A 279,868-nucleotide genomic window follows, 5' to 3' on the forward strand; every position below is an offset into this window, starting at 1 on the left:
TGCAGCACCTGGCCTACAGCAGGTGGTGGTGAAGGATACCTGCGAACTAGGGGTGGTGATGAGACCAACGCGGCCAGAGTCCGGGGAGGGGGTGTTGGGCCTGTCAGCCCCTACTCGGGGCCTGACGGTCTGGGGAAGTTCTGGAAGGCTGCCCAGAGAGGGCTGCCCTGCGGCCTCCGCCGCCGCCGCAGCGATCCAGGCAGGTGCCGGGCCGCAGCGGTCCAGGCAGGTGCCCGTCCTCCACCACTCAACAAGGGGGGGTCGGTCGTCGGCCAGGACGGACATCTCGGTGGCCCAATGGCAATCCCGCGTCTCCCTGCGCCCATCCAATCGGCGCCGGTTGCCGGGCCGCACCTGGTCTTCCAACCAATGGGAAAATTCGCGGTCGGATGGGGCGGGGCGGAGAACCGCGTCGCTGGCCAGGCCCGCTTTGCGCACGGACCGCGCGAAGGGCGGGAGGGCTAACCCGGGGGATACGCGCTGGGCCTGGGATGGTCAGCCTCTGCACCGGCCCAAGCTGAGGCCCCGCAGACGGCCACATACACCGCGCCCTGCGGACGCCGCGCCCCGCGTGCTCAGGGACCCGGGACGCCCGCCTGGGGGTGGGGGCCGAGCTGCGGAGCCGCCCACGTCGCGCTCCAGGTATGCTGGGGTGGCAGGAACGAGGTCCGCATGGGGACGGGGGTTGGAGAGCTAGGTGCGAGCGGGGATCCCGGCTGCGGGGTGGGCTGGAGCCCCGTCGGGGCGGGGTCTTGGGCCGGGAGTCTATTATCCAGGCGGGGGTCGGGGTTGGGGATCCGAGTCCGGCTCCACCCCACCCGTACGTCGCCGGCGCTGCGGTGCGCGAGACCCTCGTCTGGCGGGGTGGGTCCCTTTGTGCGCGGCCTCGGGCCCTGCCCGAGCGGCCGGCGCGCCCCGCACCGCGCGCATCCAGCGTCCGTTTGAGCGACGCCGGGCGCCTCGCAGCCAGGGCTGGACAGCTACAGAAACTTTCCAACGGCCGGAGGGGCGGTGGGACCCGGGAACTTTCCTGGAGCGGTGCGCCGCTGGGAAGCGCGGGGGCACGACGGGGCCAAAGGAATGTCCCCACGCCGCGCATCTCCTGCCGCCTAGAGGACAAGAAAGGGGACGCTGCCCGGAGACCCTGCCCGGTGCCCTGACCTGGGCCCAGCGCCGCCTCGGTGGGACACCTGGCCCCAGGCGGAGGGAGGCGCGTCCTCCCACTCGGAGTGGTACTCAGCCCGGCTTCGCTGAGGTGTCGCCTTGGGCGGGCAGCCTGGGATCCCTAGCCTTCTATTTTAACTTTTAATTAAATATTGGATACTTAAAACAAGTCACCGTTTCTAACCTATGCGGAGTGTATCACTCAAGTTCCCATTCTCTTTAGACGCAGCCACGTTTAGAAACAAGGGAAAGAGAAGAACCCGCCCAAAGGGGTTTGATCCTTTAGGGTAGACTCTTAATGTAACCTCAGTTACCCCTTGTTTACATCCCTTCCCCGTGTCACCCATGTCACTGTGCAGGGTACACACCAGGTCGGTACTTAATAAACCCAGAGGCTTATAAACTTGGTGCCTGTGGGGTCAATCCCCACATGAGGACAGCACCAGGGGCACGGGGATCCCCTCTACCTTCCCTGCCTCCACTCTCAGAGGTCTGTCTGTCCTGAGCAGATCCTGCCTGTCCTGTGCTCAATGCATCTCTGAACCTGGGACAGTGCTGGACACAGGAGCCAGTCAGAGCCCTCTGCCCAGCCTGCTGAGCCCATGGCCAGTCAGTCTCTGAGCAGATGGTCCAGGCCTTGGGCTCGGTCACAGCATGTGGGGCCATAAATCTGGAAGGCATGCTTTCTCCCAGCTTTGCCTCATCCCATCCACTGCACCATGTCTGTCCCCTACCGCCCCCGCCGCAAGCCTGTGGTCTGCCAGCACCCAGCGCAGGGCTGGGCACAGAGCACTGGCTGTGGTCAGGACTCTGGTCCTGGCCTGGAGAGGGTCACAGGAGTACAGCCAAGCCAGCCCCACCCTGTTCTTCCTCACTTGATTTTCTATAGGATGCTAGTACCTGATGACCAAGTACCTCCTAAATGAACTGGGTCCAGCCCCCAGACCTATTAAGTTAGAGCTGCCCCTGCCATACCTGGACTTCGTGGTGCCTCCAGAGGTAGCTCCTCAAGTCTCTTCCCAGTCCCAGGGGTCCCCTCTGTTTGTATTGCACAAGGATTCAGGATGGGTTCCATCCCTGTTTGTATTGCGCAAGGATTCAGGATGGGTTCACTGTGCCCCTTTCACCCCAAGAGACAGGCTTGGGGGAGGCACAAGCAGTAGGATCCTTTGCCTCCAAGGGGAGCCAGGAACTGTAGCACCGTGGGGGGGGGGGCAAGGACCCCAGGCATGCCAGAGCCTCAGTCAGCCCCTAGTGTCTGGTCTGGGCTCAGCAGAGGGAGGGAAGGGCAGGACTGGGGTGGGGGACCAGGGAAGGAGGACAGGTGCTCTGGGGGTAAGTGCTGGGGGGCCACAAGGGATTCTGGGAACTTCCCTGATAGTGGCTGAAGTGTGGAGAAGGTATTTGTTCTTTCGCCTCCAGCTTCTCTCAAGATTAGGATGAGTCTTGGGCCACTCTGCAGGAACTCCAGAAATAGGGAGTGACCAGAGGGGAGACACAGGATCAGGAATCCTGGGAGGGCTGCATATCTTGGCTTATTTCACAGGTCAGGAAGGTGAACCCAGAGCTGGTGGATACCCACATCACCTACACAGCTCCCCCCCCTTTCCCCTCCCCTCATCCTGGGTCAGGCACAGTACTTCTTACTGCCTCAGTGGACCCCGGGGGGGGGGGGGGGGGGTGTCAGCAGCCTCTAGTTAAGCAGCCATTAGCCCAGTGCAGCCACCAGAGGGCACCCAGGACCACTATGGCAGGCAAGACCTGCTCTACCCAGCCTGCCCCTGAGGTCAGGACCCTTCCCAGGGCACCCAGTGGGAAGGCCAGAGCTCTGCTTTCTCCAGGCTGCTCGTCCAGAGTGGGAGGCTGAAGGATCCCTGGGGCAAGGCCCTTCGGTACCCCCAGAGCCCCTCACTACCTTTGGTGCAGGCCAGGGAAACTTGAGGTCTGGATGGCGGGGTGGTTGAGTACGGGCTCCTGCAAGGACAGTGAAGGACGGGCCCTGCACCTGCACAGCCCTGAGAGTGAGGCCTCCTTCAGGTGCGAGCCCCACATGCCTCCCTGGCTTCCGTAGGCTGGCCATGCCATTCCCCAGGGTCAAGGCAAGGACTATGAGCCCACCACTCAGGGCAGGGCTGTGCTTCTCTCTGCCTCGGTGTCCTCATCTGTGAAATGTGAGGGTATAGCCAAAGTGGGTGCCTTTTCACGACGCACTGAGTGACCAGTGGCCTGGAAGAGCACACAGGCGTTGCCATGGTGCGGCAGGACTCCAGGCTCTAGTGCAGAGCTAGTGCTCAGGCAGGCCTGCCGGACCTTAACCTGGGCTTTTCAATACCTGCGGTGGCCCCAAGACACCTGCCCAGTCCACCCAGCCCTGGCCCCATCCCTTCTCGAGACTCTGTTTGTGCCCATGGAAGCTGCCTCTGGCTGTTAGGTATGTGCAGGGCCACAGCTTGCTGTCCTGGCCTCATTGCTGGCTCTTGCAGCCTGGGCTGGGCTTCCCTAGTCAGAGATGCAGCAGGCCTTTCCAAGGCTGGGGGTGGGTCTGATAAGAGGTGTGGTGGCTCCCTTGACCCCAATGCTCTTAGTATAAAGTCCTTGGCATGGTGGGTAACCCCAGAGACTGCAGACCAGCCCTGAGGGGGTAGTGAGAAGGGGTCCCCAAGACAGACAGTGCCCCCCTACCCTTGCCCTCTTTGTCATAAATCCCATCTCTGGTTCTACTTTCACATTTCAAGTCTGTTTGTCTGTTTGTCTACTGCCTCAGGGCTCCTGTTAGGCTCTCCCCCTCCCCTACCTGTACAGTGCTGTTGTAACAAGGGCACCCTGGGGATGGAGACCTATGCGTCCCCCAGACCCTCCCACTCCCTCTGCTCCTACCCTCCTCCTGTGGGAAGCTCTCCCTGGGACCTCCATACCCCCAGCCCTGCAGAAACCCCCACCCCCACACTAGTGTCTACTACTGGCTCTCCTTTGCATTTGTGGAGTTCTTGGCCTGGCTGGAACCCCACAAAGAAGGAGCACAATTTTTTTGTAACCGTACATCCTCAACTGGGTAGGTGACTGGGAGCATCCTAGGAGCAGGAACACCTGAATTCAAATCCTGGGGCAGTGCTGCCTTGCCTGGACTCAGTCTCACCATCTGTAAAATGGGGTATTGGGCCGACCCAAGGTCCCGAGTGAGAGTCTATGAGATGATGGTGCACAGCCAGCACTTCATGGGGCTTCCCGTGAGGCCAGCACTGGGGAGAAGCTGGTCGTTATTAGGACTGATGAAAAGGCATGAAGTTCTCTGGACAGGATCTATGTGAACATTTAAGCCAAAATCCAATGCGTCCCAGAAATGTCACGTTCTGAGCAAAAGCTGATCCCAGAGCCTCAGACCTTGGGGCAGGAGCAGCAGTGCCTGTGCTATGGGCAGGAGGGTGTCAATAGGTGGGCAGACTCCTTACCATGCCTCCCCTCTCAGGCACACATGCTTGTATGCACACATGTGTGCGTGCACACACACACGCGCACACATGCCCCTGGCTTGGGTCCCCATTCTTTCCTGCCTCTGGCCCGTGTCTTTACTCCTACTCCATGATCCCCCCCGATTTGAAGCCCATCCCCTTGGTGAAGGGGCTTCAGTGAGACAGGGAGACTCATTCTCCAGCCCCCTAATGGGCCACGTCCACAAAGGAAGACTGGACAGAGGCTGGAACAATCTGGAAAACACTGTAAATAGAGCTGAGGGACAGAGCTCCTATTACCCGTGTCCCTCAGGAGGTGGTCCCATCTGTGTCCCAGACCCTCCCCGCCAGTCTCTGCCAGCCTGTTTTTCTTTTTTATGACACAGACACTCTCTGGCAACATCCCCAGGTCTTGATATGAGAGGGAATATGTCCCCCAGGCCATTGGCCAAAGCAGGAGGTCACGTGCATCCTCCATCCCCACAGCTTCGGACATATGAGGGACACCTGGCCACAGCTTCAGCCCTTGGGGTCCAGGGACTGGGGAGCTGGGCTAGCCTCAGAGAGCCTCAGGAGAGGCAGGTGGCCGGTCCTACAGGGCAGGTAGGGGGAGCAGGGCCCAGTGGGTGGGGGGCAGACCCTTGAAGGGTCGTGGCTCCCTGCATGGCCTGGTTGGGCCCCGGTGTGGGAGTTCTCCCTGCTGTGTCACTTACCACGATGAAGTACTGCTAGTTTTGTGGTAGAGGGACAGACGTTATCATTATTCCACAACTCAGCAATCACACTTTCAAAGGATAGTCCACAGCATTAGAAACGCAAAGGACCACGGCAGCCCCATGCAAATTGCCAGTGTGATGGTCTCCAGTGGAGAGGAGAGTGCCATGACGGTGTGGGGTTACTGTCAGAGCACCATGGGATGACCTTGGGCTCAGGGATGACAGTGCCCAGCCAGGGCTCTGGCCTCATCCAGAAGACACTTAGCCTGGCAGGTGGGCCTCATGAGGTGCCCTCTGATTTTCCTGCAGGAACTGGAGCCAACAGGATGGGTGTCGGGACATGCTAACCTCCCCTCGAGACAGGTAGGTGACCTGGGTTTGGCCTGGTGACATCCCCTCCTCATACAGGACAGAAGAGAGTCCTGGTGGGCTGGGTGGGTGTGGTCAATGGCGGGATGGCCCGAGTGGTGTGTGCTTCCAGGAAGCCTCTTGCTGGGTGTCCACAGTACCCTGGACAGGGCTGGACACGGGGACCTCCTGCCACCTGCTTGGATTCACTGATGGCTGGAGTGAATCCACCATTTGACATCTGGCTTGAGGGACAATCCGTGGTGGGGCCAAACGACCAGGACGTTAAACTAGGCTGCTCTGCTCCCACCTTGACTTGGACGCCTGCCACAGCAGTGTCTGATATTGGCACAGCCTGCCCAGCTCTGCTCTTAGCTCAGGGGGTCCCTGCTGCCCGGAAGAGACTAGAGCCACCGGCCAGGGACAGGCTTTGGGCCCACATGCCAGAACAGCAGAAGGAGGGCACTGAGGCCAAGCAGCAGGCGTGGTCTAACAGGGCCAGAGAGTAAATGCTTCAGTTCTATGGGCCATCAGGTCTGCCACTCACAGCCACACGGGTCTCCCACTGTGGTGTGAAATCAGCCACGGACAGCACGTCACTGAGAAGTCTGACTGGCCTGCTCACAGCCAGGGCGCCGTGTGCTGGCCCATGGTCTTAGGTGTTATCTGTGCTGGGTGTCTCTGTTAATCACAGCTCCAGTGGGACGGAGGTGTGGTGCCAGGCAGTGTAACAGGAAGCTGCGTGGTCCCTGTGTCCCCCAGGACCCTCCGGAAGGTGGGAAGGTGTGCCCTCTGGTGGTGGCATTCACAGACTGGTGATGGCTCGTAAGAATGCCCCCAGTCACTCTTGTTCCTCCAATACAGGCGTCTAGTCCCCAGCCCAGTGGTCTGCCCCTGGCCACCCCGGTGCCATCTCCATGGGAGGCTCAGCCTCCCAGCCCTGTGGGTCCTCAGTGTTACTGAGTGTCCAGCATGGGGGGCTTGGCCTAGTCGGTAATGTGCTCGGGGGGGTGGCCAAGAAGGCAGTGGCCACAAACTCAGGAGCCCTTAGGCCTCCAAATGCCTGCGTGTCCTGGGCTGATGGCTGTACGACAGAGGGGCTGGGGACCCCGCTCTTTCTTGTCTGTTCTCCAGGACCTCAGGTGTGGGAAGCTGCCAGCTGGGCTGCTGGAAGCTGGGGATTCCTTGCCACCTGGCTGTGTGGGAGGACTGAGGTCCCACCAGGAGTCTCAGTGCCTGCACTGTAGGCCATGCAGGTGCTTCTGGATTGGGATCGACAAGCTCCTGGGCTCAGAACATGGCATCGCTGTGGCACAGGTGGCATGGCACCTGGGTGCGAGAGTGGCAGGGGGCTGACCCCCACCCCCTTAACTCCTGTTAGGCCACCATACCTTAGGTTGGCAAGCCACCAGACAAGGAATGACGGCTCTGATAACAGGGCCTGCAGGAGGTGGCCCACCACTCTCGTCCACGGTCCCTGCCCTTCTTGTGCTTTTCCCGTCCCTGTCTCTCCTTCCCTGCCTCCCGCTCCTGGTTTTCTCCCTGTTTCTCTCTGGCCCTCTCTGTGCATCTCTGCCTCTCCTTGTCTCCTATCCCCTGTCTCTGTCTTCCCTTCTTGAGTATGGTGATTGACTATTTCTGTCTGCTGTAGTAATTGACTCTTCATGTCTGCCCTGAGCACTGGAGGGGTGCGTGCTGGTGTTTGTGTCATCTCTGCTCTAGGCTGGGACTTTTTCAGAGACTAGGAAGTAGAACTTGGGCCCCGGCCAAGGGCTCCCTGCTTTACCTGGCCCTGGGGTGAGGTCCTGCCCATATCAGAGGGGGGTGGGGTTGGGGCCTCAGGACTAAATTAGAATGGGGGTTGATGGCAAGCACCCATGTCTCCCCCATACTCACCTAAGGCCATTTAGCACCTGTTTGATGAGCTTCATGCTGGACACCGGGCATTGTGACCACATTAGGTCCCCCTCTGCCCTGGGGGAACCCCCAACCTGACTGAGGACATGGCAATAGGGAGTGGCCAACTGTGGAATTGCAACATGGGGATGAATAGCAGGGCGACACGAAAGGGGGGCTGGAAGGCTGTGTGGGGGTGGCCATCACCCCCACAAAAGAGGCCCCAGGGAATATGGGTGTTCTTCACTGTGGCCATGCCAACACTGTCACCTCAGCCCGGCATCAAGTGGCTTTTGCAACTGAGCAAAGCTGCACTCCTGTGACTGCTGGCCCCAGACTGGGGATTCTTGGGGTTTTGATGTTTCTCAGCCATTGGTATGAGTCTCTATACATTAAAGTACAAATTCTTCCCTTGTTTGTTTGCCTGCTGCAAGTTTTTTTCAGCCTTTTAATTTTTGTTTGTGGTAGTTTTCATGCTCAGAAATTTTTGTGGTGAAACCCGTTGAATTTTTTCCTCTATTATTCCATTGTTCTTTGTGTTGTCTTCTCTATAGCACATAGCCAGATAAATATACATCAATCTTTTCCTGTAGGTATTTCTAGTTTAGTGTTTACACTCAATATTTCATCCATCTAGAATTTATTTTGAAATAAATGTGAGGTGAGGATTTAACTTTGTTTATACAGTTGTATCTGAACTGTTTATACCTTGGCTAATACTGTCTGTCACCAGAAATTGGAAATATTACATAATGTGTCCTTGGTTTTGTGGTGCCCGTGGCAGGTGCCCGGCCCTTGGCCAGCGCCCACTGGATCATTGAAAGGATCCGGTCAGAGCCTCCCTTGATCAGCCTTTGTTCTCAGAAGTCACTCGTTCTGCATGTTTACAGGGACATGTTGAGTCCACTCTGTCAGGTCTCCCCGTCTGTGGACTGACCTTAGGCTTGTGCTGTCTGGGGCCCATTGGCTGTCCCTGCGTGGGTTTGTGTCAAGTGCCGGCCCTTGCACGTCCTGCTTTGTTTTCCCTGTGTCTTGCGCTTGCAGCCCCTCAGAGTACCCTTGATTACTGAGAGCAGGTCTCCACCATGGTGGGGTCCCCTTGGAAGCCCCATAAGTGACCTGGGCCCCGTTGTGGGTATCCAGCCTTCGAATGCTGTGTGCTGCCTATGGTCAGGGACAACCCCTGAGCCCCCCTGCAGGGAGGGGTATGGGTCTCCTGATGACAGCATTCATGGGCTTTCACATGCGGTGTCCCTTACCCAAGCGCTTTGTCATGTGTGGGGAGTAAACTGGCCTCTTCCTCAAAGGTCTCGGCTTTGACATTCTCATGACCCCAGGGGAGGGCAGCACCAGGCGAGGTGCTCACACAGGTACTGTCTGGGTTGGTAGGTGAGTGGTGGGCGACCAGTCTGCCTGCCACTCAAGGACCTTGCCCACATGGCTAGAGAGCCTGGTGCATGCCAGCCACTGGCCCTTTCACGTGTGGGCTGCTCTGCACCAGGCATCCCGGGAGCTCTGTGACTGGCCTCTTTCCCCAGGTGGGCTCAACGTGAGAAGCAGGAGCCAAGGTCACAGCCCCCAGGGAAGTCCCAAGCCCCTTCTCACCCCCCTAGAACCCATGCTTCTCAGGTGGGGCAGGAGAAAGAACACCTACATGGCAGGACTCGGGTTTAGACCCTGGCTCTTACCACCCACACAGGCTGCATGAAGGGCTCCATGCTGGCCACTGCAGTTGTAGCGTGAGTGCTGCACCCGCTCTGGCTGTGCCAGCCCTTGCTCAGGGTGATTCGTGGCTGGTGGCATGGACAGTGCTGCAGGGCCAGCCTGGTGAGACTGGCCATGCTCTGCCCACAGGTCCTCCTGGGCAGTCTCTGCAAGCCCACAGTGGCTGTTCTGGTGTCTTTACCCAGGTCCCCAGTCCCCAGCTCCGTCACTCCCCCCAGAGTGTTGTTCCCTGCCCCTCCGCTCTCCTCTCCTGGCCTCCCCTGGGGCCGCTCAGTGTCACTCGCCGGAGTCAGCTTTGGGATGTTCCCTGGACTCGCTCTGCTTTGTTTCCCTGCTTGGACTGTCCACTGGGGAGCTGCCCATGAAGACCCCTGGACTGTCAGGCTGCTGAGGGCCACCCTTTCCCCAGGTCCTGGGTGCCCCTGTCCCAACGTGACCCTCAGCCAGGGCACCTAGAATTAACAGCTCAACCCTGTGAGTTGAGTCCTATGATACGGGGTCCCCCCACTGCATCTCTATTTTGGGGAACCTGAGGTCCCAGCTTTTCTCACCCACAGGGAAGGCTTCCCAGTGTCCTAGTTGGGGAGCTGGAGGCAGCCCACCCCCATGGTGTATCTTGCCCGGTTGATGTTTGTAGTTGATGAGTTCGGTATTTCGAATATGCCTTTAGTTACACTTTTTCTTTTCAAAATACTTCACTCTCCTGAAATCCTAATTAGGCCATTCATTCGTTTGAATGTACTTGCTGCTCTCTGCATTTTGTGAGATAATAAGGCTGCGGAGATGCTGCCAACTCTGTTCTCCCTGGGGCCTTCGGCTCTGTGCCCTGGAGGGAGATGCTGGTGCCCCTGTGGCCTTTTCTGGCCTATGGGATCTGGGCCCCAGTGCCTGGGGGGGAGGGCAGGGTCCAAGTGTACAGATGGGGAAACTGAGGCCTGGGCCACCAAAGAGTCTGGGATGGCATAGGTGGAGGGGTCTCAGCCCCAGCAAGGACCACCCTTCACAAAGGAGAATTTTCGGTCACCTCCTGTCACCCCATGCCCAGGGTCAAGGCTGTAGCCTCAGTGATGCCTCAGTGATGCCTCAGAGGTGCCTCCTGAATTCAGCCAGGCTCCCCTGAGGGGCTGAGAGCCAGGAAGAGGCCATAGGACTGATCCACAGATGCTAAGTGACAGTGACACCACAGTCCCCTGTTTTGCCTTTAAAAAAAATTGTTTATAGAAACTTGTTTATGTGCTTGTTTATAGAAAATGTAGAAAATGTAGGAAAAAACAGAAAAGAAGGAAAAAAGAAATCACGCCTGTCACACCCCTGCAGCCTGGCATCGGCTGTCCTTCCCAGGCTCCTGGAGAGATGGTTTCTGCCTGTGTGAGTTTAAGCTGCTGGGTTGTGACCCCGCCCCTACCTCCTGTCTAGCATCTTTCCTGCTGGTGCTTCACTAACATAGGAGGGTGGGTTCCCCCTCTCCCCGTGCTACCTGCTGTGCAGGCCCGGCTACTCCTCTCCTGTGACCCACCTGGCCCTTTTCCCTGGGGCCTCTGTTACTTGCCCAGACAGGCTAGCCCCTGGCCCCCTCTGTCCCTAAGGTTTGTGCAGCAGCTGCTGCAGCTGAGGGCTCAGGGAACAGTCCACCATGGACACTAAGGCTGTTTACACTTCTCCCTCACCATCAGGACCACTGCGGTAAACATTTTGTGCCCAGAGCTGTCTTTCTGTATTTAAATAACTTGGGTTTGACCTTGAGGTCCAGGCAGCGCTCTGTCTATGCTTTTGTGCTGGGGCAGAGGCTGGGAGGGGATTATCAGACTAGAGCAAGGCCTGAGAGTGCGGCCTGAGAGAGCAGCCTGAGAGGGGCCCAAGACAGCTCCACTGTCTTATGACAGAGCCCACCCACCCCGGGGACCTGCACAGGAGACAGGCCGCCCTCCCCCACTGGGAAGACAGACAATCCAGGGAGCCACACCTCCAGAGAGGTTCCCCACCCTGTCCCCTGTTCCCTCACCTGTGGAATGGCAGCCCAGATGCCCTCGCAGGCATATGTGAGGTGACACCATTCCTGCGGTTGTACTGAAGAATGCTGGTGATCAGGAGGCAGGTGGGTCCCCTGGGCACTGTGCATAGTAGGTGCTGGGGCGGCCCCCTCCCTTCAGCCCCCCTCTGCCAGTCCTGGTCCTGTGTACTTCCTCAGCCCCTCCCCGAGCCTGGTCCCTGAGGGAGTTGGAGGCCTGGTGGTGCCGGCACTCTTGCAGATGGTCACCTGTGAGATGAGTCACTGGGACCCTCAGGGAGTGTGTACCTGTGGCTCTGATAGTAAGAGTGAGTCTCCTCTGCACACAGCTGGAGGCCCAAGGCTCAAGGCACCTCAGCACCAACCCCTCTGAGGCCTGTGATGGGGTGAGGGCCCCTTGGAACATGCCAAGGAACTTTCGATCTGCCAATTTTGGGGACCTAGTGGCCAGAAAGCCTGACAGGGCAAGGGGGACGCAAGAGTAGGGGAGGAGAGGGGTGCAAGAGGAGGGAGGGGCAGGGACTTAGGCGTGTAGGAGACAGACGATAGGGAAGCAGGGTGCGAGGAGGCAGGGGTGATGAGGAGTGGGGGTATATGGAAGGGAGGCTCACCATGTGGTGGGAAGTGCAGGGAGAGACTTCTGGGGGGAAGGGGGCATACGGGGGGAGGGAGGGGTATAGGGAAAGTGAGGGTACAGGAAATGTGGGAGTACAGGGAAGAGAGGCAGGAGGGACAGGGATGGAAGAGTGCAGGGGGAGGCAGGGGTGCAGGGATAGGGAGGCAGCAGGTGGTTAGAGGCCAAGGGCAGCCCAGGCCGAGAGATGAAAGCAGCTGGAAGGATGAAGACCCTGTGCTCTAAGCTGCATGGCCATATGCTGAGCCTTCTACCAAGACCTGGACTTAGGGAGGAGGCTTTCTTGAACACCTGGGAGAGAGCAGGCCATGGATCCCCCTAATCAATGGGCATGTACTACTAGCCTCACCTGTCACCACCTGCCCAGGGTGGGAGTAGGGCAGGCTCATTGCCACCCAGAAAGGCAGGTGACCTGTCCAGAGCTCCAGAGGAGGTAGGGCCATGGCCAGGACCCCACTGGGCCCACCTCCTCCCAGCTGGGCCTTCCCACCCCCAGCCCACCACTGGATAAAAACCATACCTGGTCCCTGAGATATCACCAGCCTCGCTCCTTGTCACACCCACCTCCAGACTCAGCAGGCTCTGCCTGGGTGAGGTCTCCATTACCCACTCCTGTGCTCTCTTCAAGACAGCATCCTCCTGAGCCCTTGGGAGCCCCAAAGCAGTCCTTTTCCTGACATTTCTCCAGTTTTTTGCAAAAATTGGCCTCTGCATAAGGCACATGCTCTGATTTCTCAGGGCAGCCCAGGCACAGGAGCCATAGGGCTCTGTTCACCTGGGTACTCTCCTCCAGTTGCTTTCCTTGCTTCCTTCATGCTGCAGAAAAGAATTGAGCACCTGCTGCATGCCAGGTACTGTGCTGGCTGCCACTCAGTTCTGACCTGTAATACAGCAGAGGCCAGGATGGTCTCTTTCCCCACCCTCTACCACCTTCAGTTCCATTTGTGTCAGCAGGGAAGTTTAGGTTTGTTTTGTCTGCCTTGTCCATGAAGAGGCTTAAGAGTTGAGGAAGGCACAGCAGTGAACTTCATAGTGTGACTCTAGGTTCATAGGTTAATTTTCTGTATCTTTCTTCAGTTTTGTCTTCTCTGAACCAAATCTGTTAGAAATTTCTCTGTTTCTAGCACATGAAAGGTAGTCAGTGAGAGATGTATTGGTTGTTTCAGTGGAAATCTTGGTTTGGGGACTTAGATGCCTATGTACTCATTTATTTTAGGTTTATCATAGCTTATTCATATTCATATTTATTTAATGAAAGTATTTAAAGCTATGAATTTACCTCTGAGAACAGCTTTGGCTTAACCCACATTTTTATGTCCAGCTTTATTGCGATATAATTGACGTATAACAGTATATAAGTTTTAAGTTATATAATATGATTTGATACACATACATATATTGTGAAATTTTTACAACAATAAAGTTAGTTAACACATCCTTCACCTCACATAATTATTGTTCTGTTGTTACAGTGAGAACATTAAAGTTCTTCTCTCACAGCAACTTTCAAATATAGTAAGTCCTCACTTAAGGTTGTCAATAGGTTCTTGGAACTGCAGCAAAACAATGTATAACAAAACCAATTTTATCATAAGCTAATTTATATAAACAAGAGTTAAGCTCCCATGGCATCTCATCAACATTATAACAAAATGACATTGAATGAAATGATGTTATTCAATGTCCTGCTGTATAAAATACAGTATTTAACTACAGTCACCATGCTGTATATTAAATCCCTGGAACTTAGTCATCTTATAACTGACAGTTTGTACACTTTGACCAGCATCTCCCCATTTCCTCCACCCCTCAGCCTCTGCCAACCACTATTCTCCAACTCATACATGTTTATGTATGACATGCATATGAGTATTTTTTTCACTGTTTCTAAATAGTCAGCTCTTTATGCCTAAATTTTTATCTTTGATTTACTATTTATTTAAAAGAACGTTTTGCAATTTCAAAGTTATTACACAGTGGCTTTTATTTTATTTTTTATTGTTATAAAATTTTACCATCTTAACCATTCTTAAGTGTACAGAATGTACTTCAGTGGCATTAAGTATATTCACATTGTTGTACAACTAATCTCTAGAACTTTTTCATCTTGCAAAATTGAAACTCCATATCCATTAAAGAACAGTACCCATTTTCCCCAGCCCCCCAACCCCGGGAAACACCATTCTACTTTCTCTTTCTATGAATTTGACTACTCTAGATGCCGTATATATGTGGAGTAATACAGTATTTGTCTGTTTATAACTGGCTTATTTCACTTAGCATAATGTCCTCCAGATTCATCCATGTTGTAACATGTGTCAGATTTTCCTTCCTTTTAAAGGTGGAATAGTAGGGCTAGCCTGGTGGCTGAGGTGGTTGGAGCACCATGCTCCTAAAGCCAAGGTCGCCAGTTCGATTCCCACATGGGCCAGTGAGCTGCACCCTCTACAGCTAAGGTTGTGAATAACTGCTCTCCTTGGAGCTGGGCTGCTGTTAGCAGCCAGTGGCCAGCGCGAGTGGCTGGCAGCCAGCGTTTCAGTGGCTGGCAACCAGCAAGAGCTGCCGAGAGCTGCTGTGAGCAGCCGACCGACGACTGCCTCAGCCGGTGGGGAGCGCAAGGCTCATAATACCAGCATGGGCCAGGGAGCTATGTCCTACACAACTAGACTGAGAAACAACAGCTTGAACTGGAGTGGGGGGAGGGGAGAGGTGGAAGAACAGGGGGGAAAATGTGGAATAGTAGTCCATTATACTTGTAAGTCTACATCACATGTTGTTTATCCATTTATCTGTTGATAGACACTTGGGTTGCTTCAGTTTTGCTATTATGAATAATGCTTCTATGAACATGAGTGTGCAAATATCTCTTCAAGACCTGCTTTTAGTTCTCTAGGATATAAATTGAGAAATAGAATTACAGGAATTGAATACGGTAAATCTATTTTTAATTTTTTTTTTTTTAAAGATTTTATTGGGGAAGGGGAACAGGACTTTTATTGGGGAACAGTGTATACTTCCAGGACTTTTTCCAAGTCAAGTTGTTGTCCTTTCAGTCTTAGTTGTGGAGGGCGCAGTTCCGCTCCAAGTCCAGTTGTCATTGCCAGTTGCAGGGGGCACAGCCCACCATCCCTTGCGGGAGTCGAACCAGCAACCTTGTGGTTCAAAGGAGGTGCTCCAACCAACTGAGCCATCTGGGAGCTCAGTGGCAGCTCAGCTCAAGATTCTGTGTTCAATCTTACTTGCAGGGGTGCTGCCCACCATCCCTTGCGGGACTCGAGGAGTTGAACCGGCAACCTTGTGATTGAGAGCCCACTGGCCCATGTGTGAATCAAACTGGCAGCCTTGGGAGTTAGGAGCACAGAGCTCCAACCACCTGAGCCACCGGGCCGGTCCTATTTTTAATTTTTTGAGGAGCTATCATATTAATTTCCACAGTGGATGCACCATTTTACATTCTACCAGCTGTGCACAAGGATTCCATTTTCTCCACATCCTTGCCAATACTTGCTATTGTGTTTTTGAGAGTAGCCATCTAATGGGTGTAAGGTGACATTTCATTGTGCTTTTGATTTGCATTTCCCTAATGATTAGTGATGTTGAGCATCTTTTCATAAACTTGCTGGCCATTTGTATACAATCTTCGTTATGGAAATCTCTATTCAAGTTCTTTGCTTACTTTTTAATTGGGTTTTTTTGTTGTTGAGTTATAGGTTTTCTTTATATATTTTGAATTTTAATCCCTTATCACATATATCTATGACTGACTTGCAAATCTTTTCTCTCATGCTGTAGGTTGCAATTTCACTCTGTTGATCATGTCCTTTGATTAACAGAAGCTTTAAATTTTTATGCAGTTCAGTGTATCTATTTTTATTTTTATTGCCTATGCTTTTGGTGTCATACATATCCAAGAAATCATTGCCAAATCCAACATCAAAAAGTTTTTCCTTTACGTTTTCTCCGAAGAGCTTTATAGTTTTAGGTCCTATATTTAGGTTTTTGATGTATTTCAAGTTAATTTTTATATGTGGTATAAGGTAAGGATCCAACTTCGTTCTTTTGTAAAAAAAAAAAAAAACTGGCTGTTCAGTTTTTCTAGCATAATTTGTTTAAAATACTGTTGGCCAAAAATCCCTATAGCCAAATCAATTGGCCATGCGTGAGGGTTTATTTCTATTCTATTCCATTGGTCTATATATCTGTCTTCATGCCATGACCACACTGTTTTGATTATTTTAGTTTTGAGTAAGTTTTGAAATCAGAATGTGTGAGACCTCCAACTTTGCTCTTTTTTTTCAAGATTGTTTTGGATATATAGGGTCCGTTGAGGTTCCATGTGAATTTTAGGATGGGTTTCTCTATTTTGGTAAAAATGCCATTTGGATTTTGATAGGGATTGCATTAAATTTGTAGATTGCTTTGGGTAGTATTGACATCTTAACAATACCAAGTCTTCCAATCCATGAATATTGGGATCTCTTTCCATTTTTTTTTTTAGGTCTTTAATTTCTTTCAGCAATGTTTTGTAGTTTTCATTGTACAAGTCTTTCTTCTCCTTAGTCAGCTTTATCTCTGAGTATTTTATTTTTGTTGATGCTATTATAAATGAAAGAATTTCTGAATTTCCTTTTTGGATTGCTCATTGCTAATGTAACTGATTTTTGTTTGTGGATTTTTGTACCCTGCAACTTTACTGAACTCGTTTATTAGTTCTGAGTTTTTTTGTTGAATCTTTAGGATTTTTTATATATAAGATCACGTCTGCAAACAGAAATAATTTTACTTTTTCCTTTCCAATTGGATACCTTTTATTTTATTTTATTTTATTTTTTGCCTAGTTGATCTAACGAAGCTTTCTAATACTATATTGTATATAGAAGTGGCAAAAGTGGGAATCCTCGCCTTATTCCTGGTCTTTGGAAAAAAGCTTTCAGTAATTCACTACTAAGTATGGTGTTAGCTGTGGTGTATATGTAGTACGATATGTAGTATATGTAGCATGATGCAGCTTTCCGTTTTGGTCTGTATTATGTTGAAATAGTTCACTTCTACTCCTAGTTTGTTTTGTGTTTTTATCATGAAAGAGTATTGAATTTTGTCAAACGCTTTTTATGAATCAATTTAAATGATCATTTCCCCCCGTCATTCTGTTAATGTGATGTATTTTGTCGATTGATTTTCATGTGTTAAGGCATCCTTGCATTTAAGAATCAATCCTACGTGGTAATGGTGTACAATTCTTTTAATATGCTGTTACATTCAGTTTGCTACTGTTTTGTTGAGGGTTTTTGCATCATTGTTCATTAGAAATGAACAATGATCAGTCCATAGTTTTCTGTTAGGGTTTTGGTATCGGTAATGCCTGCCTCATAGAATGAGTTAGGAAGTGTTCCCTTCTCCTCAATTTTTGTGAAAAGTTTGAGGAAAATTGATGATAATTCTTCTTTGAATGTTTGGTAGAATTCGCCAGCGAAGCCATCTGGGCCTGGCTCCTTCTTTTTTGGGAGATTTTGATTCCTGATCCAATCTCTTTACTATTTAGAGGTCTCTATGCTCAAATTTTCTATTTCTTCATGGATCAGTTTTGGTAGATTCTGTGTTTTTAGAAATTTGTTCATTTTATCTAGGTTATCCAATTTGTTGGTATATAATTGTTCATAGTATTCCCTTATAATCTTTTCATTTAAAAATATTATGCAAAGAAAAAAAGGAATAAAATATTACACAAGATAAAGGTATAATAAACACAAATGAGTGTGGGTTTTTTCCACATTTTTCAAGTTTATTTTTAAGCAACTAAATTTCTTTTTTTTTTTTTTTTTTTAAGATTTTATTGGGGAAGGGAACAGGACTTTATTGGGGAACAATGTGTACTTCCAGGACTTTTTTCCAAGTCACATTGTTGTCCTTTCAATCTTAGTTGTGGAGGGTGCCGTTCAGCTTCAAGTTGTCCTTTCAGTCTTAGTTGTAGAGGGCGCAGCTCAGCTCCAGGTCCAGTTGCCATTGCTAGTTGCAGGGGGCGCAGCCCACCATCCCTTGCGGGAGTTGAACCAGCAACCTTGTGGTTGAGAGGACGTGTTCCAACTAACTGAGCCATCCGGGAGCTCAGCGGCAGCTCAGCTCAAGGTGCCGTGTTCAATTTTAGTTGCAAGGGGCACTGCCCATCATCCCTTGCGGGACTCGAGGAATTGAACTGGCAACCTTGTGGTTGAGAGCCCACTGACCCATGTGGGAGTCCAACCGGCAGAATCGAACTGGCAGCCTTTGGAGTTAGGAGCATGGAGCTCCTCCAAATGTCTGAGCCACCAGGCCAGCCCTTCTTTTCTTTTTTAACTTTTATTTATTTTAAGTGTATTTTTCCAGGACTATCAGCTCCAAGTCAAGTAGTTGTTTCAATCTGGTTGTGGAGGTCGTTTCAGTCTGGTTCAGCTCACAGTGGCCTATGTGGGGATTGAACCAGCAACCTTGTTGTTAAGAGCACCGCGCTCTAACCAACTGAGCTACCCGGCCACCCCCTAAATTTCTAAAATTAAGGTAGTTAAAAATATTCCTATGTTTTTCTTCTTTTATTCAGCTTTATTGAGTATAATTGACAAATAAAATTATAAGATATTTAAAGTGTACATCATGGTGATTGATACACACATACATTGTGAAAGGATTTACTCCCATCTAGTTAATTAACACATCCATTACCTCATATATTTGTGTGTGTGTGTGTGTGTGTGTGTGTGTGTGTGTGTGTGTGTGTTGTTTGGCTTGGCTGTGCTTTGTTTTGTGTTTCATGGATTCACACCTACTCCCTTTCAGTCATCAGTCCGCAGATCCACAGATTTCCTGAGACAGTAAAAATGCTCCCCAGAGTCAGCTGGCAGAGGATGGCTACAGACAACTGAAGCTGTTTTAAGGCATGCAGAACATCAGTATTATTGCTGGAAAATGCAGTTCTACCTCTCAGCCGCCCTGGTTCCCCAAGGGCCATTGCCTGGAGCCTCTGCTTGCAGTTCCCCAAATCACTTGCATTAGCCAGGCCTCTTGGATTCTGGAGTTTTTCTGATCTTGCTCTTTTTTTTAAAGTTGCATTAAGTATTTTGTTTTATTATTTAAGTTATTGAAAACTGAATAGTACTTGGCATTTATTAAGTGTATGTAATATGTAATACATAATACATTAAACTTCATGCATTAAATATATGTAATTGTATTTGATCATCATAACAGATCTATGATGAAAGCATTAAAAGTATTTTACAGATAAGAAAACTGAGGCTCAGATTGATTTAGTAACCTGTTATACATCAGCATTATCAATTTTGACTTTTACTTCATAATTTTATTTACTTTTTTTAGATATTTACATAGCTAAGGCTTTGTAAAACTATGTTTATTGACATTTTCATTATAGTTTGGTAGCAATACGTATATCATACCATTGATTAGAGTGTTTTATGTCTTTTAATGCTGGAGATCGAAAGTCTTGATTAACTATATACCTGATTATATCTTAACCCAAAGTGCATCTTGAAATAAAACTCAAGAATTGAGAAAAGTGAATGTTATACAACATTGATATGGTTTTTCTGAAACTCTCTACTGCACTATCTACTTTAAAAATGCATTGTAAAATATTTATCCTCTAAATATATAGACTGTATGTATTAACCATACACTTTCATTCCTTTTCTGTATAGGTTATTTACATTTTATAAAAGTCAATTCCATCCTGAGTCCTAAAAGAATGATGAAAGAAAACAACAGCAACAAAAAACAATCATTTCAATGAAATCAAGCTAAAACATACATTTTAAAAATCTGTTCTTAAACAATCTTTAAAACAGAAAGGTAGAAATAAGACAATTATTTAGAGTATTTTCTAAATATGAAAGAACTTGATTTGACTCAAATATCACTTACACTGAAGGAATAAAACTTTTTGATGAAAACAACAGACACAAAACCTGCTGGATACAGGGCTTGTATAGCTTTGTACATAATGAATGGTAATTCCATGAAGTGTTTATTCTATTGCTATCTAGTAACGTAAGATATACTGAAATTTAAAAGTAAGTAACTCAAGGAGGAAGGAGCCAAGATGGCAGAGTAGATAGACACTGTGCTGGCCTCCTCCCATGACCACATCAAAATTACAACTAAATTATAGGACAGTCAGCCTGGAAAACCATCTGAAGTCTAACTGAACAGAAGTCCTATAACAAAGGATATAACAAAGAAGCCATGTTGAGACTGGCAGGAGGAGTGCAGATGCAAAACAGGCCAGCCCCACGTTGGCGTGTGGTGGTTGAGAATAGGGAGGGGTATCTTGACTGAGGAGGTCCCCCCCAAGTGGAGCGAGGGACCCCAGCCCAACACCAGGTCCCCAGACCGGAGTACCAGTACCTAGGAAGAGGAGCCCCTGCAACATCTGGCTGTGAAAAATAGTGGGGATTCCATCTGTTGGGTGAGACAGAAGGTTGTGGGAAACCCAGGTGTCCTCTTAAAGGACCTGCGCACAGACTCACTTGCAGGCATTCACCCGGGGCTCCAGTGGAGATACAGTGACTCAGGAGGAGTCAGAGATATACAGGGAGAGACTGAGTTGAGCGGCATGAGGGTGAGGACTGGAGGGACAGTTGCCATTTCCCCAGTGTAGAATCCTCCTTCTGTGCAGCTGGCAGGCAGGTACTGTCTTTCTTGTGTTGAGCCCTCCTCCATACAGCCAAATCTGAATCTACATTGGCCTGCTGAGCTCCACTTGCTCCACCCAGGTGACTCCTTGAGACCCTATCCCAACCATCTTGCACAACGCAGGGGCCACATTCTTAGCCAGCAACCAGCCTTGTATATGTTGCACTCTTTCTTGAACAACTCTCGGCTTCATGGGCCCCAGGTGGGCAGCAGGTGGCCTCAGTGTGCTCTGGGATTTCTGCTGGGAAGCTCCAGGCTCTGAAGTGGCACCAAACCAGAATCTACACTAACCTGGTGACTACCACTCATCCCACCCTAGTAACTCCCTGAGACCCCACCTCACCCAACTCGTGTACTGCACAAGGCTATATCAGTGGCTGAACCTTATGGGCTGGCAGGCAGCAGCAGGCCTCAGGGTGCCCTGGGCTTTTTGCAGAGCTACCCCAGGCCCAGTAATGGTGGCAATCATCCTCAGTTCACAGCATGGCCTGTCCCATGCACCTCCAGGACCAGCACAGGAGCAACCAACCACAGATAGCTTTGTAGCTCCTACTGGGTAGTCCCCAGTCAATCACAGGCAGTGGCTGACCTGAGCCTGCATCAGAGCCTCTCCCAAGAGGCCCCAGAACCAACATACCTGGAGGTCAGCTTCAGACCACAGCAGAATACCACCCAATTAGCCCCACAAGCAACACACCCAAAGGGTGGTCTCAGCAGGCTCCAGAGCCTGCTGGGGCAAATCCCATTCCATAGTCTAAGACCCCCATACAGCAGCCCATAAGCTGTAGACATGGCCAAACCACACAGCCAGTTGTCATGAGGGTTAATCCCACCCACTGATATGCCAATAGCAATCAAGGCTTAACTATAACAGGGACACACACAACCCGCACAAAGAATCTCCTGGAGCACCCAGTGCAGGTGAGCAGGGAGACTGCACCACTGAGCCCCACAGGGCACCTACTATATAAAGCCACCTGGCCAAAACTGATGGATGTAGCAGATCTACCTAATACATAGAAACAAACACAGAGAGACAGCCAAAAGGAGGAAACAAAAAAATGTGTCCCAAATGAAAGAACAGGCAAAAACTCCAGAAAAAGTGCTAAATGAAATGGAGGCAAGCAAGCTACCAGATACTCAGTCCAAAACAATGGTTTTAAGTATATTCAATGAACTTAGGGGAAGACTAGATGAACTCAGTGAGAACTTCAACAAAGAGACAGTAAGCATAAAAAAGGACAGAGAAACCATAAAAAAGACCCACTCATAAATGAAGAATACAATAAGAAATGAATGCACTAGAAGGAATCACTAGCAGACTAGATGAAGCAGAGAATCAAATCAGTGATTTGGAAGACAAGGTAGCAGAAAACACCCAAGCAGAAGAGAAAAAAGAAAAAAAGAATTTAAAAAAATGATGATAGTTTAAGAGACCTCTGGAATAATAACATTAAGTGTAACAACATTCGCATCATAGGGGTACTAGAAGGAGAAGAGAAAGCAAGGGATTGAGAACCTATTTGAAGAAATAATGACTGAAAACTTTCCTAACCTGGTGAAGGAAATACACATACAAGTCCAGGAAGTTCAGAGAGTCCCAAATAAGATGAACTCAAACAGGCCCACATCAAGACACATTATAATTAAGATGGCAAAGTTTAAAGACAAAGAGAATCCTAAAACCAGCAAGAGAAAGGCAACTAGTTACTTACAAGGGAGCTCCCATAAGATTGTCCGCTGATTTCTCAACAGAAACTTTGCAGTCAAGAAGGGATTGGTATGGAGATATTCAGAGTGATAAAAACCAAGGAGCTACAACCAAGACTACTCTACCCAGCAAAACTAGCATTTAAAATTGAAGGAGAAATAAAAAGCTTCCCAGACAAGAAAAAGCTAAAGAAGTTTATCACCACCAAACCAGTAATACAAGAAATGTTAAAGGGACTTTTTTAAGAAGAAGAGGGAAAAAAAGGACATAAATATGAATAATAAAATGGTAATAAATATGTATCTATCAATAATCACCTTAAATGTAAATGGATTAAGTGCTCCAATCAAAAGACATATAGTGGCTGAATGGATAAGAAAACAAGACCCATACATATGCTGTCTACAAGAGCCCCACTTCAGATCAAAAGACACATAGACTGAAAGCATAGGGATGGAAAAAGATATTTCATGCCATGCAAATGGAAATGAAAAAAAAGCTGGGATAGAAATGCTTATATCAGACAAAATAGACTTTAAAACAAAGGCTATAATGAGACAAAGAGGGACATTACACAACATAAAGGGATCAATTCAACAAGAGGACATAACCCTTGTAAATATTTATGCACCCAATATAGGAGCACCTAAATATATAAAGCAAATATTGACTGACAATAAAGGGAGAGATCAATAATAATACAATCATAGTAGGGGACTTTAACTCCCTATTGACACCAATGGACAGATCTTTGAGACAGAAAGTCAACCAAAAACAATGGCCTTAACTGACACACCAGATGAGATGGATTTAATTTATATTTTTAAAGCATTTCACCCCAAAACAGCAGAATATATATTCTTTTCAAGTGCACATGGAACGTTTTCCAAGATAAATCATATGTTAGGCCACAAAATAAATCTCAATAAATTTAAGAAGATTGAAATCATATCATGTGTCTTCTCTGACCACAATGGTATGAAACTAGAAATCAATTACAAGAAAAAAACTGAAAAACACACAAACACATGGAGGCTTAATAACATGCTACTAAATAATGAATGGGTACACAATGAGATCAAGCAAGAAATTAAAAGATACCTTGAGACAAATGAAAATGAAAACACAATGACCCAAAATCTATGGGACACAGCAAAAGCATTCCTAAGAGGAAAATTCTTAGCAATACAGACCTACCTCAAGAAACAAGAAAAATCTCAAATAAACAATTTAATCTTACACTTTAAAGAACCAGAAAAAGAACAGTAAACGAAGCCCAAAGTGAGTAGAAGGAAGGAAATAATACAGATCACAGTGGAAATAAATGAAATAGAGTCTACAAAAAAATATAGTACAGTATAGAGAATATAGTCAATAATGTTGCAAAAATTGTATAGTGCCAGTGATGTACTAGACTAAATGGGGGATCACTGCATAAATTATATAAATGTCTAACTGCTAATATGTTTAACTAATATATTTAATGTCAACTGTAACTGAAAAAAATTACTTAAAAAAATACTAGGGAAAGATGAATTAATGCAAAAAAAAAAAAAAAAAAAAAAAAAAAAAAAAAGAAAAACCCCAAAAGATCAATGAAACCAGGAGCTTGTTCTTTGAAAAGATAAACAAAGTTGATAAACCTTTAACCAAGCTCATCAAGAAAAAATGAGAGGACCTAAATAATAAAATCAGAAATGAAAGGAGAAATGACAACTGATGCCACAGAAATACAAAGGATTAAAATAAATGTTACAATTATATGCCAACAAATTGGACAATCTGGAAGAAATGGATAAATTCCTCAAAATATTCACTCTTCCAAGACTGAATCAAGAAGAAACAGAAAATCTGAACTAATCAATTACTACTAATGAAGTCAAATCTGTAATTTAAAAAAACTCCCAGTAAACAAAAGAGCTGGACTGGGTGACTTTGCAGGTAAAATTCACCTTTTTAACAATTCAAAATTGTTTGCAATTTTACCAAACATGCAAAGAAGAGTTGACACTGATTGTTCTCAAACTGTTCCAAAATTCAAGCTCATTTTACAAGGCTACCATAACCCTGATTCCAAAACCAGACAAGGACATTACAAAAAAAAGAAAAAGAAAATTAGAGGCCTATATCCCTGATGAACATAGATGAATAAATACTCAACAAAATATTAGCTAACTGAATTCAGCAATATATTAAAAAGATCATACACCATGATCAAGTGGGATTCCTGGGATGCAAGATTGGTTCCCTATCTGCAAAATGAAGGATAAAAATCATATGATCATATAAATAGATGTAGAAAAATTGTTTGACAAAATCCAGCATTCATTTAGGATTAAAGCTCTCAGCAAAGTGGGACTAGAAGGAGTATACCTCAGCATAATAAAGGCCATATATGTATGGCAGACTCACAGCTATCATATAGGGAAAAGCTAAAAGCATTGTTCTGAAGGTCAGGAACAAGACAAAGATACTCACTTTCACCACTTTTATTCAACACAGTATTGGAAGTCCTAGCCACAGCAATCAGACAAGAAAAAGTACTAAAAGCCATCCGAATTGGAAAGGAAGATGCAAATGTGTCATTATTTGCAGATGACATGATACTGTATATAGAGAACCCTAAAGATTGCACCAAAAAACTATTAAAACTGATAAATGAATTCAGTAAAATAGCAGAATACACAATTAATATTCAGAAATCAGTTGCATTTTTATACACTAATAATGAACTGTCAGAAAGAGAAATTAAGAAAACAATCCCATTTGCAATTGCATAAACAAACAAACAACAAAAAAAACCTAGGAATAAATTTAACCAAGGAGGTAAAAGATCTGTACTGGGAAAACTAAGTGAAGAGAAAAACTGAAGAAGATACAAATAAATGGAAGCATATACCGTACTCATGGATAGGAAGAATTAACATTATTAAACTGTCCATATTACCCAAAGCAATCTATAGATTTAATGCAATCCCTATCAAAATACCAATGACATTTTTTCACAGAACTAGAACAAATAATCTTAAAATTTATATGGAACCCCAGAAGACCTCAAATAGCCACAACAATCTTGACAAAGAAGAACAAAATTGGAGATATCACACTACCTGATATCAAACTAGTATACTATAAGACTAATAGTTATGAAAATAGCATGGTACTAGCATGAAAACACATAGATCAATGGAACAGAATAGAGAGTCCAGAAGTAAATCCACACCTATGTGATCGTTTAATTTATGACAAAGGAGGCAAGAATATACAGTGGCATAAAGACTGTCTATTCAATAAATAGTGTTGGAAAAACTGGACAGATACATGCAAAAAAATGAAACTGGACCACCTTCTTACACCATATACATGAATAAACTCAAAATAGATTAAGACTTAAATGTAAGACTCAAAACCGTAAAACTAGAAGAAAACAGGTGGTGAACTTTCCAACTTTGCTCTTAGTAATACTTTTTCTGATTTGTCTCCTAGGGCAAGGGAAAAAAAAGAAAAAATAAACAAATGGGACTACATCAAACTAGAAAGGTTTTGCATAGCAAAGGAAACCACCAACAAAATTAAAAGATAGCCTGCTGAATGGGAGGATATTTGCCAATGATACATCTGATAAGGGGTTAATATCCAAGATTTATAAAGTACTCATACAACTCAACACCAAAATCCCCCACAAACAATCCATTTTAAAAATGGGCAGAAGAGGGCCGGCCCGGTGGCTCAGGCAGTTAGAGCTCCATGCTCCTAACTCCGAAGGCTGCCGGTTTGATTCCCACATGGGTCAGTGGGCTCTCAACCACAAGGTTGCCAGTTCAATTCCTCGAGTCCCGCAAGGGATGGTGGGCAGCACCCCCTGCAACTAAGATTGAACACAGCACCTTGAGCTGAGCTGCCACTGAGCTCCTGGATGGCTCGGTTGGAGTGCGTCCTCTCAACCACAAGGTTGCCAGCTCGAGTCCCGCAAGGGATGGTGGGCTGTGCCCCCTGCAACTAGAAACGGCAACTGGACCTGGAGCTGAGCTGCGCCCTCCACAACTAAGACTGAAAGGATAACAACTTGAAGCTGAACGGCACCTTCCACAACTAAGATTGAAAGGACAACAACTTGACTTGGAAAAAAGGCCTGAAAGTATACACTGTTCCCCAATAAAGTCCTGTTCCCCTCCCCCAATAAAATCTTTTTTTTAAAAAAATGGGCAGAAAACCTGAATAGACATTTCTCCAAAGAGGGCAGACAGATGGCCAATAGACATACGTAAAGATGCTCAAAGTCACTAATCATCAGAGAAATGCAAATTAAAACCCAATGAGATATCATCTCACCTGTCATGATGGCTATCATCAATAAATCAACAAGCAAGTGTCAGTGAGGATGGGGAGAAAAGGGAACCCTCATGCACTGTTGGTGGGATTGCAAATTGGTGCAGCCACTATGGGAAATGGTTTGGAGGTTCTCAGAAACTTAAAAATAGAACTACCTTGTGACCCAGCCACTCCACTTCTGGGTATTTATCTGAAGAAATCCAAAACACTAATTTGAAAAGATATATGCACTTCTATGTTCATTGCAGCACTATTTACAATAGCCAAGATACGGAAGCAACCCATGTGCCCATCAGTCAACGATTGGATAAAGAAGATGTGGTATGTACGTATATACAATTGAATATTAATCGGCCATAAAAAATGAAATCTTACCATTTGCAACCACGTGGATGGACCTAGAGGGTGTTATGCTAAGTGAAATAAGTCAGACTGAGAAAGACAACTATCGTATGATTTCTAAAGGACAAATAAAGGAAGAAACAAAGCAAATGGACTCAGATACAGAGAACAAAATGATGGTTGCCAGAGGGGAGGGAGTTTGGGGAGCTGGATGAAAAAGATGACAGGATTAAGACATACAAATTGGTAGTTACAAAGTCACAGGGATGTAAAGTACAGCATAGAGAATATAGTCAATAATGTTGCAACAGTTATGTATGCGTATAGTGCCAGGTAGGTACTAGACTAATTGGAGGAATCACTGCAAAAATTATGTAAATGTCTAACCACTATGCTGTACACCTGAAATGAATATAAAGTAGTAATGTCAACTGTAACTGAAAAAAAAAAATTAAAAAATAATCAGAAAAAAAAAAAGTAACAGAAGAGAGTTCCCGTCAAGATGGAGGAGTAGGTGAATGCTATGCTGGCCTCCTCCTGTGACCACCTCAAAATTACAACTGAATTATAGAACAATCAACCTCAAGAACCATCTGAAGACTAGCTAAACAGAAGTCCTATAACTTAGACTTAGGATATAAAGAAGCCATGTCAAGACTGGTAGGAATGTCGGACATGCGAAACTGAGCTGGCCCCACACTCACGTGTGGAGGTTAAGAATCCAGAGGGATATTTCAGCTGCAGTTGTCCCCCCTGAGAAGTGAGGAGTCCCAGCCCCTCACCAGGTTCCCCATCCTAGAGCACCAGTATAGGGAAGAGGAGCCCCCACAACATCTGGCTATGAAAATCAGCAGGGATTCCGTCTATAGGGTGAGACGGAAGGCTGCTGGAAACCCAGGCATCCTTTTAAAGGGCCCATGATTTCAGGCACTCACCCTGGGCTCTGGCAGAGGGACAAGGGCATGGGAGGTGCCAGAGACATACAGGGAGAGATTGACTTGTGTGGCTTCAGAGTGAGGGCTGGGGGGGGGGACAGTCACCATTGTCCCTGTGTTGAGCCCTCTTTCCACGCACTGGTGGATAGGCACCATCTTTCCTGTGTTCTTTTTGCTCTTAAAGCCGTAGTCCAGGGTCCCAATGAGCTGTGTTCGCTGCCTCCCAGGGAAAGATTGACCAGTGAATGGCAAATCATGACTCTGAAAATCTAAGAATTTCACCATTATGTCTCCTTAAGGAATTTCAGAGCTAGGTTAACCTTTTTAAAGATCTCCAGTTAAGGAGGTGAGGCATTTTGTTTGTTTTAATAAAGCTGTCGGCTATTCCTTACCAAAAAAAGTGTCTGGCACATGAGAGAGGGTGAGTGGGCTGTGGGGTGCTGCAGCTGACATCTATGGATAGACAATGTCCGGCCTCTCCAGGGCTGTGAACAGCCTGGTGGAGAGCATGAACCCAGACTCCACTGTGTGGTCTGTGGACGTCAGCCCAGGTGGGCCTCCTTCCCACACTGCAGAGCAGACACCACACATTTAAGAGGCCTGAGAAAACATTCAGCTAATGAGAGTGAATCATAAAATGCTGGAAATGGACATGTCCACAATTTTCTCAGCTTGTTTTCTGGACAGAAAGCTCAGATTCCCACCTGGACAATGACAGCCCCACTAGAGGCCTTCTCTGTTGAGGGCAGTTTCTGACCATTTCTTTGGGTCCCACATCAGCTTTCTCTCTCAGGGAATTTCCGTTATGTGGAAGTTTATCCCCAGGGTCCATTTTTCACATCTTCTGTCTTCCCCCTTTTATCAACTCTTCATAGTTTTCTGCTGGTTTGGAAGGACTACCTCGAGTTTGCTTTCTGCCACCTCACTATATGCTGATTTTCTGCTGGGCCCTGTCTGCTGTTTGCTGCCTCTGCTGTTTTCCTGTAAATCTGTACAGTATCTTCCTTATTTATGATTGTTCCTTTTCATTATGATCTGTTCCCACTTAATCAGTTAAATGTTCTCTTTATCCTTTTGAAGACACTATCAGCTATTCCCTAATATTTGTGCTAATAAATGCGCTAAACATATTTCAGCAGAAGTCAGCTCTTTCGGGTCCCCAGAGAGTGGCAGGATCTGCCAAAGGTGCTGGGGTGCTGCAGGAGGGTCTGTGCACACTGGGTGTTTCTGCCCAGGGTCTGTGATCCCTGCCTGTCACAGGTTGACTTCAGTGTGCACCCAAGGCTGAGGCTGCTGGCAGACTGTGGTGTCAGGAACAGGCCTGGGCTCTTGGTGGGGGACAGCTTTGCCCAGTGTTTAGGACAGTAGTGGGGTCTGCCCAGGACCACTGACCCTCAACAGAAGCCATGATGGCTAAGGAGCCATAGTTCTACCTTCCCCTTCCCCCAAGGATCTGTCAGGACTGTCAGTCCACCTACCACCAATTATCTCATGGCACAGGTGAGGTCCCACAGGGTGGATAGGGGTGGTTGTCTGCATGTGTGTGTATACGTGATTGTGTGGGTGGCTGCACATGTGTGCCTGAGGGTGGGTTTTAGGAAGTCCCCAAATAGTCAGCAAGCCTTCTGCAGTGTTCCTACCTCCTTGGGACAGGAACACACAAGCCTGGCTCCCAGCAGTGTCATGTGGTATATGTGTGTGGGTTGGGGGAGCCAGATGGGGACACTGCAGTACCCAAAGTCTGCACTGGGTGAGGGTGGGGTGGAGCCCCCTGAACGGTCTCACTGTGTCATTTGCATGTGAAAGGCAGGACTTTGCTGTTGGCTGGAGGTTGGTAGTGTCTGGACCTGTTGCCATGGGCACTCTGAGCTTCAGGAGCAGCTGAGCTGGCTGGGGGGTGGGGGGGGAGGTTCCAGGAGCAACAAGGCTGACATCCAGCTCAGCTTCTGGGAAGGAAGTCCTGTCCCTAAGGGCCTCTGCGAGGAGCCAGAGCTGGCTAGAGGCCACTCGGGACCCTAGGCAAGGAGGGACCAGCCAGGACCTGGCCCTTCGATGCAGAGGGCTGGGAGCAAGACTGGAAGGGCCGGGAATCTCCCTCCCCAAGGCACTCCCACCTCTGATCCAACCAGAATCAGCCAGCCACAGCCACCCTGCCTCTGCCCACAGCAGCGGGAGGGTCTTCCTGACACCGAGCTGCTTGTTGTCCCTGTACCCCTCACTGGGCTAGGGGTGCAGTGCAGGCGAAGCCTGGTGGAGTCTCCCAGCTTGGGTCTCCAGTGTTCCCTGATGAGGGAATGAGGGCCGATTTCCCCATACATCTCATTCTTCCCAGACAACCTTCTGGGGCCACAGGTGATCCAGCTGAGCTATAGACCCCATCTTGCTGGATGGCAAGGTCCCATCCAGGCTGGGCTATGTTGAGCTTCCCCCATCCACCCCCCACAGCCACCCCCTCCCTTCTAGGGCTGTGGGGAAGGTTTAGCTGGTATTTCTGATAATGATCTGTCAGGCACATCCAGCTGCCCTAGAAAGTGTCAGCAGCCAGCAGGAATGCTGCCGGGAGGGTGAAGTGGGGGTGCAGGGTGCTTGCTGACTCAGGAACACTACCATGTCAGGGCGGCCCTTGGCCCCCCCTCCCTGGGACCTGTGTGGATCTGCCCACAAAGGGACAGATCTCTCCTGGAGCCAGTACCACCTCGTACTGCCTCTTGAGGCCTTTATCCCCCACCCCAGGGGCTTAGTTAGCAAAGCTGCAGTGGGTCAGACTGAGGTCACTTGGGGAGGGCCAGCCAGGCAGGGTGCCCAACATTCAGGGGCACTGCCAAGAGCCTGGTCAGCAGCAGTGAGGGTGGGAGGGACCCGTGGGCTAGGACAGGGAGGGGCTCTATGGCTGAGGCCACGTCCAGGGTGGTGGGGAGTGGGGTCTGCCAGGGTGAGCCTGCCTGACTGTGGAGCTGGGACACAGAAAGGGCAGACATGCTGGGGTGGGGGGAAGAGGACTCCACTAGTTCCCTGTCACCACGCCCTGCACCCACATTGCACTCAGCGTCCCATGTCCAGGCCACAGTAAAGTTTCCTCTTGTCCAAACCTGGCCACATTCTCCCCAGGGCAGGCAGGGCAGGGGGGTGGGGGTGGGGGGTTGGCTACAGCAGGGGAAGCCAGGCCAGAGAATCGAGAGACAGTGAGCTGGGTGGGCAAGAAGGCATGCACAGCTCCTGCAGCAGCCCTAGTCTCAGATCTCCCGCCATCTGAACCTCCTGCCCTGCCGCCCCCTCCCCCAGACTTCCGGTGCCTAGTTCCCACTGGGTCCCATGCTGGGTTACCGATTAGGTGGGAATTTCCTTGCTTCCTATGCCTTTCTGCCTTTATCTAGGCAGAGTGCCCTTCTTGTCAGAACAATGGGGAAGACTGGCAAGTTCCCTAGCCCCCGGCAGATAACCAGTCCTCAGGGCCATGGGGCTGGTCCCAGGGACACCTTCATGGGCAGGTGGCTCTAGGGGAATCTTAGCCCCTAAACCTAAGACTCTCCTGCCCAGCTTCCTTGGCTTTGTAACCTGGGTGGGGTGGGGGTGGCTCTGTCCCCCCCCCCAACACCAGAGGCTTATTGGCCACAGGCTCCCAGGAGCTATATCACCATCGCCCCTCAAAGGGGCTTTGTACCACCACAAAGAGGCTCTGTCCCTCCATGAGAAGCCTGGGCGTTGCCATGGTTACAGAGGGGGCCTGGGAAGAAGGGGGTCCACCGTGTTTGGGGGGAAAAGGGCATTCCAGGCAGAGGGCACTGGTGTGCACAGGCCAAGGGGGTGATGGCTGCACTGCCCAGCTGCGGCCCTCAGCTTGGCTCGACAGCTTCCCCAGCTGTACTTTGGAGGAGCCATCAGCGCATCTCAGGACCCCTTGGCCCCTCAGTGGGGGCTGGCTTCCCAGGCCCTGGTTGCTGTCGGCTCTGTCTCGGTTTGGTCCCAGCCTGGCTGTAAGCCTCAGATTCCTGTGCTCACCCCCTAGTTCGGTGGGGTGGGGCTCTGAGCCTGGGCCCTCATAACTGCCCCTCCATGGTTGTTCTGTTCTTCCTAAGATGAAGATGGGGGTGAGTTGGACTCGGAGGGATTGGGGGAGCCACACAGGGCACCTTGCAGGCTAGGTGCCTGGTGGGGGAGGTGATGGAGGCAGCAGGCCCGCCAACCCCATACAGTGGGGCATCTTGGGGCTTGACCTATCGCTTACCGCTCAGGCTTTCCTTTAACGGGGCTAGAGTGGATGGGCTGCCGGTGCGGGTGGAGAGAGGGCTGTGACTGCCAGCACTCCCGGCCTGGAGCCCCATGGGTCCCCAACCCTGGGGCCTCAGGTCCTAGGGGTGCCCCTGGGCTGGCTGTTGCAAGTACCGCAGAGAAGGTGCGTGCTACCCACCTGCAGCTGCTCTTACCCACATGGGGAGTCTGCAGGGCATAACCCTCAGACTGCATTGCAACTACAGCTGCAATCTAGGTCAGGTGCAGGAGGGGCAGTGAGGGAGCTGCCCTGAATCCCAGCCTGAGACCAGAGGGACTGCTGTCCATCTCCATCCCACGAGTCCTCACAGAGAGGCGGGTCCCAGGGAACTAAGGAGATTTGAGGGGCACCGCAGTTGGCACAGGGAGCACAGGCAGGCCCCACTGGGAATCTCAGGCTGAGACCTTTTAGTGGCTTCCGGCAATGGCTCCCTGTGGCTAGGGCCTCCCACCGAGCAGAGGCAGGAGCTGGGATGCTCACTGTCACTACCACATTTAACCTGCAGTCACCCAGCCACTCTCTAAGGTTCCCCAGGCCCCCAGAAATCTCCCTGCCTTGACCTGACCCTGAGCTTCCTGCATCAGCCCCCCACAGCCCTGGGTCCTCCTCGACTACCTGCCCAGTGACCCTGTTGCCCTGGGGCTGACCAGTGCATGACACAGGTCACCCCATTAGCGTAGGGCAAGAACCTGTTGGGAAGAATACCCCCGACTGTTCTCCCTGCATGTAGGAGTCGTCTTCTATGTGATCATGGCATGTGTACTGCTGGGGGTCTATGTGGACAGCCTGGGGGCAGGAGGGGGTCACTGAGTGGCTGTCTCTGTCCACCCCCTGCCCTCACAATGCTGTGAGGGCACCTCTTCTGCAGGGGAAGTCTACTTTGAGGCTGAATGCAATTAAGGCTCTCCCAGCTCCCTAAAAATCCTGCTGCTTCCCTTGGACAGTGGGTGGCACCACACAGGCCCCTGGAGAGCTGAGGTCTTCAGCACCTCACTCACTTGGCAGCCAGCTGGGGTGGGCATCTTCTTTGCCATCTCTTTCTTATGATCTGATTATAGCAGGAGAGCAGCCCGAGGGCTGGGAGCCACTGCAACCTGAGATGCATTCCTTCCAGTCTTTTTTCCTGTGCTTGTGTGCACACACGACTGTTTCCACACTCATTGCTTTGCATCTTGTCTCTCTGGCCACATCCCTGGCTCATGACCTTTGCCCATTTTGAGTTGGGGTTTTGGTTTTTCCTATTGATTTATAAGAGCAGCATATAGATGGAGGATATCACTTTACTGCTAGATGCTGCAAAGACTTGATCCAATGTGTTGATTGACTTTTGGTTGTCTTTATGTCTTTTTTCTCCTACTTTCTATTATGGAAAATTACAAATACACAGTCACAGTCTAGAAATAAAGTCATTGCCCATCTTTTGTATGAAACACTCGCATGTACTGCTCTAAATGGTATTGCTTTAAAACACACACACACACACACACACACACACACACACACACAAAATTATAACCACAATACATGGCACTTTTTTTTGAATGTACAAAAATGTTTCATTCTTGCAAAGTTGAGCCCATCTGTCTTTCCTTGGCAGTTTCTTCCAGTGCTTTAAAGTTGGGACCAGCGTCCTCCCACCCAGGCCCCCCAGGCCCTGCACTGACTGACTGTGGTCCTGTCTGGCACAGACAGACGGACAAGCACTCTGCCCTGTGTGACCCCCAGACCCCGGGCCTCCTGCTCTGTCCCTGTCGTCAGCCTTGACAGTGAGAGTCCGTGGGTTGGCCAGAAGCTATCCCCATGTCTGCAGGCAGCATCTGACCACATGAGGTGGTGACAGGTTAAAAATGGGCCCACACAAGGCCTGGCCAGAGGTGCAGGGAGCAAATCTCCATGCTAATAGTGCCAAGACGGGGACAAGATGCCCTCCTAGACAAAGTGGGCTTTGGCGCCACTGGACCTGGGTTCTACTCTTCTGCTCCTGCTGGAACCACTTCTTCCCCATCTAGACAGGTGGGAGTGTGGGGGTGGATGGGTGGATGGAGGTTCCACCAGTGACCAGTCCGCTCTCTCCCCTCGCTGGGGACAGGGGCAGTGGGCAGTGTGCTGACCGGTGGCCGGTGAGGCGTCAGGACTGGAGTCCAGGCCTTTTGCCTGCCTCCCACTACTGGCCTGACCCTTAGGAAATTCCTCTAATTCCTGAACCCAGATTGGACTCAAGCCCCATAGTTTGGTTTTCTGGAGCAGGGTTTGGCTGGACTCCCTGTAAGGAGGAATGTCTGGGTCAGCAGGAAGACATCAAATGTGGGCTTAGGTTTCGGGGAGGGATCAGTGTCTTCCCCTGGTTCCTCTAATGGTGCCTTCACTTTCCTCATGGAGCATGTTGGCCATAGTTGTGCCCTGGAGGGCTGCGGGGCAGGGCTCCCTCCTCCCAGCAGGGTTTCAGAGCCTGGTTCTGCCCAGCCATTCATCTGCCCATCTATCCATTCACTTATTCCTCTAGTCAGCCTCCCACTCCTCCCCAGTCCTTTTATCCACTGATGCATTGCCTACACATCCAGCTATCCACCCACCCATCTACCAGCGTCCTCTCACACAACCAACTAGTCATCTAGCAATCTGCACATCTGTTCACTCCTTCCTGTCCCCTTCCATCCAGACTTCTGTCCTTCCATCTCCCCACCCACTCACCAATCCATCTACCTGGGGTCACTCCTGGGGTGCCCGGGCCTGGTCAGGCTTTCCCCAGGTTGACCACCTCCACTTCTGTCCAGAGACAGGCAAGACTCTCTGGACAGCATGTTTTTTCCTGTCTTCTTGCTAAATCATCTCTGTGAGCAGGTGGGCATGTGTGGTAAGGAGCTTCCTCTGCCAAGGACTCGTGAAGCAGTGGCTAGGGTCTGGGTGGGGGTCGTGAGGGGTCTGCCTTGTAGGCAGCACAGGACCCTTTGCAGGTGAATGGAGGCTGTGATGGCGTAAGCCAGGGAGGAGACTGAAGGTTAGCCGACGTCCTACAGTGCGGCACTTCTACCCTTCCGGGTCATAGGAGGAGTGAGTCTGGTGCCCACCTCCACCCAGGATCAGGGCCCCCACCCAAGTCCCAGCTGGTGAAAATGTCCTTGAAGTGTCGTGGTCGATCTGAAAAGTTCATGCACATTTTGCCTTCCATGTCATCACAGATTTATCATTTTAATAGAAATACAGCATTTTGAGGTACCATCAGAAAAGCTGCCATCTGGGGTGCTGGCCTGGGTCACCTGAGCCCACATGTGCTCCTGTGCACCTGGGATCTGGGGAAGCTACCTTGTCACAAGAGTGGGCTTGGGTCTTCCCTGCTTCCTAGATGCCCTCAGCCAGCAGCTTGACCCCTCTGCACCCCAGGGTGACAAAGCTGCAGCCTGCAAGTTTCGGTGCCCCCTCCAGCCAGGGTATACCCTCCAGCTGGAGCAAAGGGCATGAGCCCAGCACCCGGAGCAGCTTTGGAGCACTCTGCCCCCAAGCTGGCTGGCATTAGGGGATGTCGCCCAGGATACACACAGTCATTTAGCTCCAGCTGAGAGAACTGGGCAATGAAAAGGTCAGTGTGGGCTTTCGCTATCTTCTCACTATTGTCTCAGAATTCTGGACCCCTGGCCAGCTCTCAGCCAGAGTGAGTGGGCCCCCTTCAGAGGGCTCCTTGGACCCCAGAGCTGGAGCATGCTGGAGAGCCCAGGGCAGGGAAGCTGGAGGCTAAGGCTGCCCCTCACCTGCTGTCCCCAAGGTCTGCAGTGCAGGCTTCGTCCTGCTGGTAGGGGGGAAGGGAAGGCTGAGATCAGTCAGGAACCCATGTCTCTGCACAAGGAGGAAGAAAAGCGGCCTCCTGGCCAGGAGGGCAACAGCTGCCCCATGGGTCCTGATTGCCACCTCCCCTCACATGTGTGACCCAGGTCTCAGCTGTGCACCCAGCGCCATGAGGCTCAGTTGAGACTACCCTGCTACAACCAAGGCTCACTGAAGGCTGACCTTCTCCCTCCCCCCAGCTCCTATGTGCTGCCCTCCAGGGAAGAAGGCCCCAGCACTCCACCTCGGGCAACCAGGTTTAGTCCATCTGTGCACAAGGCCTGGTGGCCACCGCACGCAGGTGTGTCTGGGACCCTTGCACAGGGGGCTGCGTGCCCATGGCTGTGTATGTGCTGTGCTGTTTGTCCCTTATTCCCTGCTGACCAGAGGACCTGGTCTGCATCTCGCCCACCAAACACGCCCCACCGCCAGTGGTAGCCACGACCTCTCCCAGCAGGAGTTCAGTTCGTTCTTCTGGCTGTGCTGACCTCACTGCCCCTCCTCTAGATCACAGTGACAATTTTATTTTGTGACAGGTGCTAGGGAAATGAAGAGCAGCTTCTGGGACCTCCACTGGCCTCTTGTGCTCTTTGAGCCTCGGTTTCCCCAGTTGTCGCAGTGGACTGAACTCTGCAGTGTCCTTTCACTTCGAGGTGCACCAATGCCCCTTGACAGTCCCTGGTCCAGTCGGTACTGTGGCCAAGCCTGGCACGGACCCTTCCTCCTGGGCTCTGTCCTTGCTGCTGGCTCCACCCTGCAGAGCTGGCCCTTCAAGGGTGCTGTCACTAAGCATTGTGCTGTCACTAAGCTCGGTCCTAGATTGGTGTAGGGCTGAGCGAGCCAGCAGAGGCAGCCTCGCTCGGCAGGCTGGTGTGGATTGGGCCGGAAGGAAGCCCCAAGCAGCAGTGGGCACCGTGCTGTACACCGAGCACCCTGCAGTGTGGCTGCGTGGCCTGCACCCTACCTGCTGCCGTGTGGCTGGGTCTGCGCTCTGCATATTCCCCCTGCTGCTTTTTGCCCATGAAAAACAAACACACTGGGCAGCCAGGGAGCAAGCGGTGAGGAAAAGCGCTGGCTCGTCATTACAACTGCCAAGCCCCCACCGCCCCCACCCGCTACCCTGGGGCCTTCAGGGGCAGCGCTGGACTGGGGCCCAGGCAGGCCTGACCCTCCCGGCACACTGGGCCTGGGAAGCCCGGGCCCCTGCCCTCAACCTCTCTCTGGATCTGGCGTCAGGCACATGGGCCACGTCCAGGCACAGAATTGCAACCAGGCTGTACTCGGTTTTCACTCTGCCATGAAGGTAGACACCACCCTCGTTCCAGCCAGCGTGGCTGTGAGTGGAGACCAGACCACGGGTCTGTCGGCCTGTGTCACCCCTGTGCCTGCCTATGTGTCCCGGGCACCTGGTTGCTCTGTAGCAGCACCTTATTCCCTGCCCGCTGGAGAACTGTCTCTGCCACATCAGCTGTGCAGCTATAGCTATAGATGGGTCCCCCACCTCTCCGGGCTCCAGTGTTCCTTTTAGTGAGATGGGCTTGGGCTGGCCCCATGAGATTGGGGTGAGCTGGCATGTGCTGTGGGCAGCAGAGGGTCTGGGAGATCTGAGCACTTGTCATACCAGCTCTTCTGGCCCTTCCCTTCCCAGCGGGCTCTGGGATGCCCGTAGTCCGTGGTTCTGCTGGGCCTGCCATGAAGCAGGGGAACAGGGTTAGAGCCCCACACCCCATAGGGAGGGAGCCAGCTGCTTCTGGCCAGCCTCAGATTAATGGCTTTTAATTTAGAATTTAATCAATGCAGCTTCTCTCTGGAGAGCTGAATGCTCCAGTCTGGGAGTGAGTCGTACGATTTGTGAGTGGGGCAGACGGGGACTCTGATGGCCTCTCCCAGGCCTCCACCCTGGCCCCACCCTGACCTTGCTCTGCTTTGCCTGCAGCCAGCAGGCGTCCTGGTCATGGAGGACTGCAACGTGCACTCGGCTGCCAGCATCTTGGCCTCGGTGAAGGAGCAGGAGGCCCGCTTCCAGCGGCTGACACGGGCGCTGGAGCAGGAGCGGCGCCATGTTGCCCTGCAGCTGGAGCGTGCCCAGCAGCCTGGTGCGGGCAGTGGTGGTGTGGGCAGTGGGCAGCCCCTGCCAATGGCCTGGCAACAGCTGGTCTTGCAGGTAACAGCCCAGAGACTCAGGAAGGATAAAACAGCCAAGTGGGAAAACAGTCAAGGGGCCCTGGTGGGCCATAAGCCAGCATGTATTGGCTTATTGCAAGACCTCCTGGGGCCTCTGGGGAGGGGAGGAAAGTGGGATTCCCAAGGGGCTAGAAGTCCCATTTGGGTGTGCTGGGCACCACATGATGAATGGGCAGGACACAGACTGACTATCAAAACAGCACCCTTCACTTGAGTGGGCCCCCACGGTCTAGGCAGCTAGGCAGGGTGTGTTCTGGGCAGCTAAATGGTCAGCATGGTGACACTGAGGGTTTTGCCAGCCCTGGAGTCTCCGTGCCATGGTATTCTTCATAGCATGCATCAGTGGGTCAGCCCCAGGGGAAGGCTTAAGTAAGGCCCGGGATCTGCCTGCAGCTCAGAGGGTGACCTGGGAGCTCAGTTTCCCCACTGGCTATTGCCCTCAGACTGGTCTCAGGTCCCTGCAAAGCCCCAGGAGGTGTGGAGCCCTGCCTGCTCGGTGGCCAAGCCCTGAGAATTCTAAAGTCAGGGTGCGTCCTCAGGAGTCAGACTGTCTGGACTCCTCTCACCACCCACTGTGCCCCCAGTGCCTAACCTGCAGAGGAGCGACAAAAGCACCTGACTCAAGGGGTGGTAAGAACAGGGTGAGAAAATGCGGGAAGCCTGGAGTTTGGCATGATTATTTTGAAAGTTCCTGTTATTGACTGAGACACAGGGTAGGAGACAGGCATGGTGGAGCTATCCCAAGAGCTGGGGGGCCGGGGAGGAGGGCCCCTGGGTAGGGGTCCATCCCACTGTGGCCTGTCCTCACCACCAGGCTCAGAGGTTTGGGGGAGGAGGCCTGCTGAGTCCCCTAGGCTCCTCACAGTGACCCTAGAGGGCCCTCCTGGCTCCACTCCCTGGGCAGGGCAGCAGTGTTGCTCTCCTAAATAGGGCAGCTGCTGTGTGTGTCCCCCAGCACATGCACGCCTTCCTTTCTCTGGTCCTGCTGAGCCCTCCAACGGTGAGGCTTGTACCCCCGAACTTGAGGTGGGACAGAACAGCCAGGCTGGGCCACATGGGGACAACAGCAGCCAGGGACCCGAGGTCACCCCTCAGGCGCCAGGCACTCTTATCCAGCCCTCCCAGCCGGAAAGGGCTCAGACCTCCAGTCCAGAGGGCACCGCCAAGTGTCGATGCTCCCAAGGGAAGATGTTCCCATGGCCTGAAGCTGCCCTTGCCTCCTGAGGTCTGTGGAAGGAAGACCTTAGGCCACCACCCCTCTCAACCCCCGTCCCTCCCCACCCATGGCCTTCCTAGCCTGCCCTCGCTTTTCTGTCTCTTAGGAGGAGATGGTTTTCTCGGGCTGAGTTGGGAGACAGTGTGTGTTCCCAGGGTGGTGGCTGGACTGGCAGGGCTGATTCGGAACGTTGGGGGAGTTGGGGCCACATCTGGTTGAACTGGCCAGCCTCAGGCTGGGGCACTAGCAGCTGGTAGAATTTGGGAGAAGACAGAAACGACCCAAATGTAAGCATCCAGGCCAAGTTCTCTTAGGGCAGTGGTCCAGTCCTCCTGCTTCTGCCCCAGATGGCTCCACCTAGAGCTGCCATGGATAGAAGATACAAGAGGCCAGTGGTCAGGGCAACACTCCTGTGCAGGTGGTAAACTGAGACCCAGAGGGACATGCAGTGGACACCCAGACTGCCTGAGGATGCTGGCTGCACGGCCTATGTACGTGGCATGTTGTGAAAGAAAAGTGGCCCCAGAGTGGCTCAGTTTTCTGAGTGGGGTCTGTGGAGAAACAGGTAGGAGGCAGGCCAGGCTCAGACCCTTCTCTCTGGCCCGACCTCGTGAACCTCCCTGGGCTGGCCCCAGCTCTGTTCATCTCAGAGCCTAGTTACCTTGTTCATGATGCAAGAGCCATTGGCTTGTGTTTGTGGGGTATGACCCAAGAGGTGGCCCAGTCCAGCCCTTCCCTTGTCTGTTTCCCTGCAGCAGAGCCCGGGTGTGGCTGTACCTTCCCTCCCCAGGGTGTGGCTGTACCTTCACACCAGGCTGCTGAGAGTGGGGGCGTACAGCCTGGTAGGAGAAGCCCTGATTAACTGGCCACTCTGAATACCTATACCACCACTTCCCAGTAGATCAAAGGCATGGAAAAGAGAGAGTCTGAGGCCAGCTGGCCTCACAAGAGTTCACCCAGGGTCACCCAACAGTCCCCCCCACCCTTTGATCTGCTCTGACACTCCTCAGAGGGTGGAGGGACCTTTGTGTCTTGCAAGAGAAAACCCAAGACAAAATGGGGCAGTGCAGGTCTGTTTGCCAGGTCCCAGTTGAACTCTGTGGGGACACTTACTTGGGAGGTCTTGCCGGAGGGTGGGGGGTGGGTGAGTAAGGGCCCCCTGAGGCAGGATGGATCTGAGAGACCTTGCCGCGCTGTCATTGAGGTAACTACTGTCGCATCGGGCCCCCATTTCACAGCAAGGGGAAACTGAGTCGTAACTAAGATCAGCAGCTTGTGGCATTAGGGTGGTCTCGCACTCTGTCCATGACCGCAATGGCTTTTGCACTGCCAGAACTGTTTCTCCAACTGTACAGGGGCAGGGAACTCTTTTATTGGGGGCAAACCGAGAACCGGGAATTGGGACTCGGATAAAGTCACTCGGCGGGAAAAATGTCACCCCCGCGGAAGGAGGGGTTAAAGAGAAGGAGCCCAGGCCAGCAGCAGGGGAAGTCTGGGCGACCCCGGCCAACCCTGGCTGCAGCGCTACGCCCCGCCCCGCCCACCGGCCCCCGCCCCGCCCCGCCTGGGCGCGGCCCCGCCCGATTGGCTGCTCTTCTTGATCGCCGCCAGATCCGCCCCCGCGGGGAGCTAGTCCGCGGAGCCCCATCCTGAGCGGCCGAGGCGACCGAGCCTAGCCAGGTCCAGCAGCCGCCGCCGCCCACTCCAGCCCGCGCCCTCCGAGCCGGCCCGATGCCGGCCGAACTCAGACAGGTTGGAGAGAACTTGGTCCCGGGCGAGTGGGTCCTGTCCCGGGGCCAGCGGCGAAGGGCGGGGAGCTGGCCTTCCGGGGAGGACCCGCTTTTGTTTCGCGGAGCCGCGGACCGGAGGCGGCTATTGTCTGTGCTCCCGGCCGGCGCGTTGGGCCCGGGCCGGGCGGGGCGGCGGAGGGAGCGCGCTGCCAGGGGCTGTGCACGGGGCGGGGCCGCGGGGGTCTCTTAGAGCCGGGCGTGGGGGCCCCGGGCGGTGCAACCCTGCGCGGGGAGCGGGGCGGGACCCGGTGGGCGCACCCCCGGCCAGAGCCCAGGACAGGTGCCAGCGACAGGGGCGGGAGGCGAGGGCTTTCCGGAGCAGCCCCCTCTGTGCAGGAGGGAGTCCGAGTCAGGAGAGGGTAAGCCCGGCTAGGCCTCCCGGTCCCGGAGCTCTCTGGGCCTCCCCTCGCCTCCAAAGCCCCAGCGCGGGTTCCGACTCTGGGGACCTGCGAAGGAGCTTTAATGGAAGCCCTGTCTGCCGCGGCAGTGCACGTGAAGGGAGGGGTGGAGGACGGCCCTGCCCACGTGCGGAGGCGGGGGAGGGGAGGGGGTCTCCGAGGAAATCCCGGGCAGTCAGCCTTCCAGTACTGGGGGTGGGTGGGGGGTGGCATGTGGGCAGTCTGCACTCTTGCCCAGAGGGGGCGGGGGCCTGTTACATGCTCGGAAACAGGCTGAGCAACCGCCTCGCACCCCTTGTGCTGCGAGGTAGGTCTTCCGTACACCTGCCACCTCCGACAGGACAGCCGGGTCTCTGCCGGCTGCGCATCCATGGTGTGGCCCCCAGGGTCTGGCCACTGACTACACCAGAGAGGGAGGGGTCATTGGGGGAGTTGGAGGGATTTGGGCCAGTGTGGCTGATGGAGGTGGGCTGGGCTTAGGTAAGTTAGGGTGGGTGACAGCTAGCTCTGCTTTCTGTCCCCCACAAGCTGCTTCCCTAGTCTGCTGTGTCCCCACTGCCTCTTGGCCTCTCAGCCACTCAGTGTGATGCTGTGCCCTGGCAGGTGGTGCTGTGCCCTGGCAGGTGGACTGCAGCTGTGGAGGGGTGAGCTCCAGTCTTCCAGGGCTGGGCAGAGGCCATGGGCACCAAGGGAGAGGGTGTCTGGTGGCCAAGAGCTTGCTTCCCCTGATGGGAGATGCCAGCCTGGCTTGTCCTTGAGTCTATCTGGGATGGCCTTGCTGGTGGGAGTGGGCTGTCACTCTTCCACCTCTCCATTCCTTCATCCAGCAGCAGCCATCTTGTGCCCTCTAGGGGGGCTGACCCTGGGGTTATGGGAGCCAGATGTGGGGTCTCACCTTAACCCATCCCCTATCTTTGCCAGTGGGGCCATGGACAGGGTGGAGCTTCTGCCCTGAGGTTTGTTCTTCATGATACAGGCCATGGGTGCTCATCTGTGAAGCGCAGGCAGCGCACGTAGATCTATGACTCCGGGACCCCAGTCCAGCCTGCCACCCCCATTATGACTTGGTTTGTTTCCTCCATCCACTCTCTGTGCCACATATACCCCAGAGACTAGTGTGGGCTTTTGCCCAGGTGGCAGGCCCACTATGCGTTGTCCCACATCTGGCCACAAAGGTGGTCTGACACTATCCCAGCTGCCACGCAGCTTTTACACCTGGGTCCTTCCTGTTTCCATATGAAGAAGCTGAGCCTTGGGTGTGTGACGGGGCCCAGGGCCCTCTTGCTGTGCCCAGCTCTGTGCCTCTGGGGACTGCCTCTTGAAAGCAGTGTTGAATGGTTAGATCCACATTTCTGGGGTACTGGCACTCCAGCCCCACTCGGAGCCCTGGGCCAGGCCCCTCCCATAAGTTCGAAGGAGTTCATAGGAAACCCCAGGCCTAGCCAGCAGCCTCTCTTTGGGCCAATCCCATGGGCCATGGATCAGGTGGACGTTCGATGGGAATATCACGGGACGGATTTGGGCCCTGGGGTGATGGGAGGCTGGGCATTGGTCCCAATGAGAGCAGTAAGGATAAGCCAGGGTCAGGGAAGGAGTGACAAGAGAGTTGACAGGAGTTGGCAGGATTTGGGAAGTGGGGGAGCGCTGTGGGTGATGTGTCCAGCCTGGTGCCCATGTCTGGGGCATCGGGGAGGACCTAAGGCTGCAGGACCAGGAGTTCTTGAGAGTGGGCCAGTCTGGGTAGGTGGACATGGGGCCCTAGAGCAGGGCCTCTAGGGCAGATGAGGACCCAGCCACCCTGCTCAGCCACCTCTGTTGGGTGCCGACTGTGTGCTGGTCATCAGCCCGTGATCCCACATCCCCACCCTGAAGATGTTGTAGAGGCCCAAGCCAAGGGTTGGCCTAGGGCCTTTCCCTCCCCTAGGCCTTGGCTCCCCCATCTGCTGCCAGCTCTGAGCCCCCCGTGGTGGACACCTGGGTGTTGGTTGAGGGCGTCTGGACCCACGGTAGAGGGCAGGGAGCTGATAGGGATGTGTGCATATGTGCAAGTGCCTCTGGGAGCGGTGGGCACTGTGCGCTGGTTCTGTTAGGAGAGCACGCAGATGGATATGCTCAGGCCTGTGGGCCAGGCTGGGTACTCATGCACACATGTGCCCCTGTCAGAGGGGCCATGTACATGCACGTGTCCGCTCAGGTCCCTGTCTGCATGTGTGTGCCCAGGCGTTTGTAATGGGGGCCAGGCCTTCCCATGATCACTGGCTGACTCACTCTCCTGCCTGCTTGCCTGCCTGCCTGGGTGAAGTCATCCCCCATTTTTAGCTCCCTGAGGTCATTTGCCAGTGGGGGATCTTGGTGCCTTGGAATCCCGCTGCTGGGCTGCCCCGGCTGAGTGTTGGTGGGTGATGCTGCAGGGTTTCCAGGCCTTGTTGGGGGTGCCTGGCTTTCCTGGACACCCCATCCCCTCATTCTTCTGACTCTGCACTATGTCAGACCCTCGCTGCATGCCAGAGTGAGAAAAATAAGCATTGGGGTCTGAGATGTATTCCCTTGACCCCCCAGCCAGAGAGTAGGGTTTTTCTCTGAGTGTTAATGCAAATGCATGCAAATCTACTCAGGGGCCATATCCCACTGGCAGTGTCCTGGGCAAGGTCCCAGTCCACTCATGTCAATCTTCCTCCTCCTCCCGCCCCTGCACTTGCAGCCACCAGTGTGACTCCTGAGGCCACTCCATACCTGGCCGCCCCAGGATCCAGCAGAGCTCAGTGCTTGCTACACATCTGCTCCTGCAGTTGCCAAATACAGATGGGACAGCTTGAGGTCCCAGCAGTGACAGGCTGTTCCAGCACCTTCTCCTGCACTAGAACTATCCTGGCTCCCCAGTGCCCTTGGAGAAGAGCCCAGGCCACCCTGCCTGGCAGCTCACCAGTGTGTCCCCACTCTGGGCCTAAGTTTACTTATCTTTCCCAGGGAACAGTGCTCTTCCTTCCTGGCCAGGTCTCCAACAGGCACTCCACCTCCATCCCAAGACTGAGAAGGTGACAGCCAAGGCTGTGGCCCACGAGGGGTGAGGTGTGGCTAAAAGGCTTTGCAAAACTGCCCTCTGTATGGATGCTTGAAATTCCCCCGTTAGCAGTTTGTGAAGTTCTGGGTAGATCTTCTCCCCTCTGTCAGGCCTTAGTTTCCCTTTTATAAAATCACGTGTTGTCCCTTGCTTGGGGGGAGTGGGAGTGTGCCTCCTATGGCTTCTTTTCTGTGTCACCAGAGCCCTGGGGATGCACCTGTCTTAACATGTTGGTGCAGGCCCCTCCCTGGACCCCTGAAGAGGTTGCAGGGGCCCAGAACCTCAACATTATGAGCAGTTGGGAGGATCAAGCATTTCTTCAGGACAGGACCCCAACCTGGGGAGATGTCATATGCTGAGGACCTCGGGAGGCAGGCCCTGAGGCAGCTCTGGCCACCTTGTACTGCATATTTCCGAGGACGAGGGACAAGAGCAGAGTAGGGCCATGACTCCAGGCAGATGTGGGTGGGAGCTGCTGGCCTTCCCTGGGCCTCAGCTCTGTGTGCAGCCTCGGGCCTGGGGCCCAGAAGGGACCCGTCCTGCAAGGCATGGGGCCTGGGCCTCAGAGCAAAGCCTGTCCTCCTGCTGACCCAGCCCTGGCTGTCCAGGAATGTGCTCCTCACTGCCTGACCCCCACAGCTTGGGTTTCAGCCCCTATCCATCCTGGCCAGATGCTGATCCTGGGACACTGGCACTGTGTGGGGGACCCATGTAGTCAGAAGCCCAGGAGTAGACTCTCAGTCCCTGTGACACTCAGTACAGCAGGGGTCTGTCGCATTTGAGCCTCAGTTTCTCCACTGGCAAGTCTGGCCCGTAAGCTTGTGGGCCCGTAAGCATGTGGACCTTAGAAGGGCCTCTGCTCCAGCTGTCTTCGCTGGAATTCCACCATGGTCATCCCCTATAGGGATGATGGCGGGGGCGAGGTGGGGAGCACAGGTTGAGAATGAGGCAAGTATCCAGGAGCTGAAGGCTGAGATTGGGAAGACATGGGGGAGGGTGCCCAGGGAGGGGACTCCGGTGTTGTCAAGGGCAAGCCAGGCCTCCTTGACCTGAACCCATTCTCTCTAGGCTGACATGACACCCAGGGTTTTGGTGGGGGGTACCGAGTGAGGTAGGGACAGGCCTTACCCACTCAATACCCTAAAAGTGTCTGGGCTGGAAGGCGTAAGGGTATTTTGGTGCTCTGAGTACACAGGGCATTCTGGAAGCTGGGTATTTCTGTATTGCGAGGGCGTTTAGCTGGCCTTGGGGACAGCAGGAGCCTGCATGTAGTCACAGGAAGTCGGGGAGCAGTACTGAAGCTGCCACTGCAAGGCCTCTGCACTCCAGGTTTTTGGGGTGGGGCAGGGAGAGGCCCGGGACACCTGGAGGGCCCAGCCAGGGGTGGAAAGCAACGGGAAGAGAGCATCCTGCGGCTCCCACCTGGCCTCCTTGGTCTTCCAAGAGCCTGCGGCAGTCGGGCCTTCCAGCTCAGACAGGGCTGCCCAAGACTGCCTCACTGGGGTCTGGGACTTGATTTTATTTACCAGCTCAGCCCCAGGAGGTCCTGGGATGGAGGGCCAGCCCCCGAGGCCCTCTTTGGGATGGGGCAACAGGGCAGGATCAGCCCAGAGGCAGGAACATGTATCACCAGCTGGGGCTGAGACAGGCCCTAGGGCGGTGGGTTCCGGGGGCAGGGACGAAGGCATTCCTGGCATCCAGGCCAGTAGGAGCATCTTCACTCCAGGGTGGGTGAGCACTCGGTTCTCCCACTAACACCCACCCACTGCCCCCTTGCCAGGAGCAGAGCCCCGGTAGCCAGGTCTCCCTGGCCACGATGCCGGAGGCACCTGAGGTGCTGGAGGAGACAGTGACGGTGGAGGAGGACCCTGGCACACCCACCTCCCATGTGTCCATTGTTACATCAGAAGATGGCACTACACGGCGTACAGAGACCAAGGTATGGCTGGGCCCAGGTGATGGGCAAGTGGGCTGTGCAGCCATAGTTGTCCCATCTGTAGAGTGGGCGCATGGCTAAGCCTCCCTGGCACCACTCTTTCGGGTGGAAGACTGAGGCCACTCTGGCCCTGCCGGGTTGTGTCCAGGTTTCTCAGGCTGCCCAGCCCATTGGCTACCCACTTACTCACCAGGTCACCAAGATGGTCAAGACGGTGACTACACGAACAGTGCGCCAGGTGCCCATGGGCCCAGATGGCCTCCCCCTCCTGGATGGTGGCCCCCCGCTAGGGCCCTTCGCTGATGGCCCCCTGGACCGGCACTTCCTGCTGCGTGGAGGCGGCCCGGTGGCCACGCTCTCCCGCACCTACCTCAACAGTGGGGGAGGCTTTCCTGACAGCCCCGAGCCCCGTGATGTCCCCAGCTATGGCAGCCTGTCCCGTGGGTTGGGTGTGCGACCCCCACGTGGTGGCCCCCTTGGCCCAAGCCCCGGCGATGGCTGCTTCACATTGCCTGGCCGCCGTGAGGCCTTCCCTGATGGCCGTGAGCCTGTGCCACCGGCCAGCCGCTCCCAGCCCGAGCATTTCCAGGCAGAGCCGTACGGCCTGGAGGACGACACACGCAGCCTGGCTGCTGATGACGGGGGTGGTCCGGAGCTGGAGCCTGACTATGGCACGGCCACGAGGAGGAGGCCTGACTGTGGGCGGGGCCTTCGCACTAGGTGAGCACCCTGTGCCCTGCCACCGCCTCCAGAGCGTTTGCCTTCCACTCCCCCACCACAGCATACCCCACAGGTAGTCTAGCTGCCGGGGCTAAGTTAGTCACATGCATGTCAATTTGAATTGGCCTCCACTTTTCCCAACGACAGCAGCAAGGGCAGCTTCTGGGATGGTGGGAGTTGTACTGGGCACCCTCCCTGCCAATCTGGGGCATGAAAGAAGCTGGTGACAGTGCGCCACACCTGCTGCCCCTGCTCTAGGCAGATGACCTGGAAGACATGAGCCCAAGGGGCTCAAGCTGTTTCTTTGAGCTTAAGGCCCCAGCCTCTCCCCCGGCCTCCATTTCCCCCATGCACAGTAGCAACCAGAACCTAGATCCCCTGGCCCTTCCCAGTGTTGCCTCTGGTTCTGTCCCCTCTGCTCTCAGTTTCTCTAGCTATAGAGTGGGAACGTGACCACAGCTTGAGTCTGGCTTATGCTGCATGACAGTGGCCAAGACACCTGACCCCTCTTAGCCTCACCCCGTCCCCTGGGAAGTGGGTTTAATGGTGACAACCTACAAGGACATCTTGTGCCCTGGGGGACTGGTGGTCTGAATGCCCCTCAGATGGTCCTGCCAGGATGACCATGTGCAGGGAGGATCGCCTCCTCCCCCCACATCCTGGCACCAGCCAGAGATGGGCCTCATGGGAAGGTGGGCCCCCCCAGTCATGGACAGATGTTTCATAAAAATGCATTTAGCTCAGAATCAGCAGCTACTGCATGGTGATGGGAGTGAGTGAGCTCCCGTCTGGGAGGGATGCAAGCTCTGATGACCATTGGCTAGGGTTTGGCTCTGTCATTGGTTCTGAGCAGTTGTTGCTGGGCTTGGGTGTGACTCTCAGCACCCACGTGGTCCGTGGGGCCAAGTACCAATGCTCTAGGCCCAGCCCCACCCTCTGTAGGTTCACAGTCCCCTGGAGAAAGTGTGATGGGGCAGCTCAAGGGCAGGGCCAGTAGCCGCTGAGAAGACGTTCACGTGCCCTGCTCACCCACACAGGGCCTATGAGGATGTGGCAGCTGATGGTGGTGAGCTGATGGAGGAGCGGCCCCCTTTCCCAGCCACGACAGCACCCCTGGCCCAGCCAGAACGGGGCAGCCTGGGCAGCCTGGACCGGGTGGTGCGGCGCTCACCCTCGGTTGACAGCGCCCGCAAGGAGCCTCGCTGGCGGGACCCCGAGCTGCCCGAGGTCCTGGCCATGTTGCGGCACCCCGTGGACCCTGTGAAAGCTAATGCAGCTGCCTACCTGCAGCACCTGTGCTTTGAGAATGAGGGTGTCAAGCGGCGTGTACGGCAGCTGCGGGGGCTTCCGCTACTCGTGGCTCTGCTGGACCACCCAAGGGCGGAGGTTCGACGCAGGGCCTGTGGGGCACTGCGCAATCTCTCCTACGGTCGGGACACCGACAACAAGGCCGCCATTCGGGACTGTGGTGGCGTGCCCGCCCTGGTGCGTCTGCTGCGGGCCGCCCGGGACAACGAAGTCCGAGAGCTCGTCACGGGTGAGTGGCACCTGGCTGCCCTGCATCTTCCAGGAAGAGACAAGAGCAAGGCTTGGCCAGGGGAAGCACCCCATTTAGTCAGGAGTCCTAGCTACTGGGGGCAGGCATCAGGCTCAGATGCTGTGAAAGGTCCTCAATCTCCACTTCTGGACTTTGTTGCCACTGGTGGCCCTGGCACTGGGCTCCTTAGGGAGACCCCCCTCCTCACCTGGTCCCATATCCCCATGACAACTCTGAGTCCAGCCTCTCTGGTCCCACCCCTAATAGGGCAGTGGTGGGGATTGTGCCTTGTGGGACCTGAGTGGCCAGGCAGGGTCACATGACCACCTCTCACTGTGGCCCTATGGCCCCAGGAGTGGTAGTCCCACCCACCCACGTGGTTGGGAAGGGGTGGAAAAGAGATAGCACCTGCTGTATCCAGCCCCAGGCTCCCTGCCAGCCCTTGCTCTGTGTCCCAGCCCCTCTTGGTTCCTCCCCAGCTTTGAGCCACTACTGGATGCCCAAGACCTCTCACGGCTTTTGTCACTTCTGGTCTGAGCTGGGGTATGACAGAGGGTGGGTCAGGTCCTAAGCAGCGTCACATGGGAGGTAGGGAGGCAGTGCCTGTGGTCAGCACTGGCTGGTCGATGGTGCCCTGCAGGCACACTCTGGAACCTGTCATCCTACGAGCCCCTGAAGATGGTCATCATTGACCATGGCCTACAGACACTGACCCACGAGGTCATTGTACCCCACTCGGGCTGGGAGCGAGAGCCCAATGAGGATTCCAAGCCACGGGACGCCGAGTGGACTACTGTCTTCAAGAACACATCAGGCTGCTTGAGGTGGGGGCGGGGCTGGGCTTGGGCACCCCCGAGCAGTCTCCCAGGGCTATTCTTGGTCAAGGAGGCGGGAGCCAGGCACCAGAGCCTATGTGCAAACAGCTGTCCTGGAGATAGCCATGTCCTTGTATCTCAGATAACATGGAACTCAACTAGTTGCCTAAATCTTAGGGCTTCAGAGCCATGTCACAATTCCTGCCCAAGTCCTGTGAATGAGACCTGATGGGGCTGTACTCACCCCCAATGGCTGTCTCTGAACAAGGTCTGCCACCCTGTTGTGTGGTACCCATGGCTGCAGCCCTGCCCAGCTTTCACTCACTCTCCTATCACTGTGACAACCAGGAGTTGGGAGCCAGGACCTTCATCTCCAGTATGCCTTAGAGGCCTCATCCCACCTCTTTATGACGTCTGCCCCCCCCCCCCCCGACCTTAGGAGGCACTGCAGAGACTCCACAGGCAGTCCTTAGTCCCCATTGCCCTGACTGTCCAATAAGACCCCCCCCTCCCATGGCTTTACAGAGTCCTGACCTCAGGAAAAGCAGAGCCCAGAGCTTCCACTGGGGCACCGGGAGCCCACAATTTCCCGTGTACCAATTCAAGCCTCTGGGCCTACCTCTGTCTCTTTCCAGTTCAGCTGGGAGTCAGGAAATGCCCTCTCCCCCAGGAGATGCCAGGCTAGGGATCCTTCCCCAGGGTCTCAGCCGTCAGACCACCCCTGCCCCACCTTCACTGCTCCAGGATTGTATCATCTGCCAATAGCCCCAACAGGGCAGCATCAGGGCCCATTTTACAGATGAAGACAAGATCCCAGGGCCAGGCAGGGGTCAGGGGAGTTCCCATTGGAGCCAGGGGTCATGGTGCTTGCTCTTGGCCACCCAGGAACGTGAGCTCGGATGGTGCAGAGGCCCGGCGGCGACTCCGGGAGTGTGAAGGGCTGGTGGACGCACTCTTGCACGCCTTGCAGTCAGCAGTGGGCAGGAAGGACACAGACAACAAGGTGGGTGGGGGGCGGACAGGGCAGTCTCAGCAGGTCCCAGGATGGCCAGTCTCTTAGTCTCACAGCTTCCTACAGAGGGTCGTGGAGGCAAACCAGGAACGGGGACCAGGGGCTTGAACTGTCTGGGAGGCAGAGGGGAACAGGCACGCACATCTGGGGCAGCGTGGGTCACCTGATAGTGGCCATACTATGAAACAGGCCTGCCACAAAGCCCCAGGCAAGGTCCTACATGCAGTAGAGGTTTTACCCTTTTCCTACCATGGCCCCTCCCTGAGGCTTCACCTATGTGGTCCCCCAGCTCAGTCTTCCATATCTACAGCCCTGGTCCTCTTGGTACACTCTGGCTGTGGCAGTCTTCTCAGAGGGTCAGCATTCCCTGTACCCCCCCGGCCATGCCCCACCAGCTCTCCTCTCCCCACAGTCGGTGGAAAACTGTGTATGCATCATGCGGAACCTGTCCTACCACGTGCACAGGGAGGTGCCTGGGGCTGACAGGTACCAGGAGGGTGAGCCTGGGCCCCCCGGCGGTGCTGCAGGCTCCCAGCGCCGGAGGCGGGATGATGCTGGCTGCTTCGGTGGCAAGAAAGCCAAAGGTGGGACTGGGGGACCACTTTAGGACCACTTCTCCCTGCTCCCTGGGCAGAAGGCTCTCCATACCCATGGCAGGCAGGGAAGCAGGGAGCCAAGGAAGGGGCACCATCCTGGGGTACCCTGCTGACAGGCCCTGCCTTTGTCCATCTGCACTGTGGGGCCCCCAGGGGAGGGCAGGAGGGAACCCATGTGGTGGTTCCCACCCAGGCCTGGATCCAGTCCCTCAGCTCCGAGAAGGGTTCTGTGGACCCAAGTTTGGAAAGCACTGAAGGTGGTGCTGCTTCCTGCACTGGCAGAGCACCTAGACAGAGAAGCCCTGAGGGCAGCACTGCACCCTGCCCGCACAACACCCTTGCCTCCAGGGTGCGGATTCCAACATTCCCCACCCAGCAACTGCCAGGTTGAGCCTGCATTTACTGCACCTACCTCACTCGCGTGGGCCTTTTCCGATCCCTGTCCCACTTGTGGACACTCAGCCCTCAGAAGTAATGGGATGAGATTCCATGTCCTATCTGCTCAACCCAGGGTGTGCAGTGGGAAGTTGAGGCCTCCTGGGAGGGTGTGGGGGTGCTGCCGCTCAGGCTCATCTCCTCTCTCCTGTGCTTCCTCCGGCTGCCTAGAGGAGTGGTTCCATCAAGGTGAGTCCCTGTTTGTCCTGCTGTCCAGCCCTGGTGTGTACAATGGGCACCAGGGAGCCACCCCTTCTCAATTGCTCAGGCAGTGGTCTCCATGGCAACGTCAGGGCCTTCCAGCCTCAGGGCCCTGCCCCATTCCCAGTCCCTTCTCTGTGCTGCCATCTCCATGACAACGACAGGAATATATCTTGGACTGGTTTGGAAGACAAGGAGCTGTCCCTCTGTAACCTCAGACTTTGCTCCTCGGGCAGGGCTGGCCTTGGAGCTGGAGCAAAGCTAAGATGGGCAGGGCCTTGGGGTGTCCATCTCCAGGGGTGCCAGGGAGCAGAGTCTGCCTCTCTGATGGAATGGGGCCATGTGTGGCTCAGAGGCCACAGGAGATCAGGCAAGGTAGGGGCCCCAGAGCATCTAAACTTAGCCCTGCTGCCCTCCAGAGGAGGAGAAACTCCCCCATCTGAGGTGGTGACACAGGTGAGCAGGTTGAGGCTGATAGGTGTTAGGTGGTACTGCTACAGTGGCTCGGCCTGTGAGTGTGGGTCTTTCCTGGCCAACAGCCTGGTACAGGGTCCAGGCCCCAGACAGGCAAGTTCCTCCATGGGTGCGACTCAGCCCTAGCCCTGCCCCTTGCAACCAGACACATGGCCTGTCCCTGTGAGCCCTCAGCTTCCCCGTCTGCACCTACCTGCCACCCAGCCAGGCTCCTGGATCCCTCAGTTCACACATTTGGCAGCCGCAAGGAGGCCATGGGGCAGGTGTGCAATGCAGCTCCTAGCACCTGATGGGAGATGAGTCCTGGGTGCTCAGGGCAGTGCTAGGACGTCTCCAGGGCTGGGCCCCACTGCCACCAATGCCCTCCCCTGGGCCAGTCTGCTGGCCTGAACTCAGAATGCCTCTGCTCCCCGGGCCTCGTGGTGCCTCGTCTTGGACATGGGGGTGCTTTTTGAGCTTTGGGCAGGAAAGTGCTGTGTCCAGCTCTCCTGACCCACACCTGCCCACCACAGGGTCTGCCTCACCTCCTGCTGCTCTTCTGTTCCAGGGAAGAAAGATGGTGAGATGGACCGGAACTTTGACACACTGGACCTGCCCAAGAGAACTGAGGCTGCCAAGGGTGAGTGGGTGGAGGTGGAGTCCAGGCTCTGGCCTGTCCAGGTAGTGAAGCTTTGTGCCACCAAGAAGGCCTTAAAGGACCTTGGGGATCCGATAAAACTGAGGCCCACGGTTGTGGGGTTCCCCGGAGGACTGTCTGCTCCTGGGCCCCTGTTGAGGGTATAGAATCAGGGTCAGTGCCAGAGGTCATTTTGAGCAGAATGGGGTGACAGGCCAGGCACTTGCTGGGTCACACAGCTTTGGAGTGAGGCCCTCAGTGAAGGGCAAGGACTGGCTGGCAGGGCCTCCAGTGTCAGCTGAGGGGCTTGGGTTTACTCTGAGGGGTTTGGGAGCCAGGAGGATGCAGTCAGATCCAGTACGGAGGCTGGGCCAGATCACCCTGACTCATGCAGGCCAGTGGTCTGACCTCCACGTCACCTGTGTCTGTTGAAGACCTAATGTGTGCTGGCACTGTTCCGTGTAATGGGAATGCAGCCTGAGTGAGAGACGTCCCACCTGGTGAGCCCTAGGCCACAGTCCACCCTGCGAGCCCAGGTGCCACCAAGCAGGGTGGAAAGGACCAGCCACAGGAGGTCTGGGGTAGCATCACAGGATAAGGGACCAGCCTGGGCCAACACTAGGGGCAGCGGGAGAACAGGAAGCCCTGCCAGGCTGAAGTGGAGGGATCATGGGACATAAGGACTGGGGAGGGGGTGGTGACATGGGGCGGGAGGACAGGGGACAGGGAGATAATGTCCAGGAACAGGCAGAAGCCCTAGTATGGGGACAGCAGTCTTGGAAGCCTGCTCTGCCCTTCATCTCTGAAACATGGTTGCCAAGTGCTGCCAGGCCTGGCGCTCATGGAGCGTGGACCATGTTGCTAGGGGAATGACCCTGGTAACACAGCCTCTGTTACACATGGGAGAGAGCTGGCCTTGTTAGGGAAAGTGGGTCTTGTTGCTAGGCCCCATCTCCCAGTTGCACAGCCTCTGTCAGCTACCCAGGAGGGTGGGCCCTATTGCGAGGGAGTTTGAATCCTGTTGCTAGGGGAGTGGACCTGGTTACAAGGCCCCAGTTAGTAGTGGGAAGAGAAGTTCCTGTTGTGAGGGGAGCAACCTTGATTGCTGCCTTTTTCCCCACCCAAGGTCTCCTGGATGCTCCAGTTGCTAGGCAGGTCTAATCCCATTTCTTTGGCAGCAGGGTTAAGGAAAGACAACCTCGCCCAAACCCATTGCCTCCTTATGGAGTCTCTGTTTCTCTGTAAACAGGGAATGCTTTTCCTCTTGGGTGGCCATAACATTGATGTTAAACATCCCTGACTGCACGACATCCATCCCTGGGCCCCAGCTCATCCTTGCCCTGGGATGAGAGGGGAGGAAAGGGGTGATGGTAGAAGGTCTGGGTGACTGTGGGTTGCGGGTGTTGTGTGCACAGGCTTTGAGTTGCTGTACCAGCCCGAAGTGGTACGTCTCTACCTCTCTCTGCTCACGGAGAGCCGGAACTTCAACACCCTGGAGGCTGCTGCTGGTGCCTTACAGAACCTCAGCGCTGGCAACTGGATGGTGAGAGGCCAAGTCTGGCAGGGAGGAGACAGAGAGGGAATCCCAGGCGTCCCTGTTGGTGCCTGCCCCTGCCTTTGCCCATACTGGGGGGAGGGGAGGGGACACAGCGCCTCCCCACCGTCTGGGAGGTTTAAGAAACAAGGGCGGCAAGCAGTGCGCCCCCGGTGGTGGGTGGGTGGAGGGGAGCTTCTCTTGGAGGTGGAGTTGAGCTGCCGGGGTAGGGCTTCGTCAGAAGGACAACCCTGCTGGAGGGAGTGGTGAGGGCTCAGGTGGGAGAGTACCCGGCGTGCGCGGTGTGACACTGCGTGCTGAGCGCACTCTGCCTCCTCCGCCAACACCGCCACAGTGGGCTACGTACATTCGCGCCACTGTGCGCAAGGAGCGCGGTCTGCCGGTTCTAGTGGAGCTGCTGCAGTCCGAGACTGACAAGGTGGTACGTGCAGTCGCCATCGCCCTGCGCAACCTCTCGCTGGACCGGCGCAACAAGGACCTCATCGGTGAGGACGCAGGTGGGGCCGAGCCGGGATGTGAGTCGGGTGGGCGGCCTTGGAGGGCTTGGGTACGGGTGGTTCAGGGGTCCGGCCCACCCCGTCGCTCGGTCGCCGCTGCAAGAACTCCAGTCTCCCTGAACCTGTCTGAAGCTTAGCCCCCAGTGCACCGTTTCCCCCCCCCCCCCAACCCCAATCCTCCCTGCAGGGGCGGGCAGATGCGTGCCCTAACACCCGCCCCCGCCCCTCAGGGAGCTACGCCATGGCGGAGCTAGTGCGCAACGTGCGCAATGCTCAGGCGCCAGCACGACCCGGGGCCCGTCTGGAGGAGGACACGGTGGTTGCGGTGCTCAACACCATCCATGAGATCGTGTCCGACAGTTTAGACAACGCGCGCTCGCTACTGCAGGCCCGCGGTGTGCCTGCTTTGGTGGCCCTGGGGGCCTCCAGGTGGGTGTGGGCGGGCCCAGGGGCGGGCCCGGGGTGGCTGGGAGCCGGCCAGAAACTGACCCCACCCTGGGCCTGGCCGCAGCCAATCGGTGCGCGAGGAGAAGGCCGCGTCCCACGTGCTGCAGACTGTGTGGAGCTACAAGGAGCTGCGTGGTGCCCTGCAGAAGGATGGTTGGACCAAGGCGCGCTTCCAGGTGCGGCCTGCGCGGCTTTTCTCTCTCACTTTGCCAGGCTGGGTCTCCTGCTGGACCACCTCTGACCTCTGTCCCTGTGTGTTTTGTGCCCTGCCCTCCTCCAGTCCGCTGCTGCTAATGCCAAGGGGCCCAAGGTAGCACTGAGTCCTGGAGGCTTCGATGACAGCACGCTGCCACTGGTGGACAAGAGCCTTGGTGAGTAAGGGATGGGGTTGGAGGGCATGGGAACCCATCCCTGAGGTTCAAGAGTGGCTCCTCCGCCTGGGTGCATTGATGGCGACGAGGCAGGTAAGGGGTAGAGGAGGGAGGCAGGCGTTCTTACAGGAAAATGGCTCCAGGGTGGTCCCTTTTGCTGATTGCAGTCTCCTACAGCTTCTATATCCAAGCTGGGGCGGGGCTTTGCCAGTGGGCAGTGGCTCAGCAGAAGGGTACAAAGATGTTAGTGACAAAGGGTCTCTGAGCCCTTGGGTTTATCTGCCCTGGTTCTCCCCCCCCCCCCCCCCCTGCAACCAGCCAGCTGCTTGCTTGTGCCTTGCAGATGGTGAGAAGCCGGGCAGCCGGGATGTGATCCCCATGGAGGCTCTTGGCCCAGGTGAATGCAGGTGCTTGTTTCCTGTGGGGGGGGAAGGGAGTCTGAGATGGGCCAGGTGGTTTTGCTGAGGGAGGGAGGAAGGAAGGGAGGAGGGGAGGGGGGAGAGAGAGAGAGAGAGAGGTGCTGGGAAGGGTTTCCCAAGAGGTTGTGGTTAGAAAAGATTTGGTTTAGAGGTGCTCAGGGAGTAAGGGGCAAGGCAGCCAGGGAGAGGTCAGTGCCCGGCTAGGGTATCTGGTCTGCCAGCTAAGGAGATGCTGTAGGATCCTGAGCTGCCAGTGGGGAGCAAATGAATGGCTTCAAGGCCTGAACCACATGAGACCAAGGGCTGGTCAGAACTGGGTGGGGAGGGGCTATGAGAATCTGTGCCTGGTCTCCAGGATGGTGCTGGGGCAGGGCAGGTGGGGGCCCTCTCCAGGTGCACCCTGTCCCAGAAACCCCCTGTCTGGACTGAGAGGGAGGTTCTGCTCAGTGGTACCTGCCCCTCAGAATTCCCCTCGTGCCCCCACCCCACAGACGGATACTCCACAGTGGACCGGAGGGAACGGAGGGCTCGAGGCAGTGCATCCGCAGGGGAGACCTCTGAAAAGGAACTGTTGAAAGTGAGTGGCTGTGGGTAGGTGCCCAGAGAGGTGGCAGGACTAGGGGTTGCCTGGAGAGGGGCCCAGGCAAGATGCTGAGTTTGGTCTGGGTCTTGGGGCCTCCCTGGGGTGGGGAGTGGCCCTCCCTGTCAGAAATTTCATGTCAGAGTCAGTCTGTGGGTGCAGCTGGTTCAAAGCTGAGCATCTACTAGGAGAAAGGGGGCATGTGACAGAGAGCACTGCCTAGCACAGTGCGCAGGGCCAGGGGAGTCTGAGCAAGTGTGTCTGGACCCTTCTCTGCATGTGTGTGCGTGAGTGAGGTCCCACAATGGTCTTGTCTCCAGGGCAGCACCTGCCACCTGCTCTGTGCCAATCCACTCACTGGCTTTGGGCACAGGCCTCCGTGCATCCACGAGTCATTCTGCATCTGTGCGAGCCACACTAGCTTGGCTCCCCGCCCCCTCAGCACTCCCCTCCGAGCACCAGCATCAGCCCTGCCCTTCTGACCAGGCCAGCCCCCACTGTCAGCTCTGACTAACCTGCTCTGTTCTGCCCCTAACGCCCTCCTGCCTTCCTGCCCACCGCCTGTCTGCTACAGCCCGACCCCAGCAGGAAGGCTCCTCCTCCAGGGCCCAGCCGGCCCGCAGTCAGGCTGGTGGACGCCGTGGGGGACACTAAGCCTCAGCCCGTTGACTCCTGGGTCTAGCTTGCATGCCTGGTACGTTCTCTCCTCTGGTTGTTCGTCCAACTGTTTTCTGTTCTTCGGGCAGGGGCTTCTCATGAATCTGTGGTGGCTGCATGCTCTGCTTTCCCTGTGTGCTCCCTGATGGGACCCCTACCTTGGGGCCAGCCTGCCCAAATGCCCACCTTAGGGAAGGACAGGCCAAGGTGTGAGAGGGAGGGGCCTCCCTGGGCCTGCAGCCCTGTCCCAGGCACTGTGCCATCAGGGCTCAGAGGAGATGAAACGAGAGCAGGATGGTTCCCCCACACCTTCAAATATCCCAAGCATATGGCCCCTGAGGACCAGCAAGTTGTAATTGCCCCTGGTGCTGAGGCCCTATGTTGGCCCACACCATCCACAGCAGCTGTCTTTGTACACCTTCATGTACCTAGTCTGTGGAGGCAGCCCCGCTAGGCCACCCTGCTCAGCCTTCCCCTCTCCCTCCTCAGGGCCCGGGCCTAGCCTTTCATTCTTAGGGATCTGATCACGGGAAGAAGGGAACTTCCAGGGGCAGCCTGCACAGACCCTGCCATGGAGCTTGGAGCCCCCTGGTGGCAAGGGTTGGCAGTGCCTCTGCGCTGGAGCCAAGGCCGGACTTTCTGGACACGCCTCCCTTTCTGCCCCCTGGATCCCTCCCTCCTAACTCCCTAGGCAGAGTTAGCTGTTTACTGACATGGTGCTGTGTGCGAGTGAAAGAGAAGGCCTCTGGGCCTCTGGGGCGGGGCCCAGGAAGGTGCCAGGAGAGGGGGCTGGAGAAGTAAGAGTGTGGCCCTGTGTGTGCGGTGCCCTAGAGGAGTGGGATAGGCCAGCCCTGGGGGCAGGCAGCCGGGCAGGGAAGGGTGCTCAGAAAGAGTTTGACTCTGAAAGATGGAGGGGATCCCCTGGGCTCCCGAGTCCCACCCTGCATGGCAGGCCAACCATGGGTGTGGGACTGCTGGGGGGGTGGGAAGGCTGGCCCGTTCAGAGAGGGTTGGAGGCAGCGAGACGGGGGTCAGGCTGTGCTTGCCCCCACCCTGCCCTTGGATGCGTAGAACCCAGTGCAGTGGGAGCCTTCCAAGTGACACTGGTCCTGGCACAGCTCCCATATCCTGTCTGCTGGAGCCCTGAGTAGCGCCTTGGGGACTGACACCTCTGGGACTGACCCTCGGCAGCAACAGGGACCTGCTGTTCAGTGCCTGCTGTTTGTGACTTAAAAACAGAAAACACTGACAAAAAGCATTAAAAACAAAACCAAAATAAGATTGTATTGGTAAACACATAAATTTTTGTAAGAAAATTTAAAAATTAAAAAAGCAACAAAGGAACTTCATGGCTCAGATCTCTCACAAGCTGCTTGCTCCTCCATTTGTCAGGTCGGGAGTGGGGGGAGGTGGCCTCAGCTGTCTGTCTGCTGTGTCCAGCGGGGGCTCAACTCCCAGGCCCCATGGTTGTTTCCCCACACACATCCTCCCAGGCTCGCTGCGACCCTCTGTCTACACGCAAAAAGGAATAGGCTTGCTCCTGGGTAGTTAACTGGGCTCGGAGCCCCAGGGTAGTGTCCTGGTCAGAGGCTTCTCTGGGCACGGTGGGCTCATCCAGGACAGGGTGATCCCTGGGGATCCTGTGAAGTGGCCAGAGATCCAGGCACTTGGGGCTGGAGGGACAGGGTCAGGGCTGGGGGCAGCTATGGATTTAATAGACATAAATTCCACACCATCACTTGCCAGCTGCACAGCCTGAAGTGGCACCTGGTCTGAGCCCACTCTTTCATAAACAAGGCTGGGTAGGACTGGGGAAGATGCTTCCACTCAGTGCCACATGGGCTGGGCACCTGGTGTTGCTGCAGGGCCGAGTTCCCCTTACCCCACACCTGCTTGGTCAGAGATGGGTGTGAAGTGTGGCCAACTGCCCTGTTCTGGTTTCCTAGGTGAGACAGCCTCCAGGTGGGGGCGCAGCCCAGTCCGCAGGTACCCCTGTGGGGCTGCAGCTTGGGTCCTCAGCCTGGCCACAGCAGGAGCAGTGCTCGGACTACGAGCCACATGGACTCGTGGTCAGCATTAGCCTCCATTCCAGGGGAGCAATGTGTGTTTGGTGCCTAAGTGGAAGGCACCAAGGGAAAGGAGCAGCGCAGTGGTTGAGAAGTACTCAGTCGATGTCTTCTATCTAAATATTTAAATCTTTAATTACTATTTTAGTGTCTTTTAATTATGATATTGGTTTATAAGATTATTAACAGTCAGCTGATTTTAGTGAAGTTACATTTATTCTTAAAAAGGAGATGAAAGAACCCAGAGGGTTTAAAAGTGTGTGTTGGTGGTGGTCAGGGCCATCACTGAGGCACTGCTGCCACCTGGTGACAGCAAACCTCAAGGACAGACTGTGCGCACAGCTCAGCAGTTTCCAGATATTCCCAACTTCCACCACCTGCCCTGATTGCCTTTTTTTTAGATAACAGGTTGGTGCAAAAGTAACTGCGGTTTTTGCAGTTATTTTTAACCTTTTAAACCGCAGTTACTTTTGCACCAACCTAATACTTTCTGGATTTATTGCAGTGATTCTGCACCGTGAGCCAGTTGCCCTTGAGGTGGATTAGTGTGTGATAGCTTGGAGCCACGTGTAGAGGGGCCAGTGTAGGTGGGCCTTGGCCTTGCAGGTCTCAAGTGTGCTGCATTGAAGACAGACCCCTGAATTGCAGAAGTGGGGCTGGCAGAAGAAGCATATCCCTCATGCCCTTCATAACCAGGTTTGGTGAGAGACCCAGAGCAGGTCAAGGCTGTGCCGGGCTGCCTGCGCCTAGGTAGACGGCCTTCTCCAGGCCATCCACCACCTCTGAGTACTCCAGATAGGAGGAGAAGTGTGTGCACTCAAAGCGGCTGCTCCCGCGCACGTGTGCCAGGAAATCAGGTGCTCCTGGGAAGATGACGTTGTCGGCCAGCAACACCGTCCCCTTCCGTAACAGGCCACACTCCTGCAGGGGACAGACGGTTGGAAAGGGTAAGGGTCAGCGGTGCCCAGCGAGCCTGCTCCAAACCAGCAGGACAGGTGTGCCTGGCGAGGCAGAGGCTCCATACGCCGGCCTCGCCCCAGGGTTAGCCCCACTCCAGCTCCTGGGGTCACAGAGTTTTCCCCACAGCCCTTCATCACCTCCCCAGCAGCGACTGCTACAGGAAAGGGCTGTGCTGAGAGGCTTACCTCTACAACGTCAGCTCTGTGAGGAAGGATCTTTTCCTGCTCTGTTCACTCTTGCATCCTAGGCCTCTAGAACAGTGTGTGGTACAAAGGTACTCACTAGATGCTAGCTGGATGATTGAGTGGAGATGACGGGGCCAGGATTTGGGCTACAGTGCTAAAGCCAGTGGTTCCCTGATCACTCGGTGCCAAGAAAACATTACTTCTCCAGGTGAGAGAAATGCCTGGTGCGCAGTATGTGGGCTACTGGGGGTGGTCACTGGAGATGGGATCTGGTTTGACCAGGATGATCCTACAGGGCTGGGGGCAGACCTCACCCACAAGCCTAACCTTCGGGTTCACTTTGGATACCCCCAAGCCCTGGCATTTTACACGCCAATCTCCATCAGCACCTGAGTCCTGGCAGCCAGCTGGCATTCCCGGGCCTGGGTTCTGCAGAAGAAAGGAGGAGCAGCTGGCGGGACACAGCCAAGGTCCTCCAGTGTTCACAGTCTCTCTAAACTGAAGGTGGAGCTGCTTAGATTACATGCAACACTAGAATGAGTAACCTTAAGAGGAAATGTTGCCTTGTCTCCTAGATTTAATTTTGGAGGCGTAGAACTTTTTTTTTTTTAACATAATCTTAACAGTTAATAAAAAATAAGCAATCTCAAACATGGAAAACAAAGTCCAACCAGTGACCCAGGTGTGTCTGAAATTGCCGGCAGGACCACAGGCGTGAGGCATCTCCAAGTAACTAAGAATTGTGGGGCCATAACCACACCTCCAGGCATGTGCCCGAGGACAGTCTTACAGGGGTCTCAGCCCGTTAGGTGGTGGCTGTGGTCACCTCTAGCCTGTGGGCTGTGGGGGGAGCTGAGGGCGTTTCAGCAAGAGCTGTGGAAAACAGCTTTGAGGTCAGCGAGGCTGGGATGACCTCTGAGCCAGAATTTGAACAGAAAGTACCACTATGAATCATGGAGCCTTTTCTCTTAAAACCAGAAAAGGAAAAGAACTTGCTAGCAATATTGTCTAAAAAGACCCAGAACAGAGAGCAGCCCGGGAGGTGTCGCTGGCCTGGCCCCAGAAGGGCCGCTCAGGTGTGGGGCAGGAAGGACGTGTACAAAGTGAATCGGGAACAGGGGCTCCGGGGTTGCAGGGCTGGCTGAAGGAGTAGGGGCACGCTGACAACAGATGGGACTATCAGTGGAATGAAAGACACCAGACACTAAAAACCATCGAGTTAAGCATGAAAGGAGGAAAGCTTTGGTCTCCTTTGGAGAGTTGCGAGGGCCCAGCCATCCTTAGGAAGCTGGTGGTAAGGGGGAAGAAGGTGGCACCTGCGCTGCCTTTCCCCAGACACCATGTGCCTCCTGACAGAGGACACAGACCCCCCTGGAGACTTCTGGCCAGAAGCTCATCGCCTCTGAGCAAGCCTGTTGTGCTAACAGCCACGGGGAGGAAACGGTATTCAGAGGCCCAGGCAGCCAAGTCTGAGGTGGTTTGAAGCTACGTCCACCGTTGTTTGACTTTCAGGTTGTTGGCTGGGCTTAGTGACTCGCTTCTAACAAAGAGAAGGCTGATGTAACAGTGTGTGGCTTCAGAGACTCAGTCATACACAGCACCTGTCCCCCCTGTTGCTCCTTCTGTCTCTGTCTCTTACTCACTGGCTCTGTGGGAAGCCAGCTGCCATGTTGAGAGGACACTCAAGCAGCCCTGTGGAAACACCTGTGTGACAAGGGACCGAGACCTCTTCAAGGGGCCGTCCGACTGAATTTCCCCCTGCCTCTGCCAGCCCCTTTCCCGACTGGCGAGGTGCAGCTGTGGTGCCGCAGAGCCAGGCTGGCCCTGACCCAGCACAAGCCGGGGGCCTGCAGAGCCATGGCTGCAGGGCCGCAGAATGCGGGCTTAAAAAGTACAGCCATTCCCATTCAGGACGTCTCTTCTTTTGAGGTAATTACCAGTTTTGAACAAGGAGCACAGAGAAAACTGTTTCCTAGTTATTACACGGCAATCTTTTCTGCTTTTCTGTAAAGGCAGGCCCCTGCAATTATCATACACACCAAAGCTACTGAAATCCTCCCACTCCATGACACAGGCCCAGCTGCACTGGCCGCCTGGTCTCTGCCCTCAATACCTGATTTCCAGGTTCATGCCCCTCTGCCTGGTGGGCCTCTCCGGCCTGGGCGTACTCCCCACAGCTGCCCCACTCCTGGCCCACGGGTCTCCTTGTCATTCCTCTACTGACCGCCTGTATAGGCCAACACAGGTGACCGGTCCAGCTTCTAGTCCCTTGATCCCCTCCCTCTCCACTCCCAGTGCCTGGTGCCTCCCTAAGGTTCCAGGCATCTGCGCCACCCTCCCCACAACCATCTCTCGGCACTCTCCATGCACCTAACGGGGATCTTCCCTGAAGACAGGTCTAACCTCACCTTCACCTGCTGAGAGCCCTCGTGACCCCACCCATGTGGCATTCGAGGCCCTCCAGACATAGCCCTGTCCACTGCCCCCAGTCTGCCCGCTCCTGGAATATGCTGTGCCTTCACACCCACCAGGCCAGTGCTGGTTCCTTCCTGCTGTGTCCAGATGCCTGGGCCTCCACTTGCACAGGAACCACTGGGTTTGAGGTGCTGCCTGGCTTCCAGCCATGGCTTTGGTGGCCATGCTCCCCATGCTCATGGTCCCTCTGCACCGGGCAGAGTGTCTGACCTGTGGAGGAGCTGAGGTGGGTGAGCACAGGATGAACAACGTGGGACAGCCCCAGGCTGGTCCTCTGGCAGGGAGGCTGGAGTGGACCGAGCATCTGAAGCCCAACCTGAGGCCAAGGAGCTGCTAGTGTCCGCCTGACTACCCACCGGGAGGGAAAGGCAGTGGGTGTCAATATTAAGCTCCACATGTAAGCTCACTAAGCGCTCAGCTCCACCCTCCTGGGGACCAGGCAGCCCCACTGGTCACCACTTGGTGCTGGCTAAGCAGCTGGCACTGAGGGCTGGGACAGCCTGGGGGTGGGGGTGCAGGGGGTTGCACGACAAGTAGCCTCAGGAGGAAGAAACAGTAGATGGCAATTTCCCAGCACCAGCCGTCCAGGTGTGAGAGCTGGAACGGCTGCCAGGCTGCTTCCCTTCTGCCTTCTTTGCCCCTTGCCTCTAAGATCAGACCATCTGGCCATGGGCTCACCCCACCCTGCTACCCCAGGAACAGGCTGCCCAGAACTCCCTTCCTCTGGTCTGCATCCTGCCCTGCATCCTCCAGTCCTCTGTGCTTGCTGACTTCAGGCAGGCCAGCACGAGCTACCTGTGGTTCCCAGGGCCGCCCTTGGCAGGGTTTGGCCAGGACACCTAGCTCTTCAGAGAGGCTGAGGCCTGCCAACGGGGCAGCCCTTGCACCTGCGGCCAGCCCATCCCAGGCAGGCAGTCGGCGAAGCTCACCTCCAGGAGGAGTGTGTCTGGCAGGTACCGTTCCTTCCAGTGGTCAAGGAAGACCATGTCCAGCGTATCTACATCATATTTCTTCTTCAGCTGGGGGATGATGTCCTGGGACGCCCCAATGATAACGGTTACCTGGAACAGTGCTCCATCAGTGCCTGTGCCCATGGGGGTCAAAGAAACCATCCTGCCCGGACACCCGACAGTTTCTTTGGGGTTCTGGGGAGACAAATCCCCACTCTGCCTCCCTTTGGGGGCAGCCTCGGGAATTTCCTGCGCTGTGGAATGGGGCAGTGAGACCGCCCTCACGAGCTGCTGGGGTTCTGTAAAACCTGGTCCAGGAGGTGCTATGGGCCTGGCTGCAACAGGAAAAATACAGCCTTGAACCATGCGGGGCATGCCCCAGGCTCTCCCCTGCTCACCCACCTGCACTGGACCCCTGGGGCCTGTGTCCACATCTGTCACCGGGGAAGGTGCTGTACCTTGTCCTGCAGGCCTGCAAAGTCCAGCATCTGCTGGGTGATGGCGGCATAGTCAGGGTTGACCTCGATAGTGAGCAGGCGGGCACCGGGTGGCAGCAGGCGGGCCATCCGCACGGCCGAGTAGCCGCAGTACGCCCCCAGCTCCAGCAGCACAGAGGGGCACTCCTCCCGAACCACTATGTCCACAATCTTGCCTGGGGTGGGTGGAGGAGGAGGTGAGCGCAGGCAGAGGGAAGAGACCTGTTCCTCCTGATTGAGCAACAACCCCTCCTAATGCCGGTTCCCAGCCCTACCCCGAGGTCCCGGTCCCACTGCTCATACCCCCTGAGCTCCCATAGTCCCTCAGGCCCCTGTGTCTTTGCACACGCTGGTCTCTCTCTCTCTTTTCCATGGTTCCTGACTGACTCCAACTTGTCCTAACCCAGAGCTGCCTTCTGCAGACGCCTCACCCCTCCTTGCCAATGGGCTACACTCGGGGTCTGCCTAGCACCCTCGAGCTGGACACTTTGCAGGACTCTAAAGGGGCTGGACAGTGGATGTCACGACTGTCTCCCCCACACCCAACTCCAAGGGGTGCAGACCAGCACATGCCTGTGCCCCATGCTGGACTCCAAAGGTTAGGAGGTGGCTGGGGGAAGGGCCTAGTACTGGGCCGGGCAGAGTCCAAGGAGCTCTGTGCACCCTCATACGCAGCAGTAACACCCAGGAACCTATTCCCCACTGGCCCCCGACTCTGCAGGATGGTGAGTACAGGGCCGATATGGAGCCCCTGCTGTCTCCTCTGAATAATGTTGCTGAGTTGGTCTGTGGCAAGCGGGGGACCCTCAACAGTGGCCTCCTGGGTGGTTTATCAAATGTCCCTCCCTCCCTACAGGGACAGTGAAGTGGGTGTCAGGGTCTCTGCACAGCCTTTGCCACTGGTTGGGAGTGAGAAGTTGGGCTGGTGGCTTGGGCCCCCAGGGCTCCAGACGAACCCCTACCCCAACACCAAAAATCTGGGTGAGAACAAGCCCCTTCTGCAGGGACTGTGCTGCCTGGCTGGGATCCCCGTTCCTGCGTTCACCACCTGCCGGCCAGGCCACCCACCTTTCTTGTCGCCCACATTCATGGCCCACTCCTTCTGCGAGCAGTAGGCGTCGATGGTCTCCAGCACGCTCTGTGGGTCCCCCGCCGCTGCGTGCTGCCGCACGTGACGCAGGATGCGCTGCTCCTTGTTGTCCCCCATGAGCAGGTTGTAGATGGGCACCAGGATCAACTCATTCCAGCCAACAAAAATCCAGCCGCGGTGAATCCAGCCACGGTGTTGCAGGAAGAGCAGTAGGGCCAGCAGCACCAGGCCTGATGAGAAGGCTGCCAACAGCAGGGATGACCCCTCTAGCATCTGCAATAGGGTGAGGAGGAGGGGAGAACGGGGAGGGCAGGGAGCCGCGGGAGGGCAGCTGGCTTCAGTGCTTTGTGGGCCAGGCAGCCCTCAGCCAGCTGGGGAGCTCAGGGCCCCTTGGGTTAGTGCAGACCTGCTCTCCTGGCTCACCCATCCTCTCCTCACTTTGGGGGTACTACCATTGTCCCCCTTATGCTGATAGGGGCCCAAGGACAAAGAGGTCAAACCAGTGCCTTAGTGCCAGGGGAGCAGAGGCCCAGCACACCTGCAAACAGCTTCCAGCTAGGGCTGCACCCTCAGTCACACAGAGCAGGTGTGTATCTGACTGCCTGGTGGCCTGCTGGTCATAGCCCCCTTCTCTGGGCACCTTCCCAGACGCCTGGGATCAGCTGCTGCCCTGGCCAAGGGAGGCACAGCTGGCCTGAAGCAAGCACACACAGCGCAGGGGAGGCTTTGCCCCATGTGCGGCCCCTGTAGGCTCCCACTTGGGATAGTCTGAGATTCTCATGTGGTCCGTTAAGTGAATTTCCAAATAAGGACACAGGCAGTCCCCAGGCCAGGCACACTCAAGCACTCTCCTTGGGCACAGCCACACATGGCGAATCTGTCCCTTGACAAGGAAGGCCCGCCCTGCTGCCTGCACCACAGTGTGAGAGACGTGCCAGCTATGTATCAGCCACTACAGGTGCGGCACGAGCACCCCCGGCACGCCACCCTTCAGGCAGGGAGCATGGGACCCAGTCACGTGGAGCTGGGCCTGGGGCCCCCAGAGACAGGGCAAGGCTGAGTCCGCATAGAGCACGGTTCAAAATGTTCAGGGCACATGCTCAGATTTTGGACCAGAGACCTTAACATGTTAAAGGATGAAAGCAAGAGGAATGTGGAAACTTCTACCAGGGCCACGGTCACTCATGGGGCATTCACAAGAAAGGATCTTAGAACTCTAGTGGCCACATAGAAAGAACCCTGCTCTCCACGAAGCTCCCATGTGGAAAATCACACCCAGAAGAGCAGGTAGGCCGAGGGTCTCGGAGGGGGGACACCTTCAGGATAGCTCAGGGCTCCGAACCCCAACACCCTGGCCTATGAGGAAGAGTGGGCTTGGTGGATAGAGCAGAGAATGAACAGGAAAGCCGAGACCCCTCTCCTCCCGGCCGGGGAGTGTCGACACCCAGATCTCTAGATTCTCTCAGGCCAAGTGGCCTATTTACACAAGGCCCAGTGGATACATGCTGATCAGGGCCAAGTCGGCACACCCAGTGGGCCTAATCCTCGGCTCACACCCCTGCTCCCAGCACCACCCTGAGCTTCAGGGCAGCTTTCCCAGCCAGTGCCTGCCCTCCACACTCGCACTCCTCTGAGCTCAGCAGCAAGGCAGACAGAACTGGTGCAGAGTTCTTTTGCCTTGAGATAATTATCAGTAGAAAATGTAACCTGAAAATGACCAGCATCCAGATATCCAGGCTGCCCCTGAGGCCAGCCTTGCCCTTCACCTTTCCCTCCTCGGAGGAGCAAGCACAAAAGGCCTCAGAGAGGCGGCAACAGCCCGGGACAGTGGGGACAGTCTTGTCGGCACTGCCCGGGTTATGAGGGCACATGCAACTGTGCCTTATGAAAAGCAGGAGAAATTAATGAAGCACTTTGCTCAAGCCCTTTTTCTCAGGAAAGCAATAATCAACTTACAATTGACATATAAGACCAAGGGCGAGTTACAAACAGCATATATGAATCAATGAAAAAAAGAAAAGGCAAGAGGAAAGTGGGCCAAGGCGGCAAATACACCGCTTACAGAAAGCCAGAAAACGAGCAGGCATGGGAAGCCAAGTGCAGGACTTGGTGCCAGTGTGAATGCCCGTGTGGGGCGGACCCTGGGCCCCACCAGCCTGATGGACTGTGAGTTGGGCCATGTTTCTGCCAGAGCTGCTGGGGACCCGCTGGGAAAGGCCCTCAGAGGGCAGGACAGCAATGCAGGTAAGGGGAGCACACGGGGCAGGGCACACGGGGAGAGGGCATGGTACATAAGGGCAGAGCGTCTCTCAACTAGTGAACAGATGGCAGGAAACGGGGGGAGAAGCTGTTCTATCTGAAGTGTCCAGAACTTTCCACTGTGCTCCTGTCTGCTTGCTTAGTATTTCCTTACACAGCTGTGTTGCTTTATTTATCGTTACTATTATTACTAGTAGTGTGTTTGGGTGGTGAGATAAGGGGCCATTTTGTTTTATTCTATGTTATTAAAATTTTTTAGTAAATGTTAGGACTAAACACCTAAATTAAGAAGGAATATTCCATTTAAATAGTGAATTACTTGGTGGACCCTGGGGTCATGAACTATAGATTTCAATCCCCACAGTACTCGAATTATGTAAGAATCTGGCTTTTAAAGCTCTATCTCCAGGTCTGTTTGTTCATAACTTTGCAGGCACCGTGTCCCTCAGGGCTGACAGAAGGGCGCAGGGAGGGGCCCCACCCGTAGAGCAGCTGGGACTGGGCCCAGGTGAAAGGCAGCCAGCAGCTCCCGCCTTTCCTGTCAGGAGGGGGTGGCATGCCTAACAGTCAGGAGAGCTCCAAATAGGGCAGAAGCGGCCCCTTGGCACAGGGACTGTGATGCTTCCCCATTGCCCACCATGTCCACGTCCCACTCACCCTTCCAGGGCCTTCCTGGGCCAGGGGCATGGGGCTCAGGGAGACACTCAAGGTCATACCCCATGCAGTGCCTGCAGGAACAGGCTTCATGCCCCCCTTATCTGATCCCAGCAACCCCAGAGGAGAGTTCTGGGATTCTCCTTGAGTATGAGGGACTGGTTGCCTCTGGCCACGAACTGAGTGCTGGTCACTGGCCACACGGCCTCCAGGGGTCCCCTCCCTTCTAAAACAACCCTGCTGGACAGCCCTGACTACAGGGCCTCCCTGTTCCCAAAGCCCCCTTGCTCTGCATTGCTCAGCTGTGTTGGGAGAGGCCAAACCCACCTGGCCATGGGGGGAGAACATGTCTAGGTCTGCTCAGAGCTTTGTAGAATAAAAGCATGAGCAAGTGAGTGGAGGGCAGCAGTGCCTAAAAACTGAGTCATGCTGTTAAAATCCCATAGACACGGCAGAGGAAGCCATTCAGAGCTTGCAGATGTTCTCACCTGGGATTTGCCCTACGAGTCCTTTGTGGGGAAATTAAACATGGGGAGCTCCTCTTGTTTTGGGTCCTGGGACCTGAGTACCTGCTGCTCAGCCCTTGGAAAGAGCTAAGAGTGATGTCACCCAGTATCCCCCAGAAACAGCCTCGGGTCCCTACGATCCCACTGCCCTGCTTTGGCTCTGAGCCCTGGGTGGAGGTGAAGAGTCCTGGTTACCTTACAGATATGCAAAGAGAAAGGGCGATGCTGGGGCTTGGCTTCAAAATGACAATGGGGGCGGGTGACAGGAGGACAAAGAAAACTCGGCCACAGGCCAGGAGGTGAGAGCATGGAAGCCATGGAACAGCCTTGGATCCTCTCTGCTTTTGTATATGTTCGAAACATGCCATAACAAAAGTGTTTAAGTGAATTGCCAAGCACACTTTTCAAATGTGGTTTCTTGACCACAGTGAGGGGAGGAGGCAAAGCTTTGGTGCAGTGCCCTATGTCTCCGTTCCCCACGGCTCTCGGCCTCAGGGCAAAGGGCAGAACCAGAGGACGCTGTGTAAGGAATTCTAGGTTTGGCTGAGGAGGCGGGGCCTTTATGAAGCCTGCACAGATGGCACATGTGACAGTGTCATGAGAGCATGAAAGAAATTGAGGAAGACACAAATGGAAAGACATCCCATGTTCATGGACTGGAAGACTTGATATTGTTAAGCTGTCTAATATCCAGAGTGATCTACAGCTTCAATGCAATCCCTATCAAAATTCCAAGGGCATTTTTTACAGAAATAGAAAAATCCATCCTAAAAGTCATGTGGAATCTCATTGGACCTAAAATGGCCAAAACTATTTTGAAAAAGAACAAAGTTAGAGGACCTCACCCTTCCTGACTTCAAAACTATGAAGCTATAGTGATGCAGACAGCATAAGGTAGACACAAAGACCAACAGAACAGAATTGCAAGGCCAGAAATACACCTTCATGTCTATGATCAAATGATTTTTGTCACAAGGGTGCTGATGTAAGGGTGAAATTCAAGGAATCGATAATGCAGTTAGATTTAGCTAGTTTGCAGTTTGAAACATCCTGATATTCATTTGTTTTCTCTGTGTTTCTCCTCCCACTGATTAACTGAAGAACTCGGTTTGTTCCCTTTTTCAAGGCCACCCATACCTTGTTAACTAACAAACATCCTAACCTGAAAAGAGCAGCTTCTTTAATCCTCAGCCCCCCCACCCACCCCCATCTGACGTTGGATCACAACTCCCGAGCAGTTCACAGATGGCTCAGGACAGTGAGGCAGACCAGAGGCATCAGAAGACCACAGGAGAGGACTCCTCAAGTGTTAGCCCTGAGGCCTGCTTTCCTTTGTTCTTTCCCATTTACCTGCCTATAAAATCTCTTAATCATTTTGGTTAGGGAAGGAGGTGTTTTTAGACAGGAGTCTGCCATCTTTCTTAGCTGCCGGCATCTATAATAAAGGACGCTTTTCTCCTCACCAACCCTTGTCACTCTAGTGTTTTAGACTCTTCCAGCGGCAAGCAACACCGAACCTGAGTTCAGTAACACTGGGACCACTCAGTAGGAAAGAACAGTCTCTTCAACAAATGATTGGAGGACAACTAGGCTTCCACCAGCAAAAGAATGAAATTGTATTCTAAACTCACATCATATACAAAAAAAAAACAACACCAAAAAACAAAAAGAAAAAAAACCCCTCAAAATGGGCCAAAGACTTTAAGAGCTAAAACTATAAAACTCTTAGAAGAAAATATAGGAGTAAGTCTTCATGACCCTGAATTTGACAATGGATTCTTATATATGACACCAAAAGCACAGGCAACAAAAGAAAAATAAACTGAACTTCATTAAAAAAAAACAAAACTTTTGTGCATCAAAGTTTGTATATGTCAAGAAAGCCAAAGGATAACCCACAAAATGGGAGAAAATGTTGGCAAATTATTTATCTGGTGAGAGTTTAGTATTCTGAATATATAAAGAACTCTTGTAATGCAACAACAAAAAGACAAACACCCCAATTAGAAAATGGGCAAAGGACTTGAATAGATATTTCTCCAAGGAAGACATATAAATAACCAATAAGCACATAAAAAGTGCTCAGCATCATTTGTTATTATACAAATGCAAATCAAAATCACAATGAGATACCACTTCATACCCATTCGGATGGATATTAAAGAAAAAAAAAGAAAAGGAAAATAACAAGTTTTGGTGAAGATGTGGATAAATTGGAACCCTTTACAGCAATGTAAAATAGTGCAGTTGCTATGGAAAACAGTTTGATGGTTCCTCAAAAAGTTAAACATAGAATTACCACATGATTCAGCAATTGTACTCCTAGATGTATACCCAAAATAATTGAAAGTGGGAACTTGAACTTGTACACCTATGTTTATAGCAGAATTATTCACAATAGCCAAAACATGGAAACGACCCAAGTGTTCATCACCAGATGGATGGATAACAAAATGTGGTCTATCGATCCAATGGAATATTTAGTTATTAAAATGAATGAAGCACTGATATAGCTACTACATTCTTAAGCTACTATAGGGTTGAACTTTGAACACATTCTGCTAAGTGAAGTAAGACAGACACAAAAGGATAAATATTGTATGATACTACTTACATGAAATATCTAGAACAGGCAAATCCAAAGAGACAGAATGTAGAATAGAAGTTACCAGGAGCTGGAGGTAAAGGGGAATTACTGCTGAATGGGTACAGTTTGTTTGGGATGATGAAAAAATTCTGGAAATAGTGGCAATGGTTACACAACAATGCCACTGAATTGTACACTCAGAAATAGTTAAAATGGTACATTTTAAATTATGTATATTTTACTACAATAAAAAGAAAACATAGTGGAAAGCAACCAACACAAGCCACCCTGCTTCTGGCCTTCCCTGTTCCAAAAAGGGAAGGGGACATGCCATTCCCTATAAGGAAGCAGGATCCAGAACAGCCCAGCTTCCCTCTCCCTGGGGGACCCAGGCACTCAGGAGAGCTTTTCTGCTGGCCTGCTGCCTGCCCGCTGAGCCTGACTGCAAAGACCCGCACAGGCATCTAGAGGGATGCCTGTTTCCTGAGGTGCACACTCACCTCCCTTCCTGGAGGCAGGGGAAGGGACCTTCTTCCTATCACAGCAGAATCTGTCCACCCCGCTTGCTTCCTTCTAACAACAGGCCCATGGTGTGTGCGTCCAGCGTCCATTTCCTCATAGACAGCACACAGACCTGGGCCAAAGACAGTCCCTCCTTCCCAGCGTCCATTTCCTCATAGACAGCACAAAGACAGGCCCTCTTTCCCAAAACCACAATAACACCCCCAAAAAACCTTTCTTCTATAAACTCATTCTTAAGTACTCTCCCTGCAACCCTAAAACCATGACCTCCTCTGATCACCATGAATCCACCCTGAGACCCAAAGGAGGCAATCAAGACAGTTGGCAGCTGGGCCAAGACCCCTGGCACCCTCAGGCCATGGTGGGGGGCAGGCAGATGGGCCACTGACACCCAGAGCCATCAACCTCTGGACTGGACTTTTATTTAGCTCTGTGATCCTTTGTGACAAAGGTGCTTTGCCACATCCTGCCTGGTGCACAGTTAAACTTCACCAAGGCCCAGCCCCCCAACATCTGCATGTTGGGGCCTCCACTCACCCCTCAAGTCTGCCCCTTCTTGCCCGCAGGCTCCTGGATCTCTGGAGCTGGGGAAAGGTGAGGGGGGACTTTGTGCTTCATAGCCAGATCGTTTATCACTTTTGGCCAGTATTCACTATTCACATTTAACACATCCTAGATGACGCTCATCTTTCCTTCAAGGAAATGGAAATGTTTTTCACAAATATATTGCAAGTAAGCATCAGTGGATGAGTTACTGAGACTCTTAAAAATTCTATAAAAAGATGAACTAACTATGATCTAGTTCCTAGGCTCATTGTAAAAATCCAAAAAAGGTCACTAGAAATACCTTTGGACCCTTTGCAAAGATGTCAGCATGCTGTTCTGCCTTGGTTGCCAGACACCGCCTCGGTCTCTGACCCCACTGGCTTGGGAAGCCTGGGGGAGGGGCAGGATGGCACTTGTGTGTGTGGCTGCGGGAATGACAGAAGAAAAGGGAGGCCTCAGAGCACAAGGAATATTCTGGGGATGAAAGCCGACAGGCTGGCCAGCCAGGATCCTTGTGGGGAGGACAGAAGGATGGGATGGATGGGTCAGGAAACACTGCCAGGGTGAGTGTCTAGGGATGAATGGTTGGCATCTGCCCCTGCAGGCCAGAGCCCAAGAGCCTGCTCTGCCCAGGAACTGGGAACATTCTGGTAGCTCTTGGGCACTGGGAACAAAACCCCAGCACCTGTCTGCTTCCAGTCCTGCCCCTGTATGTGGGCTGAAGGTGACCTCGTATCACTCCTATGCTAGAGGGTCGCACCCATAGAAACTTGTCTTATCTCTAGTTGCTACTCCTCGGGGCATCTCATGGTGATTCTGACTCCTGATCCAGTGCTCTGGACACACATTTGTTGAAGCACGTTGAGGACAGCTTGTGATTCTGTGATTCTGAGTATACACTCTAAAGCTCAGTGAGAGGCCAGGTTTCCTCTGGAAGGTACCTCCAGGGCTAAAAGTCCTTCCTAGCTCCTGGGGATGCCTCTTTGTCTCTCCAGTCGATCCTGATCCTTCCATGGGAGCTTCTCATCTACTGAACCCCCTTCTTGCACGATGGCTGCCAGCCACTCCTGGCAGCACACGGTAGCCCACGGCAGCACACAGCAGCCCACACCCGCTCACTCTGCCTGCCAGCTGCTCCTGGCAGCACACGGTAGCCCACAGCAGCTCACCCGCAGCCCAGCTCCAGGAAGAGCTGTTGTTCACAATCTTAGCTGTAGAGGGCGCAGCTCACTGGCCCATGTGGGAATCGCACTGGCGACCTCGGTTAGGAGCAAGGCGCTCCAACCACGTGAGCGACTGGTCCGGCCCACGACTGCTTTTATTCTAATGTATAAAATAAGCTGCAAAACTACCATTCTCTGGAACATTTTCTCAATCCGTTGAGATTTTGCTTCCTGGCAATTGTGGTCAGTTTGGCTCAAATAAACTCATAAAAATTCTCTACAGCTTTGGATGTCTCTTATGTCCACAAGAACAGTGAGTAAGGAACTCCAGACCTCTAGTGGAGACATTCATGGGCTCATGAAACTGCTAACTGAGATCAAACAGAACAAAAAATAACTACATGGGACCGAGTACTGATAAAGGATGATTATAATTTTTTATGGCTTTTGTCTGAAGTGTTGTTGTATTTCTATTTTATTTTTATTTATTTATTTACTTTTTATCACCCTAAATCCAACAACCATCTGACACTGCACAACGCTATCAAAATATTATTGACTCTATTCCCCCTGCTGTACATTACATCCCCGTGACGTACTTGTTTTATACCTGGAAATTTGAGCCTTATTCCCCTTTACCTCCCCCACCCCACTTTTTAATTTTTTTAATTACAGTTGACATTCAATATTATTTTACATTAATTTCAGGAGTACAGCATAGTGGTTAGGCATTTGTACAATTTAAGAAATGATCCCCCTGACTAGTCTACTTCTCAGCTGGCACTATACATAGTTATTACCATATTATTGACTATATTCCCTGTGCTTTACTCTACATCCACGTGATTTGGAACTATCAGTTTGTACTTTTTAATCCCTTCACCTTTTATAGCCTGCCCCCCAAACCCCACCTTCCCATCACCCCCAAAAATCTAGTACCCATCTGGCACCATACATACTTATTACAATATTATTGACTATATTCCTTATGCTATAACCTACATCTCCATCATTACTGTGTAACAATGACTTTCTGAAGTATTGTATTTTTAATGTTCTATTTTGTGGATATAAAAAAAGTTTCCCTTTTCTCTTAATCTATCTGTGACTCATAACAACAATCTAGCAGATTACACTTTTGTAAACAAAATTGAAGCATTTATCCTTTCTCCCTGCCTGATCCCTACCCAAATCGAAAACTATTATTGAGTATTCTTATTTTCATGGCAATATAGTAGTTATTTGCATAGGTTCAATAAGAGTCTGTCCTCCCTACGATAAGACATAATTAAAAACATTGGTTATAATACCGAAGAATGTCATGTTTGAAAATGATGCATAAAAGCAGATAGGAAGTTTTAAGAAACTACAGTCGACTTGATGAAGCCAGTGCTTACAAAGCCCTCTTGAGAAACTGGCCTGGTACCTGGTTACAGGGTTCCCAGCCTTCCAGTGAGCAAGGAAGGTCACCGTCTGGCAGGCCCAGGAACCACAGGGTATTTTGGAGACCTTGAGAATTCACCCAGATCTCTAGGTGAAATCTGATGGTAAGTTCTTGGCTTGGCTTCCTAGCCTTGAGAGGCTTTTAAAAGTCCAATCTGAAATTCCTATAAAAAGTTGCACAAAGACAACTTAAAAAGGCCTATATGGTCAATTCCCATTCTTGCTGCATTTATATGAATAAATGAAGCCAAATTTAATGAGACCAGAATCATTTTAAACAAGAATAATTACTTTGAACATTTTTTATCAAAAAAGGAATTGAGTTAGAGAGAAATTTTATGTTTCAATGGAGAAAAACAACACAACCTTGTGGGTTATCAGATTCCAGTCCTGTTCACTGTCTTTGAGGTTTTATCATCTACCTGTGAATTGGACTGGATCCTGCCATCTTACACATTTTGTTAGCCCTTACCAACTGATTTGTAGTTTCCTTCAATATCTGACTCCACCTCTCCCAACTGATATTTCTACTTTCTGCCCTCCCTCCTGACTTGGCATCAGTGAGAATTAAAATCTGACTGCCCAGCCTTACTGGGACTCAGGTTGTGTTGCAGCTGCCCTTTTTCCTCCAAGATCTGATAAAGCCCCACATGCTGAAGTCAGACAACTGGATATAAACTTCAAAGAACTCATCACCACAACAAATCATGTACGGGCAACTTCTGTGCCTGCAGCTGCTGCTCATGGGCCACTCAGAACGTCCACTGGAACTCCCACATCTTCCATGCTCTGCTCCAGGTAATAACCTTGACTGTGACACTGACGTCTATGCCATCACCACAAACATTCAAACTCCAAACCGGGAAATCCATCCTCACTCCACCATCTAGAGACCTAACTCTTTTCAACTGTCCACTTTCAGGACTCAAAAACTGGGTTTTATAGTCAGCTCCATTAACCTTTGCTTTTCTTTCTGTTTCCATAGAAATTGTTCCTTATTAAATGCCTGATAGCTTGCACCATGCAGCAACTATCCTCTACTACCAAGTCCCAACAGATGGGTTCAGCTGGTCCTTAATGAACAAAAGATGATCAAACAGAAAATGGACTTTAATTTTTCTTTCCATCAATAGGGGGGACCTGACAAAGACTCTCTCCTTAACTAAACCCTAGCTGGGCTCCTCTGAGCCCTCTTCTCAACTCGGACTCAATCTTGGCCTATAAAGACTTGAACAAATATTAACATAGTTTCTAACAGCTCAAGGCTGCATCCCTAGGATGACCCCAGCCCCTTAAGGTGCGTGCCTGAGAAAACTCAAGGCTGCCAAAAGATGTGACTGTTCCAGCCAACACCTGAGGACACACCTCATCTTGCAAAAGATGTGACTGTTCCAGCCAACACCTGAGGACCTAACCTGGGGGTGGGGGGGAGGACTAACTTCTGTAAGTGCCAGTTAGCATACCCAAGTGGGTATCGCATGGATCAACACCCTATTCGCTTTTTGCATTATAATTTTACACTTCTCTAACTTTCTCAAGCACCTCCCGCTACCACTCCTCCTCCCTCACTCATTTCCCGTTAAAACATTTAATTGCCTCCGAGCAAATTAAGCAAAACGGAGCTCAGCTCTTTCCCTTATTATCAGTAGTTACTGAATAATTCTGTCCCCAGTGCTTTAGCTAGTATCTGGCTGTACTTATCTGTGACACTGCTCTCCTCACCGGCCTTGCAGTGCCCCCTCAGAGCCCCTCTAGGAGTTGGGAAACAGATGTTCAGTCTCAGTCAAAGGACACAAAAGTCCCTGGTAGGGCGGGGAGAAGGGGAAACCCAAAGAGCTGATCTGTCAGCAGTTCAGGCCTGGGCTGCCTTCCCCTCTCTCTACATTCTGGAGGGCAGGATGGGGCCACACCACCCAGACCCAGTCCTGAGGGGTCTAGGGTTCGGGTCATCCCCTCCCTGGTAGGGCAGCCATTCACCTGAAGGGACAGGCCTAGGGGGTACCCCCAAGACCCCCAAGAGGGAACCTGTTGGGAATATCACTGAGCCCCTCTGGGTCTGGGCCCCCACAATTCTCCCAGTCTCAAAGGTCTAATCCCAGCTCAAAGACCAAATGTGACCCTCTCGTGGTGAGTCAGGTACTGATTCTGCAACCCGGTCACCAGGTCAAAGCCCTCCCCCAGAGCCAGGCCCCATCCTAGGAGTATGGATCCCATGGTAAGTGGGCTGCCCCACCCCTGTATGGACCCCTATCCCTAAAAAGGATCTCGCCACACCAGCACAAAGTTCCCACTCCTCCGATCCAGACTGGTAGCCCTCCTCAACTCCTGTCCCGAGACCCTCAAACAAGGTCGTAGCCCTTCATCCCGGTCCGAATTCCTGACCCCTCCATCCGAATCCCTCACTCCAGGTCCAGAGACTCCTACCCAAGGTCGGAATCCCCTCGCCCAAGTCAGAGCCCTTCCCGGGTCGGATCCCTTCCCGGGTCGAGCCCCGCAGTCCGCGCGCGCACTCACCCTGCCCTGACGGAAACCCCGGGGTCGGTGCAGGCAGCGCGGCAGGCAGCGCGGCGGGCAGCCCGGCCGCCGAAGCCCCGCGGCGGTGGCGGCGGTGGCGGCGATGGCGGCGATGGCTGGGAGGGCGGCCGCGCTGCGAAGATCCGCAGGGCGCTTCCGGTGGCGGACGCGAGTCGCAGCCTGCGGAGTGCGGGGCGCGGCCCAGGACGCAGCAGGTAGGGCGGGGCCCGGCTGGGGGTGTCTGGAAGGGGTGTCCACATGGCGGTGTCCCTCTGTGCAGCAGTCTCTCTCGGCTGGGACTGGAATCCTCTAGCTTCCAGCAACCCTCAATCCCCTTTCCCGATGGAGAAAGCTGGGGGACCGTGCGGAAGTCCCGCTGGGTAGAGTGACCGCTGCTTGCTCCCAGCCATCCGCAGCCCAGTGTTAACTATAGTCCTGATGGTTCACGTCCTGAGGTTACTAGAGGCCATCCCGTGCACACCCCGCCGGCCCAACCTGGCCACCTCCCCCACAAGGCAGTAAGTGCTCAATACATACACATGTAGGGAGTCAATGAGGGGACGCTTGGGAACAGATGGACCCTAAGCACCCACTGCCTGCAGGTTCTCTGCAAGTGCCCTGGGGGAGGGGAGGGTGCGTGACTCATCCACCTGGAGCCACTAAGGGATACTGACCAAACCAGGACAGTAATCACATAACAACCAGTGCCGGGATGCCACCAGGGTCCAGAGCAGGGACTGGTCCCTCAGGAGGCTTGGAGTCCAACCCTGCAGGACAGCCTCCCCCAGAGCTGGCCATAGTGCCACCACATCTACATGGCGGTGTGGCCAGTCCCACACATGATGATGTGCTTCCCACCCGAAGTGCCTGTGTAATGACTGACCTCCTGACCCTGCTCCGGGACGATTCCCCATAGGGAGTGAGTGTTGAGGGGCCTGAGCAAGGAAGGGGTGAGGGCTCCTTCACAGAAATGGCAGCTGTGGGAAGAAGAGTAGCCGGGTCGTTGGCCAAAATGGACTGGAGAATGAAGGCTGACCACATGTGGAAATGGGCAAACCTATGTACTGCTGGGTGTGGGTGCAGAACACAAAGGCCAGACAGACCTTTCCAGGCTAGCCCTGCATCCGTGCCTGGCTTAGGTGGGGAGGGCAAGGCTGTGAGGGGTACAGGTACCCCAAGATAACCCAGCAGAGCAGCACCTGCCCTCCCCACCCTGGAGTTCCTTTGGGGTCCTTCCCCCACATCAAGCTAGTTGCCTCCCGCATGTTTAAAGGCAGATTTCCTGTACTTACAGACGGCTCTGCTGCTTCCAAGTGATTATCAGACCCAGAGGCTCTGGGTGTGCACAGTGAGTGGGAAGAGCAAACTGCCATAGATAAGCACACAATTTATGTGGCCCTGCCTTCTGCCTGATAGCTGGCTGGGGGCGCAGTGCGGGACTTAGGGGCAGTGAGACCAAGGTGGGGATCCTGCTGTGGCGGCAGGAAGAACAGACACCTGCAATGGAAGGTAGGGGCATTCTGGGCAAAGCCTCCCCACCGTCTCCCCACGGGCAGCTGGAGAGAGAGACTCGGCCCTACCCAGCAGGCTTGTGCTCCTCATCCAGCAGTAGCTTTTCTCCAACCAGTAGTGGGTCCTCCATTCTCTGGGCTCATTTCAAAGCCATAAGAATAACTGACAGCAGTTTAAGGTCTCTTAAGAGTTCTTGAGTTGAATTTGGAATTGGGTCCACTTTGGGCTGGCTGCTTGAACCGAGTTGTGGCTCCGTTAGACCCATGTGTACCTGTACATGCATCTCAGGTGCCCTCAAATGCCGCCTACTGGAGGGAACCTGGGTGAGCCTGGCTGTGGGGTGGGCACAGCCGAGTATCCCCACCAGGTAGGCTGGCTGCAGGCCGTGGGCCGTGTGCCTGGATGCAGCTCCAGGTGGCTGCTCCCCGGGCTGCCTCAACTGTAAGCTAGGGCCTCCTCTAGACTTAAGGTCTCAGACCCTAACCTATGGGGCGTCTATGGAGCTGGGGTCCCTGAGAAACATGAGACTCTGGGTGTTTTCCCCGATAGCCAGGAAGGTTGAAGTGGTTGCAAAGATGGCTGCAGCCTTCTCACTGACAGGCCCAGGCTCTCTGATGCTAGTGTGGGGTGGGCACACTGCCTTGCATGGCAGACCTGCCACCATAGGCTTTGCCTGGGAGCAGCGGCCAGCTCCTGATGCCCTAGCAGCAATGTGTGCCCTCTCCTCCCTCCACATGTACTCATAATTTTCTAGTATTTCTTCCTTCCTCCATAGAGAGCAGGCCTGTGCCTGGCGCTGATGTCCCCAACTCAGGCCCTGGGTCAGAGTTCTCACAGGCTGGCTACATCTAAGGGCACAACTGTACTAGGCTCAGGAGTGGAGGGTGCACACTGCCTCTGAGGCAACACCACAGTGAGCCCCAAAGACATTTCAGGGAGGAGCTTAGGGTCCCGCAGCTCTTGCTGTTGCTCAAACTGGATTGCCGCTGGAGCCCAGTGTGCACTGGACACTCTAAGAAGCCTTTCTGACATAGGGGGTGGCTCTTTCTTCTCCCTCACTTATAACAGAGGTGACCTTCACAACAGAAAGACAGGTGGATGGACGCAAGAAAAACGTTTGCATCCTGTGTCTGGCTCAGAACGTTGGGTGACGTTAGAGTTCAGAGCAGTCCTGTCAGTTAAATTCCCTTCTTGAATGGTGGTGATGGTGGTGGTGGCGGAGGGGGATGCAAAGGTGATTTCACACCATGCCAGCCTCCTCTCAGGACTTGTGCAGATGCTGTGTGCCCAGTTGCTGCCTTCTGCCCCATGTGTGCTGTGTCACACCCCAACCATCACAGAGTGGGTTCTCCCATCTGACGCAATGGATCCTGTGCCAGTTTTAACCAGATTGGGCTGCTTGCCCTTCGGATATCATGTGTCACCTTCTGGGATCGGTGTCCCAGACTTGTCTTGGCTCTTCCTTCTCACTCTTTACCCCTTATCCCAACAGGGCGGCAGGACTATGATCTCCTGGTGATTGGCGGGGGATCCGGCGGGCTGGCCTGTGCCAAGGAAGGTACGTGTCTTGTGTCCTGCTGGCACCTCCAACTTTCAGGAGTAGGTAGTGTTGTTCTCCAGAGCTGGGATGTGCCCTTAGAGGCCATGAGCAGTATGCTTTTTCTCCGCAGCTGGCCTGCCAGCCTCCAGGGACTTATTACCCTGCCAGGGTCACCTCAGCAGTCTGTTGTCACTGTGCACTGTGCCCTACTGCACCCTAGTTGTCTGTGCAGTGCACAACAGCCAGGTTGGTGCCCCAAGTCTGGGCCCGCCCTCCTTGGCACCAGCCCTAGGCCTCACAGGAGCTATCCCCACCCATCAGATATGTCTCCCACCACCCATGTCCTCGCCCACACTGCTCTAGCCCCTTGCCTCTTTGTGGTTTTGCAAATGCTTCCCTAGCTCTTTCTGGCCTTGCCCCTTGCCTGGCAGTCTGCCCTACCTGGCCTGCTCTTCCCCTGCCCCGTGGGCCTCACTCACGTCCCTTCAGTCTTCCTGCTGAGATGGCCCCACTTAGAATTGCACACCTCCTACACATCTGGCCCCCATCTGGCCTTGTTCTTAGCCCTTGTACTGTCCCTCAGAGATCACGGTCCTGCTGGTTCTGTCTTGTTCTCCAGATGGGCCCAGACACCCAGGGGTGCTCGGGAAAGATGTGTCTAGTAAACGGGCTGGACCCAGAGGTATTCTGAGACATGTTGCAGTGTGCCACTAACCCAGGTGGGGAGCAGACTGCCAGTGTTTCACTGTGGACCCTGTGCTCTGCTGTAGGAGTGCCCAGTGGTCTGCTTCCCAGTCTAAATGACAAGGAGGCATATGTGGGAGAGTGGAGGGGAGGAGACAGGAGAGAAACGACCCAAAACAAGAGGGAGTTGAACAGGCACCCTGGCCATGAAACTGTGGCTCTCTGAAGGCAGATACTGGCTTTTAGAATCACAGATAGTGTAAAGGGAATTTGTTGTCCACTGCTCTTGCTCTGAGGGGTGGGGAAGGAGGGCCAAGCCTGCGCTGGGGGCAGGAAACTGGCAAGTCCCCCAGCTGATTGGGGGGCCCACAGAGGGACTTAACAGTCCTCACCCCACTGGACCACAGAACTACCTTAGGAAACAGACTGCACAGAGGGCCGGTTGTCTGTCCTTTACAGCAGGAGAAAGTCCTGAACTTTGTGTCCACTCCACTGTTATCTCTAGAGACGTATGTCATTAACCCGAAATCTCAAATCTGTCTTTGGCTTTTGTAACAGTGGCATTTGTTGCACTTTTTACAGCTTTATTGAGACATAATTGACATAAACAGTACATATTTAAAGCGGACAACCTGATAAGGTTTGATATATGTACACAACGTGTGAAGCCAGTGCCGTAATCAAGATAGTAGTGACTGTATCCATCACCCCCGTGTTAGTGTCCTGGGGCTGCCGTAACACATACCATAGACTGAGGGCTTAACGAGCAGAAATGTATTTTCTCACAGTTCTAGAGGTTGGAAGTCTGAAATCAAGGTGCCAGCAGAGTCAGTTTCTTCTGAGGCCTCTCTTTGGCTTGTAGACTCTGTCTTTGCATGGTCACCCCTCTGTGAGTGTCTGTGTCTTAATCTCCTTATAAGGACACCAGTCAGATTGGATTAGGGCCCACCTTAATGACCTCACTTTAACTTAATCACCTCTGTAAAAAATGCTATATTCAAATAAGGTATATTCTGGGGGTTAGGACTTCAATTTAGGAGGCATACAATTCAGCCCATAACAACCCCCAAAGTTTCCTCAAACCTTAAGAAGCCCTTCCTGCTCCCCATTCCCTGCTGGATCCCCGGGCAATCGCTGATCTGCTTTCTCTCACTATAGATTACTTTGCATTTTCTAAAATTGTGTATAAGTGGAATCATGCTATATGTATTCTTTTCTGGCTTCATTCATGTTGCACAATTATTTTAGATTCATTTATGTTGCTGTATGCGTATGAATCCACAGTTCATTCCTTTTTCTCGCTGATTAGTATATATTAGTATATATTAGAAACTACCCGACTGTTGTCCAAAGTGGTTGTGCCATTTTATATTTCCACAAGCAACCTATGAGCGTTCAAATTTTTCCACATCCTCGTCTGCACTTGTCTTTTTTATTATAGCCCATTCTAAGTAGGTGTCAAGTGGTATCTCATCATGGTTGACTTGCATCTTTTCATGTGCTTGTTAGTCATTTATGTATCTATGGACAAATGTCTGCTCAGAACATTTGCCCTTTTAAAAATTGGGTTGTCTTATAATTACTGAGCTATAAGAGTTTTATTTAACATATGTATTCTGGATACTAGACCCTTCTCAGACATGTGCTTTGCAAATACTTTCTCCCATTCTGCGGATTATCTTTTTACTTTCTTGATGGTGTCCTTTGCAGCACAACAGTTTTTAATTTTGATAAAGTCCAGTTTATCTATTTCTTTTGTTGCTTATGCTTTTGGTGTCATCTATAAGAAACAGTTGCCTAATCCAAGGTCACAAAGATTTATGCCTATGTTTTCTTCTAAGAATTTTATAGTTTCAGCTCTTACACTTAGGTCGTTGGTCCACTTTGAGTTAATATACAAGTATGGCGTGAGGTAGTTGCTTTAGGGTTTATAATAGACACATTTAACTTGTTACAGGCTGTCTTCCAGTGATAAGCTCCCACTTCACATGTAGCATAAAGACCTTACAACAGCATGCTTCCATCTTTCCCCTCCCAGCCTTTATTTTATGTTGTCATACATTTTACTTTTATTTACGTGTTATACACCCCACAACACATTGTTATTATTTTTGTTTACATGCTACCTTTCAAAGAGATTTAAATAATCAGAAAAAAATCTTACAGGTCTGCCATGTGGTCACCGTTTCTGGTGTTCTTCATTCCTTGGTGTGGATCCAAGTTTCCTTCTGGCATCATTTATCTTCTACCCTAAGGACATCCGTGAACATTTCTTATAATGTGGCTCTAGGGGCAATGAATTCTTTCAGCTTTCGTATGTCTGAAGACATTGTTATTTTTGCCTTCATTTTAAAATATTTTCTCTGGGTATAGAATTCAAGGTAGACAGTTTTTTTCTTGTACTTTAAAGATGTTGCAGGTCACCCCTAACCCCTCCCGTCCCCCCATCCGTCTCCTCACTTGCATTGTTCCTGATGAGAAATCTTACACCGTCTTTATCTTTGTTGCTCCGTTGTGTGTCTTTTTTCTCTGGTTGTTTTTTAGGATTTTCTATTTTCATTGGTTTTGAGTGATTTAATGATGATGTGCCTTGGTGTAGTTCTAAATTATTTTTCTGCGAGAGTTCCTTGAGCTTCCTGCTATGTGGGTTTATAGTTTTCATGAAGCTGTGAGAATTTTTAACCATTATTTTTTGGGACAATTTTCCTGTCCCTCCCTCTCTCCTTACCAATGAGCTGTGCTCTTTTCATTTTGGATAGTTTCTATTCCTATGTTTTCAAATTCTCTAATAAAAGACTTCACAATGTCTACTCTGTCATTATTCCCACTCAGTATAGTTTTCATCTCGTATATTGGATTTGCATTTCTACAGATTTGACTTGGATCCTTTTTTATATCTTCCATGTTGCTCCTTAACTTTCTGAACATATGGAATATAGTTATAGGACCTGTGTTACTGTTCTTCTCTGCTAATTCTGACATCTGTGTCAGCTCTTGGCCGGTTTCCATTGACTGATTATTTTCTCTTTATGGCTTGTATTTTATTGCTTCTTTGCGTGCCTGGTTATTTTGGTTTGAATTCCCAGACACTTTGAACTTAACCTTTTTGGGCTCTAGGTATTTTTGTATCCCTAGAAATATTTTTGAGCGTGTTCTGCAGGTAAGAGACAGTTTGATCTTTTTGGGTCGTCTGCTTAAGATTTGTTGGGCAGGTCTGGAGCTGTGCCCAATCTAGGGTCATTATTCTCAACTACTGAGGCATGACTTTCGTTCATGATTACCCAACACCCCAGGAATTATGGGTTTTCTCCAGGCTGGCTTCTGGGAACAGGCACTGTTCCCGGCCCTGTGTGAGCACCGTCCCCTCTGATCCTCCTGGATGGTTCTTTCCCGGCCTTGGGTAGTTTCCTCACACACATGCACTGAGCAGATGTCCATAGTTCTCTGTGTGCTGTCTTCTCTCTGGTCTTTTGTCCCAAGAACTCTGGCTGCGTTGGTCTCCCCAGACTCTCAGCCCCTCTCCTCAGCCAGGGAGCCTGCTGAACTCTGCTGGGCCCCCTCCCTAAGCCGTGTCCTGGAGACTCAAATCACAGGGCTCGCCTTGTTCCTTTCCTGTCTCTCAGATATTGCTGTCCTTTGTTTTCTGATGTCAAGTGTCTTGAAACCCATTGTTGCATGTATTTCGTCTGGCTGTTTGGTTGTTTCAGGTGGGGAGGGTACATCTGGTCCCTGTGGCTCCATTGTGTTCAGACGTGGGAATTGGCCATTGGCATGTTTGACGAGTCCCCTTGGCCAGAGCTTTTAAATCGAGCACTGGAATCCCATCATCAATTAGTTGAGCCAAATGGATTTTTAAATGAAGTCTTCTAAAACTTTGTTCTAATTGATAGCCATGAGTCAAGTGTGTTCTGTAGTGTTTGGAACACGCATGGGTTCACAGCGTTTAAGTCTGGCATGCCCTTTGAGACAGTCAAGTCCAGGGCGTGGAGTTGGCCGATGCAGTGCCAAGGGGAAGCCCTGAGATTAGTCCTGGCTAACGTGTCAAGGTCAGCCTCAGAACCTGGGACTCCTGGCTCAGGGGAACCTGCTGACAGCTGGGGGGAGGCCAGGAGGCTCCAGGCAGGAGGTGTGGTTTGGATCCCGGATCTCGCTCCTCCTTGGGGGGCTGGCTGGCCCCGGCCCTGCTGTTTCACTTCTCCAGAGCGTCAGTGCCCTCACCCTGAGGGCGAGGCAGCAAAGGCACACCTGGGGGCCTCCGACGAGGGTAGACTGAGGGTGGAGGCCCCACATAGTGTCTGTTGGGGAGGAGAGGAGGCAGCTAGTCCATTGGGAAGGCCTGGGGAGAGAGCGAGGGGGTCTCCAAGTCTAGGGCCTGTTCCGGGAAATGGGCACTCCTACGATGCCTCCTAGCGTGCTTGAGGTGGGCACTGGGCCTGTGCTGAATGTCTGGGCCTGGAACCAGGTGGGGCGGGAGACGAGGGAGGGCTAGGCTCACTGTTGCCGTGGTGGGTGGTGCAAAAGCTGTGGTCTGAGAAGAGGGTTCCCACCTGTGGGCAGCATAGCTGGGTGGCAGCAGGCAAGGGGAGACTTAGGTGCAGAGCTGGCCCAGGTCCTTCCCGCCATTTTCTATGCCTATGGGTTCCTGGAGTCCCCATCCCCAGTTCCGGTGCAGCTCCCTGGTTATGCCCATTTGCCCTCTTCTCTTGTCATTCTAGCTGCTCAGCTGGGAAAGAAGGTGGCCGTGGTAGACTATGTGGAGCCTTCCCCCCGAGGTAGGCAGCCCCCGGTGATGGGAGCCGTGTGTCCTGGGGAAGGGGTGGGGTAGGGGTACATTACATGGTACAGAGGGCAGCTGAGCCCAGAACCAGTCTGTCCCGTGTCTCCAGAGCATGTCCTGTTTCTCTCTCAAGCTGCCATTACATTAAAGTTCCTTGTTTTTCTCATTTAAAAATGACTCTGAACACAATTACATAGAGCAAATCCATGGGGCAGGGTCACATGGGCTGTGTTTGCATTCTAAACCACAACTTAAAGGAATTCTACATGACTGTAAAAGAACAGGAAAGCCTTCAGAGTCACCTGAATATAAATCTAAATGTGTTCTTCCCAATATGCCAGGCACCAGGTGGGGCCTCGGTGGCACCTGTGTGAATGTCGGCTGCATCCCCAAGAAGCTGATGCACCAGGCCGCGCTGCTGGGGGACATGATCCGAGATGCCCCCCATTACGGCTGGGAGGTGCCCCAGCAGGTACCACATGACTGGTGAGGAGCCCAGCCCATTCCCAGTGCTTTTCTGCTACTCAGGGAGGAGGCGGCAGAGGTTTATGTGTCCCATTAACCCTCAGGAGAGCATGCTGTCCCACAGGCTTCTCAGCCGGTGCAACCCTGGGCCCCCAGACATTTGACGATATCTGGAGACATTTTTGGTTATCACCACCGGGGGTGGGGGTGATGCTGCTGCATCTACTGGGTAGGCCCTGAGATGCTGCTAAAGGTCCTACAGGGCGCAGGACACCTCCACAGGGTGACCCAACCCAAAGGTCATTGTTGCCGGGTGGGAGCTGCTTCAGGTTTAGCAGGTGGCACACGGTCCACTCAGAGTCACGCACAGACCCCTTCATGGTTCTCAGATGACCAGGATGCAGGGCCACTGTTGTGTCCTGATGGGTGGACCAAAGCCCCATTTTTCATGAGTCCAGAAGTCCACAGCCCCAAACCTGGGACAGAGGTGGCGGCTGTGGGGTGGTTGTCACATTTTACCACCTTTAGAAACATCGCCATTTCTTATTGTTTCTCTTAACACACTATTTGCATCTAACAGTCTGTGGGACTCTACAGCTAATGCTTCTGTGGTGGTTCGTAATATTTTGTTTTGTCTGTTAACAGGAGAAAGATGGCAGAAGCTGTTCAAAACCATGTGAAGTCCCTAAACTGGGGGCACCGGGTGCAGCTGCAGGACAGGTACTGAAACCTTGCCTGGCCCCCCGGCCTTCTCTGGGTCATTTCATACTTTGACAAGCCCTGACTCTTGGGGAGCTCAGCAGCAATAAAATGAGGGGTCCCTGTTCATGGGGTGGGGCAGACAAGCAGCAGACAGGGCGAGTGCCCTGGGAGTGGAAGGCCACCATGAGGGCTGGCACCTGCAGAGCCCAGAGCAGTGAGGAGCGAGAGGCATGCTGGCAGAATGGCTGGTACCAGGATGTGCCAAGGAGCACGTGTGCTTGGGACTGAGAGCACGCAGGCTAGATGTGGGAGCATGGCGAGGGCCATCCCAGTGGACAGCTCCTTCGCGAGCGTGCAGCCCTTCTGCTAGGGCCAACCACGGTTATGTGGGAGGAGCCAAGTGAGCCCTTCCTGGCTGGTGCAAACTGGAGGCTCAGGTTCTGCCCTGTGAACCCTGCACCTCACCTCTCACCTCCCAGTTACCACAGCATGAACCCCACATCTCATCTCATGCCTCCTACACCGTGAACCCCACACCTCACCTCTCCTGTACTGCGAACCCCACACCTCATCTCACACTTCTGGCTCCCTGGGCATAGTGAAAGGGGCTGTTTGCTGGAGCAAATGTGTGACATGATCACTCCAGTCTGAGACCACCAGTCCCCATCAACTCCTTGGGGTCCTCCAGCCCAGATGTCAACACTTTGTCCCACTGAAGCATCCTCCCTAACGGTGGTCATCAGAAAAGGTGCCTGAAGCTGTACTTGACTCAGGCTAAGCTTCGCTCCTTGCTCGGTAGTTCTGCCCTGTGCCCATGCAGGTTGTGGAAGGGACACTGGTCCCTCAGAGGTCTGGTGGCCCTCATCTGAGCACCCTTAGCTTGGTCCCAAGGGGTCTCCCTGGGCTGTGTAGTAGGCAGTTGTTTTATGCCCCCTAACCCAAGAAATCTGAGCCAGGAAGCTGCCACCCCAACTTCCCCAGAGGTCCCCCAGGGAGCTAAGCCACATCATGTCTTTTCTCCTCCAAATGGGGCTCAGTGTGCCCCAGTGCAATTTGCTGGAGGCATTGGACTCTGCCATCCATCCTGCCCAACCCTGGGCGGGCACCAAACAGTCCCGACTCTGGCCAGCCCTAGAGCCACCCACAGAAGGAGGCCGATGGGTGTGTCTTCGTCCTGTGGCTGTTAGCAGGTTGTAGGATGAGTGAGGACTTCTGCAGGAGCTTCAGGCAGGACATGGAGGGATGGGGCTTGGCAGTGGGGCAACCATGAGGTCAAGGTGTCAGAGAAGACTTAACAGAGCAGCCAAGCACCCATCCCTGCAGAGCAACCTCTGAGTAGAAAGGCTGGGTGGCTTCTCCACACCATATGTCAAACTACCCTGTGTCCTTTGTCATGCCTGTTCTCTGGCCTCACTGTCCCCTAAAGACTGGGCTGATGCCTACCTGCTGGGTACCCTCCCTTACCAGTGGGAAGTTAGTAGTTTGGGTATTTCAGGGTAACTGGGTGCAAATGGGGGCCTCTTCCTGGTGGAATGTGCCTCGGTGACAAGGACTGACCCCAGCGGAGACCCCACTTTGTCATCACACAGTAGAACTGTACTTGGGCTCTCAGGGCTGCACAGACGTGGCATCCATCCCTGCAGGGCAGCTATGGTTACCATGTCCCAGGGAACCCCCAGAAGAGACAGCACACTACTCCCTCCCCCCACACATGCTTTCCAGCACAATCTCCACTCCCTTCTTCCCCACCTGAGCTTTGGGGGACTGTGGGCCCAAGCTCACATTCTGCACGGTTCTCCATAATTAATCCCATCAGTGATGCTTAATTTGTATAGGAAATGTTTGAAAATTCTATTTCTTTTGCAGAAAAGTCAAATACTTTAACATCAAGGCCAGCTTTGTCAATGAGCACATGGTTTGCGGTGTCACAAAAGATGGGAAAGAGGTGAGTCTCCAAGGTTCCATGGACCTTGGTGCTGTTCTCAGTAATAAGCATTACTGAATTGACAAGACAGATTCCTCTGAAGCTGCTTGTAACTCTTTATGAGGGATGAAACGGGATCGCAGGCAATGCATGTTGCTCCAGGCTGCCAGCTGCAGGGGGCAACAGGCAACAAGCGTGGGCGACCACACCCTTGCAGGGTTTTGTGGGGATTTGAAAAGACACCTGCAGGGTGCTTTGTAAACTGTGACGTACTTGGAGTTAGATCATCTCCCTGCCCTCTTCTGCCTGTCCTCTCGACCCTTGATGGGCTCCCAGCACCATGGAGCCTGTGAGCTGCTGTCCACAGGGCCGTAATTAGAATTGTGGGTCTCTGCCCAGAGGCACCTGCAGGCATCGAGCCCTCCCTGTAGGTGACAGCCGTGGTGTACCTATTTGACCGTGGCTTTCTTGGTTTCTTCTCAGACTCTGCTTTCGGCTGAGCACATTGTCATCGCTACTGGAGGGCGGCCAAGGTACCCCGCAAATGTGAGTGTCCTCAAAACACAACCGTCCCCCACACCCCAGCCATGTTCATGGTCTCTAGGCTCACGTGATACATTGTTGACGTTCATGCTACCTACACCAGCGGTCCTCCCCACTCTTTCTTTTCTTAAAAAAATTTTTTTTTCTGTGCTCTCTATCGGTACTTTCTATTTTCCACTTCTCTCTTGAATCCACTCTGCTGAATCAGGCCACCTGGGACCCCCACACTGCTAAATCTTAAGAGCCATTCTCAATTCACTCTTCAGGTGGCTTCTGGGACACCACCAGAGCAGTTCTCCTTTTATCTCACTTTTCCTTAAGTCTCTTTTGTTGATTCTTCCTTTTCTCTTTAGCCTCAAATCATTGGAACATCCAGGACTTAAGCCTTGTTCCTTCTCCTCCAAACCCAAATCTTATTTTTTAATTGATATAAAATTCACATACCATAAAAGGCACCCTTTTTTTAAAGGGTACAATTCAATGGGTTTGTGCTTTACAGAGTTGTGCAATCATCAATCACCGCTATTTAATTCTAGAACATTTTCATAACCCCAAAATGAAACCCTGTACCCTTGATGAGTCACCCCCTATTCTGTGCGTCCCCCAGCCCCTGGCAACCACTGGTCTCTTTTCTGTCTCTGCAGATTTACCTGTTCTGGACATTTCACGTAAATGGTATCACACAAGATGTGGCCTTTGTGACTGGCTTCCTGCACTTAGCATAATGTTTTTAAGGTTCATCCGTGGTGTAGCACGTGTCAGAACTTCATCCCTTTTCATGGCTGAATAATATTCCATTGTTTGCATATGCCACATTTTGTTTCTCCCTGTGTCCATTAATGGACATCTGGGTTGTTTCCACTTTGGGCTGTTAATAACTCTGCTATGAACATCTATGTAGACGTTTTTCTGTAGACTTAAATTTTCATTTCTCTTCAGTATATTCCTAGGAGTGGAATTGTTGGCTCATAGGGTAACTCTGTGTTTAACCTTTTGAGGAACTGGCAGACTGTTTTCCAAAGTGGCTACATCATTTTACATTCCTACCAGCAGCATATGAAGGTCACTCTTTCTTATTTCTTCTCGTGTCTTATAGTTTTTTGTTGATAAATGGATGTGTTGACTCTGGAAATCAGCATCTCCCTCCTCTGCAGAATTTTGTTTATTGCTATTTATTTGTTGCATGATTTTTCTGAACTGATTTTGTAAAGTCTTTTTTCTTTGTCATGTGAGGCCATTGCGGTCTCTGCTCAGTTACCTTAGTGGTCAGCTAATGATTAGACAAAGATTTCCTTAAATATCTGGAACCAAGAAATCTAGTCTTTGCCAAGGGCCCCTGTGGGCATTTCGGGGCACACCTTCAACACTCAGCCAAGCAGGAGAAACTCTGCCTTAGCTCTCATTTCCTGCTTGTGTAGACTCTCGAGATCATCCAGAGGTGAGAGCTCAGGGCCATCGCAGGTCTTTCCCAGGTGTGTGCACAGCTCAGTGTCTACACCTGGCCGACCACATCCCAGGAATACATTGGAGCTTTCAAAGCCCCTGTGGACATCTCATTCTTCAGCTTTTTCTTTTATGCTCTTGGTTAGTCTGTTGTTTGCATCAGCTGTTATCCATCACTATAGGCAGCCGTGATGTTCAGTCATTGGGCAAATCCTCCCCAGGGAGAGGCTGTCGGCGTTGGGTGAGTTCAAGTGAGGTCAGACGAAGACAAGCCTGCTGAGTGGGGTCCTTTCAGGGAACCACCAGCCAGGTCAACTCATGACTGACTATTCTTTGGGACGCAGCTTTGAACAGGCTGTGGCTCTGTTCTGCTGTCTCTGGTACTGTCATTTTTCAAAGCTGCCGCTGAGCTGGGAGATGGGACTAGAGTAAGTTAAAACTTACCATTCTTACCAAGTTTCATCCATTTTTCTTGACTTAATGTTCCCTGTGTTTCCACAAGCCTTCGGTTATGAAGCAGATGAAGCTGATAGTTTTTGCCCGTTCTTTTGCTGTTTTTATGGAGGGGTGAACTTTAGGAGGTCCTCATTCTGCACTATTTTTGCTGACGTCACCTCCTGGCACAGCCTTACATGTGGGGGCTTCCCTGTCCTCCCCCCACGAGGAAGGTAGAGCTGAGGAAGAGGCTACAGGTGGGGGGGGGGGAATGGGAAGCAGGAAGGGGAAACAGAGGGGTACACATCCTTGCAGGTCTCCCAGGGGATCCAGCAACTGGGTGCCTCGAGCCCCGAGCCTTCATGTGGGTCGCAGCAAAGTGCACAAACCCACAGGCCCCACGGCCTGGAAGCCACTCCTGCCTCCTACTTAGACCCAGATGGAGCACGGACGGAGGCAGAACAAAGAGTGTTTCTGTTGTTTTCTCAGACGCCTAAATCCTGAACCTCCACTTTCTGTTTTGTGCTTTCTGTGGAAATAGAGCACCGAGGAAAAAGCACACTTCTGGTCCTCAGGAACCACTGAACCTCCCTTCCTGCTGCCAGGCCAGCAGGAGCAGCCTCCAGGGAGGACCAGGCAGCTTCTGCACAGGGCTGGCCCTTGGGCAGTCTGCATGGCTCTGTAGGGTGGTAGGGTGCTGTTGTTTAAGGTAGCAAAGCGGGTGACCGTTAGTGACCCCTCACCCAGCAACCGGGCCCATATTGGTTCTGCCTAAAGCCTCTAAACGCCATAGTCAGCTCCTGGAAGCCAGGTGGTCATCTCAGCTCCTTCAAGGCACCAGGCAGAGCTGCACGTATACCCAGCCAGAGAGCTCTGTGGAGGGGACTGGCCTGGCTCCACCCTGCTGGACCTCGGCTGGGCAGTTGCCGATGTTTCCATTTACCCAAAAAGGGGATGAGGCAGGAGCTACCAGTCCTGGGGGAGGCGGCTAGGGGTCGCTCTGCTCTCCGCCCCCCTGCCGAGGATGACCCCCGCCGCTCACCTCCCTGGGTACTTGCCAAGACTTGCTTGTGTTTTAGTCCCTTTGATTTTCAGAACTTTTGATTTTCCTTCCACAAACCCAAGAAATTCCTGACTTTGTTTTTTTTGCCAGTTAGAATCGCAAACTATTTGAAATCCACTTCCTCTCCACCAGCACCTCTTACTCTCACAGGCATCTGAGAGGGCACTCATTCTGGTGTCTCCCCCACCTGCTTAGCAACCCTCATCAGGCCCTGCTGGGATAGAGGGTCATGAGCTGCATAATTCCTGGTCACATGGCCCACCTATACTTCCCCTCGAGGGTGCCCACTCACATCCAGCCTTCAGCCTGACCCTCCACACTCCTCAGTTTCCCCTCGCCTCCCCAGAGCCCTGGGTCTGGATCAAAGTGGGGGTCCTGGAGAGCAGAGCGGAAGAGCTACTGGCCACGCCCTGACTCCCAATGAGAACTCAGTGCTTTTGTGCTGGGCAGATGGCACACAGAGTTAGATATAGACAGGTCACATGTCCCTGGAGGCCACAACCTGAAGAAAAGTCTTTGAGGCAGGGAAGCATCCTCTCAAGCGGGCTGAGGTGGTTCTGGTTGAGTTGTGTCTGCAAAATGGGCATCCCCTTTGAGGAAGTCTCTGGGACACGCCAAATGATACTCTTCTCACCTTGATCCTTTTTTCTGGGTAGATTGAAGGTGCCTTAGAACATGGGATTACAAGTGACGACATCTTCTGGCTGAAGGAATCCCCTGGAAAAACGTAAGACCTGATGTGTGCTTTAGTGGGAATCCTCTTTGTTTACCTTCGTAAATGTCAGCGCCGTGTGGAATGCTGTGTGGTCCTCTTTCCTAGTGCATTCTGTCCCATCTACCTGAGAGGAGGAAGCTTGTTATCTGTTCCCCATAGAGGGGTTGTTGACACATCCTGTAACTGTCTTGGAAGTAATGGCACGTGTCACAAAGTGAATCAGACATTTATTGTCTAGGGCAGTGGTTTTCAAACAGGGTTTCCAGGAGCCCTGGTGTGCCAGGGCAGCGGGCGTTCAAGGAAGGAAAGAAGGTTCATCCTGTCAGGAAAAGCCCTTAGTCCTTCCTGCCTCCATCAAACGTTCCCACTTTCATCTGGTTTGCACCTTGGGCTTCCCTGAGATCTAGCAAAGGCTTCAAAAGCCTCAGAAACCACAGCCCAGTTAGGGAAATGAGACTTGTGGTGTGAGTGGGTTTCACACTCTCCAAGCAGGTGAAAATGCACTAAGGTCATTTCCTGTCCCCACAGAGCAGGCTGTTGGGGGTTCTAGGTCCAGACAGCTCCTGCCTGTGGGGTGTGGAGGGGACTTCATGCGCATAGGGACAGGAAAGGCCACCAGAGGGCAGCAGAGACTTGATTGTCAGCAGCCCTTGGCTGCCTTGGGATTTGCCTACAAAAGATGGGTGGAAAAGCGTGTCCAGAGGTGGACAGGCGTGTGTGCACAAGTATACATGTGGGGCAGTGTGTGTGCGTTTGTTGTGTGCATGGGGAGTGTGTATGCATGTCATGTGCTCTGCTTACCATCATCATTCCCTGTTCACGAGCCGTCTTTGTTCAGGGCTGAGGCTGGATGCCCTTGAATAGATGCGGTGTAGTTTATCTTTCCACCATTCAGAGGCATCTCAATAGTTTCTCTTTTTCATTGTTATAAAACACCACAATGAAAACCTTTGGTGTGCATCTTATATACTGTTGTAAGTGCTTCTTATGCGTTACATGTACTCTTCAGGGGACTTCTGCAAGTAGAAACCCCAGGTCCAGAGCCCGTGCCCTTCACACCTTCACACATCTGCTAACATGCTCCCTCCTGGCAGGCCACACCCTATTACGCATGTACTTCTGTCTCCTGTCCCCCTTCCCCTCCCCCTCATGTGGGCATCAACTTTTCCATAAGGCATAAAACAGAAAGGAGTCTCCTGCTCCCATGGGGTGAGTGCCAGTGGCTTCTGCCCGAGGCATGTCTGGGTCCCTCCCAGCATTTGCTCTGAAGCTCATGCAGGTTTGTGTCCCTCTGTCGGTCACCTTCCACTGGTTCTCTAGGCTGTGGTTTGTCTTTTGACTTGGTGATAGTTTTTCATGCAGAAGCTTTTAATTTTTATGTTGGCACGTTTGTTGCTTTTCTCTTTATGCATAATTTCTAGGTTTCTGTTCTTTTATCTTTGACTACCCAGTAGGTTAAACATGACCTGGTTTTACTTGCAATAGTATTTATTGGCTATTTAAAATTGAGTGTCTGTGTGTAAGTTTGTGTGTGAGTGTGTGTGTGTGTGTGTGTGTGTGTGTGTGTGAGATTGTGATTGTGATTGTGTGCGTGTGAATTGTTAGTTTGGTCCTTGGCCCACTTTCTGTCTGGTTTTTCTTTTTCTTCTCTTACCTCTTTCTTATCTTCCAGCTGGTTTGCATATTAGGGCTGTGATCCCATGTCGTTTATGTTGCAGATTTTCTTAGCTTGTCATGTCTTTTAACTTGTGCAATGTACAAATGTTTTTTTAAAATGTAACTTAGATCTCTTTTTACACTTAATGGCTTTTAGATTTATTGCATGTTCAGGAAGGCCTGTCCCACCCCCAAGATTGTTTTTGAAAAAAAGCGCCTGAATTTTGCCTTAGGGCTTCCACCCATCAGGTTTGCCTTTGTGTCCCTAGGTGTTTGCAGTTCATCTGTGGTGTGGTGAGGTGGAGACCGGGCTGCTGGCATAGTGTTGCCATCCCTCAGCCCCTCAAGCCAATCTGAGAGCTCCGTCCCCAAGTTGAATCCCCGTCCTACTCTGGCTCTTGACTCCGGCTTTCCTGTGCCACTGGTGGGAATGCCTGGCCTCATCTTCAGACAGGGCTGGGGGGAGACACGGGTTCAGTGGGTACCAGCGGTGCACAGTGAGGTGGCCCTGGCTTGGGCTACTCCTCCTCTGGACTGTGTGCTGGGGGCAGTGGCCCATTTAGCCAAGAAGACACAGCCCTAGATATTTTGGTCAGGAAAGAAACTGCAGTGTTTATTTTCTTCAGAAAAAAAACATTTAGAAGATTTAAAAAAAAAAAAAAAAAAAAAGCTCTTTCGTTTAGAAGGAATCTAGGTATGTTATTGTTTAAGAAAAAAAATTGTTTGCAATGTATCAGTCACCCGTTTAGTTCTGAGCATGATTTATGTGAGGAAATGGTTTTTTTAAAAATTAAGCTGGAGATATATCCCTGTACGATGCTTCTGTGAAAATGCGGCTTTTGTCCGGTGCTGTTAATGCAAGTTGTAACAGTGTGATATGGGAGTCAGTGTTTACATGTTACATTCCTCCGCGCAGTCAAAATAAGCCCGCAGGGTCTACAGTAGCATTTCTGTATTTTATCAGCTTGGGCTGGGGCTGAGGGGGAGGCCTCTGCTCACACTTGGAGGGGCTGTTTCTGCCAGATTTATTTGCCTTATAAATATTCCCCGTGTTTATTTTAACTCGCCTTTAAAATGGAGCTGAAATTAATATGGACCTGAGGGCTGCCCGCCCCCGGCCCCGAGTGCCTCCTGTCACCGGGCGGGGACGTTTCTACTTGGCCCTATCCAGGAGGCTCAGCTGGTGGCCAAGGGTGCCCAGCATGCCTGGCCTCTGCCTGCAGCAGGCGCTGTGTTCACTGACTGGCTCCCCAAGGCCCGTCAGAGACTTTGGGTGGGCATGCCTGGCCCCAGGTCCCTCGTAGATTCTGCGGTATGCACAGGTCCCCCCTCCTTTTTTCCTTCCCCGTGATGGAGCCCGGGCAGCAGCTGGGACCTTCTTTTAGAATGCGTCTGAGTGGGACAGTGACCAGTAGCTTCAGCACTGGCGCATGGAGCCGCCCCCAGTGGCGCCTGCGGCCTTCAGCCTCCCCTGGTCACTCCATACCACCTTTGCTGCTCTTTGAACCCCTGTGGTCACAGTAGCATTCCTGCCTCATGGGAGGAGGGATGTGAGGAGTCCCATTTCCTCCTTTGTTTGTGTCCAGGTTGGGGGAACCCAAGGCTAGACAGATGGCAGAGGGGATGGTGAATCTTGAGCCTCATTGGTGGAAAACAGAATCAGCCCCCTCGCTACATAGCTGGGTGCCTGGTCAGGAAGCCCCAGAGGCCAGATTGCGTGTCGAACACTCCAGCAAGTGCCGCGTGAGCTCCCGAGTGCATGAGTAGGACACTCTGAGGCCAGGTAGGGCCGGGCCAGTGCATGCGGGGCCTGCGGAGGGACTGCGTAGGTTGGCATCTTCAGCTCAGCTTCCCAAACACCAGTTTTCTGTCTGCTTTATTTGTCTTTTCCATTATTCTTGTTTCTTCATTTTTCTATGGAAATCCCAGACAGGTTGAAGATGGTGTGATGACTCCTTCTTCACGCAGAGGAAAGACAGGCGGGAGCCCCTGTGGGGGGAATGGGCAGGGGAATCATGGCCACTTTGGAAAGCTGTCCATCACCAGCAGAGAGGGGGTGCACAGCCCTGCATAGGGAGGCTCAGAGGTGGCACGTAGTCCTGCGTGGCCCAGCCATTCAATTGGGCAACCCCCAGGCAGGTGGAGGGAACGCGGAAGGGGAGAAAGGTGGGCCCACTCCCGACAGCTCCTGTAAGAATGCAGGCACTGGGGTATCTGGATCCAAGTGCCCCAGGCAGCCTGGCTCCACCTCAATCCTACAGCCCCGTGGCCGCCTCCGCTGTGAGGCCTTCTGGCCCCGGGAAACCGAGTGGGGACTTGGGCCTGGCCTCCCAGCCTGCCCAGGCCCAGGGCCCTCTGGTCCCTGCCTGCTGCAACTGTTTGGGTGCCTTACGGGTGGGGAATTGAGATCACTCTACTCCAGACCCCTTTGGTTCCCTGGCCCAGCTGGTCCACACTCCTGCCTGGGGCTCACTCCGGGTCTGGAGGTTGGCTCTCTGCAGAGCTAGACTCAGCTGGAGCTTTGGGCCGACTTCAGTGTCAGCACTTTTCTCTGACCTCAAAGAGGACTTAAATGAGACCAGAGACACCTAGGGGTGGCTCTTCCCCCATGTTGGACCTACCAGGACACAGAGTTGCCATTTCCAGATAAGAATCTAGACCTTGCTGTTCCCACTGCCCACTTAGGTAGCCTCGGCTCCTTGAGGGTCTGCAGAGTGAGGGGCTGGCTGACCTCTCCTGCAACTGCCCAGCCTGCTTGCCAGCCCGGGACTGTGCCCTGTCCTGCAGCTGCTCTGCAGCCTGAGCCCCTCTGTCCTGGAGCCCCCAGGAGAGTGAAGCAGGGAGAGTTTTTGTAACTCGGGCTGATTTAATGCTGCCTGTCAGAGTTGGTCATGGAAGGAGCTTTTGTTTGACCCTCATTAAGTCTGAAAGCTGACCAGGTGCTATAATCATTTTTCTCCTTCCTAAGCGCAAGAGAGAAGAATATAAATTTTATTTTGTGAAGAACCACAGCTGTTAGTTTAAGAAAACTCACTGCTACTTAATTTTCTCATTTGATGCTTAATGTCCATATTCAATTCGTGTGACATCCTTGTGTGTAGCCAAAGGAAGGACGACCAACGGCCTGGACTTGGCTACCAGCCTGGAAAGCACCGCTGACCATCTCTGTGGGTGTGTCCCTGTGGCTAAGATACGCAGGGCTCAGGGGCTGAGAAAGACATCTCCTCAGGGTGGCAGCAGCTATTGGGCCAGAGTCTCGGGGTGGCATCTGCTATGAGGCCAGAATGTAGAGGCTCTGACCTGGTGGAAGTGGGCTCAGCATCGGGATCTGAGGGTGGCATGGGGCTGGCCCCCACTCAGGAGGAGGCCTTGGGCCCCCCAACGCCGTGCTGCTTCCCTGCGGCCCGTTTGGCATTTCCTGCACTGGCAGGAGTGCCAAGGGGCCAGGTGCCTGCCGTGAGGCCCTCACTTTGTGTGTGTGTTCCTCTTGGGGAGCAGATCAGGGGCCTTCAAACTCGAGAGGCAGGTGGAGAGCTCTTTAAGCCAGGGCTTCATGGGCCTGAATTAAGGCTTTTGTTTCTGCTTCCTCCCCCCATTCAGAGTTTGAACAAGAAAGCCTTCCCTGTGATTAGGCTAATCCCACCGTAGTTATACCTTCACGTAAAATGTTTGCGCACCAAAAGGCACAGAGAGTGGAGCTGCCCAGAACACACGGAAAGTTAAATCAGGGGCTCCAAGGCGCAGGTGCTGACTTCCGGCGTGGGCTGATGCTCTAGTCTCGGGCCTCCTAATGTCGTGAGAAGGCGAGTGTTTACAGCCGTCAGCAGCTCACTCATCCCTTCTGCCAGGTCCAACAAGCTCGTCCTCTGACTTCTGCTGCTGCCAGCACTGCTGTCGTCCTGGGGATGGCCAGGGCCTGCGTTGGTCACTGTGCCTTGGCACCTAGTCTCAGCCCCACTGTTCCCAGGCCCCCATTCAGGCTGAGTGGCTCCTCTATGGCCAGCAGAAGCTGATCTGCAGTTTCAAACTAACCAGTAGAAACAAAATGGTGCCCCTGTCTGCCATTCTCCCTGCTCGTGACCAGGAGGCTCGAGTGTCTGTCTCCACTTTTGTTCCAGCATGTGCTTACTTTAGTCCATTTGAAGGGAGTTCTCAGATCCTTCATTCTTCAAAGAATAATCATTATTTGATAAATTGGGGGCAGGGGTGGAATGAAAACCAACACAGTTGATAATCCTGCCTCATGAAGCCAAGAAGAGACCCAGGTCACCCTCACTACACGGGGGGTGGGGGGAAACCTGCTTGTGTTTGTGAGATTCCAGTCGCACACATTCGGTCAAGGACACGCCCTTAGGAATGACCTGGCTGGTGCCTGCCTCCTCCTAGATGTGCCCTCTGTCAGTGACTCAGAGCTGGTGGCCTGAGGGGTGGGGGCACCTGTGACTTTGAGGTGGGTGGGAGGCCCAGGGCACGGAGAGGGTTCTGTGGCAGGAGCTGGGGATTTGGCACCCACTTGCTCTGCCTCCCTGTCCAATTCCCCATCCACATAGTGTAAGAGGGTGGGGAGACACGCAGGGGCTGCAGAAACATAATCTTTTTGCCCCAATCAGGAGACTATGTGGCTGTTGCAAACAGGAACATTATATGAGGTCCTGGACTGTAGGCCAAGGGCTGCGGCCAGCCCACCGCTACAGGAGGACCTGCCTTATAAAGGCAGGATGGCTCGGAGACAAGCAGGGACAGCCCAGTTGGTTGTCAGAGGGGCTACCCCAGCGCCTGTACAGCATACCGGGCCGGGCGGCGGTCAGCCCATGCCATTGCTGCCACTAGAAGCAGGAGCAAAGGGCATCGCTGTATGTTCGGCATTGATGCTCTAACCCAACTTTGTTCTTGCGTTTAGTGCAGGATATTCAAAGTAGCTAAAATCTATTTGTATTTTAAGCAACTCATAGTTTCATATCTTAAAGAAAGGCTTATGCCTTTCACCATACACGTCAAGTCCAAAAAAATTCAGGTTTTGTAATTTTGAAAATGTGCCTACACATAGATGTGTATGTGATGCCCACAAGTGTGCATGAGTCCCCCTCAGCTTCCTCACCTACTGAGCCCTCTGCACTCACCCCACACGTGACTCCATGGTTCTGTCTCCAGTTCCCGAGAGGAAGCCGTGCGCCAGTTGCTTCCTGCAGGGCACCTGCAGGAGTGTTCCATGGGATACGCCACTTCTTGAAATGGAATTATATCATTAGTACCTGCCGGGATTAGAGCTGACATTGGGCTTATCCATCCTTACATCACCTCCTCTTGTTCAAAGGCTGAAGGGGTGATCTGACAAGCCCACCCACACATCGCCTCCCAGGCTGGGAGTTTTCGTTCTGTATTAGGTTCCGTGCATGTGTGCAAGTGTGTATGTGTGCACGCGTGTGTGTGTGTGTGTGTGTGTGTGTGTGTGTGTGCATGCAGAGTGTGGAGCTGAATTACAGGAGAGAATTTATACTACTATGGCAGATATTTTAAATGATTCTGCTGGTTCCCAGCATCCTGTGTCTGCCCCTCCCCCCTCTTCCTCTCAGAGGAGCTGGCTGTCCTGGCCCTGGGCCTGTGTGTGCTGGGGCTGGACAGGCAGGTGTTGGCCTTCTGGCCTGGCCTTCCGTGATATAAGAGTGTTTTGCCCATAGAGGATGCTTTCCAGGAGCACTCTCCCCACCCCCATCCCGCCCCACTGTCTGGTGTCCTCCCTATTCTGCAAAGCATCTCTTTGTTTCCACCCTGGCTGCAGGAGGTCCAGAGAGACCCCAAGGCAGAACTTACCTTAGGACAGAAGGAAAACCCTTCTGCTTCCTGTAACTGGGCTTTTCTCAACACGTCCATGGAAGTCATGTTGGTCCCACTATCAGGGCCTTTCACGGGACATGTGCTGTTTTGTCACTGACCACTTATGTCCTTCACCACCAGGCAATTTCCTGATTCAATGACACAGTTTGTCATGTTGTATTTCATAGCTGGAGCCTCTGGGAAGTGGGTTTTGTACCTTGGGACAATCTGTTTGAACAGTCAGCCTCAGTTGACTCATCAACAGTGACACATCAGCTGACCAAATGCATGAAGGCTGAAGGGCCCTGTCCCCATGGCAGAGGCACCACTCAGGACAACTGTTTGTGTATGATGGCGGGCCACACATGAGACTTACTTCTGTTCTTTCTCTCTGTGTCCATTCCTCTAACAGGTTGGTGGTCGGAGCCAGCTGTATCTTTTGATAGCGTTCAAGTGACAAAGTGCCATGCTTACAATCCTGAGAGAGGAAGCTCGATGCCCAGAGCCCCTCCCCAACTGCTCTCCCTTCTGTCAGGGAGTACACTCTGCCGCCTGGAAGCAGGCACTTACGAGGGCCACTCAGGGGGGATGACCTGTACTCAGGGGACAATTTGAGGCTGACCTTTGAGGCTAGGGCTTCCTGGAGGCTTTTCCTGAGCCACACACTGAGGTGGCTGAGCCAGCCGGGCAGCTGGACACAGCCGTGAGCCAGGGGATCCTCCCTTGAGAGCAGCCCCACTTACTCAGGCCTCTTTCTTTAGAGGGAGCAAGGAACCAGGAAAGGTCAGGAGAGGAGCCACAAGGGGATGTGGGGTCAGGAGCGGGGATATCTGAGGGAAGATGAAAGCCCTGGGACTGCTAGCTGAGAACATAGGCCAGAAGCGGCTGCCTTGTGTCTTTCATGGAAGGGGCATTTCCTTTCCGTCACCACTCGGACCCCACAGGGTAGGTCTAACCCTGGAGGCCGAGATTAAACTGCAGGGAGTCTAGACAGATGCCCCATGGAGGCAGAAGCCACCTGGCCCATCGGTGCTAGAGTGAGCCCCCCACCTTGCCCTGGACATGCATTTGAGAAGTAGGAGCAGGGGGTTCTCTATGAGTAGTGTCGGGAGCCTCCTTTGGGCTGGCTGTGGGCTGGTGGGAAGTGAGCTGATGGTGTAGGGCCCTGGGGCTCTTGCCGCTTGGCTCCCAATGTCATGATCAGCTAGTTAGCGTTCCTTAGCCTATCCCTGGCAGATGTGGCCCTGGAGTGTGCTGGCTTCCTCACCGGGCTCAGACTGGACACCACTGTCATGATACGCAGCATTCCTCTGCGGGGCTTTGACCAGGTAATGCCCGTGGTCCACCTCCCACCCTGTGGCTCTGCTATCCCCAGGAGGTTGCACGTTCCCTCCACTTGCTGCCCTGGCCCAGGAAGGTGCAGGTGTGGGCTGGGAGTGACATCTCAGGCTTTAGAAACTGGCCCTTGAGTTGAATGAGGTTGTTTGTGACATAGAAAACACCTGACAAGAGTGTGGAAGCAAGGGTTGGCACATAGAGCGTGTGGCAGCTCTAGGCACATGGGGCCAGCCTCACAGACCGCTTTCATTCCATCGCAAGTGGCAGGCATGTGTCGACAGAGGCACTGTCTCTTCTGTCTTGCTGAGCCCCTCAGGGGTCTGAGGGGGTGTGCCGCCTCACCAAGGGCAGCACCAGGCAGGGGAGCATGTGGCAGACTGGGGAGGCCCTCGGTGGCCACCTCAGGAGACAGCAGTCCCTGGCCGAAGCACCAACCACCTTCCATAGACTGAAAAGATGTCACCCGCTCGCTGGGATGAGCACTCAGTTCCCCGGCCGCTGCATGACCCTCCCTGAGAGCTGGGAGCGTCAGCACAGCCTCTGAGGCCTGGCCAGCTCTCCATGCACCGCACAGGGCAGTGCCCGCTCCGAGCACAGCAAGCCTGTCATGGTCCACTCCTGACAGCCACATGGCAGGAGCTCAGAGGGCTACCTCCCCAGGTCTGCACTGTGCAAGCCATCCTGATCTGCCCCCGGGATGTAGACACCCACAGTGACGTTAGACACACCCCCGTGAGACTTGTGTGTTTTGTTTTTTAACAAAAAACTCTCCAAGGAAAAGTCACCCATTAAAATTCAAGTCTGGGATTGTCGTTGTCAAGATGTCAAACCCTTCAAGACAATAGAAAATAAACATCTAAATTATTCTTGTAAAAAAAAAAAAAGATGTCAAATTCTCCATGTCCCCCAAAAGAAGATGCACCGCCATCTATGACACGGCCTTGCCAGCCTGTGGTCCACCCTTGGCTCCCGGGCCTGGCCTGCCCAGGCAACATGGAGACATGCCCCTCTGCTCTGCCCACTGTGTGCCATTTGCCCTTTGGCTGTCACACTCGTCTATCACTTTACTCAGCACAGAGGCTCTGAGTGCCTGCCAAGGGGACACAGCATCTACAGCAGGTCTCTGAGCCCAGGCTACAGGGAGAAGCCAGGCAGCAGACGAGCCATGAGAAGGCCCTGTGGCCAGATGCAGCAGAGATGATGCCAGAGAGGCAGAGGGGCTGCAGGGATGAGGGCTGCTGGCAGGACCAGCCTTGGCCCTGAGCCGAGGCAGAAGCTGGAGACAAGAGGGGGTGCAGTTCCCAGAGAGCGGCCCATGGAGGAGGCGAAAAGAAGGCAGATCTGGGCCTGCTGAGGGGCTGGAGTGAGCGAGGCTGGGCTGGTGGGCCAAGTTGGTGGTGGGAGCTAAAGCCCACCTGGTGGGAGAAGTGCCTCGGAGGTGTCAGAAGCAGGGGGAGGGCAGTCTGGTACCTGGGTGGAGTATACATGTTGTTGATATCCAGATGGTGGGGTCCCTCAGGTGAGAGAGTCAGAAGGAAAGGCAGCAGTCTCCAGGTGTGCCCTGGAAGAGGCACAGTGGCAAGGCCAGGTGACCGAGGCCATGCCTCAGCGAGAAGGACGCGCAGCCCCGGTGACAGGCCTAGGGGTGGTCTAGGGGCGGTGGCCTAGGGGCGGTGGACCAACGCTGTGGCTTGAGAGGGTCCAGCAGTTCCTCCTCTAACTGTAACGTGGACATCCAGGCCCACCAGCTGTCCAAAGGGATCCAGGAGGGACAGCCTACTTACCTGTTCCTGCGACCAGGGTGACAGTCCCAGACAGGCAGGAGTCTCATGGTGAGCCAGTCCCTAAGTGAGCTTGCTCATCGGAGCAGATATCAGAGGATTTAAACAGTGATTTTTATTTTCTCCTGAAAAAAAGAAGCTGTGGCTGACTGCCTCTGTGACAAGGACACACAGTGGCCCTGGAGACTGGGCTTCCGCTCTGCAGCCTAGGGGTGCAGAGCCTCCTGGGCTGGGAGCGAGGAGCCCTCTCTGCAGATGCCCCAGACCCTCCCCCCACCATGCTCACTACTCCTGTTTCTTGGCAGGGACCATAGGTGCCCACATACTATTGTCCCAGCTTCTCCATGGCACAGTTGCTGACCACACTCAATGGAGGGAGGGTAGGGAACAGAGCGCCATCTCTTTCAGGCAGGTTGGAGCCCCCAGGAGAAGGGGGTACTTCTCTGTCATAGCTTTCACTCAAGACAGTTAATTAGCATCCAAAGAAGTGTCCAAAGTTCAAGTGCAACCTAGCCATAGGGCCCAGGGTCCTCAGATTTGGAGCTGGGGGTTGGGGGAAAGCGGCACCAGATGCTCTGAGACCCAGCTCAGCCCTCAGCTCCTCAGAAAGCAAGGGGACCCGGAGGTGGGGGTGGTCTGCTTGGGACCACATCGCAGAAGGGGTGGGGGCACCGAACCCTCTTTTTTGGACAGACCCCTCTTGCCCTCCTGCCCTCAGGGCCTTTTCACGCAGGCAGGGGGCCAGGTCCTCTCTTCCCAGTCATCAGTGAGACATTCTCACTGCCACTTGGTCCTCACAGGGTGTTCTCTTATGCTTTCTAGCAAATGTCGTCCTTGGTCACGGAGCACATGGCTTCTCACGGTACCCAGTTCCTGAGGGGCTGCACCCCCTCAAGAGTGAAGAAGCTCCCGAATGGCCAGCTTCAGGTCACCTGGAAGGACCTTGCATCGGGCAGGGAGGACATGGGCACATTCGACACCGTCCTGTGGGCCATAGGTAAGGGTGTGCGATCCAATGTACACAAGCCCCACTGGGAGACCAGAGGCCCGCCTTCCCTCCTCTCCGCCTCCAGGGGCTCCTTTCTCTTGCTGGCTGTCCAGTGGTTTGGCTGCTATAGAGTGTACCTCTTGGGCTGTTGCAAAGTCTCGTGGGATTGCTTCAGATACTTCCTAGTAGGTTGCTTTGAGCGCCGCAGGTCATCGCGTGCTAGGAGGGGGCATTTTACCACCCTTTCCAGAAGGGGTGCTTTGGAAGCTTTGCAGACTTCCAAAGATAGCATCCAGTGATGAGCAGAAGCCTCAGGCCTTTCCTAGCCAGGCATGGGCTGTGTCCCCATTCTCCTGTTCTCTGAGAGGCCCTGGGGTAGTTTTTAGTAGGGGCAAAGGCTGGGCAAGTGTGGCTGCGTAGAACTAGCCCACTGCTGACCTTGTGGGACACACTCCCTAGGCCACCCCCATGAAGAGAAGCGTAGAGAGTATGGATTCGGGAGGGAGTGGGGAGACCCTCGCCCAGGACCTGGGCCTGGGCCTGGGCTGGTCTGAGGGTAGGGAATGGGCTTCAAGGAAAGGCACCCTGGCCTCGAGCTGGACAGAGAGAGTAGGCAGCCCAGACACTGCGCCATCAGGAGGCTGTTCACAGCTGGGGCACGTCGGTGCTGTGAGTGGGCTCCCTGCACAGAGGGTGACGGGTCTTGTTAGAAAGGGCGCGTAGAGTGTGAGCACGGCGTACCTGCTGGGACATCCCTCTGCCTTGATACCTGTGGCTTCTGGGGTTACAGTGTTGTTTTCCTAAGCACCCATCAACTTGCATGTTAAAAGTGGGAGCAGTCAAGGTCTTGCTCATTCTTGGTAGTTCCACTTTGAAGGATTCCGTCGGCCCTGAGCCTGGTCACTTGTCCCTCTTCTGTGAGCCTGGGCTTGGAATCCATGTAGCTACCAGGACTGTCATCTGCTTCAGGTCAGGGAAGCCCCTGGTTACTGAGCTCTCAGAGGGGCTGTCACTCTGGTGCGCTGTCCTGTCAGCGTTTGTCAAGACCTGGTCAGGAGGTCCCAGGGCTCCCTGAGGTGGGGAAGCTCCAGGAGAAGAAGGGCTGCATCACAGTGCAATGTGCTTCTGAAAAGCCTATTTTTCATGAGTTGCTCAGAATGACTGGAAATCAGAAGGTGAATTAAACCCCGGAGGAGTCAGCGCTCTTCACTTTTGTCCGGTCAAGAACAAATTTAAGGAACAAGGGAAAGATCCAAAATGCCCTGGAGTGAATGTAGTGCCTCTTGACCAAAATTCAGTAAATTACCAAAGGAAATATTCTTTTTTTTTTTTTTTTTTAACTGAGTATTTTTTTTTTTTTATTTTTTATTTTTTTATTGGGGAAGGGGAAGAGGACTTTATTGGGGGAACAATGGTCAAATTGTTGTCCTTTCAATCTTAGTTGTAGGGGGTGCTGTTCAGCTTCAAGTTGTTGTCCTTTCAGTCTTAGTTGTGGAGGGCGCAGCTCAGCTCCAGGTGCAGCCGCCGTTGCTAGTTGCAGGGGGCACAGCCCACCATCCCCTGCGGGAGTTGAACCGGCAACCGTGTGGTTGAGAGGACAGGCTCCAACCAACTGAGCCATCCGGGAGCTCAGCGGAAGCTCAGCTCAAGGTGCCGTGTTCAATTTTAGTTGCAGGGGGCGCTGCCCACCATCCCTTGCGGGAGTCGAGGAATTGAACTGGCAACCTTGTGGTTGAGAGCCCGCGCTCCAACCAACAACTGAGCCATCCGGGAGGCAGCTCAGCTCAAGGTGCCGTGTTCAATCTTAGTTGCAGGGGGCAGAGCCCACCATCCCTTGCGGGACTCGAGGAATTGAACTGGCAACCTGGTTGAGAGCCCACTGGCCCATGTGGGAATCGAACCGGCAGCCTTCGGAGTTAGGAGCACGGAGCTCTAACCGCCTGAGCCACCGGGCCGGCCCCAAAGGAAATATTCTTGATCCAATCGTAAAAGTCAAATTTAAGCAGGTTTATATGAACACTATGAAAGACTCTTGAGACCCAGAAATGTAAATGATGGTTAATATCTTAAACTCCATTCTAAACAGGGAGGTAGCATGTTTCTCCCCTCCCATCTGCACCCCAGCGCTCGCCCTTCATCCCCAGATGTCTCTCTGTGTGCCTCACGCACACACATCCCTGGTCTCGACCTTTACACTGAGGTGCAGGCTGCACCTAGAACTGTCGGCTGAGCCCATGCTGATGGCAGGAGCATGGTGAGGGGCTGTGCCCTCCGAAAGCCTCAGGGTCCCCCAGCTTGCAGACAGGGCCTGGTGGGCGACAAGCAAGGCCCCAGGCGTGCATGCCTGCCCTCCTCCACCGGGTGTCCATTTTATTTTTTGTAGTTTCAAAAAGAGCATCCCCAGACAGTCTGCCCGGAGTGATTGATGCTGGGGGTGGAAGCTTTTCACAGTCCTTGGCCTTTGACCTTGCTTCCCGAGGCGGCGCTGTGGTGGCGGCGGTTTCTGGCACGCCTTCTGGGGCTGCACGGGCATGTGCTGACTTTGCTGCTCGCTCCCGGGCCAGGTTTTGTAAACATCAAGAGCCACTTCCCAGTTTAACAACTGGGAATGTTTCTGCTGGTTTACCCCGTAAGCCTTTAACCAGGCACTATTTCTACTTGCAATAAAGAATGATCCAATCCAGGTTAAAATAAAACGCCTTGGGGGCCACAGGGCTGGCGCAACAAAGAACTCTTGGACCGGACATCCCACCCCAGCAGCAAGCTGGGCTTTGACATGAGTTAAAAACAAAGGGGAAGGACGCCCCTCATGTCCTGTGGACACATTCTGAAGGCTGCAAGGAGCTCCTGTGAGGCCGAGAGCCTGTCTGGCCTGGCTGCCCATGTACCCAATGCCTGGGCCACCGCCAGTGAGGACAGTGGACACAGGGATGGCAAAGTCAGCCCTGCAGTCTGGAAGCCGAGGACTCTGAGCCTCTTCCTGGCGCAGCCTTGATCTCCACGTGGTGGATTAAACACATTAGCAGTTAAAGCAGTTAATTGCTGTGCAGGGGGCCCACTCATTGTTTGTCTCTGAATCACCCACCCACACCAGGTGTCTCAGATAATAGACTGGGAACTCGCAGCGAGGAGGATTTCCTGTCTGCAGATGTGCCGATTACAGTGCTGAGTGAAGACAGTCAGCCTGCGCTGCCGCGGGCTCGAATTCACCCTGCACAGTTAACCAGTTGTGTCCTGAATCCCCGGCTCTTTGGGGGAGTGGGAGTTAAGACAGGCGTCAGAGTGGACACTCCGAGTGTAAATGCTTCTAGGCTAAAGGTCGGCTTTAGTTTAGCTTAGATTTTGTTTTAAAGCAGGGATGGAGGGCATCTGGATTACAGCCTGGAAGACCTAAAGCCTGGAGCTAAAACCGTCCCCTGCCCCTCAGCATCTCAAGCCTCTTAGGAAGTTTCTCTGTCCCTCACTCAGGGAAGGATGAAGGCTGTGGTGTGTCCATCCCTGGGCCCTGGGAGTTCTGCTCACTGTTGGAAGAGCCCAGATGGCTGTGTTTCCAGTGTCTGTAGTGCCGGGAGGGCTGTCCTAGACCTGCCTCAGGAACCCCCTCAGTCCGCTGAGTGAGAGCTGAGGGAATCAGCCCCTAACGCCATTTCCATTTCTCAAGCTTTATCTCAACAGAAGAGCTGTTGTTCCCCTGTGTGTACCACCCATGGTTGGGTCACTTCTGAGCCTCTAAGATAGTGTAAAGGGAGGCAGCAGTCTCTGGCTCTCGGGCACTGGAGGCCCAGCTTTCCGACTTCCATCCATCTCCCACACTGAGGCTCCCACCATGAGCCACTCTGAGTAGAGTACAGCCCACCCACACAGCCTGCGTGCATGGACCACCATGCCCGGGAGGGGAGCACGTCTGCCCAGGATGGACTGTGGCCTGGGCCTCCTCTCTCTGCCCCAGGGACTAGTGTACGTGGTAGCCGTCCTCAATCAACTGTGTTCATCTGTTGGCTCCACCATGCTACAGACACGGCCCACGCCAGTCTCAGGAATTTCCCCCACCGGTGCCAGGCAGCAGGCGAGGAAGCAGGAGGCAAAACAGAACCCAGCCCCTGTGGCTGGGAGTGTTCTGAGTCCAGTGGGAAGGAAGAGGCAGTCCAGGGCGCTCGCTCCTCCTGAAGGCCGGGGATGGGGTGGAGGAGCTGGTGGGCTGACCATGGATGCCACCTGGCTGGGAGAAGCCCCGGTCCAAGGCCACCAGGCCTGTTAATCCCGGACTGCATCTTACAGTGACTGTAGAAAAGCACATGTGTGGCTGTGTTCTTCCCGGTGGGGCCTCTGTCGTGGCCTGGCTGACAGGTCACACACAGAAGACTGCTTTGTGATAGACGTGTCAGCTCACCCAGTGCCCATCCCTTCCTTGCTCTGGTAGAGCAGACAGCCTGGAAGAATGCACAGCTCTCCTTCTGATAGTCTAACGCCTTTTTGTTTTAGTGCAAATGTAAAGTTTGTAGTTACTGACATCAAGAGAGACCCAAATCTGCTTGTATGTGGCTTGTTTTTGGAGGAAAAGGCATTTGTGGAGCTCATGCCTATAGACACCTCCCATAGGCCCAGGGAAATGGCCAGGGCCTTCCTCACCACACCATGTGGCCACCAGGAAGTACACCACTGCTCCTGAAGCAGCCAGTGGCATTGGCTCAGTGGCCTTCCTCTCCCTCCGCCCCGGCTTGCGATGGTACTAACCCATCGCAAAATCCAAGAGGGGGAAGTGGGACAGTTTCCTGTGCTCCCAGACTGGCCTCATGCACTCTGCTTGGGATCCCCCACACAGCCAGGGGTGGTAAGCTGTGCCAGGCGTGCAAGCCAGCTCCTTCCTGTGTCCAGGGTCCCCTTTCCCCCCCCCCCGACCCCCCAGCCACCAGACCCAGCAGCCTGCCTCCATGCTTACGAATGTCAGGTGGGATCTTGTTTGCCAAGTCAAATTCAGGATTTATGATTAGAACTTAGTGGAAACCAATTAGGATAAAAGAAAAACAACCCTCAGTGAAAGCTCTTCTGGAGATAAATGGGCACTGTGTGTACATATTAATATGTGCCAATTAAATTCTACAAGTGCCAGTCAGAACAGCCAACCAGTGGGAAAATTATATTTCTATCTATAATTGTTAAAACAGTAATTGCCATGTGCCACAGAGCTTGTTCCTTCCTGGGGGCTCCCGTGGGCCGAAAGCTGGAGCTTCTGTCGAGTCCAAGGGGCTGACTGTAGTGGTTTTAGGGGCCCATGTGGTTTATTTTATACAATGTCAGTGCTTACACACAGGTTTGAATAGAAAGGTCCATGTGCTCCCCAGGAGGTAAGCTCACCCTACTTGTCCAAGGGACCTTCCAGGTAAAAGACTCCCTCAGGACAGCCTGGGGACCGCTGGTGGGTGCTGGTGGTTGCAGCGAGCAGCCTGCCGCTGGTCACGCTAAGTTCCAGGGGCTCATTCATTCATTTAGTAAGCATTGAGCCCTGCCTGGGACATTGAGGCCAGCCTGGTAGATGCTCTCCCCTGTCCCCAGGGGGCTCACAGCTGTGTTTGGGGCCTGGGGCTCACTGAGAAGGGGCCATTGGAGAAAATAAAAGAAGCCCTTTACTGTTATCGTCATTTTCCCTGAAGTCTCAAACATAACAAGAGATATATAGTACATTTTTTGAAAAGTAGGCCTCCGAGAATCTGACTAGAGGTTCCAAAGGTATGAGTTGCCTTTTGAGCTTGGTCCAAGGTGCTGCACAGGCCAGGCCCAGTGGGAGTGGCTGACTTTGGGGGGCAATGTGCTTCTCAGGAGGGTCGCCCTCCATGAGCCTGTGTGTGAAGCTGCTGCTGGGCCCTCACCCACCCCACCAGCCTCCCGGACCCCCGACCTCCCAGCACTGAGCTTCCAGCTGCTTCCTTTATATCCTCGTTGCGTCTGTCTGATTATAGCCCCTCATTCACCCTGTCATACTCCTGCTGGCACTTAAATCTTACCTCGTTACATGGATTGCCCTTCACTCGTCAGAACATGTGCTCCAGGCAGGCATGAAATTGTAGGGAATGCCTGTCCTCCCATAACAGACGAAAGAGGCACGTGAAACTGCATGTGCCCGGTTGCCCGCATCCCTGTGCCCCGCGGAGCAGGTAGTAATGACCCTCAGCAGCCACCTGGGGGTTTTCGGCCTTCAACCCTTTCCAGCTGGCTGGGTGAGTGTGGTGGCCGGTGAGCAGCAGCTGGTGGGGTTCCCAGTGCCATCAGAAGAGGACTGGCTTGGCCCAGCTGTACCGAGAGCACTTGGGCTGAATGCTGATTCTGCCAGGGCTTCAGGGGTGTCCTGGGTTGTGAGTGCTGGGAGGGAGGGACCATCCTACCTCAGAGACACCAGGGGTCCCATGGTCCCCCAGAGGGACTCCAGCCAGCAGACAAGGCTGGGCCTGGTGAGAGAGGCAGCTGAGGGCAGAGGTGTGTGGCCCGTTCACACATTTATGCGGATGTAGCCTCTGAGGAGGAAGTGAGACTGTTTGTTTGTACCTGGAATTTTAATGTCCTCATTGTTTGCGGTAACAATGGCAGAGTGTTATATGTGTATTCCGTAAAAAGCTCTTATAAGGCAAGAAAGTCATGAAAATGTCTATAAGCGAATGAGGAAATATAGGAACTGACAAGTCCCAAGAGGAAATACAGTTAATCAGTGTGTAGCCAAAAGATATTTAATTTTACTAGTAATCAAAGATCAGCACTGAGCCCCCTCCCCCTTGAGAAGGAGCATAGCCTAAGGAGCCCTGGGGGTGCAGCCCCTTGCCCTGCCCTGCGCTGAGGACGCCCCACCTGGCTAATGGCCCTCCTCTGAGGACCTGCCGTCTTCATCCTGGTGGTGTCCAAGGAGCAGAGATGTGGGAGCTTCCAGAGGTCCCACCCGAGACAGCCATTCAGCGGCACTTAAAATCCAAGCTGGGTGCCAAGAGCCCAGGCCAAAAGGGGAGCGATTCCTTGGGATGTGAAGTGGGTGGCCTACTGTGCTGGGATGGGGAGTGTTACCTTCATTTTTGCATCGGGTAAGAGGAAAATGGTCAAGGACATGACTTGGTACACTTGCCTGTACCTTGTTTGGTGCCATTTATGTCGGTCTGGCCTGGGTTGGGCACTGTTCATGTAGCGGAGCTGCCCTGCTTGTGTGGCTGGCCACTGGGTTGCTCCATGGCACCTATTCTCCTCTCCTCTGGGGCTCCAGGCTGGAGCTGAGTGGGGGCCGTACCATCTGACTGAGCCCCGGCACCTGAGGGGAGACGCAACCATGCTCTGAGCATGGGAATAGAACTCAGGAAGGGGCGTGTCCCTTCCTCCTCCATGACCACTGCCTAGGTTGCTTGCTCAGTGAGGCCCATCGTGGGGGCTCTGGGCCTGGTGTCCTGGCTGTGGCCCTGTAGGGCTGGTGGAGCCTGCCACAGCTCTGGGGTATGGCCCCACAGTATGGGACCCCTGCCCACTCCAAGCCTCACCTAGCACAAGTCCTGCTGGCATAGCTCCAAACCCCGATGTGGCGCAGCTGCCCTTTTCAGGGCTATTGGACTGCCTGGTGTGGCTTCCTTCTTCCTTCACTGTTCATTCTAGAAGCATCAATGGAGCGCGTGCAGGCATCTTCTTTGCTATATACTGTTTAACTTCTCTGCCCCTCCCCGTCCAGCCAGCTAGCTATCCATTTATTTATATCAATGGTCTGACTCACACGTTCCCATGTGCGTTCCAAGTTTATGTACCTAACATGTCCTAAAAAATTCTGGCTTCAAAATGGACTATGGAGGCCACCTAATTCATGCATTTGTTGTTATCTCCTGTTACTACTTTTAAATTTATCTTTATAGTAATCCCCTCTTATCCATGGTTTCACTTTCTGCTGTTGCAGTTACCCACAGTCAACTGCGGTCTGAAAATATTAAATGGAAAATTCCAGAAATAATGCATAAGTTTTACATTGCATGCTATTCTGAGTAGTACGATGAAATCTCGCACGGTCCCGCTGCATCCCGCCCAGGATGTGAATCATCCCTTTGTCCAGCTCTCTATGCTGTGTACGTACGTTCCCCACCTGTTAGTCACTGAGCAGCCATCTTGGGTATCAGGTGAACTCCTGTGGTATTGCAGTGTTTGTGTTCAAGTCACCCTTATTTTACTTAATAATGGCCCCAAGGCGCAAGGGTAGTGATGCTGGAATTCGGGTATGCCAAAGAGAAGCTGTGAAGTGTTTTCTGTAAGTGAAAAGCTACGTGTCTATAGGAAAAATCATAGTATATAGGATTCAGTACTATCCATGATTTCAGGCATCCACTGGGGGTCTTGTTATATATCTTCCATGGATGGGGGGGGGGACTACTGTATTTTCTGTAGGGCCTCGGATGTAGTTTGGCTGGCATCTGCAAGGTGTGTAGTTACCATGGTTACTATAAGGCGCACAAGGAAATGCTCTTGGCGTCCTGTAACTGACCAGGCAGGAGTACAGGGGAGAGCTCAGGTATAGCGTGGTCGGCCTCAGAGCAGGTTGGTCTCGCGCCGCCAGCTTTGCTCTCGGACACTCCAGCCCGACCCCAGAGCTATCAGCAGGTGGGCCCTGGTGAGCTGCTCTATGCAGTACTCCCCAGAACCAGGGGCCTAGGGAGGAACCAGAGGGCTGAGCTGTGAACCTCATGCCTGTAGGGACCCTCAGCCCACCCGGCAGAGCCCCACCAGTCCTGCCCATGGGGCCCAGCTCCTTCCTCGCTGCGGCTCAGCATGTTCCAGTCCCTTCCTGAGAGTCAGGCCCCCAGGCCACCTGGGAAGGACACTGGCCAGGGTGGCATGTCCCTCTCTGCATGCTCATGGGTCTCCGTTCACACGATTCAAGTGCCGGCATCAGCAGGGGTCTCAGGGCTCAGGTCACCCATGTCTGGTCTGGTCAGCAGTGGGTGCCAGCCTGCCTGGCACCTGATTCCTGTGGCCAAGCAGAGTGAAGAGCCTGGAGCCGGCTCCCCACGAACATGAGAAGCACGGCTTAGCCAAGTCTCTGTTTTGACTTCCCGCTCCAGGAGAGCAGCTGGAGACGAGGTTTCCCTTTCACAGGGCTTGCTCTTCCAGATGTTCAGATTGGCACCACCCGCTATTCGACCTCTCATGTGTCTGAGCCGCCACGAGCTATGGGAACTAAACCTTTGAAACGATTCATCTTTGCCTTCAAGGGATCACCCTGAGCCTCTGGAGTCCCTGAGGGGCCACCCACTGCCCGCCTAGGGTCAGGCAGGAAGAGCTGCTTTTGCCATGCCCTGGCTCAGCAAGGCCATATCTGAATTAGAGAGAAAGCTGGCAGCTGAGCTGTGATGCGGCCCAGGGCTGTAATATATGGAACACAGCAGAGAGGCAGCAGCGCTGATGCCCCTGGGGACCGCTATCCCCTGTCCCTCCTGGCCTTTGCACCAAGAGCAAGATTAGACAAGCTGACTGCACCAAGTTGTATGTGTGGAGTGCTCTGCACGTCAGCCCAGGTCCTCTCTCAGGACCTGGGGGCTGAAAGCGAGGGCAGTCTGCGGGGCAAGTGCCACGGGCACACGGGAGAGATGGAGCTGAGGGCTTTGTAGCACGGAGTTGCCACAAGGCCTGGCTTCTAGCCCCACTTGCTCACTGCCTGCTCTAGGTCAGCTGCCCTCCATGTGGCTCCCAGAGGACATCCCCCTGCCAGACTCTGGGGACACAAGGCCACAAACTATCCATGCACAGTCTCGTGGCAGGATAGCAGCATAAACCAACCATGAAATGCTGTCCTGCCCCTAATACAAGCCTGCAGGAGGAGCACTATATGGGAGCTGGAGAGAGTGGGAAGGAGGGCACCCTCCCCAGGAATGGACACTTGTGAGGCTGTTGGCTCAGCTGGGGCCCAGAGGCAGGCTCCATGGAGACTGAGACACCCCCAGCCAGGAAATGCATACACAGGACAGGAGCCACAGCTTCTGTGAGGGGCATGGGCTGTGTATATTATGTGTCTTCCCCTTGGGGCATGATGCCTTTAGCAGCTGCATGGCCCTGTCACGCTGTGTCTGTGGCTGCTCTGCCACATCCATAAGGCAGCGAGGCCTGGAGTGGGCTGGCCCCTTCAGTGAGGAGGGGTTTAGAGACCACAGTCTAGAGGCACATCGCTCTTGGGTCATCACTGCTTCAAGACCTTTCTATGGTCAGAGCCAGGAACTTTGTATTTTTTAAAAAGTCATGAATTTCCAGTTCAAATTTAACATGATAGAGTTTTAATGGTCCTCTTTGAATGACACATAAGATCTATTTGCAGCTTGTTTATTGTTAAGATATAACCCTGTGAGGATGTTTAGTTAAAATGTGGGTTCCTACAGTCTCTTAAACAAATTACCTTCTTATTGCGCTGTTACCAACTTCACAGACAATCAGGCCCCTTTGTTTCAGGTTGTTTACAGGTCCATTTTTTATTTAATTTTATTTTTGAATATATAAATTGTGTCTATGATTAAGAAAAGAAAATTGTATTACAGGGTGTGTTTAGAGAAGTCCTGTTCCCATCTCTGTCCCCTCCCCTGTTTCATCCCTTTCTGTAACTCACTATTTCTACTAGTCCTGCTTCATTCTTTCATTGATTCTTCATGCAAATGTAGGGGTGTGTGTGTGTGTGTGTGTGTGTGTACCATAAGTCCGTGTGTGTGTGTCTGAGGCCCGTAGAGGCCAGGAGCCCCTCGACGATGTTTGTGTTTGATGTTTTACCAATTCTAAGTGGACATTCTGAGAAGTGTTTTAAATAAACCAAGGGATCTCGGTCAAAACCGCTAAAGAAAACCTTTCAGCCTTGATTTTTATTTCCTTCAGGTCGAGTTCCAGAAACCAGGAGTCTGAATTTGGAGAAGGCTGGAGTAAACACCAACCCCGACAGTCACAAGATCCTGGTTGACGCTCAGGAAGCCACCTCCGTCCCCCACATCTATGCCATCGGAGACGCAGCAGAGGTAGGGCGTGTGCCCACTGCCTGACCCCCACCCCAGCCACCCACCCCAGCTGAGCCACAGGGACACACGTTACTCACAGAAGCTCTGGGCCAAGCCCTAAGTGCTTTTAAGCCTCGATTTCTGGGAAGAATTGGGCATCAGTTTCTGCTCTCTTGAATGTTCTTCCTTTCTATGGAGGGCAGATGGGGAAGGCTTAAAAACGGCTGAGAGCACCCTTAGCAAATTCCTGTCATGAACCTCTGTGTCAGCGTCAGGGGTGTACATCTGTTCACACACCCCACAACGCAGGCCTCAACCTCCCCTCAAATGGGTTGGAGATGCAGGGCTCTAGAAATGCTGCTGCTGGGCACAGCCTTGGGGCTATGATGGCCCCACAGTGCTGGGCCAGACTTCCTCACCTCAGTTTGCCCTCTGACCTGTGAGCAAGTCAGCACGCTCTCTCCCTGGGCTGTCCCCACCCCACTCAGGGGTCTTCCTGCTCTCTCTCCTGGAAAGAGGGTGGCACACACCACCCTGTGAATCCCTAGTGGAAGCCCTGTCCCCCTGCTTGGGGGCATCTAATCAATGTCCCTCCTCCCTTCTTCACGGGCCCCCAGCAAGACCTGCAGCTGGTCAGTTGTTGGGCCCCTGTGCCCCTAAAGCCTCAAGAACAGTTGGCCTATCCTATACGTGTGCAGCACATCCCAAGCAAGGTGGCTCAGGAGGGTCCCTGGTCAAAGGGGACTAAGAGGGGCACCCGGCCCCCAAGACCCTACCAGGCCTCTTGGCTGTGAGACCTGCCAGTGTCACCACACTGTATGTTAGTTTCCCGGGCTGCCGTCACAAATCACCACAAACTGGGTGGCTTAGAACAACAGAAACTTATTCTCTCATTCTGGAGGCCAGAATTCTGAAATCAAGGTGTTGGCAGGGCCGTGCTCTCTCCGAAGCCTCTAGGAGAAAGATCTTTCCTCACCTCTTCTAGCTTCTGATGGCCCCAGACCTTCCAGGAGTGGAGCTGCAACACTGCAATCGCTGCCCCGTCTTCACATGGCCGCTCCTTTGGATGTCCGTGTGTCCTTGTTTGCCTCTTACCAGGACCCTTTCATTGGACTTAGGACCCACCCTAATCCAGTATGACCTCATCTCCATCCTTATCTTAATTATACCTGCAAAGACCCTTATTTCCAAGTACGGTCACATTTTGAGGTTCCAGGCAGAGGTGAATTTGGAGGGGATGCTATTGGACCTACCTAATGTGTTAGTTTACGTCATGTAGTGACTGAGTGCCCACTATTGTGGCACTTATCTGGGTTCTGGGGCCCACTGCAGGGACAAAAGTCCTAGCCCTCGTAGAGGGTGACATGCTAGTAGGGGGTCACAAATGACAAATAAGTAAACTATTTCAGATTCAGAAGATGCTTAGTGGCAGGGATCAGGAGAGACATGGGAGGGGAGTGGTGGCAGCGCTAGAAAGGGCATGGGGAGCTCCGCGAGGATTGCTCATGCCCACGCACACCCCAGAACCCACTTTGCGGAATGCCTGGGGGTAGGGAGGCCAGTATCTAAGTTAAGTGAATTCCTGGGTGGAGCACTCTGGAGCTGAGGGCACAGGTGGCAGTTGTCACCAACACTGTGGGACCATCTTTCCCTCAGTGTCACTTGCCAGCCTCTGCTGTGGTCATGATATTTTGGGGGCTTCGAGAGAGCATGGACACATGGAGACAGGCCAGGGCAGGGGCGCATACAAGACTGGGCCTTCCCTTTGTTCCTGAAGGGGCAGCCTGCACATCTGGCATCAGTCTGCCCTCCCAGACATCCGGCCCCATGCAGACCCATCCTGCTGGGGCACCATGGTCGCTGATAGCCCCAGTGTACCAGAGGGGTCACCCACCAGCCATGACCAATGCTCAGATATGAGCCAACTGGCTGCCACTTGAGCCCTTCAGGCCCCCTGGCAATCCAGGCTCATGGAATGATACATGGGGCACAGATCACTGAGCAGAGGAGGGACTGAAGGGGCAGCATGCCTGGGGCATGTGGTCAGAGCTCTGGCCAGTCCTCGTGCCAGGCCATCTTTGACCATCTGATCTGCCTGTTGCTGTGGATGGAAATGAGTGGCTTTCCGTGTCCTGGAGTGTCCCGTGGATTCGGTCCTCGTAGCCTGGCAGTGCAGTTGCTCAGTATGATCTCTGATGGCCTGGACGTGGCATTCTCTGGTAGTGGCCTTCTGTGTTCATCCTGTGAGCTGCGCCCTAAGATAGCACCATGGGGTGGGGAGAGAGTGCCGTTCGCATCACAGACACTCTCCACGCACCACGGGAGCCGAGCAAGTTGGAGTTCTGTCAGCTGTAGGAGAAGCCTTTTGAGGTTTAGGGAGACACGTGCCCCTGTGATGTGGGCCACACCCCAAAGTCTCCCCAGTTTCGTGCCAACATAACAGAAACCATATTTCAGAGCATGTTGCTAGAAACATATGGTACACGCAAAGGCATTATTTATTCAGACATTCAGTTTGCTCACTTGGAAAGGTCATTCTGAGCAGTCACAAGAGTTAACGCCCCAGTGGTCCGTGGGCGGCCATTGTTTAGTGCAATATTGTGCGTATGTGCCTGGAGGTTTCCGCACCTAGCCAGGCTTGGTGGAATGCACAGCCTGCTCTCTGGAGTTATCTCTGTGGATCTCCATTCATTTCTGGAATGTCAAACAACATCTGCATTTCCTGCTGCTGCAGAGGTGATTGGCAGCTGGTCCCAGGCCAACGCGTGCAGGAACGCTGGGGGGCCATGTCACCCCCCACACACACACACACACACACACTCCCCAGCAGGACACACCCTGGGACAGAGCAGCGTTCTGATTTGGGATTTGTAATGGGCTGTGACATGCAAGTTGAGCTGAATGTCAGGAGCACACAGAACGCTTCCAGGGCCCATTTTAGCCCAAATCCCAGTGAATGCAAATGGTTGACCAGTAGCAGGATCTCTTTTGAGCTTTGTCGAGGGCGCAGCTCTTCAACGTCACTGACACAAAGGGGTTCATAGAAAAGCCGCAAGTGAGCGTGGGTACCATGGTGGGCTCATTAACAGCTCACTTCTCTTCCGGGGAAGGGGTCATCTCCACAGGTGTCTCCCAGAGCAGGAGAGAGGGAACAAGGAGGGAACCAGCAGACCCCCCGAGGGCCCTGGGCACTGCTTTCTCACCTCAGAGGCCCAGTGGCAGACAGCACTTGGGAGTTTCTGAAAGGGAGACACTTTACTAGGAAGGCGATGGATGGTGGTGGGGGGACTGCACAGACTCCACTAGACATCGTGCTGAACTAACCCTGTGCTCCTCCTTCCTTTATCAGGGGCGGCCTGAGCTGACACCCACAGCTATCATGGCAGGGAGGCTCCTGGCCCAGCGGCTCTGCGGCCAGTCCTCAGACCTGATGGACTACGACAACGTGAGTGCTCACTGCTCTTCACAAGACTAGGTCCAGCCGGGAGCAGGCTGTGGCTCGTCTTTGGATGTGGGGTTGTGCGTGCATGTCTGTGTGTGTGCATGTGGGTGTGTGTGAGTGCACGCCTGTGTATGTGTTCATGTCTGTGTGTGTGCATGTGGTTGTGTGTGCGTGCACACCTGTGTATGTGTGCATGTCTGTGTGTGTCCGTGTGTGCGTGCACACCTGTGTATGTGTGCATGTCTGTGTGTGTGCATGTGTGTGTGTGCACGCCTGTTTATGTGTGCATGTCTGTGTGTGTGCATGTGGTGTGTGTGCGTGCACACCTGTGTATGTGTGCATGTCTGTGTGTGTGTGTGTGTGCACGCCTGTGTATGTGTGCATGTCTATGTGTGTGCATGTGGGGGGTGTGCACACACCTGTGTATGTGTGCATGTCTGTGTGTGTGCATGTGTGTGTGCACGCCTGTGTATGTGTGCATGTCTGTGTATGTGTATGCATATGGGTGTGTGTACTCATCTGTACGCACGTACATGTGGGTGTGTGTGCGTGCATGTCTGCATGTGCATTTGTGTAGGGGAGTATGCACGCCTTTGCGTGTGCGTGCATGTATGTGCATGCACATGTGGGAGGTTCAGCTTTGTGGGTGCAGCCCAGGAACAAGTGAGTGATTCTACCCACTGTCTTGTGACCTGCCAGCATATCTGGGGACTTGGCCCAAGTGGGGATGCTCGATCTTGGGTTCTCAGGGGCGTGCCTGACTCAGAACCTGCTTTCCAGGTCCCCACAACAGTCTTCACCCCACTGGAATATGGCTGCGTGGGGCTGTCAGAGGAGGAGGCCGTGGCACGCCATGGAGAGGAGCATGTGGAGGTAAATCAGGGCCCTGAGGAGAAGGGGGTGCCACAACATGACGCCTGTGTGGTACTCGTGCCCCATGACACCCCCTTCCCGAAGGAGGCCCAGCAAGCGAGCAGGAGCTGGACAGGACAGGAGCGGGGTGGGACATGGAGACCCAGAACGATGGCGGGAAGGGGCCTGTGAGATGAGTATTAGAGGGCAACCCCAGAAACTAGGGAGCCCTTAGGGTGTGGCCCACCTCACAGGGGCACTTGTCTCCCTAGACCTGTAAGGCTTCTCCTGCCCTCCGACCTCTGCTCCCTTTGTCCCCTGCCCTCCTGCCCTGACCTGTCCCTGCCCCCAGGTACCTCGCTTTCCTGCGACTCCCCCTGTGGTTCCCACAGTCTCAACTTCCCCGTCCCACCCTCGCCCCATGCCAGCCCCTGCCTCTACTCCTCTGAGATCCTCCCCGTCCCTGAAGGCCCCAGACAGCCCAGATTGGGTACTCACCCTGGAGGCCGGGGTTTTCATCAGACAAGGCTGTTTCTGGGGTCTGCTCCGGCCGGCTATGGCCTGGGGGTGGCTACAAAGCGTGCCCCAGGTAGCCCAGCAAGATGCGGGGAGGCTTTGGATGCTGGAAGCCTTCAATGTGGCTTTCTCTTGCTGCTGCAGAAACTGGCAGGCAGACTGGTTAGAAACCAGACCCCATGTGGTCACAACAGCAGGGCTTGGTGCCCTTTGGGAATGAGTCACTGGACTCCAGGGCCTGCCCCTTGCCCCAGCGCCCTGGTCTCCTCCATCAACAGGCCAGGCCTGACAGGCCAGCCTTCCCCCCAGCACTTTATTTGCTATTTTTGTTTGATTCATCACAAGTACACTGGGACATATGTTCATGGCATTTTATAATGTTGTTTTATGTTTCACAATGTTGAATGGCCAAATACCCTTTGTTTGTTTTCTTTTCAATTCTGTCTTAGTTAGAACAATATTCTCTGAAGCTCCATTAATTAATAATGGCTGTGTAGCACATGTGAGGGCCCTGCTCATTTTTTACTCGGCCGCAGCCCCGAACACACTGTCGAGCCCTTCTCGGGTGCTGAAAGCCTTTGTCCGACAGCTCCGGTGTGGGCCAGGGGTGGCCCCACACCTCCCCCTCCTCCCTGCTCAAGTGAGGGCCCAGCAAGCACTAGGGTGCCTGAGGGAGGCCAGATGGCCGCCCGCTAACTCACTTCTGCCCCCCACTGCTGAGGTCGCCCTGTCCACTCTGCAGCGCCTACCTGGTCTGAGCTCCAGGGCGGGGCCCATGCCCTGTGATGACCCTTGGGCTCTGTGATAAGTCACCGCAGGCGGTGCTTGGCCTCTGGTGCCATGTTCATGTAGGTCTCAGCCTGGAAGGGAGAGATTCTGTGCTGCAGACAGTGTGGCTCCAACCACAGGTGCCTGTGTGTGGGAGAGAGGGGTACTCGCCATGCCAGCTGAGTAATGTCCTGGCCCCAGACCACAACCTGTGGGCCGAGTGGGAGATTCTGGGTTCCCGCTGCACCCACACAGCCTGTTGGACGTGGAAAGTGCCCACAGGGCTTGATTTGCTGCAGCTGCTGACTCCAGGAATCGGTATCTTGTCACCAGGTTTATCACGCCTATTATAAACCCCTAGAGTTCACAGTGGCTGAACGGGATTCATCCCAGTGTTACATAAAGGTGAGTGTCCCTTTGGGCCTGGCCTGGGGCACGCCAGGTAGTGAGAGGGAGGGAAAGAGCAGGGCCCAGGTGGGGGAGCTTCACACAGCCACACATGCCCTAGGGGCTGGGCCGTGCGCAGCCCTGGGGTCCTGCCTCCAGCCAGGCAGCAGCTAACAATGTGGCTTTCAGATGGTGTGCCTACGGGAGCCCCCGCAGCTGGTGCTGGGCTTGCACTTCCTCGGCCCCAACGCAGGCGAAGTTACTCAAGGATTTGCTCTGGGGATCAAGTAAGTCCAGAGGAATGTCGGCGGTTACGTGATGCTCAGACTGGTGTCCCTCTGAATGTTGGCAGCGCTACAGTGGAAAGTCCGCTGCATTGACATTGCTTTTATGTAGTGTTGTCCATGCTTTCAGCAGAGCGTCTCCTCAGATGGGGCAGGTCCAGCCAGACGACAGGCAGCTTTCTTCTGCAGCCAAACACTGTTAAGCCAGCCACACCGAGTGTCTTTATATGGCCGGGGCCACCTGGGGAGCGAAGGAGCGACCCTCTCTCTGGCTGGCCCTGTTTGGGGGTCACTGTTTGGGTCTCTTCTACTCAGAATGAGCAGTGTTGGGACCTTTGCTCATGGGGCCCATCGCCCAGGTGGTCACAAGTAAGGTCTCAACCTCGAATGTGCCGTGAGAGCCACCCCCAGGGTAGACGTTGGTCTACTGGAGCTCCAGCCATTTTCTGCATCTCGCCCTGTGTCTTTGGCATAGGCTGTGCCTTGTGGGGCCCAGAGCTGCCTAGAGCCGTTGCTAATGGAGGCTCTAGGTAGGAATGGGTTGTGCAGGGCAGTGAGGAGTTTGGCAGCTGGGTGTGGGGCTGTCAGAGGCAGGACGGTGGGGTGAAGCAGAGGTGAAGGGCAGGGAGGGCCTGAACTCATAGAAGAGTAAGTGTGAGCCACCTGGATTCCCACGTATGCTTGAGGTGTGTGAGTGTGGCCGAGAGCCTTGGGGTGGGTGGAGATGGGAGGTCTGAGCTCAGGGCAGGGTCTCAAGGAGCAAGTTCGATACCCAGAAAGGCTGATGGAGGGGCTGCAAAGGCCAACGTTCTAGCCTTCAGATGGGCCTGAGCCCTCAGATGGGGGCACCCCGTCACAGAGCAGCGAGCCTCAGGCCCCACCGTTGCCTCCTAGCAAGGCAATCACTGGGTTGTGGGGTCAGTTTCTCCTGGGTTGGGGGCAGGGGCTGGGCCTCAGAGGACAGCAGAGCAGGCAGGGCTGGGTCCAAGGTTGGATTCACATCTTTGGAACATGCGACTGTGGTCCCTGATCCCGGGATACACACTGCCCCCTGTTCAGTGCAGAGTGACCATTGGAAGGGAGCCCATGAGCCTGGTACAGACTCTGCTAAGTCCTGCCAGAGCCTGTTGGGGATGGGCAGTCGACCCTGGTCACAAGGAGAGCAGCTGAGGGTGACCCCTGGGACCTGGCCCACTGACCCGTGGTGAGTGCGGGAGGCCAGGCTATGCATAGCACCACAGCCCCAACTCCAGCCCAGGGGGTCTATGGGGCTGTCAGGACAGGGAGAGCATGGCTATCCCACAAAGCCATCTCCATCCATTCTCTGACATGCTGGACTGACACTGAGCTTCTGGAGCCATTTCCGGAGAGACTTTTTAAAACGTGGCAACCTTTTTCATAATGCAACTGCAAAGGGCTGATTTCTTTAATATGCGAAGAGTTCTTAGAAATCAACAGTAACGATTATAGGCCAGATCCGATAGACAGATAGAGAACACGAATAGGAAATTCACAGGAAAAGAAACTAAAAATAAGTAGAAAGCTGCTGTGCCTTGTTCGGAATTTAAGATGTAATTGAAACACCAAGAAATCCTTTAGGTTGGTGAGGTGTCCAGTAACCGCACAGTGGAGACACTGAAGGTTTGAGCGACTCAGCGGAGTGATGACAGCAATGTTTCAGACACAGTCGGGAGGAGGGGCCGGACCCGCCTGTGAGGGCCTTCTGTCCACATTTGAAATGTACACACTGGTCGTTCGTGGTGGGAATCTTCCCACCAGATAGATATTCCAGCACATGTGTGCACAGATGTAAGAAGAGCTGCTTGTTGCAGCCTTGTCTGCAAATGATGGTGGTTCCCTATGGAGCGTCCACCTGCGCTGTGCCCCCAAGGACTGAGCAGTGCAGGGGGGGTGGTCACTGCTGAGCACGCAGGGGCCACATGTGTGACAAGTGCTGGGTGCGGAGCAGAGCAGGGTTGGGGTGGGGTGGCGGCGGGTGCAGGCTACAGCCATAAGAAGTGGGCTTGGGCAGAGTGAGGAAGGGGGCCTTACAGAAGGACCAGCTGGAGCCACCACCCAAGTAGGGCTGTGCCTGGGGGGCTGGGAGCAGCAGGAGGCCAGGCTGGAGCAAATGAGGGAGGGGGCAGGTGGGAGGCGGGCTAGAGGTGGGGCTGCATGGCCAGTGCAGGCACCAGGCATTTCCTCGGAGGGAGGTGGGATGAGTCCAACAGGTGTTGGCAGGTGTTCCTGGCTACTGGCTGGAGGAGAGAGGGTGCAGGACTGGGGGACGGTGAGGAGACCAAGACTTCCAAGGCCCCCTCCTTTGTGCCACCTTCCCGGGGACAGAGTGATGTGAACATGCCTCCCTGCACTGCCTGATTCTCCCCTCCCCCTGCGTGTAGGTGTGGGGCCTCCTATACGCAGGTGATGCGGACCGTGGGCATCCACCCCACCTGCGCTGAGGAAGTGGCCAAGCTGCGCATCGCCAAGCGCTCGGGCCTGGACCCCACCGTGACGGGCTGCTGAGGGTAAGCTGCCATCCCTGCCAGGCCCAGGGCACACCGCACGCCTGCTGCTCCCACAGACCAGCCCTTCGGAGGCTCAGATCCAGGTACACATGTGGGGCCGGGGCTCTACGTAAAGGCAGAGCAGTGACGGGAGGGGGGTGGGTACCACTGTGAACTGCTCTACAGGTGTGTGGCAGGCTGCACCTGCCATGCCACCTCAGACAGGTGAGCCCTGGGCCCAGGCCACAGTGCCAAAGAAACGGGGCTGGGAAGGGAGGCCATTGAGGGCCTTACCCCCACCCCGCACCCCTAGGGTACCCCCAGGGCCTAGCCTGGCTGCTGCTGCTCCCCACATGCAGGAAGTGTCTTGAGGCTGGGCTCACATCCTGTCCCAGGTGGTCTGTCCCAGGTGGGACCTAGGTATAGAAAGTGTCCCTCAGAGCGAGCTGAGTGGGCCTCTGGGTGGGAGGAGCAGTCCTCCCTTTCCCGCCTTGCTCCACACAGAGCAGTGCTGGCTTGTTTCTCTCTTGCCCAGAAGGTGGAGATGCTGCTTTGTGCACGGCTGCCACCGCACAGCTGGTTCTGTTAGAGCTTCGCAAAGTCAGGCTGGGCGGGCGGCAGCCAGGAGCCTTTAGCTATGTTGTTGATCCCAACTCTCTTCTGAGGAGGACGACATTAGTGAGACCCTCCTTGACCCCTGCTGAAGGGATGCCTGTGGTCAGGGCCTTTCATCTCCCGGTCCGAACACCCTCCAGCTTCCGAGGGCTGGTGTTAGGGGCCGAGCAGTGGCCCAGGGTCCCGCGGGCAGTGGGCCCAGGGCCTCCCCAGAGGCACTCTGAGCACCTGCTGCTCCGTGCCTCCCCAGCCAGGGCGGCCTCAGATATGGACAAACAAAAGGCATCCTGAGGAAACTCTTATCAGAGTGTCACACCTAACAGAGATGTTTTGTTAAGAGTGTGCCATAAATTTTTATCATTTCAAAATATTTTTCCCAGTATAACTGCTCCCTGTGACGCATCAACCTGGGGGAGGGGGAGTGAGGGCTCTTCAAGGCTTGTTTCTCATCTCCCTGTGTGTGGGCATGAGAGACATGACCAGGTGAATAATGCAGGGATGGTGTGGCCACCTCGTCTGACCGCCCCATCTTTGGCAGGACAGTGGAGACCACGCCCAGGCGAGCCTCGCCCCTGCCTGGAGAGCCTCTGAGGTAGACTGTGTGGGGCGGCGTGTCTGGATGGATTGCCCATGTGTCCTGCAGGGATGGCTCTGCCGGGGCTGTCAGCCCCACACCTGTGCCTCGCACCCCCTCCTGCCTGGGCCAGCCCGGCCAGGCCCCGGATGCCAGACAATGACGACCTGTGCAGAAACCCACCCTATGGGCTGCCCATGTCCGAGCCCCCTGGCATTTCTGGAGAACAAATAAAGAGGGTGTTTTCCTGAAGCATGCCCCACCTGTGGCATCCCCGACATGCCCCCTAGGATAGTTCAGGCCGGGATGGGGCCTGCCACCCAGCCCGTCACACCTTCCCCTTCATCACCTCCCTTCATCATTTGGGAACTGCTTCCAGGTTGTGCTTCGATGGGAGCAAGGGTAGCGTCACCTCATTCCCAGCAGCCACGCCGGGGAAGACCCTTCCCATTTTTCTCCAGTACAGACCTCGGGGGATCCCCCTGGGGCCCTCTGCCCAGGTCTCTGTGTGCCCTGCAGGTGGTTAGGAGGGCTTTGTTCCAGAGCATCCTGCCAGCGGTGTGGCCCAGCAACAGGAGTGGGCAGGGATGTTGGAGGCTTTCTGCCCCCTGAACGTCAGGCACCTCATTATGTTTCCATGGTGGCCTCCAAGTCAGCTTGTCGGCTGTGCTCAGGCTAATCCTGCACATTGAGGCTTGATGGGCCCAGGGAGCGCCCGTCGGCACCGGCTGCACCTGTCAGTCACCACAGAGAGACAGCGCTGACAGCGACAGGCAGGGCCCGGCATTGTGCTGAGGCTTTAGCGGTGGTTAATCTGGTGTCTTTCTTAAGAAAACATCACTTAGTCTGCCGGCCCGGGAGCCCTGGATGGGACCCTGCTTGTCAGCAAACAAAGGAATGTCTTTGCACCTTAATGGGCCTATGGGAGCCTCAGACTCTCCGTGTGAAGCGTGTGCAGGAGCTCTCAGACGCCCAATTAAGATGCCAAGTACTGGGCTGGGCCGGGCCCTCTCGACAAGTGCAGTGAGAGATCATCCATGTCCCATTTAACGCACGGCTGGCAGCGCGCCCCTACCTGTATCCTGCGGGGAGGGCCACCTCTCCACTGGGATGAGGTGTTCCCCTGCCTCGGAGGCAAAGGTGAGGTCTGCAGAGGTCAGCTAACTGCGCTGCCAAGGCACAGGAAGGGCCTTCAGATTCCTCAGTTGATCGGCCCCTGCCTTGGGGCAAACAAGGAACCTGAAATGGCCTTGTTGCTTTTGTCATAATGGAAATAATGCCACCTGTGTGGTGCCTCTCTGGGGTGAGGACCAGGAGTGCCCATCGCTGGCAGGCAGAGTGCCGTCCACATGCGTGTGTCCCCACGACCCCCCCGAGGATTTTCTCCGCATGCCCCTTTCCCCGGCATGGACCTTGCTCCAATACACCTGCTGGGTCTGTAATACCCATTCTCCATGCTGTGTTTGGCCGGTGCCATCACCTAGAAGAGACTAAAGCCTCCTTGCTGCTGGGCACCGCCATTCTCACTGTCCAGTTCTGCAAGGAATAGCTCTTGGGGGATGCCTCCTGTGTGTCCCTGAGGTTCCATAGCCCCCGTTCTGGAGGCCCCAGACCCACTGGCTCTCCCAAATTGGCGCTCACACCCTGCCAGTAAAAGGTGGGCAGGGGCCTGGCCCAGTTCATGAGCAATGAGCATTCCAGGTGAGATCCTGCCACAGAGGGCCTGACCTCAGCCACTGCTGTCACCTGGGCCACATGCTGTGTCAGTACATGCTTGCCAGCCATGGGGCCCAGTGACCTGGACGTCCCACATGCACTCACTGCTCTGGTGGGGCCTGGGGATGAGAGCCCAGGGCCCCAGTGTGGCAGGATGTATGGCTAGCTGCGTCACTCAGGCTAGCCCCTTCACTGTGCATGTGGGTCTCAAGGCTAAATAAGGGCATGGGAGGCAAAACAGACATGCTGAGCTGCAGTGGTGTCATCCCACAGTCTTTTGCACTGCACTTGTCAAGGCCACCTGGCTGCAGGCTCACTGAGGGGCCAGAGCACTACAGACCAGGTGCTCTCCACCTGGCCCCAGGGCCGCCTTCCTGCCACCTTTATGTGTTTTTATGGTGCAGTGGAAATATGATTTTAATTCCTCAGATTGTTTCACGTAACCTACAATTACCCCCAGCAACGTCCTGCATGCTTCTGCTTATGTTTCCAGATTGGCCTGCTCAGGGGCCAAACCACCCCCTCCCTGCCTTACCCTTGGCTCTGAAGCCACGCAGGTCACCCTGTGGCTAGCCAGCATTCCTCTTCCTCCCCTATGCCCCTGAAGTGCTGTCCCTGACAGTCCCGAGGCCCTTTGGGAGGCAGGTACACAGGATGAGTGACAAGCAGTTAGTTATCCAGGGCTGGACTGAGAACAGAAGGGGTGAGACAAGGGAGGGGTGGGCCTGGCCTGAGGAGGGGATCTGAGACTGACATGAGGGAGTGCAGTAGGGGGCATCAGCTCGTTGGAGGTGGCCAAGATGCTCAGTCCCCCTCCAAACCCTCTGCAGGCTGCTGGTACCTCCCCAGCATCCCACAGCCCTGCACAGACCCCCCAGCTCTGCTCAGTGTAGCAGGGAACACCTGTCCTATGTGTGTAGCAGCTATGCTTGAACGCAGCTTGGGAAGGCCTGGCTGAGGAGGTGACCACCATGCCAAGCCAGGGGCCCTTGCAGGCAGAGTTGCCCTATGAGAAACAAGTGGGCGTCAGGTGGTGCCTGTGGCTCAGGGTGTCTGTGCCTGTGGCCTCAGGTTTGGGCTTGCCCCTGAGAACCACGGGGTGGCTTGTCCCACAGCATCTTGGCCACACGCCTCACTTCACGTAGCCCAGGCAGCAGCTTGGAGGCACAGAGAGTGCCCTGGGCCCCAGCCCACTCCACAGCCTAAAACAGGTCTGAGCCCCTCATCCACAGCTCACTGCTGGGTGCAGAGCTGCCGGAGCGCCTGCAATGCAGGTGGTCCAGAACCCTGCAAGAGGGATGCCCTGAGTAGGCTGGACAATGTGCTGGTAGGGGGCTGTGCCATCTTGAGAGACCCATGGCCTCCAGGGCATATTGCTGAGCCCTCTGGACCCTATTCTGGTGACCCGAGCCACCCCGGTGAGGGGGCGCCTCGCATGGACTCACTGCCCTGCACTCACATCATTCATTGGAAGTGCACACACTGGTGTCTGGGTCTTATGATTTCATCAGAGTCCAGGCCAGCGTGCTTAGGGGCAGGCCAGCAGGAACCACTCCTGCCTCCCAGAGTTGCTCACAGCCAGCTGAGCCTCCCAGGACCCTTCTGGGAGCCACTTTTCCTCCCTGCCCACCGTGGTGTCCCTGGGTGCCCTTCCCCCAGGCCAGGTCCCCTCCTTGCCCAGCCTGACCAAGCCTGCTCTATCCTTTGCCTGCCCACTTCCTTCTTCATCAGTGCCCCCCGATCCAGCTGGGCCCAGCCCTGGGCCCTGGTCAGGGCACACGGTGAACAATGTAGGCCAGTCACTGCCAAACACAGGTGGGGGAGGTTCCTCCACTCCCGGCATTCTGCACTCCCAAGCTGAGGGAGGTGCCTAACACTCCACCGAATAGCTTCTCTGCTGGGCGTTTTCCAGAAGGAGGGCTCCCCAAAGCTGTCCAGATACCAGTTTTGTGCTCCCCACTACCCAGGCCGGGGAGCTGAGATGCCAGGTGCCCCCTCAGACAGGCTGGTGAAGGAAGGAGTTGCACAGGTCCACGCAGGACAAGTCCAGCTACAAGTGTTCCAGCTTTGGGAATAACCAGACAGTCATTTTAAGATTCTACAACAGGCAAGAACTGCCAAGAGACTGGTAATCAGGAGAACTGGAAGAGACGTCAGTTCATGCGGAGAAGTCAAGTCACATATGTGAGTGCAGAGGGGTGGGTGCCCATGCCCCCAGCTAGGGGTCCCCACCAGGCAGAGTCAGGACTGAGTGACTCCAAGAGTGAAGCCTGGGGAGGGGGCAGGGTGGACAAGGCTTTGGGTCGATTTTATAGATGCTGCTTCTTATTCCACATGTACTTGATCATGGGACGGCATGGGCTGCAGCCCTCAGACCTGGGTGTGATGTCTTCAGGGCAGCACGGCCCAGTGCACTGCCCTGCAGACCCACTCTGCCTACTCTGCCCTGACCTGCTGCCTACTCTGCCCTTTGCCCACTCCTCCCCCATCTGCTGCCCCAGCTCCAAGCAAGCTCTCAGGTTTCCGGTCCTACCACTGAGGGCTCCAGGAGCCCCGCACGTCCTGGTCCCTGGCCAAGCACCTGTGCCTGCAAGGGCAGTGAAGAAGCTGCCGAGTGGGCCCGTGGGGCTCAGCAAAGCATCTTAGAGCTGAGCTCGCCTAATCCCAGCCCCAACGTGCTACGGTGCTCGGGTTTCCCTAATCCCGAAACCTAAACCAGGTCCCAGCAGACGTCCCAGTGCCATTCAAGTGGGCAGCAAGAGGACCCCCTCCCGTGTGCCTGTTGTGTTTGGAGCTGACCCCCACTAGGGCAGGACAGGGAGTTGGGCACCCACATGGGTGAAGATCCAACCCTGATGAGCCCCGGTGAGCTCAGGAAATAGCCGAGCCCTCAGCTGCTTAGCTGGTCCAGGCAGGAAATTCGAAACCGGCGGCGACAGCAGAAATGATGGGCAAGGCAGGCCCACCTCAAGCCTGCCGAGGTCCTGGCCTCTAGGGTTTCATGGGACAATGATCGGGCCTTGTAGTTCCATGAAATTGAGCTTTTTTATTTTTTCTAATAAAATCTGGATCTTTTTGGCTTATAACTGATGATCAAATAACACCAAATGCTTGGGAATAAAGTAGGACCATAAACGAGACCGTGTGACCTTGTTATGTAGCAGCTGGGGGTGGGGGGGTTAGGAGCCAGCTGGGCCCAGCTCCCTGCTCTGACCACTGGCCACTGACCCAGCCATGGCTCCCAGGGCACTGGGCGCCGGACACGTGTGTGAGCACCCCAGCATGGGGCACCTCACAGCCTTCCATTGTATAGTTCCATTAGTGAGGCACACAGGCCACGTGTGGTGAGAACAGTTAATGGTACCTTGTAGCCTTTAGCATCTTTGAAGAATTTTCATACCCATAAATTCCCCCAAAGCAGATGTAATTAGCTCGTGAGCTACCAGGGTTGATATAGGAGACAGAATGTGAGGAGATCAAAGCAACGTCCGGATGTGTTTTTTTCGGGCCTCCCACTTGATGAGTGAGAAAACCAATGCCCAGACCCCCCAGAAGTCCCCGTGGGGCGCAGTGGTGCAACCATGCCGCCACCCTGCCCACTGAGGCCTCACTACCAGGCCCCTGCCTGCGGGAAAGGGTGGGTGGGAGGCAAGACCTCTGCACAGCTTCAATGGCTCATTGTTCAGCCCGTGGTGGCTGGAATTGGGCCGGGTGATTATAATAATAAAGTCTTAACAATCAGCAGTGGTTGGGTTTCCATAGCTTGGGGAGTATTTGATTTTCAAAGTCTTTGGCAGGGGAGAAGATGTATAAATGGAGTATGTTGTTCATACCAGCCCACTCTTAGCAAGTCAGAATCCCATCTACCGCCTTTACGTCTCTCAAAAGGTACCGTACCTGTCAGCTCCCTGGTGCCTGGGCACGTCAGGGTGGGAAGCTGCAGCAGGAGGCCCAGGCACAGTGTGAATGAGTCCTGCCTTCACCAGCTCAGACAAGCTCTGACCCCGCCCCCTCCCCCCCACGCTCCGAGGACCGCCATGAGGACCTGATACCTGCCACGGTGGAGGCACTCAATGAGTGGGATCGCTCCTTTTAGCCTTCCTTGTGCTTTCTCCCACAGCACACACCTGGCCCTTACGCCTTTATTATGCTGTTTCCTCAGTCCAAAGATGGGCCTCTATCCTTCTGCCCTGGCTAACTCCTTCTCTTTGGTTAAGATTCAGTGCAGGTTTTCCCCTCCAGGAAGCTTTCTCTGACACCTGGCAAGAGGCCAGCTTAGGGCTTCCATGCAATGGTGTTTCTCTATTACCATTCTTTCCTCTCTTGCCCTAAAGGAGCCTCCCTTCTCACAACTTTGTCCCCAGCATGGCGCCACATAATTGGTGCTCAAAGCATGCCTGTCAAATGAATGTTGGCGTGAAGTCTTTATGTGGTATTTTCTATTCTGAATGTTCACGATGCCCTACTCTGCAAGATCTGGGTACATGTGCTCCACACACACTATACGTCCATAGAATCTGACCTGACGTCCTTCAGCTTACTTCCTTTCAGTCCTGATGTGCTAGGGCCACACAACGTGGGTGGGATACCAGATCTGCTCTAAGCATTTCATCAGGTAGTGTGCCCTAAATACAAAGGCAGGCACACCTGAATCGACATAAAACAAATGTATGGATAGGCTTGTCTGGGCAGTAACTGAGCAGCTTGTATAGGGCTAACTTTTCCACAGGTAAAAATGACCAACTCTAGAAAAATAGGAAAGATAACTGTTTGAAGGCACTGAAGGTCAACCAAAAGCAGTCAGAAAATAGAGGGAATCCAACCACTGGAAGAAGAGAAATGCACAGGGTGAGATCCATGTTTATACTACTTTTACCCCGAGGACCATCTCTAGCACATGACAGGCGTGACTAGAATGTGAGAAGAAAGCTGTAGTCCTATTGCCTTGAGGTGCCAGAGAACCGAGTTTTGGTCAGCTGGAACATCAGGAAATGAGGGAGAAAAATCCTTTAAAACCTGCACATAAACTCCCCTCAAATTCTTGTTTGACTCCTGAACTGCTCGTGCATGATTAAGACTCAAAAAGTCCAGGAAGATGATAACACAGACTCAGTTATCGCCTACTACAGGGGAAGAGATAGTTTGAACCTCAAGTCCTGCCAAGTTACAGGGACTGTGTAAACACTGTGGGCTCACCATTGGAACCACAGAAAGTTCATGCCGTAGGAGAAGAAAGTATGTTCCAGGACTAAAGGGTTTGCATTAGGGCTAAAGGCAAAACTGCAACAGATCCACCCTAACAAATATAAAACCAAGCCTCCAGAAGTTCAAAATGGAAGGCCTGCTAAAATAAAAGTCAGTGCACATCAGAATAAAACAGAATCCAAAGCCTCTAAAAGTGCCACAGACAATGTCCAGAGTGCAATAAAAATTACTAGACATGCAAGGAACATGAAAATGTAATCCCTAACCCAGAAAAAAGTTAACAGAAACCAGCCCAGACATGATTCAGATGTTGGAATTAATTAAAAAACAGCTATTATAAAGATGTTTAAGTATTCAAAGGAAAAAAATGATCATAATGAATGAACAAAGGGAATTTAAGAAGAGAAATGGAAACTAAGAGAATCAAATGGAAAGTCTAGAGCCAAAAAATACAACAAATGAAAATGTAACTGGATGGACTTTAACTGATCTTGAGCACAAATTGGAGATGGCAGAAGAAAGGGTCAATTAACGAAGACAGATTTAAAAAAAAAAAGAAGTCTCTAATAAAAAAAATATAGAGTAACACAAGAGGCAATATAAACCTGAGGAACCATATTAGAAAGTCTAAAATGTGTCTCAGAAGGAGAAAGGAGAAAGAATGAGGCAGAAAAAAATATTTGAAGAAATAATGACCTGACCTGAAAGTTCGTGAATTCTAAATCAACTTACAGATTGGAAAATCTCAGCAAATCCCATATCAAAAAAGGTTAGCAACAAGTTTGCAAACTTAATTGTCAGACCTTGTATTCATATCAAACAACATAGACTGCAAGAGAAGGAACTTTACCAAAGATAGGGACATTTCATAATGAAAAAAGACTCAATGCATAACAATCATAAATGTGTATGCACCTGAAAACAATTGCAAAATTAAAATGAGAAATGGACAAATCCATACGTATAATTAGAGGTTTTAACAATTGATGCAATAACTAGAAATATTACAGAAGAGCTGAACATTATCAGCCACCTAAGCCTAATTGACATAGAATACTATGCCCAACAACTACAGAGTAAATAGGTTTTATTTTCAACAAAACCCAGTTTGTTTTCTCTTATATTCTGATGAGTGGCTTTTTAGTTAGAGCTTTATTAAAAATTATAATAATATTTTGAGGTATAACTTACACATGATATATTGCACCCATTTAAAGGGCACAATCTGATATGTTTTGACAGATATATATATATATATATATATATATATATATATATATATATATATACACACACACACTCAGTAAGCCACCCCAACAATCAAGATACAGAAACTTCCACCTTCCAAAATTTCCTTATGCTCCTTTACAGTCTTTCTTTCCCTCCACTTTCTGCCCCAGGCAAACACTGATCAGGTTTCTGTCACTATTGATTAGTTCACATTTTCTAGCATTTTATATAAATGGATTCATACAAGTATATGCTCTTCTGTGTGTCTGACTTCTTTCAATTGTGTAGCAGTAGGTGATATTAGTTCCTTTTTTTTTTTTTTTTTTGATGAGTGTGTTCATCGTATAGATAGTTTTGTTTATCCATTCACTATTCGGTGGGTATTTGGGTCATTTTTGGCTATTATCAATGAAGCTTCAGTGAATGTTAATGTACAACTCTGTGTGGACATATGGTTTCATTTCTCTTGGATTTACATCTAGGAGTGAAATGGCAAGGTCATATAGTAGGTATATTTTTAACGTAAGAATGCCAAAGAATTTTTCTGAAGTGATTGTACCATATTCCCACCATATTCTTCACGTTCCTTTCAGGCACACATCAAACTTTCACCTAGTAGACCATACACTGGGACATAACAACAATAAAATAACAAAAAGGATATTTTGAAGATCCCTCAAATATTTAGAAATTAAACAACATACTTTTAAATAACCTGGGGATCAAAGAACTCACAAGAGAAATTGGAACATAATTTGAATTGAATTATAATAAAAACACAACACATCATTATTTCTGGGAAGCAGCTAAAAGAGTGGTTAGAGGAAAATGTATAGCTAAATACTTATGTTAAAAAGAAAACAGGTTTATGATTCATGACCCAATCAACTTCCTTATGAAATCAGGAAAAGAAGAGTGAATTCAGTCCATAGGAAATAGAAGAATGGAAATAATATAAATGTGGACATCAGTAAAACAGAAAATAGACAACAGAGAAAATCAATAAAATGTTATTTGTAAAAAAACACACAATAAAATTACCAATATAAAGGATAAAAGAGGAAACACTGTTATAGAGCCTACAGGCATTAAAAAGATAAGGCAATATTATGAACAAATTTAATTCAATGAAATTGACAATTTAGAAATGGACAAATTATTTTACTTTCACAGGAAATAATGCCAAACCCTACACCAGTTATTTCAGAAAGTAGACAAGGGAGAAACACTTCCCAGGTCAAGCCTAGTATTACCCTGATATCCAAGCCAGACAAAGACATTACGGGAAAACAAAATTATAAACCAGTATCTCTCAAGTACATAGATCAAGGTTCTTAACAAAATATGAGTGGTTGAACCTAGCAGTACATGCAAAGAATTCATATGGCCAAGTGGGATTTATCCCAGGAATGCAAGTGGTTTTACCTTCACCATTCAATCCATGTAATCTGTCACATTAACAGAATGAAAAAAAAAAATACTCTGATCATTGCAATAGATGGAGTAAAAGCATTTGACCAAATTCAACACCCATTTATGAAAAAATAAAAATTCTGCAAACTAGGACTCGAAACTACCTCAATCTGATGAAAAGGCATCTAAGAAAAACATCCACAGCTACCACCAGACTTCATGGTAAAAAATCAGATACTTGCCTTCTAAGATTAGGAATAGGTCAAGGATGCCTACTCTTACCACTTTTACTGAATTTTATTACTGAAAGTCCTAACCACTGGAATAAGTAAAAAAAAAAAATCATACAGTTATATGTATATACAAGTATATGTATGTATCCATATATTATATATAGCTATACAAATGTATATATATATATATGAAAGAAAGGACAATTGTCTTTATTTGTAGATGACATGGTCACATGCATAGACAATTCTAAGAATCTATTAAACAACTACTAGAGCTAATAAGTGAATTTAGCAACAGCACAAGATAAAATGTCAATTATATTTTTGTATACTAGCAAAGAACAATTCGAAAAGAAGAATTTTAAAATACTATTTACAATAGCATCAAAACCCATAAAATATTTAGAGATAAATTTAACAAAACACTTGCAAACCTATGCACTGAAAACAATAATAATTCCTAAAAGAAATTAATGAAGACCTAAATAAATGAGGAAATATGAACTGTTCATGGAGTGGAAGACTTGATATTATTAAGCTGTTCCCTGTCCTCAAATTTATTTATAGGTTCAACACAATCCCAATCAGAACCTCATTTGAAGTTGAAAAGCTGATTTTTCATAGAAATTGACAAATTGATTCTAAAACTTACATGGATATGCAAAAGAACTAGAAGAGTCAAAGTCATTTTGAAAAAGGTTAACAGTTGAAGCACTTACACTATCTGATTTCAAGTCTTGCTATAAAACTGCAATAAATAATACATTATGTTTTGGGTCAAAGGACAAAAATTAGTGGGACAGAACAGAGGACCTAGAAGTAGACCCACGCAAACGTAGTAATTGGATTTTAACAAAAGTGCCAAGGTAATGCAGAAGGGAAGAGGATAGTTTGTTTTTGTTTTTAAACAAATGGTGCTAGAATAACAGGGATGTTTGTATGGCTAAAAATGATGTTCAATCTGTAACTCTCATCATACACAAAAATTAATTCAAAATACACCATAGATCTGCATGTAAAAGCTGAAATGCTAGAACTTCCAGAAGTGAACACTGGAGAAGTTCTTTATGACGTTGAGGTAGCAGTTTCCTAGGGAGCAAAAAGCAGTTTCCTAGGGAGCAAAAAGCCATCAAAATGTAAAACTTCTACTCTTCAAAAGACCATTAAGAAAATGAATAGGCAAGTGACAGAGAATGTATCTGCAATACGTATATCTGACAAACGCTTTTTAATCCAGAATGTATGCAAAAGCAATTAATAAAAGATGACAAACAACCACATAAAAGCATGCATGTCATTAGTTATTAGGAATGGAAATCAAGACCACAATGATATACCAATCCATTCCTGCCAGACTGATTAAAATAAAAAGATTGACAATACCAAGTATTGGTGAGGATGTGGAGCGACTGGAATTCTTATACATTGCTAGAGGAAGTGTTAAAGTTCCAGCTACTTCAGCAAACTCTTGGGTACATCTTATAAAGTTAAATATATGTCCCTATCGCATGACCCAGCAAGTCCCACTTTACCCCAAAGAAATGAAACCTTATGTGCACAAAAAGAACTTGTTAAAAAATGCTCATAGTAGCTTTATTCATAATAGTTCCAAACTATAATAGAAGCCAATTGAATGTCCATCAACAAGAGAACAGATGAACCAACTATGTAGTCATGCATGCTACCATGTGCCACACAGCAATAAAAATAAATGAGATACATGTAACCATAACACAAATGAATCTTGCAAATACTATATTTATTGTCCAAGGTCAAACACAAAGAGTCCATTCTGTAGGGCTCCATGTGTAAGAAGTTCCAGAATGGGTAAAATAAAACTCTGGGGTAGAAATCAGAATAATGCCTGTGAGGAATAGGAATATTTCTGGGTAATAGAATTTTGCATAGCTTAATTGTGTGTTAAATAGCTAATAGTAAAAAAGAAAAAAAAATAGCTAATAGTTTAATAGTTAATTGTGAGTTAAATAGCTTAACTCATGAAACTGTGCTATTAAGAACTGTGCATTTCATTGGAATAAATCTTACCTCAATTTTTAAAAAGAGAGAGAATGGAAGGAAACCCAAGACAAAGACAACACTGGGTTCTAAAAGCTTTTCTTAGTTCAGGCTGCTATAACAGAACACCATAGACTGGGTGGTTCATAAACAACAGAAATTTATTTCTTACAGTTCTGGAGGCTGGAAGTCCAAGATCAAGGCACCAGCAGATTCGGTGTCTGGTGAGGGCCCACTTTCTAGTTCATAGACAGCCAACTTCTCCCTGGGTCCTCACATGGCAGAAGGCGTGAGGGCACTCTCTGGGGTTTCTTTTTTAAGGGCACTAATCCCATTCAAGAGGGATCCAGTCTGATGACCTACTCACCTCGCAAAAGCCCCACCTCCAAACCATCACATTGGGGGTTAGAGTTAACCTATGAGTTGGGTGGGGACACAAACATTCATTTCATAACCAGGCTGAAGCTCAAGGAATCCCAGGGGCACCAGGCTCAGGTGCTCAGGCTCCTGGCTAAGTTGGAAGGGTCTGTGAGGTATCCATGCTAATTACACGAGGCACAAGCCACCAGCAGGGCAGGAAAGAGACCCCTTTCTGGAAAATAACGCTGGGACCTCTGAGAAAGCATCCGCTCTTCACTTTTAAGGAAACTTCTGTTGGAGCAAGGAGGGGCTGGCTGAACAGAGATACTGTGCCTCTCCTGGTTCTGGGCTCAGATATTTACCAGCTGACTCCAGGGAAAGGCTCTGATGAAGGTCCAGCTCAAGTTGCACAGGCAGACGTGAGAGGCTGATAGTCCTTGAGCAGCTGGCGCATCTCTCTTGGGCTGCATGTCCCTGCTTCCTTGCTGGCCCCTGGATCTAGGGAGTCACAGGGCTAACATCGACCCTGAACACTTCGAAGCCAAAGTCCTTGCTGTAATGTCCCCTGCCTGACCATTGCCTCTGGGCCTCCTAATTCAAACACTCACATCCAGCACCCAACACTAGTGGGGGCACTTCCAAAGAAGGGGCTGCAAGCTGGGTAGGGACTCTCAAATTTACCATTCCTTTGGCAAGTCTTGGCCTTCACAAAGCTACCCCATCTGTGAACTGGCTGATTTCTGCCTCATCATCCAATGAGAACCTTGAGGTCACATGCTGGTCACATGATGGGCTCTCAGCCAAATCAGCTCACCGCATTGCACAAGACCCCATTTGGTCTTGTTAAGGATCCAGGCCACAGGGAAGTTAAAATAATTTAACAAAAATATATCAAAATCATGTAATACTACATATCAGTGGGAAAAAAAACCCCACATGATAATCTCAATTGATATAGAAAAAACATTTGACAAAATTCAACATGATAAAACACTCAATAAACTAGGACCAGAAGGACACTCCCTCAATATGATAAAGGCCATATATGTAAAACCCACAGCCAGTATCATGCTCAATGGTGTAAAACTGAAAGCTTTTCCTGTAAGATCAGGAACAAGGCAAGGTTGCCTGCTCTTGCCACTTCTGTTCAACTTAGTGCTGGAAATCCTAGCCAGAGCAATAAGGCAAGAAAAAAAAAGGCATTCAAATTGGAAAGGAAGAAGTAAAATTATCTCTGTTTGCAGATGATATGATATGTTCTGTAGAAAACCCTAAAGATTCCACAAAAACACTGCTAGAGCTAATAAATGCATTCAGCAATGTCACAGGATACAAAAGCAGCACACAAAAGTCGTGTCTCTATGACCAAGGATGAACAATCTGAAAAGGAAATTAAGAAAACAATCCCACTTACAACATCAAAAAGAATAAAATATATAGGAATAAATTTAACCAAAAGGCAAAGACTCATACACTAAAAACCACAAAACATCGCTGAAAGAAATTAAAGAAGCCCTAAATAAATGGAAAATCACCCCATACTCATGGATTGGAAAATGTAATATTGTGAAAATATTCATACTACACAAAGTGATATACAGATTAAATGCAATTGCTTTCAAAATCCCAAGTGTTTTTTGCAGAAATAGAAAAACCAATCCTAAAGTTCATATGAAATCTCAAGGACCCCAATAGCCAAACCAATCTTAAAAAACAAGAACAAAGTCGGAGGTCTCACACTTCCTGATTTCAAAACTTATTATGAAGCTGTAGTAATCAAGACTGTCTGACATAAGGACAGACATAGAGACCAATGGAATAAAATAGAGATTCCAGCAAAAAAAAAAAAAAAATCCTGCATATATCATCATTTGATTTTTGACAAGTGTGTCAAGACCATTCAATGGGGAAAGGACAGTCTTTTCAACAAACAGTACTGGGAAAACTGGATATCCACATACAAAAAAATGAAGTTGCACCCTTACCCTACACCAAGTTATAAAATAATATAATAATAATAATAATAATAATAATAATAATTCAAAATAGATCAAAGATCTAGGTGTAAGAGCTAAAACTATAAAACTCTTAGTAGAAAACAAGGGGAAATCTCCACAACATTGCATTTGGCAGTGATTCCTTGGATATGACTCCAAAACAACAAAAGAAAAAAATGGATAATTTGACTTTATCAAAATGAAAAAGTTTTGTGCATCAAAGGAAACCATCAAAAGAGTGAAAAGATAACCCACAGAATGGGAGAAAATATTTGTAAATCATATATCTGACAAAGGGTTAATAAACAAAATATACAAAGAACTCCTACAACGCAACAACAAAATGAACAACCCAATTTAAAAATGGGCAAAGCACTTGAATAGAGATTTCTCCAAAGAAGATATACAAATGGTCAACAAGCACATGAAAAGATGCTGAATATGAGGTCTGACAATTAAGTTTGAGAACTTGTTACAATGATGTTGTTAACCTTTTTTGATATCAGAGGGATTATTCATTATGAATTTGTACCACCTGGAAAAACAGTTAACCAAGTTTACTATTTGGAAGTGCTGAAAAGGCTGCGTGAAAAAGTTAGATGACCTGAACTTTTCACCAATAACTCATGGCTCTTGTATCACGACAATGCACCAGCTCACATGGCGCTGTCTGTGAGGGAGTTTTTAGCCAGTAAACAAATAACTGTATTGGAACACCCTCCCTACTCACCCGATCTGGTCCCCAATGACTTCTTTCTTTAACTGAAGATAAAGGAAATATTGAAAGGAAGATATTTTGATGACATTCAGGACACCAAGGGTAATACAATGACAGCTCTGATGGCCATTCCAGAAAAAGAGTTCCAAAATTGCTTTGAAGGGTGGACAAGGCTCTGGCATCGGTGCATAGCTTCCCAAGGGGAGTACTTTAAAGGTGACTATAGTGATATTCAGCAATGAGGTATGTAGCACTTTTCTAGGATGAGTTCAGGAACTTAATTGTCAGACCTCGTACCACTAGTTACTAGGGAAATCAAAATGAGATACCTATTAGGATGGCTATTATCAAAGAACGAGAAGAGAACAAATGTTTGTGAGGGTGCAGAGACATTAGAAACTTCGTGTGTTGCTGATGGGAATGTAAAATGGTACCGCTGCTGTGTGAAAACATTTGACAGCTCCTCAAAAGGTTAAACAGGGTTACCATATGATTCAGCAATTCCACTTTTGGGTATATACATAAAATAATAGAAAGCAGGGACTGAAACAAATATTTATACACCCATGTTCATATCAGCATTAGTTACAATAACCAAAAGAAGAAAGGAACCCAAGTATCCACTAACAGATAAATGGATAAACAAAATGTGGTAGATACATTTAATGGAATAGGATTCAACCTTAATAAGAAACAAAATTCTGATAGATACTACAACATGGTTGAAACTTTAAAACACTATTCTAAGTGAAATGACAAATATTGTATGATTACACTTATGCAAGTTACCTAGAATGGTCATATTAATACAAAGTAGAATAGAGGTTACCAGGGGCTGGGGAAACAGGTCGTGGTGAGGAATTAGTTTAATGGGGACAGAGTTTCTGTTGGGGGTGATGATCGATCAAGTTCTGGAGCTGGATAGTGGTGAGGGCTGCATAACAATGTGAATGTACAAGTAAATCCCACTGAACTGTATACCTAAAAATGGTTAAAATGGTAAATTTTGTCATGTATATTTTACCGTAATTTAAAAAATCTATCTTAGAAGATGGCCTGAATGAAAAAATGCAATTTGGACCAAAAAAAGGCACTTTCTGATGGCCTGGACCAGTTGGCTTAGTCTGCTGTCCGTTCTCTGCTGACCAGCCCTGAGTCAGTCTCAGCTGCCTAGCGCCTGAGCTAAGCCAAATTGTCGGGAACTCCCCCTCTCCTTTGAGGCAGGAAGTTTAAATTATCAGGTCAATTAGGAAAGATACAACCGAAAAATACAAGTTTCATTCACACTTCAAGGAGGCGTTTCCTGGCGGGGTGCCACTTTTATTATTTTTGGCGGAGGTGGTTGAAAGCCCCACAGACTCAGTGAAGGTACAATGTGATCTTTGATTCGCGTTTCAAAGATCAAAGAGAGTGAGTTTGTGTGTAAATTCAGATAACATTTCAGAGATCTTTTCATGAAAGGAGTCACTAGACCAGGGCAGAAAGGGAGCTGGTGTGTTACGTGTGTGTTCGCCTTGAGAAACATCATTTTCCAGTGAATTCGGCTGCCCGTGACCCCAGTAACACCTGGCCTGCATCCAGGTCCTTGGCCCACGGGGCATTAGGTGTTTGGACTGAGGGGCCGGCACCCCCTCCTACCTCTTGCCTGGGCGCCCCGAGTACACAGAGAGGAGCACTCAACCTCATCCTCCACTGGCTTTTCCAAGGTCTTTGGGTACTGATGGCACGCCACTCCTGGGCCGCAGGCTTGACCTTGGCATCCCGCCCTCATTGTCCTCTCTGGGTACAGCCTCAGCGGGGATAGAGCAGCACAAACTCACGAGAAACCCACAGGCCCCGCCTGCCAGCATCACAGGTGGAGGGTCCTTGGAGACAGCGCTGCCCGGCCCTCTCGCTCTGGGCTGGAGGGATTTAGAACCAGACCCTAACCAGGTTTTGAGAATGGGCTCTGAGCGGCGAGAGACTTTCCGGGGAAGCGCTGCAGGCCCTCTACGCCCAAACCCTCCCTGATGCCGGCAGCCCCCAGTGCCCAGCTGACTCCAGAGCAGCACCCCGGGCTGTGGTGGCTCAGCACCTCCGTCTCTACGGGAGCCAGGTGGGCGCCGCGACCCCTCCCACTAGCGAATTCAGTCCTCAACCGCAGCGAGCTCCCCGTCCGCCCGCGCACCTCCCGCTCCAGCCGCCCAGCGCCTGCGCACGCAGCCCCGTCTGCTCTCGTGGCACTTGGCGCTGCACGGAGCTGAGCGCGCTCCCGTCACCCCTCGCGCCGCGCTGCCGCGCTGGCAGAACCCGGGAGCGCTTGCGCGGCTGTGGCCCCGCCGCGTACGGCGCAGGCGCGGCCCGGCTGGGAGGCCGGTGTGGGGCGGGCCGAGAGCCGGCGCGGGGACGTACGTGGCGGCCGCGTGCTCGCAGGGGGTGTGGCTGCGCGACGCTGTCGGGCTCTGAGCGCCGCGCTGCTCAGAGCCGGAGTCGCTGTCTGCGTCCCAAGGGTCAGTGGGGCGGCGAGAACCCTGGCAACCGGCGGTGGGACCACGCCCTCCGTCCCTTCCCAACTCCCAGTCCGCGGAGAGGCGCTCGGAGACTTTTGACTGGGTCCCCGCTGTCTTGGCCATTCGGCCTCGGTGTATCAGTCCGCGCCGGGGGCTGGGAGTGCGCCTGTGGTCACTTTTGGGGAGCTCCCGCCGTTTCCGGAGCTCGCGCCCGCACCCAGCCTCACTGCGGCCGATCTTGTTCTCCACTTTCTAGGTGGCATTTGGACTCTCGCTTTTGGAGGGAGACGCGTCCGCAAGGTCTTTGGCCGTAGACCCGTGGACCCTCTTCGGGGGCTCCTCTCATAGCCGCAGGTGGGTCGGCTTCTTACTGCAGTGGGGCTTTTGAGCTCATATCCCCGCGGTTTCCTGCATGGCGGCTGCGGGAGAGATGGTGCAGTGGTTTGCCCTGGAAGTGGAGGCACTTGCTATGAGCCTTTGGGCAAGTTATTCTACTCTGGGCCCCCTAGGTCTCCTCGGAGCAGAGAACGCTCCAGCGTTCCAGGTCCTGCCTTTGGCTTTGCGGAGACAAGTGCTCGTGCGCCATAGTACCTGTTCCTTGATAGAGCTCTGTCCAGTCCAAGAGAGGGGCCCCGGTACTGCCAGGCAGGGATGGGGAGAGAAAGGAGAGAGACCAACTGACCGATAGGCGTGGGAGAGCCAAGGTGCTCTCACGAGTCAGGCCCAAGCAGGGCTGGCTGGCGCAAAGGAGCCTTCTCCCTGAGGCTGCAAGGGGCACAGGCATGCTGACGAGTGGGCAGGGTTCTGAGTGGGTGTGGGAGATGGGGACTGGGAGAAAGGGAGGTCAGAGATCGGGGTAGTGCATTGGCTCTTGGGTATGGCATGTGGTCTTTGCAGGCACCTAACCTCAGATTGGTGGTAGGAACTGGGATGTGGTTATTGCTTTTCGGAGCTTGGTGAGGGACTGGACTGGACTTGGAGTGAATACCATATTCTTGTGTTAGGATGGGAAGGGTTTTCAGATAGAAGACCCTCCCCCCAGCCCGGGGATGTATCTGAGAGGTTCCAGAATGCTTGTGTGGTGGAGGTAGTTGCCTGTGGCCCTGGCAGCTTTGAGTGGTGCACGCCACCCTGGGAGGTGCTGGGCAGAAAGACCAGCAGAGCTATGCCTCCCTGGAGGAACTTACTCTGATGGGGGTAGATAAACACATAAGTGTGTACAGGCCATGGTGCCCCTAGGTGTGAGTAGACGGAGCATTGAGGTATGAGTGCAGGGGTTGTTTGGAAAATTGCAAAAGGAGGGCTGAAGCAGAGAGTTCTGTGGATGCCATGAGTGGACCTCCCTTTGAAGAGAGACTGGGGAGGTGGCTACTGTCAGGCTGGGCAGTCAGAGCCCTGGGAGAGGGGTCCTTGCACTAGAAAAGAACTACCCGCCGATGGTTGCAGTCTTCTTTTCCACTTCGGGGCTCTTTGTGCTGCTCAGGATTGGTGATCGTTGTTCTCCAGGCCATTTGCAGGAGTGACTTTGGGGAGATGAGAGAAGATGCAGCAAGTGGGATTAAACTTAGGGGAACAGATACCAGGCTGTTGGCAGGGAGGTGGTGTTCGGGGTGGGAGCGGCATTGCCTGCAGGCAGTACTCTGGTGAGGTGAGTCTGGAAAGCATCGGGGAAGGCTGGAGGGCACAGAGAATAGTGGGGCTCCAGGCTTCTGTCAGGCACACAGGTAGCATCTGCTATGCTCCTGGTGCTGTGAGGTCAAATAATTTTAGGGCACCGTCTGTGTACTTAACAGTTACAGTGTTTGGGGCAGCTCGGAGACTCTTTTGGACTGTGAAGGGTAGTTTATAAATGGCATGGAGAAGTTGGTGGTTAAGTGTTTTTGGTTTCTAGAACCAGGTTCAGCCGCCTCTGCCACTTACTGGTTGGTGTGTGGCCGCAGACAAGTGACTTCATTCACTACTCTACCTTGAGAATCATAAGAGTACCAGTCTCATGGGGGGCGGGGGCGGGCAGTGTTTGGCGGGGATAGAGCACTCATTAACAGGTTGTCGTCACTCTCCTACTGAAATTCCCTGATAGCCAGGCTGTCCAAGGAAGCCCAGGAGGTTCTGATCTGGCCCCCTTTCTTTCTCCTGGGACTAACAGCGTCTGCCATCACACCTTGCCCTTGAAACATCACATGTGGTATTTGCCCGCCTTCTCGGACCTCCCAGACCCTCCTTCCACTCAGTGCTCCTAATGGGTTACCTAGGGTTTGCCTGCCTGTTGCCTCCTGCAACCCGATGGTGATGGTTGGGCCTAGTTTCCGCTCTTCCCCACCTTGTTTTTGGACAGATTGCCTCGGAGGGTGACCTGCGTCTGACAGTCCCATCAGCTCTTCTCAGCTCTCCTGAGGCGGCAGCTGGCAGCTCCCCTGACCCTCAGGACTTGCCTGGAACACCTGGGTTTGCCACACCTTTCTCTAGCCCATCTCTGTCCTATCGTGTCCTGAGTGTCACTTTTGACCACCCTCCCCCCTGTGTCATCTCTTCCTCCCTTTTCCCTTCCATCTCTTAATTGGTGTAGTTGGTGTGGCAGCCCCTCTCTGCAGCATGCCTCGTGGCCAGCGCCGACGGCAGGGTCCTCGCAATCCCATCCGGGCAGCAGCCAATTACGCCAATGCACACCCTTGGCAGCAGATGGACTGGGCCTCTCCTGGGGCTGCATATGCCCCTCTAGTGGATCCCTGGATTGAGCGACCCTGCTGTGGGGACCCTGTATGTGTGCGCATGACCATGGAGCAGAAGAGCACGGCAAGTGGTGCTCCCAGTGGTGAGCCCACAGAAAGGGGTCCCCGCACTGTGCACATGCCTGGCCCACGGCCCCTCAGGGTGGACTTCCACTGGGTGCCAGGCTCAGACCCAGGCACCTTTGATGGCTCCCCATGGCTGCTGGACCGCTTTTTGGCCCAGCTGGGCGATTACATGTCTTTCCGCTTCGAGTACTACCAGGACAACCTCAGCCGCATCTGTGAGATCCTCGGGCGACTGACAGGCCGAGCGCGGGCGTGGGCAGCCCCCTACCTCGATGGGGAGCTACCCCTGCCCGATGATTATGAGCTCTTTTGCCAAGATCTTGAGGAGGTTATTCAAGACCCAAACAATTTTGCTGAGTACCATGCTGCAGTGCCCTGCCCCCTGCCCCCAGCCTCGAGCCAGCCACCAGTGGCCCCACAGCTGCCTGTGGTGAGGCAGTACTTAGCTAGGTTCTCAGAGGCCTTGGCACTCAACATGGGTGCTCCCCCCAGGCCTATCCCAGCCTCTCTGGACACCCCTGCTGTTTCTGTTTCCAACACTACATCCAGAAATGCTCTGCCTGAGCACCAGCTAGTCAAGGAGAGCAGCCCTGAGTCCATGGAGCCCCCTGCCTTGTCCAGTTCTGCATGCAACGCTGCTCCTGGTCCAATGGGGCCAGCCTCCTCCCAACCAGAGGAGGTGGCCCCCAAACCTGTCCCTGAACTTGCAGAATCTGCCAGTTCCCCTGCCCAGAAACCAGATCCAGCTCACCCAGAGGGTCCAGAACCCCAAAAGACAGAGGAGGAGGTTTCTGAAACAGAGGGAGACCAGGAGGCATCCTTAAGTAGCACACAGAGTGCAGTGGACCTGCCACATACACCACGAGAGCCACCATTTTCTCCTGTTCTTCACCCTGCAACCCTGGATTCTGAACAGGGCACAGGCAGGTGCAGCAATGCTCCTTGTGATGAAGTGGTCTGCACAGCCAAGGAGCCCCATGGCCCCCCATCAGGACAGAGTGGCATTGCCAGATGACTCTTGACATAGCGCTGCCAGGTGTTCTGTCAACCTACCCTGTTGCTGGGGAGCAGGTGTACTTGCTTGGGCTCTACCCTGTCTGAGTACAAACCCCGTTCATCCACCCCTCCCCCCACCACAGTGGACTATAGGCCTCTGCCCTGTGCCCTTCATCCTCCCACTCCCGCTGGGCTCTGCAGCGTCCCCACTGCTGCACAGGGAGTACCATCTCACCTGGGCTTCTGCCTACTAGTTGGAAGAGTTCTGTAGACCAGTCCCCATCAGATATTTGCATTGTTGTCATAAACCCCACACACATGCACACACAAAACCCCCTTTCAATGCTGTCTGCCATGCCAGCCCTGTTTGTATCTGGCCCCTGGATGGTCTTTGCTTTTGTCCCCACCCCCATCTCTGCTCCCTATGACCTCTGTCTTCTGGTCTGGAATTTAAGGAAGCTGCATGGTAGAACTGGCCACTTTCATTGTTGAGTATGAGTGGAATGGTATCTTGGCAGAGAGAGGTGCTTCCCTGTGGGTTTATTAGCCGCCCTGTCCAGCTGGGAAGGCTCTGGTGCAGGTAGGTGGGGTGCAAGCCCACTTGCAGTCTCAATTGCATTTCCCCTTCTGTATGTTAACGTTCTAGTCACACCTGATTTCCTTCAGAAAGTGGCATGGATTTTTACATCTCATGCCTTTGCCCACGCTGCCCTCCCACTTTCTGCTATTCAGCCTCCTGCCCACTCTTACACATTCTTATTCAGCGCTGAAACCCTAACATTGTACATGACTGGTATCTGGCTAGACTGTCAGCCTCTAGGGCAGGGGCCTCTGTCTCAGCCTTGTGTCCCTGGTACACAATCGGTGCTCATTAAAGGTGTTGGATCTGTGGCTGAGCTTGTGGTATGGCTGCTGACAAGCAGAATGCTTGACAAGCACTGCCTGTTCCGTCAGGAGCAGGCTATGTATGTCCCAGCTGCGAGCACCCCAGGTCCGAGTTGCAGGTGTGGTTTCCAGTGGGGGCTTTGAGGATCCAAGGACCTGGTTGAAGGAGTTGGGTTGAACCGGTAGGAGTGGGAGGCTTGGCAGGTGGAGTATGTCCTTGAAAACTGACTTCCGAGAGAGAGCTGAGAGCGAGAGGTGAAGTGAGGAGCCAGGAGGAGCCGGCAGCAGACCTGGTCTGTGAGGCCTCGGGGGCCAGAGGATTGGAATGAAGAAAGACCTGTTCTGCGTGCACAAGGATAGGTTTTCTAATGACAGCTGAGCTGGAGCTCCCTCAAGCCAAAGTTAACACAGGATTGGTGCAGTGCACCTACTCGGGTGCTTAGGCAAGAATTTCAAGCCCCTTTCAGTTTTAAAATCGTGGAAACAAAAGAGCACCTTCCTGGAAAGTAGGAAGAAAAAATAAGGGGAAAAGTGAACTGCAACTAAAACTAGTTAGTTGAGGGAAATGAAAAGGCAAACATCTGGTAAAAATTTTTAAGGAAAGTAGACACTGTTGGGATTATTTTATTTAATAACTCACTAAAAAGGCTCTGGGTTCAGGTGGTTTTATGCATGAATTATTTTTAAGCCCAGATACCTTTGTAAGTATAACAGTTGTAAATCTTGGAAATAGGTGGGAAACTGATACAACCCTAAAAGCAAAACAAGCTGACAGAAGAAATCAGTGTGCAGCCTTGATTCTGATCAGATGTGGAAAATCTCGACGTCCTAGCGCAGCCCAGTGCTTCTATGGGGTCACACTAGTGCTGCCCAGGTCCAGGGCGTCCTTGTGCAGGCACAAGTCTCCCCACCACATCCCTAAGTCAGTTGTGGCCTGGCCTGCCTGTGGGTCTAGTCTCATTGGCAATACCAGAAGGGCCCTCATTTGATCTGGCAAGACGGCTCTGGTAGTAGAATCTAGAGCCACGTTCAGGGACAGACAGTCTAGTTGACACCCCCACTATGTTGCTGGCCTCTGCACAGGCTGCCTTTCGTGTCTCCATTTAGTGGACCTGGTATGAATTCCTTCAGCTCAAGAGCGCCATTTTCCCTTCCAAACCCCTGTCCTGTGTTTGTGTGTGGGGGAGGGCGGGGGGAGTCTTTCCTCCCTTGGGCCCCAGGCAGCTCCAGAGGGCTTGGGTTATAGTCTGACATACCATGTTTCCCCGGAAATAAGACCTAGCTGTACCATCAGCTCTAATGCGTCTTTTGGAGCAAAAATTAATATAAGACCCAGTCTTATATTAAAATAAGACCTGGTCTTAAGTTAATTATATAAGACCTGGTCTTAAGTTAATTATATAAGACCTGGTCTTAAGTTAATTATATAAGACCCGGTCTTAATTATATAAGACCGGGTCTTATTTTAATATAAGACTGGGTCTTATATTAATTTTTGCTCCAAAAGACACATTAGAGCTGATGGTACGGCTAGGTCTTATTTCCGGGGAAACACGATACTTCTCCTGAGAGCCAGGTCAATCAAGGTAGGCCTGAGGGCATTTGGGAAGAGGCCAGATGACCTGCTTTTTAATTTGGAGAATGGGTCCTGTTGTGGTTGGGCCCTTGCCACAAAGGAAAGGAAAGGAGGGCAGGGCCTAGTGGTAATGGCAATGGTAATGGCAAGGTTGCCTGTTCCTGGGTGCCCATGAGGGTGGAATCAGGAGAGGATGGGAGTGCTCTGGCCTGGCCTTGGACACAGTGCATACGGTGTTGCAAAATGACAGCTTCGTCTCCAGCCAGTGTTGTGCCCTGCCTTTGGGCAGATGCCATGACCTAGCTGCTTCCGCACTGCAGGGGAGCAGGAACACAAGAAGGCCAGGAGAGGAGGCTCGAGTCATTCTCCACTCCTAGCTCCCCACACACAGGCGGGTGACCTGGAGGAGGGTGCTCCTGGGAGCAGCACAGTCTGGCAGGGTTTGCTGGATGGACTCAGGGAAGGGCTGAAGTGCTGGGACCTGCCGTCCAGATCATCATGTCTGGCCCTCACTTCCCTTGGAAATACCCCCAGATTTTATTTCCTAAAGATAGGACACAGTGGGCACTCCGGGAGGGTTTTTTAAGTACCTATCTCCAAGGAAAATTCTAACACCGGAAATATTGAGGAAAAGGTCCTATGAGATATTGAACATTTTGTAAAGCTGCAACAATGAAGGTGCTTGGAAATAGGTGTGGATGGATAAACAGGAGAATAGAGAAATTTGGGATAAAGCCAAATAAATAAGGAATTAGTTCATGCTAGAAGTGTTGTTTCAAATTAATGAGGGTAAAATGGATTATTCAGTAAAAGTTGGAACAACTGGTTAGCCATCTGGAAAATAGTAAAAACAGATACCTACCTCACTCTTTATACCACCCTGTACTCCAGATGGATTAAAAATTTCAACATTTAAAAATAAAGAACTACAGGGTGAATTCTTTTCCTGCCTGTAAGTCCCAGAATTGCCGAAGGTGTAGAGAAACAAGACTTTTTCATGCTGTTGGTGGGAGTATCAAATACTACAGTTCAGCCACATGACATTTGGAGGCATGCTGACGCTGACCACTTGCCTGCGTGCAGACAGTCGTTGCTCGTCCTGCAGTGGGGGCTTCAGAGCATGGACTTGGTCACGCATTCTCCACTTACAAGCGGAGGGTCCTCGGTGTCCTCTGACCTCTCTGAGCTGTTAGAATAGTTCCTGCTTAGAGGGCAGTGGAAGGGTTGGATGGCAGCAGTGCAGCTCTGAGCCTTGTGACTGCCGCGAGCCTAGCTGCATTAACAGCAACACCGGAAAGAGCCCAAAGTCCCAGCAGTAAGGAGTGAGCTGAATAGAGCTGTTACCTCGTTATACGAGTCAGGAGGTGCCAGATTGTGCTGCAGTAACAAAACTCCAGCATCTCAAGCACCCGTCTGTCGCACCCACTGCCCTTTGTAGCCCGTTAGGGACCCCTGCCAACAGGAGCCCCACTCGACATGTTTCTCCACAACCACAGGCAGGGGAATAACCACTGAACCATAAGTGATACGTGTCATTCCCCTTCTGTTACAGTGGCCAGAGAAGCCACCGAGCTACACGTGAGTTCCGACGGATGAGAGCATGTAATCCTTATTTGGGGTGGGGGAGGCGCTCAGCCTTCAGAAGAGCAAGCGTCCACTCAGCACAACTCAACAGTGCAGCCATCAAGGCAGTGGGAGCGCCCTGCATCCATACCCTGGAGAGATGTCTGTGCCTTTACTAGGGCTGCCTGGCTTAAACACAGAAATGTATTTTCTCACAGTTCTGGAGGCTAGAAGTCTGCTACCAAGGTCTCTACAGGGGTGGTTTCTCCTGAGGCCTCTCCTGGCTTGTGATGGCCGTCTTCTCCCTGTGTCCTCACATGGTTGTCCCTCTGTGCCTGTCTGTATGCTGATCTCCTCTTATGAGGACACCAGTCCTATTGGATTAGGACCCACCCATATGACCTCATTTAACCTTAATTACCTCTTTAAAAGCTCTTTCTCCAAATATATTGACATTCTGAGGTGCTGGGGATTAGCTTCAACGTCTGAATTTTTTTGAGGGGGACACAATTTAGGCCATAATACTGCCCAAGGTGTATTTCTTTGTTTTTTATTTTTGCAGTTTGGGGCAGTGCTGTCGTGAGCACCTTCTTAGTGTCATTGAGTGCCCATGTGCAGAGCCTTTCCAGGCCCTCGGAGCAGCAAGGGCCCAGTTGTTCTGTATGTAGAACTCTTTCTTACTCAAGACATCTTTCCCTACTTGAGGGTTTACAGACATTACCCTATATTCCCAAGTCTTAATGTTTTGCCTTTTACATTGATTGTGGAATCTAATAGCGAAGTATGCAGAGGGGTCCGCTGTTGGCTTCAAAGAGCCTGTGAAGAACAGGGTCCCTCTACCCACGTGCACTGGACGTGTAATAAGAGTGGGAAATGAATGTGTGAAGCTGCTGAGTTTGGGGGCTTGTGTTTTCCACAGTATGACCTCTTCTATCCTGACTGATAGAGGATCCCATTTCACCTTTTGCCACACGGCAGGTGACTTGTCAGCCTCAGGCGCCAGATGCCATGCCGGCTGCACCTGTCCATGGTGCTGTCTCATACATGCCTGGCTCTGGGCTGCTCTATGCCCCACTAATTACTTAGTTCTATGGTGAGCCTTTATTAGCTGGTAGAGAAACAGCCCCCTAACGCTTGTTCTTCAAATTGTCTTGGCTAGTTTTTAAAACACGTTTTATCACAAACACAGCAGTGGAGAGGATGGTACAGTGGAATGAAGTATGACTGTCTCCTGGCTCCAGCAGTGGTCAGGCCTCGCCCTGGGGCATTTTCTCAGTGGACTGCTGGGCCGAGCATGCTCTCCAGGATGGCGGGAGCCCTGAGCTCACTTTATTCTTCTTTGGGCTGTGCTGTTCTCATCTGAGTTGTCTGGGCACTGTTAGCACCGGGCTGCTGGCTGCTGTGGACCAGACCTGCTGGAAGAAGTGGGCCCCAGAGGCCAACACTGGTGCTTCCTGTAAAACAACGAGCTTTTCCGTGTGTTCACCAGGGACAAAAAGGCTGGCAGCCCGTTCTGGCCAGGTTCCCACCCCTGCCAGTAAGTGCCTGGGGCAGGCTGGCTGAAAACACCCCTCAGTTGGGCTTCCTTCCTGCCATCTCACAGGGCTCCTTGGACCTGCTCCTGGGGGTGACGGATGTCCTCAGCTGCTGCTTGAGATGCCTGTTCATGGAGAGGCCCTGCCCTCCCATCCTGCCTGCCACAGTAACCCAGCAGCCCCTCACCCTAGCATTTCCTCTCTGCCTGACTAGGGAGGCCTGTTTCCCAGTCCCCAGGAGAAGTGTGTGACTTGAGGGAAGGCCCTGCTGGGTTTGGGCAGACTTCATACCTTGTACCTCCAGCCTTGATGCTGTCAGATGTCACCATGCCTTTGTCTCCCCAAGGCTCACGCTTGCTGCCCCAGCCCTGCCTGGCCCTGCCAGTGCTTTGGCTGTGGTGAGGGAGGCAGGGGAAAAGAACAGGCCATGGGCGGCTGGTGGAAGGGCTCTGCTCACCTCTTCCCGGGCGCCAGCAGAGGAGCCTGGTCCTGGGAGATGCATCTATAACTTGGCCTCCATTACTCTATCCCCCAAACCCAGAGGAGCCCATCTGGAAGGGGTGCTTATAGATCTGATGGGGTGAGCGTCCAGGCACTGTGGTTCAAAGCCTGGCTCACTGCAGGCCAGGAGCCTCCCTGCGGCTTCCCAGGAATCTGGCAGCCAGCTCAGAGGGTCCTGGGCACTGCCCCAGGGAGGTGAGGTCAGTGCCCGCTCCTGCCTGAGGCAGTGAATCTTAACTGGAGGGGGTGGCTGAACTTCGTAGCAGCAGAAGAGCTCTAAGTTACGGAGCAAGTGAAGCAAGTGACTCGCTTCTCTTGGATGGAAGGAGAGGCTTCAGGCCAAGGACAGGTGGATGGTTGTCCTTCCCTCAGGGCCTTGAGGGGTCCAGCACTCAGCTCCACCACAGAAACCGTGTCTACAGCCGCCCCCTAAGTTCTGCTTTGGAGACTTGCCAGCTCACAGGGAGATGCCCTGCCGGCAGGAGTGCCCAGGCTGTACACGAGGCTCAGAGGGGGCTCCTGACAGCGGGGCATGGGTGTTTTCCCTGTGCGCTCACGAAACGGCCAGCACAGGGCCTTGCTTCGTCAGCTCCATCAGCTGAGGCCGAGGCCACTGCCTGCTGCTCCTGGAAGGTGGCTGTGCCAGAAGCAGGCAGGCCTGGGACCAGCCTCTGATCCTGTAGGGGAAGGACTTATCACCACCCCCCCCACACACACACACACAGTTCTATCAGTCACCCCGGGAGCTGGGAATAGCAATGGTTGGGGTGTGTACTTGCTGCGGTGGGGGTGGCTGGAGTGGGGACAGTGCCTGGCTCCTGCCTCCCTGCTGGGTTCCCAGGCCTGAAGTGTGCAGGGCTGTGTTGCTTGTGGCATCGGCCTCCCTCCCTCCCTCTCTCCCTCCCTCTCATGCTGGGCTGGCCAAGCTGTATCCCCGGAACCCTCCCCAGGATCTGCATCTTTGAAGCCATGGATACTGACAGAGGATTCAATGAATCCAAGGTCGCCAGCCGGGCGTTGACAGATGCCCGGCCACGATACTATTTCTGATTTAATAACCGAATGGGAGGCTGGCCCTTGGTAATAATTAGGGCTAATTACTGAGGAGGTGTTGACAGACGGGCTGAGAGGAAACAAACTACCTTTATCCCGGGGCTTAGAGTCAGATTACCGGCCCGTGCTATCTGCCCCTCAGAAAGTAGATGCTTCAATCACTCACCGAGGCTTCAAAGGGGCAAGGGCCCTGACAATGCTCGGGGTTTGGAAAGGAGCTATGAAGTGCGCCTTTGACTCCGGCTCGCCAACGCAGCCCCATTCCAGAAATGGTTTCTTTGTGAGGTTTGAGTTACTCTGGGCAAACCCGCCTCCGAGCTCAGGCCAGGCTGGGGCTGTTGCTGGCCAGCCCACCGGCCCAGGTCCTTCCCAGGCTGGGCCCAAGCAGGGAGGTGCAGTATGTTTCTTTGGCCTGGGAGCGTGTCCAGTTCTTTGTGGCCTGGAGCTGCAGGTAGCAGGATCGGATCTTACTGTCCCAGCAAACTGTTCCTTCCCTTCCTTTCCCTCATCTGGCCACAGCTTTTCCGAAGCTGTCATAGACAGGTCTGGCCTCTCTGCAAGGCGCCTGATTTCTGGTAGGACCGTTCCTTGGGGGCCCAGGTGTCACTCACAGGGCTGCCCCCACCTCCATCTTGGTCAGTAAACCAACATCATGGACAGGACACTGACCCCAGGGGTCTTAGTGACTGAGAGGCGATGACCTAGAGAATGGTCGTCCTAAGGCACAGGCTGGTTGCTGATGCGTTATAGATGCACCTGCTGACTCCACTGGATCTCCCTGCATCTCAAAGACAGTGGGGGCTGTGGTCAGACCTCCATTTCCTGATGTGAAGCTGCAGCCCTGGGACGTTTCCCAGTGACCTGGCCTGGACTGCAGGCCGCTGCATGTGCGGTCTGGCTTCAAGGGGCCGTCTGGGACAATGAGGTCGCCTGCTAAGGCCTTCACTGCTGAATGCAGGGGCCTTCCTGGGATGCTGTGCCTTGCCGTGGTCTGTCATGATTGGGAAGGTGGGAGAGCAATGAGGCCTGGCCAGGACCAGCCTGTACAGAGCATCTTTCAGGTTCCGGCTGTGGCCTGGAAGGTGCAGGGGGGTGGGCCTCTGTTCCTGTCGACCTGGGACCTGCCAATGCAGAATCTTCCCACTAGAATGGTTGTGCTACTTCAAAGAGAGAATGAGTAAGTCAGGCTGGTGGAGAACATTATTGTTAGATAAGCATTTTGCTTTGCCCTGGCATGCTGCTCTACTTCTGGAAGTAAGGACGATGATGGTGATGATGGGAAAAGTCACCCATAAATTTGCATAACTGAATACTGACTACTTTGTATTGTGGGAACTACTGATGAATTTAAATCTGTTTATATTAGGGCAAAAATAGGGTGGTGAATTATTTTAAATGGGAGAAGCACTTAAAAATTGGCATTAAATCTGTTTAAATAAATCACCTTGAGTAGAATTAGAATTTGGCCCTAAGGCCAAAAGAATCTAAGCAGGAAACTGGGTTTTCATAATAACATTAGTGGTAAGTTAAATACCGTTACTTGTAGTGAGAGAAAAAATAGCACAAAAATATTGTACAATATATTTCATTTGTACAATAGCCCCCCAGAAAATGGCCAAGAGAGCAGCGGCCCAGTGTGTTACCTGGTACACAGAAGCATGCCTGAGGTCTGTTCCTTTATAATATCTTACATTAGCAGGTTCAGTTGTCACTGTAATGAAACAACATAGATACATTGTTATTGACTCAAGTCCATACTTTAGTTTCTTGAGTTTTTACCTAATGTCCCTTTTCTTATCTAGAATCCCATTCAGGACACCACATTGCATTTAGTCGTCACATCTTCTTCGTCTCCTCTGGACTGTCACAGCTTCTTAGACTTACCTTGTTTTTATCGCCTGGACAATTTTGAGGAGTACTACTCAAGTCTTTTGTAGAATGTTCCTGAACTAGGATTTGTCACATGTTTTTCTCATGATTAGGTTGGGGTTGTGGGTTTCTGGGAGCCAGACCTCAAAGATAAGTGACATCTCATGTCGTATCACTGGTATACGCTGTCAACATGACATCACTGTGGCTTTTGACCTTGGTCCCCTGGCTGAGGTAGTGGTTGTCAGGCTTCTCCACTGTAAAGTTGCTCTTCTCCCCACCCCCCACCCCATCCCCTTCCGGATTGCCCTCTTAGGAAGGAAGAGACTACATGCAGCCCACACATCGGGGGTGAGGGTTCTGCCTCCTTGAGGATGGAGCATCTACATAACAATATTTGGAATTCTGTGTGAGAGATTTGTCTACTCTCCCCCACTTACTTATTTCTTCAATCATTTCTTTGTTATCAGTATGAACTCATGAATATCTATTATTAATATGATTATGATTCTTGTGAAATGTACTTACAATGAGTCTTAACATCCCCACACCAGTACCTCCACGATCCAAATACAGAAACTGCTCCATTACCTCAGAACCTTATTCCTGCTGCCCCTGGGTAGTCAGCCCTGACCCCTGACCCCTGACAACCAGCCATCAGTGCTCTCTGCCTAGTTTTGCCTTTCCCAGAAGGCCGTGTAACTAGGCTCACGCAGTATGTAGCCTTTTTCTCACCATAATTCTCTGGCAATTCATCACATTGTTGCATTTATCAATAGTTTGTCCCTTTTTATTGCTCAAGGGTGTTCCATTCACCCATGGATGTCATTTGGGTTATTTCCCATTTGGGGCGATATGAACACAGTAGAACTGCTGTAAGCATCCATGTACAGGCTTTTGTTTGCTCATAAGTTTTCACTTTTCTAGAATAAATATCTAGGGGTAGGGTTGTTGGGCAATATGATACATGTATATTTCATTTTATAAGAAACTGCCCAACTATTTTCCAGAATGTTTGTACCATTTTGCATTCCCCCTAACAATGTATAAGAATTCCAGTTGCTCCACATTCTGGCAAGCACTTGGTTTTGCTAGTTTTTTTTCGTCTTTATTTTAGCCATTCTAATAGTCCGCGGTCTTCAATTCCATTTCATCTATGTTGTCGAGTTTACGTGCATTGAGTTGTTTATAGTATTTCTTTACCATCCTTTTAGTGTTTGTGGTCTCTGTAGTGATAACTTCTTTCATTATTATAATTTATTGTCTCGTTGTTTGGTTGTCAATCTAGCGAGATTTATCAAATTTATTGATCTTTTTAAAGAACCCATCTCTAGTTTTGTTGATTATTATATTACTAGTCTCTATTTCACTTATTTCTACTCTAACCTTATTTCCTTCCTTTGGTTTGCTTTGGGCTTGTTTTACTCCTCTTCTTCTAGTTTCTTAATGTGGAAGCTAGGTTGTTGATTTGAGACCTTTCTTCTTTTCTAATGTAGTCATTCAATGCTATACAATTTCCTCTATGCCCCACTTTAGCTACATGCTACAAGTTTTGATATTTTGTTTTTCATTTTTATTCAGTTGAACATATTTTCTAATTTCTCTTAGGACTTCCTCTTTGACCCATTTAAAATAACCCATTGGTTATTTAAAAGTATTGGGTTTATTTTCCAAATATTTTGAGATTTTTCAGTTATCTTTCTGATTTCCAGGTTAATTCCATAAGTTAGAGAACATACTTCGTATGCTTTTGGTTCCTCTTCATTTTTTAAAGGTTTGTTTTATGACCAGGATATGATCTGTCTTGCTGGGTGTTCCATGTGCATTTGAGAAGAATGTTTTTCTGTTGTGTGAAGTGTTTTCATAATGTTACCTAGGTCAAGTAGGTGGATAGTATTAGGGCTCCTGTGGGATTTTCTGGCCACTTGCTCAATCAGTTACTAAGGAGTTTACGTCTCTGGTTATGATTACGTGTTTGTTTATTTCTGCTTTCAGTTCCATCAGTTTTTCCTTCATGCATTTTGAAGTTCTGTTGTTAGAATAATATATACTTAGGACTTTTATGTCTTCTTGATGAATTGATGCCTTTTATCTTTATGTATCCTTTTTATCCCTGATAATACTCTTTGTTCTAAGGTCTACTTTTTCTGATGTTAATATATCCACTCCAGCTTTCTTTTATTGTTTGTATGTCTCTTTCATCTTTTTACTTTTTATCTGTTTTTAAATTAAAATGGGGGTTTCTTCTAGATGACTTATACTTGTTGTTTTTTTCAATAGCTTATAATTGTTGGGTCTTATAATTAACCTGTTGAGAGCATTTATATTTATTGTAATCATTGATGTGGTTCTATTTTCGTCTACCATTTTGTTGTTTTCGCTTTCTCTTCTGGTTTTCTGTTCTTTTATCCCCCCCCCTTTTTTTTTTTTTTTTGCCTTTTTTTGGATTATTTGGATATTTTCAAATACTCTGTTTAAATTTTTCTATTGGCTTTTTGACTGTATCTTTTTGTATTATATATTATGTTTTTAATGTTTGCTCTAGGGATTACAGTACATAACCTTTCACAGTCTTCTTAGAGTTAATGTTTTTTTCATTGCAAGTAAAATATGGAAGCCTTGCAACCATATGGGTCCCCTTACCCTCCGCCTTCATGTGATAGCTGTTATATTGAAAAACCCACCAGACAGTGTTCTAATTTTAACAATATACATGTTCACTTAAGAGGTGAAAACTTTTATATTTGCCTGAATATTTACCATTTCCCTTCCTCTACCACCTTGAAGTTCCACATTTCTTTCTGATTATCATTTCTTTTGAGCTGTAGAACCTCCTTTAGTATTTCTTTTACAGCACATCTGCTGGCAAGAAATTATCTTAGTTTTCCCTCATCTGAAAATATCTTTATTTTGCCTATATTCCCAAAGGATCATTTGCTGGCTATCCAGTTCTTTTCTTTCAGTGCTTTAAAGATGTTCCGCTGTCTTCTGGCTTTCATGGTTTCTGATGAGAAATCTACACTCATTCAAATTACTATTTCCTTATGTATATTTTTAAATTATTTTAAAATTCTTTTTCAACAATTTAATTATGTGTTTGAGTGTGGTTTTACCCTACTTACGATTCATTTGAGGTCTTGAACGTATAAATTTTTGTCTTCGCCTAAATTTGTGAAATTTCAGGCATTATTCAAGTAATTAAGTTCTGAAATGTCCTTTATAAAAAATTTTTTTATTTCTCTGCTGAGAACTTTTCTTCCATTCATTTCAAGTGTATTTACCTTTGCTTCATGGAGCATAATCATAAAAGCTGCTTTAAAATCCTTATCTGATATTTCCTACATCTGAATCATCTCGAGGTTGGCATCTGTAAGTTGTTTTTTCCCTTGAGAATTGGTCTCATTTCCTGGTTCTTGGTATGTTAAATAATTTTGTATTGTATCCTAGACATGTCCTGGATTGAGTATTATGTTGGGTCCTCTGGAGAATATTGAGTTTTTTGTTAGCAGGCAGCTAGCCCAGTTAGCTTTGCATCACAAGTTCTGTCTTGCCTTCTGTGGGCTATGGCTATCTCATTTCAATTTTCAAAGCTTTTGAGATGCTACTTTGGGTCTGCCCCACACATCACCCACTCCAGGGTCAGTCTGAGACATAGGCGGTGGTTTAAATATTAGTCCAGTTCTTAAAGTAGGTGGTGCTTTGGGCCTGTCCCAGGCATATGCAGCTCAGGAATGAGCCTGGGATTTTTGTGCGTTCATTCACAGAATTAAGGGACCTTTTTCTTTATCTCTCTCCTCTCTGCAGTTCTCCCCCCACCCTCCCACACACACCCATGCTGCAGGGTCCCCTTCCCTTGGTTACTCTGGCCAGAAAGACGGGTGTTTCCCTCAGAGTCACTTATACCACACAGCTCCCTGTCTAGGGTTTATCCCCGGGGCAGCACTGAAGGAGAAGAGAAAAACAAACCATCAGGGATTTCCTCTCACATCCTTTAGACTTTTTCTCTTTACAGAAATTAGGGGTTTCTATCTAACTTTTAGCCACCACTGCCTTGCAGCTTTGCAACCTGCACCTACTCTCAAGGCAATGTTGCAAGGCATAAAAATAAAAACAGGAAACTTGTCCCGGTACAGGTTACTTCTCCAAGTTTTTGCTCGCCTCCAAAATCTGTCTGCTATTGTTCACTTTTCAGAGTTTTCAAGTAATTGTTTTTTTATATCTTGTCCATTAGTCACAATCAGCCAGACATTAGTCACAGTTAGCCAGAGAGAGAGGCGATAGTGAGCTTATTTCATCCTGGCCAGAACTAGAAGCCTCCCAGAGCCAGAAGCCTCTCAATGTAGTTTTAATTTCCATTTCTCCATGAGTGAGGTTAAGCATTTTTTCATATGTTTAAGAGCCATTTTCATATATACATATATTTTTTTAATTGGGGAATATTGGGGAACATTGTGTTTTTCCAGGGCCCATCAGCTCCAAGTTGTTGTCCTTCAATTTAGTTGTGGAGGGTGCAGCTCAGCTCCAAGTCCAGTTTGCCGTTTCCAGTCTTTAGTTTCAGGGGACGCAGCCCACCATCCCATGCAGGAATTGAACCAGCAACCTTGTTGAGAGTTCACGCTCCAACCAACTGAGCCATCCGGCCGCCCACTGGCAGCTCAAGGGCAGCTCGTTGTCGTCAATTTAGTTGTGGAGGGTGTAGCTCACTGGCCCATGTGGCAATCGAACCAGCAACCCTGTTGTTAAGAGCTCGCGCTCTAACCAACTGAGCCATCCAGCTGCCCCCATGTATTTTTTGTGTGAATTGTCTTTTTATGTCTTTTGCCCATTTTTCCAATTGGCCTTTAGTCTTTCCTTGGTTTTGAAAAGTTCTGTGTATTTTACAGATATTAGACATTTATCTCTTTTAATATGCAAAAGTTTAAAAATTTATTTTTTAGTGTTTATTTTCTTAGTTGGTATTGTATATGGAATTTTAACAGGTTATTATTTGTATTTATGGAAGTTATTGAGGTCTTTTTGTTTTATTTCCTGCTACCATGTGAATTTTTTTAAATGTTTGAATCTGCTTTATCATTGATTATCTAAGGCTCTCATGTATTCCATCATGTCATCTACAAAATAGTTTAGATTCTGCTTTTCCAATTCATATGCCTCTAATTGATTTTTCTTGGTTAACTGAATTGGCTTAAACCTCCAGTACAATGTTGAATAGTAGTATAGACAATGGTATTCTGATCTTAGTGGAAATAGCTCCAATATTTCTTCATAAAGCAATGTATTGGTTTTAGAACTAAGGAGGGTTTATGTGTGCATGTATTTTATCATTTTTAAGAAACCCATTGGTTTCTGTATGCTTCACTGTTTTAATAAAAAAATGGATATTGAATGTCATCAAAGGCTTTTTCAGCATCTGTGGAGATAATTACATGACTTTTCTCAACAGAGCTATTAATTCAGCATGTAACATTCATGGATTTACTAATTGAGCCAACCTTGTATTCCTAGGATAAAATTCCATTTGGCCATCATGTATTATTTTCTTAATTTGATGTTGTATTCTGTTTATTAATATTTTATTTACTATGTTTGTGTGATATTTTCCCCCTTTCTCCCACCTTCCCCCCAGTCCGGTTCAAGCTGTTGCTTCTCAGTCTAGTTGTGTAGGACACAGCTCCCTGGCCCATGCTGGTGTTATGAGCCTTGCGCTGCCCCGGCTGAGGCAGCCGGTCGCCAGTTGTCAGTGGGCTGCTCACAGCAGCTCGCGGTAGCCCCACAGCAGCACACAGCAGCTCACGCTGGCTGCTGGCCGTTCACGCTGGCCACCTGCCGTTCTTGGAGGCCCACGGCAGCCCAGCCCAGGCTGGGGAGAGCTGTTGTTCACAATCTTAGCTGTAGAGGGCGCAGCCCACTGGCCCATGTGGGAATCGAACCAGCCACCTAGGCATTAGGAGCACAGTGCTCCAACCACGTGAGCCAGTGGACCAGCCTGTTTGTGTGATATTCATAAGTGATATTGGTCTCTACTTTCCTTCTGATCAAAGCTTTAATTATATCTCATGAATTCTGGTATGTAGTGTTTTTCATTGCCATTTAAAAAATTTGTGGTTTAAATATTTCCCTTTACCTAAAAGTCATTTAATAAATGGTTTTAAATTTTCAGTTGAAAGGATACTTTGTTTTTTAAAAACGATTTTTTTATTAAAAAATATATCTACTGTATGATGGTGTCATTAAAATTTTTCTATTTATTGAAAAATATATAGCTGACATACAACATTATATCAGTTTCAGGTGTACACCGTAGTTCAACATTTGGTTTTTATTCTGTTAATTTCTGGTTTAAGTACACTATAGTCATAGAATATTTTTTTATTATATTTCTTATTTATCGAATTTACTGATTTTTCTTGTGACTCAATATACAATCAATTTTTACACATGTTCATGTACACTTGAGAAAAAGTGTGGTCTGTTATCAGAGTGTAAAGTTCCATATAGATCCATAATATCTGCCCTGCTGAGTCTTCTGTCTCCTTACTTATTATTGTCTCCTGGATCTGACCTGTACTAAGAGTGGTACATCGTGTTTTCCAACTATTAGTGAGTTTTTTCTGTGACTCCTTGCATCTCCTATAGTTTCTGCTTTATAAAGGTAATATTCTGTTATTTATTAAATAGTATATAGATACTCAGAACTGTTATATATTCACTGTGAATTTCAGCTTTTAGTATTAGAAAGTGTCTGGCTTTGTTAAATAGAATGCTTTTTGGTGGGAATCCAACTTTGTTGGTATCAGTTTTTCAACCTCTGCTTTCTTACTGTTTCCATGTGCCTGATATAACTGTCCATCTCTAATTTTAGGCTTTTCGAATCACTTTAACTTTTTTTTGTTTCTTATTGACTTTTTAATATTCTGAGTATGAGTCCTTTATTTTTTTTATTTTTTTAAGATTTTATTGGGGAACAGTGTGTACTTCCAGGACTTTTCTCCAAGTCACATTGTTGTCCTTTCAGTCTTAGTTGTGGAGGGCACAGCTCAGCTCCAGGTCCAGTTGCAGTTGCTAGTTGCAGGGGGCGCAGCCACCATCCCTTGCGGGAGTCGAACTGGCAACCTTGTGGTTGAGAGAACACGCTCCAACCAACTGAGCCATCTGGGAGCTCAGTGGCAGCTCAGCTCAAGGTGCCGTGTTCAATCTTAGTTGCAGGGGGCGGAGCCCACCATCCCTTGCGGGACTCGAGGATTGAACCCGCAGCATGCGGGAATCGAACTGGCAGCCTTTGGAGTTAGGAGCACGGAGCTCCAACCGCCTGAGCCACCAGGCCGACCAAGTCCTTTATTAGATATACTGTTGTGAATATGTTCTCCCTGTCTGTAGCCTCATTTTTGTTGTTGTCATTTTGTAGCCTTGTTTTTACTCCTTTAAGGCCTCTTGATGGGAGTTATGGTTTTGAGCTTCATGCGTGTAAGTTTGGAGTTCATTCGTTTTTAATTTTGTGGTGTGTTCTATTGTACGGATATACCAAATTTATCCCATTCTGTAGTTAATGGTCATTTGGGTTGGTTCTAGTTTTTATCATTATGTACAATACTGTTATGAACATTCTTGTACAAATCTCTGTGTACATGTGTGAATATTTTTTTAGGATATTTATCTAAGAGTGGGGTTACTGGGTCATAAGGTGTGCAAAATAGTCCCAGATTGTTTTCCAAAGTGATTGTTTCAGTCTATGCTCCCTTTAGCCCTGTAGGGGATTCCAGTTGTCCCACATCTTGGTCAACATTTGACAGGCTGTTTAATATTTTGCTAATCTGCTAGGAGTGTAATTATATCACACTGTGGTTTTGACAGGCATTTCCAAGATTATTAATTAGGTTAAACATCTTTTCATATGTTATTGGCCACTTATGTTTCTTGTGAAATGTCTATTCAAGTCTTTTGCTCATTTTTCTTTTTGGTGTTTGCTTCTATTATTGTATTGATGTGTGTGTTCTTTATTCTGGGTATGAGTCCAGCGTGGGTTTGTCCTCCTCCCCCTCCCCTAGCATGCTTTTATATGTTTAAACCTACAGAAAAGTTACAAGTATAGTATAATGAATACCTGGAGCTGAGCTGCGCCCTCCACAACTAAGACTGAAAGGACAACAATGTGACTTGGAGAAAAGTCCTGGAAGTACACACTGTTCCCCAATAAAATCTTTAAAAAAAAAATAAAAAATAAAGGACTCATACTCAGAATATTAAAAAGTCAATAAGAAACAAAAAAAAGTTAAAGTGATTCGAAAAGCCTAAAATTAGAGATGGACAGTTATATCAGGCACATGGAAACAGTAAGAAAGCAGAGGTTGAAAAACTGATACCAACAAAGTTGGATTCTCGCCAAAATACTGTAGACTAGCAATAAGGACATCTTTTTACATAAAATGCCATTATCTTTCTTGAGGAAATTAATAGTAATTCCATATTATCTGTAGTCCACATTCAGATTTCCTCAATAGTTTCAACATGTCCTCTGTGCGTGCCCCCCCCTATCCATTATCTAATCAAGGTTCCCACACTGCATTTGGTTGTAATGCCTATTTAGTCTTACTTAGTCTGCGTTTTGCTATTGTTATTTTTCTTGGCCTTGACACTTTTTGTAAATCCGAGCTAGTTTTCTAGTCCAGTGTCCCATAATCTGGATGTGTCTGATTATTTCCTGCATGTTGTTGGCACAGATGTACCAGGATGGCGCCGTGTCTTCTTGCATCACCTCAGGAGATAAGTGAAGTCAGTTTGTTTACTATTGGCGGTGCCAGTTTTGATCAGATGGTGAAGGTGGTAACAGCCAGATATCTCCATTGTAAAAGAACCTTTTCCTTTTGTGATTAGTAAATAATCTGTAGAGTAATACCTTGGCACTGTGCAAATCGTCTGTTTCCCAATAGCCTTTCACCCAGTTGGGTACTTTTTCAAATCTGAGTTGGTGATTTTTATAGTTGCTTGTTCTCTACTTGTAGTTTCAGTTCCCTCATTTTGTTTCTTTAAAACCATTAAGCAGTCTTATTTTATATACCTGAATGCTTTGCTTTGGGGGGGTCTAGTTCTGCTTCCTGTTGTTTCTGATACTTCTCACTCATGGTGACATGTTTCCTTGTTTGTTTTTATGAGTTTTGACTACGAACTTGCATTTCATTGAGATTCACTCAATGAATCTGTGAATTCATTGAGGCCTGAGTTGAAGGTGGGCTCCTTCCCAATAGACTTCACAGACTGAAGTTTTGGGGACCTCTCAAGCTGGTGTGAATTAGGTCGGAAACCTGAGGGCTGGCTTTATTCTGGCATGTTTGGGTGCAGCTTTAGTTCTGGTTCAGTCTAGCACTGAGCATATAGCCCTGTGGGGTCTCGTCTTTATGGGGATGCTTCTTTAAGATTACCCAGCTTGGGAGGGTCCTAAGTTTTATCTTTTGTTGGCCCAGAGGGCTTGAGAGCTGAAACTGCAGGTCACCAGTACAGCAAATGACCTCAGGGCCGGAGCCAACTGCAGGCTCCACAGACCTCATTAGGTTTGATTTTTATGTAGTATTTGGCCTCTGAAGGTTCCAGACTTTTAAAAAACCAACCTAGTGATGTACTGAAGTTGTTTAAATTTTATCAGCATTTTTGTTTCTTTTGGTGGGAAGGGCCAATCAGGGCATTCGTCCTGATAGAAAGTGGCACCTCCCTAAGTCTGTGCTGGTTATGGAATGTTCAGGTACCTCGTAGGGCTGCAGGAGCTGGTTCTGTGCCCTTGTCTGGCACCCATGTGGGGCTCGGGGTCCTGTTTGAGGCACTGCCAGAATCCCATGCTGCCTGTTCTTGCCCTCTCACATGCACCCAGTTAGTGAGGCAGGGCCAGGTGGGCTGAGGCAGGCAGAGGCAGCATCTGGCATCTCTGGGTGGTGGCTCCCCCGCCTTGGCCAGCTTCTGGTGCTCTTTCTTGATTTCTACGCTTCTTCAGGGAGCAGTGGTCCTGTTGCAGTAAAAGGAAAGGACTCCATGACTGATTGAGTGCAGGGAAGGTGCCGGGGCAGACCTGTGACCTGTTCTTGGGTCCAGCTGTGGGGCACAAAGTGATGTGAATCTCCCAGCAGCCCAAGAGTATCAGTTAGGGACCTGTGGTCTCTGAGCACCAGCCCCTCCACTAGCCCTGCCTCCTCTGCCCCTCGAGTTGCAAGGCTTCTGTCTGACTGTACAGCCCCCATGGGCTGTGGCAGGTCTCCACCAGCACCTGGTTGTTTGCGCTTGAGTTCCTGCCTCTGCCATGAGGGCATCCTGGGGTCCCTGTGGCTGCTGGGCCTGCCTGAGGCATGTGGCCTTGGTGGAGGGTGAGTGCCAGGTGTAGCCCTGGCTGCGCACTGCTTCCCATGCCTGGGGAAGGCTAGGGTCCCCTTCCTACGGGGATAATCCTCAGGCTTGCCAGGCTGCTGCTGCTGAGGGAACATTGGGAGAATGCAATCGTTGTCCATCTGTGGGCTGAGAGCCTGTAGGGCTTTTGGGGGGCATGTGTAGCATCAGTTGGAAAGGCTGTCAGAGTTGTGCAAATTGTGTCAGATTGTCTTTAATTTTTAAAAGAATGTGTCTCACTTTGACATCTCGAAGAGCAGGCAGAATACGAAGTTGTGCTCGATGGATTAAGTTTCATGTTCCTTTGCCCTCCGGGAGGAAGAGACAAGTGATAGAACAGGGAAAGGAGGCGGTGGCCGGTATCACACATCGGCCTTACGCAAGGGGCTGCGGCCTCCGCTCCGGGCGGCCCGGTGCCAGGGGAGATAGGATAATGCGATTATTCTCAATTAGATTAATAAAGAATAATTAGATGTCATAAATCAAGTAATCATAGGATATTGTCATGGGAAAAATATGTAGCTAGAATTAATTAGTTTTCAAATAAAGCGTTTATTTTAATTGCTTGAAATGATGGAGCCTTTAATTGCGATGCCTCATTTTGGCCTGAGCATTTTTGTTGTTGTAACAACATGACGGGTTTGTTCCCTGCAGTTCTGGGGAAACAATAGAGGAGAACTTGATTTCATCACCTCAGAGTGAGCCTTGTACTGGTGAGGTTCTGGAAACTCCCATCAGGCCCCAGGCAGATGGCAAGTGTGGGCTGGGCTTTGGTTGGCGCTGCGTGTGTATGTGTGTGTGCGTGCATGTGTGCGCGTGCCCATAAACGTGTGCATGCATATGTGTGTGGGGGGGTGCGTGTGCATGCATGAGCACAGTGGGCGTGTGCACGTCAGGACTGCGCAATGGGAGTCCTGGAAAGGTGGCCTGTCAGACTCTGCGGCCTGGACCGAATGGTGTGGTGCCCTTCCTCCTGGACTGGGACTTTTCTGTCGGGCGGAGGTACTTTAGTGGAGTCTGCATTCTTGGGGGTCTCTGAATCTGTGCCTGTCGCCGACCAGTTGTTCTTAGGGGGCAAACACAGCACAGGCAGGCTGTGACTCCTGAGGGCTCAGCAGCTGCTCCTCTGAACTTGTCCACCAAGCCAGCCTGCCCAAGGGTAGCCACTGCAGGGTTTGCGACTGGCAGCATCTCCAGGTGGCTTATCTGTCTCGTGCTAGAGCAGAGGCCACAGGTCGTGGAGCAGTATGGGGTTGGGTCCCTCTGCTCCCTGCAGGAGGCTGTCCTTTGTTTGGGAAGAATCAGTTGACCTTTAGCCAAAGGTGAGAGAGGTTGTTAGGCTGAAAACCCTGAAAGAGAGAGAAGGGAACAGAGACCTGACCATTTGTAAAGCATGTTCCCAGGAACCTCATCTTTCTCTTTGAAACCCCATGACAGGCAACATCTAGTGGGAGAGTGGCCAGTAAAGGTGACCATCCACCCTATGGTCAGAGACTGGGGCCGCCCCTTCCTGGGCCTGGCCCTATAGAGTCTGTTCTGGGTCATTAAGATCTAGGACCCAACCCTACTCCCACTGGCCTCATGGTGGCCAGACTTCAGCTCGCCTGGCAGCTGACACCACTCCTGCCGGGTCTCTGCAGCCTGGTGCTCACCGCGCACCTGCACAGGCTCTGGTCGTCTCCAGCCTCCGGGTGCTGCTCTCCCTCTGCTCTCTGGTGACCTGGAGCCCCCTGGGCTTTGCAGGGTCCCCAGCTGTCTCAACAGTGGCATTTCTTAGATATTTTGAACCTTTTGCTCCAGTCAAACTGCTTCTGGATCTCTTCTGAAGGTAGACAAGAAGGAAAGGGCCTGGGATGCTTTTAAGGAGGGGAGATACAGGGCTTGGTGTTAAGGGCATGGCTGAAGTGGTACCCTGGACTGGTGCCCACTGAGAAACCCACACCTCCCCTGCCTCTGTGCCTATGCATGTGTCCAGCCTCGTCCTACAGCCCCCTCCTGCATGGGCCTCTGTCCTAGGCCTGGAACCCCCTCTAACCCATGGCATCAGCCTCCCGGCCAAGGCTCTCTCCTGGAGGAACCCTTCCTGTCTTCTTTGCCTTTGTTCTTTTACTTGCCCCAGTTCCTCTGGTGGCTGTGGCTGCCACAGTGGTTGGGTACCTGGCCTCCTCACCGCTCTGCATGCAGGCTGCAGGTGGGTGGGCTGGGTACTGTCCCAGAGCCTAACACCCTCAGCCTAGCCCGGGGCCTGCAGGCCGACAGATGTGTCCCCTGGCTGTTGGAACAGATCACTTCTGGTTCTGCCCCCACTCCCAACAGCTGCTGAGAGCAGCCACCCCTGCACTATGAAGTCCCTGGCTGCCTGTGGGACTGAGGTGGTGTAAGAGGAGGACATGGGCCTCCTGGGACTCTGCAGGGTTGGGTGGTTGGGGTAGGCTTAGTGGGAACACTAGATGGTTTCTTCTTTGGGATGGATGGACCCCAACAGGCCTTAAATACAGGACTAGTGATATGAGAAAGGGTCTCTCATCTGTGATAGCAGCCCTTCTGGAGGTGGCAAGGTGATTTGGTCCCCTGTCCCTTGCCCACACACTGCTGCGCCAGTCCCTCTGCCCCTTAGTGGCAGCGTACAGGCTCTGGAGCTCTCCAGAGCACGCCTGAGTCTGAGGGGCCTAGGGCAGTTCACTAGACCGTTCCTTCCCCAATATTAAGGGTGCTGCCTCCTTGAAGGTGGCAGTAATGATTAACAGTTGTGGGTGTTCAGGCCCAGGACCCAGCGGGCGGCATTTGCAGCCCACGTGAAGAAGAGGCTCCTCTCCATCTTCTGGCCCTGCTCCCTCTTCTGGAACCCCGGGACTACGCACACTGAATTTTCTGGGAGGGTTAGTTGGGTGGGCTTCCCGAGGCAGAAGCTGGAGCAAGGCCTGGACAGAAGGCAGGATTCAGCTAGGCCCAGAGGCAGCCCGAGGGGACGGCGCTGGTGGGGCCAGTGGGCTGCAGGGAGCTGGAAGGTGCAGCTGGTAGGTGGACTGGACTTCCTGTAGGCCAGTAGAGGGCTCTGTCCTGGACAAGGATGGCCGAAGGAAGGCGTGTTCTGTGCCCACCCCGGGATGGCACATGTTGGGACTAAGGTGGTCCCACTTGGGTGCAAAGGCCAACAGGCAGATAGAAGAGGGGGTAAAGGGGTTGGTAGCACCCAGGGAGGCCTCACTCACATGCCCTCCCTTCGTCCCCAGGTGACTGCGCCCAGCATGGCGGCCCCGCCACCCCCACCACCAGACCCCCAGTTTGTCCTCCGAGGTACCCAGTCAGCGGTGCATGCGCTGCATTTCTGTGGAGGAGCCCAGGGGCAGGGGTGCCCACTCCTCCTCTCAGGGTGAGTAGCTGCTGCCGACCCACCCCCAGGGACTAGCCCAGGGTGAAGTTGGGGTTGGAGGGTAGCAATGAGCCCAGCGGTCATTTGGGGGTCCTAGTGAGGGGCTCAGGCTGCCCCTCAGCAGGGCACACTGTGCCTTTAGAGCCCACTCGACATGCTGTCCCCTTTGGCCTCGCCCCCTTGGGGAAGACAGGGACATGGGCCCTCTCTGTCATAGGTGCCAACCAGTTTGCACTATCAACAGCGGCCCTCCCTCCCCCTGCAGAGAAGCAGGCTCTGCTTAAGGGGGCCCTCAGATGCTCCTGAAAGCCCCCTTGGAAGAGGAGCATGTGCCACTTTTACCTGTAGTTCATATTTAGAGCTGTCACCTAAACTAGAAACTCGAGCAGCTGGAACACCTGGTCCGCCAGCAGTGTGGTCTCCAGGCGGGCCCTACGGAGTGTGCTAGGCGTGGCTGCCCTCCCCTGACACCTCCTCCTGACCCTGACTTGTCTCATCAGGTCCCAGAGGGGGCTAGTGCACATCTGGAGCCTGCAGACCCGGAGGGCGGTTGCCATCCTGGACGGCCACAGGGGCCAGTGTGTGACCTGGCTGCAGACACTGCCACAGGGACATCAGCTCCTCAGGTAGGTCTCAGTGGCAGAATGTGGTCCAAAAGGAGCCAAGCTGTAGCCTTCAGTGTGCGCCAGGAGCTCTCCAGTGGAGGCCCTCATGGCCTCCCCCGGCCACCTCTGCTCTTGGCCCATCCTGAGGCAGTATGTTCGAGGTGTGCTGGGTGCTGTCCAGGCGGGTGCCCAGTGAAAAGGGCCCGAGGAACATACAGGGCGACACTGTCTGCAGCCCGGCATCTCCTGTGGCCTGAGCAGAGACTGCCTGTCCTGCTATGGCTCCCCGGTGCCAAGAGCTGGGGACCTATGGCTGAGCTCAAGGCCTCTCTTTGGAGGAGCCTTAGCTTCCCTTCCACAGGCCCTGGGGCCCTGGTATCATGACACTGCTCTGCTGGGTGACTTTCTCCTTGGCTGTGGAACCACCTTCCCACAAGGTGGCAAAGACTGGTCACCAGGGCATCACACAGAGCCTACTTCTAAAGCTCACCAGGCTGGTCAGGGCTGCGCTCCACACCCCAGCACAGCTGCCTCCAGGGCCACCAGGAACGTCACATAGGTGCCCAGGTCTGCGGCAGTCGGCACTGGCCAGCAGGAAATGGCGGGAACAAGGGTGGCCTGACACGTCCGATGGAGGAGTTTGCTGCATTTGCTGAGGCCGTGGTAGGCCAAGCCTATGAGTATCACAAGGGGCCATGAGGGGCTGGAGGCTGGGCAGCAGAACAGGGAGTGGTTGTACTCTGGCACTGCTGCCATGGCCTTGTGGAGGTGACAGGCCTGGGGCTTCAGGTGCCGAGTGGGCCAGGAGGCAGCAGGAAGGGGCTGGCAGGTGGGTGAGAGAACAAACTGGGAGGGGCTTCCCTGCTTCCCATGGGCAGAGGGACAGACAGGGCAGAGCAGAGACCAGGAGGGTAGGCAGGGAGCCAGGGGCCCGCCCGGCTGCCAGAGCTGGCCATTGTCTTGGGTCACACTGACATCTGCCCCTATTCAGGGATCGCTGCCCCAGCCCAGGAATCCACCAAGTCAAAGGGCCGCTCTCCTGACACTCTCTGCCCCAGCACTCCTGGACTGGCCTGTTCTGTTGCTCTGGACATCTGGGCACCATGGAGCCAGTCCCCAGAGGATGAAGCCTGCCGGGCCCCCACTGGTCTGCAGAGCACTTTTATGCCAGACTCATGTGGCTCCCACCCCCCTGAAGGTGGCTTTCAGGGGACCGAGAGACCAGAGGTATCTGGGCGGGCTGTGGCCCTGGACATGTGTGCTTGTAGAACCCTCACAGGGCCTTGCCTCCTTCCTGGCCAGGCAGGCCCAGATGCATGCCCACCCTCCTCCCTTGGTGCACAATGCCCTGTGGTTTCGGTCTTTCCCTGATAATATTATGGAGTAGACGTCAGGTCCTAATAACCCACTAAGACACTTGCACTGGGAGCTACCATTTCTAATTGTTCCTGCAGAATTTTCAGCCGCAGCGTAGGCCCTCTGGGGCCTCCTGCTCCTCTAGGGCCCCGGCACCCTCTGGGATCCCCCAGCCATGAGTGCCCTGGTGCCTGACGCCCTGCTTTCAGGCTTTGCTCCTCGGAGAGCTGGGCCGATGTGGTGCAGGGTGGCAAACTCCTGATGCGACCTGTGAGCAGATGTTGGGTGGTGACCCCCCTTCCATCTGGGATGGCACTGAAGCATCCAGGCAGGAGGCCCGCGGGTCAGGAGGTCTGCAGCACAGATGTGCGGGTGCTTGGAATGTCCAGGTGCATTTATGTTGCACTAGAGGCCGTGCACCCAGCTGTGTTTAGAAGCCAAGTCTCTCCTAAGTGGCTCTTGAGGGAAGAAGGTGAGCTTTCATGTCAAGGGGAGCCTGGAGGACAGAAAGCGGGGAGCCAGGGGCCCTGGCCCTTGCCAAGCTGTACACAGGGCTCCAGGAAGCCCAAGGGCTGCTCCACAGACACCTCCAGCCCCGTCTGCAAGCTTGAGGACGCACCTGTGCCTTTGACAGGCGCCTAGGGTTTGTTTCCTGCCTTTTTTATTGTGAGATGTAACATACTCACAGAAAAGTGCACAGAACAAGTTTGCAGACTGTCGTATTATCAGAGAGCGGACACCTGTGTAACCACTCCCGGCAGGAAGCAGAGCCCTGCTGGCCTGCCGTCCACCCCATCCCAGAGGCAGCCCCTCGTGTCTCGTTCATGCTCTACCATCTGAACGTGCGTCTCCAAAGGCAGAAATTCATTTTGTCTGGTTTTTATTTTTTTTTCCTTAAGAAAGTGGAGCCATACGGAACAGCTTCCTGTGTCTGACTTCTTTCACTTGTCTCTGTCTTTGTGAGATCCACCGCAGTGCACGAGGCTATGGCACGCTGTGCGGGCTTTCTCTGTGTGTACTCAGTGGACATGTGTCCCCAGATCGCTTACATTCTACTGTCGGTGAACATCCAGGTTGTCCACTTGGAATGCTGTGGACAAAGCGGAGGCAGGCTCCCATCCAGGCCTCCTAGTGCCAGATGCACTTGTGTCTGCAGGGTGGACCCCATACCCAGAGGTGGGACACCTGTGCCCCAGGGTACGTGCATATTGGGCTTCCCCGGGGGCGCCAGGCAGCACTCAGCCCAGTGCAGTGAGTGCTCCCACCCCCCGCCCCTCACTGCCACCTGGGGCTGAGGAGATTCGGGGTGTGGCTGTCCCTGCATGAGCATCAGCTGGGGTGACGGGCGTCAGGCCAGGAGAGAATGTGTACAATGTTAGCAATGAGAGGACCAGGTAAAAGATGTGTGGGAGGTCTTCCTACTGTTCTCACTTCTGATCCGTGAGTTTGAAACAAATTTAAGAGAAAAAGTCACTTAAGAACAGGCCAGTGTTTTGCTCACAGCATGGCTGCCGTCTTCACTGTGAGTCAGATGCCCTCCGTGTGCCCGCGTGTCTCTCTTGTGTTAAGCTCTGGTGTGTCCTTGTGGGACACTCCCATGTCTGTCTCCCTCAGTGCAGCAGAGCATGTCATCAGCCCGTTCCTTAGGAATGTCATGTGATTCCTCGTCCTCCCAATGTCCAGGCATTTTAACATCAGCTTGGCGGGGTCTCCAAAATGGAGTGGAGATTTGGATTGGACCCAGTTGCTCTGGGTCAGCCTGTGTGAGGGGAGAACAGCCATCTGCACAGCACCAAGTTCTGGGGGCCTGGGTATCTCGTGTGACTGGGAAGGTCTGTCACAACACTGGTGGCAGCACCAGTGACTAGATGCTGGGCCTGGTGTGGGCTCTCTGGCCTCCCACCACTGTCCTTTTCTGCTCCAGGACCCATCAAGTTGTCATGTCTCCTTAGTCCCCTGTGGTCTGTGCTTGCTTCTCTTTCCCTTGTTTTTCCTGACCTTGACTGTTGGGAAGAGGGACGAATCCGGAGTTTTGTAGAATGCCCCTCACGTTGGGTTTGCATCATGATTTCTCAGGATTAGATGGGTTGATGGGCTTTCGGAAGGAAACCCACAGAGGCCAAGGGCTCTTGTCCCATCATGTTGGGGTCCATAAGGTCCACAGGAGGCATCTCTGGTGAGCGTCACCTTAGTCACTTGGGGAAAGCATGTCTGCAGGTGTCCTACCTTCAGGGACATTTACCTCTGCTTACCGGGCTCCTCGGAATTGAGTCCCTAGGTCCAGCAAGGACCTTCATCAAGGGGCAAAGAGTTAAGAATTAAGGAGGGTCAAAGAATGTGTGGTCCTGCTGGAGCCTCCACAGTGAGTAAATAGCATCTGGGAGAATACTTTGAGGCGATGCATATATCCTATTTCTCCTTAAGTTTCACCCACTGATTTTAGCCTCCATCAGTGGGTTCTATCCCTGCAGTTATTACTGGGGTGTTCTCATGGGGGCTTTGTGTTTCCCACACTCCTACTTTTGGTAAAATTCTACTTTAATTGGAATTCTGTAAGGAATGTTTATCTCCTCTTCTTTATTTATTTATGTGTTTCCTCCTGAGTCTGGGCTCATGGAGATTTATTTTACTCTTTGGTTATAATCTCATACTACCGTTATTTATTTTATTACTCAGGTTGCTCCAGCTTTGGCACCTGGGTCCTTTGGATGTGCTCCCATTTTTTGTTTTAGTTTTAAGATATTGCCTTACTTTCTGGCTAGAAGATGCTCAGAACTCATCTTAGCTTTCCCCCACTCCAGCCCTAGACTCAGCCATTTCTCCAGAAACCTGGTTCCTGTTTTTAGAGAAAGGGTCAAAAAGCAGACCAGGGCACTAGGCATGCTTATCACTACTAGGGTGTTGTTGCGTCTAGGTCCTCTCGGGGCAGCCTGAGGAATACCTGTATGTGCACGAGCCAGGCTGCATACACACCTGTATATGCCTCTGTGTCCCTCTGTCTGTATATGTACTGGGATAAACAGGCATTCATACTGCCGTCTCTGATTCGAATCCAAAACCATGGGTCCATCATGCCTGCCCTGGGCTTGTTTGTGACCGATTTCTGTGATGGGAGAAACCTGGCTCCTGCTGTCCACCGCTTACGTACTTCTCTGTTCAACTGTGCTGTACAGGTAAAGAGGATTCAGAATTGCCAACCCATACCCTTGTGAGAAACAGATGGACCAGCCAGAGTCCCATGTTTCTGTACAGTTATTGTGCCTTTAACCTTGCAATATCGAGTCAACACACTTCCAAAATTCCTCAGGTCAGTTTCTGTCTGCCCTCCTGCTGGGTTCCCTACATCCTACATTTGTCACAGTCTCTAGTCCGTCCTGGGATTTTTTTTATTTTTTGTTTTAAAGTTAAGTTTGCTCTTTGTGGCATAGATCTGTGGGCTTGGTGATACCCAGTCATGTATGTGCCACTCCAGGGCCACACAGAGTGGGCTGTACCTTACAGAGCTCCTGTGGGCAATGTCCTGTAGCCCTCTGTCCTGCCATCATGCCTCTCCTAAAAGGTCACACCAATGGAATCATGTCTTATGTGACCTCAAATCTGGCTTCCTTAACTTAGCAAAATGCATCTAAGATTCATGTAGGCTGTTGCATGCACCCTAGTTTGTTCATCTGTTGCTAAGCGGAATTGCATGGTGTGGATGCATCACAGTTCGTTATCCAGTCTCCTGTTGAAGGGTTGTTTACCGTTTCGGCAATTATGAACAGAGGTGCTGTAAATATTCATGTACAGGTTATTGTGTGAAAGGAGGTTTTAAATTCACTTGGGAAAATCCCTGAGGGTAGGATTGCCAGGTGGTCAAAGTTAATTTACAAAGGGACACAGGGAGGGAGAACACTCGCTTTGGCAGCATGGGGAGTGGCAGGAAGACCACAGGGGGCCTCCCTCTGCAGTGTGTCCCTGAGATGCCCATAAGCGCGTCAGGCACCGGACGCCTTAGATGCAGCCTCAGCGTGTGTGTACCAGGGCTGAGAAGCCCTTCCTCAGCGCAGGTGCCCCGGCTCAGTATCTGGCGCTGGCCTCAGCCTCTGCCTTCCTTCAGCCACAACATGCTGATGTCTGTCCAGGTGGTCAACGCAGTCCACTACCTGGGAGACTCATGCCTGTCTCCTCTTGGTTTTGGCAGTCAGGGCCGGGACCTGAAGCTGTGCCTGTGGGACCTGGCAGAGGGCAGAAACACCGTCGTGGACTCTGTGCACCTGGAAAGCGTGGGCTTTTGCAGGGGCTCCATCCTGGCTGGGGGCCAGCAGCACTGGACACTGGCGGTGCCAGGCAGAGGCAGCGATGAGGTAAGTGCCAGCCTGCACAGCGCCATGTTCATGTGCCACTGGGCACTCGGTGTGCCCTACATGGGCACACTCGTTCTTAGCACCTGGTTGCAGGAATGCTGTGCTTGCCGCAGGACTCCATGGAGCTGTGGGGCAGGTCTGCGTCTGTCTGCCGGTCCTTGGGATGGGCCATGGCCGGGTCACCTGTGAGGGGGCCCTGGTTGTGAGTCAGCAGGGAGACCCAGAGGATTGGCTGGTGTCTCTGGGAGGCCCTGGCACCTGGCATGATGCAGATAGATGCGTGTCAAGGACCGAGGCTATCAGGAGTATTGAGGGAAGGGCCACCTAGATAGGTTCTCAGAGGACTAGGAGGAGGCGTGTGCAGGAAGTCCCCAGAAGGCCAGCATGAGGTGGTAGGAGACAGACCAAGGCCCTGGGGAAGTTGAGGTGCGGCTGGGAGCCAGGGCAGCAGGGGAGGGCAACCTTTTGGGGAACAGAACCGGGCCGTGGTGTGAGAGGCCACTGGCAGGGCTGGGGTAAGGGCTGAGGTGGTGATCACAGTAAAGGGGCACAGGTGAGCAGGGGAGCATCAGAGGACAGGGCTGGAGGGTGGGGTGGGCATGATGGAGCCTTGGAGGTCACTGTCAGGTGGCGCTCAGGCCACAGCGGCTAGCATTGGTTGGTGGTGGCAGAGACTGGTCAGGCTGGACAGTGGCATCCACACCCTGGAGACAGAAGAAGCAGAATCCCCCAAGGGAAGCAGTGCCCAGGATGTGGGGCCGATGGCGGGAAGCCAGGGCCGGGGTGGTAGAGGAGGAGCAGGGTGTGGCTGGAGGTGCCCGCTATTGGGGGAGCTGAAGAGAAATGGGAAAAGAAACCCATGAGCAGTGATTGGACGGCCTGGTGAGTATGGGGGCCGGCTGCTGGGGGTGGGGGCGGGGTGGTGGGCAGGGGACCTCCTGTCTGCCTCCTACCTCTCCCCGTGTCCCCTGCTGGCCCAGACAGCCTGCATGGCAGGTGGCGCTGGGCAGGGACCTAGGCCTATGTACACAGGGAGGTGTGGGCCCCCTCCGACCCCCCGAAGAACCGTTTGTCTTAAAGCATATTCATTTCATAAATAATGAGATAGAAATAGGCATTTATTTGTTCATGATTGCGTTTAAATCACCAATTAGGAGTTACATATACTTTTCTTGCCCATTTGCCAAAAACCTGTTAAAATTTTTATTAATGTGAAAAGAGAGAGGTGTGCTTCCTTTGGGCGGGCAGGAGCCAGGCAGCCCAGCCTCTTCCGTGCTGCACATGCAGAGACCGGCCTGGGGGCCAAGCCAGCTCTCCCCCCCAGGCCAGGGTGCCGTGTGCTGTCCTCCACCTTGGCCACCCCAGGACTTCAGCGGGCACATCCCTCCTCCTGCCCTCACCTTCCTCCCCTGGGCCTGACCCCTGAGACCACTCATCCCTTCTGCTTGAAGCTGTTTTTATCTGAGCTTCTGGCTCCCAGCTCTGGCAATATCTGTGTTGTTCAGGAGCAGCCAGTCTGGGGACCTCGCACCTCCTGGGAAAATGGTTATTTTCCATGTTCCCACTTGGAATCTGCCTGGACTGGGTCCTGGAAAAGCATCGCTGGCCTGTGCCCAGACAATGCCCGGGGAAGACCTGCTCCCGCCTCGCTCGGCCGTCTGGGTGGCCAAGCTTGCCCAAACGAAAGGTTTTTTCCTTCTGGAAACAAAAGTTGCAGTTGAGTGCCAGATGGAAAGCACTGTGGTGTCTGCTGGAGGCTCCGAGCACAGGCTGCTGGGCCTGCCTGGTCCTCAGGCTGCGTGCAGCTCCTTGCTCTCCTGCCCCCACGCTCCCTCCCACAGCACCCAGCTCAGGCCTCGGAGCTGCCCTGGTTTCCCCTTTAGCCCCCTCCTCCCAGCTAGAGCAGACTTGCTGGGTGACTCGTCCCTGCCTGATCCCCCTGTCCTTGTACCCCTCTTCACTGCCACCAGAGGAGTCTTCCTCAGCCCACAGGTCAGATGGGCCCTCCTTGTTGACCTATGGACCTATGTGCCAAACCGTCCAGGGTGCAGGTCTGTGCAGACAGTACCTGGCCACGTCTGCTTCCTGTGACATCCTCTCCCTGTGGCTTCTCCTCCCCGCACCAGGTACTTAGCATCTTAAAACCCACCTGTCCTCCTGATCTACCGTGTTTCCCTGAAAGTAAGACCTCACCGGAAAATAAGCCCTGGCATGATTTTTTTCAGGATGACATCCCCTGAACATAAGCCCTCCTGCATCTTTTGGAGCAAAAATTAATATAAGACCCGGTCTTATTTTCGGGGAAACACGGTAGTGACAAAAGGAGCAAATCTCATTTGAAGAAACCTGAATAATTTAAGCAATAGAACAGTGCAGAGAGTAGAAAATCAAGTGTCCTGCCCCCAGCAGTTTGATCTGTGTCCTTCCAGAATGTCCCTTCACAGCACAGTCTTGGGCTGCTCACGTGGACCCTGTGAAGCAGAGAAGGGGGCCCTGCCACTCAGCCACAGCCTGCTGCTTTACACTCAGTACAAGGTTGGGGCTCGAGGTGCAGAACTGAGAAGAGCCTGTCTCTGTTTCTGTTTCTCTCTCTGCCCTGGGTGAGCCGCCCTGGCTGGGTGCTCCGCCTGCCTCCCGCAGGCTCCCAGGCTTCCCACAGCGTTGGCAGCGGTTCTCAGGTGAGGGGCCTGTGCCTGAGTTGGTATCACTCCCTGCAGAGAACAGAAGGGCTCCCAGAGCCCCCTCTCCTTTCTCAGCAGTTTTCTTTTTACTTCAGGGCCCACTACCACTTCTCCTTGGTTGTCACGCATCCGCTTATATTTCTTTTCATTTTGCTAGAGCGTCTCCTTGAGCATCTTTGCTGTTTCGGGGCTCCTTCTTCTGGAGCCTATTATTTCATGGCAGTAACAACTGCTCACATCACTTCAGTTCTTTTCTGTCTCCTCTGTGGGCATGAGGGCCGATGTGGCTGGCATAGATGCTGGCCCGACGACGGTGGAGAGCCTGTGTGTGTGTGTATGCATGTGTGTGTTTGCATGCATGTGCATTTGTGTGTGTACATGTGAACACCTCGCCCTTCCTAGCAGTGAGCCTGTCCCCTGGTTCTGGGACACTGCGTGGTCTTCTGGCGAGAGCCCTGCCTGAAGCACACCCATGGCCCACGCTTGTACGGGTGTCACCCAAGCGCAGAGGCAGGCAGGAGGCACATCACAGGGCCCTGAAGCTGAGAGGAACAGGCCACGACACCAGCTTTCTGCCCTGCCTGCAGCTGCCCTTAGACGTGGCACCCAACACACGTATGGCATATTTGGAACTTAAACTTGACCTGGGACTTAACTCCAGTTCTCAGGCTGGTTCTTCTGTGCGCTTAGTGAGAACAGCTCAGCTACACTCATACCACTTGAGTTCACCTCGGGTTCTCATTGCTGAGGGTTCTGTGCTGTGGGTGTCAGACATCAGACCTGCTATCTCCGACTCAATGTCCCCGACCCCTCTGGATGTCACGCTGCCCCCATGTTGGTGAGGGGTGATATGCAGCCCCAGAGTTGGCTGCACATTGTTGCTGTGACATTGCTGGTGGAGCCGCTCTTGCCAGCGCCTGGGGAGCTAAGGGCTGGCCAAGTCCCCCCACCACGGAACAGTAGATCTGCATCACACAGAATCCCCTCTCCTCTTCCAAGCCGTGCACGAGTGGCACCCTGTTTGGCAGATGAGGGAGCTGAGGCGCAAGGGATGCAGACAGCTGGGAGCCTAATTCCAGTCTGCGGGGCTTCAGCACCTGAGCCTGCTCCTCCCTCGATGGTCCCCTGCAGATGGGGTGGGGCAGAGCCGGGCCCAGCTCAGTGGGTAGGCCCAAGTGTGAGCTGGCTGTGTGGGGCATCAAGGCACATCTGCCAGCCCAGTTCAGGTGACACAAAACACGGCATGACACCCAGAGTAGAGGCACAGGGCACTCGGAATAGCCAGGCTCCAAACAGAGCTTCCTGTAGCATACATCACAGTCGTTTCCTAGGCTGGGTGCTAGGTCCCCAGGCGCTCCCTGTACAAGTCTTTGTACCATTTGATATGCCTGCGATAATTCACTTGTAAAACCCAGAGCAGGAAAGGGAAGCAGGTGGAGGTTGGGAGAATGGGCGGGCTGAGGCAGTGCGCCGCCGTGAGCCAGGCCTGCTCAGTGAGGAGGTAAAACCGGGAGAGGCTGGAGGGAGCAGCCAGGTGGGAATGCCGGTCACTCAGGAGTGACGTGCACGTTGTTTCCCAAGGCCCGTAGCACTAGAGCCCACAAGTCTGCAGCCTAATTAGGAGGCTGGGCTCCCAGGTTCCTACCGGGAACAGACAGAAACTCGCAGCAGTCTTGGCTAATCGCCTTAAAAGTCTCTTGTTTGTATAGTACAGACTTGACTTGGCGCCGGCCCAAATCAACTTGTTTTCTTACTGTCAGGTTCAGATTCTGGAGATGCCATCCAAGACGTCAGTGTGCACCCTGAAGCCGGAGGCAGATGCCAAGCCGGGCATGCCCATGTGCCTGGAGCTGTGGCAGGTAAGGCCCAGCGCACGCCAGCCACGCCCTGCCAGCCACGCCCGCCAGCCGTGAATCATGCCCCATTCAGGATTTGGTTTGTCGTCAAACCAACAGGGCAATTAGCCCCTTGAGAGAACATGTGCATGCCGCCTTCCTCAGCAGCCTCTGTCCCCCGAGGCCCCTGCCACCCTCCTGTTGTTGCAGGAGCATGCCGCCCCAGGGCAGGCCTGGCTTGTGCTATCCTCTGCAGGCTGGTGTAGGGGGGTACCCCCTCTGCTGGTGCAGTGAGGAGGGACAGTTGGGTCAGCTGAGCCGGCCCCCTCCCGGGGAGGGACTCTGCTCTCCTCCTCTCCACACACCAGTCCCTGGCCCTGCACAGGCCTGGGAGGGGAGTGCTGACTAACCCTGCAAGCCTGCACGGCCCTGGCTCTGCTTGGGATTAATTTTTGTTACTTCTTTGCCTCGGAGAGGCAGAAGTGGGCTTAACATGCTGGCGTTCCCCGCGGCCACACTTGGAATTTCTGATCTACAGCCATTTCCTTTTTTCTTGACTTTTCTTTGATTAGAGAGAGTCAGGAGGCTTCTCCTGGGGCTGGTAGCAGAAACTGGGAGGCCAAGGGCTGGGGGGGGGGGGGGTCATAGGCCCGAGTCCCGGCAGGAGAGGTTTCGGTTCCTGGGATGAGCCTGAGGCCTGGGAGGGGGCCTCCTGGGCCTGCTCACCTCCTCCAGAGGCCCCGGCTCTCAAGCCTGGGGCAGCAAAGTCAATGGTCTAGTGTGTTCACTTAGAAAGAATCCTGGGCAGCGTCTTGGCCATTGCAGAAACTGTAGTGAGCAGGTCACTGACCAGTGCCCATCTCGGGAGCACTGCTTACGGTCCATATTCCTTGCTCTGTTCAGTTCACCAGCACCATCTGAGGGCCACCCTGTCTGTGCCCACCTGGGATCAGGCGCACGTGATTCCTGCCCTGTGCCTCACTGCTTGTTTGAAGTCTTCCTAAGAGTTAGATCAGACGGTCTCAGGCAGTTTGGAGATGTTTGTGTGACCAATGGGATCCGGGGACAGGCATCCCCAGAGACCCTTCCCCAAGCCTTCTGCCCTTCTAAGGATCAAAATGGTTCCCTGGTCTTTCTAGCAGTTGGTTTCCTCCTGTAGTTCCTTAACCAAGAACATTCTAGTTGGAATTCAGGATCTCTGGTAAGCTGATGCTGTGGTGTGCTGCCACTGCTGCAGTCCCTCAGAGAAGCTCACAGGGGTGAGGAGGTGAGGCTCCGAGGCGCACCTAGATGATGAAACTCCTGATGCCAGCAGGTTAGTGGCAGACACCTGGTGGGAAACACCCCCGAGGCCGTGATGCTGTGGCATGCCATCATGCTCGCAGGTCCTAGGGCAGGACGTCGGAGGCTCTATCTGCTCATACTTTGCTCCCTGGAAATGCTGTCATTGCGTAATCATGTAAAAATTCCAGCAGAAAAATGTGTAGAAATGGGATGTACAAACTTGTTAAGGTAATTAATATAGTTCACAGAAGGACAAATCGCGTTTTTGTTATTTGATACAGATCCAACACAAATTGTTCTGTTAAGAATAGTCTATGTTAATCTTAAATGTCCCTTTTTTTCTCTCCAAACCTGAAGGTCCAGGTTATAGTTTATTAACCGGAGTGTAAGAGTGGCCTGACATGGTATTTTTTTTATGAAACATTCAGATGTATTCTTGTTTTGCTCCTCAAGGAGGCTGGCCTGTGTTGTGACAATGATTACCATGTAAAAGGTCAAGATCAGAATCAAGCCTCACGCAGAGTTAGTCACACCAGCCCTCAGAGCAGTGGACCCCACCTAATCTGGGGGCTTCCCACAGGACCTTACGGTACCATAGGCAAGGCCTGCCTCTTGGGGTCCCTCTGGGCTGGCACAACCACAGACAGGAGGGGTCACAGAGTAAGTCCTTGTGATTTTAGGCCCTCACTCCATAGAGGTCAGTCTGGCACTGACGGTGTGGCCACCAAAGGCCTGTGGCCATAGGAGCACTGTCCTACCTGCAGTCTGTCACTGAGGGACCACAGCCACCCTGTGTGCTAGGAAAGAAACTGGAGAAAACTGCAGCACAGTGGGGAGCAGGGGCTGGAGTAACTGTGGGGTGAGCCCCTGCAAGCCAGTCTGGCTCCTGCTCTGGCTGCCCTGAGGTACCTCAACAGGGGGGTCAGCAGCATGTGGGCCCTGAACTAGTTGAGGTGCTCAGAACCCAGAGACCACAGGCATCGCATGGCTTGGGCGACAGAGACGTACCAGAAACAATGTGTCAGCAAAGGCAGGAGCCCCGGACCAGGGAAGAATGTGCCCAGGGTGCATGGGGGAGACGCTGAGCCCAGGCAGCATGGACAGGAAGCAGGTGACCCGTCAGAGCACTCTCCCAAGGGGAATGGACCCAAGTGGGCCCCACGTGAGTTCCTCGCAGCCAGCCTCTGTGATGGGGTCCAGCAAGTCTGGTCTCAGGGTTGGTGCAGATTCTTGGTCGGGGTGCAGACAGTGCATCTGGGCTGTTTCCACCTGGCCCTCTAACTTGGGTCCTGATATGGTTGCTCATGGAGGTGGCCCTGTCTGGAGAGGCACAGCCGCCTACAAGGAGCTGCCTGAGCAGAAGGTCTGGCCACTTCTGAAAGCAGTCAGTACGTCTTCAGAGACAAGTGGTGCAAATAACTTTACACCAAAAGTTCCAAAATGGAGCATCTCCTGTTATGAAATTACAGGGAAAAGTGCACCAACACCGTCAGGGCATCTGTAGGAGGCCTGAACGCTCAGCCCCTCCCAGCCTCGGTCCATCAGAGGCAGGGGTCACCAGGCATTGTGCACAAGCAGATGGGTGGGGGGCAGGGGGGTGCTGTGCAGCCCCTCGGGGTTCACAGTCACTGCGTTGCTCTCATAACTGCTCTCCCATTTGGGCCTGCGGAGGACGCTCAGCCTGCAGGAGGCCCCAGGAGGAGCACAGGCTGCCATCGGCCTCTCAGGCGCCCCATTCACTTCCTTAGACTCCTCCCTTCTGTCGTTTGTGTGAACACTACTGTCACAGAAAAAAAATATTGTATGAGCATTTCCAGGGACGTGCACGAAGTGTCCTCCGGCCCAGTTCTGGTCTGGGAGGGTTCGCCGTGGCTGTGTGCTGTTCTCAGTGGCTGTGTCCCCTGTCCCCTGGCACATCCGGAAGAGTCCAGATCAAAGAGTTGGTCTGCGTCAGGCTCCCCCTGGCTCCTGTCACTAACTGGGTCCCTGTGACATATACTGCATCCCACAGCCTCAGTTTCCCCTCTGCCACATAGAGAAAGCGCTGCTTCTTAGGTTGAGGATGTGGTGTCTACTCACATTAGACGTACACCTGGTTAATCCAGGTCACCTGCTCAGCCGAGGGAGGGTTCTCTCTGGGCGCTCAGAACACCACGGAGAGGTGCTTTGTGCGGCGTATGCAGCACCAGGGCCCGGGGTCCCTCTGGATCGGCACAAGTGCCCACACAGCATGTGAACAGGAGCCCCAGCAAGTGGGCGTGGAGGGCCTCTGTGATGCTGTCAGCCCACATCCAGTGAGGCCCAGGCATTCTGCTCAGTGCCAGCCTTGCCCGCCAGCAATGGACTGTCCTCAGAGTTGTAGGTAACCCAGGAGGTAGTCTCGCTGGCCAGTCCCCCCGAGGCCCCTGTTCTCACTGTTGACCATCCAGAGGCTGGGCCTGGTCGAAGCTCACCAAGGTACAATTGAGCTCCTGCCTCTTGGAAAATTCACTGGGGAGGAAATGTGCTCAGCTCTTTCTGACACTAGTGAGGCCAAACCCAGGCAACTCAGTGGGGAATACGGAGACAAATGAAGGGCAAAAGGCATCAGCCAGGTGCTCTTTGTCCCAGAAGCAACCTGGGCACCTGTCCTGGAGGTGCTTCCTGTTGATGATATCTGGGGACTAAGCACCAAGTCCAGGGCCACCACTCTCGGTGCCAGGGTGACATGGGCTCCTGTGGTGCTCTTCTGGAGTTGATGCAGAGGCTAGATAAACGAGGTGTCTGCCCAGGGCGCGGGCCCTCTGACCTGCGCCCTCATTCATCACAATAGCTCAGCGCCGCCGCGGCTCACTGGGCCTGGGGGTTGGGAGGCTTCTGCAGTGACGTTGACAAAGCACAGAAAGTTCATTTTTCATTGACTCAGAGCTAGCGATTTTCTTTGGTTAGTGGTTGTAGACAGGTGACTGGCCCCACCAAGGGGTGGTTGAGAGTCTCAGGCCTGCGGAAAGGAGGGCCCAGCAGCGCCCTGTAATCCTGGCAGGATCCTGGCTGGTGAGCACTGGCGTGGCAGCGTGAGGCGGGGGCACACTAAGCTGCCCCGAGGCTTTGTGCCCCCCTGTCCCAGTGCTTGGGGTGCCCCAACAACAGCCTGTGCAGGCCCTGAACTGACAGTGTCAGCCATCAGGGGGCCATGCAGAGCCTCTGAACTGTGACTGTGAAGAACATAAGAAACAGCTCCCCGGCTGGGCTGCCCTCAGGGCCAGCAGGAGAGACAGCCCATTTCTTAAGCCCCTTCTTTCCCAAAACATGCCAGGACCCTTCGGAAGCTGACTGCTGTGCTCTTCCCCACAGGCCAACTCCAGCTCCCGCCCGCTCCTTCTGGCCGGCTATGAGGACGGATCGGTGGCCCTGTGGGACGTCTCTGAGCGGAAGGTGTGCAGCCGCGTCGCCTGCCACACAGAGCCTGTCACAGGCCTTGACTTTGACTCCCAGAAGGCCAGGGGCGTCTCAGGCTCCGCGGAGAAGGCGCTGGCTGTCTGGAGCCTGGATGAGCAGCAGGCCCTCCAGGTCAGTGCGCCAGACCCAAGGTGTCATTTATCCTGCTCTGCACTAACAGTCTGATAGGCTGAAACAATATTTAGGCATGAAGAGGAGTTGTTGCAGATCGCGGGCTAATTAATCACTCTGAGGCGGGGCGCGGGCTGGCCTGTCCTCAGGGCCAACGCAGGAAGAAGGGGGCATGGGCGTTTGTGAACCGTTCACATGGTTTGGGTTTCTCTCAGACCTTGGGTTAACAGCAGTCACGTCTTGTCCATCTAGAGGAAAGGCATGTAGAGTCCAGGAGTAAGTACGCAAGCCCACTTGCAAAAACTCAGAGGAATTTGGTCAGTAAGGAACTGATTAATCAAAACACAAAAATTGCCCAATGTAGAGAAATCCACGGAGTCACGCCCCGGTGGCGGTCTGTGAGCAGGCCCCGGGGAGGCTGTTCCTCACGGGCAGTGGGGAAGGGGTGTGAGGCCTTGAGTAGAGTAGGGAATTGCTGAAAACTTTCCCACTACGTCCCAGTAAACCTTCTCATAACGTGCCAGTGGACTTTCCCACCCAGCATGCCTTGCGAAGCACCTGGGGGCCACATCTGGGCCTGTGCCTGATGCTCTGCATGGGGTGGCTCAGCCTGCACGGTCAGCTCTGTTTAGGATGGGAGGGATGGAGTTTGGGGGTGGAGAGCCTTCTGTCCAGGCCTCACTCTGGTGCAGGTCCCAGGGGATTAAAGGCCATGGGAGATGAGATACTGGGTGTGCCCTGTACCTCCTGGCCCCCAGAGGGTGACCTGGGTGTACACTGACTTCTGGGGGTGGGCAAGGAGCCCCCATTAGCCAGGGTGGCTTGGAAGGCTGAGACTTGACCACAGCCAGCAAGTAGAAACTCCTTGGAAAGGCAGCTCTGCGAACCCAGGACTAGTGGGTAGCAGGGCGCCAGATGGTGCCAGCAGAAGCAGCAGCGGCCTAGCTCCTGGCCTCACCTGGGCCCTCCTCACTGGAGCGCTGCCTCTGCTACAGGGCTGTGTGGTCCAGGCTTCCCACCACAGACGGAGGCCAAGGAAGAGGGGGTCTCTTGGGCCCTCTCTCCGGGTGGGGAAAACTAGCTCAGCAGCCTGGCAAGCCTGCCTCACCTCTCACTTGCCCAGCCCGGGGCCCCCATAGCCAGAGGTAGAGGCCCTGAACGGGCACCTCTGGGCCCTCCAGGCACATGGGTGAGGTGGGGGAGAGATGGGCCCCAAGTGAAAATCAGGACATGCAGAGGTGCCCAGCAGGCCTCACTGGGAGGTGCCCTTTCATGTTGCAGCTGGAGGGACCACCGGCATCCCACAAAGACCATGCCCTTTGGAGAACCACAGCTAGAACCAGAGCAAGTCGCCAGCAGCAGGAGTGGTGGGGTGACTCCAGCTGCCCAGGTGTGAGGCTGCCTGGTGTCTCTGAGGAAGGGACCTGAGGGTCTGTCTAGAGTCCTGGGGAGCAGCCCAGTCAGAGTCCAGCAAGGCAGGAGAAGGAGGGTTTCACATGTAACATTTGGGGATAGGGCACAAGTTCACACTTCTGTGGTATCACCCCTCCCAATCGTCCTACCATCTCTCCATCCTTCTGTTATTCCTGGGAGCCCACAGAGGCCCCGAAGGAAGGGTGTCAGACAGGCCTCCAAGTGGGGCCAGGCCCGGCAGTCAGGGTGTGGCTTCTTCTGCCTGTCTCCCAGAGGAAGGGTCTCGTGAACCTGGTAGGGGGTGGGAGTGAAAGTCATAATGATGGTGGTCATTTTTAGAAGCTGGGGTGGAGCCACTCCAGTGCTGGGTCTTCATGAGCTGGGTTCTCAGCAGTCGAGTCAGCCTTGCTGGGTGCTGAGCTCCCCCAACTCCGGGCATCAGGATTTTCTCCCTCACACCCCGACCTCCTGCTCTTTGAGCCTCGTGGCGACCCACCCATTTTGAGGTCCAACGCTCCGTCCCACTGTGTCTTGAACTTCATCAGCCTGACTTTGCAAAGGTCTGAAGACCCAGGTGGCTTACCTGAGAGCCCCGGCCCAGGCTGCAGTGCCCCGAGGCCCCCGGGAATGGGCCCTCCCTGCCATCCTGGCCCAGATCTGTCTGGTCTCTCCTGGCTTGTTCAGGAAACAGCTGCTGGAACTTAAGACTTAAATTTATGGGGCATGTTCCAGTCCAGAGATGAACTTTTACTGTACTGATGAATAGAAAAGTTAAAGCAGAGTTTATTATACAGGAATTGGAAAGTTAAAGCAGAAGGGGAGCAGGCGCTGCAGAATGGATGTAGTTGGTGTGATGGTGCCTGGGCCGGGGGCTGGCTCACAAGTGCACGTCAAAGCAGAACATTCCACCCACTGAGCGTGGCCGTCTTGCCCGAAGAAAACTTTGAACTTGTCACGTTCAAAGTCGGCCCAGAGGCCCTGGAGCCTTTTGGTTCACAAAGCGCAAGCCTCTGAGGAGGAAGTGTCTGGGGGCCTCAGGCCTTCAGCATCCACAGGCGTCCTCGGCCGGGGTCCCTCGGTGCACTGTGCCCGGCCCTGCAGTGAGGACTGCGGCACGGCTGCCCGCCGGCCCGCGAGCCACGTGGGCACAGATGCGCCTCACCTCACGACTTGCTGCTGAAGTCTCTAATGAGCCCAAATCAATCTCTCCCAGGCGGGCGCTGGGCGCAGAGACGCAGATGAGGTTTCCCGCAGCAGAGCGTGGATAATGGGAACCAGATGGCGGCTGCGCCACGTGCGCATTCCTGGCACCTGAGGTCATGCGCTGTGAGAGCCACTGGTGGCCAGGGATCCTTCCCGGAGGGTCCTGGTCCAGGATGGGCTTGGCGAGGGCCCGAGGTGGTGGCCAGGAGCCCTCAGCCAGCCTCGTTAGCGTGATGCAGCCTTGGGGCCTGCTGCGATGCTGGGCTGCTCACCTGCCTTCCCAAGGTGACTTTCCCGAGAGCCACCGGGGGCTTGGGCCTCAGCTGTCGTCAGACACAGGTGGTGTGCAGACCTGCTCTTTCTTCCCACACTTGGGGCAGGGCCCATGGCCTTGAAGCAGGGGCTGATTTACGGCCAGCAGTATTTTTAGGCCTTTAAATAATAATGAGGTCCCTCACCCCACCCCAGCCAGCCTGGGCCGGGAAGCAGACTAACCGCACTCCCCCGTGCCTAAGGCTGGCCAGGTGTCCCTGCTGCGTGGCCACTTCCCTCCCTCTCCATAGCCCTGCCAGGGGCTTCCCTCTAAAGTGTCGGCCGCAGGACACGTGGGGTAGGTTAGGGAGCCCATAGGGCCCTGACCAAGCATGTTCCTCCTGATTTTATAACAAGAGAAAAGAAAACTGGGCACACCCAGCCTACCATACATGTCTCAGGAGCATGGCAGGTCAGGGCCATGAGCACCGCAGTGGGCCTTCCTCGTCCTTAGAAACAGGAGCCCTGCACACGCACTGGGCTCTTCCAGTTTAGGTCCCCATGAATCTTCCAGTGCTTCTCATTGCCCACCCAGGAGCCAGGCGTGTGCTGTGGGCCTCTGCCTCGATGCCATTGTGTTTCCAGAGGCGTTTCGACCGTGGCAGGTGGGGCATCTCGGGCCCTCCCAGGTGGCAACGCTGGCACGGCGGCGAAGTTCACAGGGGAGGAAAGGACGTGGGATGGAGATGGTCAGCCTCTCGTGCTCATTCCAGCCACCAGTGCTCTGTCCGTGGGAGACAGGAGGGCTGGGGCAGATGCACGCCTCCACACGTGTGGGATTTGCCTTCTCATCCATGCACTGCTGCATACGCCCCCACGGCCTTGCTCCAGCCTGTGCCCATCTTGGCAGCCTGTGCGTGGAGCTGAGAGGGCAGGACATGCTGAGTGGGAGCAGGGGCCTTGGCAAGTATCCTTGACCTGCTTCAGGTTGGACAGGGAGAGCGGCCTTTGCCGCCGTGTTTGGCAGATTCTCTTTATGGGGTTAGGTTCTTGTCTACTTCTGATGGGGAAAGAATCTGGAACATGAGAGGGTGTTGGGCTATCAGACTCATGGCTTTTCTTCTCAAATCTGTTAATTTAGTGAATTGCATTGTTCAATTTTTGTTAACATTAAAACCACCGTACAGTACTAAAATAACCCACTATATAGCATGTGCTCTGAGGGGCTTCTTCAGAGATGTTCAGGGTTGTCTGTCAGACTAAACTGCATCCCCTCTCTTGTCGCTCATTCTGCTTATGGTATCGGGGTGTCAGCAGCCCCAGAATCAGGAGGCAGGCATCCCCTCTTCTGATCTCTGGACAAGTTGGCAGAAGATCTGTTTCTTGAGTGGCCACAGGTCAGTCCTTTCCTGTACCCATGGGGCAGGCATGTTCTCTGTAGGAAAGTTCTGATTTTCTCCTTGGACTAGTTTAGGTTTCCTGATTTGAGGGGGTTTCATTTTTCTAGGAATTTGTCTATAGGTATAAAAATCCTCAAGATATTTTAACATCGACCTTTTTGTTTTTTAAGTTGTTTGTAATGATTAAGTTTCTGCTGTATTTGCAGGACTGTTCCTTTTTTATTCCTGATCAGTCTTGTCTTTGTTGCTCTATCTTTCTTCTTCTGTTTCAGCGTTTCTGCTCTGCTCTGCCCCTGCCTTCCTTCCGTGCTCTCTGAGCTCACTCTGTTGCTGACTTGAGTTGGGTGCATGACACATTCGTTCCCGGCCTTCCTTTCTCACAGCCGTTGAAGTCTGCGTCCCACATTGTGTAATGTCGCCGTCTTCATCACCACTCACTCTGGGCGGACCCAATTTTTATTTGTTCTCTGACTGCTGAGCTGATTAGAGTGTTTTTATGTTTCCAAATGTTTGATTTTTTTTCCCCCAGTTATTTTTTATTTTTCAGTTTCTAACTTAATTCCATTGTGGTCGGAGAAGAAGGTCTGAATGATATCAGCTCTTTGAAATGTGGAGGCCAGTCCAGTTTTCATAAGTATTCCACATGTGCTTGCAAAGGAAGTGCTTCTCACTGCTAGATGCACGGCTGTACCTGTGCACACAGGGCCGGGCATGTCATCCAATGTGCCTGTGACCCAGGGGCCCTGGAAGGGGCAGGTGGAACCTCCAGCTGTGGCACATCTTGCTAACTTTTCCTGTGTCCTGTGCGTTTTTGCTTTCTGCATTTCAAAGCTGGCGTACGAGCACATAAGTTCAGAATGGTAATCTTCCTGGGGCACTGAACCTTTTCTTGAGTCACCCTCATTATCTCTGGAAAGGATTTTTGCCTCAAAGCCAGTTTTGCCAACTATTAGCAATGCTCAGGCCAGGTTTCTTCTGGTTACTACATCCTTTTATAGCTTTTCTTTTTTTAATTCTTTTGCCCTCCCTTCCTTCAGATGTAGGCGTCTCTCTCACAGAGTTGGTTTTGCACACAGATTGCATCTCCTCGTTACTGTTTTGTACCGTAAGTGTTGCATTCTTGCATCTCAAGCCCTCCTTCCAGAAGCTGAGAAATCCGTTCTCTAGGAACCGTTTAGTGGGGGCCCCTGAGTGTGAGTCAGCATGTTGACAGTGCCCAGAGTTCTAGGTGCTTCTCTGGGTTTGTGCTGCCCCTTCGCGGGGCTGTGCAGGAGTCAGTTTCCAGTCTAGTCACCAGCCTTTGTAGGTCTGTCCCACAAATTTTGATTTACTGTGTCTTCATTTTTACTCAGTTGAAAATTCTTTCTATTTTCCCTTGTGATATCTTCTTTGATCCAGTGGTTCCTTAGAAGTATATTATTTAATTTCCAAATATTTGTTGAATTTGTAGATATCTTTAATCTAGTTTAATTCTGCTGTCAGTGCGGGTACCCTGTACAATGTCAGTATGCAGATATTTATTGAGGCTTGTGTTTTGGCCCCGCACATGGTGTATCTTGGTGAAAGCGCATGTGTTCTGCAGTTGTTGGGCGGAGTGTTCTGTCAGCCCGACTTAGGTCAAGGTGCTTCGTAGTGTTGTTCAGGTCTCAGTATCCTTACCCGTCTTTTGGTTTAGTTTTCTACCAGTTACTGAGTGAAGTCTTACAATCTCTGAGTGTGGTTGTGAACCTGCCTATTTCTCCCCGTAGTTCTGTCAGTTCTGCTTCATGAATTTTGAAGCTCTGTCATTAGGAATAGAAGCATTTAAGGTGGTTACCACATCCTGCTGAGTGGTCATTTTATGAAATGTCCTTCTGTATCTCTTGTCATGTCCTTTGTCCTGAACTTGCCTTTGTCTGATCGTCGGACTGTGCCAAGCAAGAGCTTTCTTGGGCGGCCAGATGGCTCAGTTGGTTAGAGCACAGGCTCAGTTGGTTAGAGCACGAGCTCTGAACAACAGGGTTGCCGGTTCGATTCCCACATGGGCTAGTGAGCTGCGCCCTCAGCATCTAGATTGAAGACAACGAGGTGCCAATGAGCTTTCAGATGGGCAGCCAGATGGCTCAGCTGGTTAGAGCACGAGCTCGCAACAACAAGGTTGCTGGTTCAATTCCCGCATGGGATGGTGGGCTGCACCCCCCGCAACCAAGATTGAAAACGGCGACTGGACTTGGAGCTGAGCTGCGCCCTCCACAACTAGATTGAAGGACAATGACTTGGAGCTGATGGGCCCTGGAGAAGCACACTGTTCCCTGATAAAATTAATTTTTTTAAAACAAGAGCTTTCTTGTGTTTCCTCTTTGCATAATACATCTCTATTTTACTTTTGACCTATCTTGATCTCTGTATATTTAAAAGCATCTGTTGTAGTCCTGCTTTTTGATCCTTTCTGACAATCTCTGCCTTTTAATTGGAGCATTTAGTCTGTTTGCACTTAATATAATTATTGATGTATCTGGCATTAAGTCTGCCATCTTGGTATTTGTTTTCCCCTTGTCACTTCTATCTTTGACCCTCTTTTACTCCTTCTTGTGTTAATCAAGTATTTATTTCATAGGATTCCATTTCATTTCCTCTCTTGGCTCTTTCACTATATAGCTCTTGTCATTGTTTTTCTGAGTGCTTGCTCGCAGGCTAGCAGTACGTATCCTTAACTTACCCAAGTCTACTTATCAGTGTTGTCACCCTGCCTGTCATGTGTCATAGCCCTGCACCCGCATGATTTCATTGCCCCACCCTCCTATGCTATCTGCTGCGCTGTTATATATTTTACTGCCACGCTCATTATAAACTCCACCTTATAATGTTATTGTTTTGTGTTTAATCATCAGTTATTTCTTAAAACTTACAGGAAATAGAAAACATAGTATTTTATATTTACCCGACTATTATCATTTCTGGTGCTCTTCTTGTAGATCTGAGTTTTTCTCTGGTTTTATTTTCCTTTAGCTAGAAGAATATCCTTTAGCATTTCTGGTAGTGCAGTTGCACTGGCATATGTCTCACTCCATGGCTGCTTTCAAGATTTTCTTTTCATCTGGTTGTCAGTAGTCTGACTCTCCTGGGACTTCTGTAAGTTAGTTTGACTTTGTCCCATAGGTCCCCTAGGCTCTGTTCAGTTTTCTTCAACCTTTTTTTTCCCTCTTCTTCAGATTGGATAATGTCTATTGATGTGTCTTCCAGTTTACTGATTTTTTAAAAATTAATTTCCGGGCCAGCCCGGTGGCTCAGGTGGTTAGAGCTCCATGCTCGTAACTCCGAAGGCTCCCGGTTCAATTCCCACATGGGCCAGTGGGCTCTCAACCACAAGGTTGCCAGTTCGAGTCCTCGACTCCCGCAAGGGATGGTGGGCAGCGCCCCCTGCAACTAAAAATTGAACACGGCACCTTGAGCTGAGCTGCCGCTGAGCTCCCGGATGGCTCAGTTGGTTGGAGCGCGTCCTCTCAATCACAAGGTTGTGGGTTCGACTCCTGCAAGGGATGGTGGCTGCGCCCCCTGCAACTAACAATGGCAACTGGACCTGTTGCTGAGCTGCGCCCTCCACAACTAAGACTGAAAGGACAATAACTTGAAGATGAACGGCACCCTCCACAACTAAGACTGAAAAAAAAAAAAAAATTTCCAATCTGCTGTTAAGCCTATCCTACAAATTTTTCATTTCAGTTTTGAGCTTTTAGTTCTACAATTTTTATTATGGTTCTTTATTTTAGGTAACATATATATATTATATTACATATATGTGTGTGTGTTTATGACTATATAAGTGTGTGTGTGTATATGACTATTTTTAGAGCAGTTTTAGATACCCAGCAAAATTGAGAAGAAGATCGTGTCTACCAGTATAGTATCACACACAGTATTTTCACTGCCCTGAAAATCCTCTCTGCTCTGCCTACTCATCCCTCCCTCCCTGCTAACCCCTGACAACCACTGATCTCTTCACTGTCTCCATAGTTTCACCTTTTCCAGAATGTCATGTAGTCGCAATCACACAGCATATAGTCTTTTCAGATTGGCTTCTTTCACTTAGTAATATGCATTTAAGTTCCCTCCATGTCTTTTCATGGCTTGATAGCTCATTTCTTTTTAGTGCTGAATAATATTTCATTGTCTGAATGTACCACAGTTTGTTTATCCGTTCACCTACTGAAAGCATCTCGGTTGATTCCAAGTGTTGGCAGTTAATAATAATGATGTTATAAACATCCATGTGCAGTTTTTTGAGTGGACATAAACTTCTCCTCCTTTGGGGTAAATACCAAAAAGAGCAATTGCTTTATTATATGGTAAAAATATGTTTAGTTTTGTAAGAAACTGCCCAAAGTGGTTGTACCATTTTTCATTTCCACCAGCAGTGAATAAGAGTTCCTGTTGCTCCACATTCTCATCAGCATTTGGCGTTGTCAGTATTCTGGATTTTGGTCATTCTAATAGGTGGGTAGTGGTATCTCACTGTTGTTTTAATTTGCAATTCCCTGATGACATATGATGGGAGCATCTTTTCACATGCTTATTGCCATCTGTATATCTTCTTTGGTGAGGTGTCTGTTAAGGTCTTTGAACCATTTTTTAATCGGATTGTTTGTTTTCTTATTGCTCAGTTTTAAGAGTTGTTCGTGTATTTTGGATAATAGTCCTTTATCAGATGTGTCTTTTGGAAATGCTTTCTCCCAGTCTGTAGCTTGTCTTTTCATTCTCTTGACAGTGTCTTTCACAGAGCAGAAAATTTTAATTTTAATGAAATTCAGCTTATCAATTATTTCTCTCATGGATTGTGCCTTTGGTGTTGTATCTAAAATGTTAATGCCAAACCCAAGGTCATCTAGATTTTCTCCTATGGTATCTTCTATGAGTTTTATAGTTTTGTGTTTTATGTTTGAGTCTGTGGTCCATTTCGAGTTAATTTTTGTGAAGGGTGTAAGGTCTGTGTGTAGATTCATTTGTTTGCATATGGATGTCTAGTTGTTGTAGCACCATTTGTTGAAAAGATTATCATTTCTTCATTGTGTTACCTTTGCTCCTTCGCCAAAGATCAGTTGATGACATTTGTGTGGGTCTATTTCTGAGCTCTCTGTTTTGTTCCATTGATCTATTTGTCTTTCCTTTCACTAATGCCACACTATCTTGATTACTATAGCTTTATTGTAATTCTTAGAGTTGGATAGCATCAGTCTTCCATCTTTGTTTTCTTCTTTAATATTGTGTTGGCTATTCTGGGTTGGTTCTTTTTTATAATTTCCATTTATCTGATAATAATAATTCCTATCTGTTCACTCATCAAAACAGTTTTTTGTAATTATTTTAGTGCATTTCCTTTTTGTTTTGCTTTGTTTTGAACATATTTAAATAGCTGCTTCAAAGTCTCTGTCTGATACGTCCAGCATCTGTGCCATTCTAGGCCAATTTCTGTTAACTTTTTTCCCCTTGACTATAGGTCATATAGTCCTGTTTCTTTGCATGTCTAATAATTTTTTGTTTGTGTGTTGGACATTGTAAATAATATGTGCTGGAGACCCTAGATTTTATTTTTTTGCTCTGAAGAGTGTACACTTTTGTTCTTGCAAGCAGTGCAGTTACTGGCTGTTCACCTTGAACTTGTGTAGGCTTGGCTCTATGCTCTGTTAGGACAGGTCTGTGGAAATTCCAGGGTCATCCTGAGGCTTCTCTAATGTGGTGAAACCAACTTCCAAACTCTGCCTCCCCTCCAGACCTCAGAGGGCCTGGTTTCCAGCTTTGTCATCGTAGGTCTAGCGTGGACCCTGCCCAAAGGTATGATCCTCATTCCTGAAGCCAGGCCATGTGGCATCTCAGCTGACCTTGAGTTGTCATGCAGTCTTTGTATTCAGCACAGCTGGACCTGAGATCACTGTTGGTCTCTTGTGTCCATTCTGTTTAACCCTGTAACAGCTACTATCTGGTAAACCTTATGTGATGCCCTGAGTGTGCATAGCCCAGCCTCATGCAGGACTCATGGGACCACACATGGCCTTCAGTCCCTCCACCAGCTCCCTCCATGCTGTTGCCACACCCCACAGGTTTCAGCTGCTCTAACTGCCCCACACTGTGATCCTGCCTCCTCAGTTTCACATGGCTGCTATACTCCGCCTGGACTCATGGCCAGGACATATCCCTAGGGAGAGAGCTGCTGGGGTATTTGGAAGACTCATCTAGTCAGCTGCCTCCCCGCCTGTTGTCCAGTTCCTGAACACAGTTGCTTAGTATATTTTGTCCAGTCTGATGGTTGTTTATAGCAAGAGGACTGGTCTGGTACCAATTACTCCGTCATCGCCACTTTCCTATTGTTCTTGCTTCATGAATGATAAGACTGTTTATTTGTTGAACAGATATTCATAGCTCTTTGTTGTGAAGTGTACTCTATCATTTAAGTATGGTATATAGTCTGCCATAAAACTTTTGGCTCTGAATTCAGTCTTTCCTAAGACTGGACCCCTGTTTCTCTTGTCTGCAGTCGCCTGGTATATCTTTGTCAATCACTCTTTTGGCGGCTCTCTTATACATAGCACAGATTTGGATTTAACTTTGGAATCCAATCATAAATCTGTTGAGTATGTTTTTATTCCCTTATGAAGAAATACAAGGGCAAATACTAGGAAACAAAGGAACCTAATGTAATTGGAGGATGGAGGAAGGAAATAATGTTCTGTCTTTATTTACGGTGGGGTATCAGATAATCTCCCAAGTATGAGATTGACTATTATATCTTTGCCCCCAAATGACAAAAAAGCAAACCAGTGAATTTAATATCCCATCTCTCTTGCTATCCTCCCATGTTTCTGTTAGTTACATAACCGGTTCTATAGCCATAATCCCCATATTGTTTTAGACCTAATCCTACAAGTAAGTAGATTCAATGTTCTCTGCCAGACCATTTGCTGTAGTTCTCCAGTTCTCTCTTCTGAGACTAGGGTTAATCTTCTAGTCCTTCAAGAAGAGCTTATTGGAGCATATTCTTTGAGTTCTTACATGTTCAAAAATGCTTGTCTATTGTTTTTATACTTGAGTGACAGTTTGGCTGGATATAAAATTTTTGGACCATGCCTCCCTTCATAGCCTTTACAGGCACTACTCTACCGTCTGCTGGCACAGATGTGGCCATGGAACATTCTGACGATAGCCTAAACCTTTCCCTTATAAATTGACTTGATCTTTTTGCCTGACTACCAAAAGGACTTTAGCTATTAAGTCCAATGATTTTACTAGGTGTGTCTTAACATTGACTCTATAGCCTTTCTTTGGACTTGGATGATCAGACTTCAATTTCTAGAAATTAAAACTGATTTTCTAAATGAGTGAATGCTAGAGCACCTCTGCCTATCTTCCATGTTTTCTCTCCAGCCCATTATAGCTCTTTGTTTCCCTTTCATTTTGCTCACTTTGTACCATTTCTGCCTTCACTGTCTTGTTATGAGTCTCATCCTACTCTTTCTTATTCTCCTTCATTTCTTCGAATTTTGCTTCCACCTTTTTCCTGCACTCTGTCAGTTCATTTCCTCCTCTTTTTTTTTTTTTTTTTTCAATTATAGTTGACATTCAATATTATTTTATATTAGTTTCAGGGTGCTGCTTTGGGTTTTTCTTTTATGGAGGTAATTCTTCGTGAAGTTTTGGTAAAAAAGCTTGTCAGCAATTTCCATTTGCTTCCGAGGAATGTCGCCATTTACTTTTCTCTGTTTCTTTCCTCTTTTTTCCTTGTGTTATCTTTGCAAAAATGAGTGATTTTCACTGAGCCTGCTAAAGGTGAATTAGGATAAAAGGGGGTGCTGGTAAGGGATTGCAAAGGTGACTTCTGGGCAGCGAGAGCTCGTGGTACACAGGGCTTGGCCAGTGGAAGGAAGTGGCCATTTGGGGTTGTCACAATGATGGCAAAGTGCCTCTGTCACTTAGTGTGTGGGGACAGAGATGTCAGATACCATGCAGTGCACGACACAGTCCTGTATAATTAAGAGTGGCCATTACCACAAAGGCAGCTCTGGTTCCCTCTCTGCTGTAGGAGGCACGTCGGAGAGGGGTCATCACCCAACACTGAGCAGTGTGGGGGTGCCCAGAAAGAGGCCAGCCCCCGATGGCTGCTCCATGCAAATGGGATATGCCTGTGCAACTTTTTGTTTTGTGCCAATACCTGCCTTCTTCTCAGATCCGGGCTGGGGACTAAGACTTTGCCCATAGCCAGGGCAGTGTGCTCTGCAGCTACTTTTGCAGCCTGTGTCTTTGGTGTTGTCCCTCACTTATCCAGCCTTTCAACCCCTCTCACATTCTGAGGTTTCACTTAGTCTCTCAGTTATGCAGAAGATAGAGTTTTCTTGTGCTTTGGGGGTAGATGTGAGGTTACTCCAAAAAGGAGAAATGCTGACTTTATGTTGCCATCAAGGTGGAAATGTCTCTCACCTAGACGCTAGGGTGCAGTGTATTTCTGTGGCTCAGGGGCCCTGGGACCCAGCCCACTGAGATTTCTCCTGAGGGCCAGACAGGGAGGGAATCAGAGCCCAAGGACCTGAATTCCCCCAAGGACCTCATGCAGGGAGCTCATGCAGAGGAACAGCTCTGTGGGGCCTCAGGGGCTCTCTAAGGGAAGCACGTGAAGTCCTCTGTCATAACCGGAGGGTTCAGCCCACAGCAGGGGTTAGGCAGCTCCCCTCTGCAGGAGTGCTCCCGGTTCCCAGGAGGTAGGGGGTACGTTTGCAGGAGTGTGTGGCCATCATGGCAGCCCTCATTTCCCTCCTTGTTCCAGCTGCCAGACGAGGGGTGTCCGTGGGTGGGAACCTCTGTGACAGGTCTAAGAAGCCACCTAACGGTTCTCCCTGCTGCTCTCGATCGTGCAGGTGTGTGGAACTCACAAACTCACCAATCCTGGGATCTCCGATATCAAAATCCGGCCAGACCACAAGATCCTAGCCACCGCAGGCTGGGACCATCGTGTTCGTGTGTTTCACTGGCGGACGATGAAGCCACTGGCTGTGCTGGCCTTCCACAGTGCTTCCGTCCACTGTGTGGCCTTCGCCGCTGACGGCTTGCTGGCTGCTGGGTCCAAGGACCAGCGCATCAGCGTCTGGTCACTCTACCCACGCACATGACTTACCTGCTCCCTATTCAGGATTCACAGATGGCAGGGAGGTGGCGCCTGAACTTCGACCTGACCCGGACACATGGAAGCCATGCTTCAAGGACCCCAGAACATGGCAAGTTGTGGGTTCTCCTCCTTCAGTTATGAGAAGAGCTGGGTCCTTGGAGTCCTCGCTTTCTGCACAACAGTGACTCTGCAGTTTACAAAGAGTAACTGGGCCAGACGTCTGGGCACTTATGGCCCAGGTAACAGGCCAACCTGGTGGTGCTTGACAGTAAACTTACAGTTGCGACCCTGCAGCCTCGAGGTATGAATTATCTGAGGCAACGCCCCTGGTTCCCCATCAGGATCAGAGCCAAGAGTCACCCACAGGCCCTCCACTGGGCAGGGTGGTGAGCCCCATCCAACAGGGGACACTGAGCGTGGTCCCCACGTCCTGTTGACTCCATGTGGCTCTTCACCCCAAGGACAGCCAGAAGCTCCTGACTCACAGGGCTGAGGCCAGGACAGTAGAAGGAAGTGACTAATTTCTAGGCGAGTGAGACAGAAGGAGAGCACCAAGTGGGGACAGCACAGGCAACTATGCAGAGAGAGCCTATGGTGTGGGGCCAGGCCCAAGGCAGGATTAGTGGGAGGATGGGCCACCGCAAAGAGAACAAGACCAGAGATGGCAAGGGGCTATGTCCCAGGTGACTTCTGGGCAGAAAGCACAGCAGCATTAAGTGAGATGGGCCAGGCCCTCCTCGCGACTAAGGTACAGTCACAGCCGGCACCACACACACAGGGTAAGTGGGAATTAGCAGCCAAAGCAGGCAGTGCACCCAGCGTCTCCACCCATGTGTGGCTGAGTCCGGCTATCAGGGCATCTTCTCTTAAAGCTGAGCCATTGATAGGGAAGAAATAGGACCCTGAGCATTAGGATGGGGGCTGTGGGCAGACCCCAATGAAGCTAGGGGCCTCAAACCCCTTCATTCCACTGGCTTCTTTGCCAGAAGAGCGCCCTTTGGGCCCTGCCTGAGGCGATCAGTCAAGTTTACTGTAGGACCTTTACCTGAAGGCCCTGGAATGGGGCCTCCCCTGAGACATGGGCCTTGCAGGACACTCAGAACTCCCAGCCTCTCCCCATGCCCCTCCCCCTTTGCCTATAACTAGACTCAGGTCCCAGCAGCCCCCCAAAGGTGAGGTACAAAGTGTGACCCATGAGGAGGTGGCTATGCTCCAAAAGAGCTGCATGGTTTTCCCAGCTTATGCAGGCAGAAATCTGGAGAACACGTGTGGGATCCAGGTGGCAGGAATATGAGATGCATCAGGCCGAATCCATTGAAACAGGTCCACTAACAGAGGGTCTGGATTCGATGACGCAGCTCGAGGGGTTAGAAAGGGCTCCAAGGTCTGGTTGGTTGTTTGAAACATGGACCACAAGGCAGGTACACTAAGTGGGGTTGAAATGCCAGAACTACCTTGGGGTACCGCAGAGGGGGTATCTGAGGGCTTAGGGAGATTAGGGTATTCTAGGCGACTTACCATGTGAGATCTGCTCACCCACCATGGGAGGGTCCAGAGGACGCACTTTTCCCCATCACTGTGAGGAATACATGTGTGAGGGAAGCCTTGCATCCCTGAAGAACTCTGCATTCGGTCTTCTCTACAGGTCAGAAACTACAGTGGGAGCTGCTGCCACAGAATAGGAATAACTAAGTGCAGTGGGAACCCGGGGCGACAGGGCCTAATGATGGCACTCAGTTGCTAAAGGCAGGGTGGACATGGTTGTTGTGGTGGCCGATGGGGTCACAGCAGTAGGCAGCAGTCTGATCTGCAGAAGTGCAGTACAGGCTGGTGATCATGGGTCCCTGGAAATGAAATTGAGGGGCAGCCTGCTAAAGTCTGACTTAGTCCACATGAGTGGAAATGTTCTGGATCTAGCGAAAAGACATCTGACCTGAGACCTGGCCCCTCAATCACAGACCCAGGCCCCCTGAGGAAAGACCCCACTACACTGCCGACAATGTGTACTGCTGACCTTCCCCCAGCCTTCCTCAGGGGCCTGTGACCACTCCCCAGGGACTGAGTATTGTCCCCGGGAAGGCAGCCCTGAGCCTGAGCTCACGGATCTCCTGGCACGGGGACTGGCTTCCCTTGCTGACCCCATTGGACAAAGGTGCTACTGTGTGTCCTCCAGCACCTTGAGGAGGAACCACACTGGTCCCCAAGTGTCCTGAAGCCGGGTCCATGTTGGGAGTTGTCCCATAGCCGGGTCCATGTTGGGGGTTGTCCCATAGCCAGGTCCATGTTGGGGGTTGGATCCAGAGGGGTTTCCACGTCACAGATGTCCATGTGAAGGAGCAGCTGTTTTGGCTGTAGCAACTTGAACCTCATCAGACGTGAGGGAAGCTGCTGGGTAAGCCATGTTCTGGTGGCTCTTCATGGGGAGCTGTCAGCTCAGACAATGGAGGGTGGCCTCCCTGAGCCACAGCCTGGCCACAGCTCCCACAAGAGGCCATGCTCTGAGGGCATCGTGCTGGGGCAGCAGCCATAGTCTGTCAAGGCCACCTTCTCAGAACATTCGTCATCTGACTCATCTCTGCAGGAGGTGCCTGCCTACTGACGTGGCCAGAGGCAACAGGGCACTGGGGTAGGGGTGGTCATTTTGGAAGGTGAACCTCTGGTGGTCTAGCCCATGGCTGGGCTCTCGCATCTTGCACATGCCTCCCTGACCTCTAACAAAATTTCCACAGTCATTTCCAGGGATGTCCAAGGCCCTAGAGACTGGACCAGAGGTGACAACAGCCACAGGCTAATGCCAATAGCAAAGAATTCTGTCAGACAAGTCTGCAAACCCACCTAGCCTCCTTGCAAAAGCAAATCCGTGAACACGCACACAGGGCCAGCAGCAATGTCCATCCTCACGGGGTGCTGCGGAAAGTGGGGCTGCGCTGCAGAGAGCCCACTGCAAGGGAGGGGTGCCTCATTGGTTATTCTGTGCCCTTCCAGAGCCTTGTCCAAACCCACTACCACACTGGGATGCCATTACGGCTGGGATCCCAAGGCCCCAGGCACTGGGCTGGCACAGCCTCAGGAGGCTGTGAAACCAGCCCCATAAGGGAATGTGCCCCTGCCCCTGTTTAAGTTCCTGTTATCGGCTTCTCAAGAACGTTGGTGACTCTGTCCTTTGGTAGAATCACTGTATTTACCAAAACAGCCATGGAGGTGTGTGTTCCAGATAAAGAGACGTGGCAGCTGAACCCAGAGCTGCTTCCAGAATGTCTGAGGTGAGCTGTGTGGGTTGACTGCCAGCGTTCTACCCCTGGAGATGATAAAGAGGAAGTGTTGCAGGCACAGACCCGAAGTCTGTCCCCGGCCCGCACCTTCACATCGAAGGCACAGCAGCGGCACACAGGATCATGGGCAGCTGCCTTGAGCTGGGCTCCAGGCTGCCCACCAAGTCATGTGTTGGTAAACAGTGTCCTGGGGACATCTTGTGGCCGAATCTCAGTGTATGGGGGCCGAGTTGAGCTGTGGCAGCCCCCACGAGCCTAGCACGCCTGCCATGGACCCCTGTGCACAGTGCGGCCTTGTGCCTGGGTCTGGGCGGATGAGGCAGCAGGTTCCTCAGCACCCGAGGCCTAAGGGATATCACATGGAAAGACTGGGGGCTGGGAATTTTGTTTACTCAGCTGAGCCACCTAGAACAGCAGTGACACCAACTGTGCTAGAAATGTTGGTGTCCGAGCTAGTGGAGCCCTCCAGGACGTCCTCTGGGTTCCTCCTCTGCACCCACTATGGGACCTGGGGCTTTTGCATAGCATGGCCTCTGTGACAGCAGGACCTGGGGCATTAGCAAAGCACTGCAAACCTGAACACTCGAACCTCACACACCATAAGAAACAGGGGCCCTATTCTAGACACCTAGCGTGGGGAAGATGCTTCCTGTTTGCAAAGCCTTAGATCGTCCTTGTCATATTCCCAGTGCTGAGTCCTTCCTCAGACCTGACCTGATGCCAGGAGCTGGTCACACTCTGGGAGCCAGGTGTGCAGGGGCACTGCCATCTTTCAGCAGTTATGCAAACCCCCCTTGATAGAAGGGCTTCAGCCATTCTCCCTGACCCTCCAGGGTGGGCTGCAGAGTGGGCACAGGTGCTGTCCCTGCGGCTCTCACATAGGACAAGCAGGCGTCTGCAAGGAGGAGCCGCCATGGGGCTCCAAGGTTGCTCCTCACCAGAATGCTGCATGCACCCTCGCATTCAGTCTCTTTGACGTTAACTTTGGACCCTTTACATTCTGAGGATGGGTATTTTCCCTTCACATGTATACTTACAGCAGCTTTATTCATTCATAGCCCCAAACTAGAAACAACTGAAATGTCTATTGACAGATGAATAAAGAAGCCAACTGTGGTCCGTACATACGGTGGGGTTCCACCAGCCACAGAGAGGAACCTGCTGGAGCCTGTGGAGGTGCAGTGGTGGCTAGTCATCCACGGCCTTCGTGGGCCAGAAAGCTCAGCGCAGCCCCAGATCTCCCCGAGGTTGTGCAGGGTGCCTGCCCAGGTGGGGTTACATGAGGCACCTGGAGCGGTGCCCTTGCAGACGCTGTCCTGGGTGTGGCCTCATGATGCTCCGAGCAGCCCCGTGGAGCTCAGAGGACAATGGGAGGCCTCACGCTCTGTGGCAGTTTCTCCAGTGTTCATTTTACCACAATACGAAAGGTCTGTTTTCCTTAAAGATGTTTCCACACACTGCATGTGAGTGAATAAGCCTATCCATGGCCATCCACTTGCCAGTGCTGTTCTCCAACCTGTTAGACGAAAGAGCAGAGCTCCGGCCGGGGCTCTGGCCTTCACTTCAGGCCATGTGGAAAGCCCCACTCCTGGTCACACACCTGGAGGCTGCCTGGTGCGTTTGCTGACAGTTGGTGTCTGCCTGTCCCCAGGGGTGGCTCAGGGCCAGGCCACGGGCAGGGAGGCAGCATCTAGCCATCTCAGGCCCTGCACACCCACGTGCTTTCGTGTCAGACACTTTCAGCAAGACCCGCCCTGGCCCCAGCACACCCAGCCACGTCTGTCTGTCTGTCCGTAGCATCTAATCAGCTTTGCAAAATCAGCCTCATGATTTTATTCCTGGTTCCAAAGTGCCTTTTTTGGCTACTTCAGCTGTAATTGAGCAGCTTCGTTTAGGACTTAAACCTAAGCTCTGTTTCATTGAGGAGTTGTTTCATTTCTGCACAGTCCACAATGGCTAAACCACGATGATTCTGTGCCATGGACACCGACATTATCTTCCCAGTAGTCAGCCACTTCCTGTGACCTGGAAGAACATGATGAAGGCTGCATGAAGGTGCCAAGTGGAGGAAACACAGCTGGGGCAGAGCACCGAGGTTCCCCAGGAGGAGCGGGATGGGGTGGGTTGGACAAGTATCCCTCATCGCATGTTCTCGGGTGTCCTAGTACCTTCAGCAAGATGTTTTCCAGTCTAACCCATCAGCTGAGAGCTGCGGAGTTCATTCACCCATCTCTCACAGTATTCTTCATTAACATTCTTGGAGACGTGGTGAGGCTGCTCTCAACCAGAGAAAACTTGTACTTGGGGACAGCGATAGATGTTTCCTATGTGCAGTTCTGACTCTGGTCAGTGTGTTCTGATGTCCTGTCCTTACTGGAAGAGCTTCTGTGGGTCAGGAGTGCAGGCACAGCGTGGCTGGGGCCTCTGCTCAGGGCCCCACAGGCTGCAGTCCGGTGTCAGCAGGGTGGCGCCTCTGCCAGCCCTCGTAGTTGGCAGAATCCAGAGCCCTATGTTGTAGGACTGAAGTCCTCGACGCCTAGAGGCTGCCCAGCCTCTTCACAGCCAGCAGGAATTGCCTTGGGGTGGTCCGTGCAGTGACTTTTGTGGCTCAGTGTGGGATCCAGGCGTTCTACTGGAGTCAAAGCATCGCCGGCTACTACCTCCAGTGCAGGGCGAGGAGCCCGTCTGATCAATGGGACGGCCAGGGCTGCAGCGGGTCCTACCTCCAAGCCACTTTCTCTGGAAGGCAGGCAGCTGTGCAAAGGATAGAGAAGGCCGGCCATCCTGGCCAGCCAGCGCTGGCAGGTGAGTGGGCCGGCGTGTGTACCTGGCAAGACCTTGCATCAAAGGAACCTGCTGCCAACCCTCTTCCAGCCCCATGGCTGCCCTGCAAAGCGGGGCCCACAGTCATCCCCACCCAGCAGATGGACAGCACTTTCCCAGCATCCCACCAGCAGTCAGGTCCCTTGCAGACAAGCAGGAGGCTGACGGCAGACCATGCCGGTGACCAGGGACACAGCCTGTAGTCTTCAGAATTCACCACCTTTTCCTGTGCTCCCTGAGTTTCACCGATGGGATAATGTCAGACAGCTCTGTGCTCCGGAAGTATGCAAACCAGCCTCTGCGTGTGGCAGTCGCTGACCCCATGGAGCTGGACGCTGAGGATGAACCGAGGAAGGGCCTGCTGGGGCACAGCATCCCGGGAGACCTCGCCGCGCTCGCTCAGCAGACTGGCTTTGTGCTGACGTGCGGTGCGTGTCTTTACACTCCTGAGTGAGTGATGTTCAATCAGGTGTTTCCCACCTGTGTCTCTGCCAAGAAGCCACAGAACACCCTCTGCACAAAAGGACTGTTTGCACAAAGAAAAAACATTCCTTCAGGGGGTTCTTTAGAAATGCTTGATACTCAACTAGCTATAACTTCATGGAAAAGCCTGGTATTAAAGACATGCTGGCACGGACGAAGACCTTGACTCTGAGCTTGCCATGCACCTGTGCTTCAGTGCAGACAGGCTGCCTCCCCATCCTGCAGCCCCACATCTAGCCTGTGCCCCCTCTCCTGCAGCATCTCCACCCTCGCTCTGGTTTTCATGTTTGTTGGGGCCAGCTCAGCCCTACCTAGACTCCACTTCTCCAGGCCAGCGAGCAGCTCTCACACCAGCTTGTCCAGGAGGCCCATTAGGAGGCAGGCAGGAAGGAAGCACCTGGCCGGACGGAGCTGAGCAAGATGCAGAGAGCAAGGCAGCTGCTGCTGAGCTAGGCAGACACACACCTGACCCACCCAGACAGACGCCCACCAAACGACGCTCCAAAACTGTGTTTACGAAATCCACACAGAAAAGCATCTAAGTGGGAAATACAACCACAGACCATATAGAAAGTAGGGCATGCCCACATGATATGCTTAATTGAAAAAATTTAGTATGCTCTCATGGCCTTTGAATGAAATGCTTTGCCTCCATCTCTGCCAAAAGAGGGCCAGGAGATACTCCGCCTGCACCCCCCCAGCACCTAACTTGGGCTCTCTGACCCTTGGAGCAGGTCGGGAAAGTACTCACTGCGTGTCATCAACAGCCACCCTTGTGCCTCAGCATCCAGAAACTCGTACCCACAGAGCTGAAAGTATTCACTGTTGGCCTCCTCTTAAAGGATAGCTGCTTCCGGGGCACGGGCTGATGGGAATCTTGCTGCTGCCACAAAGCCTGTATGTGTTCAGAGGTGCCAGGAGCAGCACTGAGGGTAAAGGGGCCTCCCATATAGACCTGGGACACATCAGACATCAAGATGACAGTCACCATTGTCTGTTCAAACAGGCCAGACTCCGATAAGCCAAGAATTCTCATTGACACTCAAATAAGAAAAGTTACCATAAAATATACCAGGAAGGTATAGTAATAAGGCCAAGTGTGCCTGGAGACTGCTATGGTCTGAATTCATAGGCTGAAACCTAACCCCCCAGGTAATGGTATTAGGAGGTGTGCCTTTGGGAGGTACTTAGGTCATGAGGGTGGAGTCCTCATGAATAAGATTAGTGCCCTTATAAAAGAGATTCCTCATTCCTTCTACATGTGAGGACATGGAGAGAAGACAGCCATCTATGGACCAGGAAACAGGCCCTCACCCAACACTGAATCTGCCTTGAACTTGGATTTCCAGCCTCCAGAACTGTGAGAAATGGACTTCTGTTGTTTAAAAGCCACCCAGTCTGTGGTATTTTGTTGTCACAGCCCGAACGGATTGAGACAAGATGCTTACATTTTTGTGTTTTTAATTTGTTTTTTAAATTTGTGTTTGTTTTTATTATTGAGGTAACATTGGTTTGTAACATTATGTTAGTTTCAGGTGTGCAACATTATAAGTCAATATCTGTATGTAACACCTCATGCCCATTGCCAAAGTCTAGTTTCCATCCATCACCATAGAATTGAGTCCCTTTACCCGGTTTACCTTCTTTGTTTTGTTTTGTCTTTTTAAGATGTGGAATGGTAAGTTACTGAGTTGTTTGCTCTCATCCTGTTGCAGTTATCTATTGCTGCATTAATAACCAGTCCAGACTTAGCCTCTGTGACTTGGAGCCCATGGGTCAGGAAGTCTGAAAGAGCTCGATGGGCAGTGAGGCCCTGGAAGGGCTAGCACAGGGGGCACCGTCAATGCAAGTGCCTCTGCGTCACCTCTCAGCATTGCAATCTCAGTGGAGTCGAGCTTCTTATAGGAAGGCTCCAAGAGCTTGTCCCGCAAGCCAGGTGGGAGCCCAGAGTCTTCTTTGCTCAGCCCTGGGATCAGGAAGGGGACACAGACCCCATCTCATGATGGAGGAAGGTTATAATGTTTGCAGCCTTTACAAATAAGTCTCGTCCTATGTCTCTTTGTGTCACAAGAAAGAGTGAGCAGATAACTGAGACCCCAGAGCTGGGGGGAAGGAGCTGAGGGCAGGGACCATGCGCCTGGTCCTCCTGCCATTAGCAGGTGAGAGCATCCAGCTGCCCATTCCCTCCAGCCATACACATAGCACCCCCACTCAGCCCTGCTCGGTGTGATACAATGCTCACGAGGAAGGTTGCTCATCCCAACATACCAGGGCCATATCTCCAAATAACAGGACAGTGGGTCAGGACCTCCCATCCGCATAAAACCCAGAGAATCCCTCATCTCAGGAAGAGATGCCAAGGGTCAGAAACTGAAAATGGATATGAAACATGGGGCTATCATTAAGTATTCCCCAGTCTCTGGAGAAGTTTTGTTATCAAAAGAAGCTCAGTTGGAGGCCGGGGCAGGCCAGCCTCACTTAATGGTGGCACCAGGCGCCCCTGAGGTGTCCAGCCCAGAGCTGACTTCCTGGTCTGCAGGTCGAGCCCTGTGGATGCTGAGAACACACCTAAAAAAGAATGAGAAACCATCTAGAGAGAACCTAAAAACAGTGCTTTTAGAACCAGCATTAGTGACTCTCATATTGTGCATGTGTCTTTCCTAAGATATTAAGACATTTTTAGAGCTGATATGTTAGGTTTGTCATTTTTATTAAGTACTTAGAAATGTTTTTAATAAGTTTGCAACTGATATTTAAATGTTGGGGAAATTTTACTGTGTTATAGCCATAAATTTTATCATCTGAGTTGGAGTGTGACTATACAGAGAATTATTTATTACACTCTATATAATTTATTAATCTTGAGAATTTATTGAACAATTGGCATTTTTTTGGGGGGGCGGGGAATTTCCACCACAGACCAAAATGAAGGGGAAAAACAACTACCCCGTGTAACCAGCACCCTGCTCCAACATTGATACCCCAGGCCACAGTGTTAAAAAAGTAAGCACTGGCACCTACGTCTCCGGAGCGAGTGCTCCAGGTTCTGAGGTGTGTGGTCCTGCACATCTGGTGCTTGCACGACTGGTCTAGAACATGGGGTGACAACTCCATCAGACGAGAGTGGACAAAGTACTTTATGAAATGCATCTTTTTCCTCATAGACTAAACAGATGTTGACAGTCTGAATGCACGGACGGGCAGGAGCCTGGACTCTGCTGGGGTCTGCAGCCACACTGGGGACGCTCACACCTTTCCTATCCATGACCCATGGGACTCGACATCCACCTTACCTACTTGGAGACGTAAAGAATGAGAACACGCTGCTTTGCTAATTGAGAATAACAAATCCTAAAGCTATTCCCAGGACACCATTCAGCTCCGTTAAAGGGGCCACGAGGGAAGAGAGGGGAAAGAACAGACACACCAAAATGGGGTCAAAAGAAGAAAAGGGGGGGCGAGAAAGGGCGTGGCAGGTTCTTTACATGAGAGGAGAACTTACATTTAGTAACATTCACTCTTTAGTAGATGGTTGTGTGAATGGTGACAACTTTCCACCACCCAGTCACACCCTCCTGCCCTTTGCAGTGGACCCCACTGCAGCCTGGCACCCGCGGATCCATTCTCCACACCTTTGCCTCTTCCAGATGCCTATCGAGGGACTCACACAGGGCACCGCCTCCCGAGCCCAGCTGTTCTGCTCACAACACAGTCGCCACCCGTCTAGGTGGCCTTCCTGCCCCTTCACTGCTGGGTCCTGCCCCGAGGATGGAGGGGCCGCGGGGGCACACAGAGCCTGTGTCCTGGTTCTGGCAACACCGGTGCTGTGGAGGTTCGGGTGCGAGTCTCTGCTTCCATTCCTTGTGGGTAGATGTGCTCACTCAAAGTTTGGCCCAACCAACCTGATCACACGCAGTTTTGCATTTGGGGCCCAGTGGCTCTTCCCGAGAAACGGCTCCTCTCTCCCCAAGTGACCCTCAGACATGGGAGACCTGTTTCCTGAGCAGGGCAGACAGGCTGGACCCACCCCGATGGTCTTGCCTCTGTAGAACCTGTCCTGAGTCCCTCCCCCCACCCCCAGGGACTGCACTGGCCACTCCCACAGCCACAGAGGCCCTGGCAATGCTGGTGGGTATCGTCCCTCCCTGTGGGAACATGCGCTCTTTACAGCAGGAACTGTCTCCACAAATACAGATGTTCCTCAGCTTACCCACTGGGATGGGTTATGTTCCAATAAACCCATTATAAGTAGAAAATATCATAAACTGAAAATACAACTAACCTCTCAAGCACGGTCACTTAGCCTGGCCTACCTTAGAAGTGCTCAGAACACTGACATTAGCCTACACTTGGGGAAATCATCTCGCTGCCACTGTCCAGCATCACGAAAGCGTACACTATATCAGTAGCCCAGGAAAACATCAAAATTCAAAATTTGATGTATGCTTTCTATGGAGTGAACAAGAAAAGGGACCAGAAAGAGCCCTGTCTCCCTGGATTCAGGGGTCATAGGCCCGAGCTCTGCCTTTCACTGTGAAAACCACAGAGACTTTCCAAGTGTTTCCAGAGGTGCCACCAACAGCTGCAGTCCATGAAAACTCACTCTACCATGTCTACTAGGCACACACCTTCTGCTTGGGTGCCCGCTAGTCTGATCAGGGCACAAGCAGTTACAGGTACTATCTCCTGGGGGTCCTGACTGCCACACCCAGAGCTGTGACCAGCCCTCTTCCCCGAGGGTGCAGGACCCACTACTTGGGCTGAAGGTGGGACTGCCTGCCTCACAGGCGAGTCTGGGTCCCCGGACACTAGGGAGGTTTGTGGAGAGGGCCTAGGGTGGACTTAGCCTGGGGGAAGTAGAACCAAGAGAGTGGCCCCCACCAGGAGCGGTGCCCGCTCATCCAGCTGCTGCACAGCTACCTGCGGGGCAGGACGTGGGTCTCAAAACACTTATGGTCCTTGGGGATGCAGACATCTCGGCAAGCTAAGCACACAAGGAAGGGGCCTATGTCCCAGCCGGTGACCCCAGTCTATAGGCTGTCCCTTACCACGAAGGAGGATAGTCCTGCAATGAAGAGACTGCGGTGCCTTCTGGAGACGTGCTACCCAATGGGCAAAGGTCCAACCTGTGACCACATGCAGCCAGGCGGCCATAGAGGGGCAAAGAGCGACAGTCTCTTCCTTGGCAAGCCTCCATTGGCCTTGGCCACCATCACTACCTTCATTGTGCGATGAGGTCACAAAAGCAGTCATCCTGGGGAAGAATCTAGAAAACGTGTTCTGGGATAAAGGGTGGGTTCAGAGATGGGGGGAAAAAAATGGAGCAAGGACTTGAGGGTGACACAGAGTAGCGAAGAGAAGACAGAGGACGAGGTGTGTGCAGAGAGGGGGCATCCAGCCTTGAGGGCAGGGCCAAGGTGGGGTAGGGCTCGGGGACTGGAGCCAGAGAAGCAGCCCTGGTTTGCAAGGTCTCCCAGGCAAGATGCCAGCGCCCAGGGTTGTTCTGGGCCCCAAGCCCAGCCGGCACACATACATATGTGACTGAAGAAATGACCATGTTCCCCAAGGCCGGGCCCCAACCACTAGAAGGTGCCCCACTCCTGCTTGAGCCCCTTTGAGTGCAGCACATCCTAACTTCGGAGATACTGAGATACGAGGAACTCTGGGCATCTCAGAATCGCGGACACAGGTGACACACTCTCATGTGTCCCAGATGGAGGTCTGCATGGCAGGAGCAGCCCTGGGAGCCCAGCGGGGAGACAGGGATGGCTGCCGCTGGAAGGAGAGGATTAAGTGTTTGCTTTGTGCAATTGAAAACTGATAGATAAAGGATGTCGACAATGCCATTCCTCTTTATAATTAAGAAGATAATTTAATTACTGCTATTAAAACCTAAGCTTCTCCCCCACGTGGGCTGCTTTTAACAAAATACCTCTGGTTCTGCTGTCTCCCACACACAGACCTGGCGGCAGTTAAATAGACGCCGAGACTCCAGAGCTTCATCTTGTGAACCATCTGGTTTGAAGTAGTGCGACAAGCAGGAAAGGGAATCGAATCAAAGGCACGGCCGTGTTTTTTTAAAATACAGAAAATGTGTGAGGTAGACCAGGAAACAACCCCATCCTCCCCTCCCAGGGCTGGGAGCCACCACCGGGCTGCAGGGCCATGTCCCCCACCTGCTCCCTTGCTGGATGCAGAAGTGACTTTGAGGGGTGAAGGCGGCCGGGGAGGAGATATTTGAGGTCAGGATGGACAGACACATCAGATGTCCACTTCCCTGCACTGGCAAGGGTCAGCACCACAGCGCTAAGAGGAAACCGAGGCACAGGCCCTTGGAACCAGGGACTGTGCTCTCCCAGTCACCCAGCTCGAGGTTGGGCTGCACTCCTGCCACTCCTGGAATCACCCCTTTTGTCCTACAAGAAGCTCCTCACCCCCACCCTTCCTCAGTCTGCTTGCACACGGCTCCGCTGGCTCTGCCCTCGGCAGCTGTGGCCCAGGGAATTCTCCGGTGCGCGGGTGCTTTGATCTGCAGCACACCTGGAAATCAGTGTCTCATGCTCACCCAGCCGTCGTCATATGGGTCCCACACACTCTGTGGACTTCCCCAGCCGGAGGGAAGGGGGGCTGGAGCTCCCTGAGACGGAGACTAGAGCCCCATAACCACCAGGGCCTCTCTCCCTCTGCAACTCCAGGCTTCAGGTTCCCCTTACTTATCCTGTGACCAAATCTCAGTGCAGAGCCTCTGTACCCCAAGTGCTTCCCTGGGGGAGGACTATAAACAGCCCCTCAAAGATGTTTGCCATCAGAGACCTGTGCCCACGTCTGCCTGCGCCATGCAGCTCCTCTGGCACGCTCATTTCAGGTGCTTTCTCTTTGTCCCTGTAAAGGCGTGCGGTATCACCAGCTTTACTTCAGTGGCAGTGCAAGGGAGGGTCCTGGTCCAGAGTGTCCTCACACCAAGCAAGGCCCTCTGTTCTGTGGCTTCATTAGCGCTCCCATGTCTTGGCTTTTGTGAGACTAAGAGGAGAGGAGAGAGCAACTGTGGGGCTTCAGGGTACCTGGCACTTGGCAAGTCCTCCAAAATGCTAGTCATTTGTGTTGGGCTATCCTAACTGGCAGGGCAGCTTCCCAAGCCTTCCTGAGACCTGGAATGTTTAAGTCCCAGATGGAGGCTCTACAGCTGAGGACAGCGGTACAGCAGGACAGAGGCCTGCCTGTGGCTTTGGGCTGCTCTTCGTCCTCTGGACACAGGGAGCTAGGCTGCTGGGCGTTGTCCCACCACACCCCAGGGTCCTTGGGTGTCCTAGACCCCTCATGTAGGACCCAAAGCAAAGGGGTGAAGGACAGGCCCACTTCTATTTCACACATTGGGCATCTATTGTTTTTTTGAAGAGCTTCAAGGGTTGAGGAGTCTGGGGTTCTTGGACCAGAAGATCTCTGAGGTCCTTTCTAGTCCAGACTCTTGTCCTCCCAAGTCCCAGCTGCTGCACACCTGGAGACAGGTGATGGGAGCAGAATGGGGCGTCTGGGCCAAATGGGAGACTCAGAGGAAGGTTGTGTGGGGGCATCCAACAGCTGAGGGGTGAGCCTGTGAGGTGGCAAGTGGGACAGACCCCCCTAAGTCCTGCACAGCACGGTGGTTCATAGAAGACGCAGGCCAGGCACGTTCGAAGAGGAGCCCAAAGTGAGGAATAACGGAAGTGAGAAAGGGAAGATGGTCACAGAAAGGAAGCTGCTGCGACAGCTGCTTCACTAGGAAGTAAAGAACTGTCCAGGAGCAGCTGGCCAGGGGAATGTCAGCCCAACACGCAACGGCCAGACGGTGCCTGCAATTTAGGGTGCTCACCAAGCACTCATTTCAGGAATGAGTGACCGAGAGATGGCCCTAGTGCCTTTCTAAAATGCGGAGATCCCAGTAGAAGCTGGGTAACCAGCACTTTCCTCACCACCACCACCACCACCACCACCACCCCTCCCACCCCCCGCACTCCAAGATACAAGGCAGGGTGACAGCAACCTAGTGCGGTGATGTATGGCCTACACACAGCCTGGAGAAGCCAGCCCTGCCCTCAGCGCCGAGCATCACAGCACCCGTCCTAAAACAACCAGATACTTGTCACAGGAGAATGGCTGCTTCTCAGCGATAAGGAAAACTGCTGAATGAGCGGCAGCATGAGTTAGCCTCACAAAACACTATGGAGCAGGAACACCCAGCCCAGACAGCCCACTGTACGATCCCATTTATGAGAAGTTCTTAGCCGGGCAAACTCATCTATGAGGCAGAGGGGAGAAAACCACGCCTTTACGGGCTGTTCCCCAGTGCAGGGCGAGCCCCCATCTGCAGTGTACAGCACTTGGAATGCAGCCAGTGAGGAATCCAATGTTTCATTTTATTCTGTTTTTGTTCATTAAAATGTAAGTAGCCACTGTGTTGGACAGCAGCATGGCTCTCCATCTTGAGTAGGTAACAATTACGGGAGGTGGTCATATGCACAAGGCTGGCAAGCTGCACACCAAAGGTGCATGTGCTGCCTGCACCCTCTCATCTGCAAACACCTGGCACCATCATTAGAGGGGTGCTTCTCCTCACTCTTATTTTGAAAAGAAGCAAAGTGGAGCTCTCTCCAGCAGTGGTTCTCACCCTCTGCCCTCCCCACCCCTGGCCTGGGTGTGGACAGTATGTGGAGGGAGAGGGAGACCTGAGAATCACAGTGGGCCTCGGAGGTGGTGTCCAGCATTGGCAGGAGACACTGGCTCTGCAGCACCAACCACAGCCCATCATTCCTGCAGACCAGAACGAAGAAGGGCATGGGTATGGGTACATTTGTGGGGCACATATGAAACAGGCTGCCCCCAGTTGGGAGCCTACTGGCGCAGGCGGCTCACCCAGAGGGACATCTGCAGTGGGGGTGGACAGGTATCCATGAGGGATGGGAGTCCAGAGCTGCCATTAGGAGTACGTCCCTGAGCTATGTCCACAGAGTCTGCTGGCCACTTGGGCAGATGCTACAAGCATCTTCACACTTGACACTAGATGACCTTAGAGGCTTTGGGGGGCCATGACTCGAGCTCACCCCTCAGCAGCCTTGGTCACCCACTCTCTTCCTAGACCCACCTCATGGGACCAGTTCCTGCCGTCCAATTTCTAAGCCTTCAACACTCCCAGGGCAAATATATCTGGGAAGAAAGCATCCAGTCCAGGGTGGACATCAGGAAATGCCCAGCAGTGCCCTCAGAGAGGTGGGACCTGGCTGCCATTGCCAAGTGGCAGTGATGGCCACGAACACACTGGGACAGGCACGGAAGGGGGACAGAACCTCAGTCACTTGCATTTCCCGTTCATTTTGTGTCCAAGTTAGCAGCCTTGACGTTCACCGGCTGTCAGCTTTTCCTGCCTGGACTCAGGAAGGGAGGGATCAAAGAGTTCCTCTGGCCCCCATCCCTGGTGTTGAGTTATTGGGGAGAGGTCCCTCACCACCTGGCCTGGGAAAAATGCTTCACAGACAGGTTTCAAGATGACTCATGACCACTGTCATTGTGCCCCCTGTCCAGGTCACTCCGTAGGGACACTCACAGTGAATAGAGTCAATAAACAGGGGAAAACACAGGCCAGTGCTAGGGCCAGCCGAGGGAAATGCTAGAAGAGCAGAACTGCCTGTTTTTGTCTTTTCTTGATCAATCAGGGCTTCTCCTTTTCCAGTCCCCACTGATAGTGTCCTGCTGTGACTATCATTCCCAGCTTCCATAGAAAACATGCAGGACCAGCATCCATCCTGAAAACAGGCGGGGGCTCAGGCCCAAGTCCTAGAAAAAGGACAATTGCCCATGTGAGAAATTTATAAGTAAAAAGGCCAGATGCACACCCAGGGCTGAGGGGCAGCCCTGGTACCCACAGCCTAAGGGAGGTTGGGGTGAAGCCACTAGGTGGAAGTGGGAGGGCAAGGGCACGGAGGGAAAGGGACAGGGAGGGGGTGGTGGGAGTGACCCCAGACAGGCCACGCCGAGGGGGCGGGGAGAGGACTGAGAGGTGGGGTCCAGAAGAGGCTCTGGAAGGGGCCTCAGAGGGCATTGCAGGGACACCCCCCCCACACACGTACACACTGCTCCGCCCGGAGTAGGATCTGTGGCGTGCGGGGTCTAGGGCTGGGCAGACCCTTAAGACCCCGAGTCGACCAGCGTCGCTGTCCCTGAGATCCCCTGCGAGATCTAACTGCTCACAAATAAATGGACACGCAGACAGCTTCCAAAAGAGGCGAAACCGTTTATCAAGTTGGCGCCGGCTCGGTATCTACAGTATCTACAAATATCTACACGTATCTACACCGCCTGCAGACAAGGCTCTCAGGTCGTCTACACTGCAACTGACCACTACCCACCCCACCCCCAAGCTGGGGTGGGGGGTGGGGTCGACGCGGTCTCGCGGAGAACAATAAATATCACTTCCTTCCGCGCTGACCGGGCGCTTTGGCACAGGCGGCGCGGCTCCCGTGGCCCTTGGGGCTGGGGTGCCCTCGGTGGCACCCGAGCTGGGGAACCTGGTCCTTCCACAGCGCTCCAGCGGAGAGTGGAGGACCCCATGGCTGCGAGACTGGGGAAGGGGCGACCCGCAGTGGCCCGGGGTTGGTGCGCTTTCTCTGCCGGCCTCAGGGCTGCCCGGGTCCGCCAACCGAGCGGCCGCGTTATCTGGGGCAGTAGTCGTAGGAGCCGGGCGGCGCAGCCCCGGCAGAGTACATGTTGGCGGCGGCGGCGGCAGCGGCGGCGGCAGCGGCAGCGGCGGCGGGGCTCACTGGATGGTGGTGCGGGTGCGCGTGTGCGTGCGCGTGGTAGCTGTGGCCGCGCAGGCCGGGCAGTGGGTAGGGTGCCGGCCGACTCTTTGCCCCGAGGTAGTGATCGTAGGCGGCGGCCGGGTACTTGTAGGGGTGGTGATGCAGCGGCTCCGACGCGCCGGGCGCCTCCAGGCGCAGCTCCGGGTGCGGGGGGCTGGGTCGCCCTCCGGGCGCGCCGGTCAGTGAGACGAGGCCGCCGGCACCAGCGGCCCCTGGCAGCGCGGGGCTCAGCACTCGCGCCAGTAGCGGCGGCGGAGGCGCCGGGTCCCCGAGTACCGCCGGCCCGCCCGCGTCGCGTTCGAATTCTCGCCGGGCTTCGGCCGCGTCTGCAGGGAGGGCCGACGGGTGAGCGCGGGGGCCGGACCACCGAGGGTACCCGCGAGAGCCCCGGCGGCGCCGGCAGGAGGAGGCGCGAGACCGCTCCCCGCCCCTCCTCTCCGAACCTACCGGAGACCCGGGCCTTCCCTAGGGGCCCGCGCCCCTCCGCGGGCGGCAGGGCGGGGCGCAGCCGTCGCGGCCAGGCGGGCGAGTGCGCGCTTGCCCGCCGCCAGGGCCGTTGTGCAAGCGGCGCGAAGGCCGCGAGCGCCCCTGGGGCTCAGGCGAGGCCGGGTGCAGCCGCTTGCCCGGGGCGGAGCGCGCGCAGGGCCGCGGCCGGGATCCCACGACCCAGGCCCTACCTTTCTCGGCGCCGTTGGGCTGCGTAGGGGAGGAGGCTACAGGGTTCCGAGAGCGCGCGAAGGCACTCATGAGCGGCAGCGCGCCCGGCCGGTGGTTCCGGGGCCTGTGGGAGGGAGGCGGGCGGCGGGTCAGGGGGCTCACTGTCCAGGCGCCCGGGCGTTCACTGTCTCCTCGGAGGACACTCACCAGTCTTCAGGGTCGCAGTCTCGGAAGCCTTTGGCGAAAGGGTTGCTGGCGATCTTAAGCTGCGTGATCTGCAGGGAAGCGGGCACTGAGCAAACAGCTCGAGCCCCTGCGCTGGAGGGCCAACAGACCTCCGTGGAGGGGAGGGCAATGTTGCGAGGGGCTCTCCCAGGAAGGGCCCCTCTACTTTCCGCGGACAGGAACCGGCCCACAACTGCCCCCTCCTCGGAGGTTGTGCCTTTCTCCTGCGGTGGGGTGTCTGTGGAGCCTCCTTTCTCGCTAAGGAACCCCTTGAGGGGCCCCAAGCAATTGGGATAGAGACTCTGTACCCCTGGCTGGGATGGGAATGTGGTCACCTCTACCCCCACCCCGCAGTGGAGGGGAGGGGGGCGCCCTAGGAATCTGGGTAAACCTCGGATCGGCCCCTGATGGGGAGTTTCCGGAATGGTTTGGAAAACAAACTTTCAGGCCGCAGTGACAGTTGCTGCTAGAGAGGTCAACCTGATAGGAGGCTAGGCCGTCCTGCAGCAGAGGGGAGGGGCTGCTTGAGGCCCTAGGGGGTGGGGATCCATGTGGTTGCTTTCCACTGGGACCCACAGCTTGCATGTCCAAACCTTGTTTCCCAAGCAGGGACTGAAAATTGTACCCCTTCCCAGAAATGTTGAAGGTGCTGGTCCCCAGGGCCTCACCCGGTGGTTCTGGTAGGCAGTGACAGCAGTGAAGCGTGTCTCCTCGAACACGAAGGTTTTGAAGTTCTCCTCAGCATATTTCTCACTATCTTTGCGCGGGTCTACGTAGACCACATGGAAGCGGGGCTGGTATCTGTGCATGGAGTTGAGAATAATCTGGAAGACAAGGTGGTGAGGTGGGAGCTAGGAAATGGGCCAAGTCCAAATAAGCAGCCAATGTCCCAGAGAAATTGAGCAAAACCCTTAACTCCCGAAATGAGGCCTGGCCATGGGGCCCAAGTGGAGGCTATGACCCATTGGGGGCCACCGGGAAAGATGTTCCAAGTAACAAAAGATCAAGGCTTCGATTCTCTTTCTTTAGGTCCTTGCGAACTACTTCAACCCATATCATTGTCTTGGATTCCACAAAGCCTCCTGCCCAACACATGGCCCCATCCTTTCCAGTTAAAAACCTCCAGCAAAAGATCAGGAGTCGGGGGAGGAAAGCAGGGTGACCCCTCTCCTAGACCCGAGGACTACCAGGCTGTGAGCCCCTGACCAGAGGGGCCACTGTCTGTAGCCTGTCCCTCATCTACACCCTGAGCTGCCCAAGCTCTGCCAGTGGCCTCAGTCAGCAGGGACTCCAGGGGGCCTGCACAGGACAGCGCCATAGCCTGGGGAGGGGGATTGCTCACGTGGCCGTTGTCGTCCAGAAGGTTGTTGGTCAGCTTGAGCTTATCGAAGGACACAATTTGCTTCATCCACTGTGCACCCTTAGCAGGCGAGTCAGGGTGGTAGTGTACTCGGCCTGGCGTGGCAGGGTCCGCCTTCCCGGCCACCAGCCAGGACGAGCTGTGGAAGGCGTACCTGGGGCGGCACCGGAGCACAGGGTCACGCCATGTGGGGGTGAACCGAGAGGGCCTTGCCGAGTGAACCCCGAAAGTGCCTCTGATGAATTTCCCCATCGGTGAAATCGAGGCTTCCGCTACCACACTGGCTGGGAGCTTTTCCGAAGGGAATTGTAGAGAAAACAGAAAACTCCCTCCTGTCCCAATACACAAGACAGCAGGAAGCCAGGCACCGAGGAGGGAGGCTGGGCTCCTGGCGCCACATTTCGTCGCATGCGGGTCTGCCTGGGTCTGCCTGCGCTCTATGGGCCTCCCCGCTGGTCTCCAGTGTCGCCGGCCCGGCAGGAGCCCGGATTTGGCTGCGCCAGTGGCCTTGGGCACAGGGTGAACCACGTTCTCTTTATTAATTGCTGTTAATTGTCCGGGAAGTTAAGGCCCGCCTTGCATAATCTCTCCCGGTCACCCCACCTTTCCTGCCCAGCTCTAGGGCCCAGCATTCCCTGGGAATGGGGGAAGGGGACAAGGTGCCCACGCTCACCCTCGCGGGAGAAGACACGAAGAAAGGTGGAGGGGGGCACTGTGTCTACAGGGCCTGCCCCCCTCAGGCCAAGCTGGCCAGTAGCATGGGAGCTGCCTTGGGCCTACATCTAGAGGGGAGGTGGGGGGCCACCTGTGTGACCTCCTGAGGGGAGTTCCTGAGGACCTCTGGGGATGGGGTGTGTGAATCTGGGGCCGATGGGGTGGAGGGGAGCAGGTCATGCAGGGTTAGGTGGGGCAGCTGGCACAGGTGCCTGGGACCACCTGGTCATTAATGTCATGGGCAGCATCCGAGGCATCCCAGGGCGCCCTCCCAGTTCCTGCTGGGCGCTCACCGGTAGCGCTTGTCATCCACTGGCACGAAGTCCATGAGGAGCATGTAGTCGGCCATGGGGTCCATGCCGAAGAGCTTCACTTGGAAGGTGGGAAACATGCGCCTGGGGGCAGCAGGGCGGCACGTCACCTCAGGTGGAGAAGAGCAGGGCCGCCCCACCTTGACCAGCTCCAGGAAGGGTGACCTCCCTGCCGGCTGTTTTGTTTGGCTGCCTGGCCCCTCACTCAGCTGCTCTAACCCAACTAAGGCCCTCCCCAGCCGAGGGCAAGAGGAGCGGCAGGCAGCCCCCTGCCCCCTTTTTTAAACACAAAAACGGCTAACTCAGTGCTGGAGTTGAACCCCATGCCCCAACACGGGCAAACTGCTGCTTCTGCCACTTTTGCCTGCATGGACCCAACCTAGCAATTGCTGATTCCCGCTGTCCTGACCGGAGCTAGCCTCAGCCAGTAACACCCGCACAGCAGGACTCGGTCCCAGCGGTTCTCAGCCCTCGGCATAGCCTCCCCAGCTCGATCTAAGCTCCCCGGCTCGAACAAAGTGAAACCGGGATAGTCGGAGTGATTCCGAGGAGGCCCAGTTGCCCTTTCTACTGGGTCTGTAGTTGCTCCCAAATCCCTAAGCGAGGCTGAGGACTTGGAGCCCCCAGCCTCAACTGTGCTCGGATTCTCAGGCTCTGCCTCCCGTCCTGTGCTGGAGTCTCCTCACCTTCCTTGGGGACACAAGGAAGTTCCCACTTCCTTCACCATAACCCCAAGACACAGTTACTCAGGACAGACTTGGCTTGTGCCCTCATGGTCCCTAGCTCTCCCTCCCTTGGATTCCAACTCCATGACCAGGTAGGGCTCTTGAAAGGGCATTATGCCGCTCCAGGATGGTCCACTGGCCCTGGGTCGGCCCTGTCCTGACGGGCAGTAACGCCAGTCTCTGAGCCCTGCAGAACAGCATGAGGCCTGGCACTCCAGCCCTTCCTACAGCTTCCCTTCATAGGCAACTGCCTCTAGGTGGTGGGCAGAAAACAGATGCTACAGAGCCGGCCCTCCTGGACAGGGCTGCCACCCACCCCTGCCTCTGCAGGCGGGAGGGTGCTGAGAACGCTGGCTCCTGGGGTGAAGCCTGGCCGCCGCCAAGGCCTCTGCTGGGCTGGCCTAGACTGAACACCGGGGCGCAGTTCTGGGGAGGGTGGCCTGTGTGCCCAGGACAGCAAGCAGAGCCTGAAGAAGACCCATAGAACTGGAGTTGAGCACGGGGCCCCAGGCTCCCCAGGGAGGACGGCCTCAGCAAGGAAACAGAAACCACGAGAAGGCTCTGCAAACAGGCCCTGAGCTCCTTTTGACCAGGCGGACACGGAGCTGGTGTCTACGTGTGTACATTAGACACAGCCAGGCACCCGCCTTTGTCTGCTGGTCAAATCCGTTGCATCGAAAAACTTGTTCCCCTTCTCTCTGGGCCCTTACAACAAATACAGGCCAATTGGAAGGCGGCGGGCTCCAGCAGCAGAGCCACCCGAAATTTAGGCCTGAGAAAACTGGGTAGCAACCTCCACAAAACAGAGCACATTGTTTTAAAGAGTCTTAATTCTCCCCTAAAATTTTTCAGACAAGTGCTCAGCTGCCCTCTCTTTATCTAGCCCGGATAGACTGAACTAGGGAACCAAAGACGGCGTTTCCTTTAAGGTGGGATCCACTGGGAGCTGGCTGGTGGCGAGGCCCCTTGGAGGTGGCTGCCTTTTCTCCATCCCGGTGTGCTCGGAACCGGCCCCTGTTTCCAGTGGCGGCGTGTCCTGTGGCTGCGGGTTGGGCGGCAAGTCCGCGGGGCTTCTCTCTGCCGCCTTCCCGGCCTCCTGCGCCGTCCCCTCCCGCCCTGCGCACCAGGCGGCTGTCGCTGGAGCCGGGACGCAGAGAGCGAAGGAGCCGGCCCGCGCCGAGAGAGCCCGCAGGTGGTCGGGCCGCGCCCCCCCACCCCGCTTCTTGGTCCCACTCGCGTAAATCGGGCCAAGGCGCGCTGCCCAAGACTGGCGCCACGTGGGGGAGGGTCGCGGCGGGGAGAAGGGCGCCCTGACCTGCCGGCCTTGGTGACGATCATCTCGGTGCCCAGCTGATTGAACTCGTCCCACAGCGCTTTCATCTCCAGCTGCACGCTCACGCTGGCCACCTTCGCGTTCTTCTTCACCGGCGCCTTGGCGGCGGCCGCGCAACTGGCCCCTGGGCCCTCGGGCTCGGCGGCGGCGCTGGTGGCGGCCCCGGCGGCCGGCACAAACGGGTAGGCGTGCGGCGGCGGCGGGCCCGGGGCGCCCGGGGCGGCGGCAGCGCACGGGTCGTAGCGCGGCGGCGGCGGCTCGCGCGGGCCGTACGGGTCGGCGCCCGGCGACGCGGCGCCCGGGAAGCCCCCGGCGGCCCCCAGGCTGCTCAGGCTGCTGGCCGTGAAGGCTGCAACGTCGCAGAAGTGCGAGAGCTGCGTGAGCCACGGGCTGGACACCGCGGAGATCATGACCCGCGGGCCGCCGCCGCCGCCGAGATGAGCGCTGCCCCGCGCCCAGGGCCGAGTGGCGGGCGCCGCGCTGCGCCCCGGGCCGCGCCGCCCCACACCGCGGGCCGGCCCCGAGGAGGCGCCCCGCCCCGCCCCGCCCCGAGTTCCCCCCACCCCCCCGCCGAGACAATGCCTCCCTCTCCTCCCCTTCCCGCGCCCCTCCTCCGCCCCTTCCCCCTCCCCGGCCCCCAGCCCGCCCGCCGCGGCTGCTCGGCCCGGGCCCCCCGACCGCCCGGACCGGCTCCCCAGAGCGCAGGGCCGTCCGCCGCCCCTCGCTCTGCCGCCCTCCCGTGTTGCATTTCTCCCTTCTCTCTCCAGGCTCTCTTCTCTTCCAGTTTATTTTTTTACCTTTGTCTTCCTAGTTTAAATTTTCCCTCCTAATCGTCTTTCCTTCTTCCACTATCTCTTTCGTTTCTCTTTGATTTTCTGCCTCTTCCTCTTTTTCCTGTTATGTCCCACTCTTCTTTTCCACTTTATTTTTAATCACTCTTTGTCTTTTCTTTTCAGTCTGCCCTTTCCATCTTATTTCTGTATGTCCTTTGTTATTCGTGGCTTTTATTCCTTTTGTTTAAAAAAAAAACACTGAAGTCTTTTTCTAATTTTTTTTCTTTTTTAAATGGCTTTACTTTCTTTCATTTTTTTCTTTTTCGTTCTTGCTCTCTTTATTTTTCTTCTTTCTCCTTTTTCCTACCCTCCTTTCAGGTTTTCTGTGTTTTTTCTCCTTTTCTCAATTTCTTCTCTTGCCTGCCCTCAAGACTTTCTCTTTCCTATTCCTGTGTTCCCTGACTCTCGCACTCTCTTCTTACACGATTTTGATCCCACCTCTCCGAGCTCATGGCCACCCCTGCTGCCTTTCTCTGGCCCTCCTCTCCTGTCCTTCCCGGCCTCCACTAGCCCTTTTCTGGGTCTGTGTCCAGTTGTGTTGCAGGTCTCTGCAGCTGGGTCCCCAGGCTGGAGGGTGCACAGGCTTTGGGCAGGATGCCTGCCCTTCCTCTGTCCCAGAGTTGAAGCTGGAAGCCTGGAGCCCACCCTGACAGAGCTCCCTCCACCCACTCTGCGCCCTGACCCTCCCAACTCTTTTTGCTGGGGTCCCACAGCAGCAGCGGTGCGGCAGGGAGTCTGGCAGGCGAGTCCGAGTAGACACAGCGGGGAGGCTCACCTTCCATGTCCCTGGTGACAGTGCTGAAGTGCATCCCTGCCGGGGATTCCAGCAGCCGGTGAAGCTTCGCCCAGTCGGAGGACCCGGGACCCAGGCGAGCGGTGCGCTCTGCGGCCTCTGCTGCAACCAGAGAGGCGATGCTGAACGCGCTGGCCCGGGGAGACAGCGGGCTCCGCGAGTCCATAGGCGCCCGGGCGGCCTGGCCGGCGCCGCCTCCGTCTGCGTGCACCCAGCCGCACCGAGGCCGGCCCAGCCCACGGGACCCGGGGGCGGGAGCCTGCGGTGCCACTCACAGCCGCCGGCCCCTGGCCCAGGGGATTATGGCGTCACAGCCCCCCACTCCTGGCCAGTGGCAGCCAAGGGGCCCAGGCGGGTGGAGCGCACGGGGAGCACAGGGCCCTTCTGCTTTTCAAGCTCCTTGGCTCCTCGCTTCTGCTCCCAGGGACCTCCATGACCAGCGCCCCTCAATTATCCCACTGCTCCCGCTGAGGCTGGGGTTCCCTCTATACAATGAAGCTACCGTCAACTTCTACAGCCCCAGAAGGGAGGCAACTATATCCGGAGCACCCAGCCCTAGTCCCCCGCAGCGGGGCACCGGTGAAGTACCAAGGGGCTGCCTGGGCCCGGCCCTGCCCCTGCTCTCAGCCCCTCCCGCCTCCTCCTCCCTGGCTGCCCCTGCACCTGGGTAAGGAGAGGGCAGTTCGAACTCCAGCACCAGCCACAGGCGGACAACCCCAGGGCTGTGGCGTCGTCCTGTCCTCTGTGCAGCGGAACAGGACCTAGCCCAGAAAACGCCCCTTGCCCCTTTCGGTCGGCTCACTGTCGTGGCTGGGGACCCCGAGCAAGCAGAGGGACGCCGCCCAGGCTGCACAGCCCAGGAGCCCAAGCGTCACGCGCACTCGCGCGCGCACCCGCCCGACTCTGGCCAGGACGCTTATACATCCGGAGGGTGGGCAGTGCCCGCTCCTCCGACCTCCCCACGCACCGGCCAGCGGCAGGGAGGGCCGGGGGCGGGGCCTGCACTGGCCGAGGGAGCCGAGGACACGTCGGAGGAGTTCAGGCCTCCAGGTCCGGTGGTGTGCTGCCCCTCGCTTGCCACCCACCCCACAGCTAGCTTGCCTGCCTGGGGCACTTAGGCCCGAAAGAGTAAGGCAAGGCCTGCCTGAGGCCTCAGGGACTCTAGGCCCAGGCATCTCAAATGCAAAGGCCTGGCTTGGCCTGTGCCTTCCCCCGACCTACTGCTTCTGAGGCCTCTGATTAGATCAGTCATCCATGATCTTCCTGTCCTGAGTCTCCCAGCTGGGTGTCAAGCCTCCCTGCCTTCCAGGAGCCTCTCTGGCCCTGCACTGAGGCTCTGGCAGTCAGGGCCTCCTTGCAACCATGTTGTCTGCCTGTGCTTGCCTGGATGGGGGTGGGGGGTAGGCAGGCAGCCTCTCCCAGGGTTTTTACAATCTCGGGCCTCAGACCCCAGGCTGGAGGTGCTGGCTGGGAGATGCGGAAGGCCCAGGAGCTGGGGACCAGAGAGTAGGCTCCAGTGCAAGGCAACTGACTCCTGGGCCTGAGGTCCAGGAAAGAGTATGAGGTCAGAGTGCAGCTGGTAAACATGTGGATAGTGCTGTGTGTGACCTCACGTACAGTGACCCCCTCCCTGCCCCCCAGGCTGCAGTGGCAGCTTTTTGGACTAAAAAGCTGGAGGTAAAGGGAAGCTATTGCCAGGGCATGCCCCAGCCCTGAGTGGCTGTTCCGGGCTGTGACAGTGACAGTGACCTGTGGGGCTTAGGGGCAGGTCCGGGGAGAAATTATGATATGGGGACTAGCCGGGCTTGGGGTCCTTGTCGCTTCTCCCTGAGCAGGGCCAGCCCACTCCCTCCAGGACCCCAGGAGGAGCTGCTCCTGATAGAGGGGAAAGCCCAGCCGGGAGGGCATGGCACAGGTGGGGCAGGTCATGGTAGTGTTGCAGGAGGTGTGTCCAGTGTTGGCAGTCTGTACCCAGAGGGTGTGCAGTGCACTGTGGTGTCACCAGGGGTACCTATCGCTGGTGGCTGCACCCACCCGCAGTCTGTGTGTGGATCCTGTGTGGGGTCTTGGCGGGGTTGGCTCCAGCATGTGGTTGTGCTGGGATCCACTTCGTCCCAGCGTGTGGGGGTGCCGCTGGTTGTGTCCTCCACACCTAGGGGAGCCTTCCTCTGTATCTGGGCGAACACCTGAAGGCAGTGGCCAATACTGAGAAGGAAGAAGTGAAAGTGAAAAACTCTGGGGCTTCCTGGAGACTCAGAGTTAGCCTCCTGGGGGCCATCCTGAGGTCCCTGTCGCTCCACGTCAGGGAGTGGAGGACAGAGCCGTTCCTCCCAGTCCCTCATTAACCCCTTTGTGCTCTAGCTGGTACCTGCGGGGCCCAGCTGTGTTGTCAAAAGCGCCGGAGCAGAGAGGATTCCGCGGGGTCCGTGACAGGGCTCTGAGAAGAGGCGAGGGGCCCCAACCCAGGCCGCTCGGTTTGCCCAGTGATGCCGTTCCGTCAGCTGCCGATACTCACTCGCGCGACTGCAGAACCCCGGATCCCGCGGCTCCACGCGCGGGCCCTGCTGGAGCCCTCGACTTTTAGGGGCCCAAAGGGGCCCCAAGCGCAAGGCCGCTGGAGCCTCCAGCTTGCGGCAGAGCCGCTGCCTCCACCACACGCTGGGGCTGAGCCCCTCCGATCCTCCCTCCGTTCTTCCTGGGGCGCCGCTCCGCCCTCTCGCTCCGCGGCGCACGGCCGCCCGGCAACCCGCTCTCGCTCCTAGCCACCCGCGCCGCCCACCCCTGGTGCCGGCCGCAGCCCAGAGGGAACGCACTCGTCGGTGGTCCTGCGCCCCGCACACCCGCTTCCACCCACGCACGCTGCGCCGCCGCCTGCGGGCAGGCTTCCTCCCTTACCTGGACTCGCCGTGGCTCCCTTCCTCCTCGCTCCCCCTGCCGGCCGCGCCTCCATTACCGAAAGGTACGAGGCCTGGGCTGCGCGGCCCGCCCCTCTGCCTGGGACCACGCAGAGTGAAGACAAGATCTGCATTTCGCGGCTCCGGCTGGCTGCGAGGTGGGTGATGTGAGACCATTTTACAGGCCCTAAAACCGAGGTTCGGCTTTGATTAGCAATGGATAAATACGGGGTGGGGACCAGAAGTCTAGCGGAGGACGGGGGTCGGGGGGAGGCGGTGGCGTGAGCGGCTGGGGCTAGGGCCGCCGTCCCTCCTTGGCAGAGATGGGGCTGCAACTTCTGCTTCTCCCTCTGTGCCCTGCGCAGGGTCCCACGTGGGCGCTGGGCTCTGCCCAGCACTGCCCCGGGAGCCTTGCGTGCCTCCGCTCACTGACCGTCTCCTTCCTCCAGCATCTTCGGAGTTTCTCCTGAAGCAAGCCCTATTTCACGCTCTATTTCGGATGTTTTCTCCCCAGCGCGCAAGAGGCGGACTCTGGAGAGTCTTGGCTGCCCCGCTGCCCGTCCAGCTCTGCCTCCCAAAGCACAAGGGGCTCTCCCTCAGGGGAGCCTTCAAGACGGGCACCTCCACACTCTTTTGGCAGGGACCCCACTTCTCAATCTCCATCCATTGTAAAGGCACATCCACAGCGCCGCTCAGAATTCACTCCCGCCTCTCGGTTCCCAGCTCTGGAAGGACCAGCCCGCCCTCGTGCATCTCTGGCAGGCGCGAAGCCCACCTTTCTCTGCACTGAAGTGCTCCACGAAACAAGGCGCATACCACCGGCACTCCCAGCAGGTCTCAGGCCAACTGGGGCAAAAGCACACACAGATGGATCCGTGCAGGGAGCCCACTGGATGTGAGTGCAGGGGTGCGCTGGGGACCTCCTCCCATAGGAATCAGAGCACGGAGCGGGGCAGAACCAGGCTGCGTCACCCAAGGCTCAGACACAAGGGGGTTGGCCTTACTTGACCCCATTAATTCGTTTCAGGATTGATTAGCCGGGAACTGCCTCCAATGCCTGCCTAGGCTCTGCCCCCCGGGTTTCACAGGAAAGCCCCACACCAGGAGCAGCCTGTTTGTGCCCTGCCTTTCTAGCTTTGTCAGTGGCTGCTCCCCTGCCCGCAGCCCGGGAGATTGCCTTTGGGGACCGAATTTCGGCCGGTCAGCGGTGGGTAGTGGGGGGAGGGAAACGACCTTTGCTGGAGGCAGGCACGCCGGGTGGCTCGGCCCTCTCTTCCCTGCTCCATCCCCACCTCTCTGATCCGGGACGCCTCTAGTAGGACTCTGGCCCCTCGGGCGCTCCCCATCATTCCTCCATCTAACGAAGGTGCTTGGCCCGCGACGCCGATGAACATGGATTTCTGGGTGGCCCGCATGGGTGTGGACGGCCGGGTGGGGGCCGTTGTGTGAGCTATCTGCGGGGCGCTATGCTGTGGCCTTCCTCCCTTCCGTCCCCAGCTACAGAGCGAGAGAAAAGACCCACAGGCTCAACGCGGTGGGGGAGGAGCGGGCGTGGTGAGTGCTGCGTCAAAGTCTGGTTGGCACCTTCTTCCTGTGCCCAGCATGTGCACTGCTGGCTTGAACACAGGCTGCGCATACACGGTGGGTTTGCAGACTCTGGCGGGGGTGTGTGGTGGGGGTGTGTGCTTGACCAGGACTGGGGACCTGTGTGTGTGTGTGGGGAGGTGGGGGGCTTGCAGCATGGCCAGGTCTGGGACGACAACGGGAGATGGGGGCAGAAGCGGTTTCCCTGCCTGGTCTTGGGATGCACAAGTCATGGGCTTTTATGACACTGGCCTGTGGAGGCTGAGAAGGAGGCCACCCCCTCTCCCCAGCTCCGGGAGAGCAGTGGCGCTGTTGGTCCCTAACAACCTCCGGGCTCTTCCCCCTGGTTTCTCCCCTACTGAAGCAGAGTCCCTGCCAGGCCCCGCCCCCCAACCCCCAGGCCCAGGACTCATCCTTGGTGTTGGGTCCTTACACAAACCTCTGGTAGGGCAAGGAATCTATGCCTGGCCCTGAAATCTATGGGGGTAGCAGACAGCAGACAGAAGCCCAGCCCCATGTGCATAGTGGGGTCCACGTGAGAGGGACCAGGCTCCAAGGAAATGCCCAAGTGAGCCCAGGTAGGCAAACCCGATGGAGTTCTTGAAAAGGCTCAGGAGTTAGAAACAGCCTGCTGTGTGCACTCTGGTGGCCTGGAGAGGGTGCAGTGGGGGTGAGCTGAGCCATGACCAGGGAGAGGCTGGACCCATTGCCTCGCCTATGGCATCATCTGGGACTCTCCCTGGACCCCAGTGCCACCTGCCTCCTGGTTCCAGGACAGTGTTAGTGCCTGGACCCTGGAGGACAGATGACTGCAAATGAACAAAGAGGGAAACTGAGATGTTCAGGGGGTGACGTGTGGGAGCAGAGAAGGCAGGACAGAGATGCACATACCTCTGTGACAGCAGCCCTCAGAGCTAGGAGGGGACGGGACAGGATCCACACAGCCGTGCACAGCTGGGGTGCAGCCTCCTGTCTGCTGAGGGCCTAGCTACACCCCCCTTACTGTGGATGCAGTCTTCTGGGCCCAGTGCCCAGGAGAACAGATGGGGGGGAGATGGTGAGAGGGCTGGCCAGGCCGGATGGGACTGTCAGCTAGGCCTGGGTAATAGCACCCCCTGCCCCCTGCAGGCTGGAAGTTCCCACAACTCCAGAACAAACAAACAAACAGACAGACCAGTGCACAGCCAGGTCCTGGGCCCCTCTCCGATTTCTGGGCATGTTGATTTAGCTGCCCAATTGGTGGGAAGACCTTGCCACATGGGGAGCCAGCTGTCCATCTGTCTGTCCATCTACTGGCCACACCAGCACCTCAACCCCAGGTGCTCTCAGACAGAGGTGGGGGTTGGAGACCCAGGTGACCTAGATTTAAGCTGCCTACAGGGGCTGAGGAAACCAGCCCACCAGCCCTCTTGTTTCCTCTCTGTGGCCAGGGCAGGAGACACACTTTCCAAGGGACGAGACAAACCCTAAAAGCCCCTGGGGTGTGTTGGCTGAGGATGAGTGGTCAGAAGATGGACACCTACAGACACTCCTCAGGTTCCTCTGGCCAGCGAGGGACTCCAGCTGGGTACCATTACCCACCCGTCATGCACCCACATGATACCCAAAGCTCCACACACACACCTGTGAGTGTGGGCACGAGTGGACATGTCTGCACATACCACACACATACCTGATCACATCCACAGCTGAGTGCATGCACACACGTGTGAGCACACCACACAAGTGATCAGGGGCACGCACATGCACACACTGTTCACATATACCGACACCAACGTGGGCCAGAGTGCACATACTGCACAGGCAGAACATTTACGCGGACATGTCTGCATGTGTGTAGGTATATACCTCACAGTGGCCACTGTGGCAAGTTTTCAATATCAGCAGTACTTATTTCATTAACTCAAAGTGCACCTTACATTTACTCCGCTTGGACAAGGTCTGTGTGGAGCCTCAGGTACCACGTGATGAGGAAGAATAAAATATTGCACTCCGCTCACGTTGGGTCGTTTCCTGAAGGTAACACACTCAGATGACGCCCCAGGGAGGAAGGCCCAATGGTCAGGACAATGCCCTGGACATTGGGTACAGGAAGAGTCTCCCATTACAAGGTCACTCAACAGGGACCCTTCTGGGTGGATTCACCAGAGAGGTCACTCTCCATGCTCACGCCCCGCCCTGACTCGGGCTGGTGGGTAAGATGAGCCTTGGCAATCTCTGAGAAGTAAGAAACGGGTCAGGGCCAGAGGCGATGAAGAATGACCACTAAGCTAAATACATCAGCCCTTTGTTAACAGGCCCTAGCAGGGTGTTCTCCCTATAATCATTGGGTATATTGTGTCTCCCCTTAAAGATACTTAAAGTGTTTAAAATAATCGAATATATCAGAACTGGAATTTTCATTAAATGCCTGATAAGGTTAGCAAATAAATTCAAATTGCCTACATAGTCACTGTGACAGCCAAGTGTGACTATTTGGAGATTCTCTGGGTGCAGTGGAGGGTTGGCTCCATGCCTGCACCCTTTTCCATCTACTCTGCTCCCTGGCAGAGCCCCCAGGTGCTGTTGCCTGGCTTCCAGAGTCTCTGTGCCCATTACCCTCAGCAGGCTCACCTCGCTCTCCTCTTCTGCCTGCTGACCTGGACCTGCAGTCAGGAGGCAGGTAAACTGTCCAGCCTGTGGGATACTGTCCAAGTGATAGGGACACTGTGTCATTGTAGAGTCAGCGTGAAGAGAGTAGCCTGATGAGAAAGGCTCCAGAATGAGGGCCCCTGTGCTGAGGGCCAGCACCCCATAGGCAGATGGGAGACCTCGGCTGGACGCCCCTCCCCACTAGGTCTTCTAGCCCTGCCTGGACACCTGCCTTCCCAGGTTAGGAGCTGCTGGGAAGACGGTGGCGATAACATTTTGGAGGACAATTCTACTCTCAGGCAGGGTTGACCCCTTGGCCCTTCGAAACAGGACAGAACCAAAGCTGGTAGTGTAACCCAGTCATGTGCTGGGGCCAGGCATGAGCTCACTTTGCAGTGCTCTGTGTCCAGGGACATAGGTTGGCCTCTCCAAGACTTAGTATGTTTGCCTGAAAAATGGGGAGAATGCTAGAGGCCCAACAGTGTGGACCAAGCAAGCTCATGTTGGCTCCTAACATGGCTTCTTAGCTGATACTACCATTGCTATTTCCTGGGATTCATTGGACCACCCCCAATCCACCTGGTCCCCCAGGAGTGTGGGTGGGCATCTGTTGCCTTTGTGCTCCTGTGGGACATCCAGACCTGGCTGGGGGTTCAGTGAGAGGGATTTCTGGCTCTACCCCTGGCGCGCTCTGCCTGGCTTCCCCACCATCACAGACAGCCTCAGTTTCTCCATGTCCATGAGCGTGGCCCCACCCCACCCCTGCCAGAAAAATCCCTTCCCTCCTCTGAGGCTCTGCTGAACCAGGTTGGAATTTCTCAAAAGGAAACAGGCTAGCTCAGAATTGTGGTTTTGGGAGCTCGGATTCCTCCGTCTGTCTGAGCTAGCAGTAGGCGCTGCTGGCTGCCCATGGCAGGCTCACAGCTGAGACCACAGGCCACCATCCCCGAAGCATGGGGCTACCCCAGTTCCCTCCCAAGACCCTGCAAGGACAGCAGGAGGCTGCAGCCTGCGCTGACCAGAAAGGACACCGGGCCTGGAGGGGCAGGGCAGGAGACGTGACCAGATACCCACTGTGGGGACAGCGACTAGTGATGGTGGCCTGCCGAGGCTCAGCAGGCAGGGCTAGTGGAGCAGGGTGGATGAGGACCGGGCAGTGGACTGAGCAGGTGGTGCTGTTGTCTAGGGGCGGGGCAGGGCCCTGGAGGCCTCATGGGAATGTGGGGTGGAGAGGCGTGAGGTGGAAGGGCACCTCGAGGGGCCCACAAGGCGAGGAGGGAGGGTTAGGACTAGGGAGGGCCCTGAGGGGGCTCTCGCCAGGTGGTCTTAATCTCCTCAGTGAAATAGGAGTCCTGGGGCTGGCGGGGGAGGTGGGAGCTTGAGACAGCTGTGGGGAGGGGATGGCCTAACAGCACTGAGGCCCCCAGTAGAGACCCTGCTGCTGCCAGGCCCACTCCCTGGTCGGTCCCTGGATAGGTCTCTGGGCCAGTTCTTCCACGTACCCCTTGCCTTGGGCCTCTTCTGCATTGATGACTGAGAGGGTCTGGCCTGAGTCTGTGTGTGTAGGGGGTGGCCTGGCCCTTCCTGCTGTCTAAGTAGCCATCGGTGACTGGTTGGGGCAGGGACTGGGTCAATTTTACCTCTATTGAAAACCCCTCTCTTGGGACCCCACTAACCCACCAAGCTGTCCCTGGCTCTAAGGTAATGCCTGTAGGTGGTAAGGAGGAAGAGGGAGGGGTCCCTGGCCAGGCCTGGACCCTCTGACCAGAAGGACAGAGGGGAAGGTCTGGCTGAATTTTCCCACCCCTCATTATGCCTTGGTTTTCTCCTCTACCCAATGAGGGGCCTCTCAGAGATGGGGAAACTGAGGCTGAGATGGGGTAGTTAAAGCTATCCTTGGCTGCCAGGCAGCAGAGACAGGAGGGGGCGTGGGCAGCACAGAAGCACCGGCTGCCCCATTCTGCTAAGTGGATGCTTGGCACCAGCTGTGAGGGGTGGACAGACAGATGGATGCGAGTTTTCACTGGTACCCCAAGGCCAACCCAGCCCCTCCCTCCAGGGTGTTTGCCAGGACCAAATGCACCTGGGCCACCCATGCTGGGCAGGGTGTAGGCAGGCACTGGGCTGTCTCAGGCCTCTCTGAGAATGTCCATCATGGGGCTGATGTAAGTGTATGAGGTGCCACTGGAGAAACCGAGGCAGCCCCAGACAAAGCCAACGTGGAGTGGGCTTCCCTGGGTCAGCCTGGTTGGCCTGGCTCTCCTTCTGACTCCATGGCAGGCCCCTCTCTGAACTGCCCACCTGTCTGGGTCCCTGGCCATGTGTCTCTTCCTTCCTGACTCTGTGCCATAGTTCTGCCCCCACCGACAACTAAACCCATCTCAGGACTGGACCCTTTGCACCTAGTGGGACCTTCACTCTGCTTTGCTGTTTCTGCCTGTTCCTTGAGCCAGTTTCCCCATCTCTGGGAGGCCCCTTGGTAGGTAGAGGAGAATACCAAGTCTTGATGGCAAGGCAGGACCAAGCCACCTGGGGGAGTGACCTTGAAGGTCCACAAGGAGTTGGCACATAAGTGGGGCTAAACAAACCCTCACAAGCTGGACCCAGGCTGGAACCCAGAGAATCAGCCCTTGCTGAGCCTTCCTCTCCCAGAGCCTGTTCAACTTAGTGCCTTAGTTCCCTCTCGTGGCCTCAGATGTCACTATTCCCCTGAGTGCCTTCCACCCATTCAAGGCTGGGTGACTATTAGTCACTCTCACCCTAAAGGGAATTTTGGCAGATTCTTTCCTAATATTCACTAAGACCAGCTATAGTTTTACTTCAAGAGAGAGTACCTTTCAGTCTGGGTAGGCAGACTGTGGCAGTACCCTGAAGACATCTGCAGGGCTGTCCAGGTCTATGGGAAGAAAGTTCTGGAAGGGGATTGTTGCTCCCAGATGAACAGCTGTGCAATTGTCAGGGCTGCCTGAGAGGTAAGCAAAGGGAGTGGCTATGAGGAAAGGAGGAGGCAGTGGTGCGGGAGGGGTTGGGTAGCATCGAGGGACACTGAGCCACAAGCACTAACTCTGAAGGGCATTTTCCTGACTCCAGCTTTGGGCTTCTGGCTTTGCTTCCTCGAGACAAGGTCCCTTCAACATGAGTGTTCTCTGAGGGGCATCTGCCCTGGCACAGGGGCCCGATGCCCCATGGCCTGGAAGCTGTGGACTTTGGGGCTCACTTTCCTTGTCTGTAAGCATAGTCAGGAGCCCAGGGCCCTCCTTGGTAGCCCGTGTTATCGATCAGGGGTAAGGGCAGGAGTCTGAGGCTACAATAGTGAAAGACACATCCAAGCTCAGCACACGGAAGCCTTGGGTGTGTTGCTATGGGAAGCAATCGTGAGAGTTGGGCACCTAGCACTGTGTCAGTAAATTATACGCTTCATGAAGCAGCAGTAGTCATTGCTTAGGTGCTGAGGACACTGCCCTGGGGTCTAGACACCGTCCTTTTAGTATTGCATGTCACCTTCTCCATTCTACATGTGCTGTCTTTCTTAATGTGTCCCCAAATATCCCTGGCTCTGATCTTGAGGCTGCCTGTCTCTAAATAGGTGTCCAGGCCCTTTCAGATCTCTTGGCAGCCCCCTACCCCTCACCAGTTGGCTTACTGCCTGGACCCACCCCCAGGGTAGCTCCCCACAGCTGCTGTGGACAGCCAGCATCAAGCCTCTTGGATTTCTGACAAGGGGACCCCCCACCTGGTGGCAGCTGACACCTGAGCCCACCCCACCCAGTGGCAAGGGGCAGGGGTGAGTGACCTGGCTGGAGACAGCTGCCGTGGGAACAGTCAGAAAACCCCAATGTCACTCACCCTGGTGCCAGAGGAGAGACTGAGGCACAGAGCGGGGCAAGGCTTTGGGCATCTATGAGGGGACTTGCCCAGCTGAGGTCCCGCCATATCCCAGCCTGGCCCTGCCCTTGGTGCCCTGCACACCTCTGCTGTCCACCCGCCCAGGCAGAAAATGGCCATTTCCTCTTGCCCCCGCCCCAGGGAACGACATGGAGCTGGCAAAACAAACAGGCCGTTCCTCCTGTGGCCGCTGGCTGGTGATGGATGGCCAAAAGGGCTGGCCGTGCTGATGGACGACCGCCCATCATGTGTGGGCCGGGGCGGGGGCCTGGGGAGGCCCTGCACACAGGCGCACACACTTGTGAGCCGTGACGCTGGCCTCGCGCCACTCTGAGACCCTCCCTGGCCAGAGACCCAGATGGACTGAGACCTGAGCAAGTCAGTGCCCCCGAACACAGGTCTCCCTATTCATGTGCGTTCTAGGCCCCCGTCACGGGTGCAGGATGAGCCAACATGACAGTGTACCTGATGGTGGGGTCCTCCGTGTAGCCTCCATGATTCCCACCTGTTGCCCTGATGGCAAAAACCCTTTCCTTGGCCTTGTACACTCTGGGCCTGGCTGGGCTAGGGCCTTCTGGAGCCTTTAGCAGCACCTGAGGGTGCGTGCATGGGCCCAGGAGATCTCCACAGCCCGGGTCCCCCAGCAGAGGTTGAGCTGGGGGCACCTGGTCAGGGAGAAAAGGTCCTGGAGGGGCTGGGTCTCTGAGTTAAGGGTGGGTCAGGCAGACACACCAGGAGAGGCCAAGGCTTGATCAAAGGCCAGGTAGTGGGGCCCCTGGTCTCGGGTGGGATAGGCCTAGACATATTGCACTGCCCCAGAAAGCCCAGCTCCAGCCTTCACTTGGCCCCTCTGTCTGTCTGTTGGCCCCAGGGTTTGTTACCTTGTTGTACAGATGGGAAAATTGAGTCTCAGGGGATTTCCTGCTGGAGGGAACACAGGCCTGGGCTGGGTTGGGGCCTGCTGGGTGAGCCCTGCCACACCCTCTGACGGCAAATCCTGACAGGCAGGGTGGGCTGTGCTCACAGCCCCCAAGGAGGCCGTGGCTAACATGCCTCCAGCCTGGGAAGGCTCAGAGACCTTCTGGCCCTGACTGCCGGCCACCTGCGGGCCCAAGGGACACCTAACTACCCATGCCTATGGTAGCATAGCCCACCCAGCTGGTGACCGGCTGGAGAGGAAGGGGCAGCTGTGGCCAGGCCTCTGACCCCCCAGCTGCCCAGCCCCACCGAGATCATGTCTGGCTAAGAGGAAGCTTCTGAGACCCCCACTTCCTGAACCTCAGAGCAGGCTGGGCTGGGGCCTCCCACTTCCCTCCAGAGCCCCCAGCCCTGCCCTCAGCTTCTCCAACCCACTACTGCAGCCCCCCAGCTGCGTTTCCTAGGGTGGAGGGTGGAGGGGGATGGCTAGGCGACTTGCCCTGATCTGGGGTCGACAGGGGCAGGAAGCCCCATTGAATGGAGGGTGAGGACCTGGTGGGTGAGGGGCCTGGACGGAAGGGGAGGGCTAGGCGTAGGAGGGACCTCCCCTGGAGACGAGACTGCCTATGGAGCAGGGCTGTGACCTCTACCATAGGACCCTTCAGAACTAGGCTAGTCTGCTGGTTCAAAGCCAGCCCTATGGATACAAGATGGGCCAGCCTCTGCCATAGCCAGGGTGATGCTCTGATGCAGCCATCAGCTTCTGTAGACAGACTGGGGATGTCTTAGGTCACCTTTCCCCATGGAGTTGGGTGGTGGGAGCAGCAGGTGATGCCAGACTGGGGGTGTCTGAAGGAGGTGTCCCAGGTGGAGGCTCTCAGGCACTCGGGCTGTCTGCCAGGCCTGATGAGGTTGAGACATCCCTGGCCTTCCATGCTACTGAGGCAGGAAGTCTGGGTCAGGCCTGGACTGGCAGAATTGAGGGCAGGACCAAGGCTCAGGTGGGGCAGGAAGAAGCCCTGGACTCCAACGGGGATGGGGTGACCTCCAAGGGGCCGTTTCCTCCCTGGGAATATCCTGCCCGGCAGCAGGAGGAAAGAGGGCTCCAGGCCGGGCAGTCAGGAAGGGTCTGGAACTCGGTGTCCCCTCTGGCAGGACCCCGGGAGATCCCAGGAGGGACCAACGGAGCTTATGGATGTCTGAGCTCTGGAGCTCAAAGGTCACTGCCCTGCCCCCAGCCTAGAGCTCCTGCTCCCTACCCCCCACCCCAGGCTGAGATCCTGGGGTTTTCAGCACTGTCAGTCTTATCCTTCCATGGCTAGGAGCTCAGACTCTAGTCCAGTTTCAGTTCCCCAATCGAACCATGGCCAGAGCCCATGCCTCCCAGCCTGCAAGTGGCTATGGACAGAGGGCCAGGACCCTAGAGAGAAGCCCACAAGCAGCAACCTGTGCCTCAGAGCTCAACCCGAGTCATCAGGCCGGGCCTGGGCAGACAGCCCAGCTCCAGCTACCCCTGCTCTGGGCCCCAGGAGGGCATCAGCGGCCCAGCACCACCCCAATGGCCTAAATATAACCCAAGCAGGCGCCCGGCCGGGAATAGAGACCTCTGTCAGCTCCCAGCAGGTGCTGGTGGGAGGAAGGTCAGCATGATTGGCAGTGGTGCTGGCCAGGCAGGCAGCCAGACGTGGGTCATGTGAATGTCGATGGCAAAGCCCAAGGGTGGGGCAGCATGTCCTCACAAGACAGCTGGGTGCCTGGCCCACTCTGCTTGGAGCAGCCCTGGACTCAGCTCTCACCCTCACCTCAAGTCTGTGGCTGCTGCCAGGCCCCCAGGAAGGGTAGGCCTGCCCAGCACCAACTGTGTGGCAGGGCCTTCAGCAAGGTCCCACCCTGCCACCCTGGCCCCTTCACCCTCAGGCCCTTATCCTGCCTTGTGCCACCCCCGACTCCAACCCCTCTTCTTCAAATTGTTCTGAGCTGACAGCTAGTCTGGTCAAGAGAGCTTGACTCCAGTGTTCTCCGGACGCCCCTCTGCACCTCACCTGATGTCCTGGCCTCAAACTGCTCCTGATGGGACAGTTAGGTGAGGTCCCTTGAGTCCCATATCACTGGGGTCTAGGCTCTGAGGATGGCAGGCAGGGCTCAGCTGGGGAGAGTCCCTGCTCCACCCCAACATTTCAGCTGCCTTCCCCAGCCCCCTCAGACAGTCTCCTGGCCCCATGTCCCATCTTGGCCTATATCCCAAGCCCAGCACTGCATCCCCCCCTGCTGGTTAAGTCCTGGACATCCACAGGCCCGCCCTTGGACATGGCTCTCCCCAGCCAGCCTCTCCGCTGTTCCCCTAAAGCACGAGCCTTCTCTCCCACTTTTGTAGAGAGGAGACTCTCCAGCTAAGAATCTTCAAGTACACTGAAAAATTCCAAGCAGCCTGGGAGGTAAGTATCTTTCCTAGTTTTCCGCTGTGGTCATTTCCAGTTACTTGAATCCAAACCAGCGGTTTCTACCCTCACTTGATTAAGTCACGTGCAAGGCCGCTGGGGCAGGAGTGGCAGGCGCTGGAGAGGGGAGGCCTGTCCAAGGTATTACAGGGCCCAGTGGTCTGGCCTGACCTCAGAGAGGGTATGGAGAGGGCAGGAGCAGGTGCTGGGGAGAGTGGAGGCTGAGGAGTCTGAGACACTCACTGCTACTGAACCCCACTGGGTTGTTTATTGATTAAATGAGTGTTTGTCCAGCACCTATGACATGAAGCAATGTGCTCACCACATGACACGTGTCGCCATTCCAGAGGTTAGAATCCCTGAACCTTGGGCTCTAGGAGGGAGTCTTGGATCCAGGGACTCTCCATCTGAAGGGGACCTCAGGGTCACCCGCTGTACCCTCCAGCCTGTGCTTCCCCTCTGCAGCCCCCTGCGGTCTTCTGGCCCTACTCTCATGCTCCCAGTGATGAGAAGCTTTCTTGCCAGAGGCAGCCCATGGTACCCAGGTCAGTGGGATTTGCAGTTCTTGCTTTGCAGATTGGCAGGTCCAAAGCCCATCCCTGGAGAGACAACAGGGCCAGTACAGGGGGCTGTGCCTGGTGTGGCAGAAGCTTGGGCTGGGGAGGCAGGAGGGGCCAGACTAGGGAAGGCTGGGTGCTGGCTGGGAGTGTGGACTCTGCACGCCCCTTTCCCCAGCTATCCCTCCCGCCCTGCCCCTCAGGACCCCAGGAGGGGTGGGACCCAGCTCCATGGCCCTACCTGTGCTGGACGTGGTGGAGGCTGCAGCATAGGCTTGTTTATTCTTCATCTAGTTTTTCTGGTTTGGAGCCTGGGTGCCCAAGCAGGGCTAGGGGCCTGGGAACCAGTGGGGAGGTGGGGGGTTGGCAGGAGGAGGAGGGGCCCCTGACAGGGGTGTGGCTAAGGAAAGGAATTGGGCCTGGGTTCGAGGCCATCCTTGAACCCTGCCTTACTGCTATCTTTCTGTCCATACCTGCCCTCACCTGTGGACAGGTGAGTGAGCTCCAACCTGAGCCACCAGGGTCACATGGGCCTTGAAGAGGAGGCCTGGTCTTTAGCCCATCTGCCTCTACCTTCTGGCCCAGTCACAGGCCTGGGAGGGGACCTGGGGTGCAGCCTCAATGGGGCTTCTGTGGTCAGAGAGTCTGGGGTGGGAGCAGGTTTCCAAAAGCAGGTAGCTTTCGTTCTTGGCCCCCTGGGCCTTCCCGAGCGACACCTGGGTACCGAGCTCTGTGTGAGGGAACAGCGGGGACAATGGCGGTGAGCAGTGGTGTGAGGCCCCAGAGTGTGGTGCTCTCAGGGGAGGCAGCTCCTACCTACATGGCCTTGACTGCCCTTGACTTAAATCCGGGTTCCTGTGCTTCCTACATGTGGAGCCCTGGACCTCTCTGTGCCTCTGGAGGGACCGATGGGGGCCTTCCTCCCTCCTCCCACCTCCTGCCCTCCCATCCCGAGTCCCACCGCCTGCTTCTTCTCCCCACTCCAATCCCAGCTGCCCAAAACACCTCGGATGCCCTCTCCTCTCCGCCAATCAAATTCTGTCCGCCTGCCCTTCTCCCAGACGTGGGGAAACCGAGGCCCAAGGAGTGGAAGTGCTGAGATGAAGCAGTAATGGGTGTGAGGTTGGAACTCTCATGGGGGCGATGGTGGCAGTGGTGGGCAGGTACTGGCCATGATCACCTGGGAAGCAGTGACTTCTGGGCAGCCTGGCTTCCTGGAAGGGGCTGCTCTGCAGACTTCAGCCCCTGGTGGTCAGTTCCCTGGCCCCCTAGCCTGTCGGGGCTATTAGTCAGGGGTCTGCCTGCAGAGAGCAGGGTCCTGGTGAGAGGCTGAAGCCCCGAGCACCTGGCTGTACAAGGGGACTATGGACAGCATCTGCACCCCAAAAGTGGTACCCACTGTGGGAGCAGCTCCCAGCAGCTGCCCTTCCTCTGGGCAGCCCACCTTGATCTCCCTCTGAGCATTTGGTCAGGGCACTCAGTGCTCTTCACCCACCTGGCACTCACCATCTCCATTCTAGAGCTGGGGAAAGTGAGGCACAGTGACACAGCATGTCTGTACTCATAGCATGAGTCCAGGCCTAGCCAAGAGTCCCTCCCTGCACTGTGCTGTCCACCAACCCACCCAGCCCCTTCACCCATGGTGTCCAGTGAGGTGAGGAAACAGGGCCAGGCTTGGTACGGTCTGAAGGAGGAGGGCTAGTGGGCTCCCAGGGGGGCACAAGGCATAGAATTCCCTGTCAGGGGAGGGGGATGAACAGCTGGGGATGGAGCCGGGCATGTGTGTGTCATTCTGGGCCTTGCTGTTCAAGCCCCAGTGGGTTTTAAGAGTGCACAGAAGTTCACCAGGGCAGAAGGGCCAGCAACAAGCAGACTACTGTCTGGTGGGCAAGCCGGGGCTCCGGATGCACGGGCAGCACCCAGGCCCTAGAGGCAGGAGACTGGGATTCACACTCAGTTCTTTTTTCTTCCACACCCAGCTGTCCCGAGCTCCATCCCTCCCACAGCCTAGACAGGAGGGTCTCAGAGGCTGGGGTAGAGTCTAGGAAGGAGTCTGCACCATAGGGCTGCCTATAGGCTCTCCATGTGACTCTGAAAGGACTTTCCCCTCTCTGGGCCTTGGTTTCCCATCTGTAAAATGGTCAATGGCCCCTGAGGAAGCTTTTTGCTCTGACAGGCTCTGTGGCTTGGGGTAGGGATGTGGCCCAGCCCTGCCAGCTGAGACCAGACCAGGAACTCAGTGCAGGTGCTTTGAAGGCTGGGGACCCAGCTGACTAGGGTCAGCTGACTGGGGTCCTTAGGACAGCCCACCCTGGAAGAATCCCCACAACATCTGCCTCCTCATCCCCCACATTCCCAGCTGGGCCTGGGCTGGCCCAGCCCCCAAAACATTTCTTAGGGATTAGGTCCTAATCCTGTTAGACCCACTGGGGGCCTCAGCCTCCCTGCCCTGTGCTGTCCACCAACCCACCCAGCCCCTCCACCTATGGTGCTCCAGTTCTCAGGGCCCTGGGAAGCTCCCAGAAGGAAGATGGCCTCGCTGAGTCCCTGGGTGCAACCTGGAGCCTAGGCTTCACCCAGGCCAGCTCTTCTTGGCCTGAGCCAAGCTTCAGGCTCTTCTGTTGTGCAGGCAACTGGGAGTCCCTTCTGATGTTGAGGTGAAGAAACTCTAGCATGTTGGTTTTTCATCAAACCAGTTCTAGTATACAAATCAATGTTCTCACTCCTGTATCCCAGGCAGACATCGCCAATCAATCCTAGATCTCCTGCTCCATGGACCCAGAAGCTTCAGGTTTCTCAACCCTGAGCTCCAGGTGGCTTCTGCCAGTGTGTCAAAAGCAGCACGGTGGCTTACCCACTCTGATGGCAGTGGGGAGGGACAGTCTGGTAGCAACCAGGAAGGGCCAGCCCTGGAGGGGTTCAGGGCTCCTGAAGAGATTCACATTGTGCTGGAGGCCTAAGAGAGAGGGACCAGCAGAGCGGGGAGCCAACACCAACCCCCAACCCTCGATGTTGAAGCTGACCCCGACTCTGACTCCTCAAAGAGGGTCCCGCCTCATTGTCCCTTCTGTCTCACCAGAAACTGCAGCTCGAGGAGGGGCACAGTTGGTTCCTGGAGGGGCGTGTGTGTGTGTTGGGGGGGTTCCTCTCCTCTGTGGCTGGCCCTGCCCCCACGAGGCCTGGGTGGGAGCCTTGGCTCAGTTTGGGCTCCAGAAACATTTGCTTTAAGTCTTAAAATATCAGGTTCCTGCATCACAGGGCTTCCCTGGGGGCTGCTGGGCAGGCGGGAGGGATTCCAGGAGTAAGAAGATTCCCCCTCTCGTCCCCACCCCACCAGCAGCTCTGCCTGTCCCTTGGCCTCCACCGAAGCCAGCCAAGTGTTTCTGGGGATGCCAGCTGGGTCCCTATTCTCTTGTTCTGGGGGAAACCTCAGTTTGCCCCTATCAAATCCCACTCTTCAGAACGTTTCTACCTCGTCAGAAGCTGGAGGTGGAGGCATAGGTCCTGGTGGCCTCAGTCTCCCTTCAGAGCTCAAATGTGCTCCAACAGGACCTGTGGATGCTTTCAGCCAAGGACAGTTCAGATGGGAAAACCGAGGTCTGGGGAGACAAAGCCTCTCACCTTGGTGTGGAGCTGTGCACCCCAGCCCCCGGCGGACGCAACGCCACTAAGCAGTCTTGAAAAGAGGACGATACCACATTGGTGCTGGGCCCAGCATTGGGGTGGCTTCCCAGAGACAGGGACACTTGCATGGGATCTTGAAGGTTGAGTAGCAGTTTTAGGATAGTCCTGGTCCTGGTCGCGAGGCTCCCTGGACAGAAGGATCAGCCTAGTAGGACCAGACCGGAGGATACAGGCTGGTTCCAGGCTTGCGGTAGGAGGGAAGGCCCTGTGTAGTGGGGGGGGGGGGGGGGGGGGAGGGGCGAGGGGAAGAGGGGCCTGTAACAAGCTCAGGCAGGAGGCTGGCTCAGGTGCCAGATGAGGGTGGGATGGGGGCTCAGAACAGACTTTTGGACCTGCTGCTTGGGAGACCAGATAGACCTTCTGGATGGCAGTTCTGCCATTCAGCATGAAGGTAGCTCCCTCCCACCTCTGCTGCTCCTGGGACCACCGTCCACCCAGAGGAAGGCACAGTCCTCATGGCCCGCCCACGCCCTCCCAGGCAGACCACCAGCCTTGGCCCAGGGGACCATCCTCGGTGCAGAGCGGGAATTGGAGCCAGGCAGCAACAGCTGGCCCCACTCGAGCGTCCCCCAGGGGCCACCGCCTTAGTTCCCAGGCCCCCATTCCAGCCTGTTCCCAGGCTGCACCCCACCCCCCAAAACATGCTGCTAGGGATGTGGTCAAGAGGAGGCTGTAAGGGGACCACCGGCTGGGAAATCTCACCTACCCCTGGCTACCAGACCTCAAGACTGGCCTTCAGGCTGGGGAAGGCCCAGCATGGTCCCTGCCTCGTTCCTCTGCCTAATGGGCTCAATCTCCCTGCAGGAATACACACTCCAGACAATGGAAGACCCCAGGGGGACCCTGCCAGCCAGAGGGGACTGCATGGAGCGAGGCAAGACCTCCAACAACTCTGGGACAGTTGCACACAGATCTGTGTAGGTGCAGAAATAATACCAGTTTGATGGCTGCCATCCTTCTTGGTAGCACCAGAGGGATAATGTCTACTTGCCTTCCTGGGAGCTGGCCTTGGAGAGTTCCCGGCAGTGCCCACAGACCCCATGCTCCTGTCCTCACACCCTCCCCACCCTGTGTACCACCTGGGGTGCCAATTTCTGTCTGTGACTGAGGCAATGAATGCCTGTGCACCTGTCGTGCCCTGCAGAGAGACCCCTTTCTCTCTTACCTCCAGAGGATTTCAGACACAGGTACACACTGGGGTGTTTGCCTCTCAAAAGGGGTATCACTATGCTCTTAGTTGGCTGCCTCTAAGTGTCCGACCATCTGGTTGTCCTCCCTGTTCTCAGGGCCTCCCACACTGTGGCTTGGGCAAGTCTCCCATTTTACAGGTGGGGAAACCAAGGCCCAGAGAGGCTGTGAGGCTGAGGCTGATGCCAAGCGCTGAGGGTGGAGGGGGTATCCTGTGGCTCATCAGCAGTGGCTGCCAAGTGACATCCAGCGGTGGGGGAGGGATCAGTGTAGAGAGGGGGTGGGGAGGGATTCTGAGATCCATCCTGTCATAGCCAGGCCCAGAGAAAGCAGGGACCTGAGTTTTCCCCCCTACTCCCAGGAACCAGGTGCCATGTCCCCAAGGGGCTGAGAATTACAGAGGGAGAAGGATTAGTTGGTTGTTGGCGCCCTTGAAAGCCGAGCCTGCGGCCTGCTCTGGGAATGGGTATCTGACCCCTCTGCGGCCTCCACAATCCGGAGAAAATCCTCGAGGCCGAGTTAATACCAAGACCAATTTTTATTTCAACAAAGTTAATTCTCTACAATGTGATACTGAGGGAGAGGGATTTTCCCCGCTGTGGGGGGAGGAAGGCTGGGGTCCTGACATGGCGCCACCCCTCCCCCATTCCCCCAGCTGTCCCCACCGCCAGAACAGGGACAGAGCAATTCAGGCTGCTCCTCTAGAGGTGACCCCCACCCCCTAGCTCTGCTTCCTCAGTTCTGCAGGCCCTGTGGCTGCCCCCTGGGCTTGGTGTCCATCCTCCCAGGCCCTATGATGGGTGACGGCAATGGCGAGGGGAACTCCAAACCCCCACCTCTTTTATCTCCTCACTGAGGGCTGTGTCCAACCCCTGTCTACTCATGAGCCTGTGTCCTTTGAGTCACACAAAGCTTGTGGACCCCCAACCATACCCTGTGGGCCTTACTATGGGTCCTCCCACTTCCAAGGGTGTGGCTGGCCTGGTCTTGGCCCAGGGTGCCTGCTGTGGGGCTGTAGAGGAGCAGCAGGGGCCCAGGTGACAGAGGGCACCCCCCCACCTCTGCCCACGAAGTCCCTAAGGGAGAGGGAGGAAGGGGTTGGGGCTGAGAGGGGCTCAGGTGACCTCACTGCCCCCCAGCTGAGCCTGGGGCCAATCCAGAAGCTGCTCTCTGGCCAGATAATCGATGGTCTGGGGGCCCCAGTGAGTGTGGGAGGTGGGGAGCCCTGTCAGAAATTCCTCCTGACAATGACCACATGCACCCACGGGCTGCCCTGCCTTCCCGGCTCCTGCCACCTTCCAAGTGAGGCGCCCACCACTCCCCGTTCTACAGGGAAGCGGCTGCTCGGGGAATGGCCTCAACACAAACTCCAGACATGCCCAGTGCCTGCCAGCCCCAGTGCCCAGCCGTAGAATTTCCCCAGCGGGCACAGCCAAGGGAAGCCCTTGAAGGTGGTGGGGGAGTGACACTCTGGAGGGCAGGGATGTCCCGGCAGAGGGATCAGTGTGTACAAAGGTTAGAGGTTCATCAGGGCTGCTCAAGGCTGCCCACACTGGCCCCAGGCTTCACTCTGAGGGTACTGCCCGAGGGCAGGGGTGGGGGCCCAAGGGCACCCTATGACAGACCAAAGTCAAACCAGATGGGCTGGGGGCCCCGTGGGGCAGTCGGGCCATTCGTCACCGTTATCTGCCCCGCCGCCGAAATCACAAACACATTTTTAAGTGAAGGACTGGCTGCCACCGGCCTTCGGGCCCTGATGCCGCACAGCTGTGGCCGCACTGGGGTGGGGGTAGGGTTGGGGGAAGGTATGGAGAGGGGGTATGGGGGCCAGCAAGCAGCAGCCCAAGGGAGGAATGCCTGCTGCCCCCCGACATGTCCCCCAAGGCTGCCCTGGAGGCTGAGCAAACGCCAAGCCGCCCACTGATATCTGTGGCCTCCTCTGCTTGGACCACTCTAGACCTAGGGTCAGGGACCAGGGAGTACTCCCCCAGCTCTGCCCTGGGCACCCCTGCCTCCTGCCTTCTTCCCAGAGCCTTGGCATCACAGATTTGCCCTCTGACCCCTACACTGACATCAGGGCTGCATGAGGGGACAGAGGGGCTCCAAGTGGGGGATACGCCTTCTGCAGGGAGCTGGTGGTTCAGTGGTCACTTCATGGGATGGAGCTGGGGGGCAAGACTCAGAAAGAAAAAGACAGAAATAGGGGCAAGTGATAGACAGAGAAAGAGATGGGAGAGACCCTGGTGCCTGTTACCAGAGACCCACCTTCCATGTCACACAAGGCCAGCAGAACCTCAGGGGCATGGCTATCTTACTCTTGCTGTGGTGGGCTATGTGACGACCCATCCTCTAGGGCGTGCAGGTGAGGGTGGGGCCGGGCTCCGTCTGGCCATCACTCTGGGAGCCAAATGCAGGTTCTGCCCAGCACCCTGGACCCCCAGGCAGGCCCATGGGGGTGGGGGGCGCCGGGAGAAATGGCCTGTGACGGGGGTGGGCGTCCCGGGCGGGAAAGCAAACAGTGTCAGCAGCTAATGAGCGGGAACCGGGCCTGGGGCCGGGGGCCTGGGGAGGGGCACAGCCATCGCTCATCCTGACAGGCGGACGGCGAGGGGGGCCGGGGACAAGAGATGGAGGGGAGCATGAGAGCCGACAGAGGGTCCCCTGGAGACCCGACCCTGCACACAGACAGACAGACAGACAGAAGGGAGGCAGCCAGGACACCCCCCACCCCCCTCTGGCTCCCATCCCCAGCTGTGGCCTCAGGAGACCTGACTTCATCATCTCCCCTGTTGGAGCTGGCTGGCTGCCCCCTCCCCCACTGAAGAATTTGCAGGACAGAGGAGAATGTCCAGGAGGGGGGGCTGAATGTGGGACCCCCGATTGCATGCTGGGGAGCAGGAATCTGGGGTCTTGAGGCCCTGCTGCTCTCTGGGCCTCAGTTTCCCATCTTTTCAAGGCAGAGGCGTACCCTGAGGTAGCCCTCCCTACCCTGACTTTTCACCATCCCTGTGGTGACTTCCCTCCCTGTGCGTAGCCTCAGCTGTCCTCAAGGTCCCCACCCTTCTAGATAGTCCTCTCCAAAACCTCGGTACCCCCAATAGGCCCAGTAGCAGTGGGTGGGCTGACTGAAATGGGGCAACAACTTTCATGTGCAGGACGGCAGGAACTGCTTCCCGCAGGTATGGAGTCAGCCCGCCATTTCATAGGTGGGAAGACTGAGGGAAGGGAGATGAAGGGGTTGGACATTAGGTCAGGCTCTTGGCCTCTATGCCTCTGGCAGACTGGAAGACCCTGCACCCCAGCTCTGGCCCAGGCAGAGCTGACCCAGGCTTTTAGCCTCCCACCTGCCCTGAGCACCCTGAAATTTCAGTTTCAGAGCAGGGGAGACCTCAGGAGCCCTCCTGAGTCCCTGCTGGCCCAGTCCTGGCTCCAGTGGCCCCGGAACAGCCTGGCTGGCTGGGTGTCCTGTAGGTGTCTGCCTGCGAGGTGTTCAGGCCCCAGTCCTGCCTAGCTGAGAGGGAGGGGCAGTCATAAATTCACACCGCCAGCCGCCCGCGGGATAAATGTGTCATCGACTACACAATTTATGAGTGCACCCCTGGCCTGAAAGGCAGAGAAAACAAGCCTCTGTGTACACATGGCGTGGCGGGCAGGGACGGGCTGCTGCTGGGGGCATGCAGGGCATGGCAGGCCAATAGGACACACGCATGCAGAAGGTGTGAGGACATGGACACGTTCATGGGGCTGTGGGAACACGGACTTGCTCAAACAGGGAGGTGGGGCTGTCCATCTCTGATACACCCCATCCCACACGCAGTGGCGCAATGACACACCCTCACACATCAGAGGTGGCACAGCATGCTAGGGAAACTCCATGGGCATGCCACTCAGAAGCATGTCGGGTTCTCCACGTGTTACACCCACACCTTCACAAGAATCTGACTCAGGAAAGGGAAGACAGGAAAGCTCTCTGAATGCGTGTGTGCATGTGCATGTGGGCATGTGTGTACACACGTGCACGTGCAGATGTGCACACATGCATCTATGCATGTGTGTTTGCACATGTGTGTGTTCATGTACATTTGTGCAATGTGCACATGTGGATGTGCATGTGTTTGCACACGTGTGTGTACTCACATGCGCTTGTGCATGTGTACATGTGCATGATGAAGGTTGTGGTGGGGGGACCTGGGCCACTGCACAGGGTGAAAAAGCAGAGGCAGAGACAAGCTGGCCCAAGGAGGACACAGGCAAGCATGCTGGGAGATAAGAATGTGAGGGAACAGGGCAAGTGGTGGTGCCTCTGTCCTGTTTAGGTCCCACCTGCTTTGAGGCTTGCCTGTCTCAGAGCCCTGCCAGTCCAGCCACTAAATACACCCGACATGGGCGCTGAGGGAGCGAGCATGACTCAGCCTTGTTCTGCTTCCAAGCCTGCAGACTGTCATGCCCATTGTCCACCTTGTCCACCGGGACCCTGTGGGACGTTTCCAAGCTCTAAGCTCCACTGGCGCAAACCTCAGTTATCCAACCAAGCACAGTGGCCCAAGTCTGAGAATGCAGGGTGGGGGGTTCCTGGAAGCCTCAGGGAGCACTCAGGGAGGATTGGGAGGACTCTAGGAGAATCTGGGGAGGACTCAGAGGACTTTGGGAGGAGCTGGGAGGATTTGGGAAGGATTCAGGGCGGACTCAGTGGACTCAAAACAGCATCCCTGAAGTCTGGCAAGGACTTGGGAGCTTTGTAGAATAGAGGCTGCGGGTCAGCTTTAGCTGTCAACACCTTCCATGGATGGTCTGGGGACACATTCACGCCGCAGCCACTCCTCCTGCTGGCCTTGCCACAAGAGGCTCAGGAGTGTGGACACCTGGGAGAACTCTTGTGGTGTCAAATGTCCAGTTCAGGGAGAAGGGGCTGACTGATGTCCCAGAGACCACTGTGGCAGAACCATGGCACCCTCAAATAAGGAGAGGCGGCATCATTGACTCCCCCACCAAGGACCCACAGAGCAGACACCTGGAGAGCTGAGCAGAGACCCCCCCACACACCAGAGACCCCAACACCAAGGTCTTCTACAGCAGAGATTCCCATAGGATGGACCCGCAGAGAGAAGACATGCAGAGCAGGGACCCCAGATGAGGGACCTGCAGCAGAGAGACCCACAACATAGGGACCATCTCCAAGGATCCCCAGAGCAAGGGGGGCCCAGGTGAGGCATTTACTGCCAGGAGAGACCCACGGTTCCCACAGGTCTGACCCCCTTTTCCCATAAAGAAAGCCGATGTTCTCCTGTACCCCCCTCCATTTGGACATCTCAAGATGGCGTGTCCATGGGCTTCTGCCTTGCTCTGGGTCTGTGTCACAGGAGCTCTCCTGGGCCTGCCCCCAGGCTGTGCTCCTGCAGGAAGGTGGGGCAGCCCCAGCTCTGCATACACCTTTAGTGGGCACACAGGGGCATGGGCGGGCATGCTGAGACAGGTGACTGTCAAGGGCGCCAGCCCCTCCCCAGCCCTGCCTAGACAGAAGCCCTTTCCTCGGTCTCTGCAAAGACTGGCTGGAATTCTTCAAGAGCATCTTTAAATAAACAAGCAGAGAGAAAAGCAAACTCCTCAATACAAATCACATCAAAATAGATTTCCATGCATACACATGGCAGAGCTTGGCCTTTGGTCCCCACACTTTAAGCCACTTCCTCAAAGCCCCTCTCAAGCTCGTGTGCCCACTCTCCCCCCAAGAGCACTATTGCCCGGGCTACACCCTCACCCCACCTCCCTGGACACCCAGCCCCAGGCTGCAGCCTCACTCTTGGGGGTGGGTATCCAGGCCCATCCACACACCTGGGCAAGAGAACTGGCTGCCATGCGGACCCTCTATTTCTCTTGAGGTCTGTACCCTCACACCCCAGGGATGTTCATTAGGCAAATCTTGAAGGATCCCGCCTCTGAGGGTTCCTTTATCCCACTGGGGGGTACAGTGACTTTGTGGGGATGGCCCCAGGATCCTGTGTGACTGGGACGGAGGCGGAAAGAGCAGCACCTGGGCAGGTGGAGAGAGGCGTGCAGACTGGTGCCTCCCTTACCATATGTGGGTCAGTCTGGCCCAGAGCCCCTCAATTTGTCTGACATGCTTAAACAGGGCAAGATGAGCCTCCGAGAGACACTGATGGTAGGGAGCTGATCAGTTCTCTTGGGATGGTCCTGTCAGGAGGGGTGGAAAGAAGAGTAGGGGATCTCTGCTAGGTAGAGGTCTGGGGACCAAGGGAGCTATACGCCTCCCCCATGTAGCCAGCAGCCTCCAGGCAGGGCTGCACACTGGTGGAATAAAAATAAAGATAAAAATGAATGAATGATTGAATGACGGCTACCCCTGCACACTTGGGCACTCTTCTGCCATCTCCCTCCTGTAGGTTGAGCCCAGCACACCTCCTGGCCCCTGCACTGTCGGCCTCCTCTCTGGAGAGGTGTCTCCTGACAGCACAGTGCTGCTCGCTCAGTCTGGATGTCCCTAGGAGGCCCTCCTAGTCCCCCCTCTGGACACACCGGGTCAGTGCTTTTGACATCCCAGGGCAAGAGGCAACTCAGGTTTGTTCAGAGGGTTAAGGGGACCATCCACGTGACGAGGCCCAGGCTAGCCCACAGGACACTCAGTGCCTCTTTCAGGCAGTGCCTCAGCTCAGAATTCTGAGCTCCAAAAGTCTTTCACGACAAGGAAGCTCCCATCTTCACCTCCACCACTCTTTGAGACAAGGCATGAAAGATTTCATGGAGGACATTGTGCATTTCCTTGTGTACAGGTGGCCTTATCTCTGCCACATGAGCCCTGAGGGGTTGTCTACAGGACAGACCCCTGGGGCAGGGATCACTGAGGCCGGCCTGGCTCAAATTTGGGTTCTGGGCAATGGGGTGCTGAGCACACGCCACAGGTTCTGGGAGCACTCCCACGGGCTCTCTCAAGCCTCACCCACCAAGTACTGACCCCTCCCCAAGGTGTGCTCACACCTGTGGATGTGGCCCCACCTGGCCCATCTCGGCACCCTTTGTCCAGCTGGCCTCAGCACCCTGGGGTGGGGTAGGTGGTGGTGAAAGGAAGGCAGGTCGGAAGGAGAGAGAGAGAGATGGCATTTCCCCTGAGATAGAGTGGACCCCAGGGAAGGCTTCACTGGGGAGGACCACTGACCCCCCAGTTCCTGTGGGGCCAGCCATGGATCTCCTAATAGGACTGGATGTCTCCCTGCAGACATTTCCTGTCTGTAGATAGAGAAGATGAGGGTGGTAAAAGTGTGCATCCAGTGTAGACAGCACTGGGTGTAGACAGAACTGGGCATGTGACTGCTGGGGAAAAAGAGAGGTGGGGCCAGGGGATGCCTAAAGGGCTGCTTAAGGAGGGAGGGACACAGCTAAGGCCAGGCCCAGTCAGCAGGACTAGTGACCCCAAAGACCTCCTTATCCTGGGGGGGAGTGGAGGGAGAGCCCCCTGCTGATTTATGGTCCCTCCAGGGTTGAAGGGAGTTAGCCTGCTAAGGCCTTGCTCCCTCCTTCCTTGTTTGGGGTCGGCTGGGGTGGGGTGGCTCTCAGCTGGTTTCCAGATGGGCCTGGTGGAGGGGGCTTTTGGGGTTGGGAGGCCAGACACCCTGAGCAAAGGGACCTGGCCTGTGTTAGCCGGCTAGCCATAGTTGCCTTTGTCTCTCTCTGTGGTTGTCTCTCTGTCTCTAGACCTCTCTCTGTCTCAGGCTCTGTCTCTGTCCTATGTAGCCCCCCTTCCCCATGGTGGCCTGGGTGGGTGGGAGCTGGTGATTTATCACCCGCTGCCTGTCTTCCATCGGAAACGTCAGGGGTGGGCGCAGACTGTGCAGTGAGCTATGGGCCCCCAGGGCTCTGCCACCCACCCTAATGTTGTTGCTCAGTCTGGGCTGCAAGTGTGCCCCCCGCCCCATGACATGGCCAGGGGTTCGGTCCTCCAGACCTTCCCAGGGCCTGGTCCACACGGGACCCACTCAAATTTCCATCCAGTGAGGGGCCTGCTCTAGGCTCCCCCTTGCCTCCCCAGGCTGGAAGGGGCCGACAGAGGACTTCTACATCCCTTCCCCCACCCCCAGATTGGTCGGGTGGTGGCAGAGCCTCTGTTCCACTTTCCGGGGAAGCCAGGCATCCGAAACAGAAGCGGCTCAGGCAACAGAAGCGGCTCAGGCCAGCCAGCCCCTCACTGTCAGCCTCCTTGCCCAGCTGGCAGCAGCTCTGCCCTGCCCCCGCCGCGGTGCACACAGCAGGGGCTCAATAAGTGTTTTCCGAGCAAACAGGCGTAGGGAGGGCGGAGGGCACACCTGGGCTAACCCCCACCCCACACCCCCACCCCCCTGACACCGCCCGACGGAAGAGGTCCCTTATCTTCCTGGTTGACGAGCTGTCAGCAAGCCTGGGGGGAGGGGAGAGAGAGGGGCGGAGGGGCGCGCACACCCCTCCCCGTCTGTCAGCGGCCCTCGAGGCACCCCTCCCCGCCCTCATGGGGGGGTGCCACCTGCCCACCCCTCTCGGCGATCCACCGCCCGCCGGCCTGGGCAAGTCCGCCATCTCCTGGCCTCTGTTTCTCCGCGGACCGGGCTGTCTGTATCCAGCGCTCACCTCGCCGCCCGCACCCCTGCCGGCGTTTCTGCAGACCGGGAGCGCCCTCTGGTGCCTGCCCGGGATCGCGGCGAATGAGGGCGGGACTGGATGGGGTGCGGGGCAGTACCCACCTATTACACTGGACACAGAGGTTACTACGAGAGGTCACTGACGGCTGTGTCTGCCCGGAGAATACCGTCTGTCCCTGCGGGGGCACACTCTATCCAACCCTTTGACAGCTCACTCACTCGTTAGCTGGCTGCATACAGGCTGGGATGTGGCTTGAACTCTTGGCCCACCTCAGGGGCACAGGCTTGAACAGTGTCCTGCGCTATGTGTCGGGCCAGGGCAGGGCTAGGAGGCTCCCTGCAGAGGACATGCTTGAGTGGGGCCTTGAATAATGAGGACGTAGTTACAGCAGGAAGGGACTGGCGTGAGCAAAGGTTCAGAGCTACTGGCCGGGTGGGGTAGGATACGCCAAGGCCGGATCCTGGTGGAAGGCAGAGGGTCCTGGGAGCCCAGGGAGGCTGGGAAGGCAGTTGTGAGGTTAGCAGACCCTTGGACTGCAGGGCAAGAGGCACCGAATCAGCCAGCCTGAGTGCTGAAGGTATGGGGGGCTGGGCAGGGCCTTTGAGTAGACCCCCACCTGTTCCCATCTGGAAGGAGTCTGAGGCCACATAGGGGACCAGCCTATCAGTGGGGAAGGGGCCCTGGAACAGATGTGTTGTCCATGAAATGGAGGACAACACTGGGGGGTGGGGCATGGTAGGCCCCTGGTCTGGGGGGAGGGGTATACTCCCCCTCCCTGAACAGGGTCATTCAGGGGCGCTCAGCTGGGACGGTTCACTTCCCCACACTCCTTGGAGGCTGAGGCCCCTGGGTCAGTATATGGAGGGTCAGCTTGGGGTCAGCATTGGGATTGGGGTCTCCCAGGCAGCCTGGAGAAAGCAGCCAGTGAGGGCACGCTGGCACCCCTCTGTGATCAGTACCTTGTCAGAAACAGGTCTAAATCATGGAGGACTGGCAAGAGGGGAGTGGGGATCCTGGAAGAACTACGGGGTACAGCTGCCCCATCCACCAGCAAAAGGTAAGTTCTTTCTTAGTTCTGACCATACTGTCATGTGAGCCGCTTTCCTCCATCCTGTCCCTCAGGGCCCCAATACCCACACTCTCATCTGGGCACTGGCCCAGGAGCCCTCAACCCTGTGGGCAGTGAGCAGTGGAGCTGGGCTCCTGCTGACTACTCCCAACAGTTCCTGTTGGGGTCTGGGCCTCAGGGCAGGGTCCTGTTGAGTTGGCAGGCCCGTTGCTCAACACCAGTCCGCACGGACTCACTGGATCCAGCCCAGGAGGCCTCCTCCTTCTGGCTGGGTCACCTAGGACCCCTGGGCCACTTTTTCCTGGGCCCTGCATTTGTCCTCCCCTCCCCCGAGAGCTTCAGTGAGGAGGAGAAAAGGAGTCCCAGGAGCCTGGTCTCAGCCACAGAGGAAGCTCTACTCAGCAGGAGACCCCTCTGTGGGATCTAGTTTCCTCCTCTGGAAAGTAGCGGGAACACCCCCAGCCTACAACACATTGGGAATGAGTTTAGAGAGTTGCCCGTGTACCTTGCTGTGACAACAACTATCACCTCTGACCCCACCAGGGGCTTTAAGGGTGCTAGGCCACCCCTGGGGAGGGAAGGGTGGCAGTTCATTTGTACAAAGGGGCCATCGTCTCCGATGTGATGATAAGGCTGTAGGAATGGCCGGATGCCCCACACCTGCCCACAAAGGCGGGGGTGGCTCCTGCCTCACGTCCTACCGGCAGCCCCGAGATAGCATCAGCCCAACCGGAGGGCCATCCGTCTTGTCCCACAAAAGCCAGGACAAAGACCATGTCAGCAGCAGCCTCCCCGACCTGGTCAATGGGGGCCGGGGCCTTCCTGTGCCAGGCAGCCAAGGCCCAGGCCTGAGGCTCCGTTGGGTGCCTGTTTGGAGCAATGGAAAGCAGCCTTCATTGTTCACAGGGCCGGCTTGGTGGAGGCCACACCTGGGGCGGGAGCGGGACCCCAGTATTGAGGAAGTGTCAGCCCCTCATTCAGTACCCGGGCCCCCTGTTAGCAGCCTGTGTTGCACTGGGGCACCCACAGAGGAGTCCCTGGCCCTAGTTGACAACCTGGGGTCTGGGTTGACTGAAGACACTGAGAAGGCCCTGGCTGGTCTGCATAGTCAGAGGCGCCCTCCCACAGAAAGTGGTGGCAAGAGGAAGACATGATTCCAGAGATTCTGCAACCCCTTGGTAGCCACTCACCCCTGCAGGGACTTTCCATGGACCCTACCTCTCATGGCTTGGGCCCCCACCCACCTGCCCTCCAGAGCTTCTCACTAGATGCCCAGGGAGCCCCAGGTAGGCCACAGACCATCCTCACTGTCCTCAATCCATCCCATACGACATGGTCACTGCCATCGGGGAAACCTCACACCTGGAGCTGTCCTCTGAGCCACCTTGTGGCCCCTCGCTGACCCGCAGAAAGTGCCACTCAGAGCATACTCTCTCACACAATACTGTCCTGCAGTGTCCTCACTGTCCCGTGTTCTCACTGTCCCGTGTCTTTGTTTTCCCGTGTCCTTGCTGTCCCCAGTGTCCTGTGTCCCGTGGCCTCACTATCCTGTGTTTTTGCTGCCCCACAATGTCAATGTCCTGTGTTCACTCCCCAGTGTCCTAGCTGTCCCCACAGTGTCCCCACTCCCCACTGTGTCCTTGCTGTCCCGTGTTCTTGCTGTTCACACACTATCCTCACTGTCCAATCTTCACTGTCCCCAGAATCCTCACTGTCCAAAGTGTCCTCTGTCTCCCCATAGAGTCCTCACTGTCCCCAGTGTCCTTACTCTCCCGTGTCCCTCACTATCCTATAGTGTCACTGTTCTTTGGATTTTTCTCTGCCTTCCTACTTGAACTTCTGCGCAAGTCAGTGGCTAAGAAGAGTTTACTCACTGACCTCGTTTGGAGATTATTTGGGGTGCATGAAGATGTATTGATGTGTCCCCTTGAACCACCTCTCAGGATTTTTTCTGTGGTTTGAGGAAGAGGGCTCCCAGGTGGAGGGTATAGAGACAGGTCAGATTGGGAGAAGGGGTTTATTCTTCACTGGAGTTGGGGGGGCGCAGGGTCTGGGCTGAAGTTGGGCTCCTGGACCTGCCTAAGCATCCAGGGCGTGGGCTCGCTGCACTAGGGGTGGGCGTGCAGAAGCCGGGCTCCCATGGACCAGGGCCTGCAGGGTCTGGCGGGCCTGGGAGATGGGGCCTGGGCAGAAATGAGAGGGTGCAGTTTAGGGCAAAGATTCCTCAGGGCAGGGTCCTGTCGAGCTGGCAGGCCCGCGTCGCTCAACGCCAGTCCGCTCCTCTCAGGACTCACTGGCTCCGGCCAGTTCCGCCATCAGTGGGGCGGTCAGCGACGAGCGATGCGCGGCGCGAGCGCTGGCTCGCAGCCTCCGCAGGCGGCACAGCAGCAGGGCCAGCAGCAGTGCGTGCAGCAGCCCGAGGCCGAGCAGCACAAGCTGTGTCGCCAGCGCCCCCCAGCAGAGCGCGCCTGGCGCGCAGGCGGCGCGCAGCTCTTCCTCTGCCAGGTAGGACAGCACGCGGCCTCGAAGCTCGGGAGGCGCTGCGCAGCGCAGGTCGCGGTAGAGCGCGCGCTCCTGGCGGCCCGCCAGCCAGGCGCGCAGCGGCACCAGGCGGCAGTCACAGCGCCAGGGGTTGCCGCTTAGATGCGCGGCGCGCAGCACGGGAAGCGCATCCAGCATCCCCGGTGGCAACGCCGTCAGGTTGTTGCCCGTCAGCACCAGTTCGGTCGTGTTGGGTGGGAAGGCGGCAGGCAGCGAGGCCCACGTCAGACCGCGGCGCCCGCAATCCACTCGCGTCCCGGCGCAGCGACACGGCGCGGGGCAGCCCGCGGCCGGGCGGCTCAGCGGCGCGAGCAGCAGGAGCAACAGGCTCAGCGCCCCGCGCGGCCCTGAAAGGGAAGCGCCGCGGTGAGCCGGGAGACCTGCAGGGCACCTGGGTGGGGGTCCCTCAGCACCCGGAGTGCCGAGCCTGGCTCCAGTCCTGCAGCCCCCCCCCCCCCCATTGTATGCAAACCTCGCCACCCCGACCACCTCGCGTACTGGCTTCAAGTCCCCTCTAACTCGGACCTAAATCTCTTCCTACTGCAGCCAAAACGATGGGAGCGTCTCCCAGCCCAACTGTTTAGGGAGCCGGGCTTGGCCCGCCACCAGACTCACCGAAGCCCATGGCGAGAGAATGGCGGCCCGGCTTGTGCTGGAGAGGGAAGCGTTTGCCAGAGAACTAGGCGATAAGGCCTCCGCTCTTGCCAGGCTGCTGCGCTCCGGTTGCACCCACCACGGAGCAGCCGCCCCTCCAGAAATAACCCCAAGGTTGTCGGACAGGCGCTGCGGCCACAGATAGAGCGCTATCACCAAGACCCGCGATGCCCGCATTTCCGCCCCCACTCACTCTGCAAGGAGCAGTTGGACACCCGCTGCGACGTTTACCAACATTGTTCTGTCACCAGGACAGGACTCCGCATTCAAAACTGAACAAAACTGCAGAATGGGTCATGGGGAAAGGTTCATGCCGGTGGAAGGGTGGCGGGGGGGCAAGGGCTGGGGAACCCAGGGTAACAGTGCTGCTGGGAAGAAGGGACCTCCAGCGACAGGGGGGAACGCAGACTAGGCATGAGGGTTGCCAGGGAAGGCCCACCACCCACTGCTTTTGGAGCCCTCGCAGGCCACAGCCATGGGGGCGGGGCATAGGTTATCAGAGGCATCCCAGCCCCAGCCAGCCTTCCCTGCAGCCAGCTGGCTTCCTTGGGTCTGGAGCGATCCTAAGTGCTTCTACAAACCTAACTCCCCGCTGAGCTACACCGGGTGAGGAGGGAAGGAGGATCTGGCCCACATTCACCCAAAGGGAGGTCTCAGCATATGCTGGGCTCCAGGGGGAGCAGGAGAACAGGGTTCCTAAATCCTCTCTGTGGCAGTGGGGTGGGGGAATAGGTCCAAGATCCGAGGGATCTGCTCCCTATTCTGCCTTGGTTTACCCGCCTGCCTGAGTAGGGCCTGGAATCTGAGTGCTGTGACCTTCTGGAAGGGGAGAGATCTCAAAAGTGAAGCCCAACCTAACTCCTGCTCCCCCAAGGCCAGAGGGGGCCTGTTGTGGGGGCTGTTGCCCAGGCCCCATGAAAGCAGATACAAATGAGGGGAGGGGCTGATGCTGAGAATAAATTAGGGTTGGTTGGGGGCTGTGACCCCGAGTCTCCAGGTCAGGATGGGAAAGGTCCGGGTTTAGGCCACTCTGGGATTGGGGTTGTGTCCAGGCCTGTTGGAGATCCAGATGAATCCAGGGTCGAGTCCAGGCTGGTCTAGGTGCAGGGGTGGGAAGGGCCAGCCTGGAAACTGGCAGTATATCCACGGCAGTGTGGGGCTGGGGTGGGGTCACTGGTCCTGCATTTGCTGCTTCATCTTCTGCAGCATCTCCTGCATGCGCCTCAGCTGGGGGTTGGGAGCAGGAACAATGGAGAGTGGGTGAGAAATTAGATGAGGGCCTGGCCCAGTTCCCGCTGCTCCAGCCCCTGCTCCTCCCCCACCGCCTCACCAACCTCCTCATCCTTCATCCTGATGAGCTTCTCCGTCTCAGCATCGGGGGTGGGCAGTGGCAGGATGGGGATGGGGCTCTCCATGCGACTGTCTTGGGTCAGTTTGCTGCAGGGTGGACAAAAGGGACAGTGCTACTGGGAGGTTCAGCTGACTCTGCCACTACCAAGGCTGCTCTCCTGAGCCCCCACATTTCTGGGCTGGCTCTGGGGACACAAGGTGCTGGGAAGCCAATTTCGGGGCTGGGGCAAGGTTCAAGTCTAGGTGGGCAGCCAGGACCAGGCTAGGTCCTGGAAACATGGTTGGGGCCATGAGGTGCAGGTCCAGGTTTGGAGTGGGCGGTGTGGCTTACCTGGTCATCTGCTGGATGCAGTGTGCACGGTAATTCTCATAGTGCACGTCGCACGTCACGTCCTTGAGGTCGTGCATGTGTGTGCGGATGAGCATGTTGCGTAGCTTCACAAAGTCGCAATGTGCCTGGTTCTCCACTGTGGGGAAGGAGCAGGCAGTGGGTGGGGTGCTGGCCCAGGGAAGGCTTCCCACCCCCCCCACACATGCACCTCCTGGACTTACCCTCCACAATGCCCCAGGGGTACAGTCGCCCCCGGACCCGCTGTCCCTTGGCCTCCACCACCGTGTTGCTGCCGATAACCGCAAAGGGCGCACTCTCCTGGGGATGCGCAGGTGCAAGGGCTCACACCCAGTTAGTATGGTTTCGGGGTTTGTGGTTGGAGAGGGGCGTGGGCACTCAGTGCCCGGTCAGCCCCTCTAGCATCACCATCAACAACCTCTTCCCAAAAGGATCCTGTCATCACTCCACCCCCCCATCCCCCTCTCCTCCACCCCCACCTTTGACCTCTCTGCTGCCAGCTGAGGCCAGAGCTGGTGCAATTTACACCCTAGGGCCTCTGACCGGCTGAGACCATGTCTCTTAGTGATGCCCCTGCTGACTTTGGTTGGGGCCAAGGGATTGCCTGACCCTGCTCCTGGCCTGGTGGCCACCTGTTCCCTGGCTTGGACTTGGTCATAACTACTCTAGCTGCTGGGGCACCCAAAGCCACACTCACCCTCTGGAGCACAGAATTCTGGGAGCCAAGGCATGCATAGCCCTGTGGCCATTGGCTGGGCCTTTCTGCTGGTGACCCATAGGGAGACTAAGGAGCAGGGTCACGGTGGGGGCCTGGCCAGCAGCTGTGGCTTTGGGTCCTGGCAAGTGCTCCATGACTCACTAACCACGTGGGGCCCAACTCCACAAGCCAGGCAGAGACATGGGAAACCCTAGCCCTCTCGGGCCAGGTGAAAGGGCTCTACTGCCCAGACTAAAGACCCCTGGCCCCGCCGGGTTGGGCCCGGGCTCAGCCCTTCTCCGGGCGCCTCCCTGCCCACCTTCAGTTCCCGATCCTGCTGCTTGAAGTCCTCGTCCTCGTCTGAGTCACACTCGGGGAACTGATACACATGGATCCCGAACTTGTCAATCTCCTCCCGGATCTGTGGTGGGGCAGGGCTATCAGATTCAGGGCTAGCTAGGTCCCTTGGGCCAGATGTGGTGGCACCTGGGATCAGCACACCTGGTGCTCTCAGCCCAAGCCCTGGGCCAGGCCCCACTGCAACACAGGCTCACCCGCTCCTTCAGCTTCCGGATCTCGCCAGGGACCAGACAGTCAGCTTTGGCAATGAGGGGCACGATATTCACCTTCTCATGCAGAGCCTTCATGAAACCCACGTCCACTGGTCGCAACCTGCAGGGGGCAGCCAGGGTGGTGAAGGGCTGGTGGGGGTGATGGGGTCGGGATAGCTGTGGGGTTATGGGTGGGGCTTTACAGAGGTGGGTGGCCCCTCGCCCCAGGACAGTTACGCACCCATGGCCAAACGGAGAGATGAAGTACAGGCAGCAATGCACCCGGTTGTCTTGGATGTTCTTGCGGTTGAGACCACTCTCATCACGGAAATACTGCTCAAACTGCTGGTCCACATAGTCGGTGATGGGCTTCCAGCTGTGGGCAGGGGGCGCATGAGGCCAGGCTGTGAAGGTGGCCCGCCAGCCCCGGGGGAAGCCTGGGTCAGCCTGGGGAGGGACCATTTCTCAGCCAGGCCTTCCTCACCATTCAGAGTTGTTGACGGCGTCCCCGAAGCCCGGAGTGTCCACAATGGTGAGCTTCAACTTGACGCCCTTCTCCTCGATGTCCACTGTGTGCTTCAGAATCTCTACCGTCTGGCTGATGCGCTCTTCAGGGAAGGGGACATGGCTTGGAGGGGCCTCTCTGACCCTCAGCACCCCCCCCTTGGGCAGCCAGAACCATTCTCATCCATCCTAGTGTTTTGGCCACAAGGCCTGACTGTGGTCTGGGCCACTGCTCCTGACCCCTGAACAGGAGACCCATGCTGTCACAAGAGAGGAGTGGGGCTGGACCTGGAAGGGCACCCTTTGAAGGGTGTGAACCAGTGCCAGGACAGTGACAGGTCCACTCACCCTCAGCACTGAGCAGCTTCCGGTCCTTGTACAGGTCGGTCAGGAAAAGGCTGTGGACCAGTGTGGACTTCCCCAAGCCTGACTCACCTGCTCACAGGTAAAGTGAAGGAGTTGGGTTAGGTCCAAGGCCCCCACGACAGCCTGGCCAAACAGTGGCCCCAGTCACCCCACCTGGGAGTCTCGCCCACTCACCTGCCACCATGAGTGTGAAATCGAAGCCCTTCTTCACTGACTTCCGATGCACCTGGTTGGGCAGCGTGGCAAAGCCCACGTACTGCTTGTCGATATCCTGGGGGCAGGGGTGTGGAAGGTCAGGGGTACTCTGGGGCTCCTTGGTAGCCACATGCCCTGTTCCCTACCAAGCTCAGGCAAGGCGGAAGCAAAGGACCAAGTTCCCAGAGTGGGGTGTTCCAATAGAAGAAAGGGGGTGAGGTACTGCAGGCAAAGGCCTGGAGGTGGGAAGGCAGGTTGGGGGGTGGCTGATGAAGGCACCCTTGTTTCAGCTTCAGCGAGGGGTTTTGCAGGGACCCAAAACTGGTGTGTGTGCGTGCGTGTGTGTGTGTGTGTGTGTATGTGTAGGGGGAGATGTCAGGCCACAGCAGACACACTGTCCTCGCTGGAGAACACCAAAACCGAGCCCCTTCAAACATTCTCTCCACCCTTCATAGGGGGGAGAAGCCCAGGACTCAATATTCACCCCTCCCTGAGTGTACCAGGGGGTGGGAGGCCCCATGTGGCTCCCATCCAGCCGCGGGGGTGGCTGGCTGCTGCAATGGTGGAGCAGGGGCTATTTATAGACAGCAGTGCTGAGCCTCCCCCTCTGGCGGGTCCGGCGCCCACTCCCTGTGGACCCTTGCCCTGCCAGCCCCTGTCACATCCCAGAGCCCTGGGGCCTGGCCCCAGCGGGCGCACACACACACTGACCCACATTCCACTCCCTTCTCCACACACACCTTGAGACGCCTCTGGGCCTGCGTCCGCGGTGACAACAGCTGCTCCACCAGGCGGTCCTGGGGTGCTGCCAGAGAGTCCATCGCAGCGACCCCCCAGACCCTGCCGGAGCCTTGGGACCCCAGACCGGGTCAGGCCGACACGGGCCCGGCGTTCTCCAGGGACTTAGGCGCGGTATTGCCTTAAAGCCCTGTTTTCACTCCCGTTTTAGGGACACGGGAACTGAGGCCGGGAGAAGGGACGTGGCCCACCCGGGGTGCCGCTGACCCTGGAGGCCGCGCGAGCCATCCCCATTGCCTCTGCGGACCCGCCCTGAGCCGCGCGGCGTCGCAGCCACAGCCGGCCCTGCTCAGCACGAGAACCAGAGGCGGGGCTCCGCGCAGAGACCGCCCCGCCCGCGCTGTCGCCGGGAAACGGTCGCCTGGAAATTGGGCCGCGGGCGGAGCCACCGGAAAGCTGCCGTGAAGGGCAGGGCCGACCGAGTACAGGCGCAGGGATAACGCGGCGCAGCGAGTACGGGGAGCTCAGCTGCCGGACCTGCGGCCTCAATCCAGGCGTCGGGACAACCGAGGTGGAGAAGGGGGAGAGGAGACCGGGTCCCACCCGCGGACTCGAGGGGTGGGGATAGGGGTGGGGGTCCGCTGCGTCTGTGGCGGCTGCGTCCCGCCCCCCCATAATTGCGGCGTGGCTTCCGCCCGCTAGAGGGCGCCAGAGGCCGCTCCCGTGCCCCACGCGCACCCACGCGGGACCAGCCGGTGTACCCGGCTCGCCTCGCAGTCTCTGAAGGAAAACCGCCCGCAGTGTCACGGCGCCCCACTACCTACGGACACACCCTTCGTGGCACTGCCCCCTCCCCTCTGCTTGGGACTGACCTGCCCCCTCCCACGTGTGTGTGTGTGTGTGTGTCTGTGCATGCTTGGGGGATTCTTAACCAGCGTGGTCCCCGAGACATGTAGGGGGATGATAGGGCCCACCTCCCCAGCCTGGACCTGCCTCCATCCCCGCCCCAGGCCCAAGGAGGCTTGCAGCAGGAAGGGGACCAGAGCACTAGCCGCCTACCCAGCTCTACCTCCGAAACTTTGGAAGCTGCAGTCAGCATGTCGCTCTACAAACCCGACTGCCACCCATGTGCTGCCACAGCTGTCCCTAGACAGCCCTTGCCAACAGAGATTTGGGTGTGTGGAATGGGCCCTCTCCCCGCAGGCACTCCCTCTGAGCTTCTCTGCCTGGTCTGACCCACAGGACTGGGCATATGGGGACTGGAGAGCTCCAGTCAGCTCAGCCCTCACCCCCCTGTGGCCACCCCAAGGACCACAGTGGTCTTCTGAGCCACAAACCCTCATCACCCCCTCCAATACCCCAACAGAATGTGAACAAGCCAGGGCCAGCTGGGCAGGAAAGGAGGTCTAAAAAGCTGGGGTTGAAGCGAAGTGCCCCCTGGACTCTGTGTGTCGGTAAGGACAGGCAGCACCCCCAGCTCTCCCCCACCCACCCCTGTTGCAGGAGCCTCTGTACCCTTGTCCAGGCTCGTGGTGCTATTGTGGGGCCTGGAGGCCGCTGGCACCTGGGGAGGGGGGGTGGGCCCACAGCTGGGAACAGGAGAGCCTTTCATGTAAGAGGAGAGTGTGGAGAGCCGGGGGAAGCCACAGGGACCCCCAGCTCTCCCAGCCAGGGCCCCAGTCCTTGCTCTGAAAAAGCCTCCTCACTAGCCCCAGCCCTCTGCCATGCTGACCTGCAGGAGGCCTCTGGGCTGAGTCCCACTCTACCTCTACCCTGGGACCACTTTGGACATGGCCTCAGCACCACCCAGAAGGCTGACATCTCAGGTCCAGGGCGTCCCCAGGAAGCAAGACCTGGGCCTGGGCCTCAGGCTGAGAGGGAGACAGCACTCCACAGCCTGGTGTCTAACGGAGTTTGTTGCTCCCAGACTGACTCAGTTTCCCCTTTGGTAAGGCACAGCTCAGGAGAGTGAGTCTTACTCTCAGCTCCCAACCCTTCTGCCCCATCACCTAACTGTGCCCAGACAGGGCCTGTGGACTCCTTTAGGGAGTCACCAGGAAGGGGCCCTGCCTCTCCTTTTCTCTGGTTCCAAAGCACAACAAATTTCCCTCAGGGCTTCCCGAGACCTAGACACAGCTGCGCCCACCTCCTCCCACAGCCTGAGACTCTCGAGGCATTTCCATTCTTAGAATCACCAGCGTCAGCTCTGGAAGCTGCCACCAGAGTCAAGAGAGACCCCATCTCTGCCGGACACCGGGTGGGGGTTGGAGGAGGGGCACATAGCCACCAGAACACTCCCCACTGCCTGAAATGTGGCAGAAGCACAGAGGGTCACCAGAGCTCCCCCACCGCATTTCACAGAGTGTGGACAAGCTACGATCACCAACACTGGTAACAGTGAAGCCACACATGCTCCCCCAGGCCCATGGGATCCTGCCCCAAAACACCTGGTTCCCTGGCCCTGATCCCAGGGCTCCCCTTCTGCCTGCATGGTGCCCTCTCCCTCAGGTCCTGGGGCAGAGTATGGGTGAGGCTGGCTCCTAGCTGACCTGGGGTGGGGGGCAGACACAGGCTTGAAGACTCTCACACCTCCGCAGGATAGGTCCCTGGGTGGTGCTGGGCAGAACTGCCCAGCCCAATGACTCCAAGTGCCTGCAGGCCCAGGAGAAGCAGTGGGGGCTGGTCTCCCAGGCCTCCCCTCTTTCCTTCAAACAATAGCCTGGTGGCATGTGTCCCTGCATCTCAGGCATTGTCTGACTGCCCATGATGGGGAGGCAGTTCCCCGTCTGGGCTCCCTGGGGAGCCCCTCACTGGCAGGGTAAGGTTGACAGGGCCCCTCCCTACAAGCCTGAGTGTCTCAGGGCGGGGCACATCCCTGCCAGGAGACTGGCACCAGACAGCCAGTGACTCCAGGCCCTCACCCTACCTGCCAGGCTGCCTCTGGCCCACCTGCCGCACCCTGGGCCAGGACTTCGGGGTTCCACCCAGCACCTACCCGGTGAACTCTGATCCCTGACCATGGCTGCCAAGGCCACACTGATACCAGAGTTGGGCCCTCCTTTTCTCCCCCAAACATGGCTGTTCTCAAGTCAGAGGCCCCAGCAGGGCTGTTCCAGAGCCACCAGCCCTCACTGGTTACCCATCCTCACCCCACTCTTGGGGTCTCCAGCTCTGTTTAACCCTGACTTCATCTGGGTTTCACAGTGGGTGCCCAGGCCAGCCTGCTGTTGGGTCCTGCATTCCTGGAGGGTGGGGACCAAGCCAGCCCCTTTGGGTGGCCACAAGCCTATTTGTACCCACTAGTATGGAAGACCAGTGCTGGGCTCAGGGATGACTCAGACCAGGCCCTGGAGGCTCCCAGTCTGGGGAAGAGGCCTGGCCACATATCAGCCCATTCAAATTGGTGTGTGGGGTGAGGGGGCATAAGATGCAGAGGAGTGAGGTGGGTGGGCAGAGGCTCCCTTGTGGGGCTGCTCAGGGTCTCTGTGCTGGTGGGTGAACACAGAGACCCCTCCCCTCGCCTGTGGCCTGTCATAAACAGTGGCCTCACTCAGGACCCTTAGCACATGGCCTAAGGCCAGGTCAGCATGGAGATGCTGGCGCTGGACCAGTGGGACGGGGCACCCCCTTCTTGGGAGGGGTGCATGCCCCTGCTGTAAGAGTCAGAGGCCAGGTCCCCGTGGCATGGCACCCACTCCTCCGGTTCGCAGCCCCATACATGGCAGAACTGCCCAGGCTGACAATCGGTTATCGCGACAGGGCAGGGTGACGGCGGGGTGATGGCTGGCGGGGGCGGGGTCGCGCCTGGGCGCCGGAGGCGTAGGTGCTACAATGGGTGACAGCCAGCGGGATAAGAGGCGGAGCGCACGTACCTGCTTGTCCTCTGCTGGGTCAGGGTTGGGGTCCGGTCGGGGTCCGGGTCCAGGCGGGTCCGGGCCGGCGGGCAGGGGAGAGACGGAGAGACACGGTGAGAGGCGGGCGGGCGGCGGGGACAAAGGCGCGCGCGGGCGCGCGGGGAGGCGCCGGGCTCACCTGGAGTCGCCAGCTTGCTCTTGTACCGCAGGCCTGTGCTCATGGTGGCCGCCGGCGGGGGATGTGCGGCGGCGGGCGCGCGGGCGGGGCGCGGTGACGAGCGTTGAGGCCGAGGCCCGGCTGCGGGGTGACCGGCCCTCCGCGCGCCGCCGCCCGCCCCGCCCGCGCGCCCAACAGCCAATCGGCGCCCGCCGCGCCCACGCGCGACCCAGCGCGGCCCGCGGGGGCGGGGTCCTGGGCACCCCCCACCCGCCCGCGCCCGCGCAGCCCCTGGCCTCTGGGCTACGCCCTCCGCTCCATCCGGCCAGGGTGCGGTGCCCACTGCCCGACACACTGCCCCACCTCCTGTGTCCCCCTCTCCAGGCCCAGACTCTGACTCCCTCCGCTCTAGCAGCCCCTGGTCCTGCCAGGCCCTCTGACCATCCGCCTATGGCCCTTCTGTAAAGCATGCCCCCTGGGGTCTCTCACAGCCTCATGCCAGCCCCTGCTCTGCAAACCCCCTCTGCTCTGTAGACCCACAGGCAGACTACTACCACCCTGAGAATGGTGGGATCCAACAGCGAGGGGCACTGTGAAGGGAAGGCCAGGGCTTGCACCCCATTTACATGTGAGGAAGCTGAGGCCCCAGATCTACAATGAGTCCACGGAAGTCACTAACATGAGTGCTTCCCGACCTCTTTGTCACTATCACTCCTGGTACCCTCGGCCTGGACCTTCCAGGAGTGCCACCAAGTGGCACATGTGGAGCCTTCCGTCCCTCAGAAAGGGACAGTTGGGCCTGTGGTTACCACCTCCCCAGGTGAGGGCCCCTTGGAGGGAAATGGCCTGATGCACCGTCCATAGTTAGGAAACCCTTCTCCTCCAACTCCTCATGTGCTCCTTGCTCCCTCCACTGGACCCTGGGCTGGGGGTGATGGGTGGCCCTGGGGCTCCTCCATCTCTAAAACACCAGCACCTAGCACACAGTTATTTGCTTGCTTAGTGTAAAAGTCACCTAAGCAGGACCGTTGCTCTGCCAAATTCTGTGGTCAAAGCCCATCTCTCTACCCTTTCTGCATCCGGAAGCTCTGCCTAGTCCAGACCTGTGATGAGTGTGGGGACACTTCACTGCTCCAACTCCTCATCCAAAGCCTTAGGGCCAGGTGCATTTAGAATTCAGAATTCTTCGTATATATTGTACATTATATGACAACTCTCTGGAACCTGGGGCTGCACCCCGCGATCAAACACATTTAAGATTTTTGTCATGGAGCATGACTAGTCACAGGAACTGGAATAAATAATGATCATAATAAATGTCTGCACATCAGTTCAGGTCTGGCTTTGCCGAGGTTTGAAGACCTTTAAGTTTCAGAGCTTTGGAGAATTTGGAATTGTGGATAAAAGAATGGGACGGGAGGGGACACATGAAGTGCCAGGCATGACTTCTGAGCCTTCATCAGCCCCTGAGGGACTTGGTGGAAACCCAATCTCAGGGTCCTGGAGCCTTGCAAAATGGTTCAATCAGTCAGTGAAAAACAACAGTAGGACATTTAGCATGGATTGACCCATGCAAGCCTGTGCTTGTGGGGACAAAGGAGGAGAAACAGGAACCTGTCCCTGATGAGGCAGACATGTCCCTGCAAAAGGTTCTGACAGAGCTGCCCTCCTCAGGACTTGAGGGGAGGGGACTCCAGGCAGTCCTGGATCAGGTGGCTTGAAATTGGCCTTGAGGGGAGTGGACTGCAGTTCAAGAGCATAGCTCATCCAGAGGGTGGGAGGTGCATGTGAACAAGATTCTGGATCTTAAAACAATTCTGGAGATGGGAGACCAAAAGGACGAGGGGCACCACATAAATGTGATCTTTCTTATTAAGGTAAATGTGCTCCAAAAGAGTACAGACAGAAATGCAATTGGATTAGAGATTTGTAGGGCGCCTCCAGTTCTGTCAGGTGGGACATCATCAGGCCTCTTCACCTTTTCCAGCCTGGACACTGCCAACAGAATGGTCCAAGCAAAACACTTAACACGGCTCTTGTCCATCAAACAGCATGTCAGGATGGAGCGGGAGCAGCAGGGTGTGCCACCTTTATCTACTTACAGGCTGTGGCTTGAGGAAAACCCCAGCCTCCCCAAGTGGGAGTGCGTCTGCTTCCCTCGCAGGCTGACAATGTGCTGGCTGTGACATAGAAAGTAAATAAAACGCTCTTGGGTGAAAAAAAATGCTACTTTTTAATTCATACAGAAAAGAATTTAATGAGTGAAAAAATAAGCTACATCCAGAAAAATCTGTTCAAACAACTTGGTCTACAAATAGCTTGACGCTTTTCAGAAAAAATGAAAAACAAAAACTCTTTTAGTTAAGAAATTCTCAAGAGGCCGCATTTAGCCCGGTGATGTCTCTCCCCACTCTACACAGAATCATGGGTGTCTGCGTGGTCACAGGATGGAAAAGGAAAGGGCTTGAGGGTCTCAGAGTCAACTACAGTGATGGTGACAAAAGGACAAGTGGTTGGCAGGTGACTCAGGTGCCAGGGCCCAGAGGTTTGCTCCAGGTGATACACAGAGGTCAGGGGGATCAGGGGTCGCTGATGACAAAGCTCTAGAACATTCAGTCCATCTGAGGACGAGGCAGAGGCCAGGCTGGTGCAGTAGGTGAGACACCAAGAGTCCTCACAGGGGGACTGGAGGAAAGGGGTCTGCCGGTCATGCCAGCCCACGGAGGGCAGACTATGTCCTCGAGGAAAGGGCCAAAATGAGAGGCACAACACAGAAGGACTTTATGTCAGCTCAAAACAAATTTAATCCACTCAAGAGAAATCTTTCTAACATGAAATGAAAACCTCGTCTGCATTCCTACATTGGGATTGGTACATGGGGCCACAAACCCTGAGTGTCTGAGGACAATGACATACCCCTGGTCCAAGCTCTCTGGAAGGTGGGGACTCAATGTGCAGCATGGGAAGAACGAGACCTGACCTTGTCTTTGGGACTTCAGGCATCCCGGAAGCCAGAAGCCCTGAGATACCCCTTTCTGCTCTGACTTGCCCCCCGGAGAAGCCCTGGTGCCGGGGAGACTCTTCCAGTGCCTGGCAGGTTGTGGGGCCCTCCCTGGGGGAATGTCAGGGAAGGCCCAAAATAGGCTTAAGGCTGTGAGTCACTCAGCCCACCCCAACTGGCCCCAAGGTGGGGCTTGGGTCCTCTAGGTCGCCCCTGGGAATCTGTGGCTAGGTGTGGAACCAGTATTCAGAGCAGGCCAAGATCAAGCTCAGTGAGGAGCCAGAGAAGGACTTAGTGTTCTGGCTCATGGAGGCTGCTCTGCTCAGGGTCCCTCCTTGGTGGGACCCCGATGCTGCCCCCTCCCCACCTGTTCTGCCAGCTTCTACATCTAGCCCCTCCTCTTCCCCTCCCTCTCACCACATTGTCCTGGACACTGCTGTGCTGTGTCCACCTGCTTCTGGCTTGGGGGACTGTACCCCAATGTCCCGTGTCCCTCTCTGAAGGCCCCCACTCTTCAGTGTGCCATACATGGTTGGGGAGGACAATCAGGGTCGAGGGGTCGCCCCTCTCCTGCCGGCAGATGCTGGATGTTGGCTCCCCCAGTGAGTTCAACCTTCCCAGCCCACCTCCACGGAGAGTGAGGGGAGCAGGGCCCAGGGCACTCTGCAGCGCTCCACCTACACGGTCCTCTCTGGGGCAGCCCAGACTCAGGCTGGAAGTGGGTGCTCTGCCCATGCATAGCCCCGGAAGCAGAGTGCAGAGGGTGGTGAGACCAAATAGCTAAACCCTGGCCTGGGGGCCCGTCCTTGTTCCTGAAAACAGGTGTGACCTGCTCCCAGCCTGGCCAGGGGCCTGCCCCTGTCAGGCAACACTATCTGACCCTGAACTCCATTAACCAGATGGCCCAGACACCCTCCTGACCCTGAGTTGGGGCACTGCTCCCACACCCTGTCCTTGCTAGTGCTGTTGTCCTGGCTCAGCCATACCTGTAAGAATACCTGAAAGTATCCCAGCACATGCGGCTCCCAGCAGGAGGGGTACCCTGGCTGCTGGCTCATTCCCTGCCCTGTAGCTCTGTGCTGCCAAGTGCCCTCTTCCTGGCCCGTACTTCCCGTCCCAGTGACCTACTGGAGCCCAGGCCATGAGGCCTCAGCGACAGCCCCAGTCCCCCATGGCCTGGCTGAGTGGGGGGTGGGGCTAGGGAGCTCTGGGGGCGGCTGTCCCAGAGCACACAGGGGAATGTGTCTGCAGCGAGGGGCTACAGAGAACACTTTTCTTGATCTCCTTGTTAGAAAATGGGCAGGGTCAGGACACACACCGGTCCCTCTCCCCAGTTTAGACAGGCTGATTCAAGAGCAGAGTCACAGCAGCTGCCCCTGTCAGGAGGGCACTGGCTGGCCCGTTAAAGCAGCCTGTGTGTTGCAGGGGACAGAGCAGGGTTCCAAGTGGGGCAGAGCCTCAGGCCACACCGCGTCCCCTATTCACTGGGCAGCTGGAGGAGGGTTACAAAGGGTGCCTGTGCTCCTTGGCAGTGAGCCAGCCTGGGGACCGGGGTCCCAGAGCAGAGCGGGCGCCACCTCCCTGATGAGGGTAAGTGCAGGGTGTGGGCCTCCTGCTACATCGAATGACACAGTCCCCTAAAGGGCTCTGGGAGAGGATGCAGAGAACAGCCAGGGCTGGGGCTAAAGTGGCAGGGACCCTGAGTGCCTTGTGACTCAATATGGAAGAGCTGCCTAACCCCTGGGGTCTTCCAAAAGGATACACTGAGGGTGGCCAGGGGGCTGGACATGACCTCCCCCAAGGTGTCCTAACACCTCTGAGGCTCTCTGTCCTCACTGCAGTTCTGTGATTTCATGAAAAGCCAAAGGTGGAGATATGAAATGGTGCCAACATGGAGATTCTCCCAGATATTCATGCATTTAAAAAATCCCACGGGAACACTCGCTTGCGAAAGGCAGAGCATGGGGCTAGAGCACTGGTGACCTAGATCCTGAGGCAGCCAGCCAGGCAATGTAGGGAAGCTCACACTCCGCCCTCTGGCCTGCCTCTCTGTCAGGGAAAGGCTGAGGGTTGGGGTTCCAAAGGCTGGCTCCAGCAGCCCACTGCATCCCAGCCCGCAGGACTGCCACTTGAGTATCAGGCCAGAGACAGATCAGAAAATCCTCCCAGAATAAACAGGACACAGTGAGGGGTCTGGCCCAATCCTGCCATGCCATGGCCCCCCACCCTATGCATGTGGGCTGTAGGCTCCGCCCAGAGAGGGCGCCACGTGTTGGCTGTGCAAATATGCTGCCAGTCACACCCAGGTGGGAAGGCAGCCATCAGAGCCCTCAGAGCTGGTGACCATCACCTGGTTTCGGCATTTTCTGGCGACTGGCTACACCTGGGTCAGGGTAAGGACTTGAGGTCTCAGACATTCCCCTCCTTCCTCCCATCCCCACCCCTTGTTTTGGCTGCAGGCTCTTGGGAATTCCCCTGTCTATCCCAGGCACACACCACTGAGGCAGGGATCAAGGAGGGCGAGTAAAGGGTGAGGGGGCTGCCATTCCCTATCCTGGGTGGGGCCCCATGCTCCCACCTCCAGGATGAGGGCAGGGGCTCTGGTCTCCTCCGCTCTGCTCCTGGTTGGCCTCAGTCCCCACAACGCATTCCCTGCACACCCACCGCAGGCCAGAGCCACGTGCAGCCCTCAGGAGGGGCTCCCAGCTGGTGGGAGACAGATTCATTGCCATATACGAGGATGCCTCCAAACTCCTTCTACTGGGCCAGGCCAAATGTGCCGGCCCGTGGCCACCCGCAACAATGCCTATATGAGGCCAGGCCTCACGCCCCTACAGGATGTCCTTCAGTCCAGTGCGGAAGTCCATGGCTATCCCCTCCCTCTTCCAAAGTCTGTCTTTAAATTGGAGCCCGTGGGGGCTGCTAGGAAGCTGATGGGAACCACTGTCAAGGCTCCTGGGTAGATGAGGGAGTGGCAGGAGATGGAGCCCCTGAGCCTGGGTTGTTTCCTAGGAGAGGACCACTCCCACAAGCAGCACACAGGAGGCATGGGCTGGACCACCAGGCCTCAGCGTGTCTGGCCAGCCTCCCATCAGGGGTGGCTGAGTGGGTTCAGACCAATGAAGTCTTACCAGGGTGATTTGGGGACTGGACCTGGGGACACCTAGGTGGGACCATGTAGGAAAAAGGAATCACTGTAAGTCACTCCCCTCTCTCAAGCTTTTGCCAAAGGCTCATTTTTGCAGCCACAACTCTTCTCAACCACCCACAGGTGCTGGTGTGTTTTGAGATGCATCCTGCCCCTGATTCTCCAGTCTTACCTGATGAGCAGCGGGGTGTGGCCTCCTCTGCATGACTTACCACCAATGTGCTAAAGCAGTCCTCCCTCTGGAACTTCCCAGTCAGCCATGCACAATAGGTGGAGGGCATAGTGTGGGCAGGACTGGTGCCTCTCACCTGCACAGTGGCCGCCAGCCCGGCCTGACTGCATCGCACAGCAGCACAGGTAGGAGAAATTCGTGATGAAACCCCTTCCCTAGGGGTTGTTTCCAGTTTGGGGCTTGTTTCCAGTTTGGGGCTACTACAAATGCAGCTGCTGTAAAAATATGTGTGCAAATCTTTGTTTACATATATTTCCTTTTTTCTTGGGTACATAATTAGGAGTAGAATGGCTGAATCATATGATGTATGTTTAACTTCATAAGACATTGTCAAACGATTTTCAAAGTGATTGTACCATTTTACTCCCACCAGAAGTGTATGAGAGTTCCAGTTGCCCTTGTCAACACTTATTAGTGTCAATCTTTCATTTTATTTATTCTTTTGGGTGTATAGGGGTATCTTGATGAAGTTTTATTTGTATTTCTCTTATGACTAATGATGCTGAGAGTCTCTTCAGTGCTTATGGACCACTTGTGTGTTTTCTTTTGTGAAATGTCTATTCAAATCTTTTGCCCATTTTTAAATTGGATAGCCTTTTTATTATTGATTTGTACAAGTTCTTTAACATATTCTGGGTACAAGTCCAGTGTCAGATGTGTTTATTGAAAATATTTTTTCCAAGACAATAGCTTGATTTTCATTATCTTAGTTTCTTTTGAGAAACAGATGTTTATAATTCTGATAAATTCCAATTTGTCAATTTTTTTATTTTATATTTCATGATTTTTTTTGGTCCTCTCTAAGAAACCTTTGTCTATTTACTCCAAGGTCAGGAATGTGTTCTCCTCTGTTTCTTCTAGAAGCTTTATAGTTTCATAGTTTCAGCGTTATGTTCAGGAGTATGATCCATCTTGAATTTTTGTGTATAATATGAGGTAGAGGTCAAAGTTCATTCTGATCCCCCCCAACCCCCATTTATCCAATAGTTCTGGAACCATTTGTTGAAAAAATTTGGCTTTCCCCATTGAATGGCCATAGCACCTTTGGTAAAAATTAAGATTTTAGCTATATATTATGGATCTCTTTCTGGATTTTGGATTCTATTCTGAAAGGATTATTTATTGCTGCATAAATATCCAAAATTTAGTGGCTTAGCACATCAATTTAGTCATTTGGTTTTTCTATCCTGGTTTCTGTGGGTCAGAAATTTAGGAGGGCTCAGCTGGGTAGTTCCTGTGATTTCAAGCAGAGACTGTCTGGAGCTGGAGCAGCTGGCTGGACACCCCCTTTCCATTTCCATGAAGTCTCAAGGCTTCTTCACGTTATCTCTTCAGGGGGCCTAGCCCTGTGATTGTCCCTACAGGTGGGTTGGCCTGGCATCCTGAAAGCATGGTAGCCTCAAGGCTCTAAGGACAAGTGCTCTAGCACCCAAGGCAGACAATGCTTTGTCTTTTATGACCTGGCCTCAGAAGTTGTGCAGCATCACTTCTGCTGTTATCTATTGTTTATAAGACAGTATAAGATCACTGGCATTCAAAGGGGAGTATGAAGGTTCTGGAAGAACATGTGGGAGAAGACACTGTCATGGACATCTTTGAAAAATAGTCCGTAAAAATCTCATCCTTTTGTTGGTCAATCTTTATCTCTCTGTTCTAAAGACTGGATAATTTATATTGATCTGTCTCTGGCCAGCAGTGTTGGGGTGGATGGAGCGGGTGGCAGGGAGACTCCCCATCTATGAGTTACAATGGAGGCCCACCGGATAAGGGCAGGTCAGTGGAGAGAAGAGGGACATCTGAGTTGTGTGGTCGGGGATGGCTGTACTAGACAGGATTGGGGAGGAGGGCAGGGGGAAACTGTGTCCCTGTTGACTCAACATGCCTATGAGATACCATGCTGGGTACATGAATCTGGACCCCACTAGGTATGGATCCCCAGGGCTTGTGGGGTGAGCGGTGGTGATGGGGCTCAGGGACAGAGGAGAAAAGCTGGGGTGGCGTGTGGCCTGTAGGGCTGAGGGGCTGTGCTGAAACCCCAGCCAGGGCCCACACTGTTCTGACTCAGGAAGAAAGCCCCACACAACTGTGTTTGGGTTGGCCGGGGTTCACACGTAGGGCGTCAGAGCTGAATGCAACCGGCTCAGGCTCCAGGGGAGGTGCTGAGTGAGAGGGCGCATTCCGTGCTGGCGGCCGCTGCCCGACTGACTGCCAGGCCGGCCAGGGAGGAGACACTGGGCTGTGTTTGGCCTGTTCTCTCCAATGCATCGACAACCCCAAGGCCCACCGTCTCTGACTATCAGGGTTTTTCCTGCGTAGATGACCTCCCTTTCCCAACTCATGGATCTAAGGGGATCATTAAGAAATCACTGTTGATAGGTCAAGCTGCTGTAACCCCTCCCCATGTGGCTGTGCTGCCTTCAGCAAACTCCCCAGCATCTTGGGTCCAATCCAGGTGTGAGGGAGACTGTCTGGGGACCATCCCAGCCCCTCCCCCTGAGGTGGTCTCCTTGGCTTCACCATCTCCCCTCTCCTTCCTCAGGCTGAACTCTCCCACCTCAGGTCCTTTCCTCACCCCTGTGTCCTGGAAGCTGCTGCTCCTTGCTGCATGTCAGCCCAGTGGCCTTCCTGGATTGGCTGCCCCCCCCCCCCCAGCTCCACCGCTCAGGCACATCTTGTTTTTCACTTACCTGTTAGTCTTTCCTCATACGAATCAGACCCCCGAGAACAGGCACCTGGATTGCCTTACTCACGCAGCTTCCCCGTGGCACGTAATGGGTGCAGTACCCAGAACTCATGGAGAAGGAAAGAGACCGCTCCCCTGCAGACACCAGCCAAAGGGAGGCTCTTGATTTTCCTTCTCATTTGATGCAGTATAGGCAGCTGAGGGCCCTCGCTGTGGAGTGCTGCTTATAGCAGGTCTGCAGTCTTGTCCTGCAACTCCACTCCCATGTCGGCTGCCCACCTAGCAACAGCACGTGAAAATCTCACAAGCCCCGCACACTTGACAGGCCTATCCTCCGAGGGAACAGCTCCCATTCCTGCCCCAGGCTTTCCCATCTGACATGTGACATCACCCCCCACCAGCTGCTTGAATAAAAATCTCAAAATCATACTGCTCGTCCCCTTTCCCTCAGCCTGCATAGCAAGTCCTGATGACTCTATGCCCAAAATGTATTCAAAATTTGCTCACTTTGCTCTGTCTCCCCATATTAGTGTGCTGGGGCTGCTGTAACAAATACTACAAACTGGGGGCTTAAACAACAGAAATGCTTTGCCTCACAGTTCTGGAGGCTGGGAGTCTGAGATCAAAGTGTCAGCGGGTTGCTTTATCCTGAGGCCTTTCTCCTGGGCTGGTAGATGCTGCCTTGACCCTATGTCCTCACGTGGTCGACCCTCTGTGAGTATCTGTGTCCTACCTAATCTTCTCATACTGGAGAAGGACACCAATCATATTGGATTAGGGCCCCCCATGATCTCATTTAATCATAGTCACCCCTGTAAAGACCCTATCTCTAAATACAGTCACATTTGGAGGCACTGGAGGTTAGGGCTTCAATATATGAATTTTGAGGGACATACAAGGTCTGACAATTAAGTTTGTGAACTTGTAGCTACGATGTCGCTAACCTTTTCGATATCAGAGGGATTATTCATTATGAATTTGTACCAACTGGACAAACAAAAGTTGACTATTTGGAAGTGCTGAAAAGGCTGCATGAAAAAGTTACACGACCTGAACTTTTTGCCAATAATTCATGGCCCTTGCATCACGACAATGCATCAGCTCACACGGCACCGTCTGTGAGGGAGCTTTTAGCCAGTAAACAACTGTATTGGAACACCCTCCCTACTCGCCTGATCTGGCCTCCAATGACTTCTTTCTTTACCCAAAGATAAAGGAAATATTGAAAGGAAGACATTTTGATGACATTCAGGACATCAAGGGTATTACGACGACAGCTCTGATGGCCATTCCAGAAAGAGTTCTAAAATTGCTTTCAGGGATGGCCTAGGTGCTGGCATTGGTGCATAGCTTCCCAAGGGGAGTACTTCGAAGGTGACCATAGTGATATTCAGCAATGAGGTATGTGGCATTTTTTCTAGGATGAGTTCGTGAACTTAACTGTCAGACCCTGTAATTCAGCCCATGATACCACCCAATGCCACCCTTGTCTGCATTGCTTCAGCTTGGACCTTGGGCCCTCCATTCCGCAGTGGGGACCCTTCAGAATTGTGCATTCAGATCACAGGCTCTACCCCTCACTGTGCACATAGGTCCATGTGAGGAGGCCCGAGACCACTCTCTAATGCCTGTTTCATTTTCTCTCTTAACCCTGGGCTCAGGCCAACAGGCCTCTTCACCTTCCCTCAAATATACCAACCTTATTTTAATCCCGTAGGGCCTTCACTTAGCCCAGAGTCAAATACAAGGGCGACCCAGTCCTTCTCTCATAGCCCTGATGGTGTGCCCGATATATATATTTATTATATATTTATTATATATAATAAAAATATATAACATATTTACAAATACATGTATACTTTTAATAATAGCTTTGAGACAATTCATATACCATATAATTCACCCACTTAGAGTGTGCCATTCAAAGGCATTTAGTACATTCACAGAGTTGTGCAACAAGCATCACAATCAAATTTAGAACTTTTTAATTGAGATATAGTTTACATACCATAACATTCACTCTTATAAAGTGTATAATTCAGTGGATTTTCAGTACTTTCACAAAGTTGTGCATCAATCACCACTATCTAACTCGAGAACATTTCCATCATCGAAAAGCTGGATGGCTCAGATGGTTAGCGTGCGAGCTCCAAACAACAGGGTTGCTGGTTCGATTTCCACATGGGCTAGTGAGCTGCACCCTCCACAACTAGATTGAAGACAATGAGCTTCTGTTGAGCTACCTGATGTGGGGCCGGATGGCTCAGTTTGTTAGAGGGCAAGCTCTCAACAACAAGGTTGCCAGTTCAATTCCCGCATGGGATGGTGGGCTGTGTCCCCTGCAACTAAAGATTGAAAATGGTGACTGAATTTGGAGCTGAGCTGCGCCCTCCAATCTAGTCTGAAGGACAACAACTGGGAGTGATGGACCCTGGAGAAATACACTGTCCCCCAATAAAATTTGTATATATATATATAAAAAGCTATCACTCCCCATTCCCTTCCCCCAACCCCTGGTGATCACTAATCTACTTTCTGTCTCTGGAGTTTTGCCTATTCAGGACATTTCATATAAATAGAATCAGACAATATGTGGCCTTTTGTGTCTGGCTTATTTAACTTAGTAACATGTTTTCAAGGTTCATCCACATAGTAGTATGTGTCAGAACTTCATACCGTTTTGTGGCCAAATAATATTCCACTGTATGGATGGACTACATATTGTCATTCACTCGTCTGTTGACAGACACTTGAGTTGTTTCCATTTTTTGTCTGTCATGAATAGGCTGGTATGAACATTCATGTACAAGCCTTTGTGGGCTTGTACGTTTTGTTTCTCTTAGGTAAATAATGAGTGGAGTGGAATTACAGGATCCTAAGTTCACTCTGTTTTCCTGAACTCATGGATTTATTATCTGTCTCTTCACCTGGGGTGGAGGTACAAGGGCAGGAGTTGTATCCACTGTGTGTGGAATGACCCTTATGCCCAGAGCTGCCAGGAGCAGGCTGACACCTGCCCACCCAGGCACACCCCACTGTGCCACCAAGATGTTTCCTCCAGCTCTTGCCTGCCCCAGGCTACTGCCCTCTACAGGCTCCTTTCGGCCTCCTCCCCTTACTCCCTCTTCCCAAACTCTCCACCATCCTGTCAGGGCAGTACAGCAACTCCACATGGCATTAAACCTTCCCAGAGAACAGAGGCCTTGCTGTGTGGGCTCACCTAGAGTCTCACCCAAGGTTTCAATTCTGCTGTCACAGCTGCCCTAGGTGCTGCTGTGTTGGAGAGAGGCAGGGCAGAGAAAGTAGGGACAGCCCCGCCCATTGCGGTCCCATGCTCCCTTGCCCACCTTCAGGGAGGGGTCTTTGTGCTAAGAAGTTGCCACCTGTGTGCAAGACTCAGCTTTTCTAGAAAGTCTAAATGAGCCACCACCTGAAAGATGAGTGCAGGCCACTCGCCTCGTTGGTGACAACTGCGGGAGCTCACCTGGCAACTCCTCCCATCAGACAGCCATGGGTCTGGGGTCTGGGTCTGGGTCTAAGGCTGAGGCTAGAGCTGGGACTGGGAGCTCAGGCTGGGGTCTGAGGCTGGGGGCTGCACCTGAGACTGGAGCAGGAAATTCTGTCACATGCTACATGGGTGAATCTTGAGGACATTATACTAGAAGAAGCCAGTCACAAAATGACAAAATCTGTGTGATTCTACTTACATGAGGTACCTAGAGTCATCAAATTCATAGAGACAGATAGTAGAATGGAGGTGACCAGGGGCTGGGGGATGGGGGAGGGGGAGTTGTTTACTAGGTACAGCGTTTCAGTCTGGGAAGATGAAAAAGTTGTATAACAATGTGAATCTACTTATGCCACTGACCTGTACACTTAAAAGTGGTTAAAATGGTGATCTTGATGTTATGTATATTTTACTACAACTGAAAAAATAGAAAACAATTCAATGGGTATAAAGTTTCAGTTACGCTGGATGATTAAGTTCTAGAAATCTGCTGTGTAACACTGAGCTGATAGTGAATAATCCTGTAAAAAATTTGTTAAGAGGGGAGAGCTCATGATAAATGTTCTTACCACTGTAAAAGAAAAAACAAACAAAAAGTGGCAGGCCGGTGTATGTAAAAGGTGGTAGAAGAGAAGAATATGTTTATGCATGCATACATGTGCTTGTACATGCCCCAAATACCCTGGAAGGACACCAGGAAGCTGCCCCATCTTTTGCTGGGTGACAGGCAGGGTGTTGGGTGGGCATGTGGGAGTGGCTGTCAGTATTCTCGACATGTGAACCCTTCTATGCTGCTGGAACCTTAAATCTTGGGACTGTGTTACCTACTGGAAAAAGTTAAAAAATAGATTGATGAAGGAGGCCAAGCCGAGGAAAAGAGCCAAAACCCCAGGACAAGGCTGCCCCACCCCACCGTGGGGCATCCACTGGGCAGGGAGCAGCAGCCTGTTCTGGGTGAAAACCGGCTCCTTATGCAGACGCAGCAACCCCGTACCATCTCCGGATGAAAACTTGAAGCTCCCGTTCTGTAAGGAGCTGACTAATGGTGACAAGTGTCTACATACCAAGCCAGGTCAGCGGGGAAGAAGGCGACTTTGTTTCTTCCTTCGCCTTCTAACCTTGCACATCTTCTGCACAGAAGTCCAGCGGTGTGGTCGGCCTGGCCCCAGTGGCTAAACCAAAGAGACCAAACATATTTGCTTAGACTGTGGAATTCTGAGCAGAAGGCAGGGCAGGAAGAACCCGGGCGTTCCCAACGGCGATGCTCTACCCAGAGCACAAACTCTCAGCTCTGCCAGAAAGAATCTCACAGTGAAGGATTATCCACAGCGGAAAGAGTGAAATGGAATAAACAAGAAAAGCCAAGTTTGCGTAAAGGCAATTAAATCTACTTAGTGTAAAATAAGGGATATTAGCACAGACACATCTTAAAAAGAAAAACATAGTCCATTTTATTCAGAATTTACACCCTAGCACCCCAAGAAGTCAGGCTTTTACCTAATTAAGGAGCAATAATAAGGTATATTAATGGCTTCTATTTATATGTGCACAGTTTGGAAAATTTCCATATAAGTTATTATAAAGCTGGTGTAAGTTTCGAGAATGAGAAGAAAATTCAATATTCAAATTAAGACTTCATTTCACAGTATCTGACAGATGAACAGATCTCCATTAGCAAAATTTTCCTAGATTAAGTTTCCAAAAACCCAGAGGTTTCTTGCCAAAAACGCCAGCTGCCCCTGGTGCTTTGATAATTCCTTCTCTCTGGAGAGAGAGGCGCCGGCATTGAGCCTCCACGTGGAAAGGACAAGGGCCCTACCAGACACTCAAACATCCTCTACGCCCTTATAATTACCACAGTGCAGGGCTGGCCCTGAACAGATGGGAGGGAGGGATGGGATGGCAGTGTTGTGTGTCTCTGCAGCCGCTGAGCCCCTGGGATATGGCTGGTCCTAATGGGGAAACGCTGCAAGGACAACACATATTCAACCGTGAGCGGAAGGATGCAGGTTACCTAATTACTCACTTGCTTATATATACTGCATGTTGAAATGACATTTTGGATATAATAAGTTAAAATATATTTAAATTGATCTCACCTGTTTTCTTTATTTTTAAATGTGACTCTTAGAAAAATTTTAAATTATACATGTGGTTTGCATTCTATTTCTACTGGATGGCATTAGTATAGAAAATTCAGGAACAGACCCAAGCTCATTTGGAGATTCAGTAGATGACAAAGGCAGGGAAAAGATGGACTTTTTAAAAATAAATGACACTGGGACAACTGGGAAGCCATTTAGAAAAAGGTAAAATTAGCTG

The 279,868-nt window shown here is 53.6% G+C and overlaps 8 protein-coding genes and 1 long non-coding RNA gene across 24 annotated transcripts; 5 read left to right on the top strand and 4 right to left on the bottom strand.

The window, feature by feature from the left end:
- Nucleotides 1-427: 427 nt before the first annotated feature.
- ARVCF (ARVCF delta catenin family member) lies at nt 428-58,895 on the top strand. 9 transcript variants are annotated; one of them, XM_019755874.3, is made up of 20 exons: nt 429-642; nt 5,639-5,692; nt 37,971-38,198; nt 46,464-46,622; nt 46,813-47,339; nt 48,377-48,876; nt 49,517-49,700; nt 50,577-50,694; nt 51,116-51,287; nt 51,906-51,923; nt 52,957-53,028; nt 54,441-54,568; nt 54,915-55,065; nt 55,308-55,506; nt 55,589-55,700; nt 55,805-55,895; nt 56,239-56,292; nt 56,806-56,891; nt 57,469-57,588; nt 58,041-58,895. In XM_019755874.3, the coding sequence occupies exons 3-19, from the start codon at nt 37,989-37,991 to the stop codon at nt 57,574-57,576; spliced, it is 2,889 nt and encodes a 962-aa protein (XP_019611433.3). In that variant the 5' UTR covers nt 429-642; nt 5,639-5,692; nt 37,971-37,988; the 3' UTR covers nt 57,577-57,588; nt 58,041-58,895. The 9 variants fall into 9 exon arrangements, with proteins under 9 accessions (XP_088657000.1, XP_019611433.3, XP_088656998.1 ...); XM_088800872.1 differs by lacking the exon at nt 57,469-57,588; XM_088800871.1 differs by lacking the exon at nt 51,906-51,923.
- COMT (catechol-O-methyltransferase) lies at nt 58,810-78,081 on the bottom strand. 2 transcript variants are annotated; one of them, XM_074321840.2, is made up of 5 exons: nt 77,948-78,081; nt 65,732-65,995; nt 64,646-64,839; nt 64,167-64,298; nt 58,810-60,538 (listed from the first exon to the last, which is right to left on the bottom strand). In XM_074321840.2, exons 2-5 carry the CDS (start codon nt 65,868-65,870, stop codon nt 60,338-60,340), a joined length of 666 nt encoding a protein of 221 aa, XP_074177941.1. In that variant the 5' UTR covers nt 65,871-65,995; nt 77,948-78,081; the 3' UTR covers nt 58,810-60,337. The 2 variants fall into 2 exon arrangements, with proteins under 2 accessions (XP_074177941.1, XP_019611447.3); XM_019755888.3 differs by having other exon boundaries at nt 65,732-66,026.
- TXNRD2 (thioredoxin reductase 2) lies at nt 78,030-126,500 on the top strand. 3 transcript variants are annotated; one of them, XM_019755885.3, is made up of 18 exons: nt 78,030-78,162; nt 80,952-81,017; nt 86,399-86,455; nt 86,802-86,946; nt 87,571-87,645; nt 89,494-89,572; nt 90,035-90,097; nt 93,692-93,762; nt 101,633-101,652; nt 102,457-102,548; nt 105,162-105,336; nt 116,188-116,324; nt 119,653-119,748; nt 120,526-120,618; nt 122,215-122,286; nt 122,458-122,555; nt 124,955-125,163; nt 126,213-126,500. In XM_019755885.3, the coding sequence occupies exons 1-17, from the start codon at nt 78,051-78,053 to the stop codon at nt 125,082-125,084; spliced, it is 1,581 nt and encodes a 526-aa protein (XP_019611444.3). In that variant the 5' UTR covers nt 78,030-78,050; the 3' UTR covers nt 125,085-125,163; nt 126,213-126,500. The 3 variants fall into 3 exon arrangements, with proteins under 3 accessions (XP_019611444.3, XP_074177938.2, XP_019611446.3); XM_074321837.2 differs by having other exon boundaries at nt 126,218-126,500; XM_019755887.3 differs by lacking the exon at nt 78,030-78,162 and adding an exon at nt 79,393-79,456.
- Nucleotides 126,501-143,585: 17,085 nt separating this feature from the next.
- GNB1L (G protein subunit beta 1 like) lies at nt 143,586-199,480 on the top strand. Its single transcript, XM_019755914.3, has 8 exons — nt 143,586-143,625; nt 143,882-143,979; nt 169,997-170,136; nt 170,637-170,762; nt 176,281-176,443; nt 180,885-180,983; nt 185,577-185,792; nt 198,940-199,480. The coding sequence occupies exons 3-8, from the start codon at nt 170,012-170,014 to the stop codon at nt 199,189-199,191; spliced, it is 981 nt and encodes a 326-aa protein (XP_019611473.2). The 5' UTR covers nt 143,586-143,625; nt 143,882-143,979; nt 169,997-170,011; the 3' UTR covers nt 199,192-199,480.
- Nucleotides 146,218-148,307, top strand: RTL10 (retrotransposon Gag like 10). The gene has a single exon (XM_019755913.3). The coding sequence runs from the start codon at nt 146,218-146,220 to the stop codon at nt 147,433-147,435; it is 1,218 nt and encodes a 405-aa protein (XP_019611472.3). The 3' UTR covers nt 147,436-148,307.
- A 16,529-nt stretch (nt 199,481-216,009) lies between the features above and the next one.
- TBX1 (T-box transcription factor 1) lies at nt 216,010-224,458 on the bottom strand. 3 transcript variants are annotated; one of them, XM_074321835.2, is made up of 9 exons: nt 224,209-224,457; nt 223,528-223,644; nt 221,902-222,268; nt 219,844-219,945; nt 218,819-218,990; nt 218,145-218,300; nt 217,459-217,526; nt 217,272-217,375; nt 216,010-216,920 (listed from the first exon to the last, which is right to left on the bottom strand). In XM_074321835.2, the coding sequence occupies exons 2-9, from the start codon at nt 223,559-223,561 to the stop codon at nt 216,448-216,450; spliced, it is 1,476 nt and encodes a 491-aa protein (XP_074177936.1). In that variant the 5' UTR covers nt 223,562-223,644; nt 224,209-224,457; the 3' UTR covers nt 216,010-216,447. The 3 variants fall into 3 exon arrangements, with proteins under 3 accessions (XP_074177936.1, XP_074177935.1, XP_074177934.1); XM_074321834.2 differs by having other exon boundaries at nt 223,528-223,647; XM_074321833.2 differs by having other exon boundaries at nt 223,528-224,458.
- A 12,729-nt stretch (nt 224,459-237,187) lies between these two features.
- LOC141569279 (uncharacterized) lies at nt 237,188-243,240 on the top strand. Its single transcript, XR_012492782.2, has 3 exons — nt 237,188-237,540; nt 237,832-237,892; nt 242,941-243,240. It is a non-coding gene; the product is annotated as an uncharacterized LOC141569279 (long non-coding RNA).
- An 11,781-nt stretch (nt 243,241-255,021) lies between these two features.
- On the bottom strand, nt 255,022-256,314 carry GP1BB (glycoprotein Ib platelet subunit beta). The gene is made up of 2 exons (XM_019755928.3): nt 256,175-256,314; nt 255,022-255,906 (listed from the first exon to the last, which is right to left on the bottom strand). The coding sequence occupies exons 1-2, from the start codon at nt 256,182-256,184 to the stop codon at nt 255,302-255,304; spliced, it is 615 nt and encodes a 204-aa protein (XP_019611487.3). The 5' UTR covers nt 256,185-256,314; the 3' UTR covers nt 255,022-255,301.
- Nucleotides 256,315-256,435: 121 nt separating this feature from the next.
- Nucleotides 256,436-265,144, bottom strand: SEPTIN5 (septin 5). 3 transcript variants are annotated; one of them, XM_019755927.3, is made up of 12 exons: nt 264,996-265,144; nt 264,836-264,846; nt 260,205-260,301; nt 260,013-260,099; nt 259,645-259,768; nt 259,402-259,536; nt 259,164-259,281; nt 258,929-259,030; nt 258,116-258,212; nt 257,895-258,030; nt 257,548-257,650; nt 256,436-257,440 (listed from the first exon to the last, which is right to left on the bottom strand). In XM_019755927.3, exons 1-12 carry the CDS (start codon nt 265,036-265,038, stop codon nt 257,384-257,386), a joined length of 1,110 nt encoding a protein of 369 aa, XP_019611486.1. In that variant the 5' UTR covers nt 265,039-265,144; the 3' UTR covers nt 256,436-257,383. The 3 variants fall into 3 exon arrangements, with proteins under 3 accessions (XP_019611486.1, XP_019611485.1, XP_019611484.1); XM_019755926.3 differs by having other exon boundaries at nt 264,836-264,849; nt 264,996-265,143; XM_019755925.3 differs by lacking the exons at nt 264,836-264,846; nt 264,996-265,144 and adding an exon at nt 260,966-261,569.
- Between the last annotated feature and the right edge of the window lie 14,724 nt (nt 265,145-279,868).

The sequence above is a fragment of the Rhinolophus sinicus genome, chromosome 9 (genome assembly GCF_057876585.1).
Source record: "Rhinolophus sinicus isolate RSI-liver-muscle chromosome 9, RSI-T2T, whole genome shotgun sequence".
NCBI classification, from domain to species: Eukaryota; Metazoa; Chordata; class Mammalia; order Chiroptera; family Rhinolophidae; genus Rhinolophus; species Rhinolophus sinicus.

Excerpts from the sequence above, each read along its gene's own strand:
- ARVCF (XM_019755874.3), top strand. The coding sequence starts at position 37,989 with ATGGAGGACTGCAACGTGCACTCGGCTGCCAGCATCTTGGCCTCGGTG. Across the intron at positions 46,623-46,812 it reads CACGGCGTACAGAGACCAAG|GTCACCAAGATGGTCAAGAC; the intron begins GTATGGCTGGGC and ends CTTACTCACCAG. Across the intron at positions 53,029-54,440 it reads GAGAACTGAGGCTGCCAAGG|GCTTTGAGTTGCTGTACCAG; the intron begins GTGAGTGGGTGG and ends TTGTGTGCACAG.
- SEPTIN5 (XM_019755925.3), bottom strand. The coding sequence starts at position 261,046 with ATGGACTCTCTGGCAGCACCCCAGGACCGCCTGGTGGAGCAGCTGTTG. Across the intron at positions 260,100-260,204 it reads TTTCACACTCATGGTGGCAG|GTGAGTCAGGCTTGGGGAAG; the intron begins GTGAGTGGGCGA and ends ACCTGTGAGCAG. Across the intron at positions 258,031-258,115 it reads CCCCTGGGGCATTGTGGAGG|TGGAGAACCAGGCACATTGC; the intron begins GTAAGTCCAGGA and ends CCTTCCCCACAG.
- RTL10 (XM_019755913.3), top strand. The coding sequence starts at position 146,218 with ATGCCTCGTGGCCAGCGCCGACGGCAGGGTCCTCGCAATCCCATCCGG.
- GNB1L (XM_019755914.3), top strand. The coding sequence starts at position 170,012 with ATGGCGGCCCCGCCACCCCCACCACCAGACCCCCAGTTTGTCCTCCGA. Across the intron at positions 170,763-176,280 it reads CAGGGACATCAGCTCCTCAG|TCAGGGCCGGGACCTGAAGC; the intron begins GTAGGTCTCAGT and ends TGGTTTTGGCAG. Across the intron at positions 185,793-198,939 it reads ATGAGCAGCAGGCCCTCCAG|GTGTGTGGAACTCACAAACT; the intron begins GTCAGTGCGCCA and ends TCGATCGTGCAG.
- TBX1 (XM_074321833.2), bottom strand. The coding sequence starts at position 223,711 with ATGGACTCGCGGAGCCCGCTGTCTCCCCGGGCCAGCGCGTTCAGCATC. Across the intron at positions 222,269-223,527 it reads TGTCACCAGGGACATGGAAG|CCTTCACGGCCAGCAGCCTG; the intron begins GTGAGCCTCCCC and ends GCGACGTTGCAG. Across the intron at positions 216,921-217,271 it reads GCCCAACGGCGCCGAGAAAG|ACGCGGCCGAAGCCCGGCGA; the intron begins GTAGGGCCTGGG and ends CCCTCCCTGCAG.
- COMT (XM_019755888.3), bottom strand. The coding sequence starts at position 66,026 with ATGCTAGAGGGGTCATCCCTGCTGTTGGCAGCCTTCTCATCAGGCCTG. Across the intron at positions 64,840-65,731 it reads GAATGTGGGCGACAAGAAAG|GCAAGATTGTGGACATAGTG; the intron begins GTGGGTGGCCTG and ends CACCCACCCCAG. Across the intron at positions 64,299-64,645 it reads TTGCAGGCCTGCAGGACAAG|GTAACCGTTATCATTGGGGC; the intron begins GTACAGCACCTT and ends GCACTGTTCCAG.